Here is a 288,358-nt window from a genome sequence, read left to right on the forward strand (position 1 = left end):
ATATCAGAAACTACCTCTGCATCTCTCCTTCTCAATTTCAGATTTCTAGTAGAAAGAATCTTGTTCACCTAGCTTGGGACTCACTGAGTTATGACCAGTGGGATAGATTTTAGAAGATAAACATGGCTGTAGGGACTTATCCTGTGAATTAGTGGGGGAGCTGCTTACCAGGAAAAGGGATCTGCTGTAAAGTGATACTGTGACTTTAAATTGAAAGTGTGCTTCTGGAAGAGTTGAAGAGGAGTGGATTATTGTTGAATGAATGTATAATTAATGAAGCTTTAAAGGAACTTTATTAGAAAGTCCATATCCTTGTCTCTTTCCCAAACTCCTTTAGTTCCCAAGTCCTGAAAGAATCTATAGATAACAGAAGCAGAACACTACAGTAGTTAAGAGCACATGCTCTGAGGTTAAACTGTTTGTGTTTTGGATCCTGGCCTTGGGGACTCGGGCAAGTAACATGATGTGTCGGAGCCTCAGTTTCCTCACCTGTAATATGGGTATCACGAGGAATAAATAAGGTAATACGTGTAAAGTGTTTGGCACAATGCTCTTGATAATGTTAGCAACATAATTTTGTAATGAAAATTAACTGATGGAGCTGAAATGTGCATCAGCAGGTCCAAATATCCTTGATAAACTGGCCAAAAGAAAGATGAATTGGCAGAGAGGCAAGTGTTCATCTCGGTTCTCCAGCTATCCCTGTAAACGTGGCCTCTGGAGTAGAAGATTTGGGGAGAAAAATAAGCCATGAAGCTCTTCTGGCGCCAGCATGAACATCAGCAATCATGGGTCGTTTGGGCCAGTCACATTCCTCTTTGTTCCTAGAGATTTAATATCTACCTACCTACTAAATGGCCTTGATTTGGAGGAGAGAAGACAAGAAGAGGAATTGCTTTCAGCTGGTCCTCGCCTTTAAATAACCAGGGGTACAAAAATTTTTAAAACACAGAGGAGACCATGTGTAAAACATTAGTTAAGTTCAGATATAAATCTAGTCTTTGACCAGTCCAGAGCTAATCAATATGCTTTTCTACTCTCTTTGAACTTTTGAGTTTTCTGGCAACAACAAAAATCCCAAACCTCATCCAAAACCGTAGTCCAGACAGCCCAGTTTCTGCACTCCCTTCCTTGTGTCACATATTGTTGACAGAACTACTCCTGTTACCACATTCATTCCAGTGGTGATTCAAATTCTTCTGCAGAAATGGACTTGAAAGACAGAAAACTGCTCCTGTAATCACTTAATAAGGAATCTTGGATGAGGAATACAGAGCTATGAATACGAATTTACTCTTAGCCTTTATGGATGCCTTTTTCCCAGTTATTTTCATTGAAAATCTTGATGAACTAATTTAAATATCAAGGTAAAGTGAGATGGAAAATTACCCATAATAAGAGTTTTCTGAAAATACAGATCGGCCTCTTTTAAGCACATCAAGTTTGCTTTGTTTAAATTACAAATTCGCATATATTTGAAATGTGTTTAAATGTGTCAGTTTTAAGCAAAACTAAACTATTTGATTCCTTTCCAAAAATCAGGAATTTGCTTTGGAAAAACCCCGTGAAGTCTGATTTACAAAGCAGAGGGGGAAGTGAGTAGCGGGTGAGAAAGACCCACCCAAAGGCTGCAGCCAGCTTCCCCAGGAAGATTCATAACCATGCCACAATACTGTCCCGCAATTCGTTCCAACAGATTTTACTGTAACTCTAAATCATTAGAAGCAACTGCTGCTATTACTAGTGCTATCTTTGCCTCAAAAAGAGGAAAAATCAGGACATACAATATAATCCCCTCAGGATCTAGGAGAGAAATCAGCCCATTTGTCATAAGAACTGAAAACCTCAGCTAAATAGTATATGAAACATTAGTATTTCATACCTCGATATTATATATTTTTGAAAATAAAGTGAGCATACACACAAGAAGTGGCTAGATGCAGCAGTTATAAAGTGGCTTAAGTTGGGTTAACTAAACATAACATAGAAAAACTATCCTATCTATTGCAAATTCTTTCCAGAAAAAGGTAAGAAAAATCCAACCACTTTTTAAACATCCTGAGCTATTCACAGCAAGTGAATCCTTACCCTTACCAGATGTATAAACATTTACATAAGGCAGGTTCATCACTTGGAGAGTGTAATCAAGGAGGTATTAACGCAGTGCTCCTCTTGAATGACTTCCTCCTCATTAGGGTCATCATTGTTTTGCAGTGTCCAGGGATGAAAGAACTTTGAAAGGTCATGTGTCTTGTGACCCAACTAGCAGCATCGACATCACTGGGGAGAAGCTGGTTAGAAATGCAAAAGCTTGAGTCCACGCCACTCCTACTGACACCGAATCTGCATTTTGACAGGATCCCTGGGTGATTCACACACATATTCAAGGTTAAAATATGCCACCCTAGGTCATTCTCCTGCTTCTGAGCAAAACTGGGCACGAGGGACAAACTGGTCTCCTTCAGCCACTTTCAAGTCCTTAATGGAGTGTCCTGTGTGAGTCACTGAGAGGAAAGGGGAAATAACGCTTATTTAGGGAAGTCTTGCATAACTTAACAAAGTAACTTCTTCAATACACTCAAGTACCTATTTTTGGAAGCCCTACAGGTTAGGTCAAAGTAAAGAGAAGCAAAAAATGGAGTGAGTTCAAGTAAAAAACTCTGAAAAAATAAGGGAAGTACAGAAGCTGAGTCTATGAGGGAAGTGAGGAGCAATTTAACCAAATTATCAGATCCAAAATCATCTCTGCACTGTAGGTGATTTATAGCCCTGGAAGCTTAGAGGCTTGAGTCTCTTGCAGTATTTCATTTCAAATTAATAATTTTTATCTAGGGCTTCCCTATGGCTTAAAATGAAGGCCCTGGAATTTCTGAAGTGAGATTATCTGATGATGTGTATGTATGGTCATTCTGTAGTTATCCTGTAAGTTTCATATTTGTAACGAGACTGGAATCTGAACAATAGAAAACTCTCTGTGGAAGTAAGCCAAAAGCTGATGGACTTAGGAAAGTTACATATGTGCGTTTCAGTGGTCCTCAAATTTAGCTGCACATTAGAATCACTTGGACTTTGGAAAGAAAAAAAAAACAGATTTCTTGAGGTATAACTGACAAATAATAAGACAAACATATTTCAGTATACAATTGGATGAGTTTTGACATGTTATATTCTTGTGAAACCATCCACAATCAAGCTATTCACCCCCCAAATTTTTTGTGCCTCTTTGTTGTCCCACCCTTCATTCTGCAATCACTAATCTGCTTTCTATCACTATGGATTAATTTGTGTTTTCTAGAAGCTTAAATAAATGAAATCATATGGTGTGCATGTTTTTGGGGGAGAGGGCAGGGGGAGCTGGTTTCTTTCCCTCAGTTTAACTGTTCTGAGAGCCATCTGTGTTTGCATGTGTTAATAGTTTATTCTTTTTATTGGTAAGTAGTATCCCATTGTGTGGATGTACCACATGTTGTCTAACCATTCACAACTGAAGGATATTTGGGTTGTTTTTCATTTGGGGCAATTGAAAATAAGCAGTATAAACTGCTATAAAGAGTCATATACAGACATAAGCATGTACGTTTTCATTTTTCAAGGTAAATACCTAGAAGTAGGTATAGTAAGTGTATGTTTAACTTGAAAAGAAACTACCAAAATGCTTCCAAAGTGGTTGTACCATTTTGCTTGCCTGCCAGAAATGTATGAGTTCTAGTTACTCCACATCCTTCCTAGCAGTTGATTTCTCAGTATTTTTTTTTTATTTTAACCATTCTAATAGGTGTGTAATGGTATTCCATTATGATACTAATTTAAATTTCCCTAATAACTACTGAGGTTGAAAAATCTTTCATGGGCATATTTGCCATCCTTGTATCTTCTTTGGTGAAGAATCTTTCAAGCCTTCTGCTTATATTTTAACCAGGGTTTTGTTTTGCTTTTTCTTAATTGTTGAGTTTTAAGAGTCTACATAAACCGCAAACAACTCCTTGGTAAGATATATGATTGGCAAATCCTTTCTTCTAATCTTTTTATGCCCTTAACAATGCCTTTCAAGAGCAGAATTTTTTTTTTTCTTTTTTTTTTTTGAGAAAGAGTCTCCCTCAGTTACCCAGGCTGGAGTGCAGTGGCGAGATCTCGGCTCACTGCAAGCTCCACCTCCCAGGTTAACGCCATTCTCCTGCCTCAGCCTCCTGAGTAGCTGGGACTACAGGTACTTGCCACTACACCCAGTTAATTTTTTTTTTTTGTAGTTTTAGTGGAGATGGGGTTTCACCGTGTTGGCCAGGATCGTCTCGATCTCCTGACCTTGTGATCCGCCCGTCTGGGCCTCCCAAAGTGCTAGGATTACAGGCGTGAGCCACTGCGCCCGGCAAGAGCAGAAATTCTTAATTTGATGCAATGCAATTTATTACTTTTTTTCTTTTTTTTTTTTTTTTTTTTTTTTTTGAGACAAAGTTTCACTCTGTCACCCAGGCTAGAGTGCAGTGGCACGACCTCAGCTCAATGTAACCTCTGCCTCCTGGTTTCAAACGATTCTCCTGCCTCAGCCTCCTGAGTAGCTGGGACTGCAGGCGCATGCCACCACGTCTGGCTAATTTTTGTGTTTTTAGTAGAGATGGGGTTTCACCATGTTGGCCAGGCTGCTCTCGAACTCCTGACCTCAGGTGATCCACCCGCCTCGGCCTCCTAAAGTGCTGGGATTACAGGCGTGAACCACTGTGCCTAGCCTATTAATTTTCTTGTATGGATGGTGTGTTTGGTGATCTGAGAAATCTTCACCTAACCCAAGGTCACAAGGATTTGCTCCTGTTTGCTTCCAAAAGTTTTGTACGTTTAGATTTTATATTTAAGTCTATTTTGAGTTAATGTTTGTATATAATGCAAAGTTTAGAATGATGTTTAGTTTTTTGTCTATAATCTATGAATATCCAATAGTTCTAGCACCATTTATTGAAAAGACTGACCTTTATCTACTGAAGTGCCTTTGCACTTTTATTGAAAGTCAATTGACAATTGACCATATATTTGTGGGTCTATTCTGGATTCTTTATTCTGTTACGTTGATCTATTTGTCTATCTAATACAAATATTATTTGGGTATTTGTCAAGACAAATGAAAATTGTCTTGATTACTGTAGTTTTATTGCAAGTCTTGAAGTCCAGCTTTATTCTTTTTCTAAGAAAAATATGAATTCTAGATTAAGCTTAAATTTTAGAATAAGTTTGCCAGTTTCTGAGAGGGGAAAACCTACTGGAATTTTGATGAGGATTGTATTGAATCTACAGATCTATTAGGGGAAAAATGACATCTTAACAATATTGAGTCTTTCAATTCATGAGCACAAAGTCCTCTTTCATTTTTCTCAGCAATGTTTTCTTAGTTTACAGAATTTACAGCTCTTTTGTAAGGTTTTTTCTCTAAATATTTGATTATTTTGTATTATTATGTGTCATTATTTATATAATTTTAATTTCCAAGTATTTATTGAAACCATTTAGAAATAGTTGATTTTTTTTATATTGATCTTTTATCCTGCAGGCTTGTTAAACTCATTTATTAGTTCTGTAGCTTTTTTGTAGAGTCCATCAAATTTTCTACATAGAGTGTCATGTTGTCTGAGAATAAAAACAGTTTTATTTTTCTTGCCCAATCTTAATTGATTTTATATTTTTTTCTTGACTTACTGTACTGGCTACAACCAGTGCAATGCCGAATAAATATAGTGACAGTGGACAGCCTTTCTTTGTTCTTGGTCTTAAAGGAAAAGCATTCAGTCTTTCCTATTAAGTATGATGTTAGCTTTAGGTTTCTCATAGATGCCCTTTCTCAAATTAAAGAAGTTTCCTACTTTACTGAGAGTTGCTTTTATTTAAAATCAGAAATGAGGCCAGTCACAGTGACTCACACCTGTAATCCCAGTACTTTGGGAGGCCAAGGTGGGAAGATTACCTGAGGTCAGGAGTTCGAGACCAGCCTGGACAACATGGTAAAACCCCACCTTTACTAAAAATACAAAAATTAGCTGAGAGTAGTGGTGCAGGCCTGTAGTCCCAGTTACTTGGGAGGCTGACACACGAGAATTGCTTGAACCTGGGAGGCAGAGGTTGCAGTGAGCCAAGACTGTACCACTGCACTCCAGCCTGGGCAACAGAATGAGGAAAAAAAAAAAGAAAGAAAGAGAGAGAGAAAGAAACAGAGAAGGAAAGAAAGAAAGAAGGAAATAAAGAAAAGAAAGGAAGAAAAAGGTCTTGGATTTTGTCAGATTTCTTTTTCTGTATCTATTGATATATTCACATGGTTTTCCTTTTCAACCTGTTACTGTGGTGAATTACACTGAGTGACTTTCAAATATTAAACTAATCTTGCATTCCTGGGTTATGGCTATAATATACTATCCTTTTATATATTGTTATATTCTATTTGCTATATTTTCCTAACAATCTTTGTGTTTATACTCATGAAGGATATTGGTCTGCAGTTTTGTTTTCTTGTTACGTCTTTGTCTGGGTTTGATATCAGAGATCAGAGTAATATCAGTATTGTAGGCACCGTAAATATTTACTTGTAATGCTTTTTATTTTAATTTTTTTATTTTTGAGACAGAGTTTTGCTCTTGTTGCCCAGGCTGGAGTACAATGGCACGATCTCAGCTCACTGCAACCTCTGCCTCCTGGGTTCAAGCGATTCTCCTGCCTCAGCCTCCCAAGTAGCTGGGATTACAGACATGTGCCACCATGCCTGGCTAATTTTGTATTTTTATAGAGACAGGGTTTCACCATATTGGTCAGGCTGGTCTTGAACTCCTGACCTCAGGTGATCTGCCTGCCCTGGCCTCCCAGAGTGCGTGAGCCACCGCACCTAGCCTATAATGCTTTTTTTTTTTTTTTTTTGAGACAGAATCTCACCCAGGCAGAAGTACAGTGGCATGATCTTGGCTCACTGCAACCTCTGCCTCCATAGTTCAAGTGATTCTCCTGCCTCAACCTCCCTAGTAACTGGGACCACAGGCATGCGCCACCATATTCTGCTAATTTTTTGTATTTTTAGTAGAGATGGGGTTTCACCATGTTGGCCGGGCTGGTCTCGAACTCCTGACCTCAGGTGATCTGCCCACCTCAGCCTCCCAAAGTGTTGGGATGACAGGCATGAGCCACTGCCTCTGGCCATGGCTGGGATTTAAACCCAGGCTTCCTAAGTCAAAGTTTATTTCTTTTTTTTTTTTGAGACGGAGTTTCGCTCTTGTTGCCCAGGCTGGAGTGCAATGGCATGATCTTGGCTCAACGCAACCTCTGCCTCCAGGTTTCAAGCGATTATCCTGTCTCGGCCTCCTGAGTAGTGGGGATTATAGGCAGGTGCCACCACAGCCGGCTAATTTAGTATTTTTAGTAGAGACAGGGTTTCTCCATGTTGGTAAGGCTGGTCTTGAACTCCTGACCTCGGGTGATCTGACTGCCTCAGCCTCCCAAAGTGCTGGGATTACAGGCATGAGCCACGGCACCCGGCCAGTTTATTGCTATCTTTTTGTATATCATAGCTACTTATATTTTGTTCTGTGACATGTGTTTATTGACTTGAATTCTGTCTGCATTTCTCTCTTGTCCCCGGAATACACTGTTTTGGATTGTGGGAAGGAGCCCCATCTAACCCAAACCTTATAATTTTCACTGGACCTACCACATTGTCTGTACCCAGAAGATGATTCTAGGGTTTTTCTTTTTCCTTTTGAGCGAGCTAAGTATCTGGGTTTATCTGACCACACAGTATTCATCAATCTGCCTTTTTCGTGGTCCATCCACAATCTAAGATTTAAATCAAGCTGTAATTAACTCTAGCACACAGGCTCTTCTACAAAAACCTTCCCAGGCTGCAGACTGTCAGCCTGCTTTTCTCCATTAATGCATGCCATTGGCAGCCAGCAACCAGATTTTGCCCCGAGCTACCCACACAAGTTTGAGGCAAGATTATGTGTGAAGAAAAGCTTGGGGTGGATGCATCTCCTATGTGTAAAGCCTGTTTTGGTTGAGTGATTCCAAGTGCTGGTACACTATGATTAATTAACTTGGCTAAGCATTAATTCTTAAAAATCAGGAATCACTTGAATCATTCCTCCAGGTGAGTTGCTCAGCTGCCTCCAGGGAGAGGATCAGTTGAAAAAGGTGAACAATTAATGTCTTAGAGATGACACACATTCCAAAGAGATAAAGAGAAAGGCTAATGAGGCATCTCTTTGACACACACTTTCTATGTTTTGTTTTGTTTTGTTTTTGGTTCACAGGTATCCTCAGCCTCAATATAGACTTGTATGTAAATCTATGTAAGCCTGTGAGTTTGTTTCTTTCCATAAATATTCAACAATGCAAATTCTACCCCCAAAACTGCCTTCTTTGACCCATTTCCTGTATTCCTGTATCTGTTATCTTCAGATCTCTCCACCTGACTGTCCTCATTATTGAAACGTCATATTTTGACCTCAACACTTCATAGTTGCTGGTGTGACTTCCTCTATGTTTGAAATGTTTTCTCAGTTACTGCCCTAAGTAAAAAGCAAACACAACAAGTTAGGGCTTGGCTATCTTTTTTTTTTTTCTTTCAAAAAAGAGCTATTTATTACTAAACCAAGTCTACAACAACACTAAAAGTATTCAAAAAGAAAAACATCACTCATATTTCTGCCACTTACCACAACCACTTTCTTTTCTCCCAGATTTTCTTCCAGTCTTCAGTCAGATATAGAAATATTTTACATAAGCATAATTATAATGTTCATGTAATTTTTGTGTTCCACTTTTTGTTTAACATCACCTAATAAACATTTTCTTGTCCTTGCATACTCTACCTAATGATCTTTTTTTGTGGCTTCGTGGTTTCCCATGGATATGCCATAACTTGTTTAATCATTTCCCCTGCTGCTATGGATTAAGTTGTTTCCAGTTTTTAACTATTATAAGTGGTTCTTTTTTTCTCTCTCTCTGAGATAGAGTCTAGCTCTGTCATCAGGCTGGAGTGCAATAGCATGATCTCGGCTCACTGTAACCTCCAACTCCCTGGTTCAAGATTCTCCTGCCTCAGCCTCCTGAGTAGCCGGGATTACAGGAGCGTGTCGCCACGCCCAGCTAAATTTTGTATTTTTAGTACACATGGGGTTTCACCATGTTGGCCAGGATGGTCTCAATCCCCTGACCTCATGATCTGCCTGCCTCAGCCTCCCAAAGTGCTGGAATTATAGGCGTGAGCCCGGCCATAACTATTATAAGTGGTTCTTCTATAAACATCTAGTGCATGTAAAGATTTCCCTTCTTCTTTTTAATTATTTCCTTTGTAGAAATGTCCAGGAGGGCTGTTGCCAAGTTGAAGGCTTTGAATGATTTTCAGGGATGATGAGCTCTTAAAAAGGCAGTGCCACAGAAGTTCGTAACACATGTTATATCTTGATTTATAAAACTAATGATGGGGCCTGGCGCAGTGGCTTACACCTGTAATCCCAGCACTTTGGGAGGCTTAGCCAGGCAGACTGCTTGAGGTCAGAGGTTTTTGAGACCAGCCTGGCCAACATGGTGAAACCTCGTCTCTACTAAAACCACAAACATTAGCCTGGCATGGTGGCAGGCGACTATAATCTCAGCTACTTGGGAGGCTGAGGCAGAAGAATCACTTGAATCCAGGAGGCGGAGGTTGCAGTGAGCTGATACTGCACCACTGCACTCCAGTCTGGGTGACAGAGTGAGACTCTGTCTCAAAAATAAATAAATATGAATAAATAAATTAAAATAAAACTAATGATGATACAGAAGGGCCAAGATACTTCATAAAGCATCACTAACTGTCCATTCTCATATTCCAGAGCAGTCCAAGCAATGCACAATAAATACATCTACATCGCCTTATTCTTTATTCTACTGATGCCCATTAAAAGAAAATTAACCAATTTTTTCCCGTATTTCAAGTGAAAAGCTTTTGGAATAAGTTTCAAGAAACTCAATAGCAAAGCCATGAGCTAACCAAAGATCCACTTTCTGAGATAAATCTTGTCTTAGAAAGGAAATGAAGGCATACAATGTGTGTGGCAGGAGGGGCCATGAGGAGGGGGCTCAGGTCAGATATGATCGGAACGCTAGTGTCACAGTTGTCTCCTGTAAACTGGTCTCTGGGAGCTGGGTCAAGGCAGCGGAGTTGAAAGCCAAACACAGACAGCAGCTGTTGAGGATGTAAAGTCTCTGGACAGAGTGGATAGGGAGCTGGGTGTGGTCACCCAGAAGCCAATTTCCACCCCACCCTGCAGACCTAGCGACTGGGGCTGAGAAGAAAGAACTTCCCGTGTTGCATTCCAGCCCTCCTGGTTGGGCTTAGTGAAACTGCCAAAGACTGGCTGCAAGCTGCCTGATTGTACTGCACACACCTCTCTCCGTGGTGTCCCAGCTGGAAAACACTGAGGCTTTTAAGAATACCACGTCCAGATGGCCAGGATGCAGGATTGACCTGCAACTGCCACTCTGGGCACCAGGTACAAATAGATCTCACTGAAGTCCTGGAGGGACTGAGTGAAACTACAGGGGTATGTGGGTCTTTCCCATGTTGCACAAATCCGTGCTGAGCAGCATAGGTGACACTGATCCCTTCCACAATTTCCCAGAACATCTGTCAAGAGCCCGAAAGGGCTGCATCACTGAGTAGGGAATCTTCATTATTCATTTCAACATCACTTTTCTTGGAAACCTTGACTACTCCACTCTCCAGAAATAATCCATCAAACTTTTCTTTTCGTTGAAGTCATACTGCAAAAACTCCCATAATCAAATTCCCCACATTAGGATCCCTGTTTATTATGTAACAACAGAGTCAAGAGGGAAAAGACTGAATCAGACATCGACATTTTTTTCTCTCTCTCTGTTTTAACTTTTTGTCATGAAAATTTTCAAACACACACAAAGTGAGAGAAATGTAAAAATGAACCCGGATGTACCCACCACCCAGCTTGGACAATCTCAACATATACCAATCTTGTTTTATCTATTGCCCCTCACCCCCACAACTATGCACACTTTTCTTTTTTTTTTTGGCTGAAATTTTAAAAAGCAAGTCCCAGACATAGCATCACTTCACTAATACATACTTCAGCATGCATCTCTAACTAATAAGGACTTTCCTTTTTTTTTTTTGGAGACGGAGTTTCATTCTTGTTGCCCAGATTGGAGTGCAATGGCACAATCTTGGCTCACTGCAACCTCCACCTCCGGGGTTAAAGCGATCCTCCTGCCTCTGCCTCCTGAGTAGCTGGGATTACAGGCACCTGCCACCATGCCCGGCTAATTTTCTGTAGTTTTAGTAGAGATGGGGTTTCACTATGTTGGCCAGGCTGGTCTCAAACTCTTGACCTCAGGCGATCCACCTGCCTTGGCCTCCCAGAGTGCTGGGATTACAAGCATGAGCCACTGAGCCTGGCCAGGACTTTCATTTTTAACATAACTTCTGTAGACACTAGTATTTATTTAGTATCTATTGGTATCTATTTAGCATTTAGCATTTAGTATTAATGGGAGCCATTACAGTAAGACTCTTTACACTGTTTATTTCATAAAATCTCAGATCAGCAAAGAAACACCTTGGAAATTCACAAACTCCCCAGGAGAAAGAAAGAAATGCCAGGGCCCTAACAACATTGTTATTTGCATTTTACTCATAAGGAAAGGTGCTTAGCCAACTCGAGGTAAGCTGTGGAAAGGCTGCAGTCCAAGAGCCTTCAGAACTTGAAACAAGAGGCATGTCAGAGCCCGACTTTGCTCCATTCCCTCTGAGTAGTCAAGGTATTGAAACAGCATCACTTCCTCATTTGAAAACCACCTTTTACAAAAAAAAAAAAAAAAAAAAAAAAAAAAAAAAAAACACTTTACACCTATCATTTGAAGTTATATTGTCAAGATAGAAACACGCTTCTCGGGAAGGTAGTACCTTGAAAATAGAAACCATTCAGCAAAAAAGTTTTTGAAAAATCCAAGGTACATTTCCACTAATCAGGCTTGTCTACGAATGGAGCAGAGGGAAAATGCTGCTTCACACAAAAGCAATCTCAGTATAAATATTTCTGTTTGCTGTGCACTCTTCCTTTGTCATCTCTGTCCTTTATACACGAAAGCTCAGGAGATTTAGGCACAGCAGCTACATTGGGTTGACTTACCTGAATAAAGGAGTGGGGACTACACAAACATGGAATTTGGAGTGAGCCTTTGCCTCAAGGACAGACTGATAAATCCATTCTGAGTCACAAAGATGCCACACAGGCTTTGGGCTGCTACCTGTGGCTGGACCTTCTAACCCCAGGCTCCTAGATACAAAACCCAAGTCAGCCCCCATAGACAGTCACAACATGCTGTTGATTTTCCCTTCAAAAACTCCTATGCCTTCTTGTTGTTGCCCTCCTCCAGGTTCTCATCACTTTATGCAAGATTATGCCAGGGACTGGGATGTGTTATACAAAAGAGCTGCCAGGAGCTGCAGTGTGGGTGATGGCTATGCCTAACAAGAGGGACGGATGTTGGGATCTGGGCCAGCACTGCACAGAGTACTCACTAAAACTGAGCTGTTGCATATGCTTTGGTGGGTGTTTGCTCTGCCTGGAGCACCCTGTAGTTGTCTGTTTGACTTGCCCCTCAGCCCACTCTGCTTCTTTCAAGTCTCTGCACAAGCATCCCATTCTTGAGGGGGCCATCCCTGGCCACACTATGTCAGACAGCACACCCACTGCCACTCTTGAGCCCTTTATTCTGCCTTATTCGCCTCTATCCTCCTTATCACAACAAGATACAATAAATTTATTATTTGTTTTGTGTTTTGGTCACTACCATATCCCCTGCACCTAGAACAGTGCCAGGTATATGGCAAGGATTCAACACATTTTTGCAGAATGAGTGATCTCCTTGAAAACGAGATCTTGTCCTCTTATTTTATCACACATGACTGATCTAAGCATGCCCTAATTATGGAATGCCGCGTTTTGGAGGAGGGGCTCCTCTGAAAATCCACAGAGAGATACAAACGGGCTTTCCAGAGCCAGCACTCACCCTGAAAATGTAACTGTTCTAAAAGGAATGTAGATTTCTTAAATCTGCATCCTCTGTGACTGCCCCAGAGCTTGTGACTACCAGCTCCTAACCATGCATTCTGTTCCTATCCTTTGTTCCTAACCTTCAGGATCCTTGTGAAGCTTCCCGATGGCCTGATGCTAACAAACTCTCAAGCACATACACTTTAAGAATAATATATTCCTCTCAGAGCTACACCACTGAAAGGTGTTGCTTCAACAACAGAAAGATTTATTGCTTTCTTCCCTCACAGAAAAACCACAGGAATATTTCCTTCTTGACTGCAGCAGTGAGTTCCAAGTTTCATTAAAGAACTGGCCAGATGCTTCCTCCTAGCTTGCGTGGGAAGAAGTTAAGATAAAGAGCATTTGAAACTCTACCTCTGCACACCTGCCCCATACCTTATTCCCTTTTGACAGTTCTTGTTTCCCCAGGGTTGGGGATATAGAGCCATGTGACCCACCTCCCAGACAGCTGGGGCTCTGGAACTTCCCTGGCCCCTCACCCTCTGGTGTTAATAATAGATGACTCTTAGTGAATTGCACATCTGCCATAAAGCAGGCACTATGCTTTCCAAATTGTCTCAAATTCTTAACACCCAAACCGGAAAAGAGCTGTAACCTGAGTGTCTGCTGCTTGGGCAGCCCTCGTATTCGTAACAGCAGAATCTATCCTTCTGCCTCTGTCACTGAAAAGCACCTTCCTCCAGTATATCTGCAGACAGGGAGTAAGTTTCTTATTCCCAAAGCCAGTCCACGTGGCAGCCTGTCCCTCTGCTCTTACCTGTCCCTAAACTCCACACTCAGCTGGGGCCTCTGCTCATAGTGCTGTGGGTCATGCCCCAGGACTCAGGGCTGCCCCCTTCCCTTGACATGACACTGATGGTGGCCTCAAGGGTGTAGTAGGCAGAATAATGATCCCCAAAAAATGTCCACATTCTAAAACCTGTGAATATGTTACCTTATCTGGACTTTGCAGGTGTGATTAATTTAAAGACCTTGAGATGGAGAGATGATCCTGGCTTATCTGGATAAGCGTGATGTAATCACAAGGATCCTCATGAGGGACAGAAGGAGGCATGAGAGTCAGAATCAGAGTCAGAGAAAATGAGATGATGGAAGCATAGGTCGGAGTGATGTGAGGAGGGGACTGAGGAACGCAGGTAACCTTCAGAAACTGAAAAGGGCAAGAAAACTCCTTCTCCCCCAAAGCCTCAGGAAGGAACACAGCCCTGCCAGCACCTGGATTTTAGGTCTTCTACCTCCATATCAGGACAATAATGAATGTGTGGTTTTAAGTCACTAAATATGTGGTAATTTTTTACACCAGCAATAGGGAACTGATACAAGAGGTGACACAGGGATGACACATTGTTCTCGGTTCTAGAATACAGCAGTAAACACAAATGACAAAAATCCAAGCCTTCACAATGCTTACGTTTTAATGGAACCCCTTTTATGATAGTGACACTCAAAAGGGTCCACACAACCTCTACCCCTCTTCCCCAAATAGGCTAATCTGTAATATAGGGATAATCCACAGCAATACCTTTTTCACAGTCTGAATTACTCAGTTAGGAATCATGCCATATAGTTAGATGATTCCCAAAATAATCCACGGTAGGCTTCATTTCTCCATTTCTTATTCTTTTCAGGGTCCTTCTGCCAACTTGAGGTCAAAACACTCCTCCTCACTCTTCCTATGATCTTCTGATCTCCTATGAGTAACTCTTAGATATCTCTCTCTCTCTCTCTCTCTCTCACGCTCTCTCTCTCACACACACACACACACACACACACACAAGCACACACCTCAAAGACAATCATTCTCAACCTAATTCTGTATCAGTAAGGAAGTCTTTCTAAAGGCAACATATTCCATCCAACTAAATTAAAATATGCCTTTGCTTTTGTTATTCAGAGTGGCTCCAGTCCCCTTTTTTCAGCCCCCCACCACCACTTATAGACTATGCCCTAGGCCTACCTGGCATTGGAAATGCTGCCCATCACTGTGCCTTTCTTTTTTTTTTTATTTTTATTTTTTGAGACGGAGTTTCGCTCTTGTTGCCCAGGCTGGAGAGGGTGCGATCTTGGCTCTCCGCAACCTCCGCCTCCAAGGTTCTCCTGCCTCAGCCTCCCGAGTAGCTGGGATTACAGGCATGCACCACCATGCCCAGCTAATTTTTTATTTTTAATAGAGATGGGGTTTCTCCATGTCGGTCAGGTTGGTCTCAAACTCCCCACCTCAGGTGATCCACCTGTCTCAGCCTCCCAAAATGTGGGGATTACAGGCATGAGCCACTGGGCCCGGCCCATCACTGTGCCTTTCTAAACAGAAGGCCTCCACTCATGAGCATCACCCTAGCTATCCAGAGAAGTGATAGAAGCTGAGTGGATGTGCTTTTTCGATACACTGAGCCACAGCAAATTCCTACCCAGGGCTTCCTCTCTACTAACAGTCTCTGCTAGAAGTGAATGAGAACTCCCTTTTCCCCATCTATCACAAGCCCCCTAGTGTCATAGCATTTTCCTTTTAGTTACAGACAGGAATTCCCAAGTATAAGTACCTCCTTTTAATCATTTATAAATGATCCTTTTCTCCTCCTTTCTCGTGGTCTTTTCCTAACAAAAAATGAGGACAATTCCAATCAAACACAGGCACTTCAAGTGAGTACTTCTGATTAAAACAAACTTTAACTAGGGCACTGAAGGAAGAACTGTTGCTGTAGACTCTGATTAAATTTGCCAACAATAATAATGCTTGTTATAGAGTAATTATTGTGATATAAAGAATAATACATCTCTTATATGCTGCCTAAGTACTAGGGACATGTGCTGAATATTTTACTTGTATTAGCTCATTTAATCCTCACCAATGAACTTAAGAGTGTTATTATTCACATTTTACATATGAAAAGATTGAGCTGTGAAGGGCTAAGAAAATTACTCCAAATAAATAAATAAATAAATAAAAAGAAAGAAAATTACTCCAAGATGACACTACTATTTAGTGGCAGAGCCAGGACTCAAACACAGGTTTGCCTGACAGCCAGACCCTCACCACTCTGCCATTCTGCTGTGGAATGCTTTTCGTACTAGAAGCCTATCCAGGGTGGCACCTTCCATCTCTATTTCCATTTTCAAGTGAAAATGCTGAAGGAGGAACGGAGGAAAAAAGACAGGTTCATGACCAAAATTTGACCACTATGAGAATTATGGATAGAAGAAACCTGAAAAGCCATGAAAAACAACAACAACAACAAACTTTAAAAACCACATCGATTGAGCAATGGTAAATGTAGAAATTTGGGGTTTATGGTCAAGAGTGGTGTAGGGACTGGTGGCAACATTTATTTGCAAAGCGTCAGGGACTGCCACCTCCAACTTAGATGCCTTTAATACATGAAAGTCTAAAATACTCTAAAGAGAATCCCAGCAGAGGCTACAAGCCAAGAATCTTTGGCTTACAAAATAGTGGGGGCTGCTTCTTCCCAAGTTACCATGCACAGAAGCAAAACTTGGCAGTATCTGAAACAGAGGATTTTGATCCTGTTCCTACCATTGCTTCCAGAGAAGGAAGCAAAACAAACCACTGAGTTCTATCTACTCCTGCTCCTGAGCACGAAGACCCTGCTCGGAAGAGAATCTCACCTTGCGGTCTGCTCAGGGAAATCAGCTCCTCTAGAGGAAGCACCAAAAGACCTAAGTGCAGGGCTGGAGTTTCCTACCCTACTTATTTTCTGCGGAGTTCTGTTTCTTGAGGAAACTTTCCCCAAATAATCGAGCTGCCACTCTGACACCATTTTCGTTGAGTAATTCATGGTGATGTCACACCAACCAGGCACTAGGGGAAGCCCTGCTTTTATGGGTTGGCTCTTAATTTAGGAATTTTTATTTTCTGACTTCCATCCCTTTTTCGCTGGACTCCACTTTTTTTGAGGCAAGATGCCTGAGTGGTGAAGTGTTGCTTGCTTTTGAGAAAAGGAATTCCTGCTGGTTGAGAGGCAAATGGTTGAGTGAAGGCAAGATGCATGTCCTGTAATAGTACATCTTAATTGGAGAGCTGGCAAGAGAGGAAGGAGGTGTGGGCCTGCTATGGGCTCTGTTATTTCTAATAGGGTTCATTGAGCCAAGCACAGAAGATGGGCTGGGGGCACTAGGACTAACCGCCGCCCCCTGAAGACACAATCGCTCATGCCTGGGGAGCTGACCACCTCCTTTTGACACCTGGGCAGCCACATCTAACCCACATCCCCACCTTCCCACCTTGCCTCTCAGCTGCTCTGTGCAGCAAGACAGCAAAGGCAAGCTTGGCAAAGCTCGCCTGTAAAAGCCTAATCCAAACAGCATGTCCGCTGAGCTCAGCGGGGTGACTCATGTGCGGTGATGTGTGAGGCCAGCAAGCAGAGATTAGGATCTGGCCCGCCCGCCAGCCTACCCTGCACTTCCTTTGATCAACTCTGATGGTTTTTAATTCTGCAGAAGCAGCTTCCTGCCAGCAGCGAGCAGCTCTCAGTGGCGGCTGGAGCTGCGTCTGTGCTGACCCACTTGTCAGTGGGGAGGGAGGCGTGTGCTGATGGCACTGGGACATCCCGGGCTCACAGGCTGCACGGAGCGAGAGGGCAGCCTCTTTTGCTGAGGTGCCCATGGTGACATCAGAAGCTTGCTCCTCAGCCAACACCAGCAAGGCCATGCGTGTGAGCAGCCTGGGCTCTGAACCTGCTGCTGGCATTGGTTAGAATCACCGGGTAATAAAGAAAAATGGGACTCTCCCTGGGGGACATTTTTCGGTAAACTGGGGCATCTCTAAGGATGCCATCTGGCACAAAATGAAGCACTCTCTGGGTTCTTCAGAAGTACTCTTCTACATCTGTTTTGCTTGAAATGGAACACATTCGGAGTATATTACTTTTTTGAACCGCTCTTTCCCTGCTTGGTTGGAATGTGTTTGCCTCTCAATTCTTCCAAATCCCCTCGATTACCACTGCCAAGCAGAGCACCTGAAATCTGGTCTCATGCTTTCTCATTCCCTCTCTTCCATGTCCCTCCTTTCTCTCTCTTTTCTCAGGAAGGATAGCAGTGATTCTAATCTTGGCTGCATGTTAGCACCACCCTGGAAGGGGGGTGTGGTTAAAAAAAAATTCCCCAGGCCCAGGCTCTGCTCCAGTTTAATTCAATCAGAGTCCTGAGGGTAAGACCAGGCATTGGTACTGCTTAAAGCTCCTATTGTGGCCCGGTGCGGTGGCTCACGCCTGTAATCCTAGCACTTTGGGAGGCTGTGGCAGGCGGATTGCCTGAGCTTAGTAGTTTGTGACCAGCCTGGACAACACTGTGAAACCCCATTTCTACTAAAATACAAAAAATTAGCCAGGCATGGCAGCGCATGCCTGTAGTCCCAGCTACTTGGGAGGCTGAGCCAGGAGAATTGCTTGAACCCCGGAGGCAGAAGTTGCAGTGAGCTGAGATTGCTCCATTGCACTCTAGCCTAGGCAACAGAGCGAGACTCCGTCTCCAGAAAAAAAAAAAAAAAAGAAGAAGAAGAAAAAAGAAAAGCTCCCATTGTGCAACCAAAGTTAGAAGTCCTTCGGATCTTGGGGTGTTAGGCCATCGGCCAAAAGCCCTAACAACGGTTCTTATCTGTCCTCCCATCACCATTCAGGAGGGTCTAAGAAGTGGTGTGTACTTTAACCAGTTAAGGCAAAATAGTATCTGGATGGGATAACTAGCCTACATATTAAGAAGAATTTCTTCTTCTGATTAAAAGTATTTACCAGCTAGGTGCGGTGGCTCATGCCTATAATCCCAGAACTTTGGGAGGCCAAGGCAGGAGGATCACTTGAGCCTAGGAATTCAAGACCAGCCTGGGCAACATAGTGAGACCCTTGTCTCTACAAAAAATAAAATAAAAAGTTAGCACAAGCATGGTGACATGTGCCTGTGGTCCCAGCTGCTCAGGAGGCTGAGGTGGGAGGACAGGATCACTTGACTCTGGGAGGCAGAGGTTGCAGTGAGCTGAGATTGCACCACTGCACTCCAGCCTGGGCCACAGAGTGACACTCTATGTCTCAGAAATAAATAAATAAGTATTTACCATCCCACTGAGACTTAGCACAGACAATGAATATGCGTGACTGAAATACAGAATAGACGAGTCTTAACAGACAAGTAGGGAATGATTCAGTCCACAGAACATGATCAACTGAATGGAAATTTCTGGAAAGCAGGTTTGTGATGAAAGGTTGTGGGTAGGGCAATGAATAAAATAAAGACCCCTAGATAGATTTTAATTTCAGCTATAGAAAAATAATGCAGTATTTGGGACATATTTATATTAAAACATTATTCATTGTTTATCTGAAATTCAAATTTGATGGGATGATCTGTATTTTTTTTTTTTTTTTTCTAAATCTGGAAATCCTAGTTTGGGTGGCAGGCTATAGAGGAGAACCTCAGGCATTTGAGGGAGTGGTGGGTCTCACCTGTGTGGAACTGTCCCCCAGGAGCTGCAGGGAAAGCAAACAGCATGTGGGGTTGTCCCAATAACTAGGGGTTGTTAGCAGCACTTGGTGGATGAGGATCAGGATGCTAAATATAGTACATTAGGTATAGTTCCAACAAAGTTTTGTTCCAATGAAGAATTGTCCCATCTAAAACACCAACAGCACCTAGACCAGTGCCACCCGCTGTACCATTTTACTGAGGACTGACTCTATCATCCTAACATAGTTGATTCCCAGAAAGCAGTACACCAGCTACTCAGAGAGCTTCAGGACCTGCCCTCAAGGAACGAGACAACCAACGTCCCAGGTATTTGCCCCAAAGCCTCCCATGGTCCAAACCAAGCCTTATAGCTGGTCCACTGAAATGAACCCCTGAAATGAACTCCAAGCCTTCAAAGCTTACTCTCATTACCACCTCCTTCAGGAAGCTCTCTTTTGACTGCTCCAATTTTCACTAATCTGTCTGCTCAATCCCTAAAACTCTTTTTCTTCTAATTTAACACTTGAACATATTCTGCTAATAGTTCCCTGTGTGCTAGCCTGTGAGTTTTTCTCTTCAACTAGCCTGGGTACTCAGGAAAGTGAGATCAACTTCTGGGTGACCTTGAGTGTAGCTGACATGTGCAAATAGGCTAGACAGTTGACATACAGAAGAAAGGGGAGATGGGAAGCCATAAAGAGGAAGGAGAAGATCAGGAACCAGAGATAAGATAATTTTGTAAATGGATACTAAATTGAAGTCTGGGCTTCCTGACAGCTCGATCAAAAAGGGAAAGACAATTGGTTACATCATTCTTACTGTCTGAAAAAAAGGAAGCAATATCAGCTCATGAGGAAATGTAATCTTTTCCCTCATGCTGAATTGTAAGTGAAATTTATCACGTAGATCCTAAAAGACAGGACTCTGAGAAATAGAATAAACAATGTCTCCAATTGAGTTTTCAGAATATACAAAAAAGGGTTTGTTTGTTTGTTTGTTTGTTTGTTTTCTGTGATTACCCTCTAAGAAAATCAGAACTGGTGGGAGGTGATGGCTCACGCCTGTAATCGCAGCACTTTGGGAGGCCGAAGCAGGCGAATGACTTAAGCTCAGGAGTTTGAGACTAGCCTGGGCAACATGGTGAAACCCCCGTCTCTACTAAAAATACAAAAAAAAAAAAAAAAAAATTTGCCAGGCGACGTTATCATTTGGGAGGCAGAGGTAGAGGTTACGGTGAGCTGAGATGGCACCACTGTACTCCAGTCTGGACAACAGAGTGAGACCGTGTCTCAAAAAAAAAAAAAAGGAAGTCAAAACTCTAGTATTAAACCTTGGCTTAGTGCGAAAATTTTTATAAGGAATTAAGCTAATATATTCTAAATATATTGGTTTCTAGTGATTTTTATTAATAAAGGGGTACTTTTCAATAGCCCAGAGCTGTTATGAAGGCTTCATGTGTGGCTCCCCCAGGAACTTCTGACAGCCTTAAGGAAAAAGTGGGGGTGGAAGCTAAGTTTGCGGTCAGGGGTAGAGGAAAGAATGGGAACAGACACACTCTACTTGTCACCCTACCCTCCTCTCCCCAAGCTAGAATCAGAGTGGGAATTACGCACCCTGCCAAGAAGGCGCTTCCCAGCCACATCCCAGTAAAGGAATAAAGGAAAACAGGATGTCACTAAGGGCCCACCCCAGGAGAGGATCGTGAGAATGACTTGAGAGACTCCCTGATGGTATGGATCATCTTCTAATGAGGGCTACACTTTGGGTTAGTTTGCCTCTCTTCCAAAGGCAGGGAATAAATAATTAGATGACTCAAAACAGAGTTTCCATTTTTTTGTTTGTTTTATTTGAGGCCCAGGGGCTGCGGGTTGTTGATTAACACACATGTCCCTCTCCATACCCAGCCATCCCCATCTCAGGTAACACCCCTAGGGCTTGGTGGCTAGCTGTGGCAAAATCATGATGAGTCTATAGGTTATCAAAAGTCTAAGCGGCAGATCTGGGATGAGAGGTCAAAGCCAAAGGTACAAACCTCTGGCACGGGCTTTTGTCTTTTGTTTTTTCAATGGCAGTAGCTTCAATTTCCTTCCTGCTGGTGTGAAAAGGATGACCGGAGCAGGCAGGGCTGATCCAGATCCAGAGGCTGTTTGAGCCTCCCCACTGCTCCCTCTCCTTTCCTCCCTGGGGCTGAGGGAGTCTTCTGTGGGAGAGAGGGGGCCATCCTTCCTTCCTCCCGGAGGAGAGGTCAGCCTGATTGTGCTGCTCTTGCTTGCCTAGGGCAGTTGCTTCTCAGGTTGATAGAGTCTGGGCTTAGTGCTGGAATGTGGCTACTGGACTCATTTCTGATTTTCTGGCTCTTCAGCAATGTTGACCCAGGCCCTCCCCATCACATGGGATTAGAGGAAGAAGGTTTAGGTAGAGTCATTTGTGGCTACTCAGCATCTGAACTCCCTTCACATGTTTAGGACATTTATCGCTTTATGAATCTTGGTGTCCTAAGAAAGAGCCCCAAGGACCAAATACTGTCTTATTTTATTTTATTTTATTTGAGACAGAGTCTTGCTTTGTCACCCGGGCTGGAGTGCAGTGGCATGATCTCAGCTCACTGCAACCTCCACCTCCTGGGTTCAAGCAATTCTCCTGTCTCAGCCTCCTGAGTAGCTGGGGCTACAGATGCCTACCACCACACCCGGCTAATTTTTATATTTTTAGTAGAGATGGGGTTTCACCATATTGGTCAGGCTAGTCTCGAACTCCTGACCTTAGGTGATCAGCCCGCCTCGGCTTCCCAAAGTGCTGGGATTACAGGCGTGAGCCACCATGCCTGGCCCAGATACTCTTCTTTCTAGTCTCTTTTAAAGGTAAGACATGGACACATAACTGAGACTTGGCCAACAGGTGCAGCTGCTCCAGAAGGAATCAGAAGGTACTGGCACCAACAAATACGGGCACCTTTTCATGGGAAACTGCAGGGCAGCAAAAATATACAAGCCCCCAGAGCAGTGGTGCTCATGGTGGTATCCAGTGTCTGGAGCTGAAGATGGTGACAATGTAAGCTGTGGTCCAGCACTGGGCAGTGGCAACAGTGGTATCCTCATCTTAGTCCCTGTGCTGTGATTGTACCTATAGCTTTGGCTGTGATCCTGCATTTCTGGTTCCTGTGTTTTTTGAGCCTGTTTCCGTAGCCTTCCCAATTATTCTATGAGTTGCCTGATAGCATTTCAACAAATTATTTTTCTGTTTAAATCAGAGTTGGTTTCTGTTGCTTGCAATTGAGAACCTGATTCTGTCTAACTGCAACTGGCTTCGGTCAGTCATTGGCAGATGCTTTTTCTCTTTCGCTGCCTGCATTCTTCATGCCTCTGCTCTCCTGGCAATTCCTCAAGTAATCCAGAAAAGGAGGAAAGAGCATGCAGAGAATTTGACCACGCGGCTGGGAAGCGAGCCAGGAGAACACTGAAGAACTTGACTATTAGATCTCCTACTTTGTTAGGTGGGGTAAATGCAATATTAATGGGACAGAAGGCTGTAAGCTGTCTGTCATTTTATTTTATTTTTTTAATCTCTAACTTGGTTATACAACGATACAATTATTACCTATGGTGCTTAAAGACCCATGAAGGCATGGACCAAGTATCCCTTGTTTGCCCCAGTATCTAGGTCATACCAGGTACTCAGTAAGTAGTAGTAGGGGATGATGATGGAAGTTTGAGAAAGAGAATTCAGGGAAGAGAAGCTTAATATATCCTTAACGTCTTTAAAAAAAGAATTGTCTCATCTATGTGGGAGCTAAAGATTAAGGTCTGCGAGTCGAGCCAACACTGCAATTCTGTGGTGGTGTTGATTGAGGAGCAAGAGCCTGGAGCTTGAGCCGTCAGACATTCAAAAGCCGAGATGACATTCTCCCGGGCAGACAGAGCCTGACTTGGGTCTAGCCCAGACAGAATGCTGGTCCATTTCTTCTTGGAAGGGGGCCCCAAGAATGCCTGCAAGCTGAATTGAGATGGATCTCCAAAAAGCATTTTGAATCAGTTTCAAATGCATTGGCAGTCTGGGGGAGTCAATGTGAGTCTAGATAACCAAGGGCAGGGTTTCAGCTCTCTTAAGCAGAAAATAACTTCAATGCATCTCTTTTTAGTTTTTTTGTTTGTTTGTTTCTTTGTTTTGTTTCGTTTTTTGTTTTTTTGAGACGGAGTCTCCCAGGCTGGAGTGCAGTGGTGCAATCTCGGCTCACTGCAATCTCCAACCCCAGGTTCAAGTCATTTTCCTGCCTCAGCCTCCCAAGTAGCTGGGACTATAGGCACCCGCCACCACGCCCGGCTAATTGAATCTCTTGTAGTAAGCTTAGTTTTGAGTAACACTGTCTTCTGTCTCATCTGGATTTGGGTCCTTGAGGATGCATGGTTCCAAACTGACTCAGGTGCTAATCCTTGTTCATGAGATTAACTAGCGAACCCTTACCTTAGACAGGCCTCTTAATTAAGTTGTTTAAGCTCTCATTTCCCAATTTTAAAATCCCTGGTTTCAAAATATAGGGTTTGAATTACTTTGCTCACCAATTTCTTATCTAAAATGTGACATTTCTTATTACTTCCCTTAAGGACAAGAGTATAGGCATGAGCCACCGCACCTGGCCTAGCAGTGGTAAATTTAAAAAAGGGAGAAAGGGTCAAGCGCAACGGCTTGTGCCTATAATCCTAGCACTTTGGGAAGCCAAGGTGGGCGGATCACTTGAACCCAAGAGGTCGAGGCTGCCATGAGCCGAGATCACACCACTGCACTCCAGCCTAGGTGACAAAGTGAGATCCTGTCTCAAAAAAAAAAAAAAAAAAAGACGGGAGGATGCTGACATCCTGTGACTTGTAAATACAATCTGACCTGGCACAGTGGCTCACACCTGTAATCCAGCACTTTGGAAGACCGAGGCAGGCAGATCACATGAGGTCAGGAGTTCGAGACCAGTCTGGCCAACATGGTGGAACCACGTCTCTACTAAAAATACAAAAACTAGCCAGGCGTGGTGGTGTGTGCCTGTAGTCACAGCTACTTGAGAGGCTGAGACATGAGAATCACTTGAACCCGGGAGGCAGAGGTTGCAGTGAGCCGAGATTGTGCCACTGCACTCCAGCCTGGGCAACAGTGCGAGACTCCATCTCAAAAAATAATAATAATTAAATTAAATAAACAAATACAATCTATAACCAGTTGCAGAAACTGTACACTGCTTTTTATGCTCAGTTTTCTTTGTTGCTGGAGCTGGATTGCCAAGGAACCTATTTCTAGCCCAGGCTTATCTTTAGATTCACATTGAACAGGAGAAGATGGTAAAGGGTAGCATGCCTCATACTGCCTGAGGCTGTTGGAGCAGAGAGCTGTGAGCTAGCACACACAGGTATGTGTGTGTGTGTATATATATACATATGTATATAATTTTTATTTATTTATATGGAGATGGAGTCTCCCTCTGCCACCAGGCTGGAGTGCAGTGGCGTGATCTCAGCTCACTGCAACCTTCACCTCCCAGGTTCAAGCAATTCTCCAGCCTCCCAAATAGCTGGGACTACAGGAGCACGCCACCACGCCAATATTTTTAGTAGAGACGGGGTTTCACCATGTTGGCCAGGATGGTCTCAATATCTTGACCTCGTGATCCGCCTGCCTCGGCCTCCCAAAGTTCTGGGATTACAGGCGTGAGCCGCCGCGCCGGGCCACAAGGCGTATATTTTAACTGCGCTGTCCAACTGGGTTCTAACATGTAGAATCGACAGCAAGTTGCTTTTGCTCCGTAAGGGTGCTGTGACTCTTTTTGTCCTGGGATTCAAGTGATAAGCAGATTTGAAGGTCATAAGTGACAACAGACAGGATGGTCATCTTATTTCCTCTGCTTTCTCCCTGGAGAGAGTCCAGAGGACTCCAGAGAAAAGAGAGATGGGAATGGAAACAAACAAATCCCAGCAGGAGAGCAGGGAGGAGAGACGAAATGGCAGCCGACTTGAGAGCTCAGCTGCCAGCTTCAAAATCTGATGCTCTGCATTGCTCTGCATAAAGGAGTCCAGGCTTCCGAAATCCAGGCGCCCCAACATGATTGCAAAAGCCACACCCATCAGCCCACAGAAAGCCAACACTGCTGCAGAACCAGTGAGACACCTTGGGAGGCTGCCCGAGTTTCTGGAGATATCTCTGTAAAAGCCGCTTTTCTCCCTGGTGGATGCTTGAACCCCGGCAAATGGTGGCGGATGGGACCCAGAGCTGCCATACCGAGATGGAAAAAAAAAAATTTAAGGAAAAGTTAATTTCAGGAATTATGTTCTCAGTTTTGTTGTAGGGCTAGTTGCCAATTCCTTTTCCCACTGGCAGCAGGCAGGGCTGACTGAGCCAGCACACAGAGGCTTCTCAATGAGCTTTGATGTCAACAAAGGTAGGCAGGGCAGGCCCCGGTGGAAAATTGTGAAGTCAGCAGAGTTATCTCCGGCACTCCTCCCTTCCCCTTGCTTCCCCTTTCTCCACCCATTTCCCCCTCTCTCCAGCTTCTCATTTCCCAGGGGACCCTGTAATATACGAAAACTCGCTGTCATAAGATACGAGGGGCCGGCTCATGGCTCCAGCTATCAAAGTCTGCTTTTTCTTCCCAAGTCTAAAACAAACAAAAGCGTGCATTCCATACATTTCCTAAGAAAAGAGAGGGCACACAGAAACGTTGTCCTTCGTGTTCTCTCAGTTAAACCCCAAGAGTTTGGAGCCTCAAGTTTAAAGCTGTCCTCTTGCCTCCTGGGGTTTTAAGAAGATTCAAAAGTGCCTCAAACCAATACAGCTGCTTGGTTTATGGCTCAAATTTAAACCGCAAATTATAAAATGATAAATCGCTGCTCAAGTCTCTTCCAGGAAAGACTATGTTTTCAGATTAAGTTACAACCTCATGGACGTATGAGTGAGTGTAGCTGCTGACTAACTCTCACACTCATTTTCCTGCTGGAGATGTTTTTTTTGTTGTTGTTGTTGTTTTTTCCTTCATGAACATTCACTGTTTCTAAATGCTTTAAACAAAGAAAATGACTGAAGGCAGGAAAAACATCAGGGACTTCTTAACCCATGGAGCTTTGTGCTTTATTATGTAATGGCTATTTTTATTTTATGAGAATCAAAGGAAGTTTAAGAAATATCTTTGTTCTTGAGCACTTACAGTAAGAAAGGGCTTCACAGGGGCGGCTACACACACTTCAAACCCTAGCTGGCATTTGAGGCGTGTAGTAGGTCAAAGCTGTCTTAGGGAATTGGGATGTTAAAGGATCTGTTCAGTGATTTGGGCAGGATTGCAATATCAATTACTGTATTTTGTTCCCATAAAAATAAATTCTTTGGAATTCTCTTATAGAGTCTGGTCTAGCAACAGAGAAGTATGACAGGTAATTAGGGTGCACGCATGCTTTGTCGTAATGACTTCCCTGCCAGAGCTTTGGCAGGCAGGAGGTTAGGAGAAGAGATGAAATATGGACTTGCTTGAGGCAGCTATCTTGCCTCGCTGCAGACTCCGTCACACAGACTTCATTTTGATCACCTGTGGCTGCAGGAGGCCGCTCCATGGTCCATCCAGCAGAGTACCTTGGTTATACAACTAAGATCTGGTTTCTCCAAGTCCCTCAAGCCTTGAGTACCATGAGGCTGTGAGTCATAATCACTGTAGCATTTACTCCTAAATTCAATTCCTGTTTACTTTCCTCCTTGACTTTCCATCTTCCCTTTCTTGGGGCTACTCAGGTCCTTTTCTGATTTCATTTCACGTTATCGAGGCCCCCCTCCAGCCACTGCAGGCCCCGCCATGGCTACTCCGCTCTGCTTTTCTTGAAATCTGCCCTCATTGCTGCTGCTTTTTCTGGGATACTTCAAATTGTGGAGAGAGTTCTTTTCCTGTGATTATAGCTCTTTCTTCCAATTTTGACTAGTCTGGCGTCTCTGTGATTACAGCTCATTAGGACTCCCAAGGCTAGAGAAGGCATTAAAAAAAAAGTTGCCATGTTTTTATTTTTTAAGATAACATTTATTATAACTTACTTTTGCAGAGCAGTATGAAAAAGAAAGCAATAATGGTCATGAATCCCACAGTCCAGATAACCCCTAACCGTATTTTAAAAAATAAAAGTAATACATACACATGGGAAGAAAATTAAAACAGTAAAAAAAGTATAAAAGGAAAAATAAAAGCTCCCTCTTCTGCCCTGAGTTTCTCCCCTAAAATATAACCAGTGTTACTATTTTTTTGTGCATCCTTATTATGACATATTTATGTATGTCCTCTAACAAAATTTTCCATGAGGGAGATCTTACCGTATTAATCATTCCCCATTGTTTTTCACCTTAAACGCCATCTCAGAGATCTTTCAAACACGAGCTACAGATATATTGTCTTTTTTTTTTTTTTAAGATGGTGTCTCTGTCACCTAGGCTAGTGTGCAGTGGCGTGATCTCAGCTCACTGCAACCTCTGCCTCCTGGGTTCAAGCAATTCTCTGCCTCAGCCTCCTGAGTAGCTGGGATTACGGGTACCTGTCACCACGCCCGGCTAATTTTTGTATTTTTAGTAGAGACAGGGTTTCACCATCTTGGCCAGGCTGGTCTTGAACTCCGGACATCGTGCTCCACCCGCCTCGGCTTCCCAAAGTGCTGGGATTACAGGCGTGAGCCACAGTGTCTGGCCATACTCTCTACTTCTAATGTCTGCACAGTCTTTGTTAGGAGAGAATGTGCCTTCCAACTGAAAGGCACTTAGCTAATGTCATTCCTGGCCCCTTTCTGTCCCTTTACTTCCACCACCCCTTGAGTGCAGAGTGATTTATCTGATTATATAAATTGAACCCTTTAGGTTCAATTCTGCCCTTTTCTTCTTAGGATGGAGTCGCCTACCGCTCCCCCAAAAGTGGGCAGAACTGGAGAATGTCTATCCAATTCGGGGTTTCCATAGTAGGAAGCCTATTTATCTCACAGGATGAGATAACACATGGTGCAGCATGCAAATTAGCCTTCATCAGAGAGATTTGTGCCTTCATCTGCCATTTTCTCAGTTTGTTCAGAATCTGAACACGAAGAAGCCTGCTATGTATTGGGCCTTTTCAGAGTCCTCAAATATTATTCCTTATTTGTATGAATCACAATGTATTTAATCAGTTTCCTTTTTTTTTTTTTTTTTTTGAGACAAGGTCTTGCTGTGTCACCCAGGCTGGAGTGCGGTGGCACAATCTCGGCTCACTGCAGCCTCGACCTCCCAGGCTCAAATGATCCTCCCACCTCAGCCTCCCAAGTAGCTGGGACTACAGGCACATGTCACCTTACTCAGCTAATTTTTTTTTTTTTTTGCCCCGGCTGGTCTTAAACTCCTGGGCTCAAGTGATCTTCCTGTCTCATCCTCCCAAACTGCCGAGACTACAGGAGTGAGCCACCACACCTGGCTAATCGGTTTCCTAATGATGGATGTTTAGGTGGTTTCCAGTTCATTGCTAGAACAAATAACACCTCAGTGAATATCTTTATATATCTATCTTGGTAAACTTTTTGCAATCACATCAAAAGGTAGATTCCCAGCAGGGCACAGTGGCTTAAGCCTGTAATCCCAGCACTTTAGGAGGCTGAGGCTGGTAGATCAGAAGTTCAGGAGTTCAAGACCATCCTGGCTAAAATGGTGAAACCCCGCCTCTACTCAAAACAAATAAATAAATAAAAAATAAAAAGTAGATTCCTTACAGATATTGCTAGACCAAAGATGTGTCTTAGTGTCCCAAATAAAGATGGGAGAAAAAGATTACCCTCAACCTTAATAAAAGTTGAAAAGGGGGTGCCTAGATAATACACCAATAATTATAATGGGAATAATTAACATTGATTTATTTCTTACTGAATGCCAGGTTCTGTGCTAAGCACTTTATGTATACTCATATTCTTAAATCCTCATAACAACCTTATGAGAGTGACTATTATTATCTCAGGGGTTTTTTTTTTTTTTTTGAGACGGAGTCTTGCTCTGTCTCCCGAGCTAGAGTACAGTGGTGCAATCTCGGCTCACTGCAAGCTCTGCCTCCCGGGTTCACACCATTCTCCTGCCTCAGCCTCCTGAGTAGCTGGGACTACAGGCGCCCACCACTATGCCCAGCTAATTTTTTGTATTTTTAGTAGAGACGGGGGTTTCACCATGTTAGCCAGGATGGTCTCGATCCCCTAACCTTGTGATCCACCAGCCTCGGCCTCCCAAAGTGCTGGGATTACAGGCATGAGCCACTGCACTTGGCCTTTATAGTTGAGGATACAGAGATGAAAACTGTCAAATAACTTGCCCAGGATCACGCAGCTAGTAACTAGCAGAGATGGAATTCAAGTCCATGTTTGTGTAGACTAAAGGGTGTTCCCCACGGCATCGGGTGGTTGGTAGTCTCGTCTAGAATTTGAAAATGTGTGAAGACCATTGGCTCAGATCTCAGCTCCCACATGCGTGTGTATGTGTGTGTGTGTGTGTGTAAAATCATGATTAAGAACACAGAATCTGCAGTCACACTATATGGGTTCAAATCCCACCTTTGTCTCTTACCAACTGTGGATTGACTACCTCAGTTTCCTCATCTGCAAAATGGAGACTTTTAAGAAGATTAAGTTATTTAATATTTGTAAAACACTAAGGAACACTGCCTGGCATCAAGTAAGTCTTTTATAAGTGTTTGTTATTAATTTATTTTACAATTATTTTTAATTCTAAAAGCAATATACAAATTCATGTATGTATAATACTCAATAATTCAAACAATATTCAGACATATATAATAATAAATGAAAGTCCCCTTCACCTTAAGCATCTGCCACCACCTGACGCCACTGATTCCCATTCTTCCCTTTATAGATTCGTGGTTACTGTCTACGTCTTCAGACCTTGTTGTTCTTAACGTGCACTTTTCTTTATACATATGTAGTTGTATTTGTACACAACTGAGATTATTCTACTGGGAGAGTAGCTTAGCATAGTGATTCGTAAATGGACACTGGAGCAACACTGTCTGAATTCAAGTCCTAGCTCATCTACCTACCCACTGTGTGACCTTAGACAAGTACCCTAACCTCTGAGACTCAATTTTCTCATTAATTTCCACAATGAAAAATGATAAGTACCCGGCTTATTATGGAGATTAGGTGAGTTAATATATGTAGAGCTCTTAAAACAGTGCCTGACACAGAAAATATTCAGTAAATGTTAGTTCTTATAATTACTCCTACATGTGCTATACAGGGACTTCCTCTGTCTCTTAACAATATATCTTACGGGTTATCCCACAACAGCAGACATAAAAATGCCTCATTTAAAAGTGGCTATAGGACAGGCAGGGTGGCCCATGCCTGTAATTCCAGCACTTTGGGAGGCTGAGGTGGGTGGATTGCTTTGAGCTCAGGAGTTTGAGACCAGCCTGGGCAACGTGGTAAAACCTCGTCTCTCAAAATAAATAAATAAATAAATAAATAAAACTTAGCCAGGCATGGTGGCACACACTGTAATCCCAGCTACTTGGGAGGCTGAGGCTGGAGAATCACTTAAATCCGGGAGGTGGAGGTTGCAGTGAGCCAAGATGGCACCACACACTCCAACCTGAGCGACCCAGTAAGACCCTGTCTCAAGAAAAAAAAAGTGGCTACACCGTGTTTCATAGTACAACCATATTGTAGTTTATTTAGATCTGCCCCAATTTGGGTTGCTTCTAGCATTTGTATTCTTTCTCATGTGAGAATGTAGAATTCTAGACTGAATACCAGTCATCAGTATATTCCACTTTATTGAACAAACATATATGTCATTTACTACATGTCAATTTCCTAATCATCTTACTCATTTAATACTTATATTAACTCTATTAAAGTAGTGGCTATTTAATCCCTATATAACAGATGGGGAAATTGAGGCACCAGGTAGTTGAGTAACCTGCCCATGATAGCATGGCCAGGAAGCTGGGCACTGGGATTCCAACCCAGGCAGTCTGGCTCCTGAGTCCATGCTCTTTACCACCACACTCAGAACCTCTCTTCTCTGTTCTAAAATCTGTAGCCTGAACTTCATTAGAACTCTGAGCCTCATCTCATCACAGTTTACACCTATACTGTGGATGGGAATTCACTGTCTTTGGAATACGCTTAGGAATATACAAGTCATCTAAGGGACAACATGATTGCTAAACCAGCCCGACTCTTTGAACTACCAAGAGCGAGCCTGTCTAAGGACTGCTCCTGACAACAGCCAGCCAGCATTTAGAAAGCTCTTCAGCGATGATACCAGCATTTTCCTCCAGAGGCCCCGGGTCTGGTCTCTCAACTCTGTCTCTGTGCCATGCTGGCCCACTGAGCAAACTCACAATGCGGGGCAGCAGACAGCTTTAAAATAAACAAACATGTTTTTGTTGTGCCTGGTTAGGAAACAGTGTCTATCCAATTAGGTAGTAGAAAACTCATGTAAATAATCTGTCCTTTTTTTCAATTCCTGCTATGTGGGAGTCTTTCACAACTGACTTGGCCAACTCAAATTCCTAAAATGCTAAGATTCAGAAAGTCTGGTCAAAAGTTTGCTAGTAAAATATGAAACTCTCTCTCTGTCCTCTATCCCTCACCCCTACCCTCAAGCTACTTTAGCTTTTAAACATGTATGAAATGCTTTTTTCTTTAAAGATATGAGTGAGCTATTTCTTTTGGAGTATGTCCAGACAATCTGGCAAATGCACACTTGGCATTAGCCACAGGGAAGCACATTTTAAAAAAATCAGAGGAGCAACAAATAAAATTAGGGCAGACTATGGACCTACCCTTCTTACAAATCAGAATATCTTTCCAAATGGAAAACTTCATGAAACTCAATGAGTTTAATTTTTTTTCTTTTGCTTCATTAATGGAAAAAATACATTCACAGACACATGTAATGTAATATTCTGAAAAGTTCTGACATTAACGATAAGAGTTTACATTTTAATTTGAAATATTATTTCTCATTCTAACATATTAAAACCTACATTTTTCCTTTTATAAATATACTTCTATCTCTGGGTTGTGTCCTTATGAAAAGAAGTACCGAAAGCCAGTCTTTCACTCATCCCAAAGCTTAACTTTTGGCTCAAGGAGCTTCTTATCCTGTTCCAGCTGTGACATGTTGAAAGTAGACCTGGAAATTGTGGACAATTTGCTATACTCTATGAATCTTTGCTGTGGTTCTACCCCTTTGCATTTTAGGAAATAAGGTAGGAGACAGGGAGTTGTATCAGGCCATTCTTGCATTACCATAAAGAAATACCTGAGACTGGGTAACTTATAAAGAAAATAGGTTTAATTAGCTCATGGTTCTGCAGGCTTTAAAGGAAGCATCATGCTGGCATCTGCTGGGCTTCTGGTAAAGCCTCAAGGAGCTTTCAATCATGGCAGAAGACAAAGCGAGAGCAGGCACTTCACATGGCAAAAGCAGGAGGAAGAGAGAAAGAGAGAGAGTGGGAGGGAGGCACTACACACTTTTACATAACCAGATCTCGCAAGAACTCACTATCAGGAAGACAGCATCAAGCTGTGAGGGATCCACCCTCATGATCCAAACACGTCCCACCAGGTACCACCTCCAGCATTGGGGATTACAATTCAATATAAGATTTGGGTGGGGACAAATATCCAAAACTATATCAAGAGGGAATCATGGGGAGAGGCTCTGATAGGAACAGGGAATGGGTCCTGTTCAGGGGACTCCTTTCTACTTTTACTGTTAACATCATCCAAAGGGACAAACTGCCTTTACAACATATGTTTAATCCAACTCCTCTCACAGAGAGGTAGTTGAGCAAGGAGTAGACTGGTTGGGGATGGGACAATAGGCTAGTCTTACCCTTAATTACAGTAGATAAAACTGGATCTTGAATACAGAAAACTATATCCCAGCAGATTATTAAGACCAAAGACAGGCCAGGCACAGTGGCTCACACCTGTAATCCCAGCACTTTGTGAGGCAGATGCAGGCAGATCACCTGAGGTCAGGAGTTCAAGCCTAGCCTGGACAACATGGTGAAACCATCTCTACAAAAAATACAAAAATTAGCCAGATGCAGTGGCACTTGCCTGTAGTCCCAGCTACTTGGGAGGCTGAGGCAGGAGAATCACTTGAACCTGGGAGGCAGAGGTTGCAGAGAGCCAAGATCACGCCACAGCCTGGGCAACAGAGCAAGACTCTGTCCCCTCCTGCCGCCCAAAAAAACCCAAAGACCAAAGACAGAGGTTAATTGCAAAAGAGTTGATCCATTTTTTTTAAAATTAAAATATCAATCAACTGGCCAAGCATGGTGGCTAACGCCTGTGATCCCAGCACTTTGGGAAGTCGAGGCAGGTGGATTACCTGAGGTCAGGATTTTCAGGAGACAGGCCTGAAACAACATATAGTGAAACTCTGTCTCTACTAAAAAATACAAAAATTAGCTGAGAGTGGTGGCGTATGCCTGTAGTCCCAGCTATTTGGGACACTGAGGCAGGAGAATTGCTTGAACCCAGGAGGCAGAGGTTGCAGTAAGCCAAGATCTCTCCACTGTACTCCAACCCGGGCGACAGAGTGACATTCTGTCTCTCAAAAATACAAAACAAAACAAAATATCAATCAATCACACACACACACACACACACACACACACACACACACACAAATCAATCACCATGCCTTCCTGGCCCCCGTTAAAAAAGTAGACTCAGCAGCCATGTTTTGTACCATGAGATCTAGCTCTCTGGTCTCATGAATGATTGGATCGGGGTGGGCACCTGATTTAAGGGCAACCAAACCATAGACTGGCTAGATTCCCATGACCTGTAATCAGACATGAAAAGATACATTGGACCCATCAGAATTTCTCTCTCAGAGGAATGGCATGAAAGTAGAGAAATTACCAGTTCATAGCAGGACAGAAAGGAGTATGGCTGAACTATAGCTATACTGATGAAATACAGTGAAGACTTACACATTTGTAATTGGTAAAGTGTACAGCCACCTCAAACTGAGAACTAGCTTTTAGCACTAGTTTCTCTGAAGCTAGCCCTTTATGGTTTTTGTTCTTGGGTTTCCAAAAGCTTCCATTATCTTATCATGTATTTTTCTGAATGTTCTTATACTTGAGCGAATTGGAATGAGTACCTGATACTTGCAGCCAAAATAAAGCCAAACTAAAGCATTATCAAATAGGCCAGCAAAAATAGAGCCAAAATAAAGGAGACTGAGGAATCAGGAAAGTCTGAAACAGAAGTAATACATGTGGGTAACTTTGCTAAGGCTCATGAGGTTGCAAATAATGTTACTGATATCAATTCAAGTTGATGAAAGAAGAAGGAAAAAAAAGAAATTCATATATTCATGTGGAGGATACTGAAGTAGCTCAAGGACAGCCAGGACTATTAAACATTAGTTCCAGACAGTTCCTCAAACTGTTAATTATAAAGTTATTACCATATGACCCAGCAATTCTACTCCTATGAAAACATATGTGCACACAAAAGGTACACCAATGTTCATGGCAGCATTACTCATGATAGGCAAAAAGTAGAAACAACTCAAATTCCTATAAAGTGATAACCAGATAAACAAAATGTAGTATGTCCATATGATGGAATATTATTTGGTTATAAAAAGAAATGAAGTTCTGATACATACTACAAAATGGGTTAACCTTGAAAAACTTAACGCTGAGTGAAAGAACCCAGACACAGAGGGCCACATAGTGTATGATTGATTCCATTTATATGAAATGTCCAGAATAAACAAATCCATATAGACAGAAAGTAGATTAATGGTTGCCAGGGGCTAGGTAGAATGGGGAATGGTGGGTGGTGACTGCTAGTGAGCTCAGCGTTTCTTGTGGAGGGATGAAAATGTTCCAGAATTAGATCGTGGTGATGCATAACTCTATACTAAAACCCATGGAATTGTACACTTTGAAAGGTTGAATTTTATGTCATGTGAATTATATTTTAATAAAGCTGTTATAAAAAATTATATATATATATAGTTTTTATAATTATATATACATATATAACAAAACAAACAAAAAAAGAATGCCACAAAGTGGAAAGCCAGGAAGAAACCACACAAGACTTTTTCACACTCTCTCTCCTCTCTGTGTCCCTGTGGACACCTGTTTCATTCTTGTCACTCTAAAAATCTTAGCTTTTACATGCACATGGTAGACAGATGATGGCTACCCCACCATTCAAAATTTACATATTGTAATAGAGACTGACTAGATAGTCACCTACCCATTTTCTTTTCTTTCTGGGCATACAACTGGACTGTGTTTCTCAGCATCCCTTCCTGTCAGGTAGGGCCATGTGATGAACTGTGGCCAGTAGAATGGGGGCATGATGCATACTATTTCCAGGTCTAACCCATTTAAAAAATCTCCTGTGCACCTCTCCCGTCTCTCCCTCTTCCCTTGACTAAGGTCTTAGAAAATAATGAAGCCACTAGATGGAAAGAACCTGGGCACTTAATAGAATTTATGGAGCATAGCATTTCCCTCGTCTCCATCCTCCATTGGCCTTCATTAAAGTATGATATGGTTGAGAAATAAACTGAAGCCATTGAGATTTGGGGATTGTTTGTTATAGCAGTTAACCTTCTCTGACCAATACATAGGTATCCTCTGTATAGGAGACTAACTCAGATTGACTGGATTAGTCTCACTTCTAATTTGAAATCCTCAAGTGAGAAAATCGTATTATCTCAAACTGTGTCAGATGGTTTCCTAGTTCAGTCAACTGACATCAGGGAATGAGGTCACAGGGCATAAACAGAGTCTCCTAGGAGCCTATCCAAGTAAGTGAACAGCATTTCTTAGAGGACAGATGTCTACTATAGTGGTTAAATATTAGAGGTCATTGTGAATTAGGGAGATGGTACAATGTCTAGTGTACACACACACACACACACACGCTCTAGTTCCTAATTCTAAGGTTCCTTGCAGGCAATTTGAAAAACACAAAAAAAAGTCACCATTTTTTAGCACTTCCTTTCCTCCTTAATTCCCATTTTTTTCCTTCCTCCTGTCTTTCAAGGCAGTAAAGTGTAGTAGCTAAGAGAGGCTAAATCCCTAGAATGACATGACCTGGTGTATTAGTTTATTTTCACACTGCTGTAAATAAATACCCAAGACTGGGTAATTTATAAAGGAAAGAGGTTTAATTAACACATAGTTCCACATGGCGGGGTGGTGGGGGGCCTCAGGAAACTTAGACAATCGTGGTGAAAGGAGAAGCGGAAGCAAGGACCTTCTTCACATGGCGGCAGGAGAGAGAAGTGTGAGGAGTGAAGGGGGAAGAATCCCTTATAAAACCATCAGATCTGGTGAGAACTCACTCACTATCTGAGAACAGCACGGGGAAACTGCCCCCATGATCCAATCACCTTCCACTGGGTCCCTCCCTCGACACATGGTGATTATGGGGATTACATTTCAAGAAGAGATTTGGGTACAGACACTGCCAAACCGCATCACCTGGACATAGCCTACCTTTACCTCTTTTCTGGATCTGTGGCTTTGGGGAAAAGTACTGAATTGCTCTCTGTCTTAATTTTTTCATCCATATGGTTAATGATAGCACTTACCAGAGGGTTTTCACAAAGATTGAGTTAATACACGTCCAGTGCTTAGTATAGTGCCTGGTTCATAGTAAGTACTTACTATTAGCTGTTATTATGTTTCTGAAACTGCATTCCAGTGTTTCTGCATTCTTTCTTGAACGTTCTAAGGATGGAAGATGGCTTTGTCTTTAGGGGCAACTCTTTTTATTTTATTTATTTAATTAATTTTTTAAGACAGTGTCTTGCTGTTCTGCCCAGGCTGGAGTGCAGTAGTGTGATCTCCGCTCACTGCAACCTCCGCCTCTTGGGTTCAAGCAATTCTCCTGCCTCAGCCTCCTGAGTAGGTGGGATTACAGGCAGGCGCCATGACGCCCAGCTAATTTTTATATATTTTTTTAATTTATTTATTATTATTAAACTTCAAGTTGTAGGGTAATTTTTTGTATTTTTAGTAGAGATGGGGTTTCATCATGTTGATCAGGATGGTCTTGAACTCCTGACCTTGTGATCTGCCTGCCTCGGCCTCCCAAAGTGCTGGGATTACAGGTGTGAGCCACCGCGCCTGGCCTATTATATTATATTATATTATATTATGTTATTTATTTATTTTTGAGACAGAGTCTCGCTCTGTCGCCCAGACTGGAGTGCAGTGTGGAATCTTGGTTCACTGCAACCTCCGCCTCCTGGGCTTAAGTAATTCTCCTGCTTCAGCCTCTCGAGTAGCTGAGACTATAGGCACGTGTCACTATGCCTGGCTAATTTTTATATTTTCAGTAGAGATGAGGTTTCACTATATTGGTCACGCTGGTCTTGAACTCTTGACCTCAAATGATCCACCCACCTTGGCCTCCCAAAATGCCGAGATTACAGCCCTGAGTCACTGAGCCAGGCCCAGGGCAACTCTTTTTAAATTCCTCAGGATACAAAGGAAGTAACAAACAACTGTGTTTGGAGGGCCCTGAACCAGTGGAGTAATCCAAATGCAAATGTTTTAGATGAAGGCACTGAGGTTTCTGTTTAACAACGCAGAAAACCATTTTTATTGGGAGCAGCTATAGCTGTCCAGATTATCAAGTTTCCTCTGCTGATGGTCAGAAACAAGAACTTGGGGTTCTAGAACTTGAGTCAATAGGAGGAGACCCCCTCTGGAAGGGTGAGGCAAACCTTTGCACAACTGTGGCAGGCTGAAAACAAAGGAGTGGACCTGTGGTGTAGAGTCCCTGGAAAGAGGCTTACAGGGAACTTTAGGAGCAAATGATATCTAATGTTCAGTGTTAGTTTTTTTCTGCACTGTAATTCTCTGTGTAATTCTCGAGCCTTTGTAAGGTCTGTTAAAATTGTAGCCGGATGATAGAGAATGACAGTCAGCTGGAAAAAACATTTTGAGACATGTGAGAAGTGATTGGGGAAGAAGGCTGGGGCAATGCTGTGGAGTGCATGGGGATCAGATAACAGGATGAGCTGAGGAATATGCAGACATGTATTGGAGGGTCTCAGAAATACCTAGAGAGGGGACTGGACTGGTGTGACCATACAGAATGAAGAGTAGAGTTACGGCATATGAAAGTACATAAATCCAGTGAGGCTGGGAAACCTGGAGGATCTCTCTCTCTCTCTCCATACACAAATTGTGTGTTTGTGTGTACGTGTAGAATATATATCAACATTGGATTTATAAGATATGTAGATAGTTTTTCACCTTGTTTTTCATTTAACTTTATATAATGAGCCTTTCTTAATATTCTTTAATATTGTGCAAGTATATAACGAACCATGGCCTCAATAACCTATTGTATGATTATGCTATAATTTATTTAACTGATGTCAATTACGGGACATTTAGATTTTTTGCAGTTTTTCACTTTTATAAATAATACTTGCAGTGAACATTCTTACCTATTCTTTGCATATTAAAGAACTTATTTTTTGACTTCTCAGAAGTGTATTTTCTATGGCAAACGGTAAGAACAATTTTAAGGCTTTTGGTAGATTAACAAATTGCTGGCTAGAAAGATCATACGTAGGGCCGGGCACACGCCTGTAATCCCAGCACTTTGGGAAGCTGAGGCTCGTGAATCACCTAAGCTCAGGAGTTCAAGACCAGCCTGGACAATAACATGGTGAAACCCCGTCTCTATAAAAAAAAAAAAAAAAAAAAAAAAGATTAGCCAGGAGTAGTGGTGTGCACCTGTGGTCCCTGCTGCTCTGGAGGCTGAGGTGGGAGGATCACTTGAGCCTGGGAGGCAGAGGTTGCAGTAAGTCGAGATTGTGCCACTGTACTCCAACCTGGATGACAGAGTGAGACCCCATTAAAAAATAAAAATAAAAAAAGACCATACCAAGCAGGACTCCATAAGCACCCCCAGTCTCCCACCCTGGAATTAAATAGGCATACATTTCATCACATCATGGGGTTACTTGCAGATTTTGGGGGATAAGGTGTGCTCATTTGAAGAAAATGAACGTAGTCTGGCATGCTGGTGCCCGTCTGCAGTTTCAGCTATTCAAGAGGCTGAGGTGAGAGGATCGCTTGAGCCCAGGAATTCGAGGCTGCAGTGAGTCATGATCACACCACTGCACTTGAGCCTGGGTGACATGGGGGAGACCTTGTATCCAAAGAGAAAGGGAGAGAGAGAGAAAGGCTGAATATGATGGACACAGGAAGGCATTTGCTTAGTTACCAAGAGGTTTCACTAACAAAATATATCTGTTTTCATGTCAGAAGAACTGCTTTTATTTACTTGCACAATAGTCTCTCTTTAGCAGTTTTGGCAGTGAAGAAACATCAATATTTCTTATAAAGAAACTCTAGCTTTCCTCACAGGGAGCTAATTCTTCATTCTACTTTTTCTACTTTGGAGGCAAGGTGAAATAATCCATTCTTTGGTGTCATAATTGAGGGAAAACCTTCTCTCCAACTCTCTCCAGTTTACCCCTAAAGTAGGTATCCTGGCTCAAGCTAAATGCCTACTAGGCTTACATAACACATTTATGGTGACCATGACCTTATGTTAAATGCAATGGAATTGAAACCCAGAACCAGTGTTCTCACTAATAGTTTCTACCTTATATACAGTAAATGGCATCATGGAAATATCAAAGGGGAAATGTGATGGGGACAGGCAGATCATTTATAGGACTGGGCTGACATGGAATGATGTCCAATAGAACATAAAGGGGTTTCAAGGCTGAGTGGATGTCACAGCCATGAGATGAATGTTGCAAGTGATATGCTCATACTCACACCAGCTGTCCTGGCTCTCCCTTAAGTGAGTGTCTCAGTTCAAGGATAACCATGAGCAGCTCAGAGCCCTCAGCACCCCAGGTGGGCAGGAACGTGTAGGGCACAGGCCACTTTGAAACCTCTACCCTGTTGCTGACCCTGTTCCCACATGGGGAAAGCATGGGTCAGGGAAAGCATCTATGCAAGCTGTTCAATGAGCATGTTTTAGGCGCAGCAGTTTTTCTCTGACTTCATTAATTCATGGGAAGTAATTCTCTAGAAGTACCTTAGAGCTCTTTTACTTGTTATAAACAACACTGTCGCTGACTACCAAAGTAATGCAGTACAGTGTAGAAATAGAAAAAGGAATAAAAGTCATCCACAATCCCAGAACCCAGAGATAACCACCATCAACATTTAGTAAATGTTTTTATTCTCGTATCTGTAGATCTATAGACACAGGGTCATCTCTTTTGTAATTCTGAGATCATACAGTAGTACTATTTTGTACTCTTTTCATTTAACAAAATGTCAACATTTTCCCACATCATTAAACGTTTTTACAATATGATTTTTTTTTTAGATGGAGTGTTGCTCTGTTACCCAGGCTGGAGTGCAGTGGTGCAATCTTGACTCACTGCAACCTCCACCTGCCAGGTTTAAGCGATTCTTCTGCCTCGGCCTCCTAAGTAGCTGGGATTATAGGGGTAAGCCACCACGCCTGGCCTACACTATGATTTTTATAGCTGCATAGTATACTCACCTATGGATGTAGCATTAATTATTTAATCATAAACATCTGGTTGCACCTGTAAGTTGTTTATGGTTTTGCACCATTAAAAATAATATTGTGAGGAGACTTGTTGTTAGACAAGTCTTTGTATATAGCTCTGATTATTTCCTGTGGGTTAATTCCTCAGTGTGAAATTGCTTAGATAAAGGTAGTCACATTTTGGAGCTTTTGATAAATGGTATTAACTTGCTCTCCAGAACTGTTGAATATTTCACACACTTGTATATGAGAGTACCTGTTTAACTGCCTCCTCATCTATGGTAAATAATTTTTTGTTTGTTTGTTTGTTTTGAGACAGGGTCTCACTCTCTGTCGCCCAGACTGGAATGCAGTGGCATGATCTCAGCTCACTACAACCTCCACCTCCCGGGTTCAATTGATACTCCTGAGTAGCTGGGACTACAGCCGCCCGCCAATGACGCCCAGCTAATTTTTGTATTTTTAGTAGAGATGGGGTTTTGCCATGTTGGCCAGGCTGGTCTTGAACTCCTGACCTCATGTGATCCGCCCACCTCGGCCTCCCAAAATGCTGGGATTACAGGCATGAGCCTCCTGAGTAGCTGGGACTATAGGCACATGTCACCATGCTGGGCTAATTTTCTTTTTTTCTTTTTTTTTTTGGTATTTTTAGTAGAGATGGGTTTCCACTGTGTTAGCAGGATGGTCTCAATCTCCTGACCTCCTGATCTGACTGCCTCGGCCTCCCAAAGTGCTAGGATTATAGGCGTGAGCCACCGTGCCTGACCAAAATTTTTTTTAAAAAACACCTTTCACCAGGCACAAAAAGACAAACTGCATGTTCTTACTTATTTGTGGAATCTAAAAATAAAAACAATGAACTCACAGAGATAGAGAGTAGAAGGATGGTTACCAGAGGTTGGGAAGGGTAGTGGGAGAGGCAGGGGTGAGGTAGGGATGGTTAATGAGTACCAAAAAAACCAGAATGAATGAGACCTAATATTTTATACCACAAGGTGACTATAGTGACTAATAACTTAATTGTACATTTTTATATAACTAAAAGATAATAATTGGATTGTTTATAACACTAAGGATGGATAACACTAAGGATCGATACCCCATTTTACATGATGTGATTATTGTGCATTGCATGCCTGTATCAAAAGATCTCATGTATCCCGTAAATATATACATCTACTATGTAGCCACAAAAATTAAAATTATAAGTTAAAAAAAGCCCAACTTTTCCAATTTGATTTCCATCAGATGTTATCTCCTCATTTTAGTTTGTATTGCTTTCTTTCCTTTCCTTTTTTTTTTTTTTTTTTTTTTTTGAGACTTTATTCATTTAGAGACAGGGTCTCACTCTGTCGCCCAGGCTGGAGTTCAGTGGCACAATCAGGGCTCACTGAAGTCTCAACCTCCCAGGATCAAGTGATCTTCCCACCTCAGCACCTCACCACCTGAGTAACAGGGACTACAGGCATGCGCCGCCATGCCTGGTTATATTTAGACTTTGTTTTTTTGAGGCGGAGTCTCGCTCTGTCATTCAGGCTGGAGTGCAGTGACACGATCTTGGCTCAGTGCAACCTCCGCCTCCCAAGTTTGATTCTCTTGCCTCAAGCCTCCTGAGTAGCTGGGACTACAGTCGCCCACCATGACGCCCAGCTAATTTTTGTATTTTTAGTAGAGACGGGGTTTTGCCATGTTGACCAGGCTGGTCTTGAACTTCTGACCTCACGTGATCCGCCACCTTGGCCTCCCAAAATGCTGGGATTACAGGCATGAGCCACCGCGCCTGGACATAATATTTGTATTTTTAGTAGAGACGTGGGTTCACCATGTTGTCCAAGATGGTCTTGAACTTCTGACCTCAGGTGATACACTGGCCTCAGCCTCCCAAGGTGCTGGGATTACAGGCATGAACCACCATGCCCGCCCAAATTTAGACTTTTTTAGAGCAGTTTTAGGTTCACAGCAATATTGAGAGGAAAGTACAGAGATATCTCATATGCCCTCTGCCCTACACATCCATAGACTCCCACTATCAACATCCTGCACCAGAAGGGTACATTTGTTACAATCAATGAACCTGCATTGACACATCATTATCACCCAAAGTCCACAGTTTACATAAGGGTTCACTCTTAGTGTTGTGCAGTCTATGGGTTTGTATAAATATGTAATGGCATGTATCCACTGTTATATCATCATACAGCGTATTTTCACTGACCTGAAAAGCCTCTGTGCCTATTCATTCCTCCCTCCCCACTTACCTCTGGCAACCACTGACCTTCCTACTGTCTTCTTAGCTTTGCCTTTTCCAGAGTGTTATACAGTAGAATTATACAATATGTAGCCTTTATGATAGGCTTCTTTCACTTAGTAATATGCATTTAAGTTTCCTCTGAGTCTCTTCATGGCTTGATAGCACATTTCTTTTTAGCACTGAATATTTCATTGTTTGGATGTACCACAGTTTATTTACTTATTTACCTACTGAAGGACATCTCGGTTGCTTCCAAGTTTTATCAATTATGAACAAAGCTGCTGTAAATATGTAGAGATTTTTGTGTGAATGTGCTGATGTGCTGATTTTTAAATATTATTGTTCTTATATACACTTATTAGTGATTTGTATTTCTTCTTTTATGAAAAGCCTGCTCATATCCTTTGTCACGCCTACTTTTTTTTTTTTGAGACAGAGTCTCTCCCTGTCACCCAGGCTGGAGTGCAGTGGCGAGATCTCGGCTCACTGCAAGCTTCACCTCCCGGGTTCACACCATTCTCCTACCTCAGCCTCCCGAGTAGCTGGGACTACAGGCGCCCACCACCGCGCCTGGCTAATTTTTTGTATTTTTAGTAAAGACAGGGTTTCACTGTGTTAGCCAGGATGGTCTCGGTTTCCTGACCTCGTGATCCACCCGCCTTGGCCTCCCAAAGTGCTGGGATTACAGGCATGAGCCACGGTGCCCGGCCTTGCCTACATTTATTGACCTGCAGTCTGGCCAACTTGACGAGCCTGGTTGTGTGCAGGATACTGGATAACTGAGACCAGCAACTGCTGGCAACAACAGGAAGATGCTTTCCCCACAATTTTGACCCTGGGAGGAACTTGGGCCCTTCCACGGAAATGTCTTCTCACTTTTCGGTGAAGACAGCCCATTTCACATGAAGGACTCTCTGAACCTGGGTCATGGCTCACCTCATGGGCTGATGCAAAAATGCTACCCATGGCTGGGCATGGTGGCTCACACCTGTAATACCAGAACTCTGGGATGCTGAGGTGGAAAGATTGCTTGAGGCCAGGATTTGAGACCAGCCCTGGCAACATAGCGAGACCCCATCTCTACAGCAACAACAACAAAGTCACATTTTGGAATTGATTTCAGGTTTCAGTTCCGAGGTAACCTTGTACTCATTTTAGTTTTATAACAGATCCTCCAGAAACTTCAACCATCACAGTTTAAACGGAAGGGAAGCCTTATCGGAAAATGTCATTCAGCTAAGTGCAAGTCTCCCAGGTACTCAAGAAGGAAAAGTCCCTATTCTGACTGGGAGGACTTTGATGATGAGCATCATTGGCTTTATGCAACTAGACATGCTCTGTTATTACAGACCATTCACATCTTGATCAAACACTCAGTGTGGGCCAAGCAAAGTATTAGGCTAAGAAGAGAGTGAGGAATGACACGAAAAGCTTTTTGACCATGTATCTGGAGACACACTCATGTACGTGCACACATGTGCCTTCTGTTTGCACATACAGGCACGTACAATTATTCTAAAAGAAACTAAAGGGAATAATATGCACAAAAGCAAATCATTCATTTTCTATTGTTTTTCCTGTTTCTTTTCTCCCCCCAAAACTGCAGACTGCTTAGACGCAAAATAACACAGTAACACCAAAAGAACCCTAAAGTCACAGCTGATTGCTCTGATGAACCTATGACAGGCACTAGAAGATTGCTTACTAAAGTCTGCAAGCAAAATAAAGAAACTGTTTCTTACATCCATTGTAAAGGCTTTGTGTGCTTTAATTACATCCACCCAGGACCATAAACTCGGGGTGGGAAACTTCCAGGTCTTTAATCTTAATTGTTGTAGTCCAAGTATTTCATTGCACTTGAAAACCACTTATGACTTCTTACATTTCTAGTTAAAATTTATTTTTTAAATGCCTGGGTTTTTTTTTTTTTTTTTACTCATAGACTTCTAGGTAAAAGTCCATAGACTTGGAAAGAGAAAGGTTTGAAGTAAAATAAAATAAATCATAAGTTTTATTGTTATTATTACTTAAATTAGAGGCAATTTTAACTTTTTATCTTTATATACCTTCTTTACAATGTTTTGAAACTGCATTTGATCATTTGGTTATTGGATATAAAGTTTGGTGTTGTAAAGGACCGTAAACTACTGAATTTTTTTAAATGTGCAATTGAGATGTCATCTAATGATACACCTGTTTCTGGTTAATCAAAATGTTTTATCAAATCCTCAAAAGCTTACTAAGGTTCAACTGTGGTTTGGGAAAAAATATACACAGATGAGGAATATTTGACTTATCTTTGTGTGGAACATGAAGTAGTATAAGAAATAGACTTTTCAAAGAAGAACAAGATATGATGAATAAGAAACTGTTATCCAGGAAATTGGTACTATATTAGCTTACATTATAGACAAACTGAATAATGGAGTAACGAGGATAGTATATGGGTGAGTAAAGAGCATCCAGTAGATAACTAAAGAAAAGCCTAGGAAATCAGGTTCTTTAGCCTATGGAGATGGGAGAGAGAACTCAGTAACCCTTGCTTGCAAGCATACTTAGGTACTCTCAATTCTAAAAATTTGCCTCTTTAGGCTGGGCATGGTGCCTCATGCCTGTAATCCAACCCCTTTGGAAGGCTGAGGCAGGAGGACTGCTTGAGCCCAGGAGTTCAAGACCAGCCAGGGTAACATGGCAAAACCCCATCTCTAAAAAAAAAAAAAAAAAAAAAAAAAAGAAATTAGCCATGTGTGGTGGTGTGCACCTGTAGTCCCAGCTAATCAGAAAGCTGAGGCATGAGGATCACTTCAGCCCAGGAGATTGAGGCTGCAGTGAGCCAAGATCACAATGCTGCACTCCATTCTGGGTGACAGAGTGAGACCCTGTCTAAAATAAAACAAAATATTCCTCTTCATCATACTTCAGCTCAAGTTAATTTTCTGTTTCTGATCTTCTTTATTCATTCATTTAACAAGTATTTATTGAACACCTACCATGTGCCAGGTGCTTTTGTAGGAGCTGGGAATTCAGTGAACAAAACAGACAAAATCTGCCAAATTCCTTTAAACTATAGCCTGCATTTTTTTTCCACTTTCACACCCCCCTTTCAATTTTCCGCAACTTGATTTTTTTCCCCCACTACCAAGCTAAACAACTCTCTAAAGACCAGTGATCTCTCGTAATCACTAAATCTAGTACCCCTTTCTCACTTCTCATCTTCCTTGGACTCTATAGCATTTAACAGCTTCCAACTTCCATCATTAAAAAACAAACAAACAAAAAAAAACCCTTTTGACTCCTTTTGGTTTTGTGATAGGGCACTAGTGGGATTTGCCTTCTATTGCTGTTATTGTTTTTTCTCTGACACCTTCTCTTGCCTCCTAAATATTGGAGGTCCCTCAAGTTCTACATTCTGCTTATTTGCATTTTTTTCCCTCTTAAATCTTTTTCCTCTAAGATTTCTCATAGCTTAAACCATCGTCTTTATCAAGAAGTCTCTTGCGTGTATATTCCCAGGCCCAACCCTCTCCTAAACCACAGTCCACATTTCAAACTGTGTGCTGGAAGCCTCCATCTGGACATCTGGTTATGACGCCAAGCACAATCTGTTTAAAACTGAACGCAGCACTTGTACCACTCAGAGTTCTCTGTTGCAAACAACAGAAACCCACTCTGGCTGACTCAAACAGAAAACAAATTCACTGGGAGGATATCTCCTTCGGTCAATAGGAAGATCAGAGGGCTAGGCACAGAAAATGGGCAAAAACCCAGCCAACGTAGGGCACAGAGAGCATGGGCAAGTTTACTCTTTAGGAGGAGTCTGGCGAGGACGCTGCCCTGGAGTGGGCTGCCCTACTTCCTACCCCTGCACACCATCACTGTTGCTCTTCAATTTCTCAACCATCTTCAAGCATGGTCTCTGACTGCTAGTTTTTGTATCACTGCCCCCCAACTCATCCCTGCCATTAAAAGACCTGGGTTGAGGCACTCACTAGGCCTAGGTCTTGTGCCTGGGCTCCAGCTATCAAAGATGACCTCGGATTCCCTTCAGCTTCCCACAAAGGTTAATTCATCACTATATTTTCTTTTCTCCAGTCACATCATTTCTTTAAGTTCCCATTTTAATATAATGCTGCCATTATTCTCTCCATCACTGGGAACTGAACCTGGATAACCTGTTTTACTCCCTCCTCTTCCTTAGCTTCTGAGGCAATCAGTCCACCCAGCTCTGCGAGGGCTTTGTTTGTTGTTAATTCATTTGTTTTCCTTCACACGATTCTTTTTTTTCTTGGAGCTTTCTGCAGCTACTGTTTCACTGCAAGTCTCCTAATTGGATTCGCCACTTCCAGTGCCTCTTCCAATGTGTCCACCCGGTTTAATATTCCTAAAGCAATGCTTTGATCATTTCACTTTGCTGCTAAAACTGCATTGTTGATAGGCGTCTCAGTCTGGTGTTCAAGGATCTCCACAACAGAATCCCATCGAGACCAAACGGCAAACTGGTGCAGCAAAGACTTTGATTTTCAGATGTAGATGGATATGGGTTCAAAACTTGATTTTCCCATTTCATAGTTGTATATTCTTGAGGCTCATTTTCCTTGTCTGAAAAATGGGTATAATGAAACCTACCACTTAAGGACATTCATAAGTAAGAACTTGGAAAGTTGAAATAGTGTTACATGTTGTATTAAGGTTGCAACATCAACCCACAGATGCTTATAATAGGGAATATTCAATTTCAGACCTGTCTGGTTCAAAACCTTAAGTAAGGTTGTCATCAGTGTGGTTTAGCACAGGCAGGTTAGGATCAGCATGCTACATACTTTGGAGGCTAAGTGGCAATCTAACCACCAATTATGGCATTGTTCCTAATTTCAAACTGCTGGCTTACAGATGACCTTTCGGAAATATTTTATTTGCAAGTAGAGAACTTCCTGTGTTATTAATTTTGAGAATTGAATTTCCTCGATTGGCTGCTTTCCACTTTACTATTTCTATTTAAAAATATTTCCCTGTAGAATATCAATTTTGTAAGGGGTTGCTATGAACTCTTCATGGAGAAAAAGTTTACATTTATGATGGACACATGAAAATTATTAGCTATTATCTCTAAGGCTTGCCCAACATCCAGTAAAGGTAGTAAAGTTACAACACATAAAAAGAACCTTTAAAGTTGGTTCCACAATCTCAACAAGTTCAAATCTCATTTCATGGCATAAATTCTGAATCAGCGTTGGGAAAACTTAGCTCTGCAGGAGAAGCTAGTTGTCTTCTTTCTGCTAGTCATGGATGGTACCATCAGAACTGCCAAAATTAACCTCAACAGGCATTCATTCACTCACTCATGCATCTATGCAGCAGGTCCTCCAAGTGAGGTATGGCTGGTGATCCCCACAGGATAGATTTCAGTCTCATAAGCTCTCGCCAAGAATTTACAGCACTACTAATTGCTTGATTCTTTTCTGAAGTCAGAAAGTCTGGAAAGTCTTACGAGAGAGATAACAATCACGCCAAGATTGGTAAAACGATTATTTAATAAGTATGAGATTTTAAACCAGTCTCTACAGACACAATTTATGAGTGTCTGAATTAATATGCACTGTAATATAATTTTTGTTTTTGCATTTTTAATGTTTTCAAAAAATGAACACTTATATGATTAAAATAATGTAAAAGTGAAATCCCCCATTTCTCTCCTCTACCCTTTCCTTCTTCCACTTAATTTCATTTCTCAGAGGCAGCTACTTTTGACACTTTGGGGTGTCTCAAACTCCTTTTATTTCTCTTGCAGTAATTCTGAAGTTCTCCCCAGGCATTCTTTATGGTTAGAAGCTAGAACAACATTGCCATTTGGCTTCTTATAGATTTTGGAACTCTTTTATACACTGCTTACATTAAACATATTTCTATGAAAATGAAGAATCCCTTTTTTCCCCCCACTCAGGTATTAACTTCTCATTTTTTTCTATCAAATTTATACTTACATGGACTATAGATTTATACAATCTACATAGTTCCATGACTACAGGGTTTCATTTTTTAAATAACATTCAAATAATAAAATAAAAGGAGCTGAAGACCCAGTATACTTAAAAAAAACCCTTAATTTTCCTTGACATTCATTTTAAAATGTCTGTGGGAGAGAAAAGCAGGCAGACAAAAACAGTTTATAGTTACTTTTCAAGGTCATCTAGCTAGTGAGAGTAAAACAAAGAAATTGAGTAGGAATCTTATTTTTCTTCAAATGTTAGGTCAAGACTTTGACAATGTATCTTCACAAGTATTCTGAAACTCCTCCCACAATATACTCATCTTGACATAGAGGGGAAGGTAAGTATGCAGAGTCAAGATCCTATGTATAAAGAGAACGTTCTGGCCAGGCACAGTGGCTGAAGCCTGTAATCCCAGCACCTTGGGAGGCCAAGGCTAGGCGAATCACTTGAGGTGAGGAGTTCGAGACCAGTCTGGGCAACATGGCCAAACTCTGTCTCTACGAAAAATACAAAAACTAGCCGGGTGTGGTGGTCCACACCTGTAATCCCAGCTACTCGGGAGGCTGAGGCATGAGAATTGCTTGAACCTGGGAGGTGGAGGCTGCCGTAAGCTGAGATCATGCCACTGCGCTACAGCCTGGGCAACAGAGTGAGATCCTGTCTCAAAAACCAAAACCATAAAGCTAATATTCTAAGTTTTTAATATTTGATATGATATAGCTATATTTAGCCTTTTCCTATAACTGGGATCCTGAAAAATGGTACATATTTTGCATTTGCCTGAATTAAGTTATACTTAAAGCGCTCAAAGGGGCAAGGGGACTCCACATTGAAAATAATCTAAAGATAAATCCTTTGTTAAGGTGAATAACCAAAATAACCCTCCAGTAATTGGTAACTGTTTAGTACCTTTGGATTTGTGTGTGTGTTTGATGATAATGTTCAGCTATGGCTTCACTTTTGAAAGATTTATGTTAAATTTTATTTTATCTTGGTAGTATTAGAGGCTTAGATTGTAAGATCTACTTTGATAAATATAAAACAGAAAAATTCTGGCTGCTTTAAAACACTCAGGCACTGGTTGTTGAAACAATGTATTCAGATTGACTAGTTTTCAGAGTTCTATGTTCATTATTCAATAAATATTTATCAAAAAGTTGTTCTATAATATGCTCTAAGTATAAAATAGAGAGCAAAAATGGGTACAAAATAAGAGCAGCTAATACCTACTGAGCACTTATAACATATTGTGCCCTTTTCTAAGTGCTTTACATGTATTACCTCATAGCATCCTCTCAAAAAGTCTAAGAAAGAGAGGTGTTATCACCCCCATTTTGCAGTCAATAAAACGGAGGCACAGAGAGGTTAGGTAACTTGTCCAGTGTTTCATAGTTAGTACATGATGAGTTGGGATGTGAATCTGGGCAGCATGATTCCAGAGTCCGCACTCTAACTGCTGGGACATACTAACTCTCCTATATTTTAACAGCTTTCCTTGTAGTATACAGTATAATGAATGAGATGCTTATTGAATAAATCATCCAAGCAAATGAAAAAATTTAACTCTGATGAATGCCACGAAGGGGATTGCAGCAGAAACCAGGGAGCTGTTACCAAAAATATGTCTCTTTTCCTTCTGGATACACAGACTACATTCCTAGCTTCCCTTGCAGTCATGTGACCAAGTTCTGGCCAGTGGAATGTGGACAAAAGTGAGGTACACATTTCCAGGTCTGGACCATAAAACATATGTATACCAATCTGTCAAGTTCTTATTCTTTTAATTGACCTAAGACAGAGAGCGTGGCCTGAAGACACAAACGAACAGCTGTCAGAATTGAGAACTTCTCAAAGATTTACTTAGGCTTAATAGAAACTTATGCGTATGAAAATGCCCATAGCAGAGGGAACATTGGGTAAATCATTTAAGTTTGAAGAGAAGGAAATTTTAGACACCGTTTAGTCTGTAACCTGAATTTATCTTGGCTGACTTATGGCCAGTCTCCATATAGTATGGTATTCAGAAGAAATACAGATCTTATATCCAAATAAGAAATGCAAAGTAATGTACATTTTTAGCGAAGATTTTTAAAGAGGCACCAAAGGGAGACATATACCACAAGAAGGTTTAACAATCCTTTCAATCATTTAATTCCTCTAAGTCCCTCTCATCAGGGCGTATTTCTTGTCTCATATTTCCCTCTCATCATGACATATTTCTTGGGGACCTCTTATCAAGTCCCTGGACTTGACAAACCATGAGAAAGTCTTTAGAAGTATGGGAAATCGTGTTGGGGAAGGGAGGAAGAAGATGAAGGTTATGTACATTTCCATGTTTTGGTTACATGTCCAGACAACCCATTTGCAAATGAATAAAGTCAGGTCTAAATAAATTAGGTGATTTGACATTCACCTCTTGGGTCATACGGAATTGGACCTAGAACTCAGTGCTACTTCATTTGAAATAACCCTTATTATGGTTTCCTAGCAGGCCATCCTATAGCCTGCCATATATGGTCATATTCCACTCCTACTCGACAGAACGCTAGGGAGAGTAAGGAAGCCTGAGTTTTTGCTTCTACTAGGTTCGTTGACCTTGGGCAGGTTGTCCTCTCTAAGGCTCTGTGTTTTTCTTCATAAGAAGGGTTGGGCAAGATGAACTTTTGGGGCATGTCCAGCACTAAAATTCTTTGCTTCTGATCTGTCCCGGGCCCTGCGCCTGTGGCAGTGGTGGTATCGAGCTAGTCAAAAAGCTTCGCCCCTATCTGTCCCTCACCCTACCGGGGGAGAGGGAGAACCTCTCCCTCTTGGTTGCTTCTTTAGTGTCCTTGTAGGACCCACGTGGTGGCCATCTCCTGTCGGGGGGGTCCAGACTTGGCTCTGCGGGCTTCCCCGGGGCTACATGGGGAGAGGATCCTTCATGCATCAGAGTATCCCAGGCTGGAGGCTATGCCTTATCCCCACCTGTCGGAACCAAACCGTGGTCCCCAGGCTTCAGCAGGCCCACCGCGCAGGCGCAACCACCAGCCTGTCGCGAGGCGGACAAACGCCGAGGCCGAGGCAAGGTGAGACGGCGGGGCTGACAAGACCCCGCCTCCGTGGCGTCACGTGGGAGGCGGAGTCGGAAGTGTGACGGCGTGCGCGGGGCGGGGCTACTGCTGCGCGCGGGCGCGGGGGCGGGGCGCGGCGCGGCGCGGCGCGGCGCTCGCTGCCTGGGAGGGAGGCCGGGCAGGCGATAGAGCGGCGCCGCTCTCAACCTGACGGGGAAGTGGTCCCGGCGGCCGCGGCTGACTACCCCAGGGCGAACGGACGGACGACGGAGGCAGGAGCCAGGAGCCGAGCCGGACGACCTAGAGAGCGAGCGGGTCAGGCTCAGCGTCGGCCACTCTGTCGGTCCGCTGAATGAAGTGCCCGCCCCGCTGAGCCCGGAGCCCGGCGCTTTCCCCGCAAGATGGACGGTTTCGCCGGCAGCCTCGGTGAGTACGGCTGGGGAGTCCTGCCTCTTCTGCAAAGGGTGGGAACTTTGTTCTCTCCGCACACAGCCCAGGCCCTGCCCTCCCCCCTGCCCCTCAGGGTGGCCGCGGCTCCACTGCACATGTTCCCTTCGAGGCTGCCGCCCCTCCGCGGACTCCGGTGGACTGAGGGCCCCTCCCCCATGTCCAGCCTTCCTCTGTGCTAGACCCTCCTTTCCTCCTGGAGCCCCTTTCATTGCAGGGCCCTCCAAAGGGGGAACCCCTTCCCTCTCAGGCCCCCCAATAGCTGGCACACCCCTCCCCGTACACTCATGGCTCCCCCCGCTCACTCCCCTTCAGAGTTGGAACACTTCTTCAAATCCAGGCTCCTCTTCAAGGTACAACATTCCACCCCCTTTCCACATACAGAGCTCTCTTTCAGGGTGGGGACCGCCTTTACCCGAACAGAGGCCGCTTTTTAGGATGGAGACCCTCATTCCCTCTTCAGGAAGGGGGCATCCCCCGCCCCCCAGTCTTCACTTTAAATTTGGAGACTTTTCAGTATTCTTCAGAGTAGTAGGCAACTTCCTTTTCACTCCCTCCACTTCTCTGAGTATTTTGCAGTGGTGGAGGGACCTAGAATCATCGGAGCATCATTCGCTTAATACAGGAAAGGAAGAGGTGCATCTGTGTTGGGGGACCCTCTTTAAGAGTGAAAGCAGAAGTGTTTTCTGGCTCTGCATGCGTGCTGGGGAGAAGTGATTCTGCCCAATGAATCAATAGGAAAGGGGGCCTCTATCAGGGAAGGAAAGGATTCTCCATTTTTGGAAGATGTTGTCTTTGTGGAATGGAGAAAGGGAAGAGGTTGTTAAATAGGCTGAAGTGCCTTTTCAGTGTTCCTTTCACTCAGGTAATCTTCTGGCTAGGAAAGTCACAGCGCCAGGCTAGTATTGACTGCCCTAGAAACTAAGTCTGGAATTACTACTATTCTTCGAGGCCATTGGAATCTAGTGAAAGATTGAGTTCAACTGTTACAATGGTGAGAGAACAGTTTCAGCTTTGGCTGATAACGCAGTTATGTGATACCTACTGCTGGAATTGTATTTTGAGTTTTTTATGTGCAGGTAGCTTGTATTCAGACGCCTTTCTTTTACGTTTCTTGATGATAAGTCTCTACTTGGTTAATGTTCACTGATCAGTGAGCAGTCTGTCCATACATAGGCCGTACTATATCCAGATAATATCGAGATGAGATGGATTTTTAAAATCTAAAGTAAAAAAGTAAGTTAAAGAGCAGTGGGCCCTAATAGATATTAAATAGCAAAATCCATAATTTTGGCCTTCCCTTTTTCTTGGGCAGAAAAAATTGTTGTTATAGTGCTTTCAGAGTGGAAATCCTAAAATAGGAGGCAACTGAGTGTTGTGTTACTCGTTCCTCCTCAAAGGCACCTGTTGTCCATTATCTAACCTTTGATGTCTTGTAATTCCTTACTTAGGTTGGGCGCCTTTTAGAGAGACATCCATTTTTCCCTGGTTCTTTTTTAGCTCCATGCATTGGTTTATTCACAGTAAATGTTGGACCGAAAAACTTGTCCTATATGTCCGCTAAAGGGCTGATCATATACTAAAGTAAAAAATTGAGTGTCTTTTTAGGGGATGTTGTGGAGAGCTGTGTTATCTTTGTACTGTATTGGGTCCTCATCCTGTAAGAATGGGGAGATCACTATTCACTTTAACTTCTTTCCTGTTGGTTCTAAAGACTTCTGGAGGGTTTGGTAAAGCTTCATTTTCTGTAAGTGTTTAGAAGGAGTCTTTCTCACCAGTTGGGGCACTTAAGTTTATTTTCAAACATTGGTTATGCTTTGTAATAGCTTTCTTTCTTAACCAGTTCATGAGGCAAGGGATATAAAAGACCGAGAGATGAAGATGAATTGCGTTTGGGGCTCACACTTTTCATAAAGAGCGTCATTGTTGACCCTAATGTTGGATTTAAAAAATTCATTTGATGCCATGCTTTGGGTGGTATGTGATGAGACTTTTCTTCAGATATGGTGTTAATCAGGAGCAGAGGAGATATGCCTATCAGAGGAACCTGCGTCTGCAGAGAGGGAAGGAAATGGTTCCTGGCAGTATTTCTGGAGCTGCTCTTGATGAAGATACTTCTCAGTGGGAGCTCTGTGCTTTCTCTTTCTGTGCCCCTTGTAAAACTAGGCCCCATCTTAATTGAAACCTTAAAGGGGTGGGGGAGGAGTAGTGCTGGTATATTTTACTGGTAGTCTTTAAGCAGAGCTTTGCTCAGCTCTTGCCAAATTGCTTGTTTCTGTTCTCTGCAGTTAATTAGCCTAGAGCTTAGAGTTACATTGATCTTTATTTTATCAGGAGAGCCATGAATATAAAGGCAAGTACTTCTACTCTAGTAGATGTTTAAAAACTTTTTTTTTTTTAAACCAAACAAGAATTCAAAACATGTGAAGTTCTTCTGGGGTTACAAGTATTGAAAGCATTTATCCTCAAGGAAGTATGTGTGTATTTCCTTTTACATATTAGATAGGTTCTTGAAAAATGGTGGGAAAAAAACTACATTTTTATAAGCAGAAAAATTGAGTGCTTTATAAACAGAACAATTTTAGAGAAGAAATTATTTAAGAGAATCCTGTGGTGACTCATTTTGGGAAGTGAAAAACTTAAAATTCAAACTGTACCCTTGATTGTTGCATGTTTAGATAAGAAAACCACTGTATTGTGTGCATTTTATAAGATGTCTAATGGCAATTAAGACTAGTGTTTTTTTAAATCATATGAATGGTAGATGATTGGCCATTTTATAAATGCCGCATTGAAGTTACATGGTACTGATTATATTATCTTTGTTTTACATAAAAAGAACTGAAGAATTCTTTTAATCTCCGCAACTGATGAATTTCAGGCAACTTGGCTGGCAGGTGCTTGTACTCTGGAATTTCCCTTAGGTATTATTAATATATCTTTTAATTCATGAATTATGGCAACTTAAGGCAGCACTGTAGAAACCTTTTTTTTTTGTTGTTAAGGAGCGAAAACTACTCAATTACCTTGATGTCTTGCCTCCAAATCACTACATATAGATACCCATGTGCAAAATGTATATACTGTGTATATTTTAAATCTCAGGTCTATGTGCAAAAGTGGGAAACTATTCATACAGCTTTTACCGATTTTTTGTAAGGCAGGGATTGGGTGTATTTCATGCTTAATCTTTTTAGAATCTCTTTCGTAATAGAGGTTTAATTTTAAGACTTTTATCTTGGAATTAACCTAGAGATTAGTCTGTTTGCATTTGAAAGAAACCTTATACCTAACCGTGTCAGCTTTAAATTTTTCTGCCTCAAAAGTTAAACAGCAAAACTTAAAGTCTTCCCCCTAAGAAAAATCGTAGTGAACGAAACTATTGGATTAGGATCTATAAGAAACAGTATTTTGGGTGCAGGGTATAAATGTGAACAAGTATAGCAGTATGCTTCAACTTACGGACTATTAGTCTTTTTAACATCACATTGTTAGAACTGTGATTTCTCATCACAGATTTAGTCTTGCTTTCTTAAAGGAACAACACTGTATGTGATTTTCAAATATTAATCTAAAGCATTCCTTATTTACATGAAAATGTTTTTCATGTTATATTTCGAGAGGTTTTTTTAAAACTTTTTTTATTGGTTGCTTGTCTCTTGAAGAAGAGTTCAAGATAGACTTAAGTTATGTAACAGGACATGAGTAGTAACTCTTAAATAGTAGAGCATCTTCATGAGTTAGCTAGAGTATTTTTCAACATGTATATGGATTAACATCGAACATGGACTAGCACTATGCTAGGTGGTTCTCATGGGAAAGACAAGTAAAAGACATGCTTTTTGCCCTTTAGGAGCTTACTGCCTGGTTTTTAAAATAAGTACCATGACCAGGTACAGTGGCTCACGCCTGTAGTCCCAGCACTGTGGGAAACCGAGGTGGAATGATTGATTGAGCCCAGTAGTTTGAGACCAGCCTGGGCAACATAGCAAGACCCTCTCTCTACAAAAAAAACAAAAATAGGCGTAGTGGCATGTGCCTGTAACCCCAGGAGCTTGGGAGACTGAGGCAGGAGGAGCACTTGAGCACAGGAATTAAAGGTTGCAGTGAGCTACAATAGTACCACTACACTCCACTGGGCCACAAAGCAAACCTCTGCCTCTAAAAAAAATAAGAATAATAAAGTACATACTGTATGTAGAGATGTTTACTATTAAGCTTAAGTACCAGAAATGGGGATGAAAGGAGGAAACACCGTTTAGAATGCTGTGCTGTGTTTCAAGCAAGTAACTTCTGAGAGAACATTTGTTGATTGCTAGATTTATCTCTGTAGAGGTTGGCTTTTTGAAACGATGAAATAATTTATTTAGCAGTTCAAATTCTAGGGAGTCTTTCTCTGTCTTATGTATAAGTTGGAATAACACGTAGCAAAATACTGTGTTTTATATGTGGGAGTCCATATCTGTAACATGTAAAACTTTAATATTAAGAAATTTTAGAAAAATATTTTGATGTTTAAAATAGATTCTAATACTTGTGAAAAGTTTAGGGGAAGAATTCATCTAGTATTACCTCAGTGTGGAAGATTCCCATATCTATAGTATATTTCTTTTTGTGTGTGTGTCTGACGGAGTCTTGCTCTTTCTCCCAGGCTGGAATACAATGGTGCAATCTCAGCTCACTGCAACCTCTGCCTTCTTGGTTCAGGCGATTCTCCTGCCTCAGCCTCCCGAGTAGCTGGGATTACAGTCGTGTACCCCCAAACCCGGCTAATTTTTGTATTTTTAGTAGAGACAGGGTTTCACCATGTTGGCCAGGCTGGTCTCAAACCCCTGACTTCGGGTGATCCACCCACCTTGACCTCCCAAAGTTCTGGGATTACAAGTGTGAGCCACTGCGCCTGACCCTATAGTATATTTCTATGTCTGTATATGATTTCTTATCCTTTAGCTGTCTTATGCTATTATAATGGCTTAATTTTGCATGCTGTATATGATTTTTAAATATTATTCTAAAGCATTCCTTATTTACAGTTTACAAAGAGCTTTTACCTCATTTAATCTGCATACTAACCTTGGGAGATAAATTATTATGTGTTTTTTTTTTTTGGAGACAGAGTCTTGCTCTCTTGCCCAGGCTGAAGTGCAGTGACGTGATCTCGGCTCACTGCAACTTTTGCCTGCCAGGTTTAGGCAGTTCTTTGCCTCAGTCTCTGGAGTAGCTGGGATTACAGGTGCCCGCTACCATGCTTGGCTAATTTTTGTATTTTTAGTAGAGATGGGTTTCACCATCTTGGCCAGGATGATCTTGAACTCCTAACCTTGGGTGATCCACCCACCTCGGCCTCCCTCACAGGCGTGAGCCACCATGCCTGGCCAAGAGTGTTCGTTTTTGAGATGGAGTCTCGCTCTGTTGCCCAGGCTGGAATGCAATGGCACCATTTCAGCTCACTGCAGCCTCTGCCTCGCAGGTTCAAGTGATTCTCCTGCCTCAAGCCTCCCGAGTAGCTGGGATTACAGGCACTTGCCACCACACCTGGCTAATTTTTTGTATTTTTAATGGAGATGGGGTTTCACTGTGTTAGCCAGGATGGTTGTGATCTCCTGACCTTGTTATTCACCTGCTTAGGCCTTCCAAAGTGCTGTGATCACAGATGTGAGCCATTGCACCTGGCTAAGAATGTGTTATTTTTTTAAAACATTGAGTCCAGGTTTTTTCTTTTTTTGTATGGTTGGGATTGTTTGTATCTATATTATTTTATTTTATTTTATTTTGTTTTTTTGAGACAAAATTCTCTGTTGCCCAGGCTGGAGTACAGTGTCACAGTTTTCGCTCACTGCAACTTCTGCCTCCCGGATTCAAGCGATTCTTGTGCCTCAGCCTCCCGAGTAGCTGAGATGACAGGTGTGCACCACTGCCCCCACCTAATTTTTGTATTTTTAATAGAGATGAGATTTCGCCATATTGACCAAGCTGGTCTCGAACTGCTGGCCTCAAGTGATCCATCCACCTCAGCCTCCCAAAGTGCTAGGATTAGAGGTGTGAGTCACCATGCCTAGCCTCATATTATTTTTACATAAAGGAAAAAAGAATAGAAAAATAAATTATCTTTAGCCCATCTGTGCACAGCTGATGTTAGTGTGTTGATGTACTTGTTCTGGGTCTTTTTCTGTGTTTAACTTTTTAATAGTTAAAGTCATACTGCAGACATAATTTTGCATTCTGTGTTTTTCGTTGGATCCTAACCTTTTTTATTTTTTCCCACTTGAACTCAGATTTTTCTGATGGAATGCAGTGGTCTTTTCTCTGCTCAGTTACTGACTCTTGATAATCCTCAGGTACATACCTGAATCTGAACTTTTCTCCTGAATCAGCTTCTTTTCCTTATTTCCCACTGACTGTATCACCCAGTTTGAAATTTCAGAATCATGTTTGATTCTTTGCCATTTTTGCCTGGGGCATTAGAATCTCTTCTAAGACTTGTCAATTCTTGTCACCTTTTCTCATCCCTTTTGTTTTCCACCGCTGTAGTTCAGGTACTTATTATTCGATGCATGGATTATTGCATAGCGTCAAGAATCTCCACCTGTCCAGTTTATTTTGTACAAGGCCCTCAGATTAATCTTCCTAAAGCCATACTTTGATATTGCCATTCACCCTCTCAGATTGCTTCATTGCCTGGATGACTACATTCAAACACCTTAGCCTCTTAGCCTCTTCTCAAGTCCTCTGTCATCTCTTTCTACTGTCTTACCGTGTTCTGACCAAAATGACCTATTTCTTGTTCCTCAGATTTTCATCTTTTCATCCTGATGACGATTCTCAATACCCTTCAAGGCTCAACTCAAATATTATTTCCTTTGGGAAAATGTTTATTTCTTTTCCGAAGTATTCTTCCTTGAACACTTGATAGGACCACTCTTGGGGTACTTATTGTGAAATGTTTTTTTCTTACAGTTATAAGGCGAAAGTAATTATTACAAATCTTAAAACTGTTATTTCCCTAAGTCAAATTGTTTTTATTTTTATTTATTTTTTTATGAGATGGAGTTTTGCTTTGTTGCCCAGGCTGGAGTGCAGTGGTGTGATCTCAGCTTACTGCAACCTCTGCCTCCTATGTTCAAGGGATTCTCCTGCCTCAGCCTCCCGACTAGGTGGTATGACAGGCGTGTGCCACCACACCCAGCTAATTTTTGTATTTTTAGTAGAGACGGGTTTCGTCATGTTGCCCCAGCTGGTCTCGAACTCCTGACCTCGAGTGATCTGCCGGCTGAGGCCTCCCAGAGTGCTGGGGGATTGCAGGTACCACACCCACCTAAGCCAAATGTATAAGCCTCTTGAAGGCTGTATTGAAGGTTTTATTGAAGGCTGAAACTCTCATGTGTCTTTGAAGTCTTGAGGTGGAGATTTCATGATCCAGTAAATTGTAGAGTAAAATGTGGAGGAAAAAAATTAGGGACTAGCATATAGTTGATGACTTAACAACCTTCACTTTCATACTTTGTTTTTTTAAAAAGAAATGACACTTGAAGACCAAAAGATTATAAAACACAATCTCAGAATAAAAAATTGTAAAATTACTTGAAAAATTAAATATGGCTTACACCTGTTATCCCAACAGTTTGGGAGGCTGAGGCTGGCGGATCACTTGAGCTCAGGAGTTTGAGACCAGCCTGGGCAACATGGTGAGACCCCGTCTCTACCAAAAGTACAAAAAAATTAGCCAGGCATGGTGATGCACACCTGTGGTCCCAGATAACTTGGGAGGCTGAGCTGGGAGGCTTGCTTGAGCCCAAGAGGTGGAGGTTGCAATGAGCTCAGATCACACCACTGGTCTCCAACCTGGGTGACAGAGTGAGACCCCGTCTCAAACAAGCAAGCAAACAAACAACTCACTTTGTTCTTGTTTCTCATTTTACGCGAAATGAGTGAAATCTTCTGGACTTTATTGGGAATCCGATAAAGAATTGTGTGCCAGATTCTAGGGTATTATTTTCAAGTACAAGTCGTATGCATGACCTATGAATGGGTTTTGAACTCAGTTTAGTAGTGGTCAGGACCAACATTAGAAAAATGAGACAAAGAAGAGATAATGTAAAATATCAGTACTTCATGTGAGATTGCTTCATGGAACATTTAATATCAGTTATGTATATTTGTCTTAGATTTCAGTGTAAAATTTCTGTTGGTCACAATCAGATGAAAGATACATTTTTAGTGGCTAATCCCTATTTTTGAGAGAATAGGTGGAAAGGTTAACATACATGAAAAGGATGAACAATCAGAAGTAATCATGAGTTTGAAAGGTTAACATACATGAAAAGGTGGATGAACAATCAGAAGTAATCATGAGTTTGAAAGGTTAACATACATGAAAAGGTGGATGAACAATCAGAAGTAATCATGAGTTGTGGGCTATGTCTTTGATAAGTTTTTAGAGTCTGAATATAATTAGAATATGTTTAACATCAGTAGGAGCAGAAAGATATTTTTTAGTTCTAGAATGACCGTAATTGAGGCAAACTCAGTATGTAAAGAAGTGATTTTATGATATTGGTAGGGCTGGGGTATATTTACCTTGCAAATCAATTCTTTGCTTTGAAAGAGAATTTTCAGGCCAGGTGGTGTAGCTCACACCTATAATCCTAGCACTTTGTGAGGCCAAGGTAGGAGTATCACTTGAGGCCTGGAGTTCAAGACCAGTCTGGGCAACACAGTGAGACCCTGTCTCTATCAAAAAAACAAAAATTAGCCGAACATGGTGGCACATACCCAGCTCCTTGGGAGGCTGAGGTGAGAGGATCGCTTGAGCCCAGGAGGTGGAGGCTGCAGTGAGCTATGATCATGTCACTGCATTCCAGCCTGGGTGGCAGAGTGAGCAGCGAGACCCTGTCTCAAGTAAGTAAGTAAGGATTTTCCTTGTTTGTAGTGTGGTGAGTATCCCCCATGTGATGCTTGTCACGTGAGAAAGCCCTGGGAGCCAAAAATAACTGCAAAAAAAAGAGGGTTTACCATATTGCTTTATTTTACTTTTAAGCCAGTCTGATGGAGTTATCTGTGTCTTGACTGGTTCCCCACTTATTTGCTCAAATACATTTTTTCCCCAGGAAGCTGTCCCCGATTAGTACACTCAAACCATTGCACTATAGCATTTCTAAAGAGGAGGGGACTGAGCACTTACACTTAAGGGATCTGGGAGTATAGCCAAAAGTTGAAATCTGTGTAACTTTAAAGTTAATATGATTGTTTTGCAACAATTATAATAAAGATTTATTCAGACAGGAATCATCAATAGACGCTAAATCTAAGGGGATATTTTGGTGAGGGGCAGGATGTCTGCATGGTCTTAAATTTCTCCCCATATAATGCTTATTACTTGTAAGGGGGGAAAACAGTAACTCAATATGGTGATTAAATCAGACAACCATATTGTTGTCTTTTTTGCACACATGCACATTGTGTGCATGATCAAAATAAATATTGCCAGTGGTGGTTGTTTGTATCTGCATGTGATACCCTGAAAAGAACACATCACTTATGGTGTTTTTCAGCCATGAATTCATAGCCTGAATCTAATCGTGAGGAAATTTTAAACTCCAGATGGGGAACATCCTATTTTTTAAAACGTCGGGGAGCTGGGTTTTTTGTTTTTTATTTTTTAATGTTATAAAGACAAAGTCTGTGGAAACATTCCAGGCTAAAGAAGACTTAAGAGATATGGTAACTAAGTGGACTACCTGATTTTAGACTGGATCTTGTATAGAGGGGAAAATATAATAAAGGATATTATTGGATCACTTGGCAAAATTGGAATATGGATGGTAGTAAGTATTGCATTAATGTTTATTGAAGTTGATAACTGTCTTCAGGTTATGTAAGAGAATACTTTTATTCTTAGGAAATACATACCAAAGTTTTTATGGAGAATGATCCATGATGTTTATAACTTATTCAAATGGTTTAGGAAACAAATGTAATACATATGTGGGACTTTTTTGTTTTGTTTTGAGATGGAGTCTCGCTCTGTCGCCCAGGCTGGAGTGCAGTGGCGTGATCTCGGCTCACTGCACCCTCTGCCTCCCGGGTTCAAGCGATTATCCTGCCTCAGCCTCCCGAGTAATTGGGATTACAGGCTCATGCCACCATGCCCGGCTAATTTTGTATTTTTAGTAGAGGTAGGGTTTCACTCTGTTGGTCAGGCTGATCTGGAACTCCTGATCCCAAGTGATGCACCCGCCTCAGTCTCCCAAAGTGCTGAGATTACAGGCGTGAGCCACCGCACGTGACCATATGTGTTTTATATATACACACAGATACATGTACATATAGAGGGAGGGATAGAGAGCATGCATATGTGCATGTGTGTAAATAAAGCCAATGGATAAAATGTTAATAATAGGTTAATTTGGTGAAAGCTATGTGGATAGTCTTTGTACTGTTTTTGTTCTTACAGCTTTTCTGTGAGTTTGGAATCATTTTCAAATGAAAAGTTTAAAAAAATATGAACTGTGCATTATACTTCATAGTATAGCTTTAAAAAAATTTGAAACTATCCTGTCTTCCAGAAAATTCCAGGCAAACCCTTGAGATAAAACTGAGGCTCCAAGAATATGTTCCTTGTGTATATCATGTGGCTTCCTTTTATCCCTAAGCCTCAGTTTGAGAAACATGTCTCTGGGCCAGAGGTAGCTGTGGTTCAGATTTAGCCAACAGACATGTTTTGTTTGGCCCTTTTGAGTGTTTTAAAAATTGGGAAATTTCGTATAACAATGTGGATGTTTGGTTTCTATTGAAAAATAGAGTGATCTTGCCACTCTGGGCTTGCATTCCATTCCAGATGGTCTATATATTCACTAAGTGGTGTGCCAGGTACCCTCAGTCCCTACCTTACATGCAGCCTGTTTTAGTCATTTCTTTCCTGGCCTCTGTAGACCTGTCTTTGCAACCTTTACCTAGCCTAAGAGGTGGTGAAAGTGCCTGTCTTCTTTATACTATAACAATTGGAGAAGTAAATTGCTAAACAGATGCCCTATCACCCTCTAACATTTTAGTGTTTATTTCCTGTAAATAAGGTTTTCTCCTACATAACCATCTGCAACCAACAAAATCAGGAAATGTTGATACATTACTGTCTAATTCTCAGACCCATTCTAGTTTCACTAATTGTCTCAGTAATGTTTTTTATAGCAAAAAGCTCTAGTTCACAATAACATGTTGAATTTAGTTCTCATGTCTCGTTGATATGGAACATTTCCTTAGTCTTCCTTGGGTTTTGTGACCTTGACACTTTGGAAAGTTGCCCTCCAGTTGTTTTGTAGACTGTCCCTAAATTTGATGTTTTTAGATTCAAATTATGCAATTTTGGGAGAAATGCCACAGAAGTGAAGCTACGTTTGTCTCATTGCATCCTATTAGGTGGCACACAGTTTTGATTTATCCCGTTACTGCTGATGTCCGTTTTGATCACTTGGTGTCTGCTAGACTTGTCCACAATTTTACAGTTTTAATAATTGCAAGATTATTTTTCTTGTTTTACTTGGTAGTTAATAGCTATTTTTTAAAATGCGCTTTGAAACGATGTAACTATTCAGTTCTTCATCAGACCTTCAGTGTATTGGTTTATATCTGTATGGACTCAGGTTTCTTATTTTTATTTTATTTTGTATTTGAAACAGGGTCTCACTCTGTCACCCAGACTGTAGTGCAGTGGTGCGATCGTGGCTCACAGCATCCTCCGCCTCCCAGGCTCAAGCGATTCTCCTGCCTCAGCCTCCTGAGTAGCTGGGTTTACAGGTGTGCGCCACTACCACTTGGCTAATTTTTGTATTTTTAGTAGGGATGGGGTTTCACCATGTTGGCCTGGCTGGTGTCAAACTCCTGACCTCAGATGACCTACCTCAGCCTCGCAAAGTGCTGGGATTACAGGCGTGAACCACCGTGCCTGGCCAGGTTTCTAATTTTTTGATGGGTTATAATCCATTACTGTTTATTTTGATGCTTAAATTGGCCCTGTTTTGGCAAGTAGATACCCCTCTAAACTGTCTTCTTTGTTTTTTTGCCATGTTCTCATCATTCTTTGATGACTTTCTTTGGTTGTGACACAATAAGATGATTGAGGTTCGTCTTGTACTCTTTTTGCTCCAGCCCTAGAATCAACCATTTTGCCAAAGAGCCCTAGTTCTTTTATGGAGAAAGGTATTTAGAAACCAAGCTATGTGCGCTAGTTGTGTTCAATGCTGCTGGAGTCCTTGTCACAGTAGTTAAAATTAAGGAATATATTTATGTACGTGTGTGTGGCAATATATAGATATAGTTACAGCTATATTTTTACAGCAGCATAGGATTAATTTTAGTTTCCTCCTTTATATTTTTATAATTACTTCCCCAACAGAAACCTGGCTTCCATTATATTTAGCGTATTTATTTGATGAGTCCTCCCCTGCACAATCAATCTCCTGTCTCCACTGGTTTCTACTTCCTTGCCTATTCAGGTTCTGATTGAACCTGTGGTGGGCTGCCCGGTCATCTTGTACTGACATTCTCATCCCACCAGGGCTCCAGCATCCTATGCCAGGCTGCCTTTCTCATTCACCTGGTTGTTGATACCCTGCACATTAAACTCTGACACCCCATGCTGTGCTGCTCCTCTACCAGAATGACCTCCTTACACACTTGCTTTGCACTGGCTGCCTTGATAGCTTTAGGACTGAACTATAGGGGAAGGGGAGAAGCCTAATCATTTTTAGAGAAAACAATAGCTCTAATGAAAAAATTGAAAACTATCTTTTCCACCAAATATCACAAGCATTTCTTTATTTTATATCACTTCCCAAATCTTGTTTACATGTCTGTTAGTCTGCTAGAGCTACCATACGAAATTACTACAGACTGGGTGGCTTAAACAACAGAAACATATTTTCTCACGGTTCTGGAAGCTAGAGGTCAGAAATCGGTGTTTTGTCAGGTTTGATTTCTTATAACACCTTTCTCCCTAGCTTGTAGGTTGCCATCTTCTGGGTCCTCGTGTGGCCTTTTCTTTGTGTGCACATATCACTGGTGTCTGTGTGTCCAAATTTCCTCCTTTTTTTTGAGACGGAGTCTTGCACTGTCACCCAGGCTGGAGTGCACTGATGCAGTCTTGGCTTACTGCAAGCTCCACCTCCCGGGTTCATGCCATTCTCCTGCCTCAGCCTCCTGAGTAGCTGGGACTGCAGGCGCCCGCCACCACGCCCGACTCATTTTTTTGTGTGTTTTTAGTAGAGATGGGGTTTCACGGTGTTAGCCAGGATGGTCTCGATCTCCTGACCTCATGATCCGCTGACCTCGGCCTCCCAAAGTGCTGGGATTACAGGCATGAGCCACTGCGCCCTGCCCAAATTTCTTCTTCTTACAAGGATACCAGTTGTATTGGATGAGGCCCCCCCACCCCACCGCCCATCTCTACCAAAAGTACAAAATATTAGCCAGGCATGGTGGTGCACGCCTGTGGTTTCAGGGACTCAGGAGGCTGAGGTGGGGAGATTGCTTGAGCCTGGGAGGTAGAGGTTGCGGTGAACTGAGATCACACCATTGTGCTCCAGCCTGGGTGACAGAGTGGTGACTGACGCTAATTATAGCTCCCAGAATGAAAATCTAACGATTTAACAAATATTTGTTAAGTAAATACTGCATGCCAGGCATTGTTTTCATACTGGGAATATGTCAGTGAACAAAACAAAAATCCCTACTCTCATGAAGCTTATATTATTGTGAAGGGAGATAGACAATAAAGAGTTTTAATTAAATTATTCACTCTTAGGAGGTCAGTGGCTTCTGTAAAAACAATTGATGTCTACACTGTTGGTTGTGAGCACATTATCCTTTTTTCTTAGATGTTGGTGATATAACCTGTGTGGGATATGGTTGGGTCAGGTTATACAGAAAAGTAATCTTGGGGATACAAAAACAGGTAGTTATAACATTGATAGCTGCCCTAGGGCTACTTTGTTATACATCTTAGTCACTGTATCTGATTTTGATAGGTTTTTGGTATATGTATATGTATGTATAAAACACACATATACGTTTTGCAGGCTCCCATTCTCGGTTCCTTTTTTTTTTAAAATCATTTATATTTAAGATCTTATTATTTACTATGCTACCTTTATGGTTGGACATACATTTCTTTTTATTTTTAGTATTTTTTCTTATTAAAGAATTTGGCTGTATTTCAATAAAATCTTTTTTTTTCAGGTTAATTATTATAGGTCACTGTTTATCAATCTGGATTGAGGACCTATATCCAGTTACTAGAGAATTCTCAGGATGCTGGGGAGGTCTTAAAACAGCTGTTTGTGGGTGGTGGTGTTGGTAGAGGCAAAATGTGGGTTGTGTGACCAGGATGAGGTCACCTCTTCCACCTTCTGGCCCTCTTTCTTTCCGGACTTTAACACCTACTTTGGTACTTAAAGCAATTTGGGCTATTTGCTGTGCTCTGAAGAGTTGTTTAGTAGTAGCACCTATAAGATGGTGTTAAATGTTTTTTGAATGAGTCTATGCCACAGCAACAAAGAAAGAGTTGTTTTCAGTAGTTTGAAAACCATTGATATGGTTTTTATCTCATTCTATTCTTACTTAACCTGCATATGGCCACCAGATTATTTATTCTAACACACCATTTTCATTGTCACTCCCTGTTTTAAGAGCTTTCATCTCAAGTTTCTGTGAGATAAACTCTAGAATGGTGTCCAAGTTGTCCTGCCACCTGGCTCTCTCCTACCTTTCCAGCTTCACCTGTTACCATGGCCCCTACATGGATTCCCTCTGTATCCCTTTTCTTGCTTAGTTTTTTGTTAACTGGTTTCTTTTTATACCATTATTTATTTAATATCTTTCCTTTCTCTTACTAATTCCTGTTTATCCAAAGTAGTTTAAGTCCACCTCTTCTTTTGACCACTTTAATCCACAGGAATTTTCTCTCCTATTTTCTGAAATCTAGCACATTTGATTTTACTTACAGAGATCCATCATATATTTGCCTTATGTTGTTAAGTCATATATAGCCCTTTAAGTATTTCATGTTGTCTCTTCAATTAGGCAATACATTTCTTAAGGACAAGAATGTGTTTTATAGTAGGTTGAATGTATTGCCGTTTGAGTGGTAACTGCTCTCGTATCTAGTGCCTAACTGCTTTGGCCGATGGGAAAATCCATAGGATCAGTGGATGGATATAATTCTCTTTAACTTTTTGTTTTTATGTAATCTAGTTTTCTGTCCTTTGTGCAGTGATATATCTGTGACATATTGGCAAATCATTTGTCCTGGAATAATATAATACCTGAGCATATATTAATTTTTTTTTCATTTTATAAAGAAACTGAGTTGAAGAGAGGGAAAATAACTTGCTCAGGATTATGGGTTGACAAACTACCACCTTCTGACCAGTCTGGTCTCTTTTGCATTCTCTCTGAGAAAATGGTTTGTACATTTTTAAGTAGTTGAAAAATAAAAAGAATATTGTGACACATGAAAATTATATGAAATTCAAATTTCAATATCCATAAATAAAATTGTGTTGGAACCAGCCATACTCGTTAGGGGATTGTCTGTAACTACTGTCATGTGACAGTGGCAGAGTAGAGTAGTAGTAACAGAGACCGAATGGCGTGCAGAGCCTAAAAATCTCTGCTGTCTGGTTTTTTATAGAAAAAAGTTTTCAGCCTTTGCTTAAGGTTGAAATTTGTTCAGCCTTGGCTTAAGGTTGAGCCATGATTTAATTCTAGGCAGTTAGAGAGCCTTCTTTATAGTCTCCTGAAGATAGCATGGGGTCTTTGGGGAACTACTAAGTAAATATTAATAATTGAGTATAGAGATGAGAGATGAAGGCAGGAGAGGACCATATCACTGATTATCTTCAGTGTCATGCTGAAGAGTTTGGCTTTGGGCCTGAAGGTGATGGGGGTCCACTAAAGGACTTGTAATCAAGTTTGGATTTTAGAAAGTTTAGTCTGCTGGTACTGGGGAGAATGAATTGGAGCAGACAATATTGAAAATAGGAATATCAGTGTGGAGTTTTTGCAGTAATCTAGGAGAGACATGAAAGGGGCCTGAAACAGGTCTTCCCTCTTTTTTTCAGTTGGATAGGAGATACGGACAGATTTAAAATTAGAGGAAAATCTATAAGACTCTCTTATGAATCAGGCACTTTAAGCATATAATTTTAAGTGTTCATAGTAACTCTGAAATATCATTATTTTATAATACCAATTAAAAAGGCCCCAAAAAGCTATTGAGAATTAAATTCCTAAATGGATGCCCCATCACCCTCTAACATTTTAGAGTTTATTTCCTGTAAATAAGGCTTTCTCCTGCATAATCGTACTACAAGCAACAAAATCAGGAAATGTTGATACATTACTGTCTAATTCTCAGACCCATTCTAGTTTCACTAAGTGGGATAACTGGAGTGTGATCTTTAAAAAGTCTATGCTTGTTTTACTGAACTTTGCTATGTCTGTTTTTACCTGGGAATAATGCTAGCTACCTACTTCCGATTGAATCACTTTTCCTATTTTCCAAATAGCTTATAATTGCCACAGAAAAACACATAGCCAAAATAACTAAGGAGATCCTAAACTACGTTACTATATACTTTTATTTCCCTGTATTAAGCACAGGGAAACACAAGTTCATTCTGGATCCACAATGAATTTGATTTTTGACTTTTTGAAAGTCCTTAATTTACGTTTGAAAAAAAAATCTTTAACTGTAAGATAAATATTTTTAATGTCTTAACTTGACAAACTTGCTGTATACCCTAGGGTAGATTATGGAATTTGAAAAACAACAGATAAGATAAAGACACATTCCTAAGAGATGTATGAGAAAGTGTTTTTAGAGCAGGCTTTTGAGAATCATTTGCTTTGCTTTGCTTATTAATCTCTTCCTACCTCACATCACTGACATTTTGTTTTAACCCTGGATAAGATAGTTAGCTATTTCTGTCAGACTTCATTGGACTTACTTAAAACTGGGTATACTCTGCTCCTTTGGGGATTTGTCTGTCATTTTTGTTATCAAATGCATTCTCAATAGCAAATTTTCACAGTCCTTTGTTTTAAAACAACATTAGAGCATTTCATATCTTGGTTTTAGTGAAAGAGTAGAACTACAGAGTAGTTTTCAGATTTCTAAATTTTTAAATCCATTTTATTGAGCTGTCTTTTACATATAATAAAATGACAATTTTAGGAGTACAATGGGTCTTAATTTATATCATTGTGTATTCACTACTACAATCAAGATATAGAACATTTTTGTTACCCAAAAAATTCTCTCATGCCTCTTTGTAGTCAATCCCTTCCCTCTACCTCCAATTCTTGGCAACTGCTGATCTGCTTTTTTCCATTATTTTTATACATATATATATATATATATATATATATTTTTTTTTTTTTTTTTTTGAGACAAGATCTCACTCTGTTGCCCAGGCTGGAGTGCAGTGGCAGGATCTCAGTTCACTGTAACGTCCAATTCCCAGGCTCAAGTGATCCTCTTACTTTAGCCTTCCAAGTAACTGGGACTATAGGCACACACTGCCGTGCCTGGCTAATTTTTTTTGTATTTTTTGTAGAAATGGGGTTTTGCCATGTGGCGCAGGCTCGTCTTGAACTCTGGGCTCAAGTGATCTGCCTGCTTCAGCTTCCCAAAGTTCTGGGATTACAGGGGTAAGCCACCACATCCAGTGTATTTTGTCTTTTCTAGAATTTCACATGACTGGGATCTTACAATCTGTGGTCTTTTTTGTGCTTTTTACTTAGCATATTGCTTTAGAGATTCATCCATGTTGTTTGTTTCACTAGTTCATTCCTTTTTATTGCTGAGTAATATTTCTTTGTGTGAATATACCACACTTAGTTTATTCAGTAGATGATGGACATTTCAGTTGCTATTAGTTTTGGCTGTTATGAATAAAGCTGCAGTGAACATTTGCATATACATCTCCTTTCAGGCCCTAGCAACCATGAATCTGTTTTCTTTATGAATTTGCCTATGTGGTGCTCATTTTTTTAAAAAAAAAATTGCCTTAATTTTTGAGAGTATTTTATATGCTTTGGATACAAGTCCTATATAAAAAATGTGGTTTGCAAATATTTTCTCCCAGTCTGTGGCTTGCCTTTTCATAAATTAACAGTCTTTAGAAGAGTGAAAGTTTTTTAGTTTGATGAAATTCATTTATCAGTTTATTTTAATGTTCAACTTATTTTTTTCTTTTATAGTTTATACTTTTTGTGTCCTGCTTAAGGAATTTTTACCTAACCCAAGGTCATAAAGATTCTTATTATTTCTTAGTTTTTGCTCTTATTTTTAGGTCGATGATCTCTGTAGAGTTAATTTTTGTATAGGGTATGAGGTCAAGGTTCATTTATTTGCACACTGATGATTTTTGTTCCAGCACAATTGAACTAATTGAAAAGATTGGCCTTTTTCCATTAAATTACCTTGGCACCTTTGCTGAAAATCAACAGACCACGTGTATGTAGATGAAGTTCTGCATTCTGTATTCTGGTATGTCAATCTCTGTTTGTCACTAAGCAAATACCACATTGTCTTAATTACTATAGCTGCATAGTAAAGGTTTCAATTAAAATTTTTATATATTTGAAAAACAACGTAGAGGAAATGGAAAATAATGTAGAGGACCTCCTGGGCTCAAGTGATCCTCCCGCTCACCTCACGGAGTAGCTGGGACTACAGGTGCACACCACCCTGCCTGGCTAATTTTTGTATTTTTTTTGTGTTGAGAAGGGTTTTTGCCATATTGCCCAGGCTGGTCTCAAACTCCTGGGCTCAAACGATCTGCCAGTCTCAGCCTCTCAAAGTGCTGGGATTATAAGCCTTGAACCACTGCTCCTGGGTACTTATATTTTAGAGTTAACTTTTAAAATTACTTTTTTTTTTTTTGAGACAGAGTCTTGCTTTGTCACCCAGGCTGGAGTGCAGTGGTGCGATCTTGGCTTACTACAACCTCTGCCTTCTGTGTTAGCCTCCCGAGTAGCAGAGATTACAGGCACCTGCACCATGCCTGGCTAATTTTTGTATTTTTAGTAGAGACGGAGTTTCACCATGTTGGCCAGGTTGGTCTCGAACTCCTGACCTCAGGTGACCTGCCCACCTTGGCTTCCCGTAGAACTGGGATTTACAGGCATGAACCACCATGCCCTGCCTACTTTTAAAATTACTTTCAGGGGCCAAGCATGGTGGCTCACACCTGTAATCCCAGCGCTTTGGGAGTCGGAGGCAGGAGGATCTCTTGAACCCAGGTAGGCAGCATTATTCCCAGGTAAAAATAGACATAGTAAAGTTCAGTAAAAAGAGCATGGACTTTTTAAAGTTCAAACTCCACTTATCCCACTTTTAGCTTTTCTGAGCCTTTTTGTTTGTTTTAAATTTTTTAAGAGATGGGATTTCGCTTTGTTGCCTAGGCTGGTCTCAAACTCCTGGACTCAAGCCATCCTCCCTATTCGGCCTCCCAAAGTGCTGGTATTACAGGCATGAGCCACCATGACCAGCCATGAGCCTTATTTTTAAAACAGTGATAGTATTTCAGAGTTACTATGGGGAGCACCTGAAATTTTATTCATGAAGTGTCTGATTCATAAGAGAGTCTTGTTGATTTTTCCTTTTTAATTTTAAATCTGCCTGTATCTCCTATCCCACCACCCAGGGAAGGGAGGAGGAGACCTGTTTCAGGCCCTTATCATGTCTCTCCTAGATTGAGTTCAAGACCAGCCTGGGCTACATAGCATGACCATGTCTCTACTAGAAAGAAAATTAGTGAGCCAGGCATAGTGGTGCGTACCTGCCGTCCCTGTTACTTGGGAGGCCAAGACAAGAGGATTGCATGAGTCCAGTAGTTCAAGGTGGCAATGAGCGATGATCTTGCTACTGCACTCCAGGTTCTGTGACAGAGCGAGAACCTGTCTCAAATAAATAAATAATAAAATTACCTTCAAAAACATGATCTCCTTAATTCACTAACAATCTTAGGAATTAGAACAGACATTAATATCTGTATTTTATAAATGAGGAAACTATAAGGTTTAAGAGGGCTGATTTGAGATCATACGGTTAGTGTGATAAAGCCCTGAAGCCCAAGTCATGACTTTCAAAATACGGTGCTTTCCACTATATGATACTAATTTCATTTGCTGCTGTTCTCTCATGTTGAATATTGAAGAATGAGTGTTTTATGAATAATTCAATCTCAAAATTTTATTTAATTATATAGCTACATGAAGACAGCTAATCCATTTCCTTGGTTACTAACATCATGAGACATACTAAGAAGTCAAAATTTCCAATCTGAAATGCAAAGAGGAAAAAAAAAAATCATCAAAATTAGGCTTTTTTTTTTTTTTTAGGTGGTGGTGGTTTACAACCAGAAGAGGTATTTATAATTTGATTTTAAATTTAGGAATGCAGGGAAGAGGCAAGATTTGTTAAAAGAAAGCAGAAATATTTCTTGAAAAACTTATTTTAAGAATTAAAGATGCTCTTGTCAGGATGATAGAACTTAAGCTTTAGACTATTTGAGTGTGTATGTGTTATCTATATTCTCTTCTGTTGACAGACCTTCTATTCTTTGCAACCTTAAGTCCCTTTCCTCCCATTTCCTCCTCCTGCTGAGCCCCCCGACAATGTCAGGTCATAGTTAGGAGGTTCTTGCAGGAGTAGTGATGAAAGATAATGGTGACTAGAGTTTGGGTAGTGATGGCAAAAGAAACGGTAGGGTTTGAAATATATTTCGAGGGGCCTATGGATGTGCTTGATGAACGGATGTAAGGGATGAAGAAAACGAATGAATCACGGATAACTCCTAGTTTTTCAGCTTGATCAACTTAGTAGTACTATTTACTGATGTGGGGAAGACTTAGATGAGTTAGATGAGCTATTCAGTGAATGAAGGAAAATCAGAAGCTATTTTTTTTAAGTTTTGTTTTCATAAAAAGTAATATCGCATCTCAGACATTGGAAAGGTAGAGACTAGATGAAATTACTTATGATCCTGACTTCCTGACAAAATAATTTTAAGTGTTTTGGTGTGTATCTTTATAGTCTTGTGTAGTGGTTGGCAACCTTTCTGTAAAGGCAGCTACTTTGTTGTAGCATGAAAGCAGCCATATAAACAATATGTAAACAAATGAGTGTACTTGTGTTCCAGTAAAGCTTTGTTTATGGACTTTGAAATTTGAACTTAATGTAATTTTCACATATCGCAAAAAAAGTCTTTTACTCATTTTTTTCCCCCAAACATTAAAAAATGCAAAAACCATTCTTTGTGTGCAGGCCACACAAAAACAGTTGGCAGGCCAGATTTGGCTGTCTAGCCAGTTTGCAGGCCCCTGGTCTCGTGCATTTGTTTTATGGTTACAGTCATCTTACATTGAATTTTATTGCCTACCTTTTCTACTTTATATATGTGCATACTTTTTAAATTGAAAGACAAAGTGATTGCATTTGTTGAATAGTAGGCCCTGATAAACTTAGTTTACAGAATGCCTTTATGTTCATTAATTTTTAAATTCTTAGAATAACCGTGGGAAGTGTGTGTCATGCTTAATATAAAGTAAAATATGTATTATGTACATAATTGAGGGTCAGATATACATCATCATTAGATCTCTGTCTCTTCCGTTTCTCTCTATATGTTGGCTTTATTCTCTGAAATGATGTTTCCCCAGCAGCGGTGGTCATGGCTACCAGTAGCTCTGGAACAATATCCTCAAAGTTTCCCTCCCTCAACACTAGTTTGAGAAATTCTAAGGCAGGACTTTGGTCCTGTTACATCAAAATTTCATCCCACTGTTAATCATTATGTGTTGAAAGGGCAGGGTCACATAGGAAGATAAGAGTTCTCATTTAGAACCAACGTTTAGAAAAATAGAAGGGAGAGTACGTAGTTTCTCAGATGAAGGATAGGGTAGCGCGGACATGGCCACCTGGGGGAATTGTGAGTTAGCCACCCCAAATTGTGTCTGTTGACATTGTTTGATATTGATTTAATTTTATGCTCTTGTCATTTACCTATTTGTATTATACTCAGTTGTCTTTGCCATTGCCACTTTATGTTTTATCACCACCTTAAATTGAATTTTAAAAATCCCTAGTTTTGCCGGACATCGTGGCCCACACCTGTAATCCCAACACTTTGGGAGGCCAAGGCGGGTGGATCACCTGAGGTCAGGAGTTTGAGACAAGCCTGACTGACGTGGAGAAACCCCATCTCTACTAAAAATACAAAATTAGCCAGGCGTGGTGGCACATGCCTGTAATCCCAGCTGCTCGGGAGGCCAAAGCAGGAGAAACGTTTGAACCTGGGAGGTGGAGGTTGTGGTGAGCCAAGATTGCACCATTGCACTCCAGCCTGGGCAATAAGAGCAAAACTCTGTCTCCAAAAAAAAAAAAAAAAAAAAAAAAAAATCCCTTGTTTTGAATGTCATTTCCCCAAGAGTCTAGGTCTTATACCTCAGTGAAAGTTATTCTTTTATTTGTTTCTGTTTTTTTTTTTTTTTTTTTTTTTTTTTTTTGAGGTGTAGTCTTGCTCCTCTGTTGCCCACACTGGAGTGCAGTGGCACAATCTTGGTTCTTAACTGCAGTCTCTGCCTACTGGCTTCAAGAGCTTCTCCTCCCTCAGCCTCCCGAGTAGCTGGGATTGCAGGCACCCACCACCATGCTTGGCTAATTTTTATATTTTTAGCAAAGATGGTGTTTCAGCCGGGCGAGGTGGCTCACGCCTGTAATTCCAGCACTTTGGAAGGCCGAGGCGGGCGGATCACGAGGTCAGGAGATCAAGACCATCCTGACTAACAGAGTGAAACCCCACCTCTACTAAAAATACAAAAAATTAGCTGGGTGTGGTGGCGGGTGCCTGTAGTCCCAGCTACTGGGGAGGCTGAGGCAGGAGAATGGCATGAACCCAGGAGGCGGACTTGCAGTGAGCCCAGATCGCCCCACTGCACTCCAGTCTGGACAACAGGGTGAGACTGTCTCAGGAAAAAAAAAAAAAAAAAAAAAAGGGCGGAGTTTCACCATGTTGGCCAGACTGGTCTTGAGCTCCTGACCTCAAGTGATCCACCTGCCTCAGCCTCCCAAAGTACTGGGATTACAGGCATGAGCCATCGTGCCCAGCCTACTGTTTCCTTTTTAAAAGACCATATTCTGACCACTCCAGTCCCTTAAATACTAGAGTTCTTTTATGACAAAAATCTTGGTCATCTCCTGCCTCTTTGATTATAATATGAAGAGCTAGATGAGAAATAGATGAGCATCATTTGGAAACGCCAGACATTAAAGTATGAATATATTTTGCTAGAATAACTGGCTCCCACTAGGATTAAAAAACCCAGAAAAACAGTGAGAAATGAAGCAGTTGCTCTTTTCTGAGTTTTCAGAACAATTGATTTCCACTATCATGATTTTCACTTTTCTGTGAGACCCTGAGATTCTTGGTGCATCTGCAGAAAGCATTTAGGGTTTTGCTAATCTGAAGGAGTGATTTGTGAAACTCAAGTATAGGGTATGTAAGGGAGGCAGTGGAAACTGGCATGTTTGGCTGGTTGGCTCCATTTGGCCAAACCTTAGTCTTTAGCGGCAGTACAATATACTTCATAGTAAATAACAGTCATATACCACATATGAGGGTACTTCCATACGATTTTAATACCGTATTTTACTGTACCTTTTCTGTGCTTAGATACATACCATTGTGCTACCATTTCCTACGGTATTCGGTGCAGTAATATGCTATACCAGTTTGTAGCCTAGGAGCAATAGGTGTACCGTATAGCCTAGGTCTGTAGTAGGCTATACCATCTAGGTTTGTGTAAGTACATTCTTTGATTTTGCAGAATGAAATTGCCTGTGATGTATTTATCAGAACTGACACATGTCTGTACTGTAAAATGTGCATGTAATTTATTCTGCTGAAGGAAAAATTAGTAGAAGGTGGTTTTCAGATGAAGAATAAAAAGAGGAAAAGCATTTAGAATGGTGTCTGCTGTGTAATTGTTTAGACTGACAGTGGAAAATGTCTTAGCAAAGAAGTTGCTGTTGCAATTTTATTTCTTAAGACCAAACCCAATCTGATGCGATGAGAACTAAAATAATTTAAATTCCTTTAAATTTTGACCTTTTTCATTTCTGAGATTTCTTAAAGGGACATTGTTGCTATATTTTGCTTTTTAAGTTTTCACTTTTGTCATTTATTGAAATCATTGTAGGTGTTTTTTTTTTTCTTTCCTTTTTCCTTTTTTTAATGAAGTGGGATCTTGGTATGTCACCTAGGCTGGAGTGCAGCAGCACAGTCATGGCTCACTGCAGCCTTGACCTCCTGGGCTCAGGCAGTCTTCCTGCTTCAGACTCCTGGGTAGCTGGGACTACAGGCATGCACCACCATACCCAGCTAGTATTTTTATTTTTCGTAGAGACGGGATCTCTCTATGTTGCCTTTACTGTCTGGAACTCTTGGGCTCAAGTGATCGTCTCCCTTTGGCCTCCCAGAGTGCTGGGATTACAGGCCTGAGACACTGTGCCTGATCTGCAGTCTTATTTTAAAATGTGTTAACATTACTTTATTGTGAAATAGTTGTAGAATTTCCCTTTTACCATTTTTAGGGTAATTCATGTTTGCTTATTTTAAATTTTATTAATCATTGTTTTTATAGCCTATATAAATATACTAAAAAAGATAGTCATCATAAACTTTTAATGTATAATGTTAATGGTTTATTTGAAATGGGATATCCTATGGTGTTTGGTTAAGGAAATCAAGTCCTTTTAAATAAGATTAGGCAAAGCATATTTGTATATTTTTCAGTTATTTTCTTTATATTTCTTTTCTTTTCTTTTTTTGTATCTAGTCCTGAATCCTGAATCCAGATCTTTATTTTTCATTTCTCTTTTTTTTTTTTTTTTTTTTTTGCGCTGGATAATTTATATCATTGTTGACTTGTACTATGGAAACAAATTTTTTGTCAGAAAATATTCTGTGAATATTTTCCCCTACGTTGTGGCTTGCCTAGTTACTTTTTAAATGATATCTTTTGATTGAGTAGGACTTTTTAATTTACCTTTTTTATTTCTTTTTTTTTTTTTTTAGACAAGGTCTTGCTCTGTTGCCCAAGTAGTAGCTCATGTGGTGCCCAACCTCCACCTCTTAGGCTCAAGTGATCCTCTCATCTCAGCCTCCCAAGTAGCTGGGACTACTGATGTGCACCACCATGCCCAGCTTATTTTTGTATTTTTTGTAGAGATGGGATTTTCACCACGTTGCCCAGTCTTGTCTCGAACTCCTGGGCTCAAGCGATCCACTTGTCTCAGCTCCCAAAGTGCTGGGATTACAGGAGTGAGCACGGCCTGGCAGGGATCTTTAATCTTGATGGTCTGATTTATCATTTGTTCTTTAGGGCTTTGGCTTTTAGGTCTATGTTCTACCTTAGATTAATTTCTGTGTATGGTGTAAGATAAGAGTTAAAAATTATTTTTTTCTTATAAATATCCTTATAAACAGTAGCAAACAACATTGTTTGACAAAGACTGCTTTATTTCCAAATTAGGTAATCAGTGTTACATGATAAAATTATTCTTTCAAAGTAGTTGCATGGTTAGCTAGCTCATTGGTTACGGAAGCTTTATTTTTTAGGTCAGAATTATGGGTTTATGCCTTCAGGATCCAGTTAACTTGGCCTTGTTTTGTGGCCATGGAATGTATTTCTCCTAACTTGCTTTAGTCATTTGTTAGATTGGTTTCATTGCAAGTAAGAGGGTATATGATAACTTCATCATGCTACTAGGTAAAACATTAGAGCATATGCCTTACATGACTATTAACTAATTTAATTTTGAGTGAAAGGAGTGAAAGAGATTATATTACTACATTTTAAGGATACAGTATTCATAGTATTATGATGTTTAATGTATCATACTCAGTTTTTATGCCATACTAAAATAAGCAATAATAGATTGATTTTAGTAAACATTAGGAAATAGTTTTTCAGAGTTTTGTATAGAGTGGGAAATGTAGATCTGACACTGTGAAGTCCATTTGTTAGGTTTTGTGGGTAAACGATGCTAAGTGTAAAAATTCAAGACATAGGAAAATTTGAAATGTACGTTTGCATATGCTTGTGCCAATATATAGACCATTCTATAAACCCAATTATTGGCTTACATTTCTGAGATACCAGCATTAAACATGAGTTGTCTTTTAAGAGGCTGAATTTGAATTATATTACTGTTAGGATTTGTGCCAGCTTTTGGTTAATCATTATCTTGTTGATTATATTTGGTTCACGATGACTCATTTTTCAAGGAGCTTTATTGCAGCATTACATATTTACTACAGGAAGCCTGGATGGAAATGGAGCATCAGGTTATTGGAGATTTTTTTCTCCAATCTTTATTGCACCAAGTGTTATTAAAGTTAATTATTTTTCAATAACTGAATTCCCTGTAGAACCTGGTACTTCATTAACCAACTGTTAGAGGATCAGTTATTCCTTTTTCATGGCAGACAAATATATCTTTGATGATTGCTTAAATATTGGTCATACACTAACCAAACTTAGATGTAGTATTTTATTCTCATCAAATTGAGTATGGTCATTAACTAAGAATTTTGGAATCAGAGATATTTGAGGTTGAACCTTGTTTGTAAAATTTATTAGCTTTGGAAGCTTGTGCAAATACTTCTCTGAACCTTAGCATTCATTCAGTCATTAATGAGTGAATTAATACATTCATTTATTAATGTATTTGGATAAAAATATTTACCTTGCAAGATCAGATTAAAAGGATATATAAAAGAGTATTAGCACTTAATATGTGCTTAATGGTGATCACCATCTGTTGACACTTGCTTATAGTATATATTGAGGTTAGGAGTGCCAGTCATTTAGCCCTTCTCTCTCCAGGTTCTAAGAGATAAATAATGGACACAGCATAAGGCCAGTAGTCTGATCTGTTTCTAAAATTTAGACTATCTGATAACAGCAGAATTTGAGACCATAACATGGATCTAAGGATAAATTGAGAGTCTGCTGCAATCACCAACAAATCTAGACTGTGAGACTATGGGGAGAGTTCAGTCTGCCATGCCTACTCTGACTACACTTAATCTGGCAGCTGGCGAGAAGATTAGAGGCTTACTTTATGTATCTGTTATCAGCCTAACAGAGCTGTAGTGAGAAAGGGAAAGATGGCCTTGTTTTCTATGCAGTAACCTAATTTCCTTCTTGTTAAAAATAAGGTCCAAGGAAAGCTAAATCTAACCCACCAAATTAGTAACTTCCCTTCCCTCTCTACCCCTGCAGGAGTTTGTGGCTTGAGTTTGTGGAAGAGAGACTGGGAGAGTTTTCTGTAATACCTAATACAGTAACCACCCTGCCTCCACCCTGCCCTCTACTGTGGGAAAGAAAAGGGAAGTCTTATCCTTTATAACAGGAGATTAGTGTAAGAGTGCCCCCTACTTTGAAAAAGTAAACTTCACTTATGTTCAGTGTTTTTGTAGGCCCATAGAGTAAATACAGTAGAAGAGCCCCGCAAAAATGAAAAGCCACGCTAGGAATCAAAGAATATGTTGGTTTAAGGAAGTAAATTGTGTCTTTATTTTTTGAGACAGGGTCACACTCTGTCACCCAGGCTGGAGTGCAGTGGTGAGATCACTGCTTACTACAACCTTGACCTCCCAGGATCAGGTGATACTCCCACCTCAGATTCCCAAGTAGCTGGCACCACAGGCACGCACCACCACTCCTGGCTAATTTTTGTGTTTTTTTGTAGAGATGGGGTTTTGCCATATGCCCAGGCTGGTCTCCAACTACGTGGGCTCAAGTAATCCACTTGCCTCAGTCTCCCAAAATTTACTGGGTTTAATGTGTGAGCCACAGTGCTCCCAGCCATCTTTTAAACTTGTTAATAGAAAAATTGATGTTGGTAAAGAAAAAGAACCCCCCAAAAAGATAGATAGAGGCAATAAAAATCAAAAGTCGTCTATTGGCAGGAGGTGATAAGAGTTCTGTTTGCAAAGGTGTATTTAAGACATCTACTTAAATACTAGAATTTTTTTAAATGAAAATATCAGTAAATCCAAAACAGTAGTCTTCAGAAAAAAAACAAAGTGGTGTAAACTCAATGTAAATTGTAAATCTATTCGGTAAATGAGTAATTTTAAATATCTGTGAAATATATATTAGTAGTGAATATTTTATCTTAAAAAGCAAAAATTTGAGAGTGATCATTTATTGGCACTTCAGAAGAAACCAGTAAACGTGTAGCAAAATAGTGAATAATTGTCAGTTAAGCCAGTCAGTGTGTCATTAGCTATTGACAAAGATTACAGTTTTGGAAATAACTCCAGATGTGCTCCACCTCCCACCTTGTGTACTCCTTTAGCCAGGATTTATAAAATAGAATTAGAAGCATAATATATGTGTTTGTAATTTGAAGCATAGGGTAGTGGTTAAGAATCTGGGCTCTAGAGTCACAGTGCCTACGTGTACATCCTGGCACCTGCAATAACTAGTTTGTATCCTTGGGCAAGTTATTTAATCTTTCTGTGTGCCTCATTTGTAAAGTGGGACTAATACAAGCACCTAGTTCATAGGGTTGCTTATCAATGACTTTAGTGGAATTATGGTGACCAGTTTGCTACAGGTTAGGTAGTGAATGGAAAATGAGAATGTCCAAACACCTGTAGCTTGCTCCTAACCAGAACTTCTTAAGGGAGACAGAGGGAGTCTGACTTAAAATTGATCTTTTTTTTCCTTTGGTTAATAGAGATGTGAATATCCTGAGGGAAAATGACCAGTGGATAGGTCAGATGTGAGAGGGAATGGGCATGTATGATTGACGTAAGGTCTCTAAAGATAGTAATAGGGGAGACGCTCTAAAGCGCTGGGGGAAGGCTTGTTATTTAACTCAAGAGGCAACTGTTTTAATGAGTTGGGAGGGGCTGGGTGTGGTGGCTCACACCTGTAATCCCAGCACTGGGAGGCAAGGTGGGAGGATTGCTTGAGACTAGGAGTTCAAGACCAGCCTGGGCAACATAGTGAGACCTCCATCTCTACAAAAAAAGAAGAAAAATTTTAAAAGGAAAAGGTGGTAAGGATGCTACTTTGGGGAGGAAGATTTCTACCTGAAGTCTGCTATTTTCTCTTTGAAAGAGGAAGTGAGGACAAATTCTGAGAAGTATGAGGTGGAGGTGGGGAATCGAAAACTGGAAGAGAGTTGTGAGGATTTGGAATAGTTACTGGGGCAATGGGAGCTGGAGATCACTTGGAAAATGTAGAAAGACCAAGATGGGTTTGATGAGCAAGGGTTTTTGTGGTGGTCCCCGTTGTGTGTATATATTCTCATTCCTTCCCTCTGTTTCTCTCTACAGTACCCAGCAGCTACTGTGTAGAAACAGAAAAGCTGGGCAGTCAAAATGTTCTGGTATTGGTGGAGGCAGGACTTGACAAAGTAGAGTGGTGTGGGAAGACCCAGGGGCCAAAAGTTGGAAGTATTGCAGTGAGAGTGGTTGAAGTTATGTATCTTGGGAGTTTAGGCTGGAGAGTGAACACGTTGAAGCCAAGACAAGGCTGACAGGTGGGGAGAAAGTGGAAGAACATTAACACCAAAAGTTTCCATGAAGCTAAAGGGTGAAGTGTGATGGGGAATAGAAGTGAAAGAGACAAAGGATAAGGGGTTGGGGTTATGGGCCAAGATAATGAGTCTTAAGATTTCAGAGGCGTAATTGTTGTGGATGATTAAGTGAGTGGTTATAGAGGTGGATTATTCAATTGGGTAGTGGCTATCTTTTCAGTCCAGGAGAGCAGCTAGGATGTTCACATGGATCTGCAATTTGCCTAGGCTAATAGTGGCTGGAAAGGTAAATTAGATAGTAAGATCAAAACTTATGTGTAATTTGGAGAGTGACTGAGAAGTTGATTGACGATAATGATGAATAATTAGGTTAGTTGTTAGATCCTAGTTATAAGTAAAGGAGGAAGGTTTCGCAGGAGACTTTTGGAGTAATCATATGTGTGCTGCAATAGAAAGACAGGACAATGCTGTTATCTGTTTTCTGTATGAGAGGTATAAGAAAGAATAGTTGCCATTTTGACTCAGCTGGAATGGAATTGGTGTCGTGTGGGAAAGCTGGTTTCAATTAGAGCAAAAAGGTAGATTGAGGTTCTGTAAAGGATCTAGAGAAGTTTATTTGAAAATAAGAAGCATTACAAATGGCAGTAGTGAAAAAGGGAAAAGAGGGTAACCTTTTGGGAGAGTGAATGGGTAAGCAAGAGAAGGAACCCAAGCCTTACAGAAATCCGAGGCCATAATTCACTAGTCAGATGGTAAATGTATCAGGGAAATGAAAGTCATCTGTGGGTTATTGTGGAATCATGGAAAGAGACCATTTGCTTTAAAGGATAAGTATATGGGATATCACTTATGCCAGTCTTAAAAAACAATTTTGACATTGGATCATTCCTTAATGAGATGAAGAATGGCTGGGTAAATAAGGTTGCTGAGATTTAGAATAGAAATATCGGCCGGGCGCGGTGGCTCACACCTGTAATCCCAGCACTTTGGGAGGCCAAGGTGGGTGGATCATGAGGTCAGGAGATCGAGACCATCCTGGCTAACACGGTGAAACACCGTCTCTACTCAAAATATGAAACAAACAATTAGCCAGGCATGGTGGCGGGCGCCTATAGTCCCAGCTACTCGGGAGGCTGAGGCAGGAGAATGGTGTGAACCCGGGAGGCTGAGCTTGCAGTGAGCCAAGATTGCGCCACTCCACTTCAGTCTGGGCGACAGAGCAAGACTCTGTCTCAAAAAAAAAAAGAAAAGAAAGGAAAAGAAATATCAGTGTTGTGTAGACATGGGGAAAAAGAAAGAATTTCAACAAAAATTAATGGCCTTTTCTCTACATATGACCTATAAGCTGTAGATAGCAATCTTTTTTGAATTCGGCATAAATACTTTTATGGATAAATGTTAATTTGAGGTTGTCAGGTGTTGTGGTTGTCAGGCATATTTAATTCAACAAATGCTGATTTCTTATTTGCTGGTCATTGAGATCAAAAGCTCTCTTTTTGACTTGAACTCCCTTTCTCCAGTTGAAAATATAGTTTCAGAAATTCTGGCACTAATTCGGACTTACAAACTTTCTTTGTAGAGACAGTAATTCTCAAGTTCAGCAGTTTGACGCTAAATGTCATAACAATTCTATCATATCTAAAAGAATGTTTTAAATCTTTTTTGGCATTTTTAAAGAGTTTTTGCAGACACTCATAGTCTTGGCATGCCTTCTGTTGAATCTTTGGTGGGAGAAAGAACGTAAAGTAAAGGACTGAAATTTCCAGCGCTTTGCAGGGGACAGTAGGGGAAATAAGGCAGGAAATGAGGGCCCACCTAGAGCACAGTTTATTCCAAGTCTTTTCCACTTCCCCTGTTCTCCATGGGCTGCCTGCTGTATTCTCCTAACGATTACCCTGAGAAATTAAGTGAATTGCATCCTCTAATTGTTGTCTACAGCAGTAATATGACAGAAGTATAGGACTTTTAAGTTCTTTTAAGTGAAGGACACCTGTATTCTAATTTCCATCAATCAAGTTGAATTTGTGAAGATTTTGTCAACTGTGCTAATTTTCAAAATGTTCTTGTTGGCTACGTGCTAGCTGGGAATTGTAACTCTGAAAGCATTACCATCAAAATATAGCTATTAAGTAAATATATAAAACTAATTTATCAAGCACCACTCTGTATCAGAAACTGTTTGATGTTCTTTATGTGTATTGGCTCATTTAATCCTCATAGTAAATTATGAAGGAGGTAGCATTATTATCCCCATTTTATAGAGGTGGAAACTAAGGGATGAGTTAATTAACTTGCCCAAGAGCGCACAGCCAGGCTTAATGTATGCAGATTTTCAACTTGATTTAGGAAGTTGAACATAAGTCTACTAGAACTTTAAAAAGTTAAAAGTATAACGCTTTCTGTGATGAAGCAATCCCACTTCTGAGTATATATCGAAACGAATTGAAACCATTATATTGAAGAGATGCCTGCACTCTCATGTTCATTGGCGCTTTATTCACAATAGCAAGGATATGGAAACCACAGAAGTGCCCATCAATGGATGGACAAATAAGAAAAACGTACTCAGCCTTGAAAAGGGGGAAATCCTGTCATTTGCAGCAAAATGGATGAACCTAGAAGACATTCTGCTGAGTGAAATAAGCTAGGCACATAGAAACAAAACCCAAATAGCCATATGATTTCACTTATATGTGGAAACTGAGAAAAAGTCAAACTCAGAAGTAGAAAATAGGCTGGGCATGGTGGCTCAAGCCTGTAATCCCAGCACTTTAGGAGGCTGAGGTAGGCAGATCACTTGAGGCCAGGAGTTCAAGACGAGCCTGACCAACATGGGGAAACCCCATCTCTACTAAAAATACAAAAAATTAGCCAGGTGTGGTGTCACACACCTGTAATCCCAGCTCCTCAGGAGGCTGAGACAGGAGACTCGCTTGAATTCGGGAGGCAGAGGTTGCAGTGAGCCGAGATTGCGCCACTGCACTCCAGCCTGGGTGACAGAGTGAGACTCTGTCTCAAAAAAAAAAAAAAAAAAAAAAGAGAAAGTAGAATGACAGTTGCTGGGGGCTTGGAGGGGTGTAGACAGGGAAAGGAGAGGCATTGGTCAAATAGTAGAACGTTTCATTTGGACAAGAGAAATAGATCCTGGTGATCTATTGCACAGTATGGTGTCTGTATTTAATAATAAGGTATTGTAGGCCGGGTGCAGTGGCTCACGCCTATAATCTCAGTGCTTTGGGAGGCCAAGGTGGAAGGATTGCTTGTGGCCAGTAGTTCGAGACTAGCCTGGTGTATTAGTCAGTGTTCTCTAGAGGGACAGAACTAACAGGATACATGATATATAAAAGGGAGTTTATTAAGTGGTTTTGACTCACACAATGACAAAGTGAGGTTTCACAGTAGGCCATCTGTACACTGAGGAGCAAGGAAGCCAGTCTGACTCCCAAAACTGAAGAACTTGGAGTCTGATATTTGAGGGCAGGAATCATCCAGCACAGGAGAAAGATGGAGACCAGAAGACTACACCAGTCTAGTCTTTCCATGTTCTTCTGCCTGCTTTTATTCTGGCTGTGCTGGCAGCTGATTAGATGGTGCCTACCCAGATTGAGGGTGGGTCTTGCCTTTCCTAATCCGTTGACTCAAATGTTAATCTCCTTTGGCAGCAGCCTTCAATCAAGTTGACACTCAGTATTAACTATCACACCTGGGCAATGTAGCAAGACCCCATCTCTACAAAAAATTAAAAAATTAGCCTGGTGTGGTGGTGCATGTCTGTAGTCTTAGCTGCTTAGGAGGCTGAGGCCTGAGGATTGCTTGAGCCTAGCAGTTTGAGGCTGCATTGAGCAATGATTATACCACTGTACTCCAGCCTGAGTGACAGAGCGGGACCCTAACTCTAATAATAATAATAATAATAATAATGAGAAGAAGAACATATTACATATTTCAAAATAGAATAAAATAGTGGATTTTAAATGTTTTCACCATAAAGAAGTATTTGGCCGTTCTATAATGTATACATATATTGAAATATCACATTGTGTCCCATAAATACATACAATTATTATTTACCAGTTAAAATAAAACTTAGCATTTTCCGTAAGTATATGAAGGTAAGTTTGGTTTTTTCCCCTCGTGGTCCAGTAGACATAGTTTATCTTTCCATCTGTGGTAGCCCTTTTTTGTTTATCACAGGATCTGAAATAAAAACATTTTGAATCCGTGTTGAATACACTATAATAGAGTTTTTCTGAACTTGAATAAATTTGGTTTGTCATTTTTAAGCAAAGTATATTGATATAGCTGTAATTAAAGTTATTAATATAACAAAGTTCACATGAACTTTATGTAGATTTTATTTGTAGTACAGTGGATGGCGTCATTACCTATGGAAGCAGTTATACAAGATGGCTAGTCTGGAATCACAGATTAATATTAACAGCCATTTATTTACTTATTTTTTCAGACTTTATAGACACACCCTTTTTTTTTGTAGAAGTTCCCCCCGCCCCCTACATGTTTTGGTGTGAACTGCAGTTGCCTGAACATAAAGAGGGAAAACAAAACCAGAAGGGATTAATTGATATTATACTTTTATGCCACATGTATAGGCACAAAAAGGCCTGGACCTCAACAGTTTGATAGGGATAGAGTCCCCTGTTTAGTAACTATAGTGGTAATAATAATGAAAATATAGTGCTTACTATAAGGTACAGTGCTAAGCACTCTGTATTTATTCCTTTATAAGATACTGTTATCTTTCTTTTTCCCCCAAAGAGATGGAGTCTTGTTCTTTTGCCCAGGCTAGGGTGCAAGTGACACAATCATAGTGCACTGCACCTTGAACTCCTGGATTCAAGGGATCCTCCCACCTCAGCCCCTGGAATAGCTAGGACTACAAGCACATGCCACTACACCTGGCTAATTTTAAAAGTTTTTAATAGAGATGGGTCTCACTATGTTGCCCAGGCTGGTCTCAAACTCCTGGGCTCAAGTGATCCTCCTGCCTTGGCCTCCCAAGGTGCTGTAATTACGGGTATAAGCCACCATACCTGGCCTATCTTTCTTTAAAAAAAATTAGAAGTTTTAGTTTTAGAACCATTAGATGACTTTTGACAAGCTATATAAGCAGTTAGTGGCAAAGACAGGTTTTGAACCCAGGGGGTCTGATTTCAGTACCTACAGCTTAATCTCTTGTCTGCTGTGGTATATGGCAGGGGCTGGCAAACTTTTTCTGGAAAGGGCCAGATAATAAATATTTTAGGCTTGGTGGGCTACACATCTCCAGTGGAACTATTCCTCTCTGCTGTTTTTGTATAATAGCCATCGGCAGTACCCAAAAGAGTGGGCCAGGGCTATGTTGTAACAAACTTCTATTTATGAACACTGAATTTCATGTAATGTTTGTGGGTCTCTAATAGCTGTTCCTTGAATTTGTTTTTCAGCTGTTTAAAAATGTAAGAAATCATTCTTAGTTCTCTTACCATACAACTAAGGGATGGTGATGGGATCAGATTTGGCTTGTGGGCGGTAGTATGCCAACGACTACTGAATGGCTTGCTGTACTTGTTCTTTCTCCCTACTAGAATAAACAGAAATGGACGATTCTTTTAAAAGTTTTTCAGAATAAAGAAAAACTGTTACAGGTAGAGTTAGACCTAGTTAACTAGTTAACCTAGTTAGGTAGGTAGAGTTACAAGTTAGTAATGAATCTATGTAAATATTCTTTGCATCAGGTGTTCATGAATGCTAAGATTATGGGGTCCCTTTAATATTACAGTTCTTCCTATTACTATACCATATGGTTTTAGAAATTATAAATATTCATTTCTTAATCATTTGCAGTGCATTGCCATTTTGTTCTATAATCATCCAAATAACTTTGATTCGAGGTCCTTTTGTATATTAAGTGTTGAGGTAATTTGATTCTTTTAAGAGAAAAATTTTTTAGAAATAAAATGCAGGATTCTCAACAAAGATGATTCATGCAAACTTTACAAAGTTTGCCTCTTAGATTACAGTTTGATATTTATAAACTTGACCTTGTAGAATTTTAGTGTAAGTTGGCTTATGTGCAACAAAAAACACTTCCAGATGTGATCACTGATATGATTCTGAATTAAAATGCTTAATGAAAACTTCTAGTGTTGACAGATCAACACTAATCACATAAAAATCTGTCCTTACACATAGTGAAGTTTATCAGCAAAATTTACACTTTTATATTTGGTAGGGAAAAGACATATACTCTAAAAGTAAACTAATTTCAGCTTGACCAATAATAATAATAATAGGTGTAGATGGTGTTGAATTAAATGCCCTTGCCCTGAGTTAGCTTCCCTGGCTTATGTAATCCACAGTAAGCACTCAGTGAATGTTTGCTCTTAGACGCTCTACCTGGCCTGAATCAGTAGGCACTTAAATGAAGGAAGCAGAAGATCTGTTAGTATAAAAGGAAAGGGTTTTGTTGTTGTTGTTGTTTGTTTTAAGGAAGTATCAACTTAGATTTTTTAGACAGAAATGCATAAATTGTTTGTTATACTAATACTATGTCAGAATTATTTAGTGGTTAGCTATAGCCTATAGTATGAAATCTTATTTTCTTTGGGTTAGAATTCCATAATTTGGCCCCAGCCTTCCTTTCTAGTCTTATTTTTACTCTCCTGTGTTAACAGACTATATAGTCAGTTTCCATTACTCAGTCATTTATCCACAAATATTCTACCACTTTGGAATTTTCTTTTTTTCTCTCCTCTACCTAACCAGTTTCTGCTTAGATTTCAAGACCCAAATAATTTTTTTTTTCTTTCATTAGGACCACTCTTGCTCATCATGATCATTTTTGCTTCTAAATTTCTAGCACTTACTGCGTTTATCACTCATTTGACAATTACTCTTTTTCTGCTTTGTGAACATTTCTTATAAAAGTAAGTAAACATTTGTACAGTATTTCTAAATCTGTAGACCTTATTCAGGTTCCATATAACATTCCCCCACTCCGGTCCAATCCAGAATCAGGCGTTACATTTAGTTTTTAATTTTAATTAATATATTTTTTAGAGAGAGGGCCTCACTCTGTCACCCAGGATGGAGTGCAGTGGCACAATTATAGCTTACTATAGCCTCAAATTCCTGGGCTCAAGTGATCCTCCCACCTCAGCCTCCTAAGTAGCTGGGACTATAAGTGCACTCCACTGCATCCAGATGATTTTTGAATTTCTGGGGGAGAAATGGGATTTCACTGTCTTGCCCAGGCAGGTCCCAAACTCCTGGCCTCAAGAGTTCTCCTGCCTTGACCTCCCAAAGTGTCGGGATTATAGACGTGGGCACTTCTCCCAGCCTGCATTTAGTTTTTATGCCTACTTTTATGTCTAGTCATCTCACCTACTTTAATCTGGAATTGAACTGTTCTGAGCCTTTTTTGTTCCTTTTATGACATTGACAGTTTTGAAGATTACTAGCCATTTATTTTGTAGGATGTCTTTCAATTTGGTTTTGTCTGGTATTTCATGATCAGATTTAAGATATGCATTTTTGGCACGTATACTGCATAAGTGATGTGTTCTCAGTGCATCATGTATATTATTTTTGGTAAATAGTAAAATTTAAATCACCACAGTGAATTATAATAATTGCTGGTGATTAACACAGTAATCAAGACAGTCCTGGGTTCAAATTCTGTCCCTACCATTTGCTGATCATATAATCTTGGGTGTTACCTCTGTTTAGCTAATTTCTACATCTGTAATTGCAGGTAATTTAAATACCTTTTGGTAGGTCAAAAATAGTTGCGTATTGGCAGTTTTATAGGGATCTATTTAATATTTATAGATTTGTGAGATGAAATGAGACAATGCATCTGGCACTGAATATGTGTATACTGTAGCAATATATTATTTTTCAATATAGTTCTGTAAAAATATGTCAGCATGATTATTGGTTACATTATAAAATAAAGTTATTTTTAAGTTGGATGTATAACACCTCCTCTATTTGATATTATCAGTTATCATTTGTAGTTTTATAAAAGTAATTTCCAAACACAACCAAAACTTTTATAAATATATGTATTTTACAAAACCATATCTATGTATATACATACAACCTCCAAATATATATTAATATAATACTAGATATAACTAGTTTTCATATAAGTAATTTAAAGAATGTAAGTAATACCTTTAGGGTAATTGAAGTGTCTTAGGGTTGTTTGCCTCTGCACTGAATGACCTAGGACCTTACACTTTTTCACTTATTGGTATCTTTTTAAAAATATGATTTTCTCATTGATGGATGAGTTGTCAGTTTCTTGCTTACCTTAGCAGCTCTACCTGAACTACTTTTTAATTTGTTGCTTTTTATTTGCTGTGAATTGGAAAACCAGATTATTTTGGTTCCTACCCAGTTCTAATAAACGTAGTTAACAGGCAACTTATGAGGGCCAGAGGACCTTTCCTGAACATAAGTGGTCTTTATACTTATGGTTTTAGTTTGGATTGTTATGAGGTCTTTTTCTGCTCACTTTCTGGTCTTGGCTCAGTTCTGATGACTTGTCTCTGAGTTTGGCATAATATAAAATGCGAATTCATAATATTAAACAAGAATTCACCTTTGCTTTACTGATGAGTAATTGATTTCCTAATTGTTCTGTGTTTTAGACAATCATATTTGAGCTATAGTTACATTATCTTATAGGAAGTTTTCCCTTAAATGTTGCAGTGAAGTTTAGTAATCGAGAGTCCTGAAAATGGCAGTATTTGGATATGAGTATGCTACAGTATTGACACTATTGAAACTCAATAGTGTCAAAAGTCAGTTGGATGTGAGTATGCCACAGTATTGACACTATTGAAAGTCGGACATCAGTATGCGATAGCCTACTTTGTGATAGCAGCTCACACTTTCTATTTCATCTCTTCTTTGGTGGACAGGTACAAATTACATTTATTTACTACCTTTTCAACTCGTGTTTCCGCATTTATTCGTTTATTCTTCCTGGCCACTCTGGGAGGGAGGTCTTATGTCTTCTGAATAAAGGACAGTGGTTTAAGAACAGAAGGTGAATAGATGCAGAGTGAGTATTCAAATTTTGAGATAAATTTTCATTCTCAAACCTTCTTTGAATCTGAGTAATTTTGCCTTACATCATTTAGAACCATATTTTTTTAAAGTTCTGATTTTGTATGTATAATCAAAGAACTAAAATTTATTTTTAAATTTTTCTATTTTATGTTGAATGTTTTCTTTACGATAGATTTATTTTGGAAACCTGCTCCTTTTTCTTCTCTTCTCTCTTTTCTCTTCTCTTCTCTTCTTTTTTTTTTTTTTTTTTTTTTTTGAGACAGTCTCACTCTGTCGCCCAGGCTGGAGTGCAGTGGTGCGATCTCGGCTCATTGTAACCTCCGCCCTCTGAGTTCAAGCGATTCTCCTGCCTCAGCCTCCCAAGTAGCTGGGATTACAGGCACCTTACCCGGCTAATTTTTAATGTTTTTAGTAGAGACGGGGTTCCACCATCTTGACAAGGCTGGTCTTGAACTCCTGACCGCATGATCCACCCTCCTCAGCCTCCCAAAGTGCTGGGATTACAGGTGTGAGCCACCGCGTCCAGTCTGGAAGCCTACTCCTTTTATTTTTATTTTTATTTTTATTTTTTTGAGACAGGGTCTCGTTCTGTCTGGCTTTTTCTTTTTTCTTTTTTTTTTCTCCAGACACAGAAAGCCACATAGAACAAATGTAAAGCTTGGTAAATTATTATGAAATGGACATCCTTGTAACTACAGTCTAGAACAAGAAGTAGAAGTTATGAAATGGACATCCTTGTAACCACAGTCGAGAACAACAAATAGTAGTCACTTCAGAGGCCCCTATAGGTGCCCATCCCAGTTACGGTCTCTTTCCTTCCAAATTGTTACTACTCCTAGCTTTTGTAGTAATCACTTCCTATTTCCTTATGGTTTTATCCCCTGAGAGTCCATTGCTAGACACTAGAGTTTAGTCTTCCCTTTTTAAAATAAAGTACTTAAAATGCATCTTTATTATAATCTAATTGTAAAGGAAAGAGAAATTACACTATATTAAAAAATCACTAATATGATACTAAAAGCAGTTATTTGGAAACACAAAGCCCTACATAGCTAAAAACATGGTTTCAAAACATGAAATAATTTTTAGACAATTATGTTCGCTTTTCTGGTTTTTTTCCTTTTAACAAATACTACAAAGCAGAAGGGTACTCTAACTTTCTTTCAATACCAATCTTTTTTTCCAAGATAATATGTTGTATTTCTTCTTATGTTGATTATCATTTGTGCAGGGCTTTTCAGTTTCTAAAACAGATGTTCCTGATCTGATTTCATCCTCACAGCAGTCTTGTAATGTAGGCATATTCTTCTTTCTATTTTATAGATGAGGAAATGATAATGTAACTAGTAGGTAGTGAAGCTTTGATTGGACCTTTGATTAAAAAGGGATTTCCTCATAAATGTTTTTCAGACTTTAGTCATCTGAGTACTACCTTCATGATTTTCCCAGTCTCTTACAACTATTACTATTTTACTTAATAATTTTATTTAAAATGACTTTTAAAAAACCGATAGACTGGCCAGGCGTGGTGGCTCACGCCTGTAATCCCAGCACTTTGGGAGGCTGTGGCGGGTGGAGCACCTCAGGTCAGGAGTTCAAGACCAACCTGACCAACACGGAGAAACTCCGTCTCTACTAAAAATACAAATTTAGCTGGGCATGGCGGGGAGCACCCATAAGCCCAGCTACTTGGGAGGCTGAGGCAGGAGAATTGCTTGAACCCAGGAGGCGGAGATTGCAGGGAGCCAAGATCATGCCATTGCACTCCAGCCTGGGCAACAAGGGCAGAACTCCATCTCAAAAACAAAAAACAAAAAACCCAGTAGACTTCATTTAGAACAGTTTTACATTTGCAGAAAAATTGATCATACAGAGTTTCCATACACCCCCAAATTCCCTTATTATCAATATCTTGTATTAGTATGGTACGTTATAATTTAAAACCCAATACTGACACATTGTATTAACTAAAATCCATAGTTTATTAAGATTTTCTTAGTTTTTACCTAGTGCCCCTTTTCTTTTCCAGGGTCCCATCCAGTTGTCATGTCTTCTTAGGCTCTTGGCTATGACCATTTTTTCAGGTTTTTCTTGTTTTTGATACCTTGACAGTTTTAAAAACAGTATTGGTATATTGTAGCAGCATTGGTATATCAGATATATTGTAGAATGTCCCTCTTTTGGAATTTGTCTGATGTTTTGGGGAGGAAGACCACAGAGGGAAAGCGCCATCCTCATCACATCATAAGAAATATAGGTGAGCAACATGACATCATTGATGTTGTTGACCTTGATCACTTCACTGAGGTACTGTTTGTTAGGTTTCTCCTTTGTAAAGTTACTTTTCCTAACCCCTTTCTGAACTGTACTCTTTGGAAGGAAGTCACTATGCACAACCCACACTTAAGAAGTGGGTGTGGAGTTATGCCTCACTTCCTGAAGACAGTGTATTTACATTTATTTAGAATTCTTCTGTTCTCTTAGATATTTTTTTCAGTCATTTATTTATTTCAGTATGGACTCATGGATATTTTGTTCTTTGAGTTAAGATCCAATACTATTTTATTTATTTTGTTATTCAGATTTTTCCAACTTTGGCCATAGGTTGGCTCCCGTGTTCCTTTGACATACTCCCACCTTTTTAAAAATAAAAACTTTTTTGAGAACTTCCTTACTTTCTGGCACTATAGAATAATTTAGTTTTTAGACATTTATTTTAAGATTAAATTTTATACACCACTCAGTAGATAGAAAATCATTTTATGGAAAATATTTGTTTATCTTAAAAGTTGGTTATGTTTAAATATTAGCAAAATGTTAGAGAGGTATTAGAAACTAAGACTTTCTTCTCAAAGTAATCAGAAGGTCCATGTGATCTTCTGTCTCTTATACACTCACTGGAGCATCCTGTCTTCTTTGCAACTATAACTCTTTTTAGTATTTGCTTTAACATTGATTGAAATACCTTATAATGTGGTTGGTGTACCTACCACAGTAGATAGTGTGGGACATATAAAAGTGTGAAATACGCCGGGCGCGGTGGCTCAAGCCTGTAATCCCAGCACTTTGGGAGGCCGAGACGGGCGGATCACGAGGTCAGGAGATCGAGACCATCCTGGCTAACACAGTGAAACCCCGTCTCTACTAAAAAATACAAAAAACTAGCCGGGCGAGGTGGCGGGGCGCCTGTAGCCCCAGCTACTCGGGAGGCTGAGGCAGGAGAATGGCGCAAACCCGGGAGGCGGAGCTTGCAGTGAGCTGAGATCCGGCCACTGCACTCCAGCCTGGGCGACAGCGCGAGACTCCCTCTCAAAAAAAAAAAAAAAAAGAAGAAATACGGTCTCCTGTCCTGAAGGGGCATACAGTTGGATTTTGTCAAGTCTGTAAGCATGGTTGAAAAAAAATCATATACTCCTGCGTGTTAAGTACAAAATGGTATGAGTGTGAGGCTTATATGAGTTTAGGAAAGGAAGGATTCTGTGTTGAATAGAATAAAAGGAAGAACTTCTTAGAGGTTAAACCCATAGTAGATCCTGAAGGTAGGATATTGGGTAGGGGGTGAAGTCATTTCTGATCAGAGAGTGAATGAACATTATCTACAGAACAATGAATGAGGAGATTGGCTTGGGTGGAATCTTGTGTTGCTATAAACTGAAGTAGTCGGAAATTTCTGAACCCGTGGATTAGTCCCCTCTGTAGTTAACAAGTGTGATATGCCTAAAGTGGTCAGTTCTAATTATGAAAGGACTTGGATGTTTTAAACTTGCAAATAAAATGTTGTTAGAGAGGTTGAAAACTTTATCCTTCCAGGAAGGTTACGCACTTTCTTATTGAAACTGTGACATTTAAGTTGGGTAACTTTGTTCCTGTTACTGCATAGTGTGTTGCCAGTGTTTTAAGTAGGGTAAGATTTACCCTTTTGTCTTGGTGGGTAATGTAAACTTAGCCTGGCATTGGCAAACGTAGTATTTTCTTCACAGACACAAAATAACCCACTTTCTTTTTTTAAAAATTTATTTTTATTTTTATTTTTTGAGACAGAGTTTCACTCTGTCGCCTAGGCTTGAGTGCAGTGGCATAATTTCGGCCCACCGCAACCTCTGTCTCCTGGGTTCAAATGATTCTCATGCCTCAGCCTCCCAAGTAGCTGGGACTACAAGTTCGTGCCACCATGCCCGGATAATTTTTATATTTTTAGTAGAGACGGGGTTTTGCCATGTTGACCAGGCTGGTCTCGAACTCCTGACCTCAGGTGATCCGCCTGCCTAAGCCCTCTAAAGTGCTGGGATTACAGGTGTGAGCCACTGTGCCTGATCCCCACTTTCAAATTGTATGTAAATATATATAATAGCTTTCTTTAAGCCTTGTGGTACTCAACTGTTTTGTAGACTTTCTGATCATCTGTTAAGATAAAAATGTTTTTGTTGTTGGTTTTTTATTTCTTTTTTTTTTTGAGACGGAGTCTCCCTCTGTTGCCCAGGCTGGAGTGCAGCGGCCGGATCTCAGCTCACTGTAAGCTCCGCCTCCCGGGTTTACGCCATTCTCCTGCCTCAGCCTTTCGAGTAGCTGGGACTACAGGCGCCCACCACCTCGCCCGGCTAGTTTTTTGTATTTTTTTTAGTAGAGACGGGGTTTCACCGTGTTAGCCAGGATGGTCTTGATCTCCTGACCTCGTGATCCGCCCGTCTCAGCCTCCCAAAGTGCTGGGATTACAGGCTTGAGCCACTTCGCCCGGCCGGTTTTTTATTTCTTAATGAAAAATTTCTAATTTACTTTGTATTTTACTTTCAAAGTAATGCATGCTATTTGACATTTGAACTAGTGTATATTTAATATCACCTTTAATGAATTAAATATTATACTCCCATATTTTAATAGCTATTAAAATTTTTTACTTAATTCCTTCAATGTTTTAAAGAGAAGGATGGGAAATATATTAAAAGCAAACTTTGCAGATTTTTTTTTTTTTTTTAGCAATGCATGTTTCATTGCATGAAATAGAATATTTTGTTAATGTTTGAGACCATTTAAAAAACTTTCCCTTCCTCAGCTAGTCACTGCTAAAATTCTTTAATTTCTTTTAATTTAGATCTCTTTTCTATCCAATTAACAGATAAAATGGCGTGACACCCACAGATACACCTACTTACTTACTGTTTGTCCACTTTATTCACTGCTACAGTAAGGCAGATAGTCCCCTTCATGCTTTTCTGTATCTTTATCACATTTTCCAGTGTTTTCTCCCAGGGCACCACAGTACCTTTTATTGTACAGGGCATGAGAATAGAGAAGTATACCTGTGGATATTTTAAAAGTAACTACTAGAGAAAGAGGAATTGGCAGTATTGTGTAGTGATAAAGCACTTGACTAACAGTCTGAAAGCCTGTATTCCAGTCCTGGCTCTGCCCTGTATTATGTAATCTTGGAAGTCAGTTTTTGCATTCTCATTTGGGTTATGTGATCTCTAAGACACTTTCAAAATTGTATCATTTGTGCCATGGTTCTGCAAACAAATGAGCATATTAGTGTAACATAGTATCCATAATGAAATATTGGAGTACCTCTGCTTCAGTTGTAAAAATGTTATAATCTTACAGCTTTGCCCCCACTTTTTAAAAATGTAAACTTTTAATTGAAGTCTAACATAACTTGCAGAAAAAGTACACTCATGATAACATAAAACACAAATCACAAAACATTACCAGAATCCCGGAAGCTCCTTAGTGATGCCTTCTGTTCACTACTATTCCCCCTCCCACATCTGAGGGTGACCACTCTCTTGACTTCCAACATCATAAGTTGGTTTTGGCTGTTTTTGGAATCACACAATATGGCTTCTTGTGTGACTTCTGCTCAGCATTATGTTTGTATGATTTGTTTAGTTCTAGTTCATTTCCATAGCTGTGGGGAGCTTTATGGATATATCATAGTCCATTTACCAGTCTCCTGTTGGACTAACCATAAAGAAAAGAAGTAGTTTAAAAATATTTAGGGATTGAATCTTTCCATTGCATACTTTTATGTACTGTTTAAGCATTCAGATCGCAGATGTGTGCTTCAACTTTGTTAGCCTATTGTCTCCCTTTTTCTTTTTCCCAGCAGCCGTATAAATCTTGCCTTGCTTCCTTGACTAGAAAACAGGAATAATTTTCTAATAGTTTTAATAGCATGGAAAAAATAGGGGCAATAATTTAATATTTTAAATTTTTAGGTCTAGGAAAGATACAAGAACAGTTTATATTTTACAACTGGCTAGAAAGTACTTTTGCGTTTTCTTAAAACTGGTGTAAAATTAAGGATATTGATTGTTATTTAGATACATCAATTTAAGTTTCTTTTATGCAATTATAATTTTTAGCTGAATGTGTAGGATTTTAAAATTCATTCCGTCAGCAGTTACCGAGTACCTGTTATGTGTGTAGTCAGAGAACTTTGTCTTTTGTGTATATCAAATATTATGGTAAATGGTGGGTAACACCTGTGTTTTGTGATCCCCCAATTTTTCCTAACAAGTCAATGAAAACTAAAATGTAGAAGCTTAAAGCATTTTGCTGTTTTAAATTCAGTAATTTCTCTGTTAACTCTTTATTAAGACAGCCACTTGGGCGGGAGTCTCAGATCAGTGACAAAATGTCAGGTAGTAGATTCAGTATGAACTTAAATAGAAAAAAATTATATCTAATACATTTACTCATATAAATATCATACAAAGTATAAAAAATTAATGGTTTAAAAAAATGGACTGTTACTTGATGCTTACCTGAGTTTTTATTGTAATGGGTTTGTATATTTGAATAGGCTAGGCAGTTATTCCTAACCATATAGCTTTTTCCTTTACCTTATTTTCCTCACCTACTTAGCCTGGAGTTTACAGCGTTTTGTTTTGTTTTGTTTTTGTTTTTGTTTTTTCCATTTTTTAATTCATTGAAAATGAGTGATTGCTAAAAATGAAGGATTTGGGCTAAATATTTAGTGATTAATATACCCTTACTGATGTATTCTGGTTAAAAAAACAAACACCTAAAACTTAGTGGCTTAAAACAGCAATTTTGTTGTTATATCCAACATTATTGTGGGTCAGGAATTTGAGCAGGGTTTGGCTGGGCAATTCTTCTTTTCCACTAAGGTATGCAGCTGGAGGGTCGTACCTTTTGCATGTGTAGTATTGGCCAGGATGGCTGTGAGGCTAGGCTTAGCTGGGACCGTCAAACCGAGTGTCTGTGGCCTCTGGTATGGTGGCTCAGAGTAGTTGGACTTCTTAAAGGGCAGCTCAGTTCTGGAGAAGGTATTCCAGGAAAACAGAGTCTTAGATTCTGCAAGACTTATTCATATCTAGTCTTGGAAGTTACACAACTTCTGTTGGTAAAAAAGCAAGTCACGAGGCCAGCCTAGATTCCAAGGAGGAACTGACTACCGGTAGGCATGTGTCTTTGGGGTTCATCTTTCGAGACTAGCTATACTACAAGATCTGTAACTCTGCATAGTAGATATAAAACTTTTTTTGAGACAGGGCCTCTTTGTGTCACCCAGGTTGGAATGCAGTGGTATGATTATGGCTCACTGCAGCTTCAACCTCTTAGGCTCAAGTGATCCTCCCACTGCAGCCCCTAAGTAGCTGGGACTACTGATGCATACCACCACACCTGGCTAACTTTTATATTTTTTATAGAGGTGAGGTTTTGCCATATTGCCCAGTCTGGTCTTGAACTCCTGGGATCAAGTGATCTGCCTGCCTCAGCCTCCCAAAGTGCTGGGATTGCAGGCATGCGGCACCATGCCAGCCATAAAACCATTTTTTAACGGAATGGTATTCAAATCTTACAATCCAAGCTGATTTTCATAAAATCTAACTACCTTAATATTTTTATGTTCTGTAAAAGCTTCCAGGGTACTCTGCAAATTTATTTCATTTTCTCTTGAAGTGTGTCAGCCTCAGACTAGATTTTTTTTCTGTTTTATTATAAAAAATGTTTAAGAAGTAAAAAAAAAAAAAAGAATTTTGCAGTGAATACCTGAATATCTACCTCTGAGATTTTGTAACATTTTGCTATACTTTGGTTACTATATATCTATCTATTATCAACCTGTTTTCTGGTGAATTTAAAAGTAGGTTGCAGGTACTCAGATACAGATTTAAATTACTTTTTCTTCCAATCCAAACCTTAGAGGATAGTCAGAAAATACAAAGAATCTTTATTGCTATACCTTCTCCCTTTGAAAACTTTTTGTTTAGAACTTTTAAATCTGCCTTATTCATCGCATACCCAGCCATTCTTTGATTTAGTTTTCCACAACTCTTACTCCTGATCGTGTCACTAGGATCTTTGGAAGAAAAGGAGAAACTCATTTCTCTTTTTTTTTCTATTTTTTGAGATGGAGTCTAGGTCTGTTACCCAGAGTAGAGTACAGTGGCACGATCTCAGCTCACTGCAACCTACACCTTCTGGGTTCAAGCAATTCTCCTGTCTCAGCCTCCTGAGTAACTAAGACTGCAGGCACCCAACACCATGCCTGGCTAATTTTGGTATTTTTATTAGAGACTGGGTTTCACCATATTGGTCAGGCTGGTCTTGAACTCCTGACCTCAGGTGATCTGCCTGCCTCGGCCTTCCAAAGTGCTGGGATTACCACACCCGGCCCCCCCCCCCCCTTTTTTTTTTTTTTTTTTTTTGAGATGGAGTCTTGCTCTGTCACCCAGGCTGGAGTGCAGTGGTGCGATCTTGGCTCACTGCAGCCTCTACTGCCAGGGTTCAAGCGATTCTCCTGCCTCAGTCTCCTGAGTAGCTGGGATTACAGGCGCATGCCACCACACCCGGCTAATTTTTGTGTTTTTAGTAGAGTCAGGGTTTCAGCATCTTGGCCGGGCTGGTCTTGAACTCCTGATGTTGTGATCCACCCATCTTGGCCTCCCAAAGTGCTGGGATTACAGGCATGAGCCACCAGGCCTGGCCCGTTTTCTTTTTTAATTATAAAAACAATCATCCACAATCCTAGTATGAGTACAGCTACTCTCATTAATATGTTACCTGTTCTTTTTTCATTTTATATCTCTGCATTTATTGCTAGTAATTAAAACATTTTGAATGTGTGACATTTTAAACATTATTATAGCCAAACAATGAGTGCTCGATATTTCACTGAATGGCTGGACTGCTATTTTTAACCATGCCAGAACAATTGAGTTGCTTTCCAATGGAGGAAAGCTATTGAACCAAATTAAATACTGCTTATTGTCTAAAATTGGTTATATCCGAAGTTTATCCCACCCCTCTGACTCACACCCTTAAGAGTTTAAAGTGATAAAATGGCGGAGAAACAAAGTAGTTGGAAGGAATAAAGATCTTCTTGTGTCCCGACCCGCGGGATCGTCAATGTAGGCCCTAGAAGAGGGAGTGGGAACTCGGGGGAACAAGAGACACGAGAAATGGAGACAAGACAGTATCCTGATCAAGTCTCATTTATTGGTGGCAGTGTAATGCCTTATATAGACTGGCGGGGTGGAGGTTGGGCCAAGGCGATGATGGTGGCCCTGCAGTGGGTGTGGCCAGGTAGGTATTGGTTTCTTCGGTCGGACGTCATGTTGCGCCTGCGCCGTCGGTTGGCAATTTTCCCGGGCGCGGGATGGCGCCTGCGCTGTAAGTTGATCATTTTCCCGGGCGGGGGAAAATGGGTGATGAAGAACCCGGAAGAGCGCCATTTTGTACTGGCGTATGAGACAGCAGAACAAGGAAGAAAGTAAATCTAGGGAGGAGGCATAAAGTGGAAATATATAGAGCTCAGGTGTCAGTCGTCAGTTATAATCGCTATGGCCGGGCCACACAGCTCCGGACATTCTTGGTTCCTGGTTGACTTTGAAACTGCATAAGCAACAAACAAGGAAGTTAGAAAAAAAATGTAATTTTCAACTGTAATAAAATATTTTTGTTAAGTAAATTTTCATTTTTTTAACCAATATTCTGACAGTTAATATTCTCATAGTTGGACTAAATAAATGTTTTATTTAAAGTTTACCTGCAGATGTAAGCATATTAGAAACCTTTGGTATCAAGCTCAAGAGCTATGAGATACGTATATTTCCTATGAATTTTATTTGTTTTTGTAGTGGAACTTCTTTTTGAACTCTAGACAAATTGTAATCTTAGGGATACAGTCCTCCTATACTGAACAGGATTATACTTAACCCATCAAGGCAGTTGAGTCTCTAAGTTTTTTTCAGAGAAAGCAATTCTTGATTGTCAAGATTCGTTCTTCCCAGAATTAACCTTTACTGTAAAAAAAAAAAAAATTCTTATATAACCCACATTCTTTATGTTATAGATTCAGTACATTTCTTGTTTGGCCCTCTGTGGAAACAGATGATTACTGTTTTTCATTTGGTAACTTTAGATACTTGAAACCTAATATTTGTCTTTTAGGCTTTGCTATGTTTGAATTATGTTATTTACAGAATGCAGACTTAAACATAGAGTTTTCTCTATGGAATACTGTACCTATGAAAAAGATTCTTTCTGAGGATTCTTAAAATATGCTTCTGGACTACATTTGGTCGTGTTTGTGTGTCCACATATTCATTATCTTAATGAGTAGTTAGGTAATTTGGACTACATTTCTTGATTGCTGGAACTGTAGTTTTTAGAGGATATGTCCAAATATCAGATCTGTCAACCAATATTATAACCAAACTCACTAGCAAAAATGGTCTGAATTTGATCTGCTTTTAAATATGGAGATTTACTTTGGGAAAGACATGGGGAATTTGATCTGGGTGCTGATCATCTCACTTTTGGAAAATCCTAAGGATATTGGATTGATCCTGTGATTGATTTATGGGTCTCAGTCAGATCTGGGGTGGTCCTAGAAGATTGTATAGTCTGCAATGAAGTGAGCTGTAGAACAGGGGTTCCCAACCCCTCGGGCCATGGACTGGTAGAAACTGGGTCACACAGCAGGAGGTGAGCAGTAGGCGAGTGAGCAAATCTTCATCTGTATTTGTAGTCACTCCTCATCACTCTCATTACCACCTACGCTTTGTCTCCTGTCAGATCAGTGGCATTAGATTTTCATAGGAACACAAACCCTATTAGGAATTGCACATGCAAGGGATCTCGGTTGCTCACTCCTTATGAGAATCTGATGCCTGATCTGTCACTGTCTTCCATCACTTCAGATGGGACCATCTAGTTGCAGGAAAATGAGCTCAGGGCTCCCACTGATTCTACATTATAGTGAGTCATATAACTTTTTTTTAATGTATTACAATGTAATAATAATATAAAGTGCATAATAAGTGTAATGTGTTTGAATCATCCCAGGCCTGCCCCGCTGCCCCTAGTCTGTGGACACATTGCCTTCCATGAAACCAGTCCCTGGTATCAAAAAGTTGGAGACTGCTGCTCTAGAGTATTCCAGATATTCTGTACTTGAGAATTATTACTTGGATCTCTCATGTATATGGATCTTCCTGAGCCTGTCTGAAGAGAATATAGTAAAGGAGGAAAGGAATATTAAATTTGCCCTATCGTAGTTCAGTGTCAGCCTTTCCTACTCAGTTCCTATCCATACAGCACAATACAATTCCATACTAAAGTACAAGAGTCCTCCTTTAAGTACTGAAGATGCTTTACTTTGACCACAAGAATAGTTGAATTTTGGATTTTAACCAGTAGTATGGTAGTGGCTTCTTTTCAAAATCAGTGAAATTTCTTTCTTTCTTTCTTTTTTAACTTTAAAGAGAGGGGAGTCTTGCTGTGTTGTCCAGCCTAGACTTGAACTTCTGGGCTCAATCTGTCTTCCCATCTCAGCCTTGCAAGGACTACAAACATGTTTGTAGCTAGGACTACAAACATGCACTGCAGCACTTGACTCAGTGAAAACTTTTAATATGATGTATAATGCAGTTAACTAATGCTCGTTACGCATTTACTCCAAAATTTAACTGAAACACATTTGCTTGTTTCATCAATGACATCATTTACACACCAATGACTCTTGGCCATGAAGAACCCACAGTGAACATAGAAAGTTTAGTTGTAGACCTTTGATTAATTGTAGCAGAAACGGCATCAAATGAGAAAGAGCCCCCTTCATAAGGAAATACAGTTGACCCTTGAACAACACCAGTTTGAACTGGGCAGGTCCACTGAAATGTGGATTTTTTCAGCCAAACGTGGATTGAAAAATACAGTATTCCAGGGATGCCAAACCTGTGTATACAGAGGGCTGACTTTTTGTATATGTGGGTTGTGCAGGGCTGACTGTGGGACTTGAGTATGACCGGACCTGGTATATGTAGGAGTCCTGTAACTACCCTCCCGCATATCTGGGGGATGACTGTAGATGTCTTTGAAAAGGTCTACCTTAAAGTTCTGAAGTTCTGTAAATTTTCAGCTTGCTTTAGTTTCTACATTTGATTTTTCTTTTAGATTTTCATAGATTAGATAATGACATTTTGCATTTAGCAAAATTTAAAAAAATCAAAAGGTTTATGTATGTCGTTTTGTTTTGGTTTTGGTGCAGGATCATTGAAAATCCGTTTCTGGCCCCGTGCAGTGGCCCACACCTGTAATCCCAGGATTTTGGGAGGCTGAGGTGGGCAGATTACTTGACATCAGGATTTCAAGACCAGCCTGGTCAACATGGTGAAACCCCATCTCTACTACAAATACAAAAAAATTATTAGCTGGGTGTAAGGGGTGCATGCCTGTAATCCCAGCTACTTGGGAGGCTGAGGCAGGAGAATCACTTGAACCTGGGAGGTGGGGGTTGCAGTGAGCCAAAATCCAGCCTGGATAACAGAGGGAGACTCCATCTAAAAAAAAAAAAAAAAAAAGAAAGAAAGAAAAAGAAAACTTTTTTGCCAGGAATAGCTGCTTTGAAAGTTTCTGTATAGGAAGGGCTTAAGAGGTGGCAATTTGGGTCGGGGAGTATGTCTTGAAGATTTATTTTGATGCTGCACTTTGTTTTCACTCATAGTGTATGTCATAGATCATTCAAAATAGCAAAGTTCTCAAAAAATTGTTTTACTTCTCTATAATACGTGTATAACACATAATTGAAAAAATACCAATTATCCACGTCAAATTCAGGCATACTTTTATTGTGCTTCACACTCTTGCACTTTGCAGATACTGTATTTTTTTTTTTTTTTTTACAAATTGAAGGTTTTTGGCAACCCTGCACTGAGCAAGTGTATTGGCCTTGCTTTTCCAACAGCATGTGTACCCACTTCATCTCTGTCAGGCTTTGGTAATTCTCACAGTATTTCAAACTTTTTCACTGTTATTGTATCTCTTAAGGTGACCTGTGATCCGTTATCTTTGATGTTACTATTGTAATTGTTTTGGAGTGCCATGAGGGACACCCATTTAAGATAACCTACTTAATAAATGTTGTGTGTGTTCAGACTGGCTTGGCTGTTCCTCTGTCTCTCTCCTTCTCCTCAGGCTTCCCTATTCCCTGAGATAACAATATTGAAATGAGGCCAGTTAATAATCCTACAATGGCCTTTAAGTGTTCAAGTGAAAGGAAGAGTGCACGCCTCTCACTTTAAATCAGAAGCTAGAAATGATGAAGCTTAGATGAAGAAGAGATGTCAAAAGCTGAGACAGGCTGAAAGCTAGGCTTCTTTTACCAAACAGCCAGTTGTGAATGTGGAGAAAAAGTTTTTGAAGAGTGCTACTCCAGTGAACATATGAATAAGAAAGTTAAACAGCCTTATTGCTGATACAGAGAATATTTGAGTGTTCTGAATAAACAGTCAGACCAGACACAACATTCCCTTAAGCCAAAGCCTAACCCAGAGCAAGGCTCTAACTCTCTTCATTTCTATGAAAGCTGAGAGAGGTGAGGAAGCTGCAGAAATTTGAAGCTTGCAGAGATTAGTTCATGAGTTTTAAGGAAAGAAGCCATCTCCATACATAAAAGTCCAAGGTGAAGCAGCAGGTTCTCATGTGGAAACTGCAGCAAGTTATCTAGAAGATTTAGCTAAGATCATTGATGAAGATGGCTGCACTAAACAACAGATTATCAGTGTAGACAACACTGTCTTATATTAGAAAAGGATGTTACTTAGGACTTTCATAGCTAGAGAAGAGAAGCCAATGCCTGACTTCAAAGGACAAGCTGACTCTTGTTTAGGGGCTATTGTAGTTGATGACTTTTAAGTTGAAGCCGGTGCTCATTTACCATTCTGAAAATCCTAGGGCCTTAGGATTATTCTACCCCGCACATGTGTATTCTCTAGAAATGGAACAACAAAGCTTAGATGACAGAACATCTGTTTACAGCATGGCTTTTTTTTTGTTTTTTGTTTTTTTTGAAACAGGACCTTGCTCTGTCACCCAGGCTAGAGTGCAGTGGTGCCGTCAAGGCTCACTGCAGCCTCAATGTCCTGAGCCCAAGCAATCCTCCCACCTGAGCCTCCTGAGTGGCTGGGACTACAAGCACACCCAACCATGCCTGGCTAATTTTTGTGGTGTTTTTTTTTTTTTTAAGATGGAGTTTCGCTTTTGTTGCCCAGGCTGTAATGCAGTGGCATGATCTCAGCTCATTGCAGCCTCCATCTCCCGGGTGCAAGGAATTCTCCTGCCTCAGCCTCCCAGGTAGCTGGGATTACAGGTGCCTGCCACCACACCCAGCTAATTTTTGTATTTTTGGTAGAGACGAGGTTTCTTCGTGTTGGCCAGGCCAGTCTCGAACTCCTGACCTCAGGTGAGGCACCCACCTCGGCCTCCCAAAGTGCTGGGATTAAAGGCATGAGCCACCGTGCCTGGCTAATTTTGTATTTTTAGTAGAGACAGGGTTTCGCCATGTTAGCCTAGCCAGGCTGGTCTCAACGTCCTGACTTCGGGTGATCTGCCCCTCTCAGCCTCCCAAAGTGCTGGGATTACAGGTGTGAGCCATCACACCCAGCCTCATTTTTGTATTTTTTTGTAGAGACAGTGTTTCATCACGTTTCCCAGGCTGGTCTCAAACTCCTGGGCTCAAACGATTTGTCTGCCTGGTCCCACAGTGCTGGGATTACAGGTGTGAGCCTCTGCACCTGGCCTAAAGTTGTCTTCTCTCCTTCTTATTCTCTCTCTGTAGCCATGAAGAAGTTGAGTCATGTTAATTAACACACCAGTGATTCTGATTATGGAGAAGATAATTTCTCAGCTCTATTAATAAAAATTACATTTTCATTTGAGAAGAGATAGTTTTTAAATTATTTTATGTATTGTAAAATGAAATGGCGTAGTTGCTTATTTTAACAAATTTTTTGCAAGATAGCCCCTGTTAACGGTTTAATTTGTGTCCTTCCACATCAGGGGTTGACAAACTTTAGCACTTTGTGGCAAAATTCACTGTTTTGTATCCTGGGAGCCAAAAATGGTTTTTGTATTTTTAAATGGTTGGAAAAATCAAAAGAATATTTCATGACACATTAAAGTTATATGAATTCTAATTTCAGTGTCCATAAATACAGCTTTACTGGAACAGAGCCATACACGATTGTATAGTTACTGTCTGTGGTTGCTTTTGTGCTGCCACAGCAGAGTCCAGTAATTGGGACAAAGACCTTTTGTCCTACAAAGCCGAAAATGTTTACTATCTGGTCCTTAACAGAAACAGTTTGCCAACCCCTGTTCTCATGTACACCTGTTTTCTTGTTTGCTTTTTCAGAAACAGTACATAAACTGTACTATGTAAACAATATGCATTATCTTTTGCTTACTGGAAACTAACTTAAAATATATATCCATTGATCATGCATAGCCTTCCACATTGATATATAGAAATAAAACATTTTAAATAGCTGCATAGATTCCATATTTAGATAACATATTTCATTCACTTGATCCCATTGTGATAGGTTTGATTTATAGTTCCCTCTCTCCCTGCTACATACATTGTTGTGTCAAAGCATGTGTATTTTTCATTTTTGTAGTGATTACAGTTTACTGTTCACAACTGAGATTTGTAGCAGTTCACAAATGCACCAGTACAAATGTCCTAACTTCCTAGCCAGTATTTGCTATCATTTTTTTTTTGTTTGCTCACAAGATCAGTAAAAATTATTTTTAATTGCAAGCCCCTGCCAAGTAATGAGGCTAAATCGTTTGCACCTGTAAAGACATGCTTTGAAGTTGCTGAAGTTTAACCATTATCTCAGTGTTTTGTTTGGTTTCTGTTTTTTAAGAGCTCTTTTTTTTTTTTTTCTCCCCCCTCACAAATAGCACTTTTTATTTGACACTAATTGAAGTCTGAACTTTAAACAGATTCTTGGACTGGTGGTTCATATCCATCAGCTCGTTCAACTTTAGCACCTGTCTCGTCCCCAGTGGCTTTTCCAGAACTACTGCCTCCACCATGAAGCTCCATGAGCTTTCCCAATTCAAACTTGCTTCTTCAGCATTTTTACTTTTCTAACGAAGACATCATGGAGAGGATAAATAGATTGGCAAGCCTTTTCTATGTCTTTTCCAATGCTGTCTGGAATCAATTTATTGATCACTTCTTTCAAGTCATTTGTCTGCACCTCTCGGGTTATGATTTCCATCATCTTCTTCCGGATTTGGCGGACTTGTTGGTGCTGAGTAGAAGAGGTCTTCCGTATCTGATTGTTGCGTTTTTTAGTAAAACCAACACAGAACAGACGAAGCAAGTAACCATCGGTAGTCTTGACATCAACATGAGCTTCAATCATTGTCTGCCACTTTTTGACCATGGAACACATTTTGTCACGGGTAAGATCCATGCCATGAAAGTTAGGCAGTTTTTGCCCTGAACATCTTCAGTAATCAGCTTGAATTTTCCAAATGCAACTTCATCATTCTGCAAATCAGCAAGACTCACTTCAAACACACGACCCTTGAGACCATCAGATGCAATTTTGGTTCCTTGGGTCCTGGTGACGAGCGTCTTTCCAATATTTCTTATATTGGACATAGCAGGTGCTTTCACATCATACCAATCTTTCTTAGAAAATAGATCAACCACTTTCTTCTTGGCTCCCTTTTTGCCGCCTTTCATAAGGCGCTTGTTCTTGCCAACCCTGTTTTTTAAGAGCTCTTAAATGTCAGTAGTTACAAATTACAAATTTTGCTATAGCAAGTCATCTTTCTTCTCCTTGCTTACAAGGAAGTAACCATTTTTTAGTCTTTCCCTATGACAAGAGTACAATGTGAGAATTTTTGCTCCTCTTAGCCCAGATCTCTAATGTATATGAGAAACATCCCCATGAAAACACATCTAGATACTGTAAGAATCATCTTTGTTTACAAAGACCATTACATTTTCACTAATCTTTGGACAATTTGAATAAATACGTATCAGAGTCTCTTAAGAAATGCTGGCTCTAGGCTATATTATGAAAAAGTTGAAGTTGACCTTACTACTCCAGAATCTTTTTCCCCCTTCATTTGTGCCCTCATGTAGGTGATTATTCTGGCCTTTTCACATACCTAATAATACCACTATGGGTTCTCCTTCCTGTCATTTATACACTTGGGAAAATTTAAATTCTATTTATACCTTCTGAGGGAATTTACAGTTTAAATTATGAACATTTTGTGGCTTATCGAATGAGGGTTTTTTTGTTGTTTTTGTGACAGCTGTTTTGAGATACAATTCACGTGCTATATGAATCACCCATTTAAAACATACAATTCAGTGGTTTTTAATATATTCAGAGTTGTGCACCATCAATTTTTAGAATATTTTTACCACAATAAGAATAAATCCTGTATCCTTTAGCAGTCACTTCCTATTTCTCCCAGTCCCTGTAGTTTTTAGGCAGCTGCTAATATACTTTCTCTTATAGGTTTGCCTATTCAGGACATTATATAAATTGAATCATACAGTATGTAGTCTTTTGTGACTGGCTTTTTTCACTAAGTATGTTTTCAAGATTTCATCCATGTTGCAGCATGTATCACTGTTTTATTTTTTATTGGAGTAATACTCCGTCATATAGGTATAACCATGTGAACAAATAACTGTTCAGCATTTGATGGACATTTGGGTTATTTTTGCTTTTTGGCTCTTATGAACAGTGCTGCTATAAACAGTCATATGCAAGTTTTTATGTGGGCATCTGTCTTTATTTCTCTTAGGTATATACTTTAGGAGTGGCGTTGCTGGGTTATATGGTGCCTCTGTTTAACCTTTTGAAGAACTGCCAGATTGTTTTCCAAGGTGGTTCTACTGTTTACATTCCCACCAGCAATATATGAGGGTTTCAGTTTCCCCTTATCCTCACCAACACTTTGTCATTTTGATTATAGCCATCCTAATGGTATGAAGTGGCATCTCATTATGATTTTTTTGTTATAAAATACACATAAAATTTATCATTTTAAACATTTTTAACTTTACAGTTCAGTGTTATTAAGCACATTCACATTGTTGTGCAGCCGTCACCAGTATGTTTTCAGAACTTTTTCGTCATATCAGTAACTCCTCATTGACCTCTCCTTTCAGTCCCCAGTAACCTCTGTTCTCTTTTCTGTTTCTATGAATTTGCCTATTCTAGGTACCTGGTATAAGTGGAAACATACAATATTTGTCCTTCTGTGTCTGGTTTATTTTACTTAACATAATGTTTTCAAAACTCATGTTTTAGCATGTGTCAGAGTGTCATTTCTGTTTAAGGCTGAATAATATTCCATTTTATGTTTATCCATTCATGTGTTTGTGGACATTTGGGTGCTTTCTACCCCTTGGCTGTTGTAAATAATGCTGCTATGAACATTGGTGTGTAAAAGTATCTTGAGTTCATGCTTTCAGTTCTGTTGGTTTATACCTGTAAGTGGAGTTGCTTTGTCATATGGTAATCCTGTTTAATTTTTTGAGGAACTGCCCACTGTTTATTTACTATGATGGTTACACAGGTTTGCATTCCTACCAGCAATGCACAAGAGTTCTAATTTCTCCACATATTTTCATGTGCTTATTGATACTTTGTATATCTTCTTTAGATAAATGCCTGTTTATTTATTTATTTATTTTTTTGGGCCTACTTCTGGATTGCTGGATTGTAGGCCAAGTATACTTTCACATTTTGTAAGTCTTGCTGAATTATTCCCCAGAAGAGTTTGTCGATATACATTTCCCTTCAGAATGTATAAAAGTTCTGATGCTCTAAATCCAACTAACGTTGCCAGACTTTATTTACGTTTTTTGTTTATCCAAGGATGTGTGAAATAGTATTTTGTGTTTTTAATTGTCATGTGCCTAATTACTAGTGACCTTGATTCACCCTTCTTCCCTCCTTACAGATAGAAGTTTGCTTAGTCATGTCTTTTTTGCATTTTTCTATTGGACTGATGTCTTTTTTTATTGCTTTATAGGCAATATTGACATATTTCTTACATATGTTGATTTTCTCAATCTTTCAGAAATTTAAAAACTTTTATTTTTTTGAAGTGAGAAGAAAGCAAGTTGAATTTGTTTCCTTGGGATTTAACATAGTCCTGACAAATTAGTCACTCAATAAGTATAAAATGTATAAATATTTTACAAACATCTAAAAATTTGTTTTATTTTTAAAGAAATAATGCTACCCAAATTAAATAACAAAAGAGCTCTATTTTGTATATTATATACTATAGTTTTATAATGAAATATTAAAACAATCATAAGGAAAATATGTTCACTGTTCATTAAGTGGAAATGGATGTTCGTAAAAGTCCCATTTGTACAAAAAATGTGTTAATCATCCCTTTATGGTAAAATAATGTATTGGATCTTCCACTGTTCATGCCCTAGGCACATTTGTAAGTGGATTAGAAAAATAGTTCTTACCAGTCTTTTCTTGGTATGATAGTCATTTAAAGTAGATTGAATCTGTTAGATCTTCCAGATACACTTAAATTCTGAGATTAAAATATACATACTCATATAATTCTTAGCCATAACACTGAAGGGACAGGGATTGGGGAGATGTTGGCCAAAAGACACAAAATTTCAGTTAGATGGGAGAAATAAGTTGAAGAGATCTATTGTAAATCATAGTTTTTACAGTTAATAAAAAAATAAATTGTGGGCCGGGTGCAGTGGCTCACGCCTGCAGTCCCAGCACTTTGGGAGGCCGAGGCGGGTGGATCTTGAGTTCAAGAGATCGAGACCATCCTGGCCAACATGGTGAAACCCCTTCTCTACTAAAAGTACAAAATTAGTCAGGTGTGGTGGTGCATGCCTGTAATCCCAGCTACTTGGGAGGCTGAGGCAGGAAAATCACTTGAATCTGGGAGGCGGAGGTTGCAGTGAGTCAAGATTGCGCCATTGTACTGTAGCCTGGGCGACAGAGCAAGACTCTTGTTTCAAGATAAAATAAAATAAAATAAAATAAAATAAAATAAAATAAAATAAAAGAATAAAATAAATTATATACTTGAAAATTGCTAAGAGAGTAGATTTTTAAGTGTTCTTTCTCATAGAAAAATGTTATGTGAGGTAATGCTTATGTTGAGTAGTCTGACTTTGCCATTCCACAGTATTTACATGTATAAAGTATCATGTTATACACCATAAATATATACAACTTGTCAATTAAAAAGTAAATTTAAAAATGTTAAATGAGATTAAAAAAATAAAAACTGCTTACTTCTAGAAATATATATATAAATTTTGATTCTAGTAGCAGTATATCCCACAAAATTTCCATGAAGTTCAGCAAAGGGAATCCCCTCAAAAGGAAAGCAAGATTTTGTTGAGCATTGTACTGAGCTTGTTTAATCCAGACTTTTTCCCACTGTCAGTTTTATGTACATATGAAATGATCATTCTTTTTTTTTTCCCCTTGAGGTAATATTTCGCTCTGTTGCCCAGCTGGAGTGCAGTGGCACATCGTGGCTCATGCAGCCTTGACCTCCCAGATTCAAGTGATCCTTCCACCTCAGCCTCCACAGCCTGCCCCAATTAGCTGGCTGAGATTCCTGGCATACACCTGGCTGATTTTTTTAATTTTTAATTTTGTAGAGATGGGGTCTCACTGTGTTGCTCAGGCTGGTCTCAAGCAGTCCTCCCACTTCAGCCCCACAAAAGTGCTGGGATTACTGGCGTGAACCACTGTGCCCAGCCTCTGTTCTTATTTTTTAAAGAATTATATCCTACCTGCTTTCAAAATTAGTATGAGCCTGTTAAGCCTTTGTTTTTGTTTGTTTGTCAGTTTGTTTTAAACCACTCCTCTTCCACAAAGAAAAACTTGAAATTTGCTCCTGGTCCAACAACTCAATTTTGTGTAACATATTGCAATATATATGCCCTTCAAATACAGTTGACCCTTGAGCAACACAGGTTTGAACTGTGTGGGTCCACTTATACAAGGATTTTCTTCGGCCTCTGCCACCCCTCAGGCAGCAAGAATAACCCCCTCCTTCCTCCTCTGCCTCTGCAGTGTGAAAACAGCAAGGCTGAAGACTTTTTATGAACATCCATTTCCACTTAATGAATAGTGAATATATTTTCTCTTGCTTATGATTTTTTAAAACATTTCTTTATAAAACTACAGTATGTAATATATATATAACATACAAAATATGTGTTAACTGTTTGTTATTAGTAAGGCTTCCGGTCAACTGCAGGCTATTAATAGTTTGTAGGGAGTCAAAAATTATACATAGGCCAGGCGTGGTGGCTCACACCTGTAATCCCAACACTTTGGGAGGCCGAGGCGGGCGAATTACTCGAGTTCAGGAGTTCAGAACCAGCCTGGCCAACATGGCGAAAGCCCGTCTCTACAAAAAATACAAGAAATTAGCTGGATGTGGTAGCATGCACCTATAATCCCAGCTACTCAGGAGGCTGAGGCATGAGAATTGCTTGAGCCTGGGAGGCTGAGGTTGCAATGAGCCAAGATCATGCTACTGCACTCCAGCCCGGGTGACAGGGAGAGATTCTGTCTCAAAAAAAAAAAAAAAAAAAATACAAAGTTATACATGGATTTATATACTTGAAAATTGCTAAGACAGTAGATTTTTACGTGTTCTTTCTCCTCATAGAAAAATGAGTGGGTGGTCAGCACCCCTAACCCCTATATTGCTCAAGGATTGACATAGTTTTAAGAATGAAATTGATGAGTTTTGATGATATAGCTTGTGCTTGATTGATAGATTTCCTCTGGATCTTTCTCTGCCTTCTTTTTTATTTGAAATAGGCTAAAACATCTTGTTCTTAGAGCTTGTCATTTAAAATTTAGTATTCAGTACTTAACATTGTTTGGAATATAGCTGTAGTCTTATAATTTAGAAATTATAGCTTTGCTTAATGTTTTATAGGCCTACATCGTGAGCTCTTAAAATGGCATTGCTTTAAAAAATTTCTCATCAATATTTTTCTTTTAACAGAAAAACAACTTGCTCCAGAGACCAGGCTTTCATTCTTTTCTCTCCTGGTAAAAATTGACTGACTTTCTTTGAGTTCTACAATTTTCTGTATATATCTGTCAGGACAACTGTTGTATTGTACTTTATTTATTTACCTTTTTCTGTCCCCCACAATGCTTGCTAGGGTTAGGAAACCATCTCATTTAAGTCCTAACAATGCATGGTATGTATTAATAATTAGAAGGTCACTTAATGTTAAAAATGATTATCAAATAACATATATCTTTGTGTTGTTTCCAGCATCTCCTGCTAATTCCAATTTAGTCCATTTTTAACTTTCTGATGATTAAAATGAAATTTAGTGAGTAAACAAATCAGTAAAATATAGTATCTCTTTCTGCTAATGTATTAGAAACTAAGTTTTAGTGAAACTTTGATTGTGTACCCTAGGTATCTGACTGCAAATGTTACTCATCCTTAGGGATTAAGGTGATCTAGGTGTGGGTTTAGCAGGCCTTTATATTGGAATCTTATGATTATAGTAGTAGCTAACACTTGTAAAAAAATTTCACCTTTTGTCATTTTAACATGCTCTTTAATTTATCTAATTTAATTTTCTATAAGTTTGTATGTTAGGTGTTCTTAGCTTCATTTTAAAGATGGAGAATCTGAGGCATGAAGAAGTTAAGAAACTTGCCTGGGTATATAGTTAGTAAATGATGAAGCCGGTTTTTAAATCCCAGACAGTCTAAATCCAGAATTGTGTTCTTAAGCACTATATGCATATTAAGTAAGTTTTTAGCTTACGCATGAACTTTGTATCCCAGGAACAGTTTTGTTAGTAAAATCTTAAATGGTAAAGTATTTTTTTCATAAAGCAAGATCTTGCAAGAATCACCCATTCACCACTAGAGAGAAAAATAAATGTGAGCGAGTGAGTTTAGGGCTAAATAGATGTAAATAATGAGTTTGTCAGAGGAATCAGGGAGGGAAGTAAAGTAGATTTTTTTTCTTGGATAAGAAATAAAAGCATTTTAGCCCATTTGCTTATTAAAAAATAAGAGGAAAACTCTAGCAAAATAAATCTAGAGTCCTGGATTGAGACCCAGTAATGCAAGAACGTCTAATCTCTTAGTTGGGTTAAATCTCTAAAACTGATAGGAATAACAAAACTATACTTCATTTTGGTCATATCCTGGCAGAGGGGAAGAGGGGAAAGGAGGGCAGGAAGATAGATGGTCTCAAAATACAGGTACAAGAAAGGAAAGTGGGGGGGAGATACTCAGAGAAAGAAAAAAAAAAAAAAAAGGAAGAAATACTAAGATAGTGAGGGAAGAGGGGAGAGATACCTATCTTTTCTATCATACAATTATTAGCTAAATTTGCTTCTTCCAGATTCCCCCTCAGCTATATGGAACTTCTAATAAAGGGGATTCTTATCTTCTAAAGCAACCTCCAGTCCTGTGCATTAGTCCAAACTAATGAGTGCCTTTTTTTCATTCCGTGTTTTATCCTGTCTTTGTTGCTTATTCTGAAGTACAACCACAACAAATCAACCACTGTTTGGAGAGTTACTGCATTGTGTGATGCTTTGCAGGTGTAGAGGAAAATGAAAAATAGCTTCTTCCCCAGCGGGTTTTACAATCTAGTTAGGAATTTTAAATGTAACTTTATTAAAAGATAATTAACAATATCCTGCAATGTTATGAGTCTTGTGGTATATACAATTCCACACTTACCTATTGGCTCAACCTCTTATTTTTTATTTTCTGTTTTATTTTTTTGAGACAGTCTTTTACTGTTGGAGAGGCTAGAGTACAGTGTTGCAATCTCAGTTCACTGTAACCTCCGTCTCCCGAGTAGCTGGGATTACAGGTGTGTGCCACCATGCCTGGCTAATTTTTTATTTTTAGTAGAGATAGGGTTTGGTCATGTTGGCCAGGCTGGTCTCAAACTCCTGACCTCAGGCGATCCCTCTGCCTCAGCCTCCGAAAGTGCTGGGATTACAGGCGTGAGCCACCATGCCCAGCCAGCTGAAGCTCTTTAACCAGCTCTTCTCAGCAGGGCACTGTGTCTCCTGCTTTACAGAAAAATTAGGTAGAAAGACAAGTATCTGTACCTCCTCTCTTCTTTTTCCCTTCATTCTTAGATAAAAGTATCTCTTCTCAGAAAAGGCTCATTCTTTGTCTGGTTTTTTCTATTTTAGCCCTTCACATCTCTAAAGCTGGAGCTCTGCTGCATGTCCTTTCGTGTTAGTACAAATCACTCTATTGGTTCCTTCCCTAAACCCTGTAAATCTACTACTCTTACATTTAAATAAAAACACCACCATCAGCTTTGCAAACACTCTCTTCACCCCCATCCTGTTAAACCCTTTCCATCTTCAATCAAATTCCTTAAAAGACTGCCTTACCTCCCAGCCTCACTTCAGTGCATTTCAGTCATGCTTCTGTTCCCATGACTCCACTGAAACTTCTCTGGTAAAGATTCCTTAATACTGGCCAAATCAGATGGACCATTTTTAGTCATTGTCTTTTGATATCTTTACAGTCTGTAATGTTATATCTCCTTTCCTGAACCTATGACTAGCTTTCTGACAGTTTTTATTTTGTCTTCTCTGCTGGATAACTTTGGCCCTACTCCTTTCTCACTCCAAGTCATCAATTCTCATGACTCCAGTTATCAGATATGTCCTAATAAAACTCCCAAATGTAATCTCTAGTTCAGGCCTCTGTCTTAAGCCCAAAACCTAGTTATAGTTTTCTTATAATGACCTCAAACTCAGTAGATCCAAAACCACACATCATTCTGTTCCCTCATTCCCCACCCTGTTTTTTTTTCCTTTGTTCTCTATCAGTGAATGTTATAGAACCATTTATTCAGTCATCCAAATAGAAACACAGGGATCTTCCTCTACTTTTTAATCCCCTCATCTAGTCAATGACCATATTCCATCAATTCTGTCTTGAGTATCATCTATTAAAATTATCCCTTTATGGCCAGGCACAGTGGCTCACGCCTGTAATTCCAGCACTTTGGGAGGCCGAGGCGGGTGGGTCATGAGGTTAGGAGATTGAGGCCATCCTGGCCAGCACGGTGAAACCCTATCTCTATTAAATATACAGAAAATTAGCTGGGTGAGGTGGTGGGTGCCTGTAGTCCCAGCTACTCAGGAGGCTGAGGCAGGAGAATGACGTGAACCCGGGAGGCAGAGCTTTCAGTGAGCCGAGATCGCGCCACTGCATTCCAGCCAGGGCGACAGAGAGAGACTCCGTCTCAAAAGAAAAAAAAAATATATCTCTTTATTTCTAATTTCTGATAGATAAATTTCTGACAGTAATTTTTTTTAATTCTCAGCACTTGGAAAAATTTTTATATATAGTAGTACTCAAATATTTGGATGAATAGGCCTTTTGGAAGAGATTTGACTGTAATAGAAAAGAGAGAAGATGATTCTTAATCATAGAAACAGCTAAGACTGGGTCCCACAAGCTTTTTCCCTGAAATTAGATTTTGATTTGAGAGGGAAGAAATGCCCAAGGTACATAATATATAAATTAGTAATGCACTGCACAAATGGGAGGTGCTAGGAAAAAAAGCCCAATATACTGTGATGTGCAAGAGGACCTTTTTTGTTATATGCTAATTAGAAAGCACTTTGCTGCAGAACTTTTTTGACAGCCCTTCTAACCTTAGAAACCTCTAAGCAATCATTTAATTTGGGTCCATTTATTGTAAAGAAGAGTATAGTTGACACTTGAATCATAAAACTACAGCCTTAAACATTTGTCTGGTGATTGAAGAGAAGTATACTAACATACAATCCGCTTTCAAGCCTCTCACCAGTTAATAGCAAGAATTTGAATTCCTTCCTAGCCTGTAATATTTCAAACACATTACATATTCTCCAACCCACCTCACTCCTGTTAATCTTTCAAGTAACTCTTATACTTTGATGAATCTGTACCAGGTATTAATCAAAAGAGAAGTGCTTTCCTGAGTCTTACTTGTAGAAACACTCTTTTCATGGCTTCTGCTTTTCTGTAAAGGCCTTTTTTGTTTTGTTTTTGTTTTTTTGAGACGGAGTCTGGCTCTGTCACCCAGGCTGGAGTGCAGTGGCGGGATCTCAGCTCACTGCAAGCTCTACCTCCCGGGTTCATGCCATTCTCCTGCCTCAGCCTCCCGAGTAGCTGGGACTACAGGCGCCCACCACCACGCCCGGCTCATTTTTTGTATTTTTCAGTAGAGATGGGGTTTCACCATGTTAGCCAGGTGGTCTCGATCTCCTGACCTTGTGATCCACCCACCTCGGCCTCCCAAAGTGCTAGGATTACAGGCGTGAGCCACCGCACCGGCCTGTAAAGGCCTTTTATAAGTATTAATCTGGATCATTTTGCCTCATTCCAGTGTCTTTTATCAGCTTTTGCTATGAGTTTATCCTTATCTCAATCTCTTCATGTTCACAGCTCTTCATGTTTAGTTTGGTTTAGGTTTCATCCCTTTCACAGTAGTTTTTGGTGCGTGTGTGTTTATAGCAGTCATGTTGTTTATATTTTATTTTGAGTTGGTTTAAATTTATTAAGTGCAGTTGTAAAGCTTAAAAGCAACAAAAAGAGATGAACCACTGATAGTCTTGTTTTGACACTTATCCTCACAAATTTATTCTTTAATTAACTTTAGAAATAGTTATAGGAGAATAAATACATGTTCCTTTTATTGTTACCTGGTTTTACTAAAGATGTTCATGATATGAATTTCCTTACACGTTGACATTATTTGAAGCATGGGTGGTTTAAAAACTGGACTATCTAACCAGCTCTAAACTGTTTGTTATTCTAGGTTTCTTTTTTTTTTTTTTTTTTTTCCCTAAATGGAGTCTCACTCTGTCACCCAGGCTGGAGTGCGGTGGCACGATCTTGGCTCACTGCAAGCTCCACCTCCCAGGTTCACACCATTCTCCTTCCTCAGCCTCCCAGCAGCTGGGGCTACACATGCCCGCTACCACAGCCAGCTAATTTTTTTTTTTTTTTTTTTGTATTTTTAGTAGAGACAGGGTTTCACCGTGTTAGCCAGGGTTAGCCAGGATGGTCTCAATCTCCTTACCTCGTGATCCGCCTGCCTCAGCCTCCCAAAGTGTTGGGATTACAGGAGTGAGCCACCGTGCCCAGCCCTCATTATAGGTTTCTTAATACTAGTACTGTAGTTAACATTTTCAAACAACTTGGAAAATTAGTTAAGAAAAATGATTCTCATTGTTAATTATATTTGTTAACTTAGCAAAATGTTTATAATAAATCTCAGTATCTTAATATTTTGGTTTTAAAAATCAATAAAGTGATAATTCCTTTAGTTTTGTTACAATTCATGTGAGTTTCATTTTATTTTAAATAAAACAAGGAAAAAGGAAATATGACTTGCTACTTTATATACACATTGTTTATTTTATTTCCTACTAGAAAAAATACTTACTTTGGGGACTTTAAGCTCTAAGCTCTAAACTGGTTATTGTTAACCAGTTTAAAGAAGATCAGAAAAGTAGTGCCCAAGGACAGCCAAATAATTGTGGTGAATATTTGTGTAGTGCATTAATTCATGCTTTTCTGTTGCCGAGGGTTTAGCCACTCCTCAAAGCAGCCCAGGTTTTTTGTCTGTATCCTGCCTGCTTTTGCCTGTGTGCTGTGTGCTCGCTCTCCTTCAGTTTGTCCCCTTTTATAAAATAGAGCACTTTCTTTAGTTCAGAGAGCAAAGGGGCAGGAGAAGAACTAAGTTTTATTTGTGCCAACATAGAAGTAGTTTGTGTGATAGGCCATCTGGACTGAGGATTTTCTCAGAATGTAAAGTATGCTGTGAGATACAGAGAGCTGGGATTTGCTTTGGAACTATCTGGGAAGGTGGTAGGAAACATACACAGAACTGGTTTATATTGCTTACAACATCCGTGGTGAGAATGGAAGACAACTTGCCTGGTCTCGCTTCAGTGTGTGGTTCCTCTACACTTAAGAACTTCTGACCAGGTAACCTATCTCTCCATTCCTGTGAGTTCAGACCTGTCTCACAAACTTGTGACAAAAGAAGTCTGAGGACTTGGGAATGAATCTAGATTCCTTGCTCCCTCCATTAGCCCCCTTCTCCCTGTAAATATAGGTGTCAGTAATGTCATAAACATTTGCCTACACACTTGTATAAAGTACTTAAAACTACTTACTTTGTAAACAAATATATTCCTGTTGAGAGGACAGAGTGGGTTTTGCTCAGCTTGTTCTTGTTCTCCGTGAAAAAAGATGGTCATGTATATGAAACAGCAGCTTTTAATGGAAAATAATTTAAAAGTGCCTCTCTTAATACATCAGAAATTGCATAATTAAGCTTGACTTTTGTTTTTGTGAAGTCTAACCAAAAAACTTCATCAAAAACAATTATCTAGGCCAGGCACTGTGGCTCATGCCTTGTAATCCCAACACTTTGGGAGGCCAGGGTGGGTGGATCACTGGAGACCAGGAGTTCAAGGCCAGCCTGGTCAACTTGGCGAAACCCCATCTCTACTAAAAATACAAAAATTAGCGGGCTGGGCGTGGTGGCTCATGCCTGTAATCCCAGCACTTTGGGAGGCCAAGGTGGGTGGATCACCTGAGGTCAGGAGTTTGAGACAGGCCTGGCCAACATGGTGAAATCCCGTCTCTGTTAAAAATACAAAAGTTAGCCGGGTGTGCTTGGAGGTACCTGTAATCCCAGCTACTCAGGAGACTGACACAGGAGAGTCTCTTGAACCTGGGAGGTGGAGGGTGCAGTGAGCCAAGATCACACCACTGCACTCAGCCCGGGCGACAAGAGCGAAACTCCATCTCAAAAAAATAAAAATAAAAAATTAGCAGAGCATGGTGCCATGCTCCTGTAATCCCAGCTACTCGGGAGGCTAAGGCGTGAGAATCACTTGAGCCTGGGAGGCAGAGGTTCCAGTGAGCTGAGACCATGACACTGTACTCCAGCCTGGGTGACAGAGCCAGACTCTGTCTCAAAAAATAAAAAAGCCCAACACTATACACAGTGTGTGGTATTGTTACTAGTTTCTTATGGTCTTCTGTCACGTTAGCTTCTCTAATCGAACCTAATCTGCCATTACCATTCTAACCTAGAACGGCTGCCCAGTGTCTCAGCATAAGTGCTTTAGGAAGGGGAGATCAGAGACTATTTCAAATTTTTTAACAACTTATTTGTTCTTGGGATGATATATGTCATACAATGTAACTTTTTGAAATGAAGGACTTTTTTTTCCATAGGTTTGTAGATAACTAATCTTAGGGTCATACCATTAGGCCTCAAAACTGTCATAAAGACCAACTAGTCTAGTTGTTTTTATGCCACAAAACCCCAGGGTTCTTGGAAATACAACTTCATTTTTGTTTTGGAATTTAATTCACAAAAATGGATTCATTGTTCTCCAAAGAATAAAGTGAGTAAGTCAGTTATGTAGACCAGTTATCCCCTATCCACTTTTACAGAAGAGAAAAATCACTGAACTTCCCTTCCCCTCCCTAAAAAGTATAATACATGTTTTAATCACATAGATGTTCCATTATGTGTGAGTGTCTCACTATCCTATCCTCTGTCTTACAAGCATCAGAAGTAACTATTGTCATAAATTTTGTGTATATCATTCCCTTGGTTTTTCAGTAGTTTTTTTCTAAACATTGTATTTACTTTTGTATGTTTTTGAACTTTATGTAAATTTCACCTGACTTGCTCTTTACATTCATCATGTTCCTGAGATTCAAAATGATGTTGCACATCGCCATAGTTTATTTTTACTATTCTGGTATTCTGTTGATTGTTAATATCACAATTTATTTACCTGTTTTACAATTGATAGATATTTAGGTTGTTTCCAATTTGTTTTTATGATGAACTATGCTGCTGTGAATATTCTTGGACATGTCTTTTGGTGTATGTATGTCTGCATGAGTTTCTCTAGAACAGAGACTGGGAGACTGCCTGGGAGGCCACCTGTTTTATAAATGAAGTTTTATTGGAACATAGCCACACCCATTCATATGCATATTTATAGCTGTTTTTGTGTTACAAAGGCACATCTGGGTAGTTTGCTGCACAGACTGTGTGGTCTGCAAAGCCTAAAGTATTTAACTATTTTCCCCTTTACAGAAAAGTTTGTTGACTTCTACTTTAGGTTTAGGGTAACAGTGAAATTGCTGGGTCATAGGATGTGTGTGTCTTCAGTTTTACTAGATATTGCCAAGGTTTTTTCCCCCCTAAAGTCATCGAAACAGGTCACTTTCTACCAGTAATGTTTGAGAGTTTGTATCCCTCCATATCTTTGGGAATACTGGATGTTGTCACACTTTACATTTTTGGCCAGTCTGGTACACATAAGATAGTATTTTGGATGGTTTCAGTTTGTCTTTCCAAGTTTATTAATGAGGTGCTTGAGCCTCATTTTTTGTTTGTTGGCCATTTATGTTTCCTTTTCTATGAGGTATTTAGAAAGACTAGCAAAAGCTTTGATGAACTATGGAATTATTTGTAGTCTCAACCTCCTTGGTCTCAGGTCATCCTCCCACCTCAGCCTCCTAAGTAGCTGGGACTACAGGTGTGTGCCACCACACCTGGCTAATTTTTGTATTTTTTTGTAGAGACGGGGATGCCATGTTGCCCAGGCTGGTCTCGAACTCCTGAGCTCAAGCAGTCCTCCTCCCTCGGCCTCCCAAAGTGCTGGGATTATGGGCATGAGCTACCATGTCCAGTTTGGATACAAATTTTTATCATTTATATGTGTTACAGCTATCTTTTCCATGTTTATGGATTACTTTCTCTATTATGTCTTTTGGAGACCAAACATCTGAATTCTGTTGTAGTTAAGTATCAATATTTTATGGTTAGTTCTTTTTGTATCTTTTTTAGAACCTTCCTGTTTGTAGGATATGAAGACATTTGCAGTTATTTTCTCAAGATTTTATAATTTTGCCTTTAATTCTTTAATCTTCTCAGATCTTATTTTTGTGTGTGGTAGAGATATGGGCTTTAATATATGGTTCACCCTTGAATAACATGGGGGCTTGGGATGCCAACTCCTTCTCCCCCTCAGTCGAAAATCCCTGTATACTTTTGGTTCCCCAAAAACCTGACTACTGATAGCCTACTATTGACCAGAAGCCTTACTGGTAACAACAAATTGATTAACACATATTTTGTGTATTACATATATGCTGTACTCTTATAATAAAGTAAGCTAGATAAAGAAAATGTTATTAGGAAAATCATAAGGAAAATTCATGTACTGTTCATTAAATGGAAATGGATCATCATAAGGCCTTCCTGCTTGTCATCTCAACTACTCAACATGAATTGAGTAGGTTGAGGAGGGAGAAGAAGAGGAGAGGTAGGCTTGCATTTTCCTGTTAACTACTTAAGTATGAATGCATTTTAAAAAGTGATTGCTTATTGGTAGTATATAAGTTCAGAGTCAGGAATGATGATTATGCCAAACAACAACTAGTTGTCCACGTGGGTGTCTGAGATAGTGACACCTTTGCTTTCTGATAGTTCAGTGTACACTTTATTTCATGCACAAAATTATTTTTTAAAATATTGTATAGGATTACCTTCAGGACATGTGTGTAAGACGTAAGTGAAACATAAATGAATTTTGTGATTAGAGTTGGATCCCCTCCACAAGATACCTCATTATATATATGCAGATATTCCAAAATCTGAAAAATTTGAGGTCTGAAACACTTCTGGTCCCCAGCAATTCAGATAAGGGATACTCAACCTATAATACATTTTTAAAATAGAAGAGGTCTTCATGTTAGAGACTTCTCATATAAACAGTTAAAAAGCTTAGTTATTCAGTATCCCGTAATGTAGGAAATTAGATTGGAAAGGGAGCATTGCTGTGGATAGGCATAGCTAATCCTAACTGCAAAGAGGTAAGGAGAAAAGTAGAAAGAAAGATTAGAAAACCAAAAACGTGGTCTGGTGCAGTGGCTCATGCCTGTAATCCCAGCACTTTGGGAGGCTGAGCAGAGAGGATTGCTTGAGGGTGGGAATTCAAGACCAGCTTGGGCAACATACTGAGACCCCATCTCTACAAAAAAGAAAATCGAAAATGTAATTTTATTGTATTTGTATTTGTATTTATTTATTTATTTATTTTAGCAATAGGGTCTTGCTCTTTTGCCCAGGCTGGAGTGCAGTGATGCAGTTATAGCTCACTGCAGCCTTGAACTGGGCTCAGACAATTCTACTGCCTCAGCCCCTCAACTACAAGCATATGCCACCACAGCTGGATAACTTTTAAAAAATTGTTATTTATTTATTTTGAAGACAGGGTCTTGCTCTATCATATAAACTGGAGTGCATTGCCACAATCTTGGCTTACTGCAGCCGTGACCTCTTAGGCTCAAGTGATCCTACTGCCTTAGGACTGGGACTATAGGCATGTGCTGCCACCCCCTGGCTAATTTTTTTTGTAGAGACAGGGCCACCCTAGGTTGCTCAGGCTGGTCTTGAACTTCTTGGCTCATGCAATCCTCCTGCCTCAACCTTTCAAAGTGCTGAATTACAGGCCTGAGCCATGGTTCTCAATTATTTAATTAGAAATATAATAGCCTCTAGGGTATCATTTCACCACAGTGCTTGCAGCATAGTAATTAATATTCTAAATGAAGACTGAATCACCAAGAAGTGGTTACATTATGATTGTATGCCCCCACTAAGAAAACAAGACAGTAAGTATTCTGTTTTAGAAAGATACAAAATCAATAAAATCCAAAGATACTAGAATGTGTAGGCATGTCTCATTTTGATATGATGATGTAATACTGGATTGCCAACTTTTGGATATTTATAATAAAACATAATATACTTATCTCTGCAAAGGTGACACATTTCTCAACAGTTCAGAAAATATGATTCCGTGTAATAAAAGCATAATGAATAGCTATAATTGTATTCTTTAAACTGTAATATTTTAAACTTTAAAATATAAAGTGTACCAGTCACATATAAATTTCCTTGTGCTGCTAAAAAGAGACTGACTCATGCCAGTAAATAGATTAGACTGATATAGTAAGAGGTTTGTGGATCTCTATTTTCTCTTCATTGTTTACTTTTTCCTTAACAAGTTCAAAAATGCTTGAGAATTCATTTGTATTTCATATTTCAACCTTGAAAGCTGGAAACTATTTTGAGAAGGAGCAAAAATTTAAATAAAAAAAAAGGGGGCAATTACCAAAAATTTTTTAAAGGGAGGGGGATTACTGTTTTTAGCTTATACTCCTACTCTATAAAAAAGGTAGGGGTGTATAAGGAAAATGATCTACTTGGATCAAGAAAAGGGAATGTTAATAGCCCTCAGAAAATATATTCATTTACCGAACAGTTATATCCCTTAGTTTATTGTGAATGAGAATGGTGGTATCTTAGAGATTGGGAGGGAAGAAAAGTAAGAGCAAAGTCTTCAAAATGGAAAGAACAAGAGCAGTGGATTATGTAGAGTCATCAGAGGAAGGAACTCTGACTCCAGTTTGCTGTGTGACCATGGGTAACTCACCTGATGTCTCAGAGTCTTAGTTTACTTATTCATAAAATGATGAAAGCGGTTGTTGGACTTTAAGATAGTGTCTGTTCTTGTTTTAGTAATCTATGACAGAAATTTAAGTTATTTGCATTCTGCTTTGTATGTTCCTTATAACATTGGAACACTGTAACTGGAGGAAACTTGTTTTAAGAAGTTAAACTTCAGAAGCAGTGCATTTTACCTTAAAGGGCATAAATTAATACACATTTTTATTGTGAAATTCGAATAATATGAGAATACCTACACTGAAAAGCAAAAATTTCTCTTTATTCCCACTTTTCTAATCTCACCTTCCTAGTCAGAGGTAACCCAGTTACCAGTTTGATGTGTGTACTTCACAACTTCTTTCTGTGTACATTATATATACATATGTGTGTGTGTATACGTTTTTTGTGTTAATTTTTAAAAGTGTGTTTTGGTGTGTGTCTATAAATTATTCAGTACGTATTGTTTTGCAGTTTGCTTATTCACTTAAGTCGTCTTGTAGAACTTTCAAATTTTTAGCTTATGCTTGTCTGTTATTTTAAATTATTGCATGATATTCGATGGTATGGACATATCATAGCTTATTTAACCTCATCCTTAGACCTTAGGTCATTTCTAATTTTGTGGCAATAACAGTGCAGTAAAGAACATCACTGTAGGATGATAACTTATTGAAACCACCCTATATGGCCATGCTGTGCATTATTTCATCTAATCATCCAAAGCCTCAGGTAAGTACCCAGTTCGCATGAGTAATTACACATGAAGAAAACAGTCACAGAGTTGGTAAATAGCAAACAGATGGCCGGGCACTGTGGCTCACACCTGTAATCCCAGCACTTTGGGAGGCGAAGGTGGGCAGATCCCTTGAGGTCAGGAGTTTGAGACCAGGCTGACCAACATGGCAAAACCCCGTATCTACAAAAATAATAATCATAATACAATTTAGCTGGGTGTGGTGGCACGCACCTCTGTAATCTCCCAGCTGTTCCCAGCCTCAGCTAATTGAGGCTGAGGCAGGACAATCTCTTGAACCCAGGAGGCGGAGGTTACAGTGAGATCACACCACTGCACTCCAGCCTAGTCGACAGAGAGAGTCTCAAAAAAAAGAAAAAAGAAAACAGATAGATGTATTTAGTCAGTATAATACCAGAGTTCGTACGCTGTTCTACCATGCTTTTATTGGATTCTCAAAGAAATTCATGCTCCTGAAAGGGTTAAGAGCCAGGATTTTAGACAGGAAGGAATTAGAGCTATGAGGAACTCTGGGGATCAACTACTATGTTCCGTTACATTGCCATTGCTTGTTGCCTTGGCTATAGTGACCCTGTAATTGATCATCCAAGCCAGGGAACTTGAGAGTGAAAGAGGGGGCATTATGATAATATTTATACTGAGACAGGAGACATACTTGTTCTGGAGAAAGAAACTGAGACACTTGAACATTTTAACCCTAACATGGGCCATCATCACCTTTCACATGGGTTACTACAATAGCCTCCTGTCTGTTCTTGCATTTACTCTTACCCTGTTCCAGTCTGTTCTCACGGAGCAACCAAAATGATCTTCCTGAAACAAAAAACTGATTAAATCACTCAATAGTTTTGAAGCCCCTTGCGTGGCTTTGTGAAAGGAAGTATTTGTTTGCTCCTCATGTGATTATTGTTAGGATGCAGTGTGGAATAAAATAAAGGGCACTTAAGTTGAAAGTCAAAAGACTTGTCTTTGAGTCTCAGATATCTAGATTAGTTTGGTGACCTTGAGCAAGTTACTTAGTTTCTTGAGCTATTTCCTCCAATATAAAATATAGATAGTGTGTGTAGGGGGGTGTGGGCTGAGGTAATAAATATGAAAGGCACAATGTAAATGCGGGACATTGTTAATGGTTAACTTTGTACGTGTTATGTCCTTTGAAAAATTGTCCTTGTGTCTGTCAGTGTTATGCCCTTTGAAAAATTGTCCTTGTGTCTATCAGTGTTATGCCCTTTGAAAAACTGTTCTTGTGTCTCACAGCGTCTATCAGGGTTTGATAGGAATTTTACAAGCTGAACCACCTTTCTCGTCACTATCCAAGTTTCACACAACTTAAAAACCTTAGTCATTTTTTTAAAAATCAAAGTTTGTAAAAGTTTGCTGAAAGTAAAAGATACCAAGTTGGCACTAAAACCTAGCACCCTAACCTTGGCATTATAGTCTGGTGATCTACTAGCTCAGCTGTCCTCCCGGAATAATTAAGCAGGTTATATGTTTACAAAAATCATATAAGCATTTTATCTGTGGTTATAATATGAAGGTATAGCTCATCTTTCATGAATTGAGAACAATTTAGAAAAACATATCCATATAGTTTACTGACTTAATCATGGCCTTTGGTTTACAAATAATGGCTTGCAAAAAGTGAATTTATTAGGTTACATAATTAGCTGGGAGGAATATTGGAGTAGCTCTCAGAATTGAAGAGCCAGGGCTTCAGAGACTAGAACTGGAACACAAGGTAGTTAGAACCACCTTTATTTTTGACAGTCCTGGGGTGACATCTTTGTAGCTGGAGAACAAAGGAGGATGGGCTATAACTCTGTCTCTGGAAGATTCAAGAGGGCTTCATTTGGCCTAGCCTGTATCTCATGACTACTACTCCTGTGGTAGTGTTAGATTGAGCCATATTAACTCCCTCCCTCTCTCCTCTCCCTCCCTCCCTCCCTTCCTTCCTTCCTTCCTTTCTGCCTCCCTTCCTTCCTACCTCCCTCCCTTTCTCCTTCCCTCCCTTTCTCCTTCTTTCCTTTTCTCCCTCCCTCCCTTCCGTTTTTTCTTTTCTTTTCATTTTTTCTCTTTTCTTTTCTCTTTTCTGTTTTCTTCTCTTTCTGACAGGGTCTTCCTCATTTTACCCAGGTTTAAGTGCAGTGGCGTGATTAAAGCTCACTGAATCTTTGACTTAAACACATACTTGACTGGGTTTAAGTGATCCTTCCACTTCACTTTCCCGAGTAGCTGGGACTACAAACATGGCCACCATGCCCAGCTAATTTTTTCTGTTTTGGTAGACATGGATTTTCACTGTGTTGCCCAGGCTGGTCTCGAACTCCTGGGCTCAAGCGATCCGCCCACCTTGGCCTCCCTAAGTGCTAGAATTACAGTCGTGAGCTGCCGTGCCCAGCTGAAATTTCTAATAGTAATATGTATACAACTGTAAAGGCCATTTTATGTGGTTCAGTCTCATAGTATGGAGGGCAGAGGGGAAAGTGAGGCATCATAGATTGACAGCCCTACTAGGAGCAAGAAATATGGTGGAGTTTCACAAAAGACAAGAGGGGCTATTCTTTCTGTCAGAAGAAGAATAGGAAAACATTCTGGGTAGAAAGAACAGTGACCATAGTCTAACATACTTACAAAGAATATAGATAAGCTAGAATTCAGCTAGACCACTGTGGACATGAAAAATACTTAAAATATACAAATTTCTAAGGCGAGAGACTGAATTGTTCTTATTCCTTAAGCATCTCAGAGTTGGACACATCTGCCTTTAAGTAACAAATGTGCTCAGAGCTTTCAAATTCTAACTTTTGTGCTTTGTACATATCCTAGGCGCACCCTCCTTATAACAATCCTATTTAAAGATGAAGAAATTAATACTCAACTAAAATAACTTGCCTAAGATTATGTAACTAGTTAATATGGAATCAGAATTTGAAGTCTAAATTAAAGATGAAACCCAGTTTTCCTTCAAAATCAGTACTTCTCAAAGATAAGATTGTCAGTGAAATACTAGTAAAGACAGAAGAGAGTACATATGTATGCATGAGAGGTCTGGTGCTGTATATGATCTTAAATATGAAATATGAATATTGTTTACTGTTCCATAATGTAATGGTGATAGCTTTGGTTTTTAAATGTTGTGGTGGTGATTTTAACTCAAACTTTGAATTAAATTGTTAAGTTTCATAGCATACTATCTCAGTATGAGACAAAAACAATACATTCTGCGTTATCATCTGAATGAGTGAAACATCATTTAAATGATCTCAGTCTGGTCCAAACAACTCTTACATTAGAAACTAAAACGTCTCCTCAGTGTAAGCCAAGGGTGTTTTTAACACTTAGTTATTTCCCTGAATTTTCCTGCTTATACTGAATGAAGCAATAGCGATTAATGTTTCTTTTTTCTTTTTTCTTTTTTTTTTTGAGACGGGGTCTTGCTCTTTTGCCAGGCTGGAGTGCAGTGGCGTGATCTCGGCTCACTGCAGCCTCTGCCTCCCAGGTTCAAGTGATTCTCCTGCCTCAGCCTCCCGAGTAACTGGGACTACAGGCTCATGCCACCATGCCCGGCTAATTTTTTGTATTTTAGTAGAGACGGGGTTTCACCTTGTTGGCCCAGATGGTCTCAATCTCCTGACCTCGTAATCTGCCCGCCTGGGCCTCCCAAAGTGCTGGGATTATAGGCGTGAGCCACCGCACCCAGCCAGCAATTGATGTTTCTATATGTTTAGATTCTGGTTGACTCAACAAATACAGTAGTATAAAGTTACGTATTGCTGTTGTATAGCTAAGCCTTATTTGAATAGTCTTTCTCTTGTTGCTGTTACGTAACCTAAGGCAAGTATTAAGTATGTACTTCATAAAAACCTTTTTTTAAGAGAGGTCGTGGTGTTAGGTGGAGAGAAGGAGCAGCGAAAAGTCTTTTGTTAATTACATAGCAATACTGACTTCTGTGGGGTGTGGGAGAGTATAATAGTACAGTAAAGAGTAAATTAGTAAAGAATGCTTCCTCATGGTTGTTGGTTAAAGTGATAGACTCCCTATCTGATACATAAAGCCGAACAGAAGTGATTTATATGCCTTTTCTGTTTTCATAGAGAACTGTGATAATAATGTTGTAATTAAGAAAGGTTGGATAGTTTGCTGTCTTGCAAGTTTCCTGATGTCTACAAGATGATGTATTTAGGGAGCATTTTCCTGAGAAAACCAATTAAGATGATGTTATAAAAATAGGGGGAATTTGACCTTGGGGAAGATTTTCACCATTTTAATTATTTGTCAAATTTATTAACTTGTATTATTTTAAATTAAGATAGCTATGAAAATCTTTATGGAAGGTTCATATGTGTCAACATGATGGGATGTTATGGGTTTTTTGTTTTGAAATTTTCTCTTTTTTTTTCTGTTTTTCTTTCTTTTTTTTTGAGACAGAGTCTTGCTGTGTTGCCCAGACTAGAGTGCAGTGGCACAATCTGGGCTCACTGCAACATCCGCCTCCGGGGTTCACGTGATTCTCGTGCCTCAGCCTCCCGCATAGCTGGAATTACAGAAGTGCACCATCATGCCCGGCTAATTTTTTGTATTGTTAGTAGAGACGAAGTTTCACCATGTTGGCCAGGCTGGTCTCCAACTCCTGACCTCAAGTGATCTGCCCACCTTGGCCCCTCAAAGTGCTGGAATTACAGGCACGAGCCACTTCACCTAGCCAGAGTTCTTCTCATCTTTTGTAAGTCTTATCTGGGATAGCTTTTCTTATCAGAAATTATTTCTCAAGCAGTTTACTTTGATAATATTCCATATTTTATTTTATAGATGATAGTATTTCTGCTGCAAGTACTTCTGATGTTCAAGATCGCCTGTCAGCTCTTGAGTCACGAGTTCAGCAACAAGAAGACGAAATCACTGTGCTAAAGGCAGCTTTGGCTGATGTTTTGAGGCGTCTTGCAATCTCTGAAGATCATGTGGCCTCAGTGAAAAAATCAGTCTCAAGTAAAGGTAATTGTGTTGTAAAGTTAAGAAGAGTCTTGCTTTTTGCAGTATTTTCTTTGAAAGTTGAAGTTGGAAATATAAAACTAGTTTCTTATGTTGATTACTTGTGATTATGGTTTGTTTTCCATTTCCTTTTTTTTAATTCCCAAAAAGTTGTGAAAGTTTATTCTTTATTATTTAAAATAAAGAATTTTTGCGTAGTCCACTGATTATAACAGGTTTTTTATGTTACAGTATTTGTGTTAAGTTAGTGTCTTCTAACTAGTTGATAAGTTTACTGAGGGCAGGAGCTGAATCATTATTTTGTGTCTCATTTCATATTGAACCTAACTGGTAGGCACTCATGTGTTTTTAAAATTAATTCTGTTGTCAATACAGAAACATAATTAAAATCATTATAGTTTAAATAGCTTTATTCTGAACCCTCTGTGGTAGTCAGCAGAATCCTGAAAAAATTAATTTAAGCTTTGACGCTTACTAGCCCAGTATAATGGGACTTTTAACTTTTCAGTATTGGGAGTTTTCAAGGTTGAGAGAAACAGTCATCAAGACCCTGTTGCTCTGAGTTTGGAGCAGATGTAGTGTACCTTTTGCCTTCCTTCAACCACCAAGAAAGAATTTTATCATTCTTTACACAAATCAAGTATTTGAACATATCATTTGATGTCTCTTGCTGATTTATTGGTAGAGTAGATGGGAATTGGCATTATTATGCCCATTTTGGCCATGGGAAAAGTGACAACATTTATTGGCTTGCCTTCCTACTTCAATAAGTCCATGTAAATTATTAACCTAGGGAGGAATTTTATTTAACTCCCAAATTCTAGCCGAGTAGGAGATAGTGCAGTCAGCCAACCAGCAAATGAGAAGCAGATTTAGAAGAAAGATTGTGAATTCAGTTTCTGAATGTTGTTTGGGGTGTGTATGGTATGTAGAGATACATATTGGTAGCTGAATTACATATGGATCTAGTGCTCATGTTAGTCTTGGCTAGCAACAAGAATTTGGGAATGTTCCTCTTATGGATGATAGTTGAAGCCATAGAGGATGTAAAATGAGAAGGCAGTTCGGGATAGTTCCATTGGGAACTCTAACATTTCAGCATAGCACAAAAAGTGATGCGCATTGCCAGCTGCTACAGAGATGTCAGATAAAACAAAGACTGAGAGATGACCTTTGGACTTGGCATTTACAGCAATATTAGAAACCTCTCCAAAAGCAATTTTAGTGGAGTAATAGAACTGCAAATCAAATACCAGTATTTTGAGAAGCAGCAATTTAGGAGAATTGTAGAATTGAGAGCAACAAATATAGCCGCTCTCAAAAAATTCACCTGAGTGGAGGAAGGTGCTAATAACTAGGAGAGGATGCTTTGTTGAAGGCCAATTTTAATTACTTTTAAAAATTTGTTAAAAATACATGATAGACTTGAGTGCAAAGATAGGTTGAGGACAAAAAGGCAGCAGAGAGAAAGACCAATATGGAGAAATAAAGTGGTAATTGATGAGGCAAGTATCCTGAGAATTTGAGAAGGGATCTTAGAGCAGGTGAGAAGCTATTAGTCTTAAACAGAAGAGTACTACTTCTAAGATAGAATGAACAGATACAACTGAGTGGAGGTTGATATATATTCACAGTTGTCAGGGTTGGAAGTTTTAGTCCTTATCACTGTCTCCTGAGAACTACAACTTCTAGATCTGATAACTGTGAATATACATTGAGACACTGATAACCTTTAGGCAGAAAGATAGGTCATCAGTGGTAGAAAAAAAGGAATACATGTTTGGAGTGGTTAAAGCAGAGAATGGAAGACCGTAGACTTTTGAAAGAGATGCTGAAAGACCCTGAGGGTGTGGAGACGGGAAACTTATTGTGGAGGAAAGGTGAGTATCATTCTGCCCAGTTTTGTGATTCCCACTCTTTTCCCTCTCAGCCTCATGTACTCTGGATCTGTGTATTTACAGTGGAGAGTTAGGTGGAAGATAGGATTGATCTTTTTCATTAGTGATAGTAAGATAAATATGTCAATGACAAAGGGTAAGGGACCTGAGGGTTTGGCAAAAGACTTGATAGAAACCACTTTGACTGATTGTGTTAAATTACGCTTGCTTGCTTGCTTGATTTGTTTACTTTTTAGAGACCCAACTTTGAGGACCGCCAAGATCAAGCCAGAAGAAAGTTTTGTTTGGTTATAAATTGATTTTTATAGGGGAATTTTGGAATTTTAGAGTAGAATAAGGAGCTAGATCAGTTAATGTATATGGGCTTTATAGGGAATATAAGCTTTGTGTAGAGAGAGAAGAACAAGTTTCCTATATATAATATACAGACTCAGAACCCGGGGGTACATAGAAGTATTTTAAAACCTATAATACGGGAGGCTGAGGCAGGAGAATGGCGTGAACCCGGGAGGCGGAGCTTGCAGTGAGCTGAGATCGCGCCACTGCACTCCAGCCTGGGTGATAGAGCCAGACTCCGTCTCAAAAAAAAAAAAAAATTAACCTATAATGATAATGATGTTTGATTGCTATTCACATTTTTAAAAGCTTATTTTAAGTAGCTTATATTTAGGTTTTTTTTTTTTTAACTTAAGAGACACAGTCTTACTCTGTCACCCAGGCTCACTGTAACCTCAAACTCTTGGGTACAAGTGATCCTCCTTCCTCAGCCTCTGGAGTAGCCAGGACTACAGGTGTACACCACCACACCCTACTAAAATCTTTTCTTTTTTTGTACAGGTGGAATCTCGCTATGTTGCCCAGGCTGGTCTCAAACTCCTGGGCTCAAGTAATCTGCCTTGGTCTTCAAAGTCTTTTTAATATGCTGAAACAGCAGTACGTTGTAATTTTATGTAAATTGAGAAAAATTTTAAAGATATTTTCTCTCATATTGTATCTACTAAGGTATTTCAGTAAAGAAAATTCTGAAGTATTTTAAAGAAATTTAAAAATTGCTTTTTTTCCAGCGTATACACAAATATTTTGTATGACACATGAGTTATTTAGCACCTACTTCTCAATGTCATGAAATATAAATACAGTTAACTAGCTATAATTCCTATTCCCCAGGAACTTACTTTTTGTAAGTTGTCGTTTCTGGTGCTTTTCTGATTATCCTTAGTTATAATTCCTGTGTCTCTAAAGTGAGTCTAGGATCAGTTTTGTTAATGGCTCTTTAGTGAAGGATTACCTACTTCTGGAGCCACAGAACCATCTCTGTGGAACTTTTTCTTTTCACATAACACTAACTTTTAATTCTTTTTAATAACCTTATTAATTACAGAGAGGTTTTTTTTCCCAATTGATTTTAAAATTATACTTCGTAATTAACTTTGCTATTTTATAATATGCTAAGGTGGTTCACTCTTTGAGTTACTCTGTTGCCTGGGACACAGGCAAGTCTATGAAATGGATTGATGGGGGTATTGATTAATAATTTGAGAAAATAATTATTTCATAGATGAGAATAATTCATGTGAGTAATTATTATATTTCCCTTTAATGGAAAAATACGTCCAACTAATTATGTTTCCAATATTGATATTAAGACATTGAGAGAAATACATATGTAAAGTTTCATAATGTTATTGGCAACTCTGAACAGCTTTATCTTGGAGTTTATATATAGCATATTGTTGAAAGCAATTGGAATTTAAGTGACTCTTCACTATTGACATTTGTGTACAACCTAAAATAGATCATCTCAGTTTTGATATTAAACAAGATTAATAAATTAGTGGTAAGAAAATTTGGAATAAATATTTTAAGCAAGATATTTTCAAATAAGTGAAGTTTTTCATAACATTAAAAATGAAATTGTAGGGATTTGTATTTTTTCCTTAATTAAAAAGTAAAGTCATTTTTTATATTATAGACAGTTTTATATGTGATTTTTTTTTTTTTAGCCCCTTGTGAAATTAGAATTTATAGTATTGAATATCACATAAATTATTGACAGGAAAATGATCATTATCATCTTAAGGTATTTACATTTTCTAGAGGATTTTTCTTTAGAGGTCAAATTAAATTCCTATGGATAAATAGGATAGAACCCTTTTATGAAGCTGTGATTCAAAGGACAGGTCAACTTCCCTATTACTGAAGACAGCTGTTGTATGATTTTGCTAGATGGTGGTGATATGGGAAGGACATAAGTTGTCATCAGATATGACCAAAAGTAAATGTTAATGATGTGTGTGCTAAGGGCTTAATGAAATTCTTCTATGTTGCTTCATACTAGTATTGCCATTCAGTAAATACCAAAATCAGAAACACACCTAACCTTTAAATATATTTGGTTGTCTTAGTTTATCTTCTCCAGTGTGCCAGCAGTATTTAAAGCTAAGACCCATTTTTTTCTTGAGTAAATTATGCAGGGTACTTGACTGAGGTAGAAAATTTTCCCATGAGTTTTTAAGGTGGCCAGTCACTTAAATTTTTCATATACTTTCTCCTCTGTCAGAGAATTCTTTCCTTTTGACAGCATATGTTCGTAATATATGCACCAGTTGCAGCTGAATCCTTGCCAAAAGCAAAAAAAATTTACCTGTACTTCGGAGCAAAAGGGAAGGCCCAGAGAACACTGGAAGTTTTAGCTGCCAAGAAGACGAATTATGTCACAGCTGGTGCCTGGGAAACTCGTTAGGACCTCTTGAGGTGACCAAATGAATGTAATTTGAGAACACAGCCCAGTGGCATTATGTGAAGACAAGCTGTTAGTACACAATGATACAGAAGTTAAAAAGTTAAATTTATCTGAAGGTGGCAGTCAGTCATTTAAATCAGGAAACTGCTGGTTAAGCCAAAGTACAAAGCATTGTAATTGCTACTTGAGAAATGAAAGAACCCAAAGGCAAAATTGAAGTGTAGGGGTAGATTCTCCAATAGAAACATTGCTAATTATGTAAAATCTGGGATACTCTAAAGGCACAGATCTGTATCATTCAGCTCCTGGCCCAAATAACATTTGGGAGGATTCAGGGATTATCATAGGTTTCCTGTAAATGTTGTTGATAAGCACACTACATCCATCAGCTTAGGAAGGTATGAATTGCCTTGGTGGGACCCTTACACTAAAATGACTGGTAACTGTGGAAGGGGATGAGGGAGTGTCTCGTTATTTTTTGTGTAGAAGTATAGTCATGCATCACTTAACAGGGATACGTTCTGAGAAATGCATCATTGGGCAATTTTTTCCCTGTTTGAGCATTATAGGGTGTACTTACACAAACCTAGATGGTATAGCATAGTATGCATCTAGGCTGTATGGCATAGCCCAGTGGTCCCCAACTTTTTTGGCACCAGGGACTGGTTTCATGGAAGACCATTTTTCTGCAGACTGGGGTGGGTGGGGGGAGGTGTTGGGATCATTCAAGCATATTACATTTGTTGTTCTATTCTTATTACGTAGTAATATATAATGAAATAATTATAGAACTCACCATAATGTAGAATCAGTGGGAGCCCTGAGTCTGTTTTCCTACAACTAGATGGTCCCATCTTGGGGTGATGGGAGACAGTGATAGATCATCAGGCATTAAATTCTCATAAGAGCATGCAACCTAGATCCCTCACATGCACAGTTCACAATAGGATTTGCTTTCCTATGAGAATTCAATACCGCCTCTGATCTGACAGGAGGCTGAGCTCAGCTGGTGATGCAAGTGATAGCGAGCAGCTGTAAATACAGATGAAGCTTCACTCGCTGACTTCTCACCTCCTGCTGTCCGGCCTGGTTTCTAACAGGCCACGAAGGTACCAGTCTGTGGCCCAGGGGTTGGGGACCCCTGGTATAGTCTATTGCTCCTAGGTTACATAGGCAGCTGTAACACAACGGTAAGTATATGTATATCTAACAAACCTAAACATAGAAAAGATACAGTAAAAATACAGTATTTGAATCTTTTTGGACCACTGTTGTATATGCAGTCCATCGTGGAACAAGACGTCATTATGCAGTGCATGACTGTATATTGGCAGGTATTGCCTCAGACCAGGTAGCAATTACCGTTTGCAGAGTGCCATTTCTATATGAGAGTCGAATGCTTCTTTGTCATTTCCACTCAAAATGTACTCTTAAGTAGTGGCCACAAGTTGAAAGGCCTAAGGGTACATTTTCCTGTGAAATAAGAGGAAGGCAGAAGTATACAGATAAAATTCCAAATGGAGAAGATAGAATTTGAGTATCACATAAATTATTGACAGGCAAATGATCATTATCATCTTAAGGTGTTCACATTTTCTAGAGGATTTTTCTTTAGAGGTCAAATTAAATTCCTATGGATAAATAGGGTGGAACCCTTTTATGAAGCTGTGGTACATAGAATAAAGCAAGAGTAATCAGCCAATTGAGAAAAGTGACAAAGGGCTTAAAAATGAGGAGTGGAAGAAGTATACCATTAGAGCCATGAGGCATGTGATAGAGAATTCGAGATAAATAAAAAATTTGGAATATCAACTAAACTATCTCTACCCTTCTTCTGATCAAAACTGTAGCCATCTTAAAGGCCTCAGAAATTATTTTCTGAAAATGATCTATTTTTTGTCACCTTTTGGAATTGTTTTAAATTTTTATTTGTACATCTCTTTTGGCATATATATTCATTGCTCCCACTAGATCATACACTATTTGTAAGAGGTCACTAACATAGTCATCCCAAGGCTAGCTGAGAAACAATACATTGTTTGTAAATTGAATGCCAGAAGAAGTTAGTTATAGAAACAGGAAGTTGTGATAAAATTACAGTTTTAGAGAGACAGGTTGGGATAGATGCAAGAATAAAATAATACGTACCAGAGTAGCAAGAAGGATTTCAGATTTTGAGCTTTGGAATATGCAGCAGTTCTTAGTGATAACTTTACTCTGTTAGTCTGCAGTACACCGAAATTTATTTGTATTTAGGAACTTTCAGGCTAAGATGTCAGTAAGGTCATATACTTGAGTCTGTCATTAAGGGGTGTAAACTATAGTGATTAGCATTCTCATGTCATGATCAAGTATAAAAGTTTTTATTGACCTTCATCCTGGCGTTATGATGATTTCCACCATGGTTCTTAAAACTTCCTTCACTTTTTCATTCACGCTACCTAGCTCTTGGTCCCCACCATCTTATTCTCAGACCACTGCCCTGAAATCAGTTCTCCACATGGCTACCAGAGGGTATTCTCTAGAATGTAAATTGAACTCTCTTTTTCAGCTTAAAACCCTTTAGTGATTCTTTATTCTCTATAAATAAAGTTTGCATCATCTGAATGCTACTTACCTCTTGTCTCTGAACTATCCCCTTTCATTCTACATCCTGGCCACATCAAGGAGCTTTTTGTCTCCCCACTAACAACCACTCAATGCCACAAATACATACACTCACTTTGCTGTTAGAGTGTTTCTGTAGCTTTACACGTAGTGCAATGGATCCAAGTATCTTATCACCACCCGTTCAGTTGTCTATTTCTTTCTTATTCTTTAAGGTCTTATTGTGTATTTTTTCAAGGAAGCCTTCCTTGAGCTCTGTGTCTGTCATCCTTACAGAATTATGTGTCCTTTCTTTGTACTTCCATGATACTCCATTGATATATCTCTGTTACTGTACTTACCACATGTTTTCATTGCCGATGTGATTCTCCTTGAAGATTTTGAATTCCTTGATGTCAGCAACTGCCTTGTACACCTTTGTAAACATAAGACTAGGATTATAATTGGTCCTGAGTAAATATTTGATTGGTGCATGGATGATGAATACATAACAGTTTAGGCAAGCAGAGGTGACTAGCGTATGCCGGAGAGAAGGGTCATCCAGGTGCAGAAATGCAGAAGAGTCAAAAGTACTTAGTTTAGGAATTCAAAATAAACTGAAGCACAGGGTGTGAGATTGGGAGTTTCAAGAAATGAACATAGACGGGTAGGGCCCATAGTGGAAGGTTTTCTTACACCTTTTTAGGGAATTAAGTTTTCATCCTGACGGTAGTGGAGAGCCACTAAAGAATCTTAAGCTGAGGACTGACAGGCAGATTTATAGTAATCAGTCCAAGATGCCTATGTTTTTGACATTTTTAACATCCCTGAAATTACAGTGCATATTACTATTGATGGTGTCTTATAGTTCTAATAGGAAATACTTCTTTCTAATGGTACTTAAAATGATGGGGCATATTACAGTTTGTGGCATTAAATTTAAAGATACATAGCATGTGTTAGGTCATTCTGGCACAGTGTAGCAATGCCATAGTGTAGGGTAAAACTGCAAGAAGAGAGACTCAAGATAAACTCAGCATAATCCAGAAGAGAAATTTGGTGGTGAAGTTGCATCCATTTAGTTGTTTTGGTATTAAGTACTTTCTGTGTGCTAGGCAGAGTGCTCAAGTTATTTCAACCCTAATTCAAGAGTTATTAAAGTCATATGCCAGGGGAAAAAAAGACAAAAAAACCAAAAATACTTTGACTCTTATCTCACACCATAAACAAAAATTAAATCAAAATGGATCATAGACCTCAATGTAAGGGCTAAAACTTATATAAGAAAGATCTTAGTGACCTTGAGTTTGACAAAGATTTCATAAGTAGCACACAAACAAGCACAGACTATAAGAGAAAAATCAATTAATTGAATTTCATCAAAATGTAAGAATCTTGTTCTTTCAAAAACTGTTTTGAAAATAAAAGAGCAAGCTACAGAATAAGAGAAAATATTTGCCAGACATGTATTTGTCAGAGGACTTTTATGTAGAATATTTGAAGAACTTGTATGCCTCAGTTATTAAGAAGAAAGCCCATTCTTTTTTTTTTTTTTTTTTTTTTAAATTTATTTATTATTATTAAACTTCAAGTTGTAGGGTACATGTGCACAACGTGCAGGTTTGCTACATATGTATACTTGTGCCATGTTGGTGTGCTGCACCCATCAACTCGTCATTTACATCAGGTATAACTCCCAAAACTCTTTAGTTTGATGAGATCCCATTTGTCAATTTTGGCTTATGTTGCCGTTGCTTTTGGTGTTTTAGACATGAAGTCTTTGCCCATGCCTATGTCCTGAATGGTACTACCTAGGTTTTCCTCTAGGATTTTTATGGTATTAGGTCTAACATTTAAGTCTCTAATCCATCTTGAATTAATTTTCGTATAAGGAGTAAGGAAAGGATCCAGTTTCAGCTTTCTACTTATGGCTAGCCAGTTTTCCCAGCACCATTTATTAAATAGGGAATCCTTTCCCCATTTCTTGTTTCTCTCAGGTTTGTCAAAGATCAGATGGCTGTAGATGTGTGGTATTATTTCTGAGGACTCTGTTCTGTTCCATTGGTCTCTATCTCTGTTTTGGTACCAGTACCATGCTGTTTTGGTTACTGTAGCCTTGTAGTATAGTTTGAAGTCAGGTAGCGTGATGCCTCCAGCTTTGTTCTTTTGACTTAGGATTGTCTTGGAGATGCGAGCTCTTTTTTGGTTCCATATGAACTTTAAAGCAGTTTTTTCCAATTCTGTGAAGAAGCTCATTGGTAGCTTGATGGGGATGGCATTGAATCTATAAATTACCTTGGGCAGTATGGCCATTTTCACGATATTGATTCTTCCTATCCATGAGCATGGTATGTTCTTCCATTTGTTTGTGTCCTCTTTGATTTCACTGAGCAGTGGTTTGTAGTTCTCCTTGAAGAGGTCCTTTACATCCCTTGTAAGTTGGATTCCTAGGTATTTTATTCTCTTTGAAGCAATTGTGAATGGAAGTTCATTCCTGATTTGGCTCTCTGTTTGACTGTCACTGGTGTATAAGAATGCTTGTGATTTTTGCACATTAATTTTGTATCCTGAGACTTTGCTGAAGTTGCTGATCAGCTTAAGGAGATTTTGGGCTGAGACAATGGGGTTTTCTAAATATACAATCATGTCGTCTGCAAACAGGGACAATTTGACTTCTTCTTTTCCTAACTGAATCCCCTTGATTTCTTTCTCTTGCCTGATTGCCCTAGCCAGAACTTCCAACACTATGTTGAATAGGAGTGGTGAGAGAGGGCATCCCTGTCTTGTGCCAGTTTTCAAAGGGAATTTTTCCAGTTTTTGCCCATTCAGTATGATATTGGCTGTGGGTTTGTCATAAATAGCTCTTATGATTTTGAGGTACGTTCCATCAATACCGAATTTATTGAGCGTTTTTAGCATGAAGGGCTGTTGAATTTTGTCAAAAGCCTTTTCTGCATCTATTGAGATAATGATGTGGTTCTTGTCTTTGGTTCTGTTTATATGCTGGATTATGTTTATTGATTTGCGAATGTTGAACCAGCCTTGCATCCCAGGGATGAAGCCCACTTGATCATGGTGGATAAGCTTTTTGATGTGCTGCTGAATCCGGTTTGCCAGTATTTTATTGAGGATTTTTGCATCGATGTTCATCAGGGATATTGGTCTAAAATTCTCTTTTTTTGTTGTGTCTCTGCCAGGCTTTGGTATCAGGATGATGTTGGCCTCATAAAATGAGTTAGGGAGGATTCCCTCTTTTTCTATTGATTGGAATAGTTTCAGAAGGAATGGTACCAGCTCCTCCTTGTACCTTTGGTAGAATTCAGCTGTGAATCCATCTGGTCCTGGACTTTTTTTGGTTGGTAGGCTATTAATTATTGCCTCAATTTCAGAGCCTACTATTGGTCTATTCAGGGATTCAACTTCTTCCTGGTTTAGTCTTGGAAGAGTGTAAGTGTCCAGGAAATTATCCATTTCTTCTAGATTTTCCAGTTTATTTGCGTAGAGGTGTTTATAGTATTCTCTGATGGTAGTTTGTATTTCTGTGGGGTCGGTGGTGATATCCCCTTTATCATTTTTAATTGCGTCGATTTGATTCTTCTCTCTTTTCTTCTTTATTAGTCTTGCTAGTGGTCTGTCAATTTTGTTGATCTTTTCAAAAAACCAACTCCTGGATTCATTGATTTTTTGGAGAGTTTTTTGTGTCTCTATCTCCTTCAGTTCTGCTCTGATCTTAGTTATTTCTTGCCTTCTGCTAGCTTTCGAATGTGTTTGCTCTTGCTTCTCTAGTTCTTTTAATTGCGATGTTAGAGTGTCAATTTTAGATCTTTCCTGCTTTCTCTTGTGGGCATTTAGTGCTATAAATTTCCCTCTACACACTGCTTTAAATGTGTCCCAGAGATTCTGGTATGTTGTATCTTTGTTCTCATTGGTTTCAAAGAACATCTTTATTTCTGCCTTCATTTCGTTATGTACCCAGTAGTCATTCAGGAGCAGGTTGTTCAGTTTCCATGTAGTTGAGCGGTTTTGATTGAGTTTCTTAGTCCTGAGTTCTAATTTGATTGCACTGTGGTCTGAGAGACAGTTTGTTATAATTTCTGTTCTTGTACATTTGCTGAGGAGTGCTTTACTTCCGATTACGTGGTCAATTTTGGAGTAAGTACGATGTGGTGCTGAGAAGAATGTATATTCTGTTGATTTGGGGTGGAGAGTTCTATAGATGTCTATTAGGTCTGCTTGCTGCAGAGATGAGTTCAATTCCTGGATATCCTTGTTAACTTTCTGTCTCGTTGATCTGTCTAATGTTGACAGTGGAGTGTTGAAGTCTCCCATTATTATTGTATGGGAGTCTAAGTCTCTTTGTAAGTCTCTAAGGACTTGCTTTATGAATCTGGGTGCTCCTGTATTGGGTGCATATATATTTAGGATAGTTAGCTCTTCCTGTTGAATTGATCCCTTTACCATTATGTAATGGCCTTCTTTGTCTCTTTTGATCTTTGATGGTTTAAAGTCTGTTTTATCAGAGACTAGTATTGCAACCCCCGCTTTTTTGTGTTCTCCATTTGCTTGGTAAATCTTCCTCCATCCCTTTATTTTGAGCCTATGTATGTCTCTGCGTGTGAGATGGGTCTCCTGAATACAGCAGACTGATGGATCTTGACTCTTTATCCAGTTTGCCAGTCTGTGTCTTTTAATTGGAGCATTTAGTCCATTTACATTTAAGGTTAAGATTGTTATGTGTGAACTTGATCCTGCCATTATGATATTAACTGGTTATTTTGCTCGTTAGTTGATGCAGTTTCTTCCTAGCCTTGATGGTCTTTACATTTTGGCATGTTTTTGCAGTGGCTGGTACCGGTTGTTCCTTTCCATGTTTAGTGCTTCCTTCAGGGTCTCTTGTAAGGCAGGCCTAGTGGTGACAAAATCTCTAAGCATTTGCTTATCTGTAAAGGATTTTATTTCTCCTTCACTTATGAAACTTAGTTTGGCTGGATATAAAATTCTGGGTTTAAAATTCTTTTCTTTAAGAATGTTGAATATTGGCCCCCACTCTCTTCTGGCTTGAAGAGTTTCTGCCGAGAGATCTGCTGTTAGTCTGATGGGCTTCCCTTTGTGGGTAACCCGACCTTTCTCTCTGGCTGCCCTTAAGATTTTTTCCTTCATTTCAACTTTGGTGAATCTGGCAATTATGTGTCTTGGAGTTGCTCTTCTCGAGGAGTATCTTTGTGGCGTTCTCTGTATTTCCTGGATTTGAATGTTGGCCTGCCCTACTAGGTTGGGGAAGTTCTCCTGGATGATATCCTGAAGAGTGTTTTCCAACTTGGTTCCATTTTCCCCCTCACTTTCAGGCACCCCAATCAGACGTAGATTTGGTCTTTTTACATAATCCCATACTTCTTGCAGGCTTTGTTCATTTCTTTTTCTTCTTTTTTCTTTTGGTTTCTCTTCTCGCTTCATTTCATTCATTTGATCCTCCATCGCTGACATTCTTTCTTCCAGTTGATCGAGACGGTTACTGAAGCTTGTGCATTTGTCACGTATTTCTCGTGCCATGGTTTTCGTCTCTTTCATTTCGTTTGTGAGCTTCTCTGCATTAATTACTCTAGCCATCAATTCTTCCACTTTTTTTTTCAAGATTTTTAGTTTCTTTGCACTGGGTACGTAATTCCTCCTTTAGCTCTGAGAAATTTGATGGACTGAAGCCTTCTTCTCTCATCTCGTCGAAGTCATTCTCCGTCCAGCTTTGATCCGTTGCTGGCGATGAGCTGCGCTCCTTTTCCGGGGGAGATGCGCTCTTATTTTTTGAATTTCCAGCTTTTCTGCCCTGCTTTTTCCCCATCTTTGTGGTTTTATCTGCCTCTGGTCTTTGATGATGGTGATGTACTGATGGGGTTTTGGTGTAGGTGTCCTTCCTGTTTGATAGCTTTCCTTCTAACAGTCAGGATCCTCAGCTGTAGGTTGTAGCTGTAGGAGATTGCTTGAGGTCCACTCCAGACCCTGTTTGCCTGGAAAGCCTATTCTTAAAGTGGGCAAAATGTTTGAGCAATTGAAGTTGATACGCCATTTGAGGCATTGGTAAAATAATGGTAAAAATGCCTGTAATTGGTGGCCGGGCACAGTGGCTCACACCTATAATCCCAGCACTTTGGGAGTCTGAGGCAGGTGGATTGCTTGAACCTAAGTTAGAGACCAGCCTGGGCAATGTGGCAAAACCCTGTCTCTACAAAAAAAATACAAAAATTAGCCAGACATGGTGGTGTGCACCTGTAGTCACAGCTGCTCATGAGGCTGAGGTTGACAGATGGATTGCGCCTTTGGAGGCTGTGGCAGCACTGAGCCATGATTGTGCCATGACACTTCAGCCTGGGCAACAGAGCGAGACCCTGTCTCAAAAAAAAAAAAAAAAAGACTAGGAAAGAAGAGTAAACTAAATCCAAGGCTTAGCAGAGGGAAGGAAATAAAGATTAGAGCAAAATAAATGAAGTAGGGAATAGAAAAACAATAGAATCAATGAAACCAAAACTCAATGAGGTAACACTTAATACCCTCTTGAGTTTTTTTAACCTGAAAGTAACAAGTGTTGGCAAGAATATGGTGACACTGGAACCCTCGTACATTGCTGGTGGAATTGTAAAATGGTGCAGCCACTGTATTTGGCAGTTCCTCAAAGAGTTGCACATACAACAACCGTGGCTCAGCAGTTCCGCTCCTAGGTATATACTCAAAATAATTGAAAACAGGTGTTCATATGAAAATTTTTACACAAATGTTTATGGCAGCACTATTCCCATTAGCCAAAGGGGAAGGTGGAAACAATCCAGATGATCATCAACAGATGAAAAACAAAATATATCTATACAATGGAATATTTTTCAGTCATAAAAAAGAATGAAATATACGTGCTACAACATGGTGAACCTTGAAAACATTGTACTATATAGAAGAAGCCAAACAAGGTGTGGCTTCTTTGGAGGGTGGGGTGTGGGGAGGGAGTGACCGCTTAATGGAGTGAGACCTAGTCTCGCTCTTTGGCCCAGGCTGGAGTGCAGTGTGGCGCGATCTCCGCTCACTGCAAGCGCCGCCTCCTGGGTTCGCGCCATTCTGCTGCCTCAGCCTCCCGAGTAACTGGGACTACAGGTGGCTGCCACCACGCCTGGCTAATTTTTTGTATTTTTAGTAGAGATGGGGTTTCACTGTGTTAACCAGGATGGTCTCAATCTCCTGACTTCATGATCCACCCGCCTGGGCCTCCCAAAGTGCTGGGATTATAGGCTGAGCCACCGCGCCTGGCCAGTGGATACGTGGTTTCTATTTGGGGTGATGAAAATATTCTGGAACTTGGTAGTGGTGATGGTTGCACAACATTGTGAATATACTAATTGTCACTGAATTGTACATTTGTAAATGGTTAAAATGATAAATTTTAGGACTGTTTTATCACAGTTTTTAAAAAGCTACTGATAAAACAAGTAACTTGTTTGACATATTCTAACTATATCTAATGACCAGTGATATTTGCATAATTTGAGGGTTAATATAACTTATATGTAAAAAAATATTTCTTAAGAGGTTTCAAAAATAAATGCAGCAGGTCTTCTTCCTGTCTTCTAATTCATTCAATCTAATGTAGGACTTAGGAATCTATATTAAGGAAGCATGTTAGGTGATTATGATACAAATGACCTCCAACATCTTACTCTTGACAAAAATGCAGTGTTATACCACCATGTGTAGAACTTCTTAAGGTACTCTGGTACCTTAAGATATTACTTGTGTGCACATGAGAAAACTGAGTCCAAAAATTAAAAAATAAAAATGTTCTCTATTTCCAAATCTTTACTTGACTCTTAGTATAGACAGGACTGTTTTATCTTGTGATGTTGTGTGTTCTGACCATGCCAATATACCAATCACACATTTATTCCACTCCTTGTACTGTGTAAGTTAAAGGAGAGGTTAACTTTATATACTTATGCTTTGTTTATATGGAGTAACAGTCTAGAATTTAATATTTATGGTTTCTAGGATTTAAAATTTATGATTTTAACAAACAAGCTGTTTTTGAAGATTGATGACATGGGATTTATGGTTTACTTGAGGCACACATTTGAATCATGTGTTATAAGGCCACTGTGTGTGGTAAAGCAAACCATTTAGCTAAGAGAACTAGCCCAACTGTGTTTTAGTAAATTAGTATGGCTTTCCTATAGGTCTGTTTTGATGGGATTAAGTCTTGAGACAATATCATGTGCTGCATACCAGTGGGGCGCTCTGCTCAAAAGTTATAAACAATAATGTACTTAATTTTTTTTCACCCTCCCCTCCTTCCAAATGGACTTAATTTTAAAATTTAGATCTTTGAGGAATATATTCAAATTTGATATAATTTTTTTTCCTTAATTATCTTTAGGCCAACCAAGCCCTCGAGCAGCTATTCCCATGTCCTGTATAACCAATGGAAGTGGTGCAAACAGAAAACCAAGTCATACCAGCGCTGTCTCAATTGCAGGAAAAGAAACTCTTTCATCTGCTGCTAAAAGGTACCTGTTTGTGAAGTGGGGAAAACTAACATTGCAAAATTGTCTGAATGTGGTAGAGGTCTACCTTTAGAAAGAATATGAAATAGAGCTGTTTGAATTCAAATGAGCATGTCCTTTGAATTCTTAAACTGTGAAAGTAGAGACGTTTAGCCTGTGCTCACTCAGCTTGCACTCATCATACCTGTCAAGTTGTTTGAGGAAGCTTTCCTTTCTCACTAAGAAAGAAAGCAGTTTCATTTCCTGGTTTTGTTTTGTTTCTTTTTTAACAAGTATCTGTTGATAAGCATCACTATATTTAAAGAAATTGTATAAGTGAATTTTCCATAGCAAGTGATATATTTGATACAGCATTTTTAAAGGGAAAACAGAATATTTGATATGTCTATGTCAGTGGGATGTCAAATGCTATTATAACTTTTATTTTTTAACCATAACTATAAAATGAAGGCTTATTTCAAAAATATAGTACTATCCGAGGGGTGTGTGTGTGTGTGTGTGTGTGTGTGTGTTAGGGGATGGCGGGCAGGAGGGCTGTGGAATTACAGCAGTGTAAGTTTCAGTGGATTATAGATTTGCATTCTTTATGTTCTTTTCATCAGTTAATTAATTTACTCCAATAAAAGTGCTCGCAGAATTTTCCCTCTTTTGTAATTTCTAGCAAATTATTTGATGTAGAGTTTGGAGAGACCATAGGTGATAAGACCATAGGTGAAAATCTTAAAACCAGTTTCTTCAAAGAATGAGTGAGGAAAATCTTAAGTAATAAGATCATGTGTTAACAGTGTACTGATGGAAAATGCTTACCTCAATAAACTAATGCCAGTGACCGAATTATTCATCGGTGAGGATTCATAGGTACTTAACCAAACAGTTAACTACAAGAATGTTAAAGAAATACCAAGATCTTCAGCCCTTTTAAAAATTCCTTCTAGAACTCAGTCTTTGACATTGTTATTACAGAATCTAGACTTTCCGCTACAAAGGATGCTAACATTTATTACCTGTACTCCACTTTGAGTAGAAAAGGAGAAACCGTAAGAAAATGTTAGTACAATTTTAAATACATTTCCATGTTGTATCCAGTAATGGTTCAGATTCAGCCCATTTTCTTACGTAGCTATTGTACTGTTGGTGTGTAGTGATCAGTATTATGCACATTAGTGATTCAACAGTCTAAGGCCAGCTGAGTTTGTTAGTTTATGATCCAGGATCCCTTTATTTTGCTTTTAAATAACCCAGAAGGAAAATGGCTCTTTTAGGTTGTACTGGGCCCACATAAAACTAGTGGCCTCTGTATTCTTGTTGAAGAACAGCAAGAAAGAAGTAAATTCTGTTTTTTGTTTTTGTTTTTGAGAGAGTTGGACATACTGGAACTCAGTTTTTAAGTTAATCTGACATTCTTGAAGTATAATTATATTTCTTAATTTTTATTTTTTTATTTTTTCTTTATTTTATATACATATATTTTTTGAGATGGAGTTTCACTCTTGTTGCCCAGGCTGGAGTGCAGTGGCGCAATCTTGGCTCACCGCAACGTGCACCTCCCGTCTTCAAGCATTTCTCCTGCCTCAGCACCGGGAGTAGCTGGGATTACAGGCATGCACCACCACACCCAGCTAATTTTGTATTTTTAGTAGAGACAGGGTTTCTCCATGTTGGTCAGGCTGGTCTCAAACTCCCAACCTCGGGTGATCCGCCCGCCTTAACCTCCCAAAGTGCTGGGATTACAGGTGTGAGCCACTGCGCCCGGCCAAAATTGTATTTCTTAGCACCCACTTTAAAAAATTGATCACAAAGTAGATAGTCAAGGGCCAGTCTGAAGTCAGAAGTTATCAGAAGTGTATCAGGTTAAGAAATGTCACTTGACATTAAAATATACTCTAACATTTTAACCTATTATGTGATAAATTGTATATATTATGTACATTTATTTAAAATGTTCTTGAACAAATTTTCTTGTTGATTATGTACCTTATAATCGAATTACAAAACGTCCTTTGATTAAGAAAGACATTCAGGGCTGGGCGCAGTGGCTCACGCCTGTAATCCCAGCACTTTGGAAGGCCGTGGCAGGCAAATCAGCTGAGGTCAGGAGTTTGAGAACAGTCTGGCCAACATGATGTAACCCCATCTCTACTAAAAATGTAAAAATTAGCTGGGTGTGGTGGCGGGCGCCTGTAATCTCAACTGCTGGGGAAGCTGAGGTGGAAGAATTGCTTGAACCTTGGAAGTTGCAGTGAGCCAATATCATAGCACTGCACTCCAGCCTGGATGACAGAGCAAGACTTCATCTCAAAAAAAAAAAAGGAAAGAAAAGAAAAGAAAAGAAATAGGCATTTAGTAGTTTCCTACCTTTTCATCACTGAAATTCAAGTCTTGATTTCATCAGCTTTATAATATTGTCTAGAGTGTTTTCAGTATAAGTACACTTATCCAGTCTGGTTAGGAATAGCAGGTGGTTTATTAACCAAGAGTCAAAGTACAGAATCCAAAGAATTTATACCTAAATATCTGAAATATTTTAACATAAGATATATTCACCTGTATTCATTCATCAGTTTTTAAATGAAAGACCAAACCTACCCTCTAAATATGTATGTCTGATCAAATTCCTTGTTGACTGTCTTTCATAAAATATACCCATAAATAACTTTCTAAAATTTTTAGTTTCAGTTCTCAGAAATGAAATGAGTAAGAAATTTAAAACTCTGGCAGAAGAGTATGTTAGAACTCATCTCTCTTTCTATGATTTTTTTTTTTTTTTTTTTAAGACAAAGTCTCGCTCTGTCACCCAGGCTGGAGTGCAGTGGCGTGATCTCGGCTCACTGCAAGCTCTGCCTCCTGGGTTCACGCCATTCTCCTGCCTCAGCCTTCCAAGTAGTTGGGACTACAGGTGCCCACCACCACACTGGGCTAATTTTTTGTATTTTTTAGTAGAGACGGGGTTTCACTTTGTTAGCCAGGATGGTCTCGATATCCTGACCTCGTGATCAGCCCCGCCTCGGCCTCCCAAAGTGCTGGGATTGCACGCATGAGCCACCGTGCCAGGCCAATTTTTTTTTTTTTTTTTTTTTAAAGAGACAGGGTCTCACTATGTTGCCCAGGCTCGTCTTGAACTCCTGGGCTCAAGTGGTCCTCCTGTCTTGACCTTCCAAAGTACTGGGATTACAGGTGCGAGCCACCACACCCAGGCTCTGTGATTTGTTTGTTTTTTGAGACAGTCTCACGCTGTCATCCAAGCTGGAGTGTAATGGTGCAATCTCCTCTCACTGCAACCTCCACCTCCCCGGCTCAAGCGATTCTTCTGCCTCAGCCTGCCGAGTAGCTGGGATTATAGGCACACACCACTGCACCAAGCTAATTTTTGTATTTTCAGTAGAGACGGAGTTTCACCATGTTGCCTGGGCTGGTCTTGAACTCCTGACCCCAGGTGATCCACTCGCCTCCCAAAGTGCTGGAATTGCAGGCGTGAGTCACTGCGCCCAACTGCTTCTGTGATTTTTTTAAATTGTGTCACTCACACTAAATTTAACAGCAATTTTTTTTAGTAACTCATTTTTTTGTAGTCTTTCCAGAGCATTAAACTTAGTTTTCATAGAAATTGCTATTCTCTTTGTATTTAATTAACTTACATAATTAAAATAACCAACATAAACAGATTTGGGGGAAAAACTTAAACTCTTGGTAAGTGTAAAACTCAATTGACGGGAGTAGAAGTATACAGGAAAAAAACAGGAATTGGAGAATAACGTTTTAAACATGAATATTTAGTGTTCCTTTGGCATCGGTCATTATGCTTTACACAGATAATCCTCTGATTTGGGTAATCTGAGGTCAGTTAAGAGACCTTCATTTGTCCCCCAAAATCTGCCAAGATGGCAAAATGTATTAGAGACCATTTCTGTCTAAAGGGGCAATCTTCATGGGATGTATCACCTTAGAATTTTTATAAATTCTTCACTGAAGATGTTAATAGCTTCTGGAATTTTCAAAGAAATATTGTCCTTCTTGAATGAAAACAGTGCAAATTGTATTAGCTGTATGACCTAAGGTTTTGAATTATATAATACTCACTTTTCTATCACTTGATTTTTTTATTTGTTTAAATGTGTATTGTTCCATGTTATACTTTATTTTACAGTGGTACAGAAAAAAAGAAAGAAAAACCACAAGGACAGAGAGAAAAAAAAGAGGAATCTCATTCTAATGATCAAAGTCCACAAATTCGAGCATCACCTTCTCCCCAGCCCTCTTCACAACCTCTCCAAATACACAGACAAACTCCAGAAAGCAAGAATGCTACTCCCACCAAAAGGTTTTAACTGTCCCCAAGTACAGAGCTAGGGAATGGTTGTAATGATACCTAAATTCTGTGACTTGGGAAAAAGTTAGCTATCCAAGGATTCTGAGAGAAAAGGCTGGTGGCTTTATTTTTCCCTTCTTCATTGCTTATAATTTATGCTATATAGCACACTGGGGAATAAAGAATTAAGGTCACAACTTCTCAGTTAAAACTGGGAAAAAAAAAATGAGTTATGAACAATATGATGAAAGGAAGGCAGGAATAACCTAGTCTAAAACCAAACAATATTTTCCCAACCAAATTTTTGAATACTTTTTAGACTTGTATGTAACTATGCTATAAATTTATAGCCATGGATAGAAAATGGCCATATGTAATTGTCCTCACTGTATTTTGGCATCATTACAACCTTCAACCTGCAAGGGCCCATCTCAGGTGGCTCTTCATGGTGGCTGCATCTCAGTTTCAGTTTTGGGTCTTGGGAGGATAAGTTCTTGCTTGAGTAGAGAAATGAATCCATTTCACCTGGTCTTTTCTATGCTAAAGGCTTGCTTGAGGGCTTCTCTCTGTGTCCGTAATAATATTTTAAAGTTATGAGAAGGGGAAGAGGGAGAAACATTCTAACAGTGTGTGTGAGCCTAAATTGAGAATCTAAACCTGCATGCTGGGAGTTCAGTGCTACAGCTGCCTCCTAATCAAATATTGAGACCAATCTAATTAAATTTGCCTGTTTAGAAATGCTTATTCAAGCCTTGTGATTAGGAATAGACATATTTTATCATCGTACTTCTGCTTGGAAATCTTAGGAAACTATTAAACCATTTCCAGAACTGGCTAGAATTTTAATAAAATAAATGACAACCATTCCTAAAAGATTTATATTTTTATTTGATCGATTTAATATTTTGCCTCAGATCACTAATGGAAATCGGGAAAATCAAAATACCTTCGCTTGATTGATGCATGTTTACCACTTACAAAATGCTTTGTCTGTGTGTCTCATGCAGATTCTTACCCAATCTAAATGGTTTGTAATTTTTCTGCCTGGTCTCCTGTGGAGTTTTTCTTGGATATAGCTTATTAATGCTACATAACTTTGGATTGTGTGTGGTTTAAGGTGGCTTTTTATAATCGGTCTCTTTAAGGTTCTGATTTCACTTGGTATCTTCTTTGTCCCAGCATCTTTTTTTTCAGCTTCTTGAGGTCTCCTGGAAATGTGCTTGCCCTCCTAAATTGCTCTTTGGATATACTGTTGCAAGAAATATTGGAGACTGGATGAGTTTGAGGATAGTTAGCAATGCAATGAAAAAATCATTTGTAAAGAAACAAATTTCACTTATAGGGAATCAGGATTGCCAATAACCACATTCTTATGTAAAGTCTTGTTTATTTCTGATCATTGGTAAAATTGTCCCTAAAGATATAAACAAGAGTTTATTCCTTGTTGTATTTAGAAATTGTCATCTGTACCGTATGTAATGTAGTTACTTGTGGACATAATTGCACAAAAAATGAAAATGGCAGCCTCATAAAATTCAATGGCTATGAAAAAATACAGGTTTTCTGTAACTACAGATTATGAGAAACCTTACTCGGCGATGTAAGGAAATACTTTTTTTCTGTTAACAGAAGTGTTTTTTTAAAAAAAATCAGGTAATATTTGTTCTAGTGAATCTTCTGAGTGATACAGAAAATTATAATACAGGTTTGGGAGTTGCCTTGTTAAACTTCTTTACTCATCCAGGCAGTCTTTCAACTAATCCTTCTCTTTTCTGGATTAGCTTTAAGAAAGTGTTAATTGCTGCTTTTGTGTTCTGTTTAAATTATCAGTTACGTGTCTTTTACACTCAGAATTTTTCTCTAAGAAATTAATATTCCTTCTAGCATAAAACGACCATCACCAGCTGAAAAGTCACACAATTCATGGGAAAATTCAGATGATAGCCGTAATAAATTGTCGAAAATACCTTCAACACCCAAATTAATACCAAAAGTTACCAAAAATACAGACAAGTAAGTATTGCACTTTCTTCATTATATCCAAAAAGTAATAATTATTTGGCTATTATGTTTGCATGTATAGTTATGTATGTCTGGTTTAAATCTTTTTTTTTTTTTTTTTTTTTTGAGACAGAGTCTTGCTCTGTCACCAGGCTGGAGTGCAGTGGCACCATCTTTGCTCACTGCGACTTCTGCTTCCCAGTTTCAAGCAATTCTCCTACCTTGGCCTACCGAGTAGCTGGGACTACAGGCACGTACCACCATGCCCAGCTAATTTTTGTATTTTTTAGTAGAGACAGGGTTTCACTGTGTTGGCCAGGATGGTCTTGATCTCTTGACCTCATGATCTGCCTGCCTCCACCACCCAAAGTGCTGGGATTATGGCGTGAGCCACTGCGCCCGGCCTTGGTTTGAATCTTTTTAAAAACTCTGTATTATAGTTTTTACTTCTCTTACGGAGTCTCACTCTGTCGCCAGGCTGGAGTGCAGTGGCACAATCTTGGCTCACTGCAACTTCCACCTCCCAGGTGCAAGCGATTCTCCTGCCTTAGCCTCCTGAGTAGCTGGGACTATAGGCGTGCACTACCACACCCCGCTAATTTTTGTATTTTCAGTAGAGGCGGGGTTTCACCATGTTAACCAGGATGGTCTTGATCTCATAACCTCGTGATCTGCCTGCCTCGGCCTCCCAAAGTGCTGGGATTACAGGCGTGGGCCACCGCACCCAGCCCGGTGTATGTTTTCTTTCAAGTCTTCTACAAAAAGTTGTATCTACCTTTTAATGCTCCCAACTCAAATAATATGTCTTAATATGTCTTTTTTTTTTTTTTTTTTTGAGACAGTGTCTCACTCAGTCGCTCAGGCTGGAGTGCCATGGTACTATCACTGTCACGTCTTACTGCAGCTTTCACCTTCCTGGGTTCAGGTGATTCTCCTACCTCAGCTTCCTGGGTAGTTGGGACTACAGGCACGTGCCACCATGCCCAGCTGATATTTTTGTATTTTTTTGTAAAGACAGGGTTTTGCCATGTTGCCCAGGCTGGTCTTGAACTCCTGGACTGAAACAGTTCACCCGCTTCAGCCTCCCAAAGTGCTAGGATTACAGGCGTGAGCCACTGTGCCCAGCCAAATAATAAATCTTAAGAATTATATAACATTTGAGTATTTTTCATAAGTTATTTTTATGCTTTCACTGTTTAGATGCTCTTGTGGGATACTCATTGTTTTATAAAATAGTGTATATTAGTAGCTCGTCAGTGAGAAACTTTAAAAAATGCTGATTTCTTACTTTCGCTTCTAGAGATTTGTCTAGGTTATAACCTAAGCATTGACACTTTTACAGTTTCTTGAGGTGATTCTAATGGTCAGCCATATAGAATTATAAAATAAATGTGTGTCTTAAATTTCTTTTCTAGGCATAAAGATGTCATCATCAACCAAGGTAAATTAAAAATCCTTTAAAAATTTTTGTTTTGCCTTTCTTAGTTTAATTTTTGCTAATTGAAAAGAATATTTACTTATTTTCATCCAGTGCACTTTATTAGTTCATAGTAATCAAAGTGCGTTACTATAGTCATTTAGGAAAATACCCAGTTTTTATTGTAAGATAATGTCATTTTTGTCTCAACCAGCAAAAATGTCAACTCGCGAAAAAAACAGCCAAGGTAAGAATAAGCTACGCAGTTGGTTGCCTTCTAAGTGAATTTTTTTCCTGGATCTCTTATTTGGCTTTTCATTATTTATGCTGCCTGACTTTCCTCCTAACAAAGGAAATATGGTGATTTGGACTAGGTGAATCCAGCTACATTTTACTTTTTTTTTTTTTTGACACCGAGTCTTGTTCTGTTGCCCATGCTGGAGTAAAGTGGCACAATCACGTCTTACTGCAACCTCCACCTCCTGAGGTCAAGCGATTCTTGTGCCTCCCGAGTAGCTGGGGTCTATAGGCACCACCACACCCAGCTAATTTTTGGTGTTTTTTTGTTTCGTATTTTTAGTAGAGATGAGGTTTTACCATGTTGGCCAGGCTGAGCTCGAACTCCTGACCTCAAGCAGTCCTCCCTCCTCAACCTCCCAAAATGCTGGGATTGTAGACGTGAGCCACCACACTTGGCTCAGCTACATTTTTAAAAATCCATCTTATTTCTAAGAAGTCTGAAGATTCAAGGTGAACAGCAAAAGTACAGTATTACAAAAAGGGATAAAATACTAGAGGGAGTTTTCTCCCTTAAAAAAAAGTTTTACCTAGAAAAGCCATTTAAAAGATCGATAAATTTTAACTCAATTTCCTGTCTTGCCAACTCCATTGCAAATAATCACTCATTTCTTAATGCTAAGACTGAAAATATAACGAGTCTAGCGAATCCGTTTCCTCTTAAGTTTTTCTTTTGTATTGTTTGTAACTTCTGGCTACTTGCTGTTGTTGGCTTGTTCGTACCAAAAAAAGAAAGCAGACTTTTGGCAAATGCGTATTTAATTTAATTGCAGTGTAGGTAAGTTTTATAAATCAGTTTTACATTCTCTTTAGATGGCCTGCAAATTTAATTGAAGCATGCTGATCTTAATGAAAGCATGTCCTTTCTGTGCATGGTTTTCACAGCTCACTTCTATCTCTCATAGTTAGCCTTATTTTCTGGTCTGTTATAGTAACAAACTACAATGTGGTTAAAGGTTTTTTTAGAGATTTAACTTGATTTCTGTGGATTTTTACTTTTTTGGTTCCAAAAAGAAAAGAAAAAATATTTCTAATAGTCTTTAGGTCATTTGTTTTTACATAGACACTCTAAATGAAGTTGAATTTTGCTGGCATTCTTCTTTAGTAGGTCTTACTTTTTCCCTTCTTTATAATACAACATAGATTAAGTAATGTTTGAGATACTTTAAAGGGAAAAATGAAATTTTATTTATGAAGATAATTCTTATTACATTGTATTTCGAAACTTTTAAGAGAAAGAGTCTTGCTCTGTTGCCCAGGCTGGAGTGCAGTCACTACCTTGGCTCACTGCAGCCTTTACCTCCTGGGCTCAAGCAATCCTCTCACTGAAGCCTCCTGAGTAGCTGGGACTACAGGCACGCACCACATACCTGGCTGATTTTTGTATTTATCATAGAGATGGGTTCTCACTTTGTTGCCTAGGTTGGTCTCAAACTCCTTGGCTCAAGCAGTCTCAGCCTCCCAAAGTGTTGGGATTACAGGCATGAGCCACCACCTCTGGTCTGAAAACTTTCTTTTTTTTAAGTAGAGGCAGTAGTATGTGATAGGAAGAGCAGCGAATGGGGAATAGCTGTGTTTAGTGTTTGGTCCTGGCTGTTATGCATAATAGCCTTATGACCTGGGCTAAATGACGATATCTCTGAGTGGTTTTCTACTCTGAGTATACTAACTATAAAGCTTATTTCACATGGTTACTGAAGGATGAGATAATACATATGAAATATAAATTGAAATAGAGTGGCATCTACTGAAATAGGGAACATTTGAGGAGAAGGAGATGTGTGGAAAAGGAGTTTGGCTTTGGACAATTGCATTTGAGTTGTCTGTAAAACTTAACCTGTATTTAGAGATGTATAGCAAACAATGTCTTGTAGATGTTTAAACACATGGATTTTGGAGTCCAGAGAGTGGTTTTACCATTGACTTAGCTATAGTGACCTTGAGCAGGTTACTTCTGCCTCTGTAAGTCTTTGTTTTCTCATCGTAATTGAGATCATAGGCCAGGCATGGTGGCTCACGCCTGTAATCCCAGCACTTTGGGAGGCCGAGACGGGCGGATCACAAGGTCAGGAGATCGAGACCATCCTGGCTAACATGGTGAAACCCCGTCTCTACTAAAAGTACAAAAAACTAGCCGGGCAAGGTGGCGGGCGCCTGTAGTCCCAGCTACTCCGGAGGCTGAGGCAGGAGAATGGCGTAAACCCAGGAGGCGGAGCTTGTAGTGAGCCGAGTTCGCGCCACTGCACTCCAGCCTGGGTGACAGAGCAAAGACTCCGTCTCAAAAAAAAAAAAAAAGAGATAATAATAAGCCGTTAAAGGGTTACTGTAAAAATTATAGTAATAAATTGTACACAGTACCTGACATATAATACCAAGTAAATTTTAGTTATTAATATATGAATTTGGCAGTAAAACTTTGCACTCAGATTTGTATTGTAAGATGAAAAGATAATTATTAAATTGGTGAAATTGACCGTAAGTTGTAAAGCTATTTTAAAAGTCTGGTATTCATTTTGCATGGCATATTCACAACACATTTTCTAGTATTTCAGCTGTTAATGCTAATATTTGTCATTTTTGGACATTCTTTTTAAAATATGACATTAATTTAGCCCCTTGACTTGTTCCAAATTATCTGCTTTGATTTGAGAAGAAGCCTATTTACATATGGTACATTTAAGTGAGTGGTAACAGAGAATACTTTACCTGAAAGACCTGTATACTTCAGACAGAGCAGAGTAGGAGAAAAGGTAGAAAGCTGCATATTCCAATCACCTCTTAGGCAGAAGTCAGGAAACTGGTTGTTGAAAGCAATAGAAAGTAGAATGGGATGTACACAGGGCAGTCTCTGAGGTTAGATGTGAGAGGAAGAGCAGGTTATGCCACTAAAAAGAGGCTCTTACTGACCTATATGTTTATATCCTGAAACCTAAACTTTTTTTCATTACTCTCTTCCCTAGTTCTGCTGGGTTGTGCTCCAGATACAGCAGAGATAAAGTCCTAGCATATCAACTGAAAATTTGAATAAGCTTCCCTGTAGGACTGTCTGTTGTTAGAGGTGGCAGTTAGGTTCTAATACAGTAGTATTCACTGTGGTGAGTTACTGATTTTAAAACATTTTCCAAGCTAAGTTGGGGGACTTGAAGCACCATGTATAAAATTGCTTATTATGGAAAATAGATAACAATTTGACAAATCTTCTAATAAACAAAATGATACTGCCATTAAGGTCATCCTTGAAATAGTTATCAAGTACAGCTGGCCTTCCATATCTGTGGATTTCACATTCCTGGATTCAACCGACCTGCATTTGAAATATTCAGGGAAAACAAAGTTGCATCCGTAGTAAACATGTATAAACTTTTTTTTGGTCATGATTCCCTAAACAATACAGTATAACAACTAGTAAGTAATCTAAAGGTGATTTAAAGTATACAGGAAGATGGTCATAGGTTACATGGAAGTACTATACCTTTTATATCAAGGACTTGAGCATCCACAGATTTTGCTGTCTGCAGGAGATCCTAGAACCAATGTCCCATGGAAACCAAGGGACTAACTATGTTACATTTTAAATTTATTATTTATTTATTTAGAGACAGGGTATCACTCTGCCAACCAGGCTGGAGTTCAGTGGCATGATCGTAACTCACTGCAGCCTTGAACTCCGGGCTTGAGTGACCCTCCTGCCTCAGCCTTCCAAGTAGCTGAGACTACAGGCACACACCACAACACCCAGCTAATTTTTGTTTTACTTTATAGAGGCGGGGTGTCACTATGTTTCCCAGGCTTGTCTTAAACTTTTGGCCTCAAGCAGTCCTCCCACCTCTGCCTCCCAAAGTGTTAGGATTATAGGTGTGAGTCACCGCACCTGGCCTACATTTTTTGGATATGGAAAATAAGTGTCACATGTTCTCATTATTTCTGAAACAGAATCTGAATGTCCTCAAAATACTTTTTCAGACTTGAATAATCTTAAATCTATTTTTTCTCTTGTAGAACTTCAAACTAGGCCTGTTTATATTTAACACATGATTACCTGGTCATGTTGAGAAACTGAATGACTCTGGTCTCTATTGGGAAGAAATCTGCTTGTTTTGAGGATAAAGGAAGTCATCAATCACTAAATCCCATTCTTACTTCCTCTTATGGTGCTGTCTCCCTGCTCTGGGATTAGATTCATTGTTATTTACCATTTCAGTACAGTCATATCCTAACTGTACAAGTGTATCAAGGTGGAAGGACAGTTATAATATCTTAGAAAATTGAGAAGTAATTGAGTATTAGCTACCTGTCCAAAAATGGCTTCAGATTAAAAATACTTGAGAAGTCATTTTGAATTATATACTGTCTAAAATCCCTCAGTAATTTATTGTAGCCAAATGATTTATCAAATAATTTTAAAATAAATAATACAAACTCATTTATAAAATTGGGGAAAGGAAAAAACCTGAATAATCTTGTCATTCTAACAGATTACAGTTCTGATGTGTTTGTTTATTGTTCTTTATCATATATACATTTTATACATTCACTCATTTAACAGATATTTACTGAGTGCTTATTTTGTCAGACCCTATCCTAGGCAGTCAGAGTTACAGCAGTTACAGTGTTGAGCTGTGTGGAACTTATATTCATGCTCCGTAGACAAAACAGATAATAAATACTTCATATGTCAGGAAGGTGATACATATGGGGAAAGAATAAGGAGAGTAGAGAATTGCTATTTTATATGGAGTGGTTAGGGAAGACATTTCTGATATGGTGACCTGAAGGAGGTGAATGAAATATGAAATATGTAGATAACTATAAAAAGGATTTTATGAACAGAGGAAGCTGGAAGTATATAAGCCTTGAGGCAGGAACTTTCTTGCTGTGTTAAGGAATAGCAAGGAGGTCATTCATCATAGAGTACATACAATTTTGTATTACTTAGCAATTACATTTATAAAATGCATATTCATTCCAAGCAAGAGAAGCTTCATGAGGTACATCATGTAGGAAAGGGAAGTGAAGTGATACAGCAGAAAGGGCAAATGAGTAGTAAACATGAGACCTAGTTAGGGGTGAAATGACCTGTATCACAGAAAATTAAAGAATCACAGTTCTGCACTATGAGTTAGATAACTCATAGTTTTGGGAGAAGCTGAAAATTCCATTTGCTAAAGGCAGTGATTTTAGAAAACAAAACATTGTTGTCTGATAAAATTTTTCCTATTACGCTGACACTTTGGGCCTCAGTTTCCTTACATATATTTAGTCTTAGAGTAGATATCACTAAGGTCTTTTCGGTAACTTTTTGAAAGCTTTTTCTTGTAGCAAACAGAAAATGAGGCACAGTTTCCTGCTGTCCCCACAATACCTTCACTAACGTGCTTGTAAACTACCTTTTAAAGAACTTAAAGGCTGGGTGAGGTGGCTCACGCCTATAATCCCAGCACTTTGGGAGGCCAAGGTGGTTGGATTGCTTGAGCTCAGGAGTTCGAGATTAGCCTGGGCAACATGGCAAAACCTCATCTCTACCAAAAATACAAAAATTAATCAGGCATAGTGACACACATCTGTAGTCCCAGCTACTTGGGAGGCTGAGGTGGGAGGATGGCTTGAATGGAGGTGCTTTTGTTCAGAGCCTTGCATTATGTTTTCTGACCTGTTGGCTCCAGGCCTGTTTAGTCCTAAAACCTGTTCACACCTGTGCAAACTGAGCACTGTATCTGAAAGAATAGCTAAAATTTATCGATAAAGATATATGATAGCAGTGTCCTACTGACACTGTATATTGTGTCACCCATTGAGAGGGTATATATTGTCCCTTACTCAGAGAGTGTGCAGTTTGAAACAAACTAAAAAAATCAAAAGCCTTTCATTGGACTACAGACAGATTCTTTCCTTTTTACCAAGATGGTATCCCAAATTTGGCAATTCCAGAATTTAGGAAGAAGTTTGTTGAGTGTGGATAAGCAGAAAGGACAGAAAACCAGTGCATTTCCAGTGGAGACCATACTTAATTCGAAAACTTATTTCTTTTTTATTTTTGAGGTAGGGTCTCACTCTGTTGCCCAGGCTGGAGTGCTGTGGAATGATCACAGCTCACTGCAGCCTTGACCTCCCGGGCTCAGTTGGTCCTCCCATCTCAGCCCCCAGAGTAGCTGGGACTTCAGGAATGTGCCGCTGTGCCCAACTAGTTTTGTATTTTTTGTAGAGACAGGGTTTCACCATGTTGCCCAGGCTGTTCTTGAACTCCTGAGCTCAAGTGATCCACCCGCTTCAGCCTCCCAAAGTGCTAGGATTACGGGTATGGCCACTGTGCCTGGCTAGTTCTAAAATTTACATACTGTCCCTTTTAATAACCTGTATAAACATAATTTGGATCCCTGCATCTGGGGTTTGTCCAAGTATTCTCTGTATTTTTATTTATTTTATTTAAGAGCGTAGAGAAGGCGCTGCCAAGGGCAGCAGGCCTGCCAGGCTGCTGGTCTCGCCATCTGTATTTTAAAAGGATACCAAAAAAAGGGGACCTTTCCTCTGTTGGAGATTTTTTTTTTTAAGCTCTATAAAGCAAAGATCTGATTTCATAGTGTTGTGGTTAGTAGCAGTCTTCTAGATTAAAATATGTTTGAAGACTGTCCCGTTTTTTAAAATAGAAACTATCCCAACTTCTAAGAACATGTTCTTGACATCCTCTTTCCTTATTTTCAGCAAAGAAAAAAGCCCCAACTCTCTCCTCTGGACATCAAGTATATGAATACTTCCTTAGAGAACGTTCTAATCTTATATGTATTTATTGTGGCTAAAGTCTTCATTCACATTATGTGTATTTTTGCTATATACATACTTTTTTAAAAAATCTAAACTAGAAAATGTAATCAACCAAAAATTTTCAGTCTTCAAGCATGCCAGTTAACTGAGTGAAATATCATAGTTAGAAATTTGTGCTGTCCAGGCCAGGCACAGTGGCTCATGTCTGTAATCCCAGCACTTTAGGAGGCCAAGGTGGGCAGATCACCTGAGGTCAGGAGTTTAGACCAGCCTGGCCAACATGGCAAAAGCCCATCTCTACAAAAATACAAAAATTAGCCAGGCGGTGGCACCTGTCTGTTGTCCCCAGCTACTTAGGAAGCTGAGGCAGGAGAATCTCTTGAACCTGGGAGGCGGAGTTTGCAGTGAGCTGAGATAGCACCACTGCACTCCAGCCTAGGCAATAGAGCGAGACTCCATCTCAAAAAAAAAAAAAAAAAAAAACTATCTTGTCCAAAAATGGCAATTATATTCTATATTGTATTTCTAACTCTAGTAATTGTTATTGTTTTCTAGAAGCACTTTGAAAAGAATTCTAAAATTTGTGATTAGCTGTAGCCAGAAAGAGTTGCAGTTAATCAGTGGCATATACCAAGATTGCAAGGAAAAGGTATAGTAAATCACGTGCCACGTCCCTGAACTGTACTCACAACTGGTTCTCCAAAGAACAGTTTCACCAAAAATATTCTATTGTTTTACTTCAATAATCTTTTTAAACTTTGGTGAACTATTTTAATGTTTCTAAAAATATATTCAAATAATACAGTGAGCACCCATATGCTGACCACCCAGATTTATCAGATCTTCACATTTTGCTTTATTTGATTCAGGGTTTTTTTTCATTTGTTTCACTTTTTCCTTTAAGAAATAACATTACAGTTGAAGCTTCTCATTAATCCTATTTAATCAGAATTTTTATATACAGGTTTTTCATGTTCTGCTGAGGCCTCCTGATTCCCTCTCTGCTATAGTTAATTGAGAAAACAGAGCCAGGGTGATAAATAGTTTGACATTTGAAATTTCCTTTTCAAATTTCTTATTTTTAAAAAATTAAGCGCAACTTAGTATATTCATATAAAATAAAAAGGATTTTTGTTTATTTAGTGCTTTAAATAATTTTTCCTGAGGATATAAGTGAGTGAGTTGGGGGAATTTTTAAAATAAAACCATGTTTTGCCTACAGAAAAGTTTTAGGCAGTATAGTGAGTCTTTTAGCAGTTTTATGTGTCTCATGTTGTTGAAATAGATTTCTTTTCCATCTTTTCCCAAGAAAAGCCTTTTCAAGCAGTACAAATAATCTAAAATGCTTAAGCAAACTCATGTCTGATATTTTCAAGTAATTTTATGACAATCAGAGAAACATGAAGAGAAACCTGATTAAAGGAGGTTTAGGTTCAAGAAGGTGGGTAACTGTAAGTTGGCTTACTACTGTAATTAGTATAAGAGTTGATTAACAGGGGCACAAGACATGGTTATGTCTCCAGTCTAAGCTCCTAAGAGGTTAGGTTCATATCTTTTACACTGTGCATCCCTTACCCCACTATGTAATTAAAAATTCAGGAAATTTTATCAGTCAATAGAATTCTGCCTATAGAAGAAAAAACTTAAGATCGCATTTTGTACTTGGTCATATTTTTCAGACCCAAGTTTTATATTTGCTAATAAAACTACTAATATTTAGCAGGTACTGGAACTAGGAATTTTTTAAATCTATGAAATAAGAGAGATTATATCCTTCTAAATTCCCTTTTGGTTTATTTGGGTCTCTACATTTTATGATTTAACTATTTTTATAACTAGATCATTGAAAGGGGGCAAAATCCAAACATCCTTACAGATTCCATTGTTTGATTGGAATTTTAAAATATTGAATTATAACTACAAAATAACTGGATCGTTAACTGGGACTTGAAATCTTTTGTCTGCATCAAGAACCTTTTTAAGAAAATATTTTAGCCTTCCAAAAATGTTCCTTGTCACTTTCTACTATAAAATTATAGTTAATATTTCTGGGATTTTGGCTATCCTTCTGTTGTTTAACTCTGTGGTTTTGGGAAGTAGAGCCTGATAGTATCAGAGAAAAGGCTCAAATTGAGTAAAGATTCTTTAATTTTCTGCTTGTAGAAATTAGGTAGCATCACACTCTCCTACCTTTTAGTTGAATATAAAACTCAAATTCCAGTTTAGGGGAGCCTATTTAGTTCTAAAGATTGTAAAATACAGATTAAAAATGGACTCCTAAAATGGAAACTTTCGGGAGAAAGATGTGTTAAGTTGTAAGCAATCTAGACGTTCAGAAGGCTTTCTACAGGTAGTACCCGTTACACAAATAATTATAATCATAGTCCAAATCCCTGAAGTTCTGCTGTTGCCTTTGAATGGCTTTTTTTTTCTTTTTTAAAAATCTCTAAGACCAGAAGTAAAACAAGCTTAAAAAGAAAATCACTGGAGGAACTGATCTTGGAATTGGAGTATGCCCAGTGCCATCTCCTTTCTCCACTCTGCCTGAATTTTAACTTTTCCTTTGCTACAATTTGTGAGCAGTTAATAAGTTTTTGTAAGGATCTTATATAAATTACTTTAAAAACCAATTATTTATGCATGAGTATGAACCATTTTGAAAATGTGGCTTTGCTCAGAGCACCTGAGATAACTGTCTCAAAAGAATGGGAGTTTTGATTAGGGAATATGATAACCATTTTGCAATTTGGGACACCTCGGAGTGTCAGATGGCCTAAGGGAGGTGCAAAAGTAGAAGAGCAAAACCCAAGGAAACTGAAGGGGAAGCATTAGGAGGAATGGGGGAAGGACACAGAAGGGAAAGTGCAACATCAAGTATTTCACATTTTTACCTAACAATCACTCTTTCCAAAGATAGTAGAGCAGAAACATCTTCCTCTTCTACTGTCCTTCCTAATTTCCAGCTGTTGGGATTCAGAGCTCAAGCTAGTACTATTTGGATTGAAAGGAAGCTGTGTTGCCACCTTGTAATTGGACTAGCCTGAGGCCCTTACCAGTATCTGAACAGCACTGCCCAATGGAAATACAATGTATAACACTTATGTATTTCAAATTTTTCTAGTCAAATTTTTAAAAAGACACATGTAATATTAAATTTTAATAACAAATTTTTAACTCAGTGTAGCCAAAATACTGTCATTTTGATGTGTGATCAGTAAACAAAAATTATTAGTGAGATATTTCACTTTTTTTCCCATATTAAGTCTTCAAAATCTGGTTTGTATTTTATATTTCCAGCGTATGTCAATTCACACTAGCCACATGGTAAGTGTTCAGTAATCAGTGTCTGTAATTTTAGACAGAGCAGGTCTAGATCATAGTTTTAGAGTGAAAATGTTTACAGATCCAGAGTTCTAAGTAATAGAATTTTGGACCAAAGTCTAAAAATGTATTTAATCTCTCTGAGCCTTGGTTTCCCCTTCTGTAAAATGAGGTTAGACTAGGAGAGCTATAATATTTTTTTTTTTTTTTTTTTTTTTTGAGACAGAGTCTCGCGCTGTCGCCCAGGCTGGAGTACAGTGGCCGGATCTCAGCTCACTGCAAGCTCCGCCTCCCGGGTTTACGTCATTCTCCTGCCTCAGCCTCCCGAGTCGCAGGGACTACAGGCGCCCGCCACTTTGCCCGGCTATTTTTTGTATTTTTTAGTAGAGACGGGGTTTCACCATGTTAGCCAGGATGGTCTCGATGTCCTGACCTCGTGATCCGCCCGTCTCGGCCTCCCAAAGTGCAGGGATTACAGGCTTGAGCCACCGCGCCCGGCCGAGAGCTATAATATTTTATCCAGCCCAACATATGTGTCTCGGGAAATGAACAACAGCCTTCATGAATGATATCCTACAGAATTTCTTCTTTAATAATTAAACTACTCTATCACTGATCAGATTGACTTAAGAATATTTATTTTGTTTGAACATAAGCTAATAAGTGCTAAAGCTGAGATTCGAACCAAGGTCTGTATCACAAAGCTTGTGTTCTCTTCACTCCCTCTCAGTCCCAGAAATTTTCACCATACCAAGGTTGGAGATAAAATGTTGAGGCTTTTTATATTTAAGTTAACATCAGCTTCATTATTGAATACTCCATACTGTGTTTACTATCATGAGGCAGGTAGTTTTCCTCACTTTCCTTTTCTGGACCACTAGACTTTTGTATATTGTTACTGATCTCCTATTCTGCTTTGATCAGTCCCATCGCCCATCCGTTATTAAGTTTCCTGGTGGTGGTTTATGGTGAAGACAGGCAGAAAGTAGCATTGGGATAATACATACTGACTGTAAGTTTTATGATTGTAAGATCAAGAAGCCTGAGAATCTCAGGAAAAAGTTTGCAGTGAGAATTTGACAATGACTGGGGAAAAAAGAGGGTCTTCTTCATCTATGTATTTTACCTAATGCCCAAGGTAAAGAGTGTCTTAAAAGAAGAGGTTGCAAACTGGTGTTGTGTGCAGGCCAAAGGTATGTTTTCATATGGTGTTCTCCCTTTTATTGGTAGAGGAGGGAACATTTTTAAATTGGCAGATTTCACAATAAATTATAGATTTTCTATTTCTTTTGAAAAATAAGAAGACCTAGTAACACTGGGCCCACATTATTCATGGAGTGGCCTGGCTGCTCCCTCCCTGAGATGGAGTATGGGGTATTTGAATACAGTGTCCTCACCCTCAGTCATCGTGTACTCTCCCACTTCTCTCAGTTTCATTTCCTGCAAATGAATTTGTGTTGTTTTTAAGTGTACATAATAGACTCAGCAGAATTCTAGTTTATTTACTTATACTTGCTGTTCTCTGGACAGTCACTTTAAAGCTTAGGAAAAGATACTATAGTGTACTAAATCATAAACAATTGCTAAACAGTGTTTAGAGTGGTCATAAATCCCTTTCAAAGGCAGAAGGATAAATGTTTGTCAAGAACCTCATATTATGCTTTGCAGTGTGATATCTTATTTAATCACTTATAATTCCAAACAGTAGGTAGTATTACCGCTTTATGTATTGAGAAAATGAAGCCAGTCTTGCAGCTAACAAAGCATGAAGCTAAGATTCAAGTCATAGACTTTTCCAAAGCTCATGCTGTTTTCACTATAATGTATTGCTGGAAATTGTCTGAAGTGCTTAGGTTATATACTTGATCTCTAACATATATGACCAATTTATAGATAGTGAAAGCATTGTCATCCTAATATGCATTGCCATTTTTATATCATATCAGAAAAGTTAGAAGCACTAGATCATGCCTTTACTTTTCTACTTGGTTTCTTAAGCTGCTTGACATTTGATAACCAATATGGTGTTCTCAGCTGTGCCTGTTCAAAAAGGAGACTTTTTTTTTCTTCCTTGATACTGTGACTAACCCTCCCCCTTTGCTGTACCTACACTCCTTTCTAAGTGGTGATAGAAGCATCTATTAAATGTCTTTTTTATTCAGAACACATTTATGATGTACATCTCTGATCAAAGATCCTGGAGTAAATTCCAAAGGATGAGATATCTGCCTTCAAAAAGTTTGTAATCTTAAAAACTAGAGGAAAAATTATATAACAAGTTGACACTTGAAAAGAGTGAACTATACAAATAAGAACAAGGATATACAGATCAGGATGACTGCAGAAGTAGGGAATATTTACAGCTGGTCATTTTCTTATCAAATTTCAGCTGTGCTAAAAATCATCAGGAAACAGAGCCCACTCTTAGATTCGGAAGTAATGAAGACATACATCATGTGGTGTTAAAACCATAGTGTGGGAGGCCTTAGCCTGTTCTTAGATCAAACTCTGAGGCCAACTACACTGAGTAATAATAATAAAAATAACTTGAACTTCTCACCCATAACAAACACAACCTTTTTTTTTTTTTTTCTTTTGAAACGGAGTCTCACTCTGTCTCCAGGCTGGAGTGCAGTAGCATGATCTCGGCTCACTGCAACCTCCGCCTCCTGGGTTTAAGTGATTCTCCTGCCTCAGCTTCCCGAGTAGCTGGGATTACAGACATGTGCCACCACACCCGGCTAATTTTTGTATTTTTAGTAGAGACGGGGTTTTACCATGTTGGCCAGGCTAGTCTCAAACTCCTGACCTTGTGATCTGCCTGCCTTAGCCTTCCAAAGTGCTGAGATTATAGGCATGAACCACCATGCCCAGCCCAAGCACAATCTGACTGAAGAAATACTTGCAGTATTTTAATCTGACTGAAGAAATACTTGCAGATATTCAAGAAGTAATTTATCTTTCCTTCCTCTTCATGGTTTGCATTATATAAACTACTGCATTATTACATACTCTTCTCCTTAGGTCGTTTAAGTCATTATTAGAGATCCTAAGGTTGTATCAGCCTCTGGTTGTTGGTCACATTTTCAGTCTGGTTCTAATGCTATTTTCATATCATGCCAGACAAGTTGGCAAGTCCTAGACATTTCCCATGTATCTGTACTAAGTCTTTGTCTCTCCTTTAGGTCCTTCTGTAACCATTTCACAATCACCATCAATATTATTAAACCTGTTATATGGAGGTCACTGGGATGCTAGAGGCAGGGTTGAGTGGGGTTTTTTTGTTTTTTTGTTTTTTTGTTTTCAAAGGAGTAAGAAACAATCGTGGCTGGGTACAGTGGCTCACACCAGTAATCCCAGCACTTTGGGAGGCCGAGGGGGCGCAGATAACTTGAAGTCAGAAGTTTGAGACCAATCTGTCCAACGTGGTGAAACCCCATGTCTACTAAAAGTGCAAAAATGAGCCGGTTGTGGTGGCGCATGCCTGTAATCCCAGCTACTTGGGAGGCTGAGTGGGGAGAATCACTTGAACCCAGTGGCAGAGTCTGCAGTGAGCCAAGCTCGTGGGACTGCACTCCAGGCCTGGGTGACAGAACGAGACTCCGTCTCGAAAAAAAGAAAAAATTCCATCAGTTGCATCAAGTATTTTCTTTTGTAAAATATGTGTAATGTTGCCCAGGCACGGTGGTTCATGCCTGTGATCCCAGCACTTTGGGAGGCTGAGGCGGGCGAACACCTGAGGTCACGAGTTCAAGACCAGCCTGACCAACATGGCGAAACTCCGTCTCTACTAAAAATACAAAAAAAAAAAAAAAAAAAAGGCCAGGCATGGTGGCACATGCCTATAATCCCAGCTACTTGGGAGGCTGAGGCAGGAGAATTGCTTGAACCCGGGAGGCGGATGTTACAGTGAGCCAAGATGGCGCCATTGCACTCTAGCCTGGGCAACAAGAGTGAAACTCTCTTTAAAAAAAAAAAAAAAAAAAAAAAGATGTATAATATAGATTTGATTCTAGACTTGTGTTTTTTAACATTTTAGTTTTAGACTGTTGCAGTTCTTATAAACAGCTATTGGTTTATGTAAATACAAGACACCTATCCTGCCAATAAGAAAACTGTTTCTTAGCACTGTCTTGAAAATCCCGGAGTATGACATTTGAAATCTTGAGGTCATGTTTTTGTTTTCTATTATTGCGAGATTTTATATATATATGTGTGTGTGTGTGTGTGTGTGTATACATGTGCCACATTTTCATTATTCAGTTGAGTTTAGGTTGTTTCCACATCTTGGCTATTGTGAACAGTGCTACTGTGAACCTGAGAATACTGATATATCTTCAAGATACTGATTTCAATTCTTTTAAAAAATACCCAGTAGTGGGATTGCAGCATCATGTGGTGGTTGTGTTTTTAACTTTTTGAGGAACCTTCATCCTACTTTCCATAGTGACTATACCATTTTGCATTCCTACCAGCAGTGTACAAGTGTTCAAGTTTCTCCACGTCCTCATCAATACTTGATGCCTTTTTTTTTTTTTTTTTGAGACAGAGTCTCGCTCTATCTCCCAGGCTGGAGTGCAGTTGCGTGGTCTCAGCTCACTGCAAGCTCCACCTCCCCATTTCACTCCATTCTCCTGCCTCAGCCTCCCAAGTAGCTGGGACTACAGGCCGGCCGCCACCATGCCCAGCTAATTTTTTGTATTTTTAGTAGAGATGGGGTTTCACTGTGTTAGCCAGGATGGTCTCGATCTCCTGACCTCATGATCTGCCCATCTCGACCTCCCAAAGTGCTGAGATTACAGGCATGAGCCGTCGCACCCAGCTGTCTTTTTATTATTATTATTATTATTATTATTATTATTATTAATAGCCATCCGACAGGTATAAGGTAATATTTCATTGTGATTGTGATCTGCATTTCTCTGATGATTAGTGATGTTGAACAGTTTTTTATATACCTGTTGGCCGTTTTTATGTCTTTGGAGAAAAGACAAAAAATGTCCTTAGTCCATTTTAAAATCAGTTGTTTAACTATTGAGTTCCTTATATATTTTTGAGATTAACCCTTTATTAGATATATGGCTTGCAAATATTTTCTCCTGTAGGTGGCCTTTTTATTGTTGATTGTTTCCTGGCATAAGAAAAACTTACGCCATTTAACATCTGTAGGTTCATCCAGTAGTGTGGTAGACATGGTTGTTGTCTATCCAAATAATCTCACTCTTCTTTTCAAGTGTTAGAAAAACTGTTGTCACAAAATTTTCTTTTGTGTTTTTCTACTCAGCCTTCCTGGCCTTCTTGTAGAAATGTGTCAACTTAGATAAATTATATTTTAATTCTGAAAAAATTATTCTCAGTTAAGGAAATGGCCATTGGTTTAGTTTTTTCCCTACGATGTTTTGGACTAGGACTTTATAGTATCACTTTGTTTTCTATATGCTGTATAATGTAGTTGGCGCTCTGTATCCATGGGTTCTGCATCCACAGATTCAGCCAACCATGGGTGGAAAATATTTGGGGAAATAGATGGTCTATTATACTGAATATATGCAGACTGTTGTCATTATTTTCTAAACAATACAGTATAACAACTATTTACGTAGCATTCATATCGTATTATGAGTAATCTAGAGATGATTTAAAATATACAGGTTATATGCAAATACTATGCCGTTTTGTGTCAGGAAATTGAGCATCCATGGATTTTGGTATCTGAGGAAGGTGTTCCTAAAATCAATCCCCCATGGATACAGGACGACCGTATAACAAAAACAATTGTATATAATGAGGCTAAAACTTTGAAGTAGTCATTTTTGTCTTGTTTTTATTGTATCACATTAATAATCCACTTTTGTATGACTATACAGAAAATATGTATGACTTAACTTTTGTCTTATATTTCAACAGAAGGAGAATATATTAAAATGTTTATGCGCGGTCGGCCAATTACCATGTTCATTCCTTCTGATGTTGACAACTATGATGACATCAGAACAGAACTGCCTCCTGAGAAGCTCAAACTGGAGTGGGCGTATCCTTCTCTGCCATGACAGCAAATTCATTTGCTTTGTCTCTAGTTTGACAAATTACTTAACCTATTCTCTGTCAAAATGTCTTTATACAAAAAAAAAAAGTAACAGCTACTTAAATAAAAGGAAACATCAGGCCAGGCGCGGTGGCTCATGCTGGTAATCACAGCACTTTGGGAGGCTGAGGCAGGTGGATCACAGGGTCAGGAGTTCAAGACCAGTCTGGCCAACTTTGTGAAACCCCGTCTCTACTAAAGATAAAAACAAAAAATTAGCCAGGCGTGGTGGCACACACCTGTAATCCCAGCTACTCAGAAGGCTGAGGCAGGGGAATCACTTAAACCCGGGAGGTGGAGGTTGCAGTGAGCCAATCAATATCAGGCCGTTGCACTCCAACCTGGGCGACAGGGGAAGACTCTGTCTCAAAAAACAAACAAAAAAGGGAGATATTATCTCTAATTCTTTGCTGTTAGCAATTTAAAGCCATCAAAGTTTATATCTTTGGAAAGGACAAACAGTATTTTCCGAACATCGTGGCAGGTACTTGTGGTATGCTAGAAAAGGCACTAGACTGGAATTGGAAGACTAGTGTTTGAATTTGGGCCCTGCCACTTACTCCCTGTGAACCTTAACTTTCTTTACTTATAAAAGGGGTTAATAACCCATACCTTACAGGGGCTGCTGTAGGAATTAAATAAGAAAACATCAGTTAAGCATTTTGTAACCTCACATTAACAAGGCTGATTCTAATTCAGAATTAACTTTTCAGCCAGACTTTTTTTTAAATGACTAACTGTTAAAGGAGAGTTTTCCTAATTTCACCTAGAAATTTTCACTTCTCTTAGAACCTCCAAGAAACTCAGTGAAACTAAAAAAGAACTAGTAGTTTGAACTCCATTGTCTGCCTCCATTCTCCTATACTTCCTCCCACATCCTTTGCATTATTCCCTCCTTAGGCAGGTATCAGCTTGGACACACTCACCAATCCTTTAATTCTGTACAACATATTTTTAACAAACATTCTGCCTACCAAACTGTTCCTGGCTATTCCTTATTCATCATGTAGGTCCAGCATAAATATCCCTTTTCCAGATAGGCCTTCTTTTGGTCCCTCCCTTCTCTCTCTTTTTCTCTCCACCTAAATTAGGTCCTCCAGTTAGGCTTTCTCTTAGCAGTCTGTTTTTTGTTTTTTTTCCCATAATTTGTAATTTTATATTTGGTGATTATTTGTTTTCTTTGCCAGAGGATAAGCTCCAGAGACAGGCCCTACATTTTTTTGTTCAGAACTGAATATTCACCATTATGCTTGATACACGTTAGGATCTTAATATATATTTGTCTGGTAAACGAGGAAGCTAAGATTTAAACATATTAAAAGAGTTAGGTTGCACTAGGGCTAATGGCAGGATATGAGTTTTCCTTTTCTTGGGCAGGTGGTGGGGATGGGTGGCGACAGTGTCTCTGTGGCCCAGGCTGGAGTGCAGTGGCACAATCTTGCTCACTGCAGCCTTGACCTGACCTCCTGGGCCCAAGTGATTCTCCCACTTTAGCCTCGCAAGTAGCTGGGACTATAGGCACGGGCCACCATACCTGGCTAATTTTTTTTTATTTTCTGTCCAGATGGGGTCTCACTATTGCCCACACTAGTCTCAAAAATTCCTGAGCTGAAGTGATCCTCCCACTTTGGCCTCCTGAAGGGCTAGGATTACAGGTGTGAGTCACTCTGCTCGTCCAGGACATGAGTTTTCTAGTTCTAGTTCATTTTTCTTCATTGTACCTTCCTAATTCCATAAGTATACATGAAAAATCTGTTAACACCTTGAAAACTGTGTTTATTTAAAACCTTGACTCTTTTTCTATTAAGATATGGTTATCGAGGAAAGGACTGTAGAGCTAATGTTTACCTTCTTCCGACCGGGGAAATAGTTTATTTCATTGCATCAGTGGTAGTACTATTTAATTATGAGGAGAGAACTCAACGACACTACCTGGGTCATACAGACTGTGTGAAATGGTTGGTATCATTTAACATCGGTCAATTTTTGTTCTTTCAAACCCTCATTTTGTATTTTTTAAATTTGGGTTTTGTTGAAAGTGATTTCTTGTGGAAAGCTCAGAATGTAAAAATATTATGGGTCATCTGTTGAATGTATTTTAAAAAGAAAGACTTTAGACCTCCAAAATGGTGGTGTGGTATCAGCAGCAACAAAACACATCCTCCATAAATCATGATTGGAACTTCTGCTTTCTCAGATGTCTTACAGTCCTTCTCTTCTCTGGTCTGTAGTGTGAAATGTATATGGGACAGACTGGACATTTTCAGGTTTCTGAAAGTGATTATTGGTTACTTAATATTTATTGAGGATTTGTCCTATGTAGATCAGTTTTAGACTTGAAGCTTTATTCTTTTGGGAAGAAAGAAATCATAGCTGAATAAGGATCATAAGTATGCCATAGGATGTCAAACTACAAATGTGAGAATTCCTTTTAAATGCTTAGGCATTCTTTTAAATTATTTTGTTACTTTTTAGTTAAATGCAATTATTTACTGCTTATTAATATTTTCCAGCTTTTTAAATTTACTACCCTTTTCCTTCCTTAGATCCAAGGACTGACTGGATGTTTTCTAACATTTAAAAGCTTTTATGTCTATGCTATTCTGACACCTGTATCTTTATCTAGAAAAAAATTAATAGGTGACTATTAGAATATTACATAGATATTGAACTTTTGGAGTTGATTAAAATATTGCCTTTTACACTCGCAGAATAATGTATGTACAAAACTATTTACTACAGCATTGTTTGTGATAAAGATTAGAAACAGCCTAACTATTTTTCAGTTGGGGACTTACTGGTGAGGTTGTGGTGTACCTACCTATAGGCCACCATTTAAGCTGTAAAGAATGAGGAAGCACTTTATGTATTAATATGTAAATATCCCTCTGATGTATTCTTAAGTACAAATATTTAAGAACAAGAGAATGTTCACAGTGTTCAACCATTGTTGAAAGAGTCTAGATACGGACATAAGGATGTCTTTTTCAAAATTTTGCTAGTCACTTGTATACGTACTGTGAGTAATTTAGGCACATATGCTACACTACTTCCCATTTCTATTTAAAAATTCCTTGCCTCAGTTTGACTTACAAGAATTTAGCACTAAGAACTAATTAAAAGGTTGAAGGCACTATGTGTGAAGATGCTCATTGCTGTTGTGTTGAAAAGTAAGAAATGGCCTAAAAGATGGAAGAGCTCTCAAGTCAGCATGTATGAGGATTATGTAGCAAAAGGAAAAAATGCTTGTAACTTTAATAGATTAAAATTACACAGCACAATATTGCATCTTCACTATAATAAAGTCATGTGATTTGTATGCCTATGTGCATGGACTAAAAAGGAACTTGAACAAATGAAAACAGTTCATTAGCATGCCACAGTTGTAAATAAATATTTTCTTTGAACTTAGTGTTTCATTCATCTGTGCAGCTTCACAAATAAAAAGTACAGCTGAAAATTCAGAAATCTTCAGATATTTGATATTAGTTTGATTTGCTAAAGAAAACAGATAAATGTGTTTTTTTAATGATTAAAAACTGCTTATTTGAAAAATGTCGATACAAAGGTATTCTGCTGTTTCACGTTTCCTGTGTTTAAAATCATTCTTAATACTGCTTTTTAGCCTTGCTATACATCCTGACAAAATTAGGATTGCAACTGGACAGATAGCTGGCGTGGATAAAGATGGAAGGGTGAGTGGCATAGCATTATGCATTCTGTACCTAGAGACATTGCTGTTAGAGTGGAATCTATTGTAATTTTAACCACAACGCATTTGTTTTATTCTTTTGAAATTTAAGTACTGAGGAATTTCTAGTATAAGCATGGAAAAAACATTAGTGTATAAGAACACTTTAAAAGACAGTCATACTAATAAATTTTGTTTCTAAAAAGTAAGTGTTCTCCCTTAAACTATTTACTGTAAAAATGGGAAAACTGATACGCTCATTACATTTTTCTTTATATAAAATAACTTACCAGTGTCTGCCAGAAGATACTGCAGTTTCCTTTAGTTGATGGACCTGTTGATTCTTATTTACTTAATTATTTATTTATTTATAGGGGTGGAATCTCACTTTGTTGCCCAGGCTGGGCTCAAGCTCCTGGGCTCGAGTGATCCTCTAGCCTTGGCCTCTTGAGTGAGTAGCTGGACTACAGGTGTGTGCCACTATGCCCAGCTAACTCTTGATTTTGTATGTGACTAGAACTGATACGACTTAGAGTTTCAGTTACTATTTGATATTATTCAGTTGGTTTGTATAACAAATGCCTTATTTCTAAGGATCAATAGTGAATATTAATGGTGACTGAATAACGTATGTATGACTATACTCATGACGTTCTCAGGCTTCAGAGGAGTGGAAGGTTTCTACTGGATAACTTCTAAGACCTCTTCCAGTTGCAAATGCTGTTTAAGGGCTGTTTAGTAGTTTATTGGACATTGATTAAAAAGTGTTATTTTCTCAGGAATGAAGATTAGTAATGCTAAAAGCAAAGTATCCAGAGCAAATTTGCCTAGAATTAGAATCCTGACTCCACCTTTTTTTTTTTTTGTTTCTTTTTTTGAGATGGAGTCACACTCTGTCTCCCAGGCTGGAGTGCAGTGGCACGATCTTGGCTCACTGTAACCTCCGTCTCCCAGGTTCAAGCGATTCACCTGCCTCAGCCTCCTGAGTAGCTGGGGCTACAGGCGGGTGCTACCATGCCTGGCTAATTTTTTGTATTTTTAGTAGAGATAGGGTTTCACTGTGTTAGCCAGGTTGGTCTTGATCTCCTGACCTCATGATCCACCCGCCTCAGCCTCCCAAAGTGCTGGGATTACAGGTGTGGTGGGCCACCGCGCCCAGCTGACTCAACCTTTTAATAACGGTATCACTTTGGGCAAGTTATTTAAATCTCTGTATTCCAATTTCCTCATCTGTGAAATGATAATTATAATAGTGTACCTATAGCTCATAGGATTAAATGAATTAATATGTGTCATACTTAGAATAGTATATGTAACATAGTAAATATACAAGTTATTTGCTGCTGTTGTTATTTTCACAGTATAAGAAAATACCTACTTAAGATTTATTTGGGGGCATGTCTAAATCTAGTAATTTTTTAGTAGAAGCTTATCCATCCCTATTACTTTTTAAAATCGCATTAGTTCTGTGTGCTATTGGTATTTATTTGCATCCACCTGTCCAGTTAGCCCTGCTATCTTGTGTTTTTGCAGCCTCTACAACCTCACGTCAGAGTGTGGGATTCTGTTACTCTGTCCACACTGCAGATTATTGGACTTGGCACTTTTGAGCGTGGAGTAGGATGCTTGGATTTTTCAAAAGCAGTAAGTGACAATTTTTAGAGAAGTAAGCAAGCTGAACCAAAAAGCAGGAAAGAAGTTAAGCTCAGTTGTGTGTTTATGTGTCCATAAAACGATAATCCTGAATTGAAAAATGAGATGCTAGCTATTGCTAACATATTACCTATTGCTAAATGGCTAGCATTTCAACTTGAGTGCTAAAGTACTTTGGTTTAGTTAGGATGCAAGATATTTTACTTTAATTATTCTTGTAATTATGCTGCCTTGAAGTAGAGCTCCCGTGTAGTAGCAGGAAGTGTTTAGAGGAATATATACAAAGCAAAGTACAATTTTAGACAAGCAATAGGATGTATTTATGCCTTACCTTGAATTATAGAAAAGATCTATTTTATTTTAAAAATTCACAGGAAACTTGGCCAATTCTGTGCAAATATTGGCTTTTCTTGACGTCATATTTGAGCAGCAGAAACAATCAAACCTTTGTGTTTCCTAAAGTCATGAATTATCTTGGTTTTGAATTGATGACAACATGGGTTTAAAATTTTTCCTAGCGGTCTTTTCTAAGTGTTGAGGCTTTATTCCAGGGGTAAAATAAGACAAGATCTTACTCATTTAAACATTCTGGTTTTTTCTTGAATTGTATGTCATTGTGATTATAAAGTATACAGGTAACCTTCTGTATTTTAGGATATATACTTTTTTAATTTCAAAGATAAATAAAAACACTTATTTTTATCTCTTCAGTTCTTAGGCGTTGGCAACTATATTCTGGATTATGGGAGTTCCGTGGGACATGGAGGAAAGGACACTTTCAGAGCAGAAAGATAAATTTTAGTGAATTTAGGAACTTTGCTAGCTTGAAGGCACTGAATGTCAAGGGTCTAACAAGTTAGGAATTGGGAGAAAGACATTTAGAAAAGGAGATAAGCGATCATAAAGGAAATAATTTTGCTACTTTATTTTCTCCCATAAATCTCTATAGCAGGTACTGTCGTCCAGTTGTTAACCATTGTTACAGTGTTAAGACCATCTTGTATTGCCTCATAACTCTATCTTTTCTAATTCGGATAATATTCCAATTTAGGCTAAGAGAAAGATAAAGAGGAGAAGAGAGTAAGTTCTGCCCTTCCTCAGTGCCTCTCACTCTTCCCTGCAATGTTTCTGTGTTCCATAACATTGTAAAGCATATTTCACAAATGCTACTATTTAAAAAGTCATTTAATATCATCTGTAGTTATTTTTCTTAAACTGGGAGACTTAAAATACGTGAATGAGAATGGTTTCAGAAAAATAGGAAATTTCATTATAAAAAAGGAATTTCATTATAATTTTCCTTAGGTGGTTTATTGGTGTTAATGTAAGTCACATATCTCACAGAAAACTGAAATCAGCAAACTTTAAAATAGCCATGAATTTTAGCTTATTCTGTCAAACTGTCAAAATTTAGTGAGGAACAAAGTTATGAAATTATGTACATTTCTTCTTACCTACCACAAGGAAAAATACCTTAATACAGGCAGCAAGAAGGAAGCATAAGATGCAGAAGGGACTAGGATAGCCTCAAAATTAGTCACTATCTCTGAATAACAGGAGTGACTAGATGGCAAGTGGAAACCAACATGGAGGGATGAGGGGATTTAAATAGAACATTTTTAAAAGAATCTTTATATTTTTGAGGAAAATATAATTGTGGTAAATAGTGCATTATGTTTCAAAGAGTGATGAGTTTAAAGGATTTTGGGTTATCTTCCTGTTAGCAGTTTTAATAATATGGTATTTCTTTCTTAGAATGTCAGCCCTATCAGTGAATTTTAAAATGCCTTTAATTGATTTTTCTTTAGGATTCAGGTGTTCATTTATGTGTTATTGATGACTCCAATGAACATATGCTTACTGTATGGGACTGGCAGAAAAAAGCAAAAGGAGCAGAAATAAAGGTAAATTTTTTAAAAACTGAGTATTATCTTTTAGAGTACATTATTTGTTTTGCAGGTATTTGGAACTATATCGGTATTGGAACAATCTATTCTTAAGCCGCAAAAGCAGATCTGGCCAAATTCAACAAATTTAGTGATTTGTCATAATCCTTAAGATATTAACACTATAGTCATACAAGATAAAATAGTCAAGCAACTTGAAGCAATTTCAATATTTCAGACATTACTGTGGTCCTGAAATGCCAGAGTAGATGGATGTCTGATCTCAAAATTAAGACTGAACACTCTTCTTGGTTTTCTTCTTTAATAAAATATGTAATTTCATTCCATCTTTAAAGTTTTAGAAATCTAGAAGAAAAATTCAGTAGGAATATGGCTGATGTAACTGGAGGGCTTATGATAAGTTTTTTGGTCTTAATTATGTTTGTAGGATTATTTTAGAAAATTCTATAGCATTTATAATTGCTATAATTGCATTGTAACTCTTTACAGTACAAGGGTTGATCTCTGTGTGGATCAAGCTGTAAATTGCAAGAGAAGAATGTAAAATGCACTGAAGCTGTGTTTATATGAGCCAGAAATGGACTTCTCCCTCTGACAGGCTTTTTTAAAGATTCAAAGTGACAAAATGGCTTTAAAAAGTCTGTATAATATTTGCCATACTCTTAAATAACATCACATTTCTCTCCAACTCCTCTCTCTTAACAGTTTTGTTTTGAGTAAGCTTCAAGGCTTTAGCTTGTTGGGCAAAAAGATTATATGATGTTTAACTTAACATTTTGAAAGAAGTAGATTTGATTGTACTTAAAAGGAATGTAAGTTGTCAGAAAACCTCAAACTAAAAAACATAAATGAAGATATAGATTGACTTCCAGTTATTCAGACTAATTTAACATTGAAACATAGGGAAGTTGCATGAAAATGAAATATATCAATTTTGATTCTTCATACTAAGGTTTACCAGATGAAGTCCTGTGGTTTTCCTCCTGCTGGCCATTTCTTGATCTCCTTTCCAGGACCTTAAATGTTGGTGTTCCTCAGAGTTTTATTCCAGATGCTCCACTGATACTATATGCTGCTCCCATGGCCTCATTTTCTGTCTGCTGAGTCCCATATCAGTTATCTCCAGCCCAGATCTCTAACAGGTTTAACTCATATTTCTAGTTGCATCGTAGACATCTTTATTTGAATGTCCTCTACCACAAATGAAAATCAACATGTTCAAATCTGTACCTAATCATCTTTCCTAGCCCCCAACCACCAGTTTCATCCCCTAGTGATCGACACTGCATTTCACCTAGCTACCTAAGCTAGAAACTTGGATTTCATTCATGGCCCTTTTTACCTCGCTTCTCACATCCAGGTAGTCAGGAAGTTCTCTAAACACCGTGTCCCAAATATCTGCATTATAACACTTCCTAGTACAAGCGACTGCAAAACAATTGAAATTAACTTAATCTGACCAGGGATGCTTGCTCACACCTGTAATCTCAGCACTCTGATCAAAGTGGGTAGATCATTAGAGGTCAGGAGTTCAAGACCAGCCTGGCCAACATGGTGAAACCCCATCTGTATTAAAAATAAAAATAAAAAAAATTAGCCAGATGTGGTGGTGGGTGCTTTTAACCCCAGCTACCCTGGAGGCTGAGGCAAGAGAATTGCTTGAATCCTGGAGTTGGAGGTTGCAGTGAGCCAAGATTGCGCCATTGCACTCCAGTCTGCGTGACAGAGCAAGACTTCGTCTCAAAAAATAGTAAAAATAAAATTAACTTAATCAAAACAGAGGTTGTATTGACTCCTGTTTAGGGAGGAAGAGAAAGCCTCTAGTGAAGGTCAGAGGGAGATTTTGACTCAGAAATGCCTTGATTCAGGGGCTGGATTACGGGTTGACTGTCTTCTCCTCTTCTCCCTGTTTTGACCTTATTCTACTGTAAATAGACCTGTTCTACTGTAGATGAGCTCCATCCTTGCTTAAGTCCCAAGGATTTGAGGAGTTGATATATAACTTTTTAATTTATGTAAGTTTAAAATTCAGTAAGGCGAGGGCAGCCCAGATGACCCGAGCTTGTGGGACCTCTCATGAAAAACAATAAAAAATTAATATTAAAATTCAGTAAGGACCTAGGTGCTGTGGCTCACGCCTATAATCCAAGCACTTTGGGAGGCCAAGGCCGGAGGATCGCTTGAGCCCAGGAGTTCGAGACCAGCCTGGGCAAACATAATGAGACCTTGTCTCTACCAAAAAAAAAAAAAAAAAATCAGGGCATGGTGGTGCACACTTGTAGTTCCAGCTGTTTGGGAGGCTGAGGTGGAAGGATCAACTGAGACCAGGAGATTGAGGCTGCAGTGAGCTGAGATTGTGCCACTGCACTCCAGCCTGGGCAACAGAGCGAGACCCTGTCTCAAAATTTTTTTTTTAAATTTTCAAAATAAAAATAAAAGTAAGGCAACTTAAAAACCTTACTGACAGAAATTAAAGAGGAGGGATATTACATAATCATGGATAGGAGACAATAAAGATGTCAGTTTTGCATATTGAGCTATACATTCAGCATAGTCAAAACTCAGCTTTCATAGGAGTTGACAAACTGAATATATGTGGAAATATGAAGGGGAAAGAATAGGGAATAGTCAAGACAATTGTGAAGAAAGAGAATAAGGTTGACCAGATGCAGTGGCTCACACCTGTAATCCCAGGAGGCTGAGGCAGGTGGATCACGAGGTCAGGAGATCGAGACCATCCTGGCTAACACGGTGAAACCCTGTCTCTACTAAAAATACAAAAAATTAGCCGGGTGTGGTGGCAGGTGCCTGTAGTCCCAGCTACTCGGGAGGCTGAAGCAGGAGAATGACGTGAACCTGGGAGGCAGAGCTTCTAGTGAGCCGAGATCGCGCCACTGCACTCCAGCCTGGGTGACAGAGCCAGACTCTGTCTCAAAAAAAACAAAAAAAGAATAAGGTTAAAGTACATAAAATATGAAATATGAAGACTTATTATAAGATATTGTGGTTCAAACGTAGATCAATGGAAGAGAATATAGAAACAGGTTATACAAATCAGTTGCTTGACTAATGCCAAAGGTGGCAATGCAGTGGGCAAAGAATAATGTTTTCAGTGAATGGTGGTGGATTAATTGGATACTCACATGAAAAAAAATTAGCCTTGACCCCTACCTCACAGCATTCAGAAAAATCTGTTTTAGATGGATTATGCATCTTAGCATGAAGGGTAAAAAACAGTAAAGCTTTTAGAAGAAAATACGGAACACCTTTATAAGTAGATTTAAACAAGGCATATAAAGTACTAACTGTAATGGGAGAAAAAGATAAATCATATTAAAAACTTCTCTTTATCAAGATGCCTTTTTTTTTTTTTTTTTTTTTTTTTTTTTTTTTTTTTTTTGAGACAGTCTTATTCTTTCACCCAGGCTAGAGTGCAGTGGCGTGATCTTGGCTCACTGCTGCAGCCTCCACCTCCTGGGTTCAAGTGATTCTCCCGTCTCAGCTTCCTGAGTAGCTGGGATTACAGGCATGTGCCACCATGCCTAGCTAATTTTTGTATTTTTAAAATAGAGTCAGAGTTTCACCATGTTGCCAGGCTGGTCTCAAACTCCTCACCTCAAGTGATCCTCCCGTCTCAGCCTCCCAAAGTGCTGGGATTACAGGTGTGAGCCACCAGGCCCAGCCTATGGAGACACCTTTTAAGAGTGTGAGAAAGTATTTGTGATGCATACTTCCAACAAAACACTCATGTTCTGAATATATAAACATCTATAGTTCAGTAAGAAAAAGACAGTTTTTTAAACAGCAAAAGACTTCCGGTACTACATAAAACAGGGTGTCCAGGTGATTAATAAGCATATGTAAAGATACTCAACCTCATTAATTATCAAAGAAATTCAAATTAAAACTCAAATTCAATACCACTGTGCACCTACCAAAATATCTTACATGCAAAAGACAAAAATACTAAGGTTGGTGAGGATTCTAAGTAACTGGAACTCTTACACAGTCTGCTGGGCATATAAGTTGATATAACCATATTATCTCTTCAGTTCTTAGGCGTTGGCAACTGTATTCTGGATTATGGGAGTTTTGTGGGACATGGAGGAAAGGACACTTTTAGAGTAGAAAGATAAATTTTAGTGAATTTAGGAACTTTGTGGATTATTCCTTAGTGAATTTAAGAACAGTGTAATGAATTTTGGAAAACTATTTGACATAACCTAAAGTCGGACATATGCAAGCTTTCTGGCCCAAATTGTTCATCTCAGCAGAAATATATACATGTGTTTGCTAGAACGCAAATAGCAGTGCTGTTTATGGTAGCCAAAAATATGGAAACTACCCTGCCCATCAGCAGGAGAATGGATAAGTCAATAATGTGATATTTTCACACAAAAGAATACAATAGAGCAAATAGAACGAACAAGGTACAACTATGTGCACCAACACAAATGGATCTTACAAATGAAATGTTAAGAAAATAACCCAGACATGAAGGAATGCATTGTGTATAATTCCATTTGAATGAAACAGAGAAAACTAATCTTTACTGCTAAGAGTCAGGAGGATAATGGTTAAATAGGGGAAGGGGATAGTGACTGGAAAGGAGATCTAGGGTATTTATGGAATGTTACTAATGTTTTGTTTCTTGTTCTGAATGCTGAATAGCAATGTGTTCAATTTGTAAAACTTTATTGAGCTATGTACTTAAAATCTGTGTGCATATATATTATATATAGTGTTATATATTATATAATATATATTATATATATAATGTTATATATAGTATTATATATCAGTGAAAAGTTATAATATCCTGTAAGGCAATACTCATACGCAAAGTGATTTAAACTCATAGATTTCTTCAGTTTGTATCTTGACTGTCTTATCACTAGCATGATAGGTATACTGGGAATATTTGTTGTTAGTTTTACAACCCTTTGATTATCTTAATTTGGCCTAAGATTTAACTGTCAAGTAGTTTTGATTTGTCTGAGTGAAAACTAAAGACTGTTCAGTTAATCTTTAAACCTTACTTAGACTTGCTATATATATATAGTTCCATACTACTCAATCACTGGAAAATTATATAACAAGCAAGATATGCTGTACTTTATCTTCATCTTTTTTTTTCCTTTTTTGGTCAGGGTCTCATGCTTCACCCAGGCTGGAGTGCAGTGGCTTAATCACAGCTCACTGCAACCTCAAACTCCAGGGCTCAAATGATCCTCCAGCCTCAGCCTCCCAACTAGCTAAGACTACAGGGCACACCACCACGCTGGCTAATTTACTTTTTGTAGAGACAGGTCTCACTATGTTGCACAGGCTGATCTCTAACTCCTGGGCTCAGCAATCCTCCAACCTTGGCCACCCAAAGCATTGGGATTACAGGCATAAGCCACAACACCTGGCCTAGATTAGATTTTATTAGTTGAATTTTATTTATGTGCTTATGCAGAGGCCCCTAAGCCCAAATGTTAAGTAACAGAAATGTAAAACTCATGGAAATATTAGAACTGTGGGGGAAAAAATAATTGAAAACAACCCTTTCAAGTGTCATTTTATTGGTATAACCTAAAATTTATTATTTTTAACTCAGTTCATAAGACTATCATCTTTATCATGGTTTGGTTTTGTTTTGAGATGGAGTTTCACTCTGTCTCCCAGGCTGGAGTACAATGGCGCAATCTCGGCTCACTGCAGCCTTCACCTCCCAGGTTCAAGCAATTCTCTGCCTCAGCCTCCCAAGTAACTGGGATTACAGGTGCCCACCACCACGCCCGGCTACTTTTTTGTATTTTTAGTAGAGATGGGGTTTCACCATCTTGGCCAGGCTGATCTTGAACTCCTGACCTCGTGATCTACCTGCCTCAGCCTCCCAAAATGCTGGGATTACAGGCGTGAGCCACCACGCCTGGCCCATGTTGTTTTGCCAAGAGGAAATGCTTCCATACACATAAAGTTCTTTGCTAGGTTAAAAAGTGGACATTAATGATCACTCTGTAAATAAACACTAGCTAATAAGTAGCTTTACAGGCGTGTAGGTAGGTATCACCTCACTGTTAAGTTTGAGTAGATGATTTTACTATAAAATATCAATTTAGTAAGAATTATGATTTACTGAAATTATAGAAATACAATGTTTTAGAATAATATCCTCAATTGAAATCATTTTAATGAAAAAACTAGTAATTTCTTGAGTCTCATGCTTGTGTTCTTCCTAGTCCACCATAAATCTTTTAAACCTAATACCTGTCTTTGCTAGATTTTTTGAGGGAAAAGAGCGTAAAAGCTCTCTGGGAATGTTTTTGTTTTCATTTCTGTAGGAATCAGTAGTGACCATTCTAAATCTACTTTTTAAGAGTTCAGCCTGAAGGACCTATCTCTAAATTAGTCCTAGCCTCTAAATATTTTGTTGAGGCTGGGCACAATGGCTCATGCCTGTAATCCCAGCACTTTGGGAGGCTGAGGTGGGCGGATGACTTGAGGTCAGGAGTTTGAGCTCAGCCTAGCCAACATGGTGAAACCATGTCTCTACTGAAAATACAGAAATTAGCTGGGCATGGTGGCGGGTGCCTGTGGTCCCAGCTACTGGGGAGGCTAAGGCAGGAGAATCCCTTGAACCCTGGAGGCAGAGGTTGTCGTGAGCTGAGATCACCCCATTGCACTCTAGCCTGGGTGACAGAGCAAGACTACATCTCAAAAAAAAAAAAATTGCATGAATAAATGCTCCGTAATAATAGTACAAAGAAAGGATAAGACAGTTTCTTTTTTTTTTTCTTTTAATACAAATAGCAGTGTCTTTAAGGAAGAATGTACATTGCTGTTAGATTTGATAGTTTTAAATGTACTTTTCTGGCATGTGCAAAAAGTTAAAGGTATGTATATAAATGTTCTAATGCAGAGTTTTAATAAATAGCACAAAAGGTGATATAATAATACAAGGACATCAAATTTAAATCATCCCAAAAATACATTATCAAACTTTTTCAGGAAAATTATCTTGGAAGAAGAGGCATTTTCTCAAAATCTTTCCCTATCATTGTCAGTAGCAGTAATTGAATTGATACTTGAAAAAGATAAGGATATACATTCATCTAAAGTTTTATTTCCCTCTTCATAGACAACAAATGAAGTTGTTTTGGCTGTGGAGTTTCACCCAACAGATGCAAATACCATAATTACATGCGGTAAATCTCATATTTTCTTCTGGACCTGGAGTGGCAATTCACTAACAAGAAAACAGGGAATTTTTGGGGTAAGGATCAGATTGTTTTAATGTCATTAAGTGTATAAATCTTTAATTTTTTAAATTGTTGAGTAAGCATCAAGTTGTCATGGCAAAAAGAAAATTGAAAATTTTCATTGTTTCCTTGTAGAAATATGAAAAGCCAAAATTTGTGCAGTGTTTAGCATTCTTGGGGAGTGGAGATGTTCTTACTGGAGACTCAGGTGGAGTCATGCTTATATGGAGCAAAACTACTGTAGAGCCGACACCTGGGAAAGGACCTAAAGGTACAGTATTCTTATATTAAACTCACTTCTTAAAATTCTCACATAGTGCTCTTTCAGTCCCATCTATTAGACCAGGAGAGAAAGAGCTGCAGTGTAACAATATGAGCAGGTCACAAACATACCTTTTGTTTTCACCTTCTTCATAATCTTTTTTAATGAAATTATCCATTTATTTATTGAGCTTATATAATCCACATTTGACTACACTGAACCATTCCCTTTAGGAAATTAATAATTAGAAAGAAATTATATATGTTAGTTTAAAAAGTATAGAGGCTCACTCTCCCCTGAGCTGGTTCTGGGTTATCTATTAGGGCAGAATGCATGGCCATGTGATAAAATGGGAGAGGGGAGAAAAAAGGAATAAACTCATAAACTAGCTGTTTGAAAACTATTTGTCAAACATTAAGGAAATAACTTTCATCTTAACTTTGGGTGTCATTGTAGGAGCAAAAGTTGAATAATCTTGATGAAAGCACTATTTTCACCAAAATGTGGAATTTAAATTTCATGTTACTATTTTCTTATGACTGCACAGAGTTTTGTACTGTATTTTTTAGGACATATATTCAAATGCTCCTTGACTTCTGAATGGCATTATATCCTGATAAATCTGTCATAATGTCAAAAAATAATAAATTGAACCAACATAAGTCTGTTACTAAATTAATGTTTGAATTAAATGTTTTTCAAATCCATTCACCTGAATTTCTAAGCTCGGCTGTTGAATTGAATTAGACATATTAAGAAGTTTAAAACAATAAGCCTTGAATTGTATTACCGTTGACCCTGATCTCAATCATTGGCTATATATTCTTAGCCTCTTTCGTTCAGTTTAGATTCAAAATTTACATACAAGAAGAATGACAGTGGGTTGAGGGTTCTTAAAAAAGACAGTTACGACGACAGTATATTAACTACTTTTCCTGTTTATTTCTCTCCTTTTTTTCTCATTTTTCTTTCCTGGGCACATTTACTTAGTATCAGAAATGCCAGGAACAGCATAGTATATTAAAACAGTGACTTTTAAATTGTTCACGAATCTCCAACACTGAGCAGAATTTGGGTATAAATACACCCTTTTGTTAGTGTTAATGTTTGTGTTCAGGTTGGGGACAGGAAGAAGAGGTTCAGAGGTTTTTATTTTGGTCTTTGAAAAATTTGTGGCTTAGCCTCTCTACATATGCACAAACAGGAAACAGGAAATCCAGTCTTGTAAATTGCTGGGCACATGAAATGGCCTGTCTTGTACTTTGCCACATGACTAACCCTATTATGGGTTAAGTTGCTGAGAATTTGAGGTTTTCATTTGGCTGGGAAGGATTTGGTGAGCGCAGTGAAATAAATGGAAGTCCAGACCAGAATAAGTGCCCAGAGTTTCCATTTTTTAATTCTTGCTCCCAGATTTCAGTAGGTCCAATTTACATATTCCCAACTATGACATTTCTGCACCTGTGGCAGTCCTACCAACCAAAATTTGAGTGTACTGTGACATCATGTCTGATTAAAGGACATTTTTGAATGGCAGAAGTGTAATTTCACAACTAATCCTTTTACTTTTGTAAATAGGAGACAAACCAAAACTGTATTTTATGTCTTGAAAGTGCTCTTATATTTTTTTTCTTGTTTCCAAACCATTTATTCCTCATAAATTAATGGGAATCTTCAAGTAATTAGTATTTTCTGTTTCTTAAGTAGGTATGAGGTCTTTGTTATTTGTTTCTTACACATATGAAATAGACTGAAATTGTTCTTATGCAAAATGATTTGTAATCTTTTAAGTGGGTAAGTGGAAGTTGAGAGTATCTACAGAACCATTAAAATGTTCACTATTCTTAAGTCTTGCAAAGGAGCTAAGAAACACTGCCATTTTATGTGTTCTCCAAATAATCAAATTGGCCCAGTTGCTAAGAATACAACATAAATTTCAAAGTCTCCCTAATATTTGATTCTTTAAACAGGCACGGAAAGCCTTCCAAACGTCTTTATTTGGCAGGCAGTGTAAACTTTTATGAAAGCTTTTTATGGAAGCTTTGTTTCTGTTAGAGATGAGAAGAAAGGGTGAGATTTGTGATTAAGTTTGGGTAGACTTGACCATATGAGTAAGCCTGAAGGCAGAGTAGGTTTTTTAAATTCAAGGATAATTATTTTGCTTGGCAGGGATTTCAAACATTATTTGGCAACTGGAATATCAGAAATACAGGCCCATAAGAAAGATATCTTTGGCTATAAATTTGTTTTATAGGTAAATATTATATAAAGGAAACTGATAATTTGTTTAAATTGGAATCATTGAATTTTTTAAGCTAAACTGATACTAGGTCCACCTCAGGAAATAACTTCCCTGGAGCGAGAAGGACTCACTGACTTGATCACTATATAGAGTATTTTTATTTCTGATGAAGCATTTTTTTCTTCATATTTATTTTTTATTTTCTAGTTTTCCATCTTCTGGGAGGATTTTAAGTGTTTAACAAGGTTTTTGCCATGTTTTGAAATATGGACAGTGGACTTAAGAATAGAAAAACTTTATTTTCTTACATTTTAGTGGAGAACTATGAAACTCCCACACCTCTGCTTTTTGTGTTTTCTTACATGATACCTTCAGGCTACTGTTGTTAGTTTGACCATGCATAGGGAAATAAGCCTAAAATTTGCTTTTCTCTATTTTTAATGTCCAAATAAAGCCAGTAGTACTCTCAGAAAATTCACATCTCTCAGGTGTCCTCGCTCTCATGGTCACATCAGAACAGAGATAGATACTTGTCTGCCTATCCCACTGAACACAATTGTGTTGTTCAATTTTTAAGGAATTTTAAATGATAAATGTTGGTGTAAGTGGAGACAGTTGACCTGAACAGCACATTTGTTGGAGTTCTACTTCCAGCTCTGCTGAATTAGGCAAACTGTCCTCCAAATCAAGCAAGCCCTTTTCTGTCTCCCTGCCATATATACCCATCTATTAAGTATTTGTACCACTAGCATACTCACACTGAGAGAATTTTTTTTAGGATACCAAAGCTTTAGAAATTTTAGTTAATTTGTTAAATATAATAGCAGCTCAAATAGATGAGTAAAAAAGAACAGTCTCAGTAACAGCTTTGAGATATAATTCACATACCATGAAATCTACTCTGTTGAAGTATCCCTTTAAAGTTCAGTGGTTTTTAGTATATTTACAAGGTTGTACAGCCATTACCACTATCTAACCTAAGGACATTTTCCTCACCCCCCAAAAAAAACCTGTACCCGTTAGTAGTCACTTTCCATTTCTCCCTCCCCTCAGCCCCTAGGTAACCACCAATCTCCTTTAGGTCTCTATAGATTTACTTGTTCGGGACATTTCATATAAATGGAGTCATACAATGTGCGGTCTTTTATGACTTGCTTCTTTCACTTAGTTGTTTTTGTTTTGGTTTGGTTGGTTGGTTGGTTGGTTGGTTTTTTGAGACGGAGTTTCACTGTTGTTGCCCAGGCTGAAGTGCAGTGGTGCAATTTCGGCTCACTGAACCTCCGCCTCCCAGGTTCAAGCGATTCTCCTGCCTCAGCCTCCCAAGTAACTGGAATTACAGGCATGTGCCATCATGCCTGGCTAATTTTGTATTTTTAGTAGAGATGGGATTTTGCCGTGCTGGCCAGGTCGGTTTCAAACCCCTGACCTCAGGTGATCCACCCCCCTCAGCCTCCCAGAGTGCTGAGATTACAGGTGTGAGCCACGGCGCTCACACATATACTATGTTTTTAAAATCCATTCATCAGTTGAGGAACAGTTTTAGAAAATGAATAGTTGTTAATCCTGAATTTTTTCAAGAGGACTAAGGGCTATTTATTGACTTAATTTAGCCATATTTCAATAAGGCTCTAACTTCCCATTTTGAACCTGGTAACTAATTCTGTCAGACATCGTCTTCCAAAAAGCTTCACTCTTGCTCTGCTAGCCTATCTAGCTGAAGAGCTTCTCTGAGGAAGGCATTTATGAATACCGAAGAAAAAGGTATGAGTACTATCATCTTATCCTCACCCTTAAAAGGGGGCAAAATATAATTTAAAAACCACATGTGTTTTGCCTAAAATACCTTTTATGTACCCCATTGGTCGCTTCCTGGGTACTTAACAAAGTGTGCTATGGGTATACAAGAAAACTGGGCTGTCATTTAGCCATCACATTGGTACAGCTGAATTAATTTTTAAAATACTGAAATTATTCTCTGCTAGTAGGTCAAAAGCCACTGCTACAGGTATCCACTGCCTACCTTTGTCCCAATAACTTCCATAGTGCTCCTGTATCTCAGCAAATAAAGGGGAGTATTCCTTGGCACAGCAGAAGGCCTCTGTGTTAACAATGGTTGTACACTGTTAAACATTGTGACTGTTACCTCAGAAGGAGACAAAGATGTTTTTGCAAAGTTAAAGGAACATCATGGTGGGAGACTTGAGTCTAGTCACAGCTTTGTTATTAGCTAACTATGTGGTATCCCCTAAGCTGCTCCTGTACCTCTTGTGTCTTGAGCTCTAAAATCAGAAGAGTAATACCTACTCTATCTACCATACAAGATGATTATGAGAGATAGTAAAGTTCGGAAACCTATGCTATATCCCCTTTTGTCTGCGGAATTATCACTACTTTAGCTTTGGTTTTTTGGAGGAAAATATTTTGAAATATTTTCAGAGTAAATAAATATTGACATAAATGCAGAAGATTATATTATGCCTTAAGCTTTACTACCTGCTTTGCACAGACCTGCTGAAAGTGGGTTTTTGATTGAGTCATATGAATATTCTGATTATTAACTCTAGTTCTACTGAAGTTTTCTTCCAAATAGACACTAAAATCTGATGAAAAGTATTATCACTAGTGTTTTTATTTTTCCCTTGTATTAGGTGTATATCAAATCAGCAAACAAATCAAAGCTCATGATGGCAGTGTGTTCACACTTTGTCAGATGAGAAATGGGATGTTATTAACTGGAGGAGGGAAAGACAGAAAAATAATTCTGTGGGATCACGATCTGAATCCTGAAAGAGAAATAGAGGTAAGGATGGAAACAGAATATAAAAATATTAAATACTCTAAACTCAGGTATTTTGTCCCACATTAAGATAACTACACTTTTCTGGCAAACTTATTAAATTCTTATTATTTCGTTTCCTTCCCTCAAGAAAGGAGTTTGCTGTTGCCTTTAAGATAACTTTTTTTTAAAAAAAACTAAAGACCATTAAACAAAATAATTTGAAAGAATATTTTTAAAGATTAGGCAGAATAATTTGCCTGTTAAAACCAGAGCAAATGTCACAAAGTTTAATTTTTCTTCTCTTTTTTGGTGATTTATATTTTGGATTTATGCTTAGTGTTTTTTTTTTCTACATGTAACATTCTTTCCAGAGAAAATCTTCTGGAAAATCCTCAGGATTCTGATAGTACTGCTCTTGGATTTTATTTCCAAGAAGATGGATAATAAAGAGTTGCCTAATCACAACCTTCAGTTCGTACTGAAAATGCAATTTCCATCACTATTTTCTTCACAGATAACTCATATCCTTTGTTATTAAAAGCTATACAGTCTAGTTCACTCCTTCCTTTCCCATTTCTAACGTAAATTTGAATTACTCTTAGAATTCACTTACTTGTATTTATAGGAGTAATTTTAGATCCCACTTTGTAAAGTGGGATTTATAATTTCATTATTTCAGAATCATTCTTTGAGATTATTATTAAATGTATTAACACAGCATTCACTGAGATTGTTCCATGTATTGCATTAAACGAAATTGCTCTCCCAAAGAGTCCTATTACTATAATACTTTACAATATATTGTTTTTTAATTTACAAAGAAATTCCACATTACATTTTTTTAATTGACACATTGTAATTGAACATATTTATGGGATACAATCTGATGTTTCGATACAGATATGCTGTATAGTAATCCAGTCAGGGTAGTTATTATATCTGTTGCCTCATGCATTTGTCATTTTTTTGTGGTGAGAATATTTTTATATTTTGATCCTTACAACAGTCAAGAGTAGGTAGGGCATGTATTATTATCCTCATACTACAGAAAATGTTTCTTAGGCTAAGTAACTTACCCAAAGTAATGTAACTAATATAACTAATAAGTAACAAAACCCAACCACATTCTTCATGTGATCTAATAGAACTTACTTCATTTTTCTTTTTTTTTTTTTTTTTCCTGAGACAGAGTCTTGCTCTGTCGCCCAGGCTGGAATACAGCGGCCCAATGTTGGCTAACTGTAACCTCTGCCTCCGGGTTCAAGCGATTCTCCTGCCTCAGCCTCCTGAGTAGCTGGGATTATAGGCGCCCGCCACCACACCTGGCTAATTTTTGTATTTTTAGTAGAAACGGAGTTTCACCATGTTGGCCAGACTGGTCCCAAACTCCTGACCTCAGATGATCCACCTGCCTTGGCCTCCAAATGTGCTGGGATTATAGGTGTGAGCCACCATGGCCAGCCTTTTTTCCCTATTCTTAACCCTTAACTCCTAAAATCATGTAAAATACATGTTTAAAAATTAATTGAAGCAAAAAGTGTTGATAATTATTATAACTTCAGTATAATAAAATGTAATTGTCTGGACAAATAAATTAGTAGTAGTACAAGATTACCATGTTCAAATTTGGGCTTTTGTCATAATTACCTCATAATTGCTTACAGCTATACATGCAGGCTTCGAGTAGTAATTAATGCATGTTAGTATGTATATGGTGACTTGACACTTTTTTTTCTAGGTTCCTGATCAGTATGGCACAATCAGAGCTGTAGCAGAAGGAAAGGCAGATCAATTTTTAGTAGGCACATCACGAAACTTTATTTTACGGGGAACATTTAATGATGGCTTCCAAATAGAAGTACAGGTAAGCTGTGTGATATTAACCATTAACTGAATATTTTTTATTATGTTCTTTGGTTTTTATAACAATGAGTGTCTTTCATTTTCAGGGTCATACAGATGAGCTTTGGGGTCTTGCTACACATCCCTTCAAAGATTTGCTCTTGACATGTGCTCAGGACAGGCAGGTGTGCCTGTGGAACTCAATGGAACACAGGCTGGAATGGACCAGGCTGGTAGATGTAAGTGAAGCAAGATGTGATTATTAACCTCCCCACAGAAACTCCTCACACTGAAAGTTGAGAGCAGCAAAGTAAAAAGGACTAAGTGTTGATTCAAACCAATGTAAACATATGGTTTAGTAAAAGAGGGTGGAGATAAGAGGGTAGTGTTTAGTCTTAAAGTGTGAACATGAACCGATTTTAAAGAAGTAAGTTAGGCCGGGCATGGTGGCTCACGCCTGTAATCCTAGCACTTTGGGAGGCCAAGGCGCGGGCGGATCACGAGGTCAGGCGATCGAGACCATCCTGCCTAACACGGTGAAACCCCGTCTCTACTAAAAATACAAAAAATTAGCCGGGCGTGGTGGTGGGCGCCTGTAGTCCCAGCTACTCGGGAGGCTGAGGCAGGAGAATGGCGTGAACCTGGGAGGTGGAGCTTGCAGTGAGCCAAGGTCATGTCACTGCACTCCAGCCTGGCCAACAGAGCGAGACTCCGTCTCAAAAAATAAAAAATAAATAAAAAGAAGTTAGCAGCATAAAAGCTCAATTTGTCCAACAGCTTCAGTGGTAAAATCATAAAGATTTCACATATCTATATAGCATTAATTATTGTGGAAATATTTGTGCCTCAGGTGGCGTTGCAGTTGGATTCAGTAAGTGCTGCTCACTAACAGGCTCTACTGTCTTCTTTCTGAGTGGTCTCTTACTGTATTTTCTCTCTACCCAACCTAGACATCCACCTTCTCTAGCCCAAAAGGTGGATACAGGTTCTTTGTGGATGCTAAAGAACTGTACCAGTGTTTGTTGTTGTTATGTTTATTATTGTTCCACTCCCTAGCCACAAGCTGGTTGTCCCTTTCCCTCACCACTATGCCAGCATATCCCCTTCATGCTCTGAAATTCTTTTTCCTCTCATATCCACGTGTTATTTCTCATTAGCTACAAAGTTGATGGAAATTTTATGTTTATATGAAACAGGTTATTTTCAGATGTTTTTGCCACTATCCCCATAGATCTAGGGAGACTTTCTCATGTACTCCCCAACAGCTGTCTGTCTCTTTTCTAGGAACCAGGACACTGTGCAGATTTTCATCCAAGTGGCACAGTGGTGGCCATAGGAACGCACTCAGGCAGGTAGGGTCTTTAAGCGAGCTGAGTAACCTGAAGTGGTGGGATGTTTAAATGCTTAATCAGGAATGTCCTCAATCTGATCTGGAGAATTAATCTCTTAAGTGGCACACTAATATACTTGTTGTTCTTATCTGTTATGTATATTCATACAATTCAGTTATTTATTGGGCACCTGCCTATTGCTACATGCTATTGTATGTATTCAGAATACATCAGAAAACAAAACAAAAATTCCTGCCCTGTGAAGCCCACATTTTAGTGTGTATGGGACAGAAAATAAAAAATAAGGCCTGATGCAGCCAGGCACGGTGGCTCATACTTGTAATCCCAGCACTTTGGGAGGCCAAGGTAGGCAGATCACCTGAGGTCAGGAGTACGAAACCAGCCTGGCCAATGTGGCAAAACCCCATCTCTACTAAAAATACAAAAATTAGCCAGGTGTGGTGGCGCACACTTGTAATCCCAGCTACTTGGGAGGCTGAGGCAGTAGAATTAGTTGAACCTGGGAGACAGAGGTTGCAGTGAGCTGAGATTGCGCCACTGCACTCCAGCCTGGGCAACAGAGCAAGGCTCCATCTCAAAAAAATAAAAATAAAAAAAACTTAAGGCCAGTTGTAGTAGCCCACGCCAGTAATTCCAGTGCTTTGGGAGGCTGAGGCAGGAAGATTGCTTGAGGCCAGGAGTTTCAGACCAGCCTGAATGAGACCCCATCTCTACAAAATATAAAACATAAAGATAATAAATATCATTAACGAATTATATTAGAAAATGTTAAGAACCATGTGAGGATAGGGAAAATGTTGGGAGATTAAGAAGGAGTGCAGTTGCAAAATGATAGAGGGGTCATTATGGGCTTTGTTGAAAAGGAGTTAGCAGATTTGACTTTGCTTTGTGAAATTAGAAGAATCAGAAAATTTCTCTCCTCATCTTTTATGCAGGGGAAGGATTTGAAGCTGATGTAACACAATTGAGCATTTATAAGTTGTTTGTGCTATACCTTTTGCCATCCTGTCTTATTTTAAATCCTATGCAGATATAGAATAAAGATACATTTTCTAAAATAATTTAAGATCTGTCTTACAGACCTTGTGTAGTACCTTTCTAAGGTTAACATGTTTATGATTTATGTATCTTTAATTGACTCATCTTTATTGCCTCTGCTAGTAAGTAGTCCTCCTCACATTTTTAAGGAGGCAAAGAAAAACATGAAGTCAATTTTCCCAAAATTAAACTCATTAAAAAATGTAGAATGCTGATTTTTAATGGGGTGAGACTATTGTGAACATACTTATATAAATATTTTTGTTTATATATAAGACTTAAATACTTTAAACGAACTAATTCATTTAATTCTAAAACTAAATTTAGTCATTTAGAGGGGATTTTTTGGGTAGCAATTTTTCCTTCTGGCTGTTAGATACAAATTAACACCTGAAATGTGAAAACATTCCAATTTCTTCTTACATATAGTGCTGCAGAATCTTTCAGAATAATGGAAAAACAAGTCTTTAAAGATAATTGAATTATGAATGTGCAACTAGAGATGCTGTTGAGTGAAATCATTGGATTTTAGAACTAGGCTGCTGGAGAGAGCAATTGGTGATTACTTTGCAAATGTAGAAGGCTAGCTCAGATCTTCCCCAAAACATATTAGTAATAGATGATTATGACATTTAAAAGCACTTAGACTTGGACAGTTGTCCATTTGGACCGAATTTGGTCCATTGTCTTTGAGAAAGACACGTGACAGGTCACTGTAGGATTTGGAGGAAATTATTTTCTTCAACCAAAAAAAATTGTTGTTAAGCACGTAAGAAACCATCTGAGGTGTAGTGCTGATCTAGTTTTCAGAAAACCACAAAGAAATTCACTTCAAATCTTTATTTTATCACACATGCTAAAGTCCTTGAAATAATAAAAGTAAGAAGTATCATTTATTCAGTGTCTGATGACCTTGTGCTAAAATCTTTTTTTTTTTTTTTTTTTTGAGATGGAGTCTCACTCTGTCACCCAAGCTGGAGTGCAGTGACGCAATCTCAGCTCACTGCAAGCTCCGCCTCCCAGGTTCACACTATTCTCCTGCCTCAGCCTCCAAAGTAGCTGGGACTACAGGCGCCCGCCACCACACCCGGCTAATTTTTTTTTTTTTTTTTTTTTTTTTTTTTTTGTATTTTTAGTAGGGACGTGTTACTCTCTACTAAAGTTTCACTGTATTAGCCAGGATGGTCTCAATCTGACCTCGTGATCCACCCGCCTCGGCCTTCCAAAGTGCTAGGATTACAGGCGTGAGCCACCGTGCCCAGCCGCTAAATTCTTTTTATCTGTTACTCCCAATCTTCACAAGAATGTAACAAAGTGTTCATTAATATCATGATTGCACAGACAGGAAACCAAGACCCATGGAGTGCTGTTACTTGTGATTGAGCTCAGGTGCTGCATGGTTCCAAAGCCTGACCTTTCCTCTAATCCGACAATACTCTTTGAGATATTTACAGCATTTCTTAGAAATATTGTTAGGAAGGTTTATCTTTGACAATTAAATCACTGATTGACATTTTAAAAGCATACTATGTATACAAGGGAGTCAAACACTAAATGGGCGATTGTAAGGCTAGCAGGGTTTGAATCATGAAGATAAACTGCTTGGTTGAAGAAAACACTGTGTTTACAAATGTACATACACAGCCCCAATTTGTAAGGGAAAATTGTTCTGAAAAACTCACTGGAATTACTTTCAAACATTTGCATAGCTGTGAAGTCATCATTGACAAGCTTAAAATGGAAAGTCACTCAATTTTAGTGACTTAAACTAAAGTTAAGCCAATTGGTTTCTCTTGGAGTTGTAAGTAGAAAACACTTTATAACTGAGAGTGATGCGATAACTAAATTGAAAGTGCTGGCAGTCTATTTGGAGATTGATTAGAATCTAGGGGAGATGTAGTTGTCAGTGTTCATTCTGTGTGTAACTCCTGTCTTTGGTTTCACATCTGGTTAGGTTCTGTTGGTCCTTGGGAAACTTTCTCGTTTGTTTTTATTTTTGCCTTGGATCTGTGAATAACTGACTGTATTGTCTAAAATGGAAAAATCTTAATGTAGCCATTCTATTATTATCACTGACCCTAAGCCTGAAAAAACTCACACCTAGGGTTAGGAAATTTTTATTTTATTTTATGTATTTATTTTTATTTTTATTTATTTATTTAGAGACAGTTCCCCTTTTTCTCCCAGCCTGGAGTGCAATGGCGTGATCTCAGCTCACTGTAACCTCTGCCTCCCAGGCTCAAGTGATTCTCTAGCCTCAGCTTCCTAAGTAGCTGGGATTACAGGCGCCCACCACCATACCCAGCTAATTTTTATATTTTTAGTAGAGACAGGGTTTTGCCATGTTGGCCACGCTGGTCTCGAACCCCTGGCCTCAAGTGATCACCTTGCCTGGGCCTCCCAAAGTAGTGGGATTACAGGCATGAGCCACCACACCCAGCCAAGGACATTTTTCTAGTAGAATGCAACACATGTCCAAGTTGTGCATGATCCACAAAAAGTGACTAGTAAAAAAAAGTAATGATGTCTTCGTGTCCAGATCTAGATATCTTCTACTTCATGTAACCAAAGAGTAAGCACAGTGTGAATAAAGCGTCAAATAAGTACAATTATCATTTTAAAGTAATGTATTATTAATGTAATTTTAAGAGAAAAAAATTAAACCTGTAACCTTAAGTGGGCATACTACTTCCTTAACACATTAATGCTCCTGGGCACGGCGGCTCATGCCTGTAAACCCAGCACTTTGGGAGGAGACCAAGGCAGGTGGATTGCTTGAGCCTAGGAGGTTGAAATCAGCCTGGGCAACATGGCAAAACCCTGTCTCTACAAAAACTTTTTTTTTAATTAGCCATGCGTGGTGGTGTGTGCATCTGTAGTCCCTGCTACTCGGGAGGCTGAGGCAGGAGAGTTGCTTGATCCCAGGAGGCAGAGGTTGCAGTGAACTAAGATCACACCATTGCACTCCAGCCTGGGCACTGTCTCAAAACAAAAAGCAGAAGTTAATGCTCACATAGAAAGGATTCTTTTTAACAGCTTTGTTGAGATATAATTCACATACCCCCCCAAAAAAGAAATAAAAAATAATTCATATACTATAAAATTCACTGATTTAAGATATATAATTCAGTAAGTTCACAGGGTTGTGCAGCTATCCTCACAGTCTAATTTCAGAACAATTTTTAACCCAGAAAGAAATCCTGTACCCATTAATAGTCATTCCCCATTACCCCACCCACCTCCCCCTTGCTCTAGGCAACTGACCCACTTTCTCTTTTTGTAGGTTGTCTGTTCTGGGCATTTTCTATAAACGGAATGAATCATATAATGTGTTTTGTGATTAGCTTCTTTCACTTAATGTTTTCAAGGTTTATCCGCGTTGAGTACTTCATACATAGTGTGTATTATGGCCAAATAACATTCCATTGTATGGATATACCACCTTCATCAATTGATGGACATAGGGGTTATTTCCACTTTTTGGCTGCTATGAATAATGCTGCTACATACATTCATACACGAGCTTTAGAGTGTATATATGTTTTCAGCTCTCTGGGATATAAAGGAGTAGAATTGTTGGGTTATGTGATAACTCCATGTTTAACATTTTAAGGTCAGGCACGGTGACTTACACCTGTAATCCCCACACTTTGGGAGAATGAAGCAGGAGGATCACTTGAGCCCAGGAGTTTGAGACCAGCCTGGGCAATATAGCAAGACCTTGCCTCTACAAAAAATAATTTTAAAAAAAATTAGCCAGGCATGGTGGTGCATGCCTGTGGTCCCAGCTACTCAAAAGCCTGAGGTGGGAGGATAATTTGAATCTGGGAGGTCAAGGCTATCATAGGGAGCTATGATGGCACCACTGCACGCCAGCCTAGATGACAGAGTGAGATCCTTTTTCAAAAACAAAACAACAGCAACAAAAAAAATTTTTTTTTTTTTTTAGGAACTACCAAACTTCTTCACAGCAGCCATATTGGCTTATGATTCCACCAGCAATGTATGAGGAGTTTCAGTTTCTCCACATCTTTGCCAATACATATTATTATCTGTGTTTTGATTATAGCCATCCTAGTGGGTGTGAAGCGGTTTTTCATTATGGTTCTTTGATGGCTAATGATGTTGAGCATTTCTTCAAGTACTTATTGGCCGCTTGTATATTCTCTTTAGAGAAATGTATGTTGAAATCCTGTGCCCATCTTTGAGTTGGGTTGTCTATTCTTGTAAGAGTTTTTTATACATTCTGGATACAGTTCCTTGTAGATCTTTTTGAAATATTTTTTCTCATGCTGAGGGTGGTCTTTTCACTTTCTTGCTGTTGTTAGTAGCACCAGAGTTTTAAGTTTTGATGTAGTTTAGTTTATCTGTTCTTTCTCTTGTTTCTTGGGCATAAATATTTATTTCTATGTTATCTTCTAAGAGTTTTATAGTTGTAGCTCTTACCTTTAGGTCTCCAATTCGTCTTGAGTTAATCTTCATATATAGTATGGCCCAGTAGGTGTCCAACTTCATTCTTTTGTATGTGGATATTCAGTTACAGCACCATTTGTTGAAAAGACTTTTCTTTCTCCATTGAATAGTATTGGCACCATTTTTGAAAATAAATTGACCAAAGATGTATGAGATTTTCTCTGGACTTTGAATTCTGTTCCATATATATATATTTGTGCTTAATGCCAGTACCATAGTTACAATCATTATGGGATTCTGTAAGGCTTAATGGATCTTCCACTTCCCTTTCCCTTTTCCCTTTTGCAGAGTCTTGCTCTGTTGCCCAAGATGGAGTGCAGTGGCACAATCTCAGCTCACTGCAGCCTCTGCCTCGTGGGTTCAGGCGATTCTTGTGCCTCAGCATGCCAGGTAGCTGGGACTACAGGTGTGGACCACCATGCCTGGCTAATTTTTGTATTTCTAGTAGAGACAGGGTTTCACCATTTGGCCAAGCTGGTCTTGAACTCCTGACCTCAAGTGATCTGCTTGTCTCAGCCTCCCAAAGTGCTGGAATTACAGGCATGAGCCACCACACCCAGCCAGAAGCTTGGTTCTAATGTATATACTCTAGACTAGAATAAGAATACAATGAAATAGTAAAAACTTAAATATTTGTTTATTTGGCCATCATGGTGGCTCAGGCCCAAGGCCCAGGCAGGAAGATCTCTTGAAGCCAGGAGTGAAATTTTTTTAAAAAAATGTTTTTTAATTTGTGGAAAATCCCCTTGGCTAGAGGATTTGTTGTTAGAGATGGAGCCTCTGAGCCAAAAAGTCTTTTCTGAAGGTAAAACATAGTGCTTGCAATGAAAAGGGGTGGGAACTCCAAAATTATATATGGAAATTGTATACCTTTAATAACAAACATTGAATTACTACTAAAAATTATTTACCAAAAGTAGAAGAATTAGTGTCTGATAATGTATTAATAATTAAAGAAATAGAAAACTTAGGCACTGTTTGGTGGGGGTTTTTTGGTTTCTTTTTTGATAGTCACTATCTCTAACCAGTAAATGACTAAGAGTTTTTAGGTTTCTACACATTTTACCAAAACAGACACTAAAGGGTTTCATTACATTCTCAGGGAGTGTCCAAAGAGATAAAATTACATAGTTTTCCTAGGAAGATTAAACTGACTTTGAAACAATCTTAAAACAGTATCAGTTGGTGCTTCTCCAAAATAAAAATTGGGCTGGTGTGGTGCTCACACCTGTAATCCCAACACTTTGGGAGGCCAAGGTGAGAGGATTCTTGAGCCTCGGAGTTCAAGACCAGCAACATGGCAAAACCCCTCCTGTACAAAAAATGAGCCAGGCATGGTAGCACATGCTTTTGGTCCCAGCTACTCAGGAGGCTAAGGTGGGAAGATCACCTGAGAGCCTGGGAGGTTGAGGCTGCAGTAAACTGCACTCCAGCCCGGGCAACAGAGTGAGACCCTGTCTCAAAAATAATAAATAGATAAAAGTAATAATTTTTAAATGCATGAGAGTGTCATAAAGTTTCCATAAACTCATTAAAAACTCACGTGATACAGAGCAGCTCTGTATCTTGTTATTTTGGTGTGTCAGTTCAGTCTGAACTAGGAAATTATTTTGTTCCCTTATTCTAAAAAGGCACTTGGCATCAGCTTTGGCATTTCTAGGCCCAGAGGAATTTCATAGGAATACTCATAAAAATTGGTTAATGAATTACATTCTCAGAAGAAACATAACCTGTGGGTACTGTCAAGTTGCAATAAAGTATATTTCTTCTGTGGTTTTTGTTTTTTATTTTATATTTTACTTTTAATGTTATTTTAAAATAAAATAGAGATGAGGTCTCACTACGTTGCCCAGTCTGGTTTTGAATTCCTGTATTCAAGTGATCCTCCTGCCTCAGCCTCCCAAAGTGCTAGGATAACAGACATGAGGCACCATGCCCGGCCTTCCTGTGCACTTTTTGAAATGAAAATAATTGGTAAACATGAAGCATATGGCTTCAAAGTGCCAGTTTTCCTGCTTATTGGCCTTTAAACTCAAGTATTCACATATGAAAGATATTTATCTTACCTGAGTAGATGACAAAATTAGGTTAGCTGCCTGGAAGTTTCAGCCCATAGCTCACAAATTACTAAAATTTATGCATACGTTTAGAGATTTCACTGATAGGTTATAAATCAAAAATAAAATTCTAAGGCCTCCCTACCATCTGACTGGACCCCTCGTCTCTGCCAGGGAATTCCAAAATTAACCTGAAAAACTGGGTCAGGCCATAATGGGAAGGGAAGGTCATGCTTTGTTATAACCTCTTAGAATTCAGGAAAAGCCAACCAACATTTAATATTAATACAGACTTTAAGTCTGATAAGAAACATTTCTCTGTTTCTATTCTATTCTATTCCCTCTGAAATCTGCTACCTGAAGACTTTATCTGCATGATAAAACTTTGGTCTCCACAACCCCATATCATAACCCAGACGATTCCTTTCTACTGATAATAACCAATTGCCAAGTTTTTTTTTTTTTTTTTTTTTTTTTTTTAAGACGGAGTCTTGCTCTGTCGCCCAGGCTGGAGTGCAGTGGCACAATCTCGGCTCACTGCAACCTCCACCTCCCGCATTCAAACGATTCTTCTGCCTCAGCCTCCCGAGTAGCTGGGACTACAGGCATCATCACACCCGGCTAATTTTTTGTATTTTTTTTTTTACTAGAGATAGAGTTTCACCTTATTAGCCAGGATGGGCTCCATCTCCTGACCTCATGATCCACCCACCTCGGCCTCCCAAAGTGCTGGGATTACAGGTGTGAGCCACTGCGCCTGGCCTGCCAGTCAGAAAGTATTTAAATCTACCTGTAACCTGGAAGCCCCCACCTACCTTCGAGTTGTCTTGCCTTCCCCGACTGAACCAATGTATATCGTCTTTTGTTTTTGTTCTTATTTTCCCAGGCTGGAATGCAGTGGCGCCATCTCAGCTCACGGCAAGCTCTACCACCTGGGTTCACACCATTCTCCTGCCTCAGCCTCCCGAGTAGCTGCGACTACGGGCACCCGCCACCATACCCAGCCAATTTTTTGTATTCTTAGTAGAGACAGGGTTTCACCGGGTTAGCCAGGATGGTCTCGATCTCCTGACCTCATGATCCACCTGCCTCAGCCTTCCAAAGTGCTGGGATTACAGGCGTGAGCCACTGCACCTGGCTGCTGCTTTTTTTTTTTTTTTTTTATTGTTATTATTAAACAGAGTCTTGCTCTGTCGCCCAGGATGGAGCACAGTGGTGCAGTCTCTGCTCGCTGCAGCCTCAGCCTCCCAGGTTCAAGCAATTCTCCTGCCTCAGCCTCCTGAGTAGCTTAGATTACAGGCACCTGCCACTATGCCCAGCTAATTTTTGTATTTTTAGTAGAGACGGGATTTCACCATGTTGACCAGGTTGGTCTTGAACTCCCGACCTAGTGATCCACCTGCCTCGGCTTCCCAAAGTGCTGGGATTACAGGCGTGAGCTACCGTGCCTGGCCAAACCAGTGTATACCTTAACATGTATTTTATTGATGTCTCATGTCACCTTAAAATGTATAAAACTAGGCTGTGCCTCAACCACCTTGGGCACATGTTCTCTGAGGGCCTTCTCACCATGGGCCATGGTCACTCATATTTGGCTCAGAATAAATCTCTTCAAATATTTTACAGAGTTTGGCTCTTTGTTGACAAGGTAAAAAATTGGGATCTTTTAGTCTTCAATTCTACCTTGAATACACTAAGCCACGTTAAACAATATCACTAAGCTTAAAAAAAAAAAAAAAATCCTTTAAGCCCTTTTCTCTCTCCTAAATATTTCTTTTAATTTAAGAGGGAAATGGTCCCTTTCCCAGATATTAGTTATAATGCTTCAAAATGAAAAGCAACTTATCCACCAGGTGCAATGGCTCATGCCTGTAATCCCACCACATTGGGAAGCCAAGGCAAGTGGATCACCTGAGGTCAGGAGTTCAAGACCAGGAGTTCGAGATGAGCCTGGTCAATATGGCAAAACCCTGTCTCTACTAAAAATTCGAAAAATTGTTGGTGCATAGTGGGGCATGCCTGTAGTCCCAGCTACTTGGGAGGCTAAGACACGAGAATCACTTGAACCCGGAGGCGGAGACGGAGGTTGTAGTGAGCCGAGATAGCGCCACTCCACTCCAGTCTGGGTGACAGAGTGAGATTCCATCTCAAAAAAAAAAAAAGCTGTCATCATGATTATTTTTATTGGCTTATATTAGTGGTGGAATTTTTTCCATCTGAATAATTAAAAATGAAACGACTCAGAAGGTAGGAGCAGGTAAAAAATAAAGATTAAAAATAAAAACTTGCCGGGCACAGTGGCTCACGCCTATAATCCCAGCACTTTGGGAGGCTGAGGTGGGCACATCACCTGAGGTCAGGAGTTTGAGACCAGCCTGGCCAACATGGTAAAACTCCGTCTCTACTAAAAATACAAAAATTAGCTGGGTGTGGTGGCGCCCACCTGTAATCCCAGCTATTCGGGACAGTGAGGCATGAGAATCGCTTGAACCCAGGAGGGGGAGGTTGCAGTGAGTCAAGATCCTGCCACTGCACTGCAGCCTGGGGACGAAAGCAAGCCTCCGTCTCAGAAAGAAAAAAAAAAACTTGCTGCTTTTTTTGCCCTGTTCAGTTCATGAATGAATTTTTAGTAACTTGTAAGCTATGGGTTGAAACTTTTAGGCAGCTAACCTAATTTGTAAATTCTGTCATCTACTCAGGTAAGAGAAATAGAATTTATACGTGAATACTTGAGTTTAAAGGCCAATAAGTAGTGATTGTTTTTCTAGTCTTGTCCTGTTCATTCCATCCCATCCATTTTCTTCCTGCACACTGCACTACTATTAAATACCTCTTGCTAAAATTTGGCTTTTAACATGTTCAAGACTTACTTTTAATTTATTTGTTCACTTATTCATTCTGAAGATATTTAGTGCCTACTCTAATCTGGGCAGTGCTCAACTGAATTCTTCCAACCGGCTGTGCATGCTGCCATCTTATGCAGCCTTAAGTTTGCCTGTCCACGGTTCCCATCTTTGCTTTATATCCCTGGTTTTACCATACTCTTCTGAAGTACCCATCCTTTCCTTCAAATACTTTTAGGAAAAAGGTCTAATAATAGAGATTTATAATGTCATTGGATTTAAGTCATTGTTTTACCTCTCAAGAGGCATTTGCATTTTGACTTTTCCTATAAATGTGAATGAAAAAATACCTCTTTCAAAGAATTTAGAGCTCCCCTGTGCAGGTGTTGGAGGTCTCGGGGAGGAGAGTGCTCCCTACTGGTTCTTTTGAATCACACCAAATGAATGACTTGCTACTGTTCCCTCCCACCTTCATATTGTCCATGGTTTTTCCCACCTCCCTAGCTATACAGCTCCTGTTCCTCCTGCCTAAAATGTCTGACATTCCCTCAGTGTTCAGCTCGACCCGCATCTTACATATTTCCTAAGGATGTTTTTCTGTTTGCTATCATTCATTTTCCTCCTATGAGTTCCTCTATTATATTGAGTCACCATCACTGAGGTTGGCATTTCTTCATTCTTTGTTTCAACTGACTCATTTCCTTTCTCCCATCTTAGTGTCTTCTTCAAGAACACTGATCCTGTATTTCTGTTTTATATTTAAACAGTGCCTAGCAAAGAGACAGGAATGGCAGTCAGTGAATACCCAAATAGAAATGAGAATATGTCTAGGCCCATATATATTTATGTATGTTTTATCTAGCAGCATTTTGCTAATTGAATTTATCTTTCATCAGAAGAAGAAAACATGTCATACTTAAGGACCACTATTAAAAATTCTTAAAATTAAAAAAATAGATCTGTCTGGGCACAGTGGCACATGCCTGTAATCTCGTTAGTTTGGGAGGCTGAGGTGGGAGTTTAAGGCCAGCCTGGATAACACAGTAAGACCCCATCTCTAAACAAAAAAGAAATTAAAAATTAGCCAGTTATGGTGGTATGCACCTGTAGTCCCAGCAACTCAGGAGGCTGAGGTGTGGGAGGATGGTGTGAGCCCGGAAGTTCAAGGCCGTTGTGGTGAGCTAGGATCACTCCATGCACACCAGCCGTATGACAAAGCAAGACTGTCTCAAGAAAAAAAAAAAAAAAGAAAACTTTTTTTTTCTATGAATGCTAATATCTGAAGAAAATTTTGGTTTTTACTTCTTAACAGGTGGTTTGTTCTGGATGCAGAAACCAGAGATCTAGTTTCTATCCACACAGACGGGAATGAACAGCTCTCTGTGATGCGCTACTCAATAGGTAGGCAAATTTACTCCCACCTCCCAAGCCTGGCATTCACAGCACTTCACTGCAGTTGCATACTTTTACTTCTGATAAGGCTGACTAATTTTTTCTCTCGTTAGAGTTGTTAAGTATTAAATCTGTTTCCCCCAACATTAAATTAAATTCTGCTGCCAGAAACTGCCAGAAACTGCAAAAGATCTGCTAAAGTTAAACAACATTCTGAATCATCAAATTTAAAATGGACTACTACAGCTACATTTGCAGAATAAAGTGCAGTCAAACCCCCTTTCTCCAGAACTACGCATACTTTAGAATTTTCAATAGATATTAGGCTAAATGTCACATCTGGTTAGCAACCTTTTCTTTATTTATAAGAGAATGTAAAAGAAATTACAGAGAAATTAAAAATACACAAATTTTATAGGCCCTTCAAGTCCTTTAGAATCTAGAGCATTGTCTTGGTTACATAGTAATGATTGGTTTGTTAATTAAATGCTCTATAAGAATTTGATATATTCCTTTAGCCTACTTGAGAGTAATTATTTGTACTTTATTCACAATATTAAGTTTCTATGATAATACCCCAATTACCTTTTCCTATTAATGTGGCTTTGATTCACACCATTCTTCCCTGGAGTTAGTCTGACATTTTCTTTATTTGAAAATATACACCAATAGTTGTTGCATTAGCACGGGATCCAGAGAATCTTTTTGATTCCTGCTCAGTTGTTTCAAAGGAATCACAGAGTAGTATTATTTAAATTGAACAAGGAAGGAAAAGTATGTACTTTATGAGCCTGAAAAGAGTCCTCTTGAAGCACAAAAATTTTAACATTTTTCTGGGGTTTGTTTTGTTACGTTTTATTGTTTTTTAGTGTTGTAGTAGCAAATAACCACTGCAAATATAGCTCTCGAACTCCAGAGATGACATGGACTTTATTGACCATTTGTTACGTGCTTAGTGCTGTGGTGGGTACAGGGAAGGACTCCACAAAAGAAAGGAACATGGTCTCTTCCCAAGAGCACCTGCTCTGTAATTGGACAGATCATATATGCTAGCTGAACTAAGCAGCTGTCTGCTCAGCCTGCCATGTAAACCCTGTACCCTTCCACCCAAGAAGGCAGAATAACCTCTCTGGAGCTGGATTTTAACTAGAAGATGAGGCCTAGAGTCCAAGGCCTGTAAGCATCTCCAAGAAGGGATTGTGTATTAGACTGGATGACCATTGATTTTTCAAATGTATTTAGTGGATAGGATTCATTCATCATTTGCCAAATAACAGTTAAATTGATGAGATTTAACAGCATTTGTAAAATTTGTCATTTAGGATAGATCCAGTAAAATAACAGTAAATAAATTTATCAGTATATTTCTCTAGTCAACACTGGCCTATTTCATTCTAGATGGTACCTTCCTGGCTGTAGGATCTCATGACAACTTTATTTACCTCTATGTAGTCTCTGAAAATGGAAGAAAATATAGCAGATATGGAAGGTGCACTGTAAGTAGTGAAGTAAAACAAGTTGTAAAATTATTGGGAAATTTTACTTCTGTTAAAAACAAATGTTTACATCGATGTATGTGTTGTTTCCTGTCATTAGCTGCTTTAATATCTGTCTTCGAAAACTGGGACTGGTAATACCTGACAGCAGAACATTAGCGTTCCCTGTGTGCTCTAAAAAGACGTCTCCTTTTGATGGGGGTGTAATATTTGTCACTCTTTGACTAGTTTTAAGACAGTTTCTTAAAGCTATTTCCATAGGAAACCTTTAGAATAACACTTTTTGAAAACTGAATGAGTCAGAAATAAAAGAACATCTCATGTTTAATCTTAACTCCTATGATTCTGCCCCCTTCAACACCCTACAACATTATATATCACCTCTCTTCTACTACAAATAAAAGAATGTACATGGATATTTGTCTGCATTTAAGAGAGTTAACAGAAGGATGTTTCCTGTAATTTGTTGCCCACTTCTGCCTTCAGTGGGCTGAAAGAATTAGACATAGCATGTTTCTAAATAAAAAACCTGATAAAGATATGTTTTCTACAAGCTAGTCTCTAAATTTGATATGATCTTTAGATTTTCACCATATTTATGGGATTAATAAAATAAGTTCTAGTTCATGTGAAATTTTCCACGTATCACAGAACTATTAGTGGTTGGGAATAAGCAGATAGACTGATGAAACAGAAAAGCATCCAGAAACAGATTTATGTTTTTGTGGAAGTTTACTAAGTAATAAAAGGGGTATTTCAAATTAGTAGAGAAAGAATAGACTTCTCTACCTGTATTTTCCAATATGGCAATTACTAGCCACAACTTTCTGTTCATACCATTAAATGCAATGAGAGTGCAGCAACATTTCAGTTACTTAGAAACCACAGGGGACTAGTTGCTACTGCATTGGACTGCACTGATACAGATATTTTTTGTCACTGCAGAAAGTTCGACTGAACAGCATAGCTCTAGATGGACAAAAGTTAGGTCCTAAATTGAGACCTTGGTTGCTTAGTTGGTTGTTTGTTTTTTAACTCCCCAGGTAATCTTAAACCAGTTGCAAACCACTGATTCAGGTGATAATCATCATGCAGTTGACAAAGATTTAACTCACGTATTTCTGAATTTTTTTCTTCATAGGCATATTCTCTTTGTCACTTGGGATTATTTTTGTGGTAACGCCATATGGCTACTTAATGACAATAGTGAAAGGGCCAGCTTAGACTACTTGTTTGTCTTCAAGGAGATATACTAGAATTTGCTCTTGTGTTTGTGCCCATGGAGTAAAGTTTGAGGCTCTTTTTCTAAGCTGTGCATATACTTTGCATTAGCCTGTGAGTTGGGTAGAGGAAGGACACTGAGGTGATTTGTGGGGAGGGTAACATAGACCCCAGCAGCTGCATTTCATCTTTTCTTTGCTTATTTATTGGAATCGATGCCAGGCAGAAAATACTCTCTTTTCTAAATATGAGTTAATAACCTTTCTAAGGTCTTTTCTAAATTTGGGGACTTCTCCTACTCAAGACTCCTTTTGAGAATACTTTTATGTTGATTTACCTTCTGAAAATAATCTGTGTCCAACACAGATGTTTTTTGCATGAATATCATGTATATATACAATGCTTTTGATGCTCTTCTAATTAATGGTATTGAAAGCTTTGCACAAAGATGCAGATAGTATTTTTAAATACTGTTACATTAGGGTGAAATTCTCAGAGGCCTGTACTTTGCCATGACCAGTCTTGTTAAATCTTCATGTAGCAAGTTTTAATTTTAGAAGCATGGCTTCCCCAGACGCCAGAGCCAGCCATCAGGCTCATCAGGCTCATGTGCATCTTGCTGTCTATGAAAACTGATTTCTTAAGTTAGTAGGTCCCCTGTATGCCTAGCAAGTGATTCCCAACCTGTTTTCCAATATACTGCTTAATTTCTAGTGATTTCAGAAAGCTTCACTTCTCAGATTCATATAATTTAAATTTGTTTAAATATGTTTATTTCCCATACAGCACTATGGTAGAGATTATGGCTCCAGAAAGGTTTGGGGACACATTGGTAGACTTCAGAAGGATACTAAAAGAATTAAGAGTCATTGCTCTAATATAAATCATTAAAAACTATCCCTAAGGTACACTGAATTTGTTAACTTAAAAAATAAAATCTTGGCCGGGTGCAGTGGTTCACTATAATCCCAGCACTTTGGGAGGCTGGGGCAAGTGGATAACTTCAGGTCAAGAATTCAAGACCAGCCTGGCTAATGTGTTGAAACCCCGTCTATACCAAAAAAAAAAATACAAAAATTAGCCAGGTATGGTGGTGCGCGCCTATAGTCCCAGCTACTTGGGAGGCTGAGGTGGGAGGATCACTTGAACCCAGGAGGCGGAGGTTGCAGTGAGCCAAGATTATGCCACTGCACTCCATCCAGCCTGAGTGAACGAGTGAGACCCTGTCTCAATTAAAAAAGAAAAAAAGAAAAAATCTTAGAGGAAGAAAAGAATAGGTGAAAAAAAATAAAATCAGGCTTGGTGCCATGGCTCACACCTGTAATCCCAGCACTTTGGGAGGCTGAGGTGGGCAGATCACTTGAGGCCAGGAGTTTGAGACCAACCTGGCCAACAGAGTGAAACCCCGTCTCTACTAAAAATAGAAAAAATTAGCTGGGATGGTCGTGCACACCTGTAATTCCAGCTACTCAGGAGGCTGAGGCATGAGAATCGTTTGAACCCAGGAGGTGGAGTTGCAGTAAGCTGAGATTGCGCCACTGCTCTCCAGACTGGGTGACAGAGTGAGACTCTATCTCAAAATAAAAAGAAGAAAATCATGTGACCAGAAAGCTAGTAATTGACTGGATACAGTGGCTCATGCCAGTAGTCCCAGCACTTTGGGAGGCTGAGGCTGGAGGATCACTTGAGCCCAGGAGTTCGAGACCAGCCTCAGCAATGTGGTGAAACCCTGTCTCTGCAGAAAATACAAAAATTAGCCGGGAGTGATGGCATGTGCCTATAGTCCCAGCAATCCAGGAGGCTGAGAAGTGGAAGGATCACTTGAGCCCAGGGAGGTCAAGGCTGCAGTGAGCCGTGATAGCGCCATTATACTCCAGCCTTGGCAACAGAGTGAGACCCTGTCTCAAAAAAATAAAGTTAGTAATTGAAAAAGCACGGTAGAAATTAAATGTGTTTCACCACAGACTATAGGAGGTAAAAGTAAATTCAGGTCTCTGTCAGCTTTGGTGAACCATAAGATCTGGTAATTTATCTGAAATAGTTTATTGGAAATACGTAAGTGCTTATATGGGAAGCCAACAAAAATTAGTGTTTCGTAGTTTTTTGTTTTAACTCCCACAGTGTTAAAACCTAAGCAGAAAAAGATCATTGTTTCCTGCTTAAGGAATGTTCTAAGGAATCAGATGATTATATTGAGTCCTACTGTTCTGATGGAGTACAGCGTTGAATGAATTTTCCCCCAAAACATTCTTTGGAGATAGTTTCTCTAGGATACCTCCATAGACCATATATGGGCGCTGTATTCCTCAGCTTCTGAGTTGTACCATGGAGAGTTAAGAAGTAGCCCAGGTAAACTGTATTCCTTATGCACAACTTACAACCAACACTTCATTCTCAAAAATGGAGTCACTCTCATGAGGACACCAATGACATGAAATAAGGCCAGAGGGTATGATACGTGTTGTAGTGTCCTGTAAGATACAAGTTTAAGAGACTGTCTTTCTTGGAAGTGTCTGATACAGGTAGTAGGTACTAGTTTCTGGTATCTAGATAGGCCAGAAAGTTTCTCCCAAGTATCCAGCGCTAAGGATCTGCTGTGAGCCTGCTCAGTTCTGGAGGGTGTAACACTGCTTCCTCTCCTTTGGAAATTCCAACAAATGTGTATTCAGAAAGCAGTATTGGCTAGCTGTTAAACTGTTTATCATTCAGAACTCTAAATGCTTTCTAACAGTGTATCTGTTATTTTCTAGGGACATTCCAGCTACATCACACACCTTGACTGGTCCCCAGACAACAAGTATATAATGTCTAACTCGGGAGACTATGAAATATTGTACTGTAAGTATGAATGATCAGATATATATGGGTTGAGACGTGTCTGACGGGTGCTAATGAACAGGCTGCATGGAATCGGAATTGTGCGGAGAATGCTTGCCAGACTCTTTAACCTGACAAAGCATATGTTACACGGAGCTAAAGTAATGAGAATCTCAAATGTGGTTCACTTCTCCAAGAGTAATGAATTAATGTAATAGTGTAGAACAGAAGGCACATGTAGTAATAAGAAATTACTCTGTCAAATTGATGCTGCTCTGAATGGTTTTTCATTTACTACTTCTCCTGGAGGCAGGGAGGAATATAATGGATGGGCATTTATGCTTTTTAGAGAGAGAAAAAAAAAAACTTCCCATGGGAAACAGTTTGTGGTTTTATAAACCCTGTTAAAGTGAACACTTTCTTTTCCTTTTTAAATGTGTCTTAATGTTTTTCAGTGTATGGATTATAAATACAAGTAAACGTGGCTAGTTTGAATCAAGATGCACTTTCAAATACATTTGTACACAAGCACTATGATTATACTTCCTGTTTCTAAATTTAAAGGGGACATTCCAAACGGCTGCAAACTAATCAGGAATCGATCGGATTGTAAGGACATTGATTGGACGACATACACCTGTGTGCTAGGATTTCAAGTCTTTGGTAAGGACATGCATGACACCTGATGTAAAGAAGTGGCTTGTGGGTTTTTCATATATAATATTTACTTGCTTAAATTTATAAATGAAAAATAGTCTGTGTGTTCTTTAGCTTCATCACTATTAATGTCAGCCTCAGAGAAATAAAATGTGTTAGAATTGAACAAACATGGGATTTGTATTTTGCAGAATCCAGCACTTTTGGTCCTCAATATGAAAGACAAGGAATTCACATAGTAGTACAGATTACCTTCCCGTTTTTCTTTAAGTGAAAATTGAAGTTATTAAATTTGGAAAGGCATTTTTAAGTAGCTTGAGATACATACCATACAGTTCACCTATTTAGAGTATAAAATTCAGGCTAGGTGTGGTGGCTCACACCTGTAATCCCAGCACTTTGGGAGGCCGAGGTGGGCAAATCACCTGAGTTCAGGAGTTCGAAACCAGCCTGGTCAACATGGTGAAACCCTGTCTCTGCTAAAAATACAAAAATTAGCTGGGCGTGGAGGCGTGCACCTGTAATCCCAACTACATGGGAGGCTGAGGCAGGAGAATCGCTTGAACCTGGGGGGCAGAGGTTGCAGTGAGCTGAGACTGTGCCACTGCACCCCAGCCAGGGCGACAGATTGAGACTCCATCTCATAAATAAAGTGTAAAATTCAGTGGTTTTTGTATACTTAGTTGTGTGACCATCAAGGTCTAATTTTATAACATTTTCATTATCTCACAAAGAAACCCTGTACCCATTAACAGTTACCCCATCTCTCTTATCCTCTACCCCACCCCCCAGCAACTACTAATCTGTTTTATTGATTTGCCTATTCTGTATAGTTTGTATAAGGGGAATCATACAATATGTGATGCACTGAGACTGGCTTCTGTGATTTAGTATAACATTTTCAAGGTTTATCCATGTTACAGCATGCATCAGTACTTTCCTCTTTTTTATGGCTAAGTAATATCCCATTCTGTGGATAGACCACATTTTGTTAATTCATTCATCTGTTGATGGACCTTGGGTTGTTCCTACTTTTTGGCTATTATGAATACCACTGCCATGAACAGTCATGTGCAGGTTTTTGTGTAGACTTGTTTTCATTTTTCTTGGGTATTTACCTAGGAGTAGAATTGCTGAGTCAAATGGTAACTGTATGTTTACTCTTTTGAGCAACTGCCAGACTGTTTTCCACAGTGACTACATTTACATTTCCACCAGCAGTGTATGAGGGTTCCAGCTTCTCCATGTCCTTGTCAGTGTATATTATTATTCTTTTGCATGTGGATGTCTAGTTGCCTTACACCACTTGTTGAAATACAAAGGCATTTTTAGTAGAATTATATAAAGATAACTATGTGGGACTTCTTCCTAATCTGACGTTTTGTAAATTTCTGGAAATCTGACCTCTATGACTGTTTTCTAAGCCTTCCTCAGTATTTAGGTATCCTTCTGAAAGGGTTAGAAGATAGATGGAAAAATTAAAATAATAAAGCGTTATTTACAAAGAATTAAAAAAGTGTTATGCTCAGGTTATTAAAACACTGGATATGGATGTGGCACCAATACCTAAAGCAATGCACAAAAATTAATATTTTCTCTAACAATATATCTCTGCCTTCTGAGAATTGAGTTCTCCAGCCTGATCATAGATCTGAACATTTCTTTATGCTATGTGCATTAGAAAAATAATCCATTATAGGTGATTGTTCGAACCACAAGTGCTGTCAAGACAGAGAAGCCTAATAGGCCAGGAAGAAATTAAACACAAAATAATTCTGTCCATAAACAATTTCATTATTGTAGGTGAAAATGAAGCAGTGACCCACAGCTGATAGCTTCTGTGGTTATTTAATGAAGACATTATTAAATTATTAAGAGAGACCAATTTTAAAGTATTTTGACTTGTTTTTAGCAAATTTACCAAAAACATATTTGTTCTCTGGAGTAGCATTCAACCACAAGTGGCCAACATCTCAACCCTTAAATGTTCCATACTTCCAATCTAGCCTAATAGAGGTCTGTGAAAATTATGTTCAACGTGATCATTAGTGCTGCATAATGATTCAGAATAATTAAATTTGGTGTGTCTTATTTTGGGACATAATCTTTCCAGGAAAATTCTATGGGATAGCATGCTAAACTAGTGGATGGCTTATGCTTTCTATAAGAAATAATCTCTCTGAGGTTTTCTTTGAGGTGCCTCCCTGAAAGAAAACCTAGACTACACTTTGAAGACTTGGTGTTATGGCTTTGTTTTTGAACCTTGTTTATACAAGTAACTGATTCCCTCCATCCAGAAACTTTAAAAAGGAAGAGCTTATTGCTGAGGTGTAAGTCAAGCTGAAAGTAAAATAAATTATTAGCACCACCTGCTGGTTACTATTGAGCACCATTGGGTTTTCCATTTTAGGGCTATTTTGATTTTTTATTAGTTAGATTTTGGACAGGACTTCATTTGAATGAAGAACAGTGTGAGCCACTGAGAAATTTGTAAAGGAAATGTTAACAGCTAAGAGTTTGAACACAGATAAAAGCTAAACAGATTCTAAAAATAAACATATGTAGCGTCACAGTTACACTTTTTCGGCTAATTTTTCTGCATCCCTGTTTCCATATCAAAGGTGTCTGGCCAGAAGGATCTGATGGGACAGATATCAATGCACTGGTGCGATCCCACAATAGAAAGGTGATAGCTGTTGCCGATGACTTTTGTAAAGTCCATCTGTTTCAGTATCCCTGCTCCAAAGCAAAGGTAAACTCACTTTAATAGAAACTGTTATAAGGCCTTCTGTCCAGGGATGGTTCTCCATCAATGGCAAGAAAATATTTGTAGGTTACCGATTCCTCTCCATGCTACTCCAGCGCACAGAGGGAGATAAGGGCCATCGGTGAGCATCCAGCCAGGCGGTGCTTCTCTTCTCCCCTTTCCTAAGGCTAAGGAGAGGCAAGCTGTAGAAATGACGACTGATGATGGATTATTCGTGTTTATTTATCGTCCGGTTGCTTTTTATTTTGATTTGTTGGCAATTTAAAACCTCTCTAAATATTTTAAAATATTTTATTTGTTGGACACATATTCAACATTATAAAACTAATGGAACTGTTTCCCAAATCTCCTGTAATCCTGCCAACATAGTAAGTGTTCCCCTAACCATTTCAGAAGAATAATTACTAAGCTCTGGCAAGTATACTACCAGCATCTAGAAGAGACAGGCTTTTAGCTATTTTTTTTTTAAACATATAGTGTGAAAATACAGAGATGTCAAATTCTTCTGTTTTGTTTCTCCTATGTAAAGTGGTAATAAAAGGAAATAACGGCTAGTCTTACTCCTGAGATTCGATGACTTCTGGCTTTAAATTGGATTGCCCATTTCACAAGCTGAGTTTACCCCCCTTAAGTATCACCTCTGTTCCTGAAACAGGCTTGTCAAGAACGAGTTGAATTTTCCTGTCTGTCTGATTTATTTCATATAGGCTCCCAGCCACAAGTACAGTGCCCACAGCAGCCATGTCACCAACGTCAGTTTTACACACAATGACAGTCACCTGATATCAACTGGTGGAAAAGACATGAGCATCATTCAGTGGAAACTTGTGGAAAAGTTATCTTTGCCTCAGAATGAGACTGTAGCGGATACTACTCTAACCAAAGCCCCCATCTCTTCCACTGAAAGTGTCATCCAATCTGATACTCCCACACCGCCTCCTTCTCAGTCCTTAAATGAGACAGCTGAAGAGGAAAGTAGAATAAGCAGTTCTCCCACACTTCTGGAGAACAGCCTGGAACAAACCGTGGAGCCAAGCGAAGACCACAGCGAGGAGGAGAGTGAAGGGGGCAGCGGAGACCTTAGTGAGCCTCTTTATGAAGAGCCATCCAATGAGATAAGCAAGCAGGGCGAAGCCACCCTTCCAAAGGACCAGCAAGACCCTTTGCCCTTGTCCTAACACCCTGGCTTCAGTGCTACTCTTTTCCTTCAGCTGCATGTGATTTTGTGATAAAGTTCAGATAACAGGATGGGCAGTGATGGAGAATCACTGTTGATTGAGATTTTGGTTTCCATGTGATTTGTTTTCTTCAATAGTCTTATTTTCAGTCTCTCAGAAGCAGCCAACTTAAAGGTTTAGTTTGGTGTTTATTGAAAATTAACCAAACTTAATACTAGGAGAAGACTGAAACAATGATGATGTCTCACAAATTACTGTGTACGTAAGTAGTGTGATGTAAATACTGGAAACAAAAACAGCAGTTGCATTGATTTTGAAAACAAACCCCCTTGTTATCTGAACATTTTCTTCAGGAACAACCAGAGGCATCACAAACACTGTCACTCATCTACTGGCTCAGACTGTACTACTTTTTTTCCCCCTGAAAAAGAAACCAGAAAAAAAAGTACTCTTACTGAGATACCCTCTCACCCCAAATGTGTAATGGAAATTTTTTAATTAAGAAAAACTTCAGTTTTGCCAAGTGCAATGGTGTTGCCTTCTTTAAAAAAATGCCGTTTTCTTACACTACCAGTGGATGTCCAGACATGCTCTTAGTCTACTAGAGAGGTGCTGCCTTTCCTCAGTCATAATGAGGAACGGTCCCTTAATTTCTTGTGTGCAAATCTGTTTTATCCTAGAACTAAGAGAGCATTGGTTTGTTAAAGAGCTTTCAATGTATATTAAAACCTTCAATACTCAGAAATGATGGATTCCTCCAAGGAGTCCTTTACTAGCCTAAACATTCTCAAATGTTTGAGATTCAAGTGAATGGAAGGAAAACCACATGCCTTTAAAACTAAACTGTAATAATTACCTGGCTAATTTCAGCTAAGCCTTCATCATAATTTGTTCCCTCAATAATAGGAGAAATATAAATACAGTAAGTTTAGATTATTGGTGCTTGAAATTTATTGGTTTTGTTGTAATTTTTATACAAATTATATGAGGGATAAGATATTCAGCAAATTGCAAATTCTTTTTTTTTACAGAAATGTGGATAACAGTCATAGCAATTTTTTTTACCAACAGCATACTTAACAGATTTGCTGTGTAGCAGTTTTTTTTCTGGTGGAGTTGCTATAAGTCTTGTAAGTCTAACATGGCTATCCTACTATTTTGGGCAATGCATGTATTATGCATTGGAAAGGTTTTTCTTTTTTAAGTTCTGTTGGCTAGCTATGGTTTTCAGTACATGTTTCCTATTGTAAGAGTAATTGCTGACAAACATGTATTTCCTATATATTTGTTGATACTTTGATTATAAAAAAGTGTTTTGATTTTTTAACTTGCTGCATTGTTTTGATACTTTTTATTTTTTTGGTCAAATCATGTTTAGAAACTTTGGATGAGTTAAGAAGTCTTAAGTATGCAGGCGTTTACGTGATTGTGCCATTCCAAAGTGCATCAGAACTGTCATTCCCTTCTAATATCTTCTCAGGAGTAATACAAATCAGGTATTTCATCATCATTTGGTAATATGAAAACTCCAGTGAACTCCCAAGGACATTTACATTTATAGTCACACGCTGTATGGAAGGGTGTGGGTGTGTGTGAAGGGACGAGTGGAGACACTGTGTGTATCTCTAGATAAGAAGATATGCACCACGTTGAAAATACTCAGTGTAGATCTCTGTGTGTATAGGTATCTGTATATCTTTCCTTTTGTTTACAACTGTTAAAAAACCTCAAAATAGTTCTCTTCAAAAGAAGAGAGATTCCAAGCAACCCATCTTTTTTCAGTATGTTCTGTACATAGTTATCAGAGCGCGCCAGTAAGTATCAGGCATATATATCTGCCTATTAGCAGTGATGATTACACCATCAGATCAGCATGTGTGGATACTCCCTGCAAGAAATATACTGACATGAACAGGCAGTTCTTGGAGAAGAAAGAGCATTTCTTTAGGTACCTGGGGAATACAGCTCTCGGTGATCTGCAGGGAGTTTCTTTGAGAACATCAGTCACCTTTGGGGTTGCCGTGTACAATGAGATTTATAATCATGATACTCTTCGGTGGTAGTTTCAAAAGACACTACTAATACGCAGGAAGCGTTCCAGCTCTTTAGTGCTGGCAACTACTGTTTAATGGTCAGTTAAATCTGTGATAATGGTTGGAAGTGGGTGGGGTTATGAAATTGTAGATGTTTTTAGAAAAACTTGTGAATGAAAATGAATCCAAGTGTTTCATGTGAAGAAGTTGAGCCATTGCTATCATGCATTCCTGTCTCATGGCAGAAGATTTTGAAGATTAAAAAATAAAATAATCAAAATGTTTCCTCTTTCTAAGTGCGTCTTAACTCTTTCTTCATTTATACTGCTAGTTTCCATGACTATCCAGTTATCAGAAGGCAGGACAATTCAGAAGACAATATTTATCAGTGGGCTACTGCTGCTGCTGTGGACGAAATCATTCTGGTAGTAACAAACTCCCATCTCATAATGTTAGAGGAAATTACTTCTGATTTATGTTCCTATTGAATATGGGGATAGCTTTGTTTTCATTTATTTCATGTCAACACTTTTTCTCTCATGTTTAATATTGGATAATCCTGATGATCTTGGTTACCCGTCCAACGAGGCTGCCTTGCAGTGTTAGCCTTTGTGAAGTACTTGAACTCAGTAGGCCATGGCATTCTCCGCTTTCTCCCATCTCTCCCATATTGCTTAGTAACGTAGATCTTCTGTATACCACAGTCACAAATTGGCCACTACAAATTTTCCTTTATGAAGAATAGGTTGATAGTATTCCAAACATTCCCTAGTTTTACAATCATAGACATGATGAGGTTTTCATTATTGCCTTACTTGTCCCTGGTTGACTGAATATCCACAGCCACTTACATATACTAACCCACTAGAGGCTATCCTGGGGTAGGAGTTCCATTTTCACTGATTCTGAGACAGAATGGCTAGTGGGCACCAAAACAAACCCACTCAACAATGTGATTTTTCTTTAAAAGAAAGAAAATCCAAAACTTATCTATGGAGAAATGATGAATTAGATTTTGGGCACAGTGAGGTATTGTATCAGTGTAACTTCTAGAAGCTTAAAGCTGGAAATAAAGGACAAGTACATGTTTTTAGGACCAAGAAGGCTGAAGAGCAGATGGGCAGGATATGGACCAAGAAGAGCTGCTCCTGGAGGAGCACCTACTGTGGACCCAACATCCCCCAACACCCAGGTGCTCAGGGATACAGGGGAGGTGACTATAGATGAGGAAATGAGTTTGGGAGGTTTAGTAACCAGCCCATGTTCGTTTAGATCATAGCCATGCTGAGACTTTGTGTTCTAGAACTTCAAAATCTGTACGTCCTCCTCCACAGTAGGAGAAAGACATTCATTAGACACAGAAGGAAAGGACCAGGGTAGATTCATAGACTTTGGAAAGGAGACAAGGGAAACAGAAGAGAGTCTGTGTCAGTCTCGGTCCTCAGTCTGGGAGGAGGTGAGTCCACAGCACAGTAATGCTGCACATCTGCATCACCATCACTGATGCCCACCCTGCTGGAAAAGCCCCTTTGTCAAAGATGCCCACGACCGGAGTCTCCAGCAGCCACAGAAACACAATGGTCTGTAGGTATGTTTCCCAAACAAAAAACAGGTGCATCTCCTTGTGAAGGGGCAGCTCCTCTCCTCACAGGGACTCATGTAATGTTAGTCATTTTATGGTGATTGATTCACCTTTCCAAAAGAAACCTGAATTTCTGCTCTACCTTCCCTTCATTAATAGATCCTGATAATAGCCTTAAAAGCTTTGATGTAAAGAAGACATTTCCGGCTAGGCGCAGTAGCTGACACCTGTAATCCCAGCACTTTGGGAGGCTGAGGCAGGTGGATCGCTGGAGCCCAGAAGTTCAAGACCAGCCTGGGCAACATGGTGAAACCTTGTCTCTACCAAAAATACAAAAAAAAAAGAAAAAAAAAATCCAGGTGTGGTGTGCCCCTGTAGTCCCAGTTACTAGGGAGGCTGAGGTGGGAGAATCGCTTGAACCCAGGAGGTGAGGTTGCAGTGAGCGGAGATCGTGCCACTGCACTCCAGCCTGGGCAACAGAGGAGACACTCTCTCAAAAGTAAAACATTTCCTAGACAAAGGAAAAGGAAGAAGAACAAATAGAAAAGTTTGTCTCCTGGGAACGTCAGCCTGTTTCATTTCTTTATCCACTGTCTCTTCATGGGTGATATCCTCAGGAGACCATGGCCTACTGAACTGACCACTTTTAAAGAATTTGCCAATCCAAACGGGACCACATTCATTACTAGATGCTGATGTATGCTTTTATTTTTTTTTATTTATTTAGAGACAGAGTCTCGCTCTGTCGTCCAGGCTGGAGTGCAATGGTACAATTTTAGCTCATTGCAACCTCTGCCTCCTGGGTTCAAGTAATTCTCCTGCCTCAGCCTCCCAAGTAGCTAGCTGGGATTACGGCTGTGCGCCACCATGCCCAACTAATTTTATTTGTATTTTTAGTAGAGAGAGGGTTTCACTTTATTGGCCAAGCTAGTCTTGAACTCCCAACCTCAGGTGATCCGCCTGCCTCGGCCTCTCAAAGTGCTGGATTAACGGGTGTGAGCCACCGCTCCCGGCCTGATGTACGCTCTTAAAGGCCAAACAATTGTTCCCACATCCTCTCCCCTGTATATCACAAAGCATCAGTATTTAAACATCCACCATGAGCCTTGTTGGATTCTGATTCAAACAAATGGTAGAAAACATTAAGACAATTGGGGAATTGTGAAGACTAGATATTTCATAAGCAATTATTTTAATTTTTAAAGTGTGATAACAGGCCAGGCGTGGTGGCTCATGCCTGTAATCTCAGCAACTTGGGAGATAGAGGCAGGCAGATCACTTGACATCAGGAGTTCCAGACCAGCCTGGCCAAAATGGTAAAACCTCATCTCTACTAAAAATACAAAAATTAGCTAGACCTCTTGGCGCACACTTGTAGTCCCAGCTACTTGGGAGGCTGAGGCATGAGAATCGCTTGAACCTGGGAGGCGGGAGGTTGCAGTGAACTGAGATCACGCCACTGCACATCAGCCTGGGCAACACAGCGAAGACTGTGTCTCAAAAAAAAAAAAAAGTAAAAAAATTTAAAATGTGATAATAGAATGCAGTTTTGTTTTGTTTGTATTTTTAGTAGAGACGGGGTTTCACTGTGTTAGTCAGGATGGTCTCGATCTGACCTAGTGATCCGCCTGCCTCGGCCTCCCAAAGTGCTGGGATTACAGGCGTGAGCCACTGCACCTGGCCAGAATGCAGTTTTTCCAAAAACCATCCTTAACTTGAAAATAAACAACAATTCAGAAATCTGGTAGAAAACCTATAGGGCACCACTTCTATGTCTCAAAGGACAAAAACATGAAGAAGTAGGCTGAAATAAAAGCAAGGTGCTCAATGATTAAAATATGGTCCAGCCCCATGACTAAATGCTATTCAATGAAAATAGTTAACACCTCATGTGTTTAACATGTATTAACTCAATCTTTTCAAAATACTAAATTCCATTATCTCCATTTCACAGATGAAGAAAGTTGAGGTACAGAGAAGCCGATTGGCTGAGCTATGAGTTGAAGCCAGGTACTCCCACCTCCAGAGTCCGCGCAGCCAGCTGCCATGCTCATCTGCTGTAGGTTATATGCACTGTAAAATAACAATGGTTGTTAATAAGAATGAAATCGGTTAAACTTCCAATAGAAGAATTTAAGACTGGCAGAAAAGAAGGTGATGATGAGGCTTTGGACTCTGAATTGTGTCAGAGTTGAAGGGGGGCTTATGTACAAATCCTTCCCTGCTATCCCTACAAGCACAGCATGAGGCAGAGGAGCTGCCAGGCTGGTTCACTGTGGCACCTGCTGCCAGCAAATGCCTGTTCTTCTTGCCTTTTCTGACCTTGGGCACACAAGTCCTTACTCCCCAATGTTCAATTTAAACCTACTGGGGTGAAGACACCACTACCTTATTTTCCAGGCTTTGGGCAATTTCCATTTCACTGAGCTCAGCGTGGCAGCTTCTCTCCATCATCGGCCAAGTGCTTTTTCCACTTCATCCTCGTTCCCCATCGCTCACTTGCAAGTGTTGGGAGGTTGGGCCAACTCCATGCTCAGCCGTAGAACTTTGATCTTCCGTCTCTTCTCCCTTTTAGCAACATAATCCTGCAGGCCTGAAAATAGATTTTCCTGAGGAGCCATCCACTGACAAATGAATATGGACCACTGCTGCTGATGACTATCTCAGTGGGATTCAACAAAATCGATTCCAGAGGCCGACATCGACTCCTGACAGGGTGTCCCTTCATCCGATCTCACTGAAAGCACTGAGAAGAAAGTGAGTGCCCGATGAAAGGGAAAGGGCCTCAGGGAGGAAAAGGAATTTCCTAACATGCAAAGCCTGGTCATCCCGTCCCATGCTTGACTGATCACAGTAACCAAGCCCTTGTGCCTCCTAGGAAAGATCACAGGAGACTCTGGAGCCTGTCACTGTCCACAGTGATGCCCGTTTGGCCGACACTGGGTTGGAATGACTTGATAACCTGGTTAGAAGCAGGGAAACCAGAAGCTGGAGCCATCACCGTAAAGCTCTTTTGAAACATTTGTTTCAATTGACAAATGTAAGTCAGATGCCTTACAGCAGCTCCTCTTCTACGGAATTTAGTCTCTGCAAGACACACGCATTGTGTTGCTACCACCTTCAAAGTGGCAGCCAGTGTGAGTCCTGGGGAGTGTGTGGAACTGAGGATCTAAAGGAGGCACCCATTCATCAGATATATATTAAGAACCTGCCTAGGGCAAGGAACTGTGTGGGGCTCAGCAAGGAATCCCAAAATGAGAAAGAGTAGCCCCTGCCCTCACAGAGCATACACTCTAGAAAGGTTGTAAAAACAAACTTTGTATATTTTAGAACTGGTTTAGAGCAAAGTCACGTTCCCTCAAAATTAGAAAATTGTAACTAGATGCTATAATGTATAATGGAGAATGTACAAAGTAAATTATTCCTAAGGAATCTTGGATTGGTCACCTACTGAAACCATCTACCCATTGCTTAAATTCTAGAATCAACACTCCAAAAGCCTGAATCTCAATATTTAAAAAGTGATGTTGCCACTTGGAATCTTCACAGAAAAACCAAGTGACGTGCAGCCCACACAGTGGAATACTACTTAGCAAGAAAAAGGGCTGTGGACACATGCACACGCGATGGTGCTCACGGGCAGGAGCACCAGTGACAAACAGCACATCTCAAAAGTTTACAAACTGCATCCCATTGATACACCACTCTTGAAATGACAAAACTACAGAGACAGAGAACACACTAGTGACTTCAGGGGACAGGGCTGGGAGAGGAGGCAACTACAAAGGGGTGGCACAAGGGGATTCCTCTGCAGTAGCGATGGGTAGGGTGGCCGCCGCATGAGTCTACATGTGGGGTCGGATTCCACAGAGTGTACACCAAACTGCTGGAAACAAGGAAGCCTGTGGTCTGAACTGCTGTGTCCTTCCAATGTCACTTTCCTGGTCTCATTATAGTTACATAAGATGTCACCACTGGGGGAAGCAGAGGGAAGGGTTCATGGGACTCTACTATTTTTGCAACTTCCTGTGAGTCTCAAAAAATTTACATAATGATGTAGAAACTTTACCTTCTTTTTATGCTTTTGAAGGCAACATGGAGAAGAAAATAAGCCCTACTACCACAAAGCCTTTTGAAACTCTCCCTGCACCTGTGCACCTGCAGTGCTCCCCCAACAGGTCAGAGGGGGCAGTGCGGACCATGGGACCGCGGGGTGCCCACAGGCTTTCTAGCGTCCACTCTGCTATCACAGGTTCCTGCGGGAGAGCTCCTAGCACGGTGTGGCCATGAGGGAAGCCTAGGCAAGGGAGGGTCAGTCTGGGGTATGACTGTGAAGCTCAGCATCTGGGACCACAGGGATAAGAGACGACCGGGGAGCACTAAGAATTCATCTTCTGGTCTGCCCCTCTGATGACGGTTGGTTGATCCATAACGCTGCTCCCCATGCTCCTGGCACGCATGCAAGGCGGAGACAGCCTTTCCGTGTTTCTCCCCCGGCCGCGGGGGCCACAGCACCCCTTCTCCCTCCTTGTTTTGCTTCTGGTTGATGTATCGTTGGTACTCACTCCTCCTCAGATGCCCTCTCCTGAAGCCATCCAGCCTCCGCCTTTCCTCGGGTGTCTGGGCTGAATCAGCTTCCCTTATGCAGAATTAATCAAATGGAAAGGAAGAGCAGAATTTCACTTTCTTCAGCAGAGTCCTCTCAGGACTGCTCCCGAACTGAGATGAGGTGACCAGGCTTTCTCCGAGAGCGACAGGTCCTGGCTCTGTCGGCAAGATCTGTGTTAATGTGGCCTGCCCTGTGCTGCCCGTGAATATCTCCTCACCAGAATCACTAGCAGAAATGTTTGCCAGGCTTGGACATTTCCATGGAGAAGATGATTAACTCTGAGTGGAGCCAGGAATCCCCCAGATAGGACTTAGCCCTCCCCAAGACCCTGGAGCCTTGGTGTGATCCAACTCCATCCCCACCTGGCAGGCAGCCTGTCGGAGGGCCAGTGAGGAATCTGACAGCAGGGCTCTCACCACTGGCTACGGTGGAGAAGGCCTCACGAAACAGTTTTCACTCACGGGGGAGAATTATTGCCTCCCATGAAAGCATTTTCCAGTGAGTGAAGGTGAGTTTAGGTGCTATCTGTGCAGAAGAGGCACCATCTCCTAGGTCTAGAAAGGTAAAAGAGAAGATGAAGGCCTTGCCCACATCCAATCCAAAGGGAAGAGACATCCTGGCGAGCTCTGCACATAAGAGAACAAGATTAGCTGTCCCCGCATCAGAGCGCCATTAAGGCCGTCCCCTCTGAGCACTGGCTGGAGCCTGCATCACAATCACCGGTGTTTGCACTGGAAGCCATGGGCAATACGACAGATTGTGAGGAAAGCCTGCAGATGGCTCCGTTAATAAAGCTGCCGTTCACCACGCCAAAGCTGAAGTGGTTTCCATGGGAAACTCTCACATTAAAATAGAAGGAAGTTTTTTTTAATCAAATTTTAGTAGTTAATTACATTTTTTTTATTAAACATTATCAAGTTTAAACAAAGATTTGCCAGGGAGGGCACTCAGGAAAGCACAGACGTGGCCGTTGGCACCGCCAGGAGCTGAGGGGTTTCTCGGGCACAGGATCCCCCAGCGGCTCTTGCTCCTCCATGTCCTGATTTAACGCTAGGGTCTGTTCCACACCACTCACTCGAAGCATGAGGGACACATACCAGTGGTGAACCCAGAGGACTGCGGGGCAGCCTCTCCACAGCCGGTGCAGTGGCTTCAGCTCCAGGCGTGTAAGCGACACTGGCCGTCATCCTCGTCCTTGAAACCCCCTCCTCTCCTGCCACCATTCCTCCTTGTTTCTTTCTTCCCTCCTGCCCTTCCTCCCTCCCTCCTTCCTTGCTTTCCTCCTTTCTTATTTTTAACACTTTTAAAATTTATTACTTCCAATAAAGTGCAAAATCTCAGTGCATCGTGCACACATATACACCCACACAGCCACCCCTGGAGGAAGACCTGGGATGCTGCCAGCACTCAGAAGTCAGCCTGGGTCCTGCTCCTGTCAGGGACTCCCACAGGGCGGCCTCGATTCTGACCTCCTGTCACCACCGAAGACTTTGGTTTGGTTTTGGCTTTTACCTGAACAGAATGCGAAGTGTGCTCTCTGTTGTGTCCGCCTTCCTCTGTTCACACACTCCATGAGCCTCATTGCTCTCTTCTCTCCACCCACCTTGTTCAGTCCTGGTTATCCCCCTTCTATTTCCTCACTCCCACACAACCCTCTGAACAATGTCACAGACACCCCTGGTTTCCGCAGCCACTTGTATATTCGGTCTCGAGTTTTAACTCCAGTTCAGATCCCTCACCTTCTCCCCCAGACCGAATGCCTATGGGATTCCTCACCTAGAGGACCCGCAGGCAACCCACGTTCTTCAAAGAAACACACCTGCTTGTTTACCCCTAGGTTCTGTTCTCCCCTCCCCACTCACCCAGAAGCCAAGCTGCACCATCCTGGGGATACCCCAGAGGCCTCCTCCCCTCTGCTGGGATGGGCAGTTGTCACGCTGGGTTCACTCTGCCTTCCTCGCACCCTTTGGATCCATTCCTTCCTCTCGTGCCCTCGGCCCCCATCAGTTCTCATAACAACTCTTAATTATCAATTGTTGTGAGTCTTTTTCCTCTCCATTAGGTTCAAAAGAACCAAACCAACACAAAAACATCGCTGCTGGATCGGGTGGTTATAGCCCCGACACACCCCTGCTCACCAGTCAGAGTCCAGCTCTCAGGCCCAGCCCCAGGAAGGTGCTCCGGAAGGCCTAAGCCTCTTACTCTCATCCTGGATCCTGCCTTTCCTCTCTTCTCCCCGACACCCCAGGCGCACCCGAGATGCCCTCACACCTCAGTGCGTGCCTTCCCCATGTCCTCTGGTGGAAACCACCTACTCACATGAGGTGCACGTTCAACAGCGCCCCGGCGGGAGCTTCCCTGCCACTCCTCTCGCCTTCCCAGGGCCTGGCCCTGCACTGGGCCACTCTGCGGCCCTCTGACTGCTCATCATTCTGCAAGCACAGGAGGCCAGGAGCAGTGTCGCCTTTCTCCGTGTCTCCACCGCGCAGCACACTGCAGAAGGAATGATTTGTGCTTCAGGGGCTACTGATGGCAAGGGTGGGGCAAGTGGTTGGCACCTCTGACCTCTGTTCAGACCTAGAGCCAAAGAAAGCGAGCTCACCTCTGGCATCCTGGGTTTGAAGGGCCTGAAGTACCCCACCCTGCAGAATCCTGCACTGGCTTAGAGATTCTGTCTTGGTTATAACGTGTCACATCCATAATCAATGGAGAAAACAGAAAAAATACGCTGGATGACAAGTTATGGGTGAGTCCTGCAGGGGGACACAGTGGTTGATTTCAGTCCTCCCTCAGCCCCTCCTGCTGTGGCCACTAGACAGGAGCGTGGAATGCTGGCCCTCAGGAGACTGAGGCTGCAGACAGGCCCTGATGAGGACTCAGATCTACCCCTTGGCAGGAGCAAGGCCACCCACACCCAAGGCATAAAGACTCAGAATAAGCTAGGTCATGACGTCGCAGGGGCAGCACACCTCCCTCCCAACCTGCCCAAGTCCCACCTGGGCAGACCATGCCTCACTTGGCACCCCAAGGCCTGCCCAAGCTTGCCTGGGCTGGGGGGCCTCCCTTAAACACTCCTTAACTTCCTCTCCCACAGCCATGAGATTGCTTTTTGCAAGTCACATGGTTCAGTCTAGCCAGCAGTGCTCCCCAAGCCTTCCTGATGCAGTGGGCACCCACATCCTTCGGCTCGAGGAACAGGTCCTGACTCAGAGTGATGGGTGGGGGGACACAAAGTTATAAAACCTACTTTCCAAATGACCATTTGATCAACAGGACTTAGTTCCAGAGAAGGCAAGGGAACAGCCACCAAGTATAAACAACGGCTGCTCTGTGTAACTCAACTTTAATTAGAATGACAACTAATTGAAAATAATTTAATGCTAGTTCATGAACGGTTCATGGAATTCATGTTTTGGAGATGCTGAATGCAACACAGATTTGGCCAGGAACACAAATCTAACCTTTATTCACTTTACTTATTTGGTCAGAATCATTTCCTGGGAGCAAATCTAGTCTCTGGATGGCTCTAATCAAACACCACTGAACTTTGAAGACATCAACTCATTCAGCTGCAATTCAATTTTCAAATTAATCTGCCGCATAACGTAGAGGCTTTGTGGCCTAAGCAGGGGGCATGCGGGAGGCGAAGATGGGCTTCGAGCCTCCCAGGTATGAACTGATTCTGGAGCATCTGACCTTCCCCACCCTCTCTAGTGGTGAGGCACTTCCGGAACTGGTGCCAGGCCTTCCGACGAGAGGCTGAGCTGAGCAACCACGCCGCCTCCATGCTTGAGCTCAGGGCTGCACACTCACAACTGAAGCCTAAGCCTGCTACAGCTGGAACCCTGGACCAGGAGAGCCTGCCTCTTCCACCCTAGCCTAGCTGCCCTTCCCTGCTCTCCCCCTCTCCCTAGGAGAGCTGAGATGAGGGACTTGAGCTCTCTGCCTGGCAAGATGCCCTCAGAAACCACCCCAATTTGTGTACCCACTTACTTCCTTGGCCCTTCAGGCAGGCACCAGGTACAGCCCACACAGCCTCAGCCTCTCCTTCCCTGCCTTGAAAAACCCAGGTCCCTAACTCCGTCTGCTTTACTGTACAGCCCTTCCAAGGCTTCTTCCTAAAACCTTCTCTACCAACTGGGAGGCAACACCACCATTTCTCACAGCCTGGGGCAGCTTGGAATGTGATATTTGGAGTCAGCAAAGATTCCAATCTGGCTGGTACATGTTAGGCAGCGTAGAGACCTGTGCTTTGGCCCTCAGGTACAGCCATGTGACCATGACTAATCTATGTCATAGAGGAGGTTGGAACAAGAGAAGGCAGGATGTCCCAGGAGGGCTGTGTCAGAACTCAAGGAAAAAAATACGACCTAAAGAATGCCCTTCCTGACCATTCACCGGGCCCCGTTTCGGGTTTTGCAGCAGACTCCCCCGGGAAGTCAGCTCCAGCAGCCTTGGGACCCTAAGCAGGCAGCACCCGGGTCCCCACCTGCCCATCCCAACACATCCTGCAGCAGCGCCACACCCGGGCACCTTGGAGCCCCAGAGGTCAGGAGGCCTGATTCTAGCTTATGCAAGTGACAGTGGCTGATGGCAGAGGAGACTGCAAGTGATTGTCCCACGCCCCTCCTACCTCTGGAGGTGCTGAGCCACCTTCACTGCTCTTGTTCACGTCATGAGAGCGAGAGTCAGCTGCTGCTGCCCTCCAGGCTACAGGGCCTGACCTGCTACCACCAAGGGATGACACGGGTTCCCAGAACAGCAGCCACAGCCAGGCTTCCCTCCACCACACACACCCGGGCAGCCTCCTCTAAAGCCACCAAACCCCGCCAGTCACACAGAGCTCCCAGATCAGAACCGGTGAAGGATAACTGCAGAATTCCTCAATAACAAGGTCATTTGCTAGCCACGTGGACTATCAACCCTAAGAAGTGGAGAGACACCCTGAACATGACCCTAAGCATGATTCATCTCTGAGGATCCAGCACCGAATAGTGTGTGCTTCTGCACACTAATTAAATGTCCAGAATAACAGAGAATTAACGCGACTCCTTGAAGACGGTGGGTTAGGGAGTCCTTGAGGAGCCAAAGATACCGGCCAATGAACCCAACAAGAGGAGCGCTAAGGACGGGGCACCCCTTCTCAGCCAACCCGACATGGGCAGTTGGTGGTACTAAATAGTGACCCAACTTAGGAGGTGTGGAGTTAAAATGTCAAATGGATGTATTAAATCACTGGAACCAGCCAGTATCAGAATTTCTCAGCAACCAATTTTTATAGCCCCAGGTATAACCTCTAGCTATTGAAGACGAATGCGACAGAAAGTGAGAAGTTTACAAAGCTTTTGACTATGAGGAAAATCAGAAGGAAGATGTGGGGATGAACAGACCTCAGAGTCAGACAAGCCAGGGGAGCCTGCCCAAGGCCACACACATGAAGGGAAGAAAAAAGCAGATAATAAACCAAAGCTGGCCAGTGTTATCAAAGCCACAGCAACCTTCAGCTCACCCAGCAGCTTCACAGCAAAGTCACCCTGGATGAAGGGGCCGAGGAGGAGAGGGAAAGCTAGTCAGACCCCGAAAGGGAATCTGGCTGACAGAGCAAAGCGAGGGGTAAGTAGGCACTGCTTCACAAGGACAAGTGTAAAGTAGCCAGGTTCAACCCTTCTTACCCTTGTGTACCTAAAAAAAATTTACATCGATGCATATCTAAGCTTAATACCTAACATTTTTCATCTTAAATTTAAGTAGTTGCAAAAAGTATAGTTTCTGTTGTTAAAAATATTAGCTAAATTATTAAATCACTTCTAAAGGTATCCAATGGGATGTAAATTCCACTCAGTTGGACACCCACCTTCATCTGGTTAAAAATACACATCTATACAACAGTCAGATACCTCTGCTTCTATGCGTATTTCCATTCCACTCCCATACCCACAACGTTACCCCCAAAATTTACCCTCATACAGCTTTAGGAATGAAAGTCTCCTTTTGCTCATGCATAATTCTCCGTAACACTCTAAAATTGAAATTTGTTTAAATTTCCTGTGACCATAAACCCTAAGTGTTAGAAATATTTTTATTCTAGATTGAATTATTACAATTACTGTTAGTACATATTTGACCAAAACAAAGTATGAGAAAATCTGTCTTAGAATGCACTGCAGGCCCGGTGCGGTGGCTCACGCCTGTAATCCCAGCACTTTGGGAGGCCGAGGTGGGCGGATCACGAGGTCAGGAGATGGAGACCATCCCGGCTAAGGTGGTGAAACCCTCTCTCTACTTAAAATACAAAAACTTAGCCGCGTGGTGGCGGACACCCGTAGTCCCAGCTACTCGGGAAGCTGAGGCAGGAGAATGACCTGAACCCAGGAGGCGAAGCTTGCAGTGAGCCAAGATTGCGCCACTGCACTCCAGCCTGGGCGACAGAGCAAGGCTCCGTCTCAAAACAAAGAATGCGTCACAATTAGAGAGAGTGAGCTGGTTCAGGTTTAAATGGATAAATCTTGCTTACTATTAAAATAAGATAATTTCAACAGAAATTCCATTCCCATTTTTATTTTTACAGATATAAGCACTCAAAAACCTTGTTTTCATAAACAGAAGGGAATGAAGTATCGTGATAGCAAAATCACAATTCTTTGAACTCCTGAGTTATAGCTGAAAGTCATGTGGTGATCTATTATCAAAATTATTTTTAGGCCGGGTATGGTGGCTCACACCTGTAATCCCAGCACTTTGGGAGGCTGAGGCAGGCAGATCACCTGAGGTCAGGAGTTCGAGACCAGCCTGACCAACATGGAGAAACCCTGTCTCTACTAAAAATACAAAAATTAAACAGGTATAGTAGCACACACCTGTAATCCCAGCTACTCGGGAGACTGAAGCAGAAGAATCGCTTGAAACTGGGAGGCAGAGGTTGCAGTGAGAGGAGAACGCACCACTGCACTTCAGCCTGGGTGACAAAAGCGAAGCTCTGTCTCAAAACAAAAACAAAAACAAAATTATTTGTAATGATCAAGTGACAACTTAGTTGGATCCTCTTTCAGTTTTGTTAAAAACCTCTAAATTGCGAAAAAAAAATTGTCAGTCATTAGATTCACACACTTCCTCAATGTTACCAATATTTGCACTTACTCCCACGTTGCCCCAGGGATGGTTTTCACTCTCCAGGGCAACACCCCTTGGTGGGACAAGAATGGCTGAGGGTCTGCCTTCCTTTCAGAGTGAAAGATCATCATACAGGACCCCCTTAAGCCAGGTGTGCTCTGCAGCAGCTTAATTTTAGGAGGTGTAATAGAGGATGACTTAAAATAATTCCCTTAAACTATCCTTGTGTGGGTACCCCAGGAAGTCTTCATACCCCCAGGGTCATGTGAACCCAGAGCACTGCTGTGAAGAGTAGGACTGCATTCACTCAGCATCGCGGCCTAACTGCATGGTCTGGAGGAGGTGAGTAGAGGGAATGACCCCGCATTAACAGCATCTCATCTAGAAAGCACTGAGAAGAGACGAGCCGGTGAGAGGGAGGAGGCTCTTCCTCTGAGTAAACAAACCAACCTGGCAAGGGTTCAGGGTAATGTGCTTAGAAGGCCTAATCCTAACTCTGAGAATACAGCGAAAGGTTCTGCACTGTCAATTAACATCCAAGAATAGGACAGCCCAGACTTCTTGCCTGCATCTGCCCCCACAGCCTGGCACCAAACAGCTGACTGGCCCAGTGGGGGACACCTCACCCAAATGGGACAATAACATTCTCTCCTGGAATTTAGGGCATGTTGCCAGCAGCTGGACAACCATTTCCTTCCAAATCCAGTGAGAAATAGAGAAAGCTGGTCTGCAGAAACAGAATTAAACAGCTGCATAATCAAGAGAGTGACAGAAAGGACAGCTGCCTTGGACCCAAAGGCAGTCCTTGTGAGGCCCAGCTTCACTCAGGTTCTGAAAAATCTCCCTTTCTGTATCAGCTGGATTTAATGAACTTCTGGAACTTGCAATCAGAAGAGGTTTGGCTCAGACAGGAGTCACTAGAGACTATCCCTGAGGAAGTCAGCCCAATAGACCAATACATTCAGCATTATCAGTAAGTACTCTGGGCCAGGCAAGTGGCTCACATCTGTAATCCCAACACTTTGGGAGGTTAGGGCAGGAGGATTGCTTGAGGCCAGGAGTTCAAGACCAGCCTGGGCAACACAGCAACAAGACCTCGTCTCTACCAAAAGCATGTTGCAGCAGCACCTATAGACCCACTACGTAGGAGGGTGAGGTGGATCACTCGAGCCCAGGGAGTCAAGACTACAGTGAGCCAATATCGAGCCACTGCACTCCAGTCTGGGTGACAGAGTGAGACCCTGTCTCAAAAAAAGAAAAATGAAATTACCTTTTTATTATAATGAGTGATGCTGAGTAACTTTTTTTAAAAAATGTTTTATTCTTTTTAAAGGTAAGTTGTATTTCCTTTTTTTTATGAGCTATCTATTCATGTACTTTGCCCATTTATCTCTAGAATACCTTTTTTTTTTTAAATTCTTTAGAGACTGGCTCTTGCCCTGTCACCCAGGCTGAAATGCAGTGGCACAATCTCAGCTCACTGCAGCCTTGACCTCCTGGGCTTAGGCGATTCTCCTGCCTCAGCCCTTTTTGTATTTTTGTAGAGACGTTTCATCATGTTGCCCAGGCTGGTCTTGAACTCCTGAGCTGAAGTGCTCAGCCTCCCAGCATGCTGGGATTATAGGTGTGAGTCATTGGCACCCGGCCTAGTAAGGCAATTTAAACCACAAAGAAATGTTATCACTTAGAGGATTGGCAAAGAGCAAAAAGGTTGGTAATATTTTATGTAGACAGTGGTGAAGAGAAACAGGCACTCTCAACGCTGCTAGATAGGAATGTCAACCAGCACCATATTTTTTTAGTAATTAGCACTATTGAAATTGGAAAACGCACATCCCCCTCACCCACTAAATCTCACGTCTAGAAATGGTCCTAGAAATATAGCCAACATTGTGTTAAATGACAGCTAAAGATGATGCATTCAAGTCAGATTTATAAAAGCAAAAAATGTGAAACTGAATACCCTTCGAAAAGAGACTAAACTATGGTACATTCATAAAATAAAATCCAATGTAGAAAAATGAAACAGAACAATCTCTAAGCTACAAGTGAGATTTGGAAGGTATACTAACTACCATTTAGGCAAAAATAAAACAGGCGAAGAAAATGCGTCGGCCGGGCATGGGAGCTCACACCTGTAATCCCAACACTTCGGGACGCCAAGGCGGGTGGATCACCTGAGGTCAGGAGTTCAAGACCAGCCTGACCAACCCAGAGAAACCCCGTCTCTACTAAAAATACAAAATTAGCCAGTTGTGGTGGTGCATGCCAGTAATCCCAGCTACTCGGGAGGCTGAGGCAGAAGAATTGCTTGAACCTGGGAAGCAGAGGTTGCGGTGAGCCAAGATGGTGCCATTACACTCCAGCCTGGCAACAAGAGTAAAACTCCATCTCAAAAGAAAAAAAAAAAAGAAAAAGCATGTATATATATTCATAGAATATACCTGATAATAAACAGAGAAAACTGAGGTAAAGAAAACACAAGGTCAGCATGGAAGCCATCTTGTCTGTCACAAAGTAGGGAGGTGATCAAAGATTGATAGGAGATGCTCACAGAACACAGAAGCCACATTTCAGCATCGAAATGAATAATGGCAGAGATGCTTATTATACATCAAATTAGGAAATTCAGTCAAATTTCTTTAAAGGCTCATCTTCACAGAAGAAATATCAAAAATGTAGAAGGAATGACAACAGAAAAAATCACTTTACAACCACCTTAGTAATAATTCAGTCAAGAATGACCAGTGAACACAGAATGCAAACTGCTGAGGAGACGATATTCCCAGTCTCAAATATCACCCCTCAGGCTACTTATTAATTGCAAAGGGGAAAGGGTATCAACTTGACAAGGGAGAAATCTGGCAGACACAACTTCGAATCACCAATAATGGGACAAGCTGGTATCAAGTACCACCTGACATAATGAGGACACTGTATCACCTATAAAGAATTCCTGACAAAAATGTTTAACCTGAAACCACAATGAGACAATCCGACAAATCCAAGCTGAGGAATGTCCTACAAAACAACTGACCTGGACTCTTCAAATAGGTCACTATCAGGAAGGGCACTGGGGACTGACTATTCTGGATAAAGAGAGACTAAAGAGTCACAACATGCCAGGTGCGGTGGCCCACGCCTGTAATCCCAGCACTTTGGGAGGCTGAGGTGGGCGGATCACGAGGTCAGAAGATCGAGACCATCCTGGCCAACATGGTGAAACCCCATCTCTACTAAAAATACAAACAATTAGTGGGACATGGTGGTGTGCACCTGTAGTCCTAGTTACTTGGGAGGCTGACTCAAGAGAATCGCTTAAACGCGGGAGGCAGAGATTGCAGTGAGCCGAGATCATGCCACCGCTCTCCAGCCTGGAGACAGAGTAAGACTCCATCTCAAACAAACAAAAAAAGTCACAATAACTAAATGCAATGTATGCTCCTTGGCTGGATCCTGGACCCAAAACAAAAACAAAAATGAACTTCATCTGCTGGTGAGAATGTTAAATGGTACAACTGAGTTGGAAACAGTCTTGCAGTTCCTCAAAATGTTAAACAGAGTTATCATATGACGCAGGAATTCCACTCCTAGGTAGATACCCAGGAGAAATGAAAACGTATGTCTACGTAAAAATTTGTTCACTATTGCTCACAGCAGCATTATTCATAACATCCCCAAAGTGGAAAGAACTCAAATGTCCATCCATAGATGAGTAGATAAACAAAATGCAGTATGTCCATTCAATTGAATACTATTCAGCCATAAAAAAGAATAAAGTATCAATTCATGCCACAACATGGATAAGTCTTAAAAACATGACACTGAGAGAAGCCAGTCACATACATCACACATCATATGATTATATTTATATGAAATGTCTAGGAAAGACAAATCCATAGAGACTGAAAATAGATGAGTTGCTTGCTTTGGGCTGGGAGGTGGGAGTTGGGGAGGGAAGGCAAGTGATTGTTAAGGGGTACAGGGTTTCTTTTTAGGGTGATAGAAGTGTTCTAAAATTGATTCTCGTGGTGGCTGTACAACTCCAAATACAGTAAAAACCAATGAATTGTATACTTTAGGTGAACTTTACAGTATGTAAATTATATTCCAATAAAGCTGTTATTTTTTTAAAAACACAACTATAAAGAACTCATTATTAGAACAACTAGGGAAATTTGAAAGTAAACTATATATTACATGATAGTATTGTGATAAATGTTAACTTTATTGAGTCTGACAACTGGATTATGGTTCTAAAGGAACACATGTCCTTACTCAGGAGATACTTGCTAAAGTATTTATGGCTGATTTATAATTCCATAACAATCTTAAGTGATTCAACAAAAACCAGATCTACGTGTGTGTGCATGTATGCATTGTGTGTGCCTGTGTGAGAGAACAAGAAAAAGCAAAGGTGCCAACATATTGGTAACTGGTGATCTAAGTGAAGGATATACAGGTATATATTGTACTATGCTTAGTCTTTCTGTAGTCTGAAAATTTTCAAAATAAAAACTTGGGGGAAATACCAGAGAATAAAATTTAGATTTGCATATACACACACACACACACACACACACACACACACACATATATCACTGCATAGCTACTACTGAGTATTTTCAAATCACCATATTTTATCCTGAGCAAGAGGTCACTGTTCTGTGCTATGGTAAGATACAAACCATTCCTTTATATATAATAAAACCACCTTTTTTCAAAATTAATATAGGGTAAGTGAAGTCTACCAATCATGACAGCAAAGGAAATTAGTGTCTAAATGAACTGTGAGTTACAGGCACATTTCACTAAGGGGCAGGCAGGTTTTTATAAAAAACCATACAGTAATCATCAATATGCCATTAAGACTCCTATTATGAGACTTTTAGGAATCATTTTGTAAAGATTATCTGGTGCCTAATTAACAAGAAAGAAATTAGACTCAGGTTTAAGATGCTGCTGGTGTTCTGAAATTACTCTGAAAGGTCATTCAAAGAACTTCAAACTTAAAATGTTTCATTCATGTATTTATTCCACAGTCAAAATAAATCATAATTTAAAGCTATAACATTTTTAAAAGATAAAGGAGAATTTGTGGCACAGCTGCATTAACAAAACAGACACCAGTCTAAAGTGCAACACTAAACAGGTGTTCTCTGTTCCCATGGTGGAATAAATACACACAGTTACACATAAGATTTCACTGACAATAGGAGATGAGGCAAATAACCCTTTGAAATTAACTGTCCAAAGAATAGAGGCAGGCTACATTAATTTAACATTTTACTGCAAAATGGAAAAAATCCCCGAGGCGACTAACTCAAACCCCTCATTTCATGCACATGACCTTGGCTTCTGTGTTCTTTCCATAGCCACATCCAAATCCAGAAAGTCTTCTGCACCCCGTGCTCAAAAATGCAACCTCAAGTCCCTGAGGTCCTCAGCACAGACTGATGTTAACAAGCCTGTGTGCAGCCTTCATCTAGAACCTCCAGGGAAATCAGGAGCACAAACACAGAGCAAAGCGCCATTTCTTTAAACAATGGCTTTAACTGTCGAATGAGCTCTGACAAGTCATATGCATTTCATAAACAAACCAAAACATCATCTTCATATCTCCCTATTTTTCTTGCAAAAATATTAAGCCATCCAAGTAAAAAAAAAAATTTTAATTTAACAATGAAAAAGGAAATTCAAAGGGTTTATGCCAAATAACAAACCAGTCCTCTGCAGCCTAACTCATTTGTTTTTAGGCTGCGAAGCCATGTAGAGGGCGATCAGGCAGTAGATGGTCCCTCCCACAGTCAGCGCCATGGTGGTCCGGTAAAGCATTTGGTCAGGCAGGCCTCGTTTCAGGTAGATGGGCACACCATCAGCTTTCTTGAAAGCAAGAATTAACAAGGGCATGGTTGAGAAGAAAAATATTTTACAATTTTATTCTTTAAATTTAAAAAAAAAAAAAATTTTGTCTACTCTGTAAGTAATTCATCAAAATGTGACAGTGGGAAAAGCCCTAATCCATGGAACGCTAGTAGATGTTCCTATAAATGTAGCTAAAGCTTGTAAATCCAAAGTCATTCTCCAAAATGCTGCCTCAGGGAACATGCATGCAAAAGATTCCAAATGTCTAAGACATTTATCATATATTGCTTAACTGGAGCACTGGTGCATTTTTTAAAAGGCAAAGGTAACCAGTAGCTAAAAGAAGTGCAGGCAGGAGAGGCTGGGCGCAGTGGCTCACACCTGTAATCCCAGCACTTTGGGAGGCCAAGGCAGGCAGATGGCTTGAGCCCAGGAGTTCAAGACCAGCCTGGGCAACACGGCAAAACCCTGTCTCTACAGCATAACTAAAATTAGTCAGGTGTGGTGGTGTGTGCCTGTAGTCTCAGCTATTAGGGAAGCTGAGGTGGGAGGATCACTTGAGCCCAAGAGGTCAAGGATGCAGTGGGCCATGAGTGGGCCATGAGTGTGCCACTACACTCCAGCCTGGGTGATAGAGTAAGGCTCTGTGTTAAAACAGATAAAAAGAAGTGCTGGCACGAGAAAGTTCTCCATTTAGTTTGGCTTCTGATTATAAGTGGATGGGATTGGAGTACTTCATGTCAATAAAAAGGTTCAAGTCCATTTGGGATTCGACTGCCCCCTTTCCGTCACACTGTTAAACCCATTTAATAATCAAATTCCATGAGATATTTAAATCATAATCATCATCATCACCATCATCATCATCATCTTAGAGACTGGGTCTCACTCTGTTACCCGGGCTGGAATGCAGTGGCTCAATCATAGCTCACTGCAGCCTCAAAATCCTGGGCTAAAGTGATCCTCCCGCCTCGGCCTCTGGAGTAGCTGGGGTTACAGATGCGTGCCAACACACTCAGCTAATTTTTTTTGTAGAGACAGGATCTCGTTATGCTGCCCAGGCTGATCAAGCAATCCTCCTACCCTGGCCTCCCAAAGTGTTGGGGCTGCAGAAGTGAGCCACCGCACCTGGCCTGTTTAACTCCTATTTTGCAGTGTCCAAAACCCCTCCCCACTGCACCTTGAGATTCTAAATGCTCTCTCAAACCTTACTTATCAGATAAAAAGAGATTAAACTGATCAAAACAAAGGTGCTCTATCCTCAAGATGGGTCTGGACCTGGACTACTTCTGAGGAAGAGAAGCTACCTTACAGCAACAGCAGTAGCAAGCACTGCCATGGCACCAAAGATTTGGTCAGGTCACTAACTTCTCAATCATTTGCAGGTAGTTTCACTCTAATAATATTTTCAATTCCAATGCTGGCTTCTCTGTTGATACGCAAACCCATAAGCACCTCCTCTACTTTCAGCAATAGCTCAGTGAATTTTAATATCAAGCAAGCAAAGAACAATTAGAAGAAAACTCACTGCCAAGTCACTACATGTGTCACAAAGTCAAATATATATATTGGGTTATTCAGTTATACAGGCTATTCAGTTATAGAGGCTATTCCTTCTTCCATGCAATAAATGATCTAGAGCTATTCATGCCATTTCAAAACCCTCATACCCTTAAATACTGATGAGGAAATTAACCACCCTCCCCTCTTTTATCAGTATCTACCTATATAAAGTTCTATTCGTTTATGGCTCAAACTAAAATCAAGAGAATACTACCTAAAGAAAAAAGAAGGCGGTTGGATAGTAAACTGGATTAAGATTTAGTTTCATAAGGGATTTTTTAAGCCTATGTATTTCACAGGCTTCTCTGCTGTAGAGTATCTTCTCTCACCTGGAAAAACTTCTGTAGCTCTGGAACTCTGTTTTTCCCAGCATAGTCATACACTGTGGAATCGGAGGTCAGTTTAGTTGGTGTGGCAAATATGATAGGTGGTGCTTCTGTGGAAACCACAGGCTTTAATCCCTGTAGAGAAAAAAAGGAAAATGGCCAGTTGAAAGTATGTCTGAGGAGACTGTCTGGAATAGTGGAGGCAGCCATTCAACCATGAGACAGAAAGAAAATCTCTCCAGCTTTCCCAGAGCAAACCCTGTCAAGAACCCCTTGCCATTATGCTTGCAGGGAGAGGGTGAGGGTCGGGGGAAAACAACGAAGGCCCAGTCTGAGCTTCCAGAAATACCTGGTGTGTCTTATCTTCTTAGCAAACCAGTAAAACATCTATAATCTGTTATGAACTTGTCATTAGCTTTTATGAGGAATCTGTCTGCCCCTTTTTTCTTCCAAATGAGCTAATCTAGTAACATGGAATGTCTAACCCCAGAGCAAACTTCAGAAACTTTTCCCAACACACAATAAAGAAATATTCAACGTGGAACAGCCTTACTGGTTTAAAACAAAACTAAACAAACAAACAATACTTGCCTTCAAGGACCAGAACACAAAATCAAAACAAAAAATTTTTTGAAATGAACTTTTCAGCATAAATAAACCCATAACTGAAAACACATATAGTAAAAATTTAAACAAGGTGAAGGGGGAAGAAGTACTGATACATGCTACAACATGGATAAGCCTCTAAAACATTATGCTGGGTCAAAGAAACCAGTCCCAAAGACCACATACTGTATGATGCCATTCATAGGAAAGTCTAGAAGAGGGAACCGTAGAGACAGAAGGTAGGTTAATGGTTGCTTCAGGTGGGGGCTTGGGAGCTAGGGAGGTAACAGTTAAAAGGTATATTGGTATCCTTTTGAGGTGATAAAAAACGCTCTAAAATTAACTGTGGCGGTAGTTGCATATATCTGTGAATACACTAAAAACCCCTAAATTGTACCCTTTAAATGGGCATATTGTATGCTATGCAAATTATATCTCAATAAAGCTGCTTTAAAAAAAGGGAGGGAGCTCTGTTTTTTTTATCTTAAAGGAGTAAACCTACAGTGACAAATACATAGAGTAATCTGAAATAACCTGTAAATTAAAATAAGGAGCTAAGAGTTATAAGCCAATAAAAATCATCCTTTTATTTAAATTCTAACTAAGAAAAATAAAAATTTAAAGTCAGAAAGCAGAATTCAAACCCAGCCTTTTCCTTTCACAAAGAAGGAAACCTCTTGCCCAAATACAGTCATCAGTCCACTGATTCTTGTCTCAAAGAAATCTAAATTTACCTGTAATTGACAGGGCCTATTATAAAGATTAGATATTGAAAACCTCAATGCTACTCCCACCAGGCAAGCATTAGATGAACAGGTCAATAAAGCATTAAAGTAAACTTGGCTTCTATTTCTTCTGACACAGTACAATAAATGGGAATGAACCATGGCCTGTTTTCTGTAATGTATTCATTCATTCAACATTTATTACTGATCACTAACTCTGCACTAGAATAATGTATTCATTCATTCAACATTTATTACTGATCACTAACTCTACACTACAATAAATAAGATCGCCACAATCTCAGCCACCATGGATATTAACGTTATAAACCAACAGCAGCTAATATCTATTTAACCCTTGTGAAGTGTATTATGTTAAACATTTCATATGCATTACCTCACTTAATTCTGACAGCAACCCTATGAAGATATTACTATTCCCATTTTTCAGAGGAAAACAGTGGAGAGAGAATAACTTGCCTTAGATCAAATAGTGAAAAGCGAGTCAAGTTTTCAAACTCACGCCTTTTTCAAGTCCAGAGCCCTGGCTTTTAAGTATTCCACAACTCGCACCCCACCCTCCCCCATCAACTATTGCTTAAAAACAACAGCCCATTTAAAGAGAAAGTTTGGTCAGTAAGATGTCGGCCTACATTCAGAAATGTAACACACTCAAAACAAAGCGTCAGAGGAGTCAGAGAGGCAAACAGAGGCTCTGCGATCAAGATCAAAAGGCTAACAAGGATCGTGGTTTGAACTGGATACAGAATGTCAGATACTCCTTTATATCATTCTGTGAGCTCACCATATTTTCTCCTTGAAATAACCATTTCTTCTTGAACGCAAAAATGTAAAAACCCTTTCTACCAAGGATCTACAAAAATGGTTTGAAAGTAAACTCATGTTTCGACAGGACTAATGTGAGAGTATTTTTGAAGGGATTATATTTGTTTGTCCAACCATGCAGTGATTCAAAACTACAGCAAGGTTTTTGAACAGTATCATCTGAAAACAGGAATATCAACCATCTTAATTTTAAATTAATTCTGTATTTCCCTTTATAATATTGTAAAAATTTATAGAACTGAAGTTACCTATAATCTCATTATCTTATCCCATTAATTGTTACAAATTGTAAATTTGCCTCCAGTGTTTATTCAGGTTTAATGACTTAATAGTCAGTGTAAAGTCCTACATTCTGCCTTTTTTTTTTTTTTTTTTTTTTTTTGAGACAGAGTCTCACTCTGTTGCCCTGGCTGGAGTGCAGTGGTGCAATCTCGGCTCACAACAACCTCCACCTCTCAGGTTCAAGCCATTCTCCTGTCTCAGCCTCCTGAGTAGCTGGGACTACAGGTACGTGCCACCACACCCAGCTAATTTTTGTATTTTTCATAGAGACGGGGTTTCGCCATGTTGGCCAGGCTGGTCTCAAACTCCTGACCTCAGGTGATCCACCAACCTTGGCCTCCCAAAGTGCTGGGATTACAGGCGTGAGCCACCACACCCGGCCCATTCTGCCTTTTTTCCTTTTTGGGCCAGGCTCTTGCTTTGTCACTCAGGCTGGAGTGCGGTGGCATGATCCTGACTCACTGCAGCCTCCAATTCCCAGGCTCAAGTGATCTAACTGCCTCAGCCCCCTGAGTATCTGGGACTACAAGAAAACGTCACCACACCTGGCTAAATTTTTAATTTTTTGTAGACAGGGTCTGGCTATGTTGCCCAGGCCGGTCTTGAACTCCTGAGCTCCAGCAATCCTCCCACCTGAGCCTTCAAAGTGCTGGGATTACAGGTGTGAGCCATCAAGTCCAGCCTCATTCTGTTTTTGTTTATAATACTAAGTTTTTCAACTTTCCACAGTCTTTGTAACTATCAAATTCATTTTATTTATTTATTTATTTATTTATTTATTTTTGAGGCAGGGTCTCACTCTGTTGAATTTAATCTTCGGAACAACCCTATAAATAAGTTATGATTAGCCCATGTTACAGCTGATTAAAACAATGCTCAGAGATCCCATAAGGAAGATGGGATTCAAACTCACGTTTTCATTACACCATACTACCGGTAACTTCGCTGTTCTGGTACCACAGGAAAAGGTAGTGAACATTCCCAATGTCTCAAGGCAGCTGGATCACTAGCACTAGGCTTCTCAAGATTGGAAATGACCAGGAAGTTTTATCTACAGGAGAGGATTCGGCATAAATCTCTTCACCTCTGCCTACTCCAAGACTGCAAGAACTGTCAGTCTCAAACATGTCCCTCCTCATCACAACAACGACGGTGCCAAACTTCCAGGCACTCAGGCCAAAACCTTGGAAATATTCTTTTTATTTTTTTGAGACGAAGTCTCACTCTATCATCCAGGCTGGAGTGCAGTAGCGCATCTTGGCTCACTGCAACCTCCACCTCCCGGGTTCAAGCGATTCTCCTGCCTCAGCCTCCCATGTAGCTGGGACTACAGGTGTATACCACCACGCCTGGCTAATTTTTATATTTTTAGTAGAGACAGGGTTTCGCCATACTGGTCAGGCTGGTCTTGAACTCCTCACCTCAGGTGATCTGCCCACCTTGGCCTCGCAAAGTGCTGGGATTACAGGCGTGAGCCTCCGCACCTGGCCAAAACCTTGGAAATATTATTGACACCTCTCCCTCATATACTGTAAATGTATGAGGCTCTACCTTCAAAATATATTCAGAATCTGACCACTTCTCACCTACCTCCACCAATTCACACTCGAGTCTAAGCCCCTGGATTTCCACAACAGCCTCCCAATTGGTCTCTCGGCTTCCACTCGTTTGCTGCCATGAAGTCTACTCTTATTACAGCAACCAATGATTTCATTAAAACACAGGATGTCACTAGTCAGCTCAAACCCTCCAAAAGGCCTCCTATCTCACTGAGTGACCCCTAAAGTTCTCACAATGACTTTCTGAGCTCTACAAAGTGCATCCCTTTCTTAGCCCCTTATTTTTTATTTTTTGAGACAGGGTCTTGCTCTGTCATTCAGGCTGGAGTGCAGTGGTACAATCACAGCTCACTGTAGCCTCAGCCTCCCAGGCTTAAGGAACCCACCCACTTCAACCTCCTGAGTAGCTGAGATGACAGGCGTGCACCACCACATCCAGCTAATTTTTTTAAAAATTGTAGGCCGGGCGCGGTGGCTCATACCTGTAATCCCAGCACTTTGGGAAGCCAAGGCAGGGGGATCACCTGAGGTTGGGAGTTCAAGACCAGCCTGACCAACATGGAGAAACACTATCTCTACTAAAAATACTAAATTAGCTGGGCTTGGTGGCACATGCCTGTAATCCCAGCTACTCAGGAGGCTGAGCCAGGAGAATTGCTTGAACCCAGGGGGCAGAGGTTGCGGTGAGCCGAGATTGCACCACTGCATTCCAGCCTGGGCAACAAAAGCAAAACTGTATTTTAAAAAAAAAAAAAAAAAATTTTTTTGTAGACACAGAGTTCCTCTATGTTGGCTAGTCTCAAACTCCTTAGCTCAAGCAGATCCTCCAGCCTCAGCCACCCGAAGAGCTGGGATTACAGGCATGAGCCACTGCACCCCAGCCTAGCCCCACTTCTATCATTCCCCTCCTCCTCCCTAGCCCACTGATCTAGCTCCTGAAACCTCCCAAGCACAGCCATGTTCTCTCTGCCTAGAATGCTCTTCCCCAGGCACGTGGATCCATGTGGCTTATACCCTCACGTTCTTCAGGTCTTTACCCATCCCCATAAGCCACCTTCTCAGTGAGATCTTTCTGACCAGCCTTTCAAAAACCGCATGTCCTCCCCCTTGCCCTACTAACAACTTACCCTCTTTATTTTTTTCCACAGCACTTATCACCACCTAACATACTACATTTTACTTTGCTTACTGTGTCTCCCCCACTACAACGGAAGCTCCATGAGCACAGGATTTAGGCACATCTTGCTCACTGCTCCTATATTCCAAGACTTAGAAAAGCAACTGGCAGAGAAGGCGCATTCACTCAATACATGCAGAATGTTTAAATAAACTAAAGAAGGCTATAGCTTCACCACAATGTAGGTTTCAGTATCTCAAAAACAAAGTCTGATAAATTGGTATTTGATGGCAGGGCATCCACAATTCCCACAGCAATAAGAAAATAACTGAAAGCTGTTCTTACAGTAAGTGGACAGGCCGGGTGTGATGGCTCATGCCTGTGGTCCCACCGCTTTGGGAGGCTGAGGTGGGAGAATCACTTCACTCAGGAGTTTGAGATCAGCCTGGGCAACATATTGAGACTTTGTTTCTACAAAATATCAAAAAATTAGCCAGGTACAGTGGTGCACACCTGTGGTCCCAGCTACTTAGGAAGCTGAGGTGGGAAGATGACTTGAGCCCAGGTGGTCAAGGCTGTAGTGAGCCATGATCATGCCACTATACTCCACCTGGGCGACAGAGACCCTGTATCAAAATAAAATTAAAAATAAGTGGATCATAGATCAAGAAAAATCACATACTTTACTTTTTAATCCTGAATCTCTTAGCTGCTTAAATAAGCCCACCTCCAAAATTAAGAACCATTCAACCTTAACCACGTTTAGTAATTGAGTTTTTCCTAGTTTATTTCAATTGCTCCAAATTTTTAAAGAGAAAAGTAAACATGCCGGGCCCAGTGGCTCACGCCTGTAATCCCAGTACTTTGGGAGGCCGAGGCGGGCGGATCACAAGGTCAGGAAATCAAGACCATCCTGGCTAACACGGTGAAACCTCGTCTCTAATAAAAATACAAAAAATTAGCCAGATGTGGTGGCGAGCACCTGTAGTCCCAGCTACTGAGGAGTCTGAGGCAGAAGAATGGTGTGAACCCGTGAGGCAGAGCTTGCAGTGAGCTGAGATTGCACCACTGTACTCCAGCCTGGACCACAAAGCCAGACTCCGTCTCAAAAAAAAAAAAAGAAAAGTAAAAATGATTTTCCCTCTAAAAGTTGGTTGTAACATTTTCCTTTTCTTCTACCTCCTAGGTTTGGGGAAGAGGGTGGAGGGAAAAGAGGATTACTCCTCATAATTTTAATTTTTAAATGATAGAAATGTACAAACTTTTCACTGTGATTTAGGACTGGAAACCAGTTTCAATCTGCAATGACTCAATTCATTTGGCTTTTTGTTTTGTTTTGTTTATAGACAGGATCTTACAGTCACCCAGGTTGGAGTGCAATGCATTGATCACAGCTCACTGCAGCCTCAAACTCCTGGGCTCAAGTGATCCTCCCACCTCAGCCTCCTGAGTAGCTAGGACTACAAGTATGTGTCACCATGCCCAGCTAATTTTTCTTATTTTTTTTGTAGAGATGGGGTCTCACTGTGTTGCCGAGGCTGGTCCCAAACTCCTGGCCTCAAGCTATTCTCCTGCCCTCACCTCCCAAAACACTGGGATTACCAGGGTGAGCCACCACACCTGACCTCTATTTATTTCTAATTGTAAGCTAGACATCACCACCTACCTCCGTGTCCTTCTGACACCGCACACTCATCATGTCCAAAATTCACTCATAAGCCCATTCAGGAACTCCCTGTCACTGTGAAAAGCACCAATTCACCAATCATCCTGAAGCCCTCCCTCCTCATCCCCAACATCTGTCTCATCTGAAAGGACAAACTCTATCACAACTCTGCATCAAGTTGCTCTGTAACTTCCTACTCGTGCCTCACAAAATTAAGTCCTACCATCCTAGGCCCTTCATGATTTACCTCCATCCTCCACAGTCAAACTTACCTACTCAACACTTCTCCTCCAGACCCCCTCCCTTCCATTACTCTCACAGTTACCTTTATCTAGAATACCATTCTGCCATCTTAACTGGGAGAGGAATTCCTAGATCACACAGTAAAATTACATTTCCTTTTTAACAAACTGCCAAACTGTTTTCCAAAGTGGCTGCGTCATTTTACCATTCCCACCATCCCACCACAAATGTAATAGGTTTCGCTTCTCTACATCCTCACCAATAGTTGTTATCATCTGTCTTTTTGATTCTAGGCATTCTGGTGGATATTAAATGGTATCTCACTGTGGTTGTGACTTGCTCTTCTCTAATAACTAAAGATGTTAAACATGTTCATGTGCTTATTGGTCTCAATTTATTGTTGACGCAGTTCAGAGAAAGATAAGGAAGATGCTTTTCAACCAATGGAAAACGCCATCCCACCAACCACTCGCTGTCAAGCTGACTTACAAATCTCTATCTGTGTGATTGTTACTGAACCACCTTTTCCATATTATGTTATTTAATGCATGGTAAATTATTCACTTTACTTACTACTAAAAATTACAAACATCTTCATTATATATTTCCAGGAAAGGAAAAAGCTGAAATACTCCTAATTACCAAACTCAGAGCACCTAGTTGGGAGGGCACCTGTCACAATCACTCAGAAATTTACAATTCATATAAAGCCTACACAATATCACTTCTTTTCAACATAGTTTGAGGCATCTTTAAGTAATTAAGAAGTTCAAATTCTCAAGAGAAACACGATTCACGAGGAGAGGTACTAGAAATCTGAAAGCACTATCTGTATCAAACTCATCTCAAGGTCATCTCTGCCAAGTGCCCATTTTATTACAATATGCCAGTTTTTAGTCAAAAAATTTACTTTTTTCTTACTAAGCAACAAAACCTAGATTAGGCTAAAGATATATTAAAAGAACATAAACCAGGTGTGGTGGTACACATCTGTAACCCCAGTCACTCAGGGGGCTGAGGTGAGAGGACTGCCTGAGCCCAAAAGTTCAAGATCAGACTGTGCAACACAGCAAGAGCCTGCCTCAAAAAATATTTTTAAAAAATAAAAGAACATCTACTACCACCAACAGAATAAACTGTGATATATTTATAAAATGAAACCCTACAGAAGAATAAGAGGATAAAAGGATTAACTACTGATACGTACAACATGGACTAACCTCAAAAATACTTAAATAGGCTAGCAGCCAGACATGGTGGCTCACATCTGTAATCCCAGCATTTTCAGAGGCGAAAGTAGGACGATTACTTGAGCCCAGGAATGAAAGTCTACAGTGAACTATGACTGTGCCATTACACTCCAGCCTGGGTGAGAGCTGCTTCCATTTACATGAAGTCCAAAAAAAGGGAAAACTATCTATTTATGATGATAAAAGTCAGAATAGGAAGGTGGCAGGGATTGACAGAGGGTACCAGGGAACTTCCTGGGATGATGTAACATTCTGTATATTGAGGGAGGTGTGGTTACACAGCACGTGGGTTTGTCCAAACTCATCAAACTGTAACATTTAAGATCCATACACTGAAGAATACGCTTTATAGGAGCAGATGATAGAAATGGTCATTTCCCCACATAATCTGTAAAAGAAGTGTAACACTGCTGACTGTTCCTTCCTTACAAGTCATTACCAATTTGATTTCGGTGACTCCACACTGGTTTCCCTTCTCACCCGGTCTATTCTTTAAACACATTTTCCTTCTCCACCCTCCCTTCATGCTTCTGTACTCTTGAACTATGATCCAATCTTTCTTCCCTACAAACTTCTGGGTAATTTACCCACCAGATTCTACCACCTATGGGCTGAAGACATCCAACTTTATTAAACTCCATATTCAAAAATCTAGCTGCTACCAAGCATGACATATCACAAGCTCAACATTTATAAACCCTAAACTCTTCCTTTCCGTTCCCACCGCAACTCCCCCATTAACTCGCGCAAAACAACAACAACAACAACAAAAACTTGCCCTTCCTATCCTAGATTAGAATCATTCTGCTTTTTAGTTTTTGTTTTTAAAGACAGGGTCTCACTATGTTGCCCCAGGTGATCTCAAACTCCTGGACTCAAGCGACCCTGCCGTCTCAGCCTCCCAAAGTGCTGTGATTTACAGGCGTGAGCCATAGTACCAGGTCTGACTTCTTAAACATCTGCCTCTTGGGGCAATTTGCAGTGTCCCACAGAAAAAGGAGAATGAAGCAACAGTAATGGAGTATCCTTTACACCCCACCTGGGTCCCTTACTACTGCAGTCTAACTGCGTATCTCACCGACCCTTCCCACACTTCTCTAGGAGGATGAGGAGGGAATATACTGTCTCAGACAGCTTCTGATGAACGGTTAACACTTATTCAGAACCAACCACCTGCCCAAACTGCTGGTCACTTGACACACCTCATTTAAAGTGTACTAACGCCACCCTGGATGAAGCTGAGTTCACAATAAATTAAGTAACCTGGCCAAGGTCACACAATTAAAGCAGAAAACGCCATGATTTGAAAGGGCACGTCTGGGCTCTAAAATCCCTCGTTTACCCACAACACATGGAGACTCAAACTCCAATTGGCAGAACCTGCGTGAAATGGAATACTTTTCAGACTACCCAAACAATGAGCATCTGTCAAACATTTTACAATCGGGAAAGTGTAACCCCGCTGCATGCAACTTCCCTCCCTGAACGTGTTAAGTAACCTGTTAAATCTCCTAACCCAGATCACAGCCCCCCAACCCCCTGCCCCACGGTTTCCCTAAAAGCCTTTATCCCCGCTCTCTAATCTCGTGCTCAAGTTAGGCTGCCTATGGGGCTGTGGCAGGAGGTGACAAAGAAACGACAGGGAGGCCGAAAGCCAGATGTCTTCAAAGAGAGGGAGAAGGCCGAACCTCTGACTCGGGTCACAGTGGGGACTCCCCCAAACCATCCCTTTTAGACAAGTGACCCCAGGGGTCACCTTGACCCCTGCAGTGTGCCAGACCAAACTTCCACGCCAGGCCAGCCCCACCAGGTGAGCGGATACACAAAGAGAAGCCTCAGTGACCACCGTACGCTGGTGTGGAGAGGCCCCGGAAGGTGCAAGAACAGAAACGAACTCGACAGCGGGCAGAAGCCTCTCCTGGCTCCAACACCGCGACTGCTTGTCGCCGAAGCTCGGGCTGCCACTTCTCATGTCCGAGCTGGCTAGGCGCCACTCGTACCTGCGGGCTATAGGCCTCCGAAGCCCACGCTCCCGTCAACTTCTGCGTGAAGCCACTAAATTTGTAGTACATGACGCCCAGAGTCCGGCTTCCTGCATGCGCTGCCAACGCGACCGCCCCAGAGAAGGACCCCGCCTCCCAGGCCGTGGTCCCAAGAGTCAGCGCAAGGACCCGATGCCGGGACTAGGGCTGCCCGAAGATCGCCTAACTTAAAACCTGCCCTCTTAAGCCGCATTGGGGAACCAAAAGCCAGGGTTCTCAGGATCACGAAAGGCAAAACTAGCTCTAAGAGAGCACGAAAAGCCGCTCTGGCGGAGTCTGTAGGAAATATGAAGTTCCCTCTTCCCCCCATTTAGATTTGGGCAGTGCCACGACAACTCAAGAAATGCGCAAGCGCCTCGCGGACTAAGCCCGGCGGACTAAGCCCGGCAGTGTCTGAGTCAGGTGGGGGGCAGGCTCTAAGAGGGGCCGGCTCTAGGCGGGGCCTGGGAGGGAGAGGGCAGTGATTGGTGGGCGTGGTCTGGTAGGGGCGGGACTATATCGAGGCCGGGTGGGAACTCCACCAGCGGAGAGAGTGTGCTGGGGGGCCACCGCCTGGTCGTCGGGGTGAAGGCGTCTCTTCCTTTACCAAACTTTACTTGATCGTAGTCTCATTTATTTCCTTCCGACCTAGAGCACCTCTTGAAGTATCCTGCTGTGACTCAGTCTGCCCAGGAGTATAGACCTGTCGCCAAGCTTCCCCTGGCAACCTGGGAGTTGAAGCAAATAAGAAAATTTGGAAGCACCTGCTGAAGGCTGTTTAGTACCGAGGGCTGTTGGGAGATTTGCCCCAATAATATAAAAGTAGCCTCCTGGGCTTTGTGCAGAGGAATTACACATGCAGAGTGACCTAAAGCTTAGGTACCAGGATGTAAATGTCACACAGTTTATCAGAACTGGTTTTTACTCTCACCTGGGTTTTAAGGTCATTGGTTATTCATCCTTTTCCTGGCCTCCGCTCTTTGCGATAAATGAGGTAGGGGGAGGGTGATCAGAAACACTTGTAAAATCTGGACCTTGAGCCTGAAAGATCTGGAACTACCACTTTTAGTTCTAGTAGCATTCGCTTCAGTTCAATTTAAGTATGTCTGTTAAGCCTGTGCTGTGTGCAAGGTACCGTGTAAAAGGAGTATACTAGTTTCTTACTCTCCAGGGATGGACCAGAACTATAGGTTTACACAGGCATATTCTAGATGCATTTATGAAATCATGTTGCAAATTAATGGATGATACTAACAAACCTATATAGAGCATTTTCCTAAACTCATTTAATCTTCACAACAATCCTATAAGGTAAGTGCTATTCTCATCTCCATTTACAATACAGGAAAATGACTCCTGAAGAAGCTAAGTAACTTGCTCAGGTCAGGGGTAAGTGGCAAAGCTAGGCATTTGGCTCAAGACTTCCTACTGTTAAGCACTATGTTACAAATAAACAGATATGAAGCCATTCTGAAAAAAGGAGGATCAAAGCTGAGCACTCCAGGTGAGGGTGTACACCAGCATCCTGGTTGCAGGCCTAAGTTTAAGAGCCCCAAGTATGCAGCACTGCCAATACGTTGTAAAGGTTTCAGCGGATTCATGTAAGCTGGCCCAAAGTTGCCACTTTTACAAAGCAGTATTGTGATATAATGGAAAGAACATGCGATTTGGGTTTATGTCCATATTTCTCCAAGGATAAGTGGTTTGGGACTAGTGATTTCCTATTTATTTATTTATTTTTATTTTGAAAGAGAGTCTCACTCTGTCATCCAGGCTGGAGTGCAGGGTTGTGATCTTGGCTCATTGCAGCTTTGACTTCCCAGGCTCAAGTGATTCTCCTACCTCAGTCTCCAGGGTAGCTGGAACCACAGGTGCGTGCCACCATGCCTGGCTAATTTTTTGTATTTTAGTAGAGCTGGGGTTTCACCATGTTTCCCAGGCTGGTCTCAAACTCCCTGGGCTCAAGTGATCTGCCGAACTCAGACTCCCAAAGTGCTGGGATTACAGGCGTGAGCCACCGTGCCAGGCCCACCCCATGTTTTGATACTGAATAGATTCAGGAAGATTTTTCTACAGACAAAAAGTTTGACTACCTCAAAAGAAAATGATCCATTGGCATTAGCCTTCTTGAGTCCCAGGTGCTAGCAAATACTGAGTGAAAGAAAAGTCTTTTGTAGAGTTTAGATTGAAAAGAGAAATTAAATGATTTCAGACAGCTACTGTCTCCATCCCACTGACTTCTGGACATATTTTGGAAGAAGAAACTAAAGAATATTCTCGAACTTTTAGCAGCACTAAGGTGTACCAGCTTCTTTTATAAGGTGCCTGTCAACACTGGTTATTTTCTTAAAGTTCCTGCCATCTGATTTTAGATCCTGCAAGACATAAATTAAGAATCCTGAAAATGTTACAACAGCCGGGCTGTTCAGTGGGAGATAAAATGTCAGTAGCGGAGTGTGGGTTGGGATGTCACATGGAATGGCTGATCATGGGAAGATTTTGTCTCGTTTCCCAAATAAAACACAGCACACTCTGACAGTACTGAGGCACCCTATTCTCATTCAGATTTGCATATCCCACCCAACATCAAAGACAATCTTTTTTTATCACAGTCCCTTCGGGTTGTTCCCCATATTCTATTCTGAAGGGAAGTGACCACGACTCAGAGTACAGAGAAGCTTGCCAGCCACCAAGTGAACTGAGTGAGTGCAAATGCCAGTCCAGCTCCTGGTGAATCTGAATGCTGCTGCTTCTCCATTTGTGAAGGGTGTGTGCTAACGGCCTCTGGCAGGCCGCTCTGTGAAAGCACTTGGGGAATGAATGGAAATCCAACATAAAATATAAATTGGGTAATACTGAGGAGAGATAGGAACCAACTGTGAAATAGTTGTTAATTTTTTAAATTCTCTCATTTTTTCCAAACCCGACTTTTTAAAAATTGACACTTAGTGGGTCTGGCAGAATTAAAACATGTAGGCCTGTAGGAGTTGAGGCCATTGCGGGCTCCTGTTTTGGAAGGATTTTGCCCATTCTAGGGTAGTTTCCCTGAGAGAAAATGGAACATACATAGGGCAATGTTATCGTGAAGTGTTACCTTTTCCATTGTTGTTTATGTTTACTGTGTTTTTACATTTTTCCCAACATTTAAAACTGCTAGTGATAACCCTAAGAAAAGCATCCCCAGTAAAATACTGGAAAAGCAAAATGGAGTGCTAAACCCACTTTATGATATTCAGAATGATGACACCTGCCATGCAATTATTCGGTAATTTTCATGTGGCAGAAATCTCAGCTGTCATCTCTTACTGTTTTTTGTCAAATAAAGCCGTATCTGGTGTGGAAATTTCATCTTCCAAACCTGAAACCTAGATTATATTGATATTGAAAACCAAATCTTTCTTAAAGCATGGTGTTTTCATAGCTAAAGAGCTGAGGGTCTGAATGGCTCATTTCTCACCCAAAGGAGGGAAAATGGCAGCTGGGATTGCAGTTGCCGGGACAGCTTTATTGCAGTACGGGATGAACATATTGACATCAACTCCCTACTCTGACCTTCTCGTTGTTGAATGTCAATACAGTGTGTGAAACTGCCTCACTTTTGCCTGCCTGCTTTTCCTTATGTGCAAGTCAAAAGCACATCCACGGAGAATATGGATTTAACTCAATTTTGACACATCACATTTCATCTCACTGGTTAAGAAAGGCTGAGGTATGACTCATAATTTATTTTAAATCATTTTAAATACACTTAATTATGCATAGAAAAAAGTTGAGATCCAGAGCCAGATTCATGCTATTTTACATTGACATCATCTGTAAAATTACAGTACACACAGTGTTGTCTTATGCATAGAATGAAAGGATTAGCAGTGGCCTCCAGTTTGGGGGATGGGTGGTGGTTTCTCATCATTGAGGATTCCCACTCTCTACCTCACATACATCTGCAGTGTTGAAATATTTCGCAGTGAGCATACATGAGTTCTGTAAGCCCACATACACACACAGAAATAACACAAAGTCGGCTGGGAACAGTGGCTCACACCTGTAATCCCAGCACTTTGGGAGGCCAAGGCGGGTGGATCACATGACATCAGAAGTTCGAGACCAACCTTACAAACATGGCGAAACCCCATCTCTACTACAAATACAAAAATTAGCCGGACATGGTGGCATGCGTCTGTAATTCCAGCTACAGGGGAGGCTGAGTCAGAAGAATTGCTTGAACCCAAGAGTTAGAGGTTGCAGTGAGCCCCGATCATGCCACTGCACTTCAGCCTGGGTGACCAGAACAAAACTTCGTCACCCAAAAAAAAGAAATTACACAAAGTCCACCAAAAACATACAAATTAGAATTTTAAAAATGCTTTCATGTACTTACACCCCCAAATTACCAGGTAATTTAGAATGTTCTTTAATCACCCCCTGAGTAGATATGAGGGGCCTCTTAAGTGACAGTGCCCGAGTGTTAGGCCACAGGAAGGGTGACTCAAGGGCCATTCTGCTCATTACAGTTAACACTATAGTGGTTCTTCTTCCTAGGGCTGTTGGAGAAAAAAATGAATGAATGAACAAATGAATAAGAACAAACACATCACCTCCACACATTGCTGTGAGAAATGAGCAACCACTCTGGGTAGTTACTTACATCAGTGCCCAGACAGCCGTGGAAATTAGTGATCAAGTGGGAAAGAAGATTAAGAACTACACCTGGGTCTTAAGGAGGCTAATGTCAATGGATCATTTTCTTTTGAGGGAGTAGAATTTTTTGTCCGTAGAAAAGCTACTGAATCTATTCATTATCAAAACAAAGGGTGGGCTGGTTGTGGTGGCTCACACCTGTAATTCCAGCACTTTCGGAGGCCAAGACCAGTGGATCACTTGAATCCAGCAGTTCAAGACTAGCCTGGGCAACATGGTGAAACCCCGTCTCTAAGAAAAAAATACAAAAATTAGTCGGGCGTGATCACACACCTGCAGTCCCAGCTACATGGGAGGCTAATGTGGGAGGATCACCTGAGCCCAGGAGGTTGAGGCTGCAGTGAGCCCAGATCGTGCCATTGCACTGCAGCCTGGGTGACAGAATAAGACCCTGTCTCCAAACAACAAAAACATAGGGTGCTCTGCTAGCCATTGAAGGTCAGGATGTCCAGATTCCAACCCTGCACTAGATTTATGACCTTTGGCTAGTTCCTTAACCTCTCTTAGCCACAAGATAAAATTTTCAGTTTACAGGGTGATTGCAAGGATTAAATAAGATGGTGTGTACTGAAAAAGCTTAAAGAAAATATGTAAATACCTGGAAGTCTATATAGGAAATACATTTTGTAAAGAAACCCCATCTCTACTAAAAATACAAAAAAATTAGCCGGGCGAGGTGGCGGGTGCCTGTAGTCCCAGCTACTCGGGAGGCTGAGGCAGGAGAATGGCGTAAACCCGGGAGGCGGAGCTTGCAGTGAGCTGAGATCCGGCCACTGCACTCCAGCCTGGGAGATAGAGCGAGACTCCGTCTCAAAAAAAAAAAAAAAAAAAAAAAAAAAAAAAAAAAAAAATAGTAAAACTGGATCTCTAGTCACTGATATAGGCCAAAATTTAATTTAGCATGATGTAAAGCATTAGAGTTTTGAGTCTAGTTTATGTTTGTATAAAGTTAGCTAGTTATAATCAAAATTGTAATCTACAAATCTTTCCATTTCCCCAGCCCCCTTCCCTTTCTCTCTCTCTTGCTCTTTCCTCTTCAGTCTCCTTTCCCCAGAAGTAGTAACTATTAGTTAAGGCTGTGGGACAGTCAGACTAGAGCTGTCAGGTGGATCCTGGTATGAAAACAGCCACCAAAGATAAGGAATTTGTGTAAAACTTGAAGACCAAAGAGAGGAGTTGGGTATCCCACTAAAATACCAGCCAATCTTTTAGCATTGCATTAAATTTAAAAATCAGATCACTTCCAAATGCCAAATACATAATTTTACTTGCTTCCCCTTTCTCCTCAGATTCTCAGATGGTGGAGATTTGGCATTTCTTTAGTTTCTGCTCCATAGAAACTGAAAGTCATAGCCTTAAGATCACCTTCTGAAGAGGGTGACGAGAACACAGGCTGTACCTGAGTAACCTGGGTCTGGATCCCAGATCTTCCTACTGATAAGCTCAGTTACCTTGAATAAGTTACTTCCCCATTCTGAGTCTCAGAGGTGAAATGGTGTTCTAAATCGGAGGATTAGCCACATATTACCATGTAGCAAAGGTACCAGCATGTGTCCACTAGTGCCTGGGCACAGCCTGCCAAGTGATTCCAAAATGGCTAACTTGGGGAGGAGGGCTGGGGAAGTCAGCCTGGGTCTTCTTCCGAGAAATGGACAGGTCTGTAGTCTAGGAAACAAAACCTATAAAGAAAAAAAAAGCTAGGAGGAAGTTATCAATCAGTGAAAAGTATCTAATGGAAGGCAAAACTCCTCCTTAAAAGAACGGGAAGTGGAGAGGGTATGACATTCCCAAAAGCACAACTGAGAAACTTGGAAAGCCCAAGTCAAGGGGCACTGGCCCTGGGCCTGGAACTTCCAGCCACATGCCTGCCCTTAGCATGGCTGTGCCCTCCACTGATCACCAATTGGCACTCTGAGCCAGGGGAGAAATTTGCTGAAAAGCAATTCCAAACAACCCAAAGGTTTCCAGCAAAAGACTTAGGCTGAAGCTCAGCTTTCTGACAGCAGGGAGAGCCCAATGCAGACAGGATTGCTGGCGTTTCATTGTATGATCCTCACATCTCTTCCACCCCCAAACTGCAAGGCTACCCCGTCCTCTTCCCTGGCACCACTCCTATACCCTAACAGCCCACAGATGCATATTGGAGAACAACCACATCTATTTTAATTTAAACCATGGCAAAGGTAAAAATCAAATCAAGGTGTTTGTGTTTTCTCCCCCTGGGAAGAAGCGAGCACTCTGTAACACACATAGCCTTGTTTCGGCACAGATGTCAGGAACGCAGAGCCTGTAAATCTGCCCAGGCAGTTCTGTTCTTGAATCATTAAGAACAACCGAGTGGGTGGAACAAGAACATGAAATTGCTGTGTGCACTCATGTTTTGTTTATGGAGCAATCATTTCTAGATGTGTTTTCTTTTTTTATGAAGAATCTTTTCTATGTTTGCCTTTTAACACCCCACCTTCCTTCCTGTCCCCAGCTCTCCCACACCCACTAAAAAGAAACGTTGAGAGCATTACAAAAATCTCTGTAAATTTAAAGAATGGGTTACATTAAGTGTCTCTCTAAAGCAATTCCATTTAGTCAGTCAAAATAAATGATTTAGTAATATGAATAACACAGGTAACAGTTGAATATGAACAGTGTGTATTGTTTAAAAAGCTCACAACAACTGTTCCCTAATCATAAAAATCACTTTCCTTTTTCCACCATTGTGCAATGAGGACCTTGTTAACCCAGTGAATTGAAAGTTCTTGTGATGCTAATTATCAGCAGTATTTAATTAGTGGCTTATGTATCTGCCACAAGATTCTTCACTGAGCCTCAGTTTCTTTATCTATAAAATGGGAACAATATCTACTTTGTGAGGATTGAGTTTATTCATGTGAATGCCTAGGACGTAATAGCACTCATTAAACTGCAGCAGTTACTGTTATTACTAGTAGTTGTAGCAACTGGGCAGACTGGATGGAGTAGGATTTGGCCAAATCTTTCAGTCCTCTTCTCCAGTAGACCCCAACCTTGGCACATAGCAAGCACCCAGTAAATGGTAGCTCTTAGACTTACCAAGGCAATAACAACTCCAGTTAGTGCCCCAGGCTTCCCACATCCCCAGCAGTTTCCATCCATCTCCTGACCTCGCTGGCGGCTTTCCCCACTGCTCCCAGAAGGGAAGTGTGTGTGTAGCTCTACTGCTGTGTTTACCATCCGGGTGGGTCTCACTTTATTGTGTTTTCTCCCACTGTGTTTGGCTTCCCTGCATTGTCCTGCTTGGCACACGCCCCAGCCTTGTTCTCTGTGGCATAGCACCGTGATGTCCTCCTGTTTTGGGCATCAGCTTGCTGCTACAGGCCTAACATGGTGGCATCAGGTGGCTTTAAAAGAGGGAGAGATTGCATTAAATTTTCTTTCAGGAAAATGAGCTTGGTTTTTGTTGTTTTTTGTTTTTTTAATGTTCATGGAACAGATTTAATAACTTAGCTCCCTAATAATTTCTCCTCTGCTTGCTCTAATTGCAAAGGATTCTTCCACAAACAATGGAGTATTATTGCTTTTCAGTAGGCTAATGAGACTGCCTGTACATAGTGCTTTTCAGACTTTACCCCCAACACAAACAGGCACCAAGGAAACTTCCCCAGCAAGGACAGAGCTGGTCCTGCAGAAGACCTAGGAGACCCAGTGGATGCCATGGGCCTTCAAATCATGCCTTCCCCAGGAGGGTCTTGCAGGTCTCCACAAGAGGCACTTTGCCTTTTGTTCTGAAAGCCTGCTCGGCCAACACTTAATGTGGAGGACAAGGTCTTAACCACAGCAATCCAAACCAGGTTACCAGGCCTACTTTCTTCAGGCTCTGGGACTGCCAGGTGCTGTCCATCTCCAGCTAAGTACTCTCTAGGAGCTGATCAAATTAGAGAGCTGGGGGAGGGGTGGCATAGACTCTTCTAAGAGAGCTGTAATGCTGTCAGTCAACTAGCACTTCATTTCCGGTGGGTTGTAAAAGTGCCATGTATCCTGCAAGCTTCAGGGTGAGTAGCCCGGTAGGATTCTAAGTTAAATGATGCAAGAAGAATAACTCTTGGTGAGGATTTTGCATCTCAGAATTAAAAACAAAGCAAAAAAGACCAAACCTATGTTTATACTGATTGCAAATATTGTAGGAAGGAATTTCTTTCCAATCTATTTCCATTAAATTCCCTTGCTGACATCACATGTCACCTGAGTTGACAGCCACTGGAGGCCTGCAGCTGTTCAGCACCCATCATGGGCACAAATGGAACTTTGCTACCACGCCCTTACGGGGCCGGGCCTCTGCAGGCTGCTCAGTTTTGACACTGTCCTGCCCATAAGGGGATGGTCCCCAGGGAAAATGGGTAGAGTCAGGTGAAAGGGTGCTGGGGTGGATGGAACTGGGGCAGTTAGGAGGGGACGGCAGCAGTGGCCCTGGAACAGTGAGGCGGTTGGCGGAAGGAGGCCAGAGGCTGATCTGCTGCCATCGGACATTTATACCGTCTCCTGGCCTTGCAGACCTCTGATTTACAAAATCATCAGGAGGCTGGGCGCGGTGGCTCATGCGTGTAATCCCAGTACTTTGGGAGGATGAGGTGGGTGGATCACGAGATCAGGAGATAGAGACCATCCTGGCTAACATAGTGAAACCCCATCTCTACTAAAAATACAAAAAATTAGCTGCATGTGGTGGCCGGCGCCTGTAGTCCCAGCTACTCAGGAGGCTGAGGCAGGAGAATCACTTGAACCCAGGAGGCGGAGGTTGAAGTCAGCCGAGATCACGCCACTGCCCTCTAGCCTGGCAACAGAGTGAGACTCCATCTCAAAAAAAAAAAAAAAAGTAAAAGTAAAAGAAAATCATGGGGAACTTTTCATTTCTAAGAAAGGCCATGGGCCGGGCGCAGTGGCTCAAGACTGTAATCCCAGCACTTTGGGAGGCCGAGACGGGCGGATCACGAGGTCAGGAGATCGAGACCATCCTGGCTAACCCGGTGAAACCCCGTCTCTACTAAAAAAATACCAAAAAAAAAACTAGCCGGGCGAGGTGGCGGGCGCCTGTAGTCCCAGCTACTCGGGAGGCTGAGGCAGGAGAATGGCGTGAACCCGGGAGGCGGAGCTTGCAGTGAGCTGAGATCCGGCCACTGCACTCCAGCCTGGGCAACAGAGTGAGACTCTGTCTCAAAAAAAAAAAAAAAAAAAAAAAAAGACCATGAAATAAAGAAACAACATCATTTAACCCTGTAGAAGATTCATTGGTGTTAAATTCCTTACAGGATGCAAAAATGCTGTTCAATAAGTTTTACCACAAATGCAGAGTTAAATTCAACAATAAAGTAGATGAGCAGTGCTGTCCAATAGTATGTTCTCTGATGATGGTCATGTTCTGTGTCTGTGCTGGCCGGTATGGTGGCCACCATCCACATGTGGCTACTGAGATTTTGGAATGTGGCTAGTGCAACTGAAGAACTTAATTTTTAATTTAAACATAGCCACATACAGCTAGTGGCTATATTGGATAACACATGTCTAAGGAGATTAAGGTTTGAAGGAGAAAGCCAACGTAAGAGCAACCTTCCTATTTGTCCAAGTCCCAAAAGAAGGAGATCCAGGCTGGGCACAGTGGCTCACACCTGTAATCCCAGCACTTTGGGAGGCTGAGGCAGGAAGATTGCTTAAGCCCAGGAGTTTGAGACCAGCCTGGGCAACATAGCGAGACCTCGTCTCTGCAAAAACCTTAAAAAAGTAGTCAAGTGTGGTGGCACGTGCCTGTAGTCTCAGCTACTTGGGAGGCTGAAGTGAGAGGATTACTTGAGCCTGGGAGGCAGAAGTTGCAGTGAGCCAAGATCACACCGCTGCACTCCAGCCTGGGGAACACAGCAAGACCCTGTCTCAAAAAAAAAAAAAAAAAAAAAAGCCAAGAAAAAACCCAATAAGAACAGAAGAAGGAAGTCCACCTTATTTGCTAATAAGTTCAGACTACAGGAGTAAAATAATAGTTTCAATTTGTTTTGAAAAGTGCTTTATTTCCTGTCTAAATGTTGAACCATAATAGCTTTTCTTTTTTATAATTTCAGTGGGAAAAATGCCATTATATGCTTCTGGAGATTGGAAGTGCCATCCTCAGCATGTGCTCACCATTAATAGCTTCATCTTTTAGCCACATAGGGTTTTTGCCTCTGTAGGCTTCTAACATCATCACGGCTTTGTTTTTTCTTTTCTTTTTTTTTTTTTTGAGACGAAGTCTCACTCTGTTGCCCAGGCTGGAGTGCAGTGGTACAATCCCAGCTCACTGCAAGCTCCACCTCCCAGATTCACGACATTCTCCTGCCTCAGCCTCCCAAGTAGCTGGGACTACAGGTGGCCGCCACCACACCCAGCGAATTTTTTGTATTTTTAGTAGAGACGGGGTTTCACCATATTAGCCAGGATGGTCTCGATCTCCTGACCTCGTGATCCGCTCACTTTGGCCCCCCAAAGTGCTGGGATTACAGGCGTGAGCCATCACGCCCAGCATATTATGGTTTTTATAGCCAGAGGCATAGGCAAGTTCTTCTATCACTAATGACAGGTCAGGTTTCTCACCCTAATTTAGGCAACCACTCTATCCAACAGCTCACTGCATTTCAACATTTCTGATTTGTGACGTGGTGACTTATTCCTCTGAGAAATGTTTCATGTGCTGCTGCTTGTTCAGCAACCAGTTCATATCCGCGGATCTGAGTGCCACCCCTGGGCCTGGGTGAATCCCCTGAAGATAAAGTGGCCTCTGTCCTCAGACAGTGGGCACGAGGGAAGGAGCAGTACACAAATCTTTCAGACTGCCCACCCACAGCCCAACCCCCAGCAAGCCCCATGGAGCAGGCCCTGAAGCCCTGGCTCCACCCCTTGCAAGGGGCAAAGGTCAAGCCAAGATGTCACAGGTAAGGGGAAGCAAAGGGTTCTTAAGCAGGGCATAGGTGGGCAGCAGCAGACCAAGCTCTGGGAAGCAGGGCAGGAAGAGGGAGATGAGACTTTTCAGGTTAAGAACAAACAAGGGAAAGATTCAGTAAGCAGGCAGCTGGGAGCCACGTGTCTGGGCCAAACAATAAGCTTTTAAAAATCCATAAAGGGCAAGCACTGCATTACAGCACTCTCTGATGTCAGAGTTCCGCCCTGGCCTTGTGAAAAGCACCAAGGACTCACCCTGCAGCAGCCAGGCCCTAAATAGTGGGGTGGGGGCTGGTATGTCCCAGGCAGCTGAAGGGTGCAGAGAGCAGATGTACCAGACCAGGCTCTGCAGGCCTGGACAGGCAGCTCAGCCAGGCCTGCTTCATTGATATAGGCTCCTAATGAGCAGGATAAACACCATTTGGGGCCATTTGCTGTGAAATGGGCTGGGGTGTATGAGAAATTGGCCTTGTATGGGCATAAAACACACACATCAGCAGAAAATAATGTGCTGGAAAAGTTTAAATTGAAGACGTGCCATTCTGAGTGTGCAGAGGCGTTAATGCTTATGTAATTAATCATTTCATATGTGAAGATTGGGATTTCTTTCCCTTTTAATTAATTAGCCAGTAGACTCGTTATAGTACATTTTTCATGTCAAAAAGGCAGTGGGTTCTAAGAAAAGGGAGGGGGGCTGCAGGGGAGAAGTGACAGTGTGTTATAGCGTGCTGTGGAAAGTGCAGGGAACCACCGTCCCTGCTCAAAAAAATCCCTGTGGAGGGTGCAGAAATCCAGAACTCAGCAAAATGCTTTTGACTTATCCAAGTCGCATGAATGCAAGACTGCTGGTGCCCACATTTCCCAGAACCTGCATTTAGCTCCTTACCAAGAGTTGCTGCCTACTCAGCTACTGTGTCTGTCTTTTACTAGAAAGAGGATGCAGCAAGAGGGCTAAAGGTTACACTCTGAAGCCAACCAGCCAGATTCCATCCCTGACTGCACCTTATCAGCTCAAGACTTTGAACAAGGAACTTAACCTTTTTGGGCCTCAGTTGCCTTCTGTGTACAATGCAGATGATAGTACTTACCTCAGGGTTATTGCGAAAAGAAAAGAAAATAATATATTAATAAATTGCTTACCTGGCACATATTGAAGACTCAAAAATGATAGACTTTATTACAAGAAGAGTTGCACTTCTTTGTGGAATAGAACACCACCCTTGACTTCTTTTTTTCTGGGTTTTGTTTGGTTTTGTTTTGTTTTTGAGGCAGAGTCTTGCTCTGTTGCCCAGGCTGGAGTGCCACAGCATGATCTCCGCTCACCACAACCTCCGCCTCCCAGGTTCAAATGATTCTCGTGCCTCAGTCTCCTGAGTAGCTAGAATTATGGGTGTGTGCCACCACGCCCAGCTAATTTTTGTATTTTTTGGATTACAGGTATGAGCCACCATGCTTGGCTTATCCACCCTTGACTTCTTCACAAAGCTGTGTGTGCGTGTGTGTGTGTGTGTACGAAAATACATATAACCATTTTAGCCATTTTTAAGTATACAGGTCAGTGGCCTTAAGAATATTATTGTACAACCATCACCACTATCCATTGCCAGAACATTTTTTCTTCCCCAACTGAAACTCTGTACTCATAAACACCAATTCTTTATTTCCCCCTCCTCCCAGCCCCTGGCAACCACCATTTTACTTTCTGTATCTATGAATTTACTACTTAGGATTTGTTGTTGTTGTTGTTGTTGTTGAGACAGAGTCTCACTCTGTTGCCCAGGCTGGAGTGCAGTGGTGCAGTCTCGGCTCACTGCAACCTCCACCTCCCCAGTTCAAGCAATTCCCCTGCCTGCCTCAGCCTCCCAAGCAGCAGGGACTACAGGCATCTGTCACCAGGCTGGGCTAATTTTTGTATTTTCTGTAGAGACAGGGATTCACCATGTTGCCCAGGCTGGTCTTGAACTCCTGGGGTCAGGTGATCCTCCCACCTTGGCCTCCCAAAGTGTTGGGATTACAGGCACGAGCCACTGCACCTGGCCTGCTTACCTTTTAATTATTTGTCTCCCCCTCTGGAGGGTTAGCTCATGAAAGGAGGGACTGTGTCTCTCTTGCCTGGTACAGAGCAGGAGCTCAGTAAATATTTGTTAAGCAAATGGATGAATTGCAACTCTGCATTTCCACTTGAAGGGCTTAGTTCTTCCTCCACATGTCTTCTCCCAGACATAGGCCCAGACTCCACCTCTGACTTCTCTCTTTTCTCTACCTTTATCCTGTCTGTTTCCTACTTTTTTCACAGAAATGTCTCTCCTAACCTTCTTCTTTCCCCACAGTTTCCCCCATTAAGAATCTGTTCCCCGCTGGACGTGGTGATTCATGCCTGTCATGTCATGTCACTTTGGGAGGCCAACATGGGAGGATCCCTTGAACCCCAGAGTTTGAGTCCAGACTGGTCAACACAGTGAAACCCTGTCTCTACAAAAAAATATTTTTTTTAATTAGCCAGGCATGATGACAGATGCCTGTGGTCCCAACTACTCAGGAAGCTGAGGTGGAAAGATTACTTGAGCCCTGGAGGTCGAGGCTACAGTGAGCTATGATTGTGCCACTGCACTCCAGCCTGGGAGACAGAGTGAGACCCTATGTCAAGAAAAACAAAAAACAAAAGAATCTGCTCCCCAATGCCTATCAAGTCTAAATTTTTTTTGGCCTAATTTTCTAAATCCTAAGAAAAATGTAGATTTACAGGGTTTTAAAAATGTTAACTCTGACACTCACATTTATTGAGGGTCCGGAGGAATCTGTACTCACTTTATATAGTTCTGATATTCCTTCTGGAATTTAAAACCTTAAAAATGTGTAAACCTGGCCAGGTGCAGTGGCTCACACCTGTAATCCCAGCACTTTGGGAGGCTGAGGTGGGCAGATCACGAGGTCAACAGATAGAGACCATCCTGGCCAACATGATGAAACCCTGTCTCTACTAAAAATACAAAAATTAGCTGGGCATGGTGGCACATACCTGTAGTCCCAGCTACTCAGGAGGCTGAGACAAGAGAATCACTTGAACCCAGGAGGCGGAGGTTGCAGTGAGCCGAGATCACCCCACTGCACTCCAACCTGGCGACAGAGCGAGACTCCGTCTCAAAAAAAAAAAAAAAAAGTAAACCCTTTCACCCAGAAATTCCATGACTTTGTGCTAAGAGATAATCATAATTATATCCAAAGATGTATCTTCAAGGATATGCATTGTGGTAAAAAATTTTTAAAGGTACAAATAAACTATCTGATCAAAAATAGGCAATTGATAAATTATGATACATTTGCAAAATGAGTATTTTGAACTCATTACAAAGTTATGCTGTAGTAGAATTCTTGCTATTGGAAAATTTTATTAACATACAGATACATTTTTATCTATAACAGGAGTATTAGTTAAGATATAGTTTCAAATGCTAAATCAAAAGTCAAAATGATAGTAGTTTAAACAAGATAGAAGTTAATGGAGTGTAGGGCTGATGAGTCTCCACAGGGTCAGGGACCCAGGCTCCTCCCCTCCCATCCCTCTGTCATCTGCCTCATGGTCTTCAATGGCTGCTCCAGCTCCTGTCATCACAGCTGTCAGGGGAGGAGAGAAGTGGGCATAGGGGGCAAGCCCCCATCCTTTAAGGGCATGAGCCAGAATTTGTACACATCCCTTCTGCTCACATCCATTAGCCAGAAGTTAATCACACAGCCATGCCTCACTGCAAGGGAGATGAGAAAGTGGATGCTATGCCCAGCGAGAGTGAAGATCTTTGATTATGAAGGACTCAGGTTGAGTGGCCCAGAGAATAACAAGCAGCCTCTTCCACAGCAGACGGTAAACGGCGCATGTACAGTAGGACATATGCCAAAAATTTTCAGCAGTGATCATCTCTAAATGGTGATTTTTCTGTTTGGTTTATGCTTTTCTGTACAAATACTCTAATGAACATGTACTACCTTTGAAGTCAAGGCAAAAAACGTTACCATATTTCCTGTTTAATTATTCCAGTCTCCCTGAACTTCTGCTTCATTTCCTGCCAGGCCAGGGTCTTTACAGTGCCAGCACAGCCCTGGCTCATTTGGCCTCAGAGTCTTTTAATCATGCTGTCCCTAGGGCCCCGAGCGCTGCCTGACCCCCTCCCCCAGCATCCCCATTCAGTTCTCCTCCTTCAAGATCAGTTCAAGATCCATCCATCTGCACTCTTGCTTCCTCAGGAGAAATTCCCCAACTGTCACAGGCTCTGGGCAGTCTTGTCTCAAAAGTAACCACATCAGCTGGGTGCAGTGGCTCATGCCTGTAATCCCAGCACTGTGGGAGGCCAAGGCGGGCAGATGACCTGAGGTTGGGAGTTTGAGACCAGCCTGACCCACATGGAGAAACTCTATCTCTACTAAAAATACAGAATTAGCCAGGCATGGTGGCACATGCCTGTAATCCTAGCTACTCAGGAGGCTGAGGCAGGAGAATCACTTGAACCCGGGAGGCAGAGCTTGCAGTGAGCCGAGATTGCACTCCAGCCTGGGCAACAAGGGCAAAATTCCGTCTCAAAAAAAAAAAAAAAAAAAGTAACCACATCACATCCACATACACACTTTCGTACCTTTGTTAAGCCCTCTGCAGTCCACCTCCACCCGCCACCATGGTGTCTTATGTAAGCCCCAAGACTGGAAGCGCCTGGAAGGCAGGTGGCTACCTTTCACTGCTGTGATTTTCCCACTGTCTCCCCAGCTGACCTGGGGGCAGGTGCTGCTGTTTCTGAACAGAGAGGCGGAGCCACAGACTGTTATTTCTGGCTTGCCTCTGTCAAAGACGATGCAGTGGAACAGTAGAAGGGTTTTCAGTTCAACTACTTATGGGTTACATCTCTTGGTCTGTGTTCCTTGAACCTATTAACCTATAAAGTTAAACATAGTTACAAATGTTACCAAGGTTGCTTTTTAAAAATATCTTTTTTTTTTTACAAAAGCAACACATTATAGGAATATTGAAAAATACAGAAAAATACAAAAATAAAAGCAAAACACCTATCCTTCCACCCCACCCCCTTATCCTCCCTTCTCATGAAACATGTAAAGTAAAGTAGGAATAGGAGAGATCCTCCCACCATCCCAGAGCTAAACTCTGTGAGTAAATGATTTGGCACAAACATGGCGAGGTTTTTGTTTCTATAGTTATACTAAATGTAGTATCTCTCCATATTCATATCTATAGCATCTATATAGTATCTATGTCTATATAGATATAGACCTATTAAGTACTATTTTTTTCCAAAATCAAATGTTGTTATGCTGTTCTACAATTTTCCATTTTCTCAATGATATTTGTATGTCTCAAGGTCTTGCTCTCTTTACATACACACACACACATTCTAATGCACATGTGCATGAACACACCCACCTTATCAATATATCCCATTTTTATGTGACATAATTTATTTTAAACAGATTCCTACTTATCAACAATTGTTTTCCACTCTATTACTATAACCAGTGTTATAATAAATACCTTTGGGCCAGGCATGGTGGCTCATGCCTGTAATCCTAGTGCTTTGGGAGGCTAAGGCAGGGGGATCACTTGAGACCAGAAGTTTGAGATCAGCCTGGGCAACATAGTGAGATCTCATCTCTACAAATTTTTTTTAAGTTAGCTGAGCATAGTGAGCACCTATAATCCTAGCTACTAAGGAGGCTGAGGCAGGAGAACTGCTTGGGCTCAGGAGTTCAAGGATGCAGTGAGCTATGATAGCACCACTGAACTCCAGCCTGGACAACCGACTGAAACACTATCTCTAAAAAAATGTGTGTGTGTGTGTGTGTGTGTGTGTATACATATGCCTTTGCACATATCCCTTTACATTCTTATACTAGAAGTGAGATTGCTGGATTGGTAAAGATGTGCATTTAAATGTTGTTAGATACTGTCACATTATCCTCCAAAAAGGCTACAACCATTTTCCCAGCCCCCCTTGTGGGCAGGCTGTAGGCTGCAGTGAGGAGTCCCAGTCCCCAGTACCATCCCCGTGTCTAGGCCATCAGCTTAGCCTAAGCCTTATGTCACAGTCAGGAATGAGGAGGCCAGAACCTACAGCAAAAGTGCTACGAGTAGGACATAGAAGGATCCATCTCAATGATAAAGGGGATACCACCACCGATCCCACAGAAATACAAACTACCATCGGAAAATACTATAAACACCTCTACGCAAATAAACTAGAAAATCTAGAATATATGAATAAATTCCTGGACACATACACCCTTCTAAGACAAAACCAGGAAGAAGTTGAATCCCTGAATAGACCAATAACAGGTTTTGAAATTGAGGCAATAATCAATAGCCTACCAACCAAAAAAGTCCAGGACCAAACAGATTCACAGCTGAATTCTACCAGAGGTACAAAGAGGAACCGGTTCCATTCCTTCTGAAACTATTCCAATCAATAGAAAAGGAGGGAATCCTCCCTAATTCATTTTATGAGGCCAACATCATCCTGATACCAAAGCCTGGCAGAGACACAACAAAAAAAGAGAATTTTAGACCAATATCCTTGATGAACATCGATGCAAAACTCCTCAACAAAATACTGGCAAACCGAATCCAGCAACACATCAAAAAGCTTATCCACCATGATCAAGTGGGCTTCATCCGTGGGATGCAAGGCTGGTTCAACATACACAAATCAATGAACATAATCCATCACATAAACAGAACCAAAGACAAAAACCACGTGATTATCTCAATAGATGCAGAAAAGGCCTTTGACAAAATTCAACAGTCCTTCATGCTAAAAACTCTCAATAAACTAGGTATTGATGGGATGTATATCAAAATAATAAGAGCTATTTATGACGAACCCACAACCAGTATCATACTGAATGGGCAAAAACTGGAAGCATTCCCTTTGAAAACTGGCACAAGACAGGGATGCCCTCTCTCATCACTTATATTCAACATAGTGTTGGAAGTTCTGGCCAGGGCAATCAGGCAAGAGAAAGAAATAAAGGGTATTCAATTAGGGAAAGAGGAAGTCAAATTGTCCCTGTTTGCAGATGACATGATTATATATTTAGAAAACCCCATTGTCTCAGTCCAAAATCTCCTTAAGCTGATAAGCAACTTCAGCAAAGTCTCAGGATACAAAATTAATGTGCAAAAATCACAAGCATTCCTATACACCAATAACAGACAAACAGAGAGCCAAATCATGAATGAACTCCCATTCACAACTGCTTCAAAGAGAATAAAATACCTAGGAATCCAACTTACAAGGGATGTGAAGGACCTCTTCAAGGAGAACTACAAACCACTGCTCAGCGAAATAAAAGAGGACACAAACAAATGGAAGAACATTCCATGCTCATGGATAAGAAGAATCCATATTCTGAAAATGGCCATACTGCCCAAGGTAATTTATCAATTCATCCCCATCAAGCTACCAATGACTTTCTTCACAGAATTGGAAAAAACTACTTTAAAGTTCATATGGAACCAAAAAAGAGCCCGCATTGCCAAGACAATCCTAAGCCAAAAGAACAAAGCTGGAGGCATCACAGTACCTGACTTCAAACTATACTACAAGGCTACAGTAACCAAAACAGCATGGTACTGGTACCAAAACAGAGATATAGACCAATGGAATAGAATAGAGCCCTCGGAAATAATACCACACATCTACAACCATCTGATCTTTGACAAACTTGACAAAAACAAGAAATGGGGAAAGGATTCCCTATTTAATAAATGGTGATGGGAAAACTGGCTAGTCATATGTAGAAAGCTGAAACTGGATTCCTTCCTTACACCTTATACAAAAATTAATTCAAGATGGATTAAAGACTTAAACGTTAGACCTAAAACCATAAAAACCCTAGAAGAAAACCTAGGCAATACCATTCAGACCATAGGCATGGGCAAGGACTTCATGACTAAAACACCAAAAGCAATGGCAACAAAAGCCAAAATTGACAAATGGGATCTAATTAAACTAAAGAGCTTCTGCACAGCAAAAGAAACTACCATCAGAGTGAACAGGCAACATACAGAATGGGAGAAAATTTTTATAATCTACTCATCTGACAAAGGGCTAATATCCAGAATCTACAAATAAACACATTTACAAGAAAAAATCAAACAACCCCACCAAAAAGTGGGCAAAGGATATGAACAGACACTTCTCAAAAGAAGACATTTATGCAGTCAATAGACACATGAAAAAATGCTCAACATCACTGACCATCAGAGAAATGCAAATCAAAACCACAATGAAATACCATCTCACACCAGTTAGAATGGTGGACATTAAAAAGTCAGGAAACAATAGGTGCTGGAAAGGATGTGGAGAAATAGGAACACTTTTACACTGTTGGTGGGACTGTAAACTAGTTCAACCATTGTGGAAGACAGTGTGGCGATTCCTTAAGGATCTAGAACTAGAATTACCATTTGACCCAGCCATCTCATTACTGGACATATACCCAAAGGATTATAAATCATGCTGCTATAAAGACACATGCACACATATGTTTATTGCGGCACTATTCACAATAGCAAAGACTTGGAACCAACCCAAATGTCCATCAATGATAGACTGGATTAAGAAAACGTGGCACATATACACCATGGAATACTATGCAGCCATAAAAAGGGATGAGTTCATGTCCTTTATAGGGACATGAATGAAGCTGGAAACCATCATTCTGAGCAAATTATTGCAAGGACAGAAAACCAAACACTGCATGTTCTCACTCATAGGTGGGAATTGAACAATGAGAACACATGGATGCAGAGTGGGGAACGTTACACACAGGGGCCTACCAGGGGTGGTTTGAGTGGGGAGGGATAGCATTAGGAGATATACCTACTGTAAATGATGAGTTAATGGGTGCAGCACACCAACATGGCACATGTATACATACGTAACAAACCTGCACGTTGTGCACATGTACCATAGAACTTAAAGAAAAAATAATAAAAAAAAAAAGAAGAAGGATACATCTCAAAGATGTTACCACAGTGCCCAGAATATAGTAGTCGCCTCACAAAGTCAGCTGCCATTATTATCTTTCAAATTTTAGCTAATCTGATAAGCAAAAAAGTCATATTTTATTGTTGTTTTAATTTGCATTTCTGGAATCACTAAAATGATTATGGCAACTTCTCCTGAGAGTGTTGCTGGCTTCCCCACAATGTATTATGTATTTGGCCAACATGCCAATCTCATTACAGTGCTCTGCAGAGCCTCATCATACAGGCCTGTGCCCCAGACTGACCCAGAATAGACCCCTATTAGCCACAGCTGCACCTCCAGGGGGCCTGCCTCACTGTCCAGATCCCCTCTCCTTCACTCTCAAGGCCACACTGTGGCTGGACTTTAAAGGACAGGGACACAGCCAGGCACGGTGGCTCATTCCTGTAATCCCAATACTTTGGGAGGCCAAGGCGGGCAGATCATGAAGTTAACAGATCGAGACCATCCTGGCCAACATAGTGAAACCCCATCTCTACTAAAAATACAAAAATTAGCTGGGTGTGGTGGTGCACACCTGTAGTCCCAGCTACTCGGGAGGCTGATGCAGGAGAATCACTTGAACCCAGGAGGCAGAGGTTCAGTGAGCCGTGATCGCACCATTGCACTCCAGCCTGATGACCGAGTGAAACTCCGTCTCAAAAAAAAAAAAGGAAAGAAAGAAACAGCAGGGATGCTTGAGGTAGCTGAGATCAGAAAGGCTTAGTTTTCCAAGACACTGGGAACCCGAGGGAGGGTCTCAGGAGGCCTAGAGACTCACGCCTACCCTTGATGGGGCCACTGCTCAAGTCACCTATGGTAGAGTTGCCAGGCTTAGCAAACAGTAATACAGGATACTCTGTTAAATTTGAAGTTCAGAGTCAGGCATAGTGACACATACCTGCAGTCCCAGCGACTTGGGAGGCTGAGGTGGGGGGATTGCTTGAGCCGGGGAGTATGAGGCCAGCCTGGGTAACATAGTGAGACCCCTCCCCACTCATCTCTAAAAAAAATAAGAAATTGAAATCAGATAAACAAGGATAGCAATATTAGATGGGATATACTTATACTAAAGAAATTATTTTAAAAGTATTCATTATCTGAATTCAAATTTAACTGGGTATGCTGTATTTTATCTCATAGCCCTAGCTACCAGCTACTTTAGGTTTTTGATTAATCTGCTGTATTACTTCTCTATTGCTGCTGTAACAGATTATAACAGATTACCACAAATATAGTGACTTGAAACAGTACCGACCTACTCTTTTATAGTTCTGGAGGCCAGAAGTCCCAAATCAGTTTCCCTGGACTAAAGTCAAGATGAAGGCACGGCTAGTTCTTTCTGGAGGCTCCAGGGGAGAACCTGTTTCCTTGTCTTTTCCAGATTTTAGAGGATGCCTTCATTCTTTGGCTTATGGCTCCTTTTTCCGTCTTCAAAACTTCAAAGCAGTGTTGCATCTTCAAATCTTTCTCTGTCTCGCTCTGACTCTGACACTTCTACCTCCCTCTCATGAGGGCCCCTGGGATTACATTGAGCCCACCCAGGTAATCCAGGAGACTGTCCCCATCTCATTATCCTTAATCGCACCTGCAAAGTCCCTTTTATTTATTTATTTTATTATTATTATTATTATTATTATTATTATTATTATTTTGAGGCGTAGTCTTGCTCTGTCACCCAGGCTGGAGTGCAGTGGCACAATCTCGGCTCACTGTAACTTCCGCCTCCTGGGTTCAAGCCATTCTCCTGCCTCAGCCTTCCAAGTAGCTGGGATTACAGGTGTGCACCACCATACCCAGCTAAAATTATGTATTTTAGTAGAGATGGGATTTTGCTATGTTGGCCAGGCTGGTCTCGAACTCCTGACCTCAAGTGATCCGCCCACCTGTGCCTCCCAAAGTGTTGGGATTATAGGCATGAGCCACCACGCCCAGTCCGAAGTCCCTTTTACCATGTAAAGTCTATTCACAGGTTCTGAAGATTAGGACACAGACATCTTTAGGGGACCATTATTCAGCCTACCACACCTGCCTGGTAACCTTCATACATTATATTGCTTCTATTGCAAAAAGCGTTCTGAGTTCTAAACTCCAACACCAACTTTCTTCCTCTATCTGTATAATAGCACTTGGCATATTCTATTGTGACTATTTTACATCCCTCTGTCTCTGTCTCCTGACTCATTTATCTCAGTCTGCCCTGTGCTTGACATACAGTAGGCTCCTGAGCCAATGATGATTGAATTAATATTAAATTGCAGATTAGGGTGTGCCTCTAACCACATATTTATATTATGGAAGTGAACAAGAGAGAGTGTATTGGTTGGGAATGTGGACTTGGGAAGAGAGATGGGGTCAGGACCAGAGAGCTGAGCAGCAAATGGAACACCGTGATCAGAGAGGTGGAGGTAGGAGAGAAAAGAATGAGGCAGAAGGAGAGGAGCACCCCAAATTGTGACCCTTCCCTGGGTCCTAGGTGCAGACAGGGTACATTTAGGAGGTGGTTATGAGAGTAGCACACCTCAAGGCAAGGATTTGGGTGTAAGCATTTTGAGAGATGATCCCAGGAAGCTCAGTGAGGGAGCCAACCTGTTTACAGGTGACTGGAGTGGGTAGCAAGGGGGATATGGTGGGATACCAACATTATCTGCTCAACATAGTTATTTCTAGGAGGTGAATTGCAATGATGTATACCTTAACCTTATTTTGTAACATTTTTAAATTTTGCAAAAAACAATACTTCCGTTTTGTAAAAAAATATATAGATAATTTTAGGAAATATTCATGCCTCACCATTCAAAGTCCAGTGCTGTGACTGGGCTTCTCAAGAAAGATTGCTTTTCAGCCTCCAGTACAGCTGCCACCTTGACTCTCCTAATCTGATACATGTCCAGAAAACACCCATTGGCATTTCTGATTTGGGTTCACTAAAATTATCCTCTTTCCCCACCCCTTTCCTTATCATGATCTTTTTGTTTTGTTTTGTTTTTTGTTTTTTGAGACAGAGTCTTGCTCTGTCGACCAGGCTGGAGTGCAGTGGCACGATCTCGGCCCCCTCGAACCTCTGTCTCCGAGGCTCAAGCAACTCTCCTGCCTCAGCCTCCTGAGTAGCTGGGTTTACAGGTGTGTGTCACCACACCCGGCTAATTTTTTATATTTTTATTAGAGATGGGGTTTCACCATGTTGGCCAGGCTGGTCTTGAGCTCCTGACCTCAGGTAATCCGACTGCTTCGGCCTCCCAAAGTGCTGGGATTACAGGTGTGAGCCACCATGCCCGCCTGCTTGTCATTATCTTTAACCAGTTATCAGTTTCCAGTCACAATACATCAGGGTCCATCTCTGATCATTAATGGTCTCCTCTCAAAAGAAAATAAATCTCCCTTATTATAAATTCATCAAGTTCATTCTGTTAGGATGAACTTTTGTTTCCCTTTATGTTCTTGTTTCAATGAATTTTGTGTTCTTTGGCTGTTTTCAGACCACGTGTATCCCATATCTGCCTTCATTCTTTGGTTCTTGAGTTGGGATCACAAAGGGAGAAAGGGCCATAGAAAGCTGTCATAGGTGACAAGACCCTTCTGAGTGTGAAGAGCTCAAGTGGGCTACCAGGCTTCACCTTGGGGTCCATGATGACAAGATCGCTGGTCCCTGCCAGCCATCCCTAGGGCTGCTCCCAGGTGCAAATCCAGAATAGCAGTCCTCCCAAGACATCCCAGTTTGGGAGGATATGGGTTGGTGGATTAAACCAGAAAGACTGCTACTCAGAGGCATTGGAGTCACCTGTCTAGTTTCTTGATGTGAAAGAGAAAGAATATGGAAAATTTCTCTTCACTCATTTATCCCACAGATTCTTGCTAAGGCAGGCACTGTGCTAAGTGCCAATCAGAGATTACATGTGAATTATTTTCCCCCAAAGGAATAAAATGCATGATGCCTGCGATGCTATCTGGTCAGCCCAGAAATGGAACAAGTAAGAGGTGAGGAGGAAACAGAGAGAAAAGGGAAGAGGGAGCAGATAATTCCCACCCATGAGAAACACTGGGGCCACAGCCCATAGCCAGCTGGCTGACCAGTGGTGAACTGACAAAGTTGGAAGCACATGGCATCTCATTCCATCAAAAACCTTCAGGAACACAGTGTTTCCATAAATAAGCATCACACACAACACACACACACACACACACACACACACTCACAGTCCGGAATGCTCTGCTAGCTTACCACATACAGTGGATTTTTGTTTACTTTGGAAAATCTAAATTTGAATCTAGAATCTCATCACAAGGCCTGCTTTGCAGACACTGGGCCCTGTCACACATATGTCCCTAATGCAGCAGGGGCAGAGTGGAGGCAGGCCAGCCCACTAAGATGGGCCGGACCTCAGGCCTGGGGTCCCCTGCCAGCTGTTCCCTGACTGCCCACCATTCTGCCCTTCAACTGTACAATCTGTCTTGCAACAACAGTTGGCGTTCCATTTTCAGTGGATGAGCACCAAGTGAAATTTTTTTTTTTTTTTTTTTTTTTTTTAGACAGAGTCTTGCTCTGTTGCCAGGCTGGAGTGCAGTGGCCCGATCTCGGCTCACTGCAACCTCCACATCCCAGGTTCAAGCAATTCTCCTGACTCAGCCTCCCGAGTAGCTGGGACTATTGCTGTGCGCCACCATGCCCAGCTAATTTTTTTGTATTTTTTATAGAGGCAGAGTTTCACCGTGTTGGCCAGGATGGTCTTGATCTCTTGACCTCGTGATCCACCCGCCTTGGCCTCCGAAAGTGCTAGGATTACAGGCGTGAGCCACCGCGCCCTGCCCAAGTGCAAAATATTAACCAACTGGAAATTAAGCTTTGGCACAAAATTGATTGCCACCTCAGCGAATTAAATGCAGTGAGCTGCCTCCTTATCTTAGCTGTGCTTATAATAATAAGCAGCACCTCCACCTGATCTCCAGATAAGGAAGTTGGAGGCAGAGCGAGATGGGTATTAGGTAGGATACACTGTTGGCAGAATATGGCTGCAAGATGATCATCTCCTTAGCGGCTAAAGAATAGCTAGCTCTTCTCCACATTCATCTCCACTAAAGAATTCACTCCCCGCACCCTTCCCACATCCACTCTGAGCACTCTGAGAACGGCAGGAGACCACTCTGCTCTGACAACTTTCTCTGCCACTGACATTATCTCCTAATTATCTTCTCAGCAGTGACGGCCTGGTACCAGTCTTCAACTTGTGCAAAATGATTATAATACCCAATCTGATTAAGAGGAAAAGGAAATTCTGCAGTTCTTTGAGCTTCTTGGGGCTGTTATCATTTTCCCAAAGGGCCTAAATATTCACAATGATCAGAAGGGGCAAAACACACACATTACTTTAAATGACCATTACTCAGAAAACAATAACACATGTTTCAGCCAGATGAATATGTTTATGTAGGGGGGGAACTCTTGTCCGCAGCAGAGTTTCCAAGAACCAGAGCCATTAAGTAAATGGCCTGAAACAGAACCCAAACGATGTATTTGTTCCATGACATACACCCTGGGTGGTGGGACACACTGCAGTCTTTTTTAAAAAAAAAATGATTTTTATTTTAGGACAAATAACTTTTTTCAACAGCTTTGAGGTACGCAGCTGCAGCACATGGCATGCTTTGCTAGGAGAAGAGGCCAGTGTGGCCCAGATATCAAGTGGTGGTGTTTTAAGGCCAACTTTGATAAGCATGTGACTGTGTCTGTCCTTAGAGAAGGAAGACTAGAAATCACACCCCAGGTTCCCTGCCCAGCCTCAAGCTCCTTCTTCCCTTGGTCTCTGGTCACCTCTTGGTGACATAAATCAGTTCCTGGTGGCCTAAAACTCCTCTACCACCAGTGTGGAGCCAATCAGTCAGAAAAATAGAGCCTGAAACCACTCATCCTTGGTTAGCTTCCTTTGGTTTCATAAACCCAGAATCCCCGACTGGCTACGCTGGTGGTCTAAGGGGTCTTAGGGCTGTGAATGGACAATGCTTCCACACTGATGGAAAAGCCACCCAAGTGTTTGCAGGCCTGACACTGGGTGTAATGACCACACACAGTGTTCCACTGCAGGTCAGTAAGCCGTCCTCCTAGTCCCTTTCCTCCTCAGGGACTCTCTGGGGACAGCCCCAGTGAAGGGCAAAGGCCTGAGAATTTGGCACAATGCACACTGCAGCACTTCTTAGTGCCTGAATATATGAACAACAACTTTTAGCTCTCCAGACTGGAGCAGCTGTGTGGGTTTACTTTAACTGGGAGTCCATTGGATCTCCAGTGCTGGTGTGACTGAATTTACTGTTCAGTTCTCTAAAAACCACCTAGTTCTTTGGGGCAGTTTTCTTTCATTTTGCAAAAATAAAGTTAATAGAGCAGCCTCCTAAGCCATCAGCTTACTGGTCATTAAACCTCACAATTGCTCAGGTGAATGGACTGTCTACATTTAAAAAACATCATTAATGATTCTGTTACTGGCTTTGTGAGAGGAAATGTTGGAAGAGAAGTACACTGTAACATTCAAGTTGAAATGCTCGCTTCCCTTCCAAATATACAGCAGCTGGGTGCCTCTCCCAGCCTCCTTTTCCCTCTCCTGCCCACCTGCCTTCCCCTAGCTCTGCAAGGTGCCAGCCTTGCCAGTTTCTGGAGTGTGGTCATCAGCAAGGCTGTTGCTGCTGCAAGGAAGCTGGGACACACAGGCCATCAGCTGGGCTGCCAGTTGTCATTTAAAACCTCAGGCTTCTGCTATTTCTTGTAAATAATTGGGGAACAAGTGCCTCTCCCCAGTGCTAGTCTTACTTCATGCCTTCCTCAAATCAATTCAACAAAGATTTGTTGGCCAGTTACTAAGCGTCAAACAGTGACAGAGAGAAATGCAATCCCAGTGAAGAAATACAAAATTTATCATCACTGAGGATGTGCAAGGCTGAGGCTGGCCCTAAAGATGCCAAAATGAATGTTGCCAGCGCTGCCTTTGAGATACTGATGGAAGACCAAGTCCTTACCCTCAAGGAACACACAGCCTCAGAGACTGATGGGAGGCCACCACCAACCTGCTGTGACAGCAGGCCGAGCCAAGCACTGGGAGCAGCAGAGGGAGCCCTTCCAAAGGCAGGGACTGTGGAAAGAGGGAGGCAGAAGCATCTGAGCTGGACTATGATGCCTAAGATTTCAGCAGAAGAAAGAAGGTGACATGAGAACGTGATGCAGGAAGTCACAGTGTCAGCAAAATGCAGGAAGGTTTCAAGGTGTCAGGAAAGAATAACCCCCATCAGACCCCTGTAACAAAACACAGATTCACAAGAGAAAAATGAACAGAAGCTTATTAACATGTATAGTTCACATATGCATGGGAGACACCCGGGCAATGATTAGTTCTCAAGGAAGCAGCCTTGAATTCCAGCTTATTCTCAACAAAGAACAGTACATTTTCAGATAAGTGACAAGACAAGGGAAAAGGACTTTGGGTCTCTAGGGGGAGCACTTTGGGGGGCAGCAAATACATGTAGATAAAGGCAAGTTACCAAGGCTCATTAATCTAGATTCTTCTGGTACCATCTCCATGCCAATAAGGGTCTAAAGTTGTCTTCAGTGGTTAACCTTTGTCCTCCCTAGTAGAAGAGGGAGCCAGGGGCCGGACGTGGTGGCTCACGTCTGTAATCCCAGCACTTTGGGAGGCCTAGGCGAGTGGATCACCTGAGGTCAGATGCTCAAGACCAGCCTGGTCAACATGGTGAAACTCCGTTTCTACTAAATATACAAAAATTAGTCGGGCGTAGTGGCAGCTGCCTGTAATCCCAGCTACTCAGGAGGCTGAGGCAGGAGAATCGCTTGAACCCGGGAGGCGGAGGTTGCAGTGAGCCGAGATTGCACAACTGCACTCCAGCATGGGCAACAAGAGCGAAATTTGGTCTCGAAAAACAACAACAACAACAAAAAAAAAACAAAAAAAAAAGAAGAAGAGGGGGCCAGGATACCTTTTGTCCCTGTAAATCTGTGTCATGCTTTTAGGCAAATACAGGAAGGGCAGAGAGCTTTCCTGCATCTGCTTCTTCTTATCTTCAGCTCATCAGTCAAGGAGAGATGGGCTCCTTGATCCTTGGTGTCCACAGCCTGGGCCACCCGGGGAGGGTCTTGGAGACCATGTTGAAGAGTCTGGCCCTGACTCTGCCTCATCAGGCAGTGACTGGGAGTTAGGGAGTGGGGAAGGCCTCTATCAGATCACTTTTCTTCCTCTGACAGAAGCCTGCCTCCCATTCTTGCTGTGGGTCTTCTTGCCTTCCAGGTGTAAGGGGTGAAGTAGAGAGGAAGAGGCGCCAGGCCAGCCTCCAGCACTCTCCTCTATGGAGTTAAAGTTCAAGGGAATTATGGCTGAGGGTTTGTACCTCTGGGTCGGTCCTGACTCTGATCACACTGCCCCGCTTTGTGACACCAGGACAGTTCTCCTCTGGTCAAATGCCAGGGATGGCCCCTAGAGATTATAACAATTAAAATAATCCTCCACATTTCCACCCGCTTTGGGTAATGATAATGTGTGTGCATGTCTATCTCCCCTAGTGGACAGTCCTTGCCTTAAAAATAGGTGTTATTTTGGTCTTCAGCTTTGCATGTCTTCAAGTTTAGCATGATGTCTTGTGCAGTTTGAGCACTGACATATGTTTGTTGAGTGCATATATTACACTACTTTTTTTTTTTTTTGAGATGAAGTTTTGCTCTTGTCGCCCAGTCTGGAGTGAAATGGCACGATCTCGGCTCACGACAACCTCCACCTCCTGAGTTCAAGAGATTCTCCAGCCTCAGCCTCCAGAGTAGCTGGGATTACAGGCGCTCACCACCACGCATGGCTAATTTTTGTATTTTTAGTAGAGATGGGGTTTCGTAATGTTTGTCAGGCTGGTCTTGAACTCCTGACTTCAGGTGATCCACCCACTTTGGCCTCCCAAAGTGCTACGATTACAGGCGTGAGCCACTGCTTCCGGCCAACAATACTCGTTATTTTTCTACTTTATATGTAAACATTATTTTTAAGTTCCATAGTCAAAGAGAGCAGTAGCAATCCTCATGCCAGTACAAACTCTTCCCAGTTCTTCCACTTAGTCACCTTAAATTTTACTTAATTCCTAGAACACTAAGAAATCTAGCAAAGAGTGCCGATATCTGCAACAGTTCTTAATAGCTAATGCAAAAACAGCAAAATCCCTCAGAGGATTTAAAGATGCTTATCCAAGCTCATACTTGTCAATGCAGAACAAATTCATAAATAGATAGGTCTGAAGCTGGTGTTCAACATTGACAGATTCTAGCTTTTGCAGCAAAGCCATTGTCACAAGCACCACCTTCTTTCTGGAGCCTGGCACCCAGGCTTCACCTTGCCGCCAGGTGGATGCACAGGAATAAATCAAGGCTGGCTGCTCGAGCCTCTACCATAGCCTGCACACCCTCTGGGGTACTGGAAAACATATGGCCCAGAAATAGCTCACGGTTGGCAAGGAAGTCAGAGAATGTAACACCTTTCTATTTCCAATATGAAATTTATACCTGGAGTGGGACTCTGGAGGATTGAGACTGCTCTCTGAATCTTCCTCACAAGATGAACCAGCACTGATGCAAAGGAAAGAACAAGACAGGCAGTAACTGGTAGCAGAGTTGGGCACTGGTCTTGGAGCCAAGAGGCCCAGTTCCTGGCCCTGGGTCCAGTGCCACTAGCCATGTGATGTCGGGTAAGCCACCTAACCTCCCTAAGCCTTGCTTGTGAGAAGCGATACTACCTGCCTTGCTTACTGCTTGTGGCAGTCAACTAAGTTAACATATACAGACGTGTGTTTTAAACTCTAAATCACTGTGCAAGCTCAGCTAGAAATTATTGGCAATGCCAGGGATGTGGGGGTCAGTGCCCCCTCCCTGAGCACCTGGGATCAGGAGCCTGACAGCAGGTGGACACCACAAGGAAATGATCTTTGAGTGATCTCACCATTCCCACTCAATCCTATTCCTGAAAGAGACCCGGAGAGTTGTGTTCCTTTCTGTCAATAATGAAGTGGAGCCCTAAGAATAAATGTTTCACATTTATTGTTCTTTAAATAATAAAGCAATTGGGATTCACTACAGCAAATAACAGAGAGCAAAAACAAGAAAACGTACATACTCACTGTCTTAGCTTGGGCTGCCATAAAATACCACAAACTGGTGGCTTCAACAACAGGAATGTATGTTCTCACAGTTGGGTTCTGGGGGGCAGGGCTCTCTTCCTGGCTTGCAGGCTCGGCTGCCTCTTCACTTTGTGCTCACATGGCTTTTCCTTGGTGTGTGTGCACAGAGAGAGCTTTCTTCTTTTCTCTTCTTCTAAGACCACCAGTCCTATTAGAGTAGAACCCTATGATTGCATTTAACCTTAATTACTTTCTAAGGGCCCTATCCTCAAATATAGTCACACCGGGAGTTAGGGGTTCAACATATGAATTTGGGGGTGGGGGGTACAATTCAGTCTATGGCACCCAATAGTCTCACCCGCCTAGAGAAAACTACTATTTATACCTTGGTATATCTTGTCTCCTTCTAAGCACACAATTTTTTTTTTTAATGAGATCATACTATGCAGATTACTTTGTTTTAGTTTCTGTTTTGTTTTTTTATTTGAGAGGGAGTCTCGTTCTGTCACCCAGGCTGGAGTGCAGTGGCAGGATCTCGGCTCACTGTAACCCCTACCTCCCAGGTTCACACAATACTCCTGCCTCAGCCTCCCGAGTAGCTGGGATTACAGGCACTTGCCAACACACCCAGCTAATTTTTGTATTTTTAGTAGAGACGGGGTTTCACCATGTTGGCCAGGCTGGTCTCAAACCCCTGACCTCAAGTGATCCTCCCCCTTCAGCCTCCCAAAGTGCTAGGATTATAGTAGTGAGCCACCTTGCCAGCCCCATGTAGATTACTTTGTAATCTGCTTTTTTCACTCAACAGTATATGGTCATAGTCTTTCCGCATCATCAAACATTTCTCCAACATCGCTCTTAGTAACTTTGTAAATTCTTTGGTGTGGCTATACAACTGCTCCTATGGTCCCTAAATTTGGACTTCTGGTTTGTTACCAACTTTACTTAGAGTGCTGAAAGAAAGGCCCTTGACTATTTCCTGGGAATAAAATGATGGGTCAGTGGTCACACACATTTCTAAAGATCGTAATGACCAGTGTCAGAACATCTGTACCCATTTATGCTCCCAGTAGTAACAAACAAAAATGTGACTTCACTTTTTCAAGAATAAACTTTTTATTTTGGGATATATTTGTATCTACAGAAAAGTTGTAATTATAGCATGAGGAGTTTCTGAAAACACTTCACCCAGTTTATCCTAACTTTCGTTGATATATTACCTGACCATCGTGCATTTGTCAAAACTAAGAAATTTAAATTGGTACATCATAATTAACTAAACTGCAGACTTTATTCACATGGCACCAGTTTTTTCCGCTAAGGTTCTTTTACTGTTCCAGTATCCAGTCCAGGACACCACACCGTATTTTGTGTGGCATCACTTTTTAAATCTTTTTTTTTTTTTTTTTTTTTTTTTGAGACGGAGTCTCGCTCTGTTGCCCAGGCTGGAGTGCAGTGGCCGGATCTCAGCTCACTGCAAGCTCTGCCTCCTGGGTTCACACCGTTCTCCTGCCTCAGCCTCCCGAGTAGCTGGGACTACAGGCCCCCGCCACCTTGCCCAGCTAATTTTTTGTATTTTTTAGTAGAGACGGGGTTTCACCAGGTTAGCCAGGATGGTCTCGATCTCCTGACCTTGTGATCCGCCTGTCTCGGCCTCCCAAAGTGCTGGGATTACAGGCTTGAGCCACCGTGCCCGGCCCACTTTTTAAATCTTATTTGTTATCAACTGCAGGAAAGTCCCTGGTGCTTTGGGGGCTTGCTGTCTCTAATGCTAACTAGTGGTTATTCATTGCTTTGGGGTATGTCTTGTTTCTGCCTATACTTGTTCCATCAGCATAGTTTACTGTTGTAAAGGACAGTGCCGGTGATTTAGAGAAACTGACCATGGTGGCTTACTTCCCCCACCCTAACTTTGTAAAGAGCCAAGGGGAAGGCTCTCTATGTGGGAAAGGACATATGTGTGTTCCTACTGCATCTCCCATGCGAATGTCATGCAGGAAACATTTATAAACAACAGCACCAAAATTGGATTTTGCTCTATATTTGGAAAATTTGGCCCTTCATTACAAAGCAAGCTGATGCTATCTTATTTAGTTCATTCTTTTGCTCATCTCCTGTAATCATTAAATTACACAGCCATATTTCCAAAGCTCTAAGAAAAAGAATGGATTAGGAATAAAACCTTTTAAGCTCCTTTAGAAAAGCTCTGGATTCATTTGTGAATGGTGGATGCAGAGCCCAGGGAATGATCTATTCTGAGCCATCCTGGGTGAAGGATTGGCTTCATTTTCCATAGCTCTACAATGTTCATTCTTTAATGTAGAACAAGGATGGTGCCTTTAATATTTTGTTCCTGGATGTATTCCTGATTGCTGCATGACCCGATCCCCAGGGGCAAAAGTGAAGAAGGGATGAGAAATGATATACGTGAATGATCGGGAGGAAGAAAAAACTTTTAAACCCAGGGAAACAAGGCTGCTGAGTTGTTTATCAGATTCCTCTGAATAAGGTCATTTTGATCTTGCGGAGTTATTCCTCACCTTTCTCAGAACTGCCAAACTGAAAAAGTCTTTGTTCTTTCCTTAGAGGGGCCTGTTTCTCTTAGGTGACTCGAAAACTTAACAAATAATCAGTGAGCTATTAGAACAGCTCCCCTACCAGCATTCACAGGCTGTTATCTTCCTAGCTCCAAATCTGTCTGAAACCATGATTGATTCACTTATATTTTCATTTCCCCTCATTTTCTCTGAGAGTCCAATTTGGACTCTTTTCAGCAAGGTTCCTTGGGGACACCTATTTGTTTCTCTGGGCAGTCCAGAGATTTGCCTTAGGATTTCCCCCAGGCTGCCACCAACTGTGGGCTGAGCTCACAGGTTCAGCTGGGGAATCTTCGGGAAGGACTCTTCTGGAGAGCGCTGCTGTGACTATTTTCCTCCCAGACAGCTCTGCCAGGATGTGGCTCTGCAGGCCAGATTTGCATTCCAAATACAGGGCCCATTTGCCTCATTATGTTTTGTGTCTTTATTAAGAATGAGGGGAAATTAGAGGAGAAGAACATTTCTAACATGGTGCTATTGAAATCCCCCAGCAAGCCATCTCCTCCTCATGGAGCATTCCACATTGTCCTCACTTCTGTGACCAGAAGACAAGCCCCTAATTGTTGCCTAAAGACCCAGGGCAAAGTGACCCACCTGGTTCAACCCCCATAACTCACAGCTTATTAGCGTGAGCTCAAATTCTGCTTCCAGCACCTTCTAGCTTGCGACAGCATCCTTATTGGCTTTTTTACAGCCAGTTTGGGGACTAAGGATTGAAACAAAGTGGCAACAGAAACAGACCAAATTTCTCTCTGCAGCTTCCTGAGAAAGCGGCCCTTCCCAGCCTTCTCATTAACCAAGAGTAGATGTCTAGCATACACTTGTCTCTCTTTTAAACATTTTGTATCTCTTGTCTTTAATGAATTCCATCAATAAAGATGGTTTTACGGTGCCAGGCACTCATATCAGTATCTTAAAATTTGGCCCCCAATTTTTCCTACCATAGATATAGCAAAATCTTAGAGATCTCTTTATTCATAACAATTAGAGCATCTGAAATTGGCTGAATAAGTATTTCATCAGTTCAATTCAAATGAAGTCAAGATGTACCAAAGCCTATGCCTAAGAAAATTATGCTAAATGTTGGAAATGCCTTATAGGCATGAACTCAAGAGGCTCTCCCTGCCACCTTCCTCTAATGCATTTAGGGAAAGGGAGCTTGTCTCCCACCTGCTCTTAGTCCATGCTGCAGCCCACAACTCCGTGCCCTGCCAGGTCACCTGGTTCCTTCCTCTAGTCTCTGCTTCTCCTTGGTCCTTTGCTTGTGCCACTACTAGTTACAACCTGAAACTTTGGGATCTCCTTCCTTCATATCCTGGGTGTCAGGGAGCGGGTAATGCCAGGGGAGGATGGGTGTCCGCCACCTGCTGATTCTATAATACAAGACTGTGGTGGTGGCAGATTCAGGGGTGGTACTACACAATTGTTATTGAAACACCAGAGTTCAATCTAAGTCCTACTGCTGGCAGCACAGAAAGCCAATCACTGAGACAATAATTATGGCCAAAGAGAAGGCTTTAGTTGGGTGCTACAGCAAAAGAGATGGGAGCTTGGTCTCAAATCCATCTCCCTAACTGACCAAAATTAGGGCTTTATAAAGCAGGGAAGAAATATAACTATGTATGGGAAAATAGGAACTCAGGAGGGGTAAGGAAGTAATCTCGATGAATGAGGAGCCTGGCATCTCACTGTCCGGACGCAATGATCTAGTGAGCTTCACTTCTTTGATACTTTTGAGAGACCTGGGGGTCCTTTCCTGAGGAAAAAACTCAGATAAAACAATGTGAGTTTCAAGCTTTAAGACCAGAAGGGTCAGTTTCTATGTTTATCAAAACAAAACAAAACTGTCTATGGGACTATTGGGTTGATTTCACAGCCGTATCAGTTAGGACGGCGTTCAGCCATGTTGATGCAGTTTAAGTCAGTCAGTATAGCACAAAGTTTACAAACCCAGATGGTTATCATATTAAGCCCAAATTAATTGACTTTGAGCAAAATAGCTAATCTCTCTGTGCCTCATTCTTTATCTGTAAAATAGGGATAATAATAGTACCTACTTCATAGAGTTGGTAGTAAGAGAATTAAATTAGTACATAACCCAAGCACTTAAAACAGTACTTGACATGTAATAAGTGATTATTATGATAAAACAGGAAAAAAAAAAAAAAAAAAAAAAGAATTTTGTCTCTTACAAAAAAAAAGGCCGGGCACAGTGACTCAGGCCTGTAATCCCAGAACTTTGAGAGGTTGAGGTGGGCAGATCACTTGAGGTCAGGAGTTTGAGACCAACCTGGCCAACATGGTGAAACCCTGTCTCCACTAAAAATATAAAAATTAGCCGGGCATGGTGGTGGGCACCTGTAATCCCAGCTATTCTGGAGACTGAGGCAGGAAAATCACTTGAACCTGGGAGGCAGAGGTTACAGTAAGCTGAAATTGCACCACTGTACTCCAGCCTGGGCAATAGAGTGAGACTCTGTCTCGAAAACAAACAAACAAAAAAACAAACAAACAGTCCAAAGGTAAGAAGTTCAGAGCTGGTACAGCAACTTCATAGTACTGTTAGACTTAGACTCCTATCTTTCTGTTGCTTCTTCAAGATTACCTCATAACACAAGATAAGTGATGGAGCTCCAGTCATTGCATCCAAATTGCAGTCTAGAAGGAGGAAAGGCAGATGGGCCAAAAGAGGTTATCTTGACTGAATAAACTCCCCCCCTCTTTTTTTTTTTCCGAGACACAGCTTGGTCTGTCGCCCAGGCTGGAGTGCAATGGTGCAATCTCGGCTCACTGCAACCTCCACCTCCCAGGTTCAAGCGATTCTCCTGCCTCAGCCTCCTGAGTAGCTGAGATTACAGGTGCCTGCCACCACACCCAACTAATTTTTGTGTTTTTAGTAGAGAAGGGATTTCATTATGTTGGCCAGACTGGTCTCGAACTCCTGACCTCACGTGATCCACTTGTCTCAGCCTCCCAAAGTGCTGGGATTACAGGCGTGAGCCACTGTGCCAGGCCGTAAACTCCCTTTAATTAGTCTTCCTGGGATTCTGACATAACACTTCTGCTTACATTTATTGCCCAGAACTTGATCACACTTCTTAAATTTTATTGAACAGAACTGGGTCACATGACCATGACATGCTGCAAGGGGAGCTGGGAAGCTCTTTATTCCAAGTGAAAAGGGACCCAGCTAAAACTGCTAAAAAGGCAGAGAAGAGTAGACATAGGGAGACACAGTCTGCCATGACACCACAGCACAGCAAACAGCCTAAGGGTGGATATCAGGCTTCTCTTTTCCAAAGCTCCTCAGGCATTCCCTCCCACAGGGGAGTTTTCATCAGCTACCATTCTCTCCTTCTGCTCTAACTTACCTATATCACTCAGCTCAGGCCTTCTCTAGACCCTTGTCACACCTACACCCTTCTCAAATCTTCCTCTTTTTTTCTGTGAAAGGAAAATAAATCTTGGGGTCCCCAAATCACTAAACTAAAGGGAAAAGTCAAGCTGGGAACTGCTCAGGACAAACTTGCTTCCCATTCTATTCAAAGTCAGCCCACTGCCCACTGAGATAAATGTATATCTGACTGCCTCCTTTGGAGAGGCTAACTCTTATCTACCTATGACCTGGAAGCCCCTCCCTGTTTGAGTTGTCCCGCCTTTCCAAACCAAACCAGTGTTCATCCTACATGCGATGAATGATGTCTCATGTCTCCCTAAAATGTATAAAACCAAGCTGTACTGTGACCACCTTTGGCACATGTCATCAGGACCTCCTGTCACGGGCACACGTCCTCAACCTTGGCAAGATAAACTTCTAAATTAACTGAGACCTATCTCAGATATCTGGGGTTCACACTTTCTAGTCTCAGAACACTTCAGAAACTCCAAATTCTCCTTGGTGTAGTACTGAGCAATTCAGCTTCCTCTTGACACTGCCCTGATCTGTATCTGAATGCCAAGGGGCCCTGCGATGGCTGGGACAAATCTTTCTCAACCAAAATGCTCGTCAGAGCAACCAAAGCATTTTTCTGAATCAAAAAATAGCTGAAGATGGTGGATTGAATACAGGTATTTACTCCTGCCCCCTCTCCAACTCCTCTGAAGCACTGGTTATAGATTTATAAAGGATACAAGCCCACAGGGACAAAGAACAAACTGGACAGGAGACAATAGCAATGTTCCAGAAACTGGAAAGCACATGGAGAAGTGGTCCATGATTTAGGCAGTTCCAAGAAAGATGAATGATAAGCCAGCAGGTGAAAAAACAAAACAAAACAAAACAAAACACAGCACTCCCTTTTACAGCACACTCACAAAGGCCAGGATTGGGTAGTAGCAGTGAACAGGGAGCCAGAAGCAGGAAGATTGGTGGAAAGACAGTTTAAGAAGGAGCTGGAACCAGGCGCGGTGGCTCACGCCTGTAATCCCAGCACTTTGGGACTACAGACACGCAGCAGGAGCTGAGACTACAGGTGTGCAGTTTTACTGTATTGTTTACTTTGGTAGATGTAATAATGATGTCTGTGTTGGACAATGTCCTTATTTATTGGATTGTATGCATAAGTACTGATGCTCCTTGACTTAAAACAGGATTACATTTCAGTAAATCCATCATAAATTGAAAACGTTGTAAATTGAAAATACATTTAAGCCAGCCATGTTAGCTCACGCCTGTAACCCCAACACTTGGGAGACTGAGGTGGGAGGATTGTTTGAGGCCAGGAGTTCAAGATCAGCCTGAGCAACATAGCAAGGCCCCATCTTTATAAAATATTTTAAAATTAGCCAGGTGTGGTGGCACACACTTGTAGTCCCAGCTACTTGGGAAGCTAAGGTGGAACACTTGAGCCCAGGAGGTTGAGGCTGAACTGAGCTGTGATCAAGCCACTGCACTCCAGCCTGGGCAATATGTTGAGGAAGACCTTGTCTCAAAAAAAAAAAAAAAAAGAATATGCACTTAATATCCCTAACTCACAGAATTTCACAGCTTAGCCTAGCCTACTTTAAACATGCTCAGAACACTTGAATTAGCCAATAGTTGGGCAAAACCATCTAATACAAAGCCTATTTTATAATAAAGTATTGAATGTCTCAGGTAATTTATCAAATACCATACTGAAAGTAAAAAATTGAATAGTCATATGGGTACTCCAAGTATAGTTTCTACTGCATGTATATCAGTTTTGCATCATTGCAAATTCAAAAAATCATTAAGTTGAACCATGTAAGCCAGGGACCATCTGTATTTATATGTAAAGCATCTAATGTCTATAAATTTCTTTAAAATTTTGTCTATTTTTCTAAAAACCTCAGGAAAAATAAATGAATCAGTGATAAAATGTTACGAATTTTTTAATCTAGGTGAGGGGAAGTATTGGGATTTCATTGTCCTATTTCTTCTCTTTTCTCTTTTCTAGTTTTTCCTTTTCATAATAAAAAGTCCAACCAACCAAAAACAGTCAGGGAATGACAAAA

General features: G+C 40.4%; 2 protein-coding genes, 1 long non-coding RNA gene and 1 pseudogene across 6 annotated transcripts; 1 reads left to right on the forward strand and 3 right to left on the reverse strand.

Annotated features, from left to right (window-relative positions):
• The first annotated feature begins 52,566 nt into the window (after positions 1-52,566).
• Positions 52,567-218,406, forward strand: EML4 (EMAP like 4). Of its 4 annotated transcripts, XM_007970827.3 has the most exons (24): positions 52,567-52,863; positions 131,037-131,219; positions 146,851-146,980; positions 151,122-151,295; positions 153,168-153,296; positions 154,700-154,725; positions 154,916-154,948; positions 170,986-171,109; positions 172,972-173,121; positions 174,789-174,858; positions 176,388-176,498; positions 178,316-178,411; positions 185,541-185,675; positions 185,797-185,932; positions 190,814-190,965; positions 192,683-192,808; positions 192,894-193,025; positions 194,071-194,138; positions 205,862-205,950; positions 207,340-207,437; positions 211,409-211,496; positions 212,040-212,138; positions 214,754-214,884; positions 215,607-218,406. In XM_007970827.3, the coding sequence occupies exons 1-24, from the start codon at positions 52,839-52,841 to the stop codon at positions 216,075-216,077; spliced, it is 2,976 nt and encodes a 991-aa protein (XP_007969018.1). In that variant the 5' UTR covers positions 52,567-52,838; the 3' UTR covers positions 216,078-218,406. The 4 variants fall into 4 exon arrangements, with proteins under 4 accessions (XP_007969018.1, XP_007969019.1, XP_007969020.1 ...); XM_007970828.3 differs by lacking the exon at positions 154,916-154,948; XM_007970829.3 differs by lacking the exon at positions 151,122-151,295.
• Positions 107,807-108,658, reverse strand: LOC119627224 (small ribosomal subunit protein eS1 pseudogene; annotated as a pseudogene).
• On the reverse strand, positions 217,234-222,750 carry LOC140713318 (uncharacterized). The gene is made up of 2 exons (XR_012095270.1): positions 222,081-222,750; positions 217,234-221,765 (listed from the first exon to the last, which is right to left on the reverse strand). It is a non-coding gene; the product is annotated as an uncharacterized lncRNA (long non-coding RNA).
• A 13,678-nt stretch (positions 222,751-236,428) lies between these two features.
• On the reverse strand, positions 236,429-249,596 carry COX7A2L (cytochrome c oxidase subunit 7A2 like). The gene is made up of 3 exons (XM_007970825.3): positions 249,460-249,596; positions 239,169-239,300; positions 236,429-237,294 (listed from the first exon to the last, which is right to left on the reverse strand). Exons 1-3 carry the CDS (start codon positions 249,529-249,531, stop codon positions 237,154-237,156), a joined length of 345 nt encoding a protein of 114 aa, XP_007969016.1. The 5' UTR covers positions 249,532-249,596; the 3' UTR covers positions 236,429-237,153.
• Positions 249,597-288,358: the final 38,762 nt, after the last annotated feature.

The sequence above is a fragment of the Chlorocebus sabaeus genome, chromosome 14 (genome assembly GCF_047675955.1).
Source record: "Chlorocebus sabaeus isolate Y175 chromosome 14, mChlSab1.0.hap1, whole genome shotgun sequence".
Taxonomy (NCBI): domain Eukaryota; kingdom Metazoa; phylum Chordata; class Mammalia; order Primates; family Cercopithecidae; genus Chlorocebus; species Chlorocebus sabaeus.

What these genes read in the sequence shown, in the direction of transcription:
- EML4 (XM_007970827.3), top strand. Translation starts at nt 52,839, where the DNA reads ATGGACGGTTTCGCCGGCAGCCTCG. An exon ending in CTTTCATCTGCTGCTAAAAG is followed by an intron (nt 146,981 to 151,121) that starts GTACCTGTTTGT and finishes TTTATTTTACAG; the next exon opens with TGGTACAGAAAAAAAGAAAG. An exon ending in GAAAACAGGGAATTTTTGGG is followed by an intron (nt 185,676 to 185,796) that starts GTAAGGATCAGA and finishes GTTTCCTTGTAG; the next exon opens with AAATATGAAAAGCCAAAATT.
- COX7A2L (XM_007970825.3), bottom strand. Translation starts at nt 249,531, where the DNA reads ATGTACTACAAATTTAGTGGCTTCACGCAGAAGTTGACGGGAGCGTGG. An exon ending in CGGAGGCCTATAGCCCGCAG is followed by an intron (nt 239,301 to 249,459) that starts GTACGAGTGGCG and finishes TTTTCTCTACAG; the next exon opens with GGATTAAAGCCTGTGGTTTC. An exon ending in AGCTACAGAAGTTTTTCCAG is followed by an intron (nt 237,295 to 239,168) that starts GTGAGAGAAGAT and finishes CTTGCTTTCAAG; the next exon opens with AAAGCTGATGGTGTGCCCAT.